This window comes from Sinohyriopsis cumingii, chromosome 6, assembly GCF_028554795.1.
Source record: "Sinohyriopsis cumingii isolate HCF-2022 chromosome 6, ASM2855479v2, whole genome shotgun sequence".
NCBI classification, from domain to species: domain Eukaryota; kingdom Metazoa; phylum Mollusca; class Bivalvia; order Unionida; family Unionidae; genus Sinohyriopsis; species Sinohyriopsis cumingii.
Genome location: NC_142966.1, coordinates 101,371,633 through 101,625,113, shown reverse-complemented (window position 1 = coordinate 101,625,113; position 253,481 = coordinate 101,371,633). Strand labels below are relative to the sequence as shown.

At 35.5% G+C, this 253,481-nt stretch overlaps 4 protein-coding genes and 2 pseudogenes across 7 annotated transcripts in view; 2 read left to right on the top strand and 4 right to left on the bottom strand.

Moving 5' to 3' along the window:
• The first annotated feature begins 11,554 nt into the window (after positions 1–11,554).
• LOC149797576 (uncharacterized) lies at positions 11,555–37,849 on the top strand. Of its 3 annotated transcripts, XM_089962475.1 has the most exons (4): positions 11,574–11,688; positions 12,409–12,476; positions 31,270–31,402; positions 32,965–37,849. In XM_089962475.1, the coding sequence occupies exons 2-4, from the start codon at positions 12,461–12,463 to the stop codon at positions 33,587–33,589; spliced, it is 774 nt and encodes a 257-aa protein (XP_089818601.1). In that variant the 5' UTR covers positions 11,574–11,688; positions 12,409–12,460; the 3' UTR covers positions 33,590–37,849. The 3 variants fall into 3 exon arrangements, with proteins under 3 accessions (XP_089818602.1, XP_089818601.1, XP_089818600.1); XM_089962476.1 differs by lacking the exon at positions 12,409–12,476 and having other exon boundaries at positions 11,555–11,688; XM_089962474.1 differs by lacking the exon at positions 11,574–11,688 and having other exon boundaries at positions 12,207–12,476.
• Positions 37,850–56,092: 18,243 nt separating this feature from the next.
• On the bottom strand, positions 56,093–57,283 carry LOC149797575 (uncharacterized). The gene has a single exon (XM_089960777.1). The coding sequence runs from the start codon at positions 57,281–57,283 to the stop codon at positions 56,093–56,095; it is 1,191 nt and encodes a 396-aa protein (XP_089816903.1).
• Positions 57,284–58,810: 1,527 nt separating this feature from the next.
• LOC149797574 (uncharacterized) lies at positions 58,811–67,155 on the bottom strand. Its single transcript, XM_089962473.1, has 2 exons — positions 67,079–67,155; positions 58,811–62,029 (listed from the first exon to the last, which is right to left on the bottom strand). Exon 2 carries the CDS (start codon positions 61,976–61,978, stop codon positions 61,355–61,357), a length of 624 nt encoding a protein of 207 aa, XP_089818599.1. The 5' UTR covers positions 61,979–62,029; positions 67,079–67,155; the 3' UTR covers positions 58,811–61,354.
• A 26,534-nt stretch (positions 67,156–93,689) lies between these two features.
• LOC149797573 (CREB-binding protein-like) lies at positions 93,690–200,449 on the bottom strand (annotated as a pseudogene). Its single transcript, XR_016421635.1, has 27 exons — positions 200,375–200,449; positions 198,524–198,757; positions 194,101–194,346; positions 191,706–191,883; positions 190,034–190,237; positions 187,816–188,041; positions 187,248–187,362; positions 186,404–186,530; positions 185,666–185,823; positions 183,304–183,438; positions 182,455–182,929; positions 181,937–182,055; positions 177,209–177,379; positions 173,530–173,687; positions 172,130–172,157; positions 167,180–167,262; positions 163,819–163,875; positions 158,641–158,718; positions 156,850–156,917; positions 148,992–149,139; positions 136,891–137,037; positions 130,826–131,105; positions 126,461–126,611; positions 120,795–121,246; positions 116,530–116,670; positions 109,037–109,318; positions 93,690–102,608 (listed from the first exon to the last, which is right to left on the bottom strand). The product of XR_016421635.1 is annotated as a CREB-binding protein-like (transcript).
• Positions 200,450–244,060: 43,611 nt separating this feature from the next.
• Positions 244,061–252,282, top strand: LOC149797572 (uncharacterized; annotated as a pseudogene).
• A 205-nt stretch (positions 252,283–252,487) lies between these two features.
• The window catches only part of LOC149797571 (uncharacterized), a 12,781-nt gene continuing 11,787 nt past the window's right edge, over positions 252,488–253,481 (bottom strand). Inside the window, exon 3 of the mRNA XM_089962471.1 lies at positions 252,488–253,481. This exon is cut by the window's right edge and continues 3,162 nt beyond it. The gene's annotated coding sequence lies outside the window, so the exon portion shown is untranslated.

The window sequence follows — 253,481 nt, the reverse complement described above, 5'->3', positions numbered from 1 at the left end:
TGATGTCTCGATGAGGAGCTTTTGCACGAGTCTTCAGATAAAAATATTGGCATACGATGCTGCCGTCGTAGTACCCACTGTTGTTCCATTCATTTGTAGGAAGTGTTGGTTGTTGAATACAAAACTGTTAAACTTAAGAACACGTGTTACAAATTTGACCAAATAGTACGTAGGAGGGAAGGGATCAGACCGACCATCCCATGCTTCCTTGCTAGCTGTGATACATTCCTTGTGTGAGATACTGTTTTGGTGTATAGGGAACAGACATCCATAGTGACGAGAAATGTCTTGAAATGTTATATTTCAATATTTAACTGAGACAGTCTGTAGTGTTTTTGACATATGAATCCCGGATTTCCACTGAAGACCGGATGTAATAATCAACGAATTTAGGATTTATTTCGGTTGGATGGTTATTTCCGGAAAGGTTAAGTCTCTATTTTATTTTATTATTTTACTGACAACAACACAGAATCCCTTGTCTGCTGCCCTGATAATATCTTTCATCGCGTTTTTTTCAGCGAATGTATTTCCTGTCAGGTTAAATTCTTTATTTGGGCTGACTCTGTTCATGCCAGTTACTGTCATTTTCCACCGTGAACAAAAATGACTCTTGAGCTGTAACTTTTCTAGGGGTGGGGGTGGGGACATGCCACCTTTGGGGAGGAATCTGTAAGGCTCATTTTTACTGACATTGGATTCTCTAGCATCGTCACTAAAACTTTCATTCAGTCTCATTCTCCATACAAAACATGCGAAGTCTTTTTTAATTTTAGTACACTGTACGTTTTGGGCCGGAGACAACTGGTGTTAAGACCCTTGGAGAGAAGATTTAGGTCAGAGTCAACAACTGCACCGATGTTGGATTTATGGTAGTATTGCCATTACAGTTTGACGAAAATTTCCTTTTCCCCGAGAAACTATTTATTTACTTTATTACTTTATCTTTGTATAATCAAACACTGATTCAATCGAGAATTTAACCCATACCTGTTTGTATGTGTGTGGACGCGGGGATAGAGAGAAATTTGGCCTCGTGCAAACTTTTCCATGGCTTCGAAACAGTTTAATTGAATCAAAACCAGTTGTTTTTTTTTTGTTTTTTGTTGATTCATGTTCCATGTATTGCCATATATATTCTAAATACGACAAAGATGCTCAGTACACCTTCTGTAGGATAGCGGTAACTCAAAAGGTTATGACACACCAGACAGCTAAGTGTGGGTCTCAAATCACGAACTTCAGATTTCACAGAGAAATGTGGTCTCATTGTCGCTAAGGGCCTTACGTTTTAGCCGTTACGGCTAAGGAAGGCAGTAAATTCGCGCTCAGGGATCTCCCTGAATATTTGATAAATTGCTGTGACGAGAGTAGCAAGAATCTAAATGGCGTCGAGAAAACTACATAGGAATGTTTACGTGTAATAACATCGTGTCGTTCAAAAATTTATTCACTTTGGCAAACATCAATACAATAAACTGTATTAAAGAAAAGTAAACATTTAACTATTTAAAGCTACCTTCTCTACATTACTAGATAGATTATCTATCTATCTCTATCTATCTATCTAGTTTATTTCAGCTTGTTGCTGATACTTGAAAATATTTGTATTGACCTTGAAATTGATGAGCCATAACGACATCTATTATTTTATGTAAATTTATGTAAGCGCATATTATATCCCGGATATTTCATTGTTATAGTAGTCATAGGCTATTAAGGAAATTTAGAGAATTATTTAAAAGAAAATGTGTCTTGGTCAATACAAATATTGTCCAGTATCAGCAACAAGCTGAAATAAACTAGCTGACACATAATATAATTAAAAGGTTGAATTCCTGTAGAGACAGACATGTTGTTGTTGGCATCCGTTAGTCTCGAGAGACGATGGAACTGCGCCCATAAAAGATGTCCCTGTTGGTGGTTGTACAGCGTCTGCTGTGGCTAAGTAGTCCAATGCGGGAGTGGCAGTCCCTGCTGCACTTGAAGGTTGTGTCAGGTGTTGGTTGAAGCTGCTTCTTCTTCCTCTGCGATCGTCTTTCATCAGCTAGCAAGCGTTGCTTGTCCTCTCCGGCTTTCAGACCAATGATCAGAGCATGTCGTCAGCTTGACCTGTCTAGAGCGAGCTCTTCCCAGGTGTTGACATCAATATCAAGGGCTTTCATGTCGTGCTTACAGACATCCTTGAAGCGGAGATGTGGCCGTACGATCGACCTTTTGCCAGAGGCGAGTTCCGAATAAAGAATGTCTTTGGGGATCCGTCCGTCATCCATCCGACGTACATGGCCCAGCCATCTGATGCGGCGTTGGCGGAGGAGTGTGATCATGCTGAGAATCTTGGCACGCTCGAGCACCTCGTTGTTTGTTACTCGATCGCTCCAGGTGATCCCGAGTATGCGTCGGAGGCATCACATGTGAAAGGCGCTCAGTCTTTTCTCTTGTGAGGCGTACAGAGTCCAGGTTTCACTGGCATACATGAGAGTGCTTAGCACGCATGCACGGCACACGGTGATCTTAGTGTTCATGGTCAGCATGCTCTTGTTCCACACTCTCTGCGACAACCTGGAGAGAGTTGTTGATGCCTTTCCGATCCGCTTGTTGAGCTCAGCATCGAGCGAGAGGTTGTTGGTGATGGTAGAGCCGAGATACATGAACTGACTCACCACCTCAAGTTCGTAGTTGTTGATGATGATGCTTGTGGGGTCCGCGTCCTGAACCATCACGTTTGTTTTCTTTAGACTTATGGTTAACCCAAACTCATCACATGCTGTGTTCTTGTACAGGGTTATGATGTTAGCATCTCTCGTGTCCTGAGGCACTGTCCCCTCGTCCCAGCACTAGTAGAGGAGGTCCTGCAGGTGTGTGAGAAGCACGCTACATCCACACTTGATGAGTTCTGCTGTGATGCCATCCTTCCCTGGGTCTTTACCTAGAGACAGTTTCTCTAAGGCCTTCTTTAGTTCGTCTACAGTAGGTTTCTCGTCCAGTTCGGCCATTGGAGGGAGGTTTTCAATGGCGTTGAGGGCATCATTGTTCACGTGGTTCTCTTTGGAGTACAGTTCGCAGTAGTATTCCACCCAACGCTCCATCTGCTTGCCCTTGTTGTCGATGGTATCGCCTGTGGCAGACTTCAGTGGTGCTGTCAGTTTCTTCGTGGGACCCATTGCTTTCTTTATGCCATCGTACATGCCTCTGATGTTTCCAATATCTGCTGCTGACTGGATACTCTGACAGAGCTGAAGCCAGTATTCATTGGCACACTGCCGTGCTAACATGTAAGACAGACATGTAAGGTTTCGCAAAGATACCCGTTTTTTGTGTTATTTGTTTGTCTTGTCTGTGTTTTGTATTTGCCTTTGAAAAAGACTCATTAAAGGGTCGAAAGTGCTCAGGCTAGCTAGATACTAGTTTCGCACTGTTCGTTGTCAGTTTATTGCGTATATATATATATATATATATATATATATATATATATATATATATATATATATATATATATATATATATATATATATATATATATTCTTAACCCAAGGGTATTCATTAAAAAATTACAATCTAGGTATCTAGCATTGGGTGGGAATGTGTTGGTTGTGTCTCCTCCTCCGTTTCTAACAAAATTTAGAAGATATCTGAAATTACTTCACGAGCACTGTCAGTGTTGCATGGTTTCAGCAGAGAGTCTGGCATGCGCATGTATGCCAGAACAGAAGACGGATCCCTCTGTAAAGTTGACCCACATGTCTCAAACATCTGGCCAACAACATTCAGTATAATTCCCATATCCTAGGCCAGATTCGTTTGTTCAACCCTGAAAACCTGGGTTGGAGTAGGTATATATGTCGACGGCCTTTCTGGCAGTGAAGAATGAAAATCTTGATTTTGTTTCTTATATCTATTAGACGCGTGATAAACTGGAATACAGATGTTTTCACATGGTACAGAATATAGCCCACGTGTAGTTGTTGCAGAATGCCTTATATGTGCATTCAATTTTTATCCCGATTTTGACATTTGAAATCTGAAATCTTGTTCACCTGTTTTATCTGCCCAGCTAACTGACAACAATGTTCAGGGCCGGATCGTGGGGAGAGGGTCCTTGGGTACAGAAGCTCCTAGAACCCTTCCCCCCGGCTAAAATAAACACACACACACGCACACACACACACACACAAGCAACATATAAACACGCAAACGTAGTCACTTGTCACTTGAAATTTGAATATCGTTTTATTCTTTATTCACATTTATTATGTATCATGCACACTTTGAGTATATAGACGAATAGTCTTTTACTTTTTGGTGCCCTATCTAGAAAAGTCACGGCCCTTTAGACATTTTGGAACCCCTCCCTCCCCCCCCCCCAACACTTCACCTGATACGGCTCTCTTGTTACATATTTCATCTTTCATCAAGATCAATATATTATTTAGTACGTCTGCACTGAGACCAGTCACGACCAATAGGAACCTTTCATTTTCTTCGTCAAAAAAACGAAAAATCGTTACTACCTCCTTCATATGCCTCATCTAAAGATATGGAGCGAGCTATGGTTAAATACAACTTAACCTGATTCATCCATCTTGGCGAAATATGTTTCATTAAAAAGGGGTAAATTGCTGTCTGGTTGCTTTACGTTACAGAAAATGAGACAAATATCAAAATAAATTCTTTCTAACCACCAGAATACAGGAGTTATAATCCCAGCGCTGACACCAATTGTAACGCCGAATCCGGGCTACAAGAATTTTGGGTACTCCTGTAAAGCATTTGATTATAAAGAATAATGCAAGACTGTATTGAATAAATATCGACAGCATTCATTTGTAAATTACCTTATGTACAAGAACAGATGAACAAGCAATTACTGAATGTAAAAAAATTACATATTCATAAGCATTTAAGATTTAAAACCAGACACATTTATACCAGAAAATCACGGAAGACAAAAGTGGTCGACTCCCATGGGAGAAGGTGCAATGGATCTTTAAAGATAGTTGCACCTTCCCCACCTCTTTCTGAGCTGATTAAAGAATATATTTGAAATTATTTATATCATTTAGAATTTAAGTCATGGAATTATAAGATACGAGATGTTTTAGTCGGGGCGAAGAATTAGGTGAAGGTAAAGTGTTAACCCTCAGGTACTGAAGGTGACGAGTATCGTAAGGCGAAAGCGCAATGATAGTTCGCCTTCGAAGGAAAGTGAAGAGAGTTAACGCTACTGACGAAATGTATTTATATATCAATTGCTGAAGGTACAGTTTGTATGTTTCCCAGAATTATCAAAACCGTTATGATCTCTCGCCTTCAATTAGATAGGCTAATCGCTGCGAAAATTCAACCAGGTGAAATCATATCAACCAATACGGTAGCAGACGTCACCTCAGGAACAATAAATACATTCTGGAATTCCCCATAATTACAACCAAACATGTCAAATTTTATTAGGAACTAACCATTGCAACTTGACTATATTTATGTAACATAGATTGAGACCTGATAGTATAGAAGAAATTAGTACCATGTCATTCGATGCTTTACTTCCTTAGGTCCCAATGCTGGACAAGATTCTACAGTATTTCGGATGTGCTGCTATTTATAGAAAGAGGTCATGTGACAAATAACCAATCAGAGTGTATAGCACTCGTCGACCAAAAGAGTGAAAATGGCGGGTTAGTATGTATTGGCAGCGTGTGCACGGCAAAACATTGGCATTATGGAATAAATTGACAATATCCTGGCTAAATTATACACGATACAAGGTAATTTTATTATACTTTTATGACTAACGATGCAAAAATGCACAAAGTACCCCCCTCACACACAAAATACATACTGAATATATTTATCTTATGGAGTCGAAACATCGCAAGATGGCATGTCCCAATACAAAATTCAGTTAACAAACTTCACTTGCTAAAACACCGAAAGGCATCACCTGTAGGGTACATTATACATATTACCATATATAAAGCACATTTTATTTCATCTAGAAAACGATCCATAGTAATTACATTATTAATTTAATGGGAAACTGAGGTAATGTTCACCGCACGTTCAAAATTCTCCATGGTTTCAAGCCAGTTTAATTGAATCAAAACCAGCTGATTCTATATTGAATCATGTTCCATACATTGCCATTGATAATTTGTTTCCCTATTAAGTTTACTCCTCGACAATTTTTTTTCCCGCTACACGAACGAAAAGAAAGTCCTTGATTAACTAATTAATTGTAAGCACGTCGATAAATTGCCCTATCGTTTTACACATTTCCCATCAAGCGACATCAACGCATTTCGAACTGCAGATGTGCACTAAAATTGTAATTATCCATGCATGTATGATTGTTATTAAGTTGCTTTAGAAAAGAGAAACGAACAGTGAATCAACACATTGTTATAAAGTAGCTATACATTTTCCCAGGTAAATATTCTGAGTTGTAAAATCGTATGAACCTTCTTTAATGTGGGTGCAATTGCGGTCTAAATTGCTTCTCTTTGATCTTTTAGAAAACTTTCAACTGTTGCGAGTATCAAACCTTACACTCATTGATATCGATGATACAATTTAATGCTGATGAAAACCTATAAAACTAGACATAAATTAACCGGTCAGAACCCCGAATATTTGTGTAGGAATAGTCTTATTGGTGAGAAGGGGAAACACACAAGCTATTGACAGGCGGAATGTCTTAGAATAGAAAAACAGGCCGTGTATAGAACCGTTAAGACACGGATTTAAATGTGCCTAGAGAATGCTACAGCAGTCAGTTTCTAGGGAACAACGGTGAACAGTTGGTTAGCATCCCTGACTGACAATCCGTGAGTTACGGGCTCGAATACAACCTGAACAAGCCTGCATCGACTGCCGTGATTTTTCTCTGGACAACTTGAGTCCCAAATCAACGGCGCTAAATAGTCGTTGATGTGCTCATGTGTCGATAGATTACTCAGTCAATGGATCATACAGCAGACGTGTCAACAAAGGCAGCGAATTCGGCATTGCGCACAATATCGCTATATCAGGGTTTCGAATCCCGTATAGATCATTGCTCAACTTTCAATCAGCAATGAATAGGTCTCACCACTAACCAGTTTCCATAGACAGTAATGATAACAAAATCAACAAATTGAACTTTTACTTAAGTTTGCATTTTACACTGTATACGGTGTTTGACCAAACTTGGGCTAAGATGAAATCAATATGTTCCGTTTATACTTTTCAAGGTGAATCTGCTTAATGTATATCGCTTTTAAATTAGGACTTTCGGTTCGCTTCTCCACACCCCCTCCCCCCCCAAAAAAATAACATGACTAGTGGCTTTTAATCAGTCTACTTTTTATCGAATTTAAAATATACATGTATTTATTTATTTATTTATTTATTTCGATGGCATATTGTGGAAGGTGTCATATGCTTATAAAATATTAAGAAAATTAAAAAATATATATTATTCTCTTTTTAGCCAATCACTTAAGACTGTTTTTCTCCAGGTCTCCATGCTTGTTGTTACCGGCCTGAATTGGGAAGCCAACATCATAGGGGGGATATCTACAGATAGTATGAACTCCTGAGAGAGGGACAGACATAAGGTCAAGTTGTTTGCGTTTACAACATGCACACTGGAGGAAATGTTGGCAAACATCAGTGTTATTTATGTGGCTGAAATTTTCTTGGATATTGTACTTGTGAAAATTGTACATGATCTAAGCATACAGCCTACTAAAATGGCTGATCCCATGTACTAAAAAATCAGTCTGAATTAGTCTAAAGTACACTATATTGAGCAGTTATTGAAATAGGGAAGATGAATTTAGCCAGACACAACCAGCTTCTGAAAGAGCAATGAACGAATTACCAAATAAAAAAATGTAAAAAAAAAAGGTTATTGGCTCTTTATTTTACAATTTACCTCTGAAGACCAAGAAGTGAAAACGACCTTGCGGAGCTAGCATATTTTTTTTATATGTGCACATCTTAAATTGCCAGTATGACCATGAAGGGAAACCAGGGAAAATCTTTGACTTAAAAAAGTTAACCCTATGCAAAATACGAAAGTGTAGAGCGCCACCTTAAAACAATTATGAAATATTGTGGCATTATTTTTCTTATTTTTATGTCATCATGTATGATGCTGTCAACAAAATAGTTCATTAACATCAATGTTATGCATGAAATCAAACGAATTATGATTATTTTGGGCTTCCTTACAAAATATGCCTTGTGGCAGTATTGTGTGTGCATGACCTAATTATAAGGAAATTAGAAGTCTTAGAACAAAGGAGTGAAGAGTGAAGTCAACTTAAATTTAAAACTGTTATATTAAGTGGAAGAATTGTGTTTCTTTTCATTCTTTTGCAATGTAATTAAGAAATCATTGATGACAAAGCAAATTCGCTTCTTCCATGCACTTGCAGAAGAATAAGCAAACAATTTACTTTGACATTCGACCTCCACGAACCTGATCTGTTCCATTCCTATGCAGACTATAAAATTTATTAGTGACATCCCATGCATAATTGCCTAAAATGTACATGATCGAAGCACACGCCTAACTAAAATGACTAATCCCATGTGCTTCAAAAAAAAATCAGTCAAAATAGTCTAAAGTACACTATCTTTAACTGTTATCGAAATAAGGAAAACTAATGGCGAGTTCCCCGTCAAATTTCATCAACGCTGTAGTTTCGTCTCGTCAGTCAGCTGATTATGAACATATAAAAAAAAACAACATTATACTTGTAATTTCTGAGAAAATAATCTTATTCCAATCGATTTCATGCAGGTAAATCTCGAGGAAAGGTCGTTCAAGTTTGCTAGGCCTAATAATGAGCATCTGCCCCATGCCGACACTGCACAGTGCTAACGAATTTCAAACTTTCGATAAGCAAATGACTCTGACCCCAACATAAATGTCCAAATATCCAAAATGGGGTGGGAAGGGTCAGAGTAAACTCCGATTATCCCAAATAATTACACATGTTAGATCTACACCTACCTTTAGTGTTCCGGCATACCCATCTGTCAGTGAGTACTAACTTCTGCTAATATTCGATGGACAACCGTCCCATTTTGGGTGGGCGGATGGGGTCATATACTCTGTCGAATATTGTACTTGAAATCCAGATAAAGCCCGACTTCATGAATAAGAGTTAGTTGTTGTTTTTTAAAATAATAATAACTGTACTCCGCAAAACGTGGTCTTTCGCCTATGCTTTTGTTGATGAGACGGACTCCTAAATTCACGTCAACACGACAAACTTTAGACATGTACAGTAATAATCTTCCAAATGTCCAGTTGAATAAAACCACTGATTTATGATAATGTTTGAGAACTCAGTCTTGATTGCCATAAAAGTGATACATACATCTCAAGATTCGCAGGGAAAGAGACTACGGTCTTAGTTTAAGCTATATGCAAGAAAAATTACCCTTATTTACTAAAAACACGATCATTGTCTTTCACACCGCACGTTTTCATCAAAGGCGTTAGGTAAAACTCGACGTCATACGTTTTAACCAGCCATCTTGTTTAAAAGACAGGCTTTGTTTTAAAAATGTCATTTTCAGGGGTACGGTTTAAATAAAAGTCGTAAGGTAGCAAAATGTATGTGTTGGATTATCAAATGTACTGCATTAGCTATATAAGCATGTCACTTCGACCTAGCAATGATTCAGGTACTGCCAGAACAAACGCGAGGCCCGATTTGTTTCATTTTGACGGGGGCACCTGTATTTACTCCCGGGGTACTGTGGGCACAGCATTTGGAAATAAAGTTTAAACAAGTTTGACATAATACTGAACATAAAATTTTCTTTAATCGCTTTAAAATTGCTTTCACTTATTACTAACGCGCGGGGTCCCTGTACGCGCGAGACCCTATTGGGCCAAATCGGTCCAATCGGCCTAAGGCCGGCCCTGATAATACGCATATGTAATGCCTATAACACATAAAGTGTTTAGCGTCGCTCGACTTAAACACAAAAAGAGAAGATAGTATCTCAGTTACCTGTGTACTAACGCTTGCATTAACATATTTTGAATTTTAGCAATCTCGTGGCGTAAAGTCTCCTAAATATTGGAATGTTACTCGATTATTATTTTTATTTTTTTGCACTTGTCTAAATTGACAAGAGGATGCCTTCTATAATTATACAACTAAGCTAAAGAACCCAGTGGTGATACTGCTTTCTGTAATTTATTTTACACCGCCCGTGAATGTTTTAAGGTCAGGCTCAAAATGAATAGATCGGTCCTATATGGTAGTAATACAACACGGTATTTAATATTGCACTTGCTAGTCATGTCAATTCATGTTTGTACAGTAAAAATAAATTAGCATTGATAAGATTTTAAACGTCCGTTCTATTTCGAGATCGAAACTTGTACATTTAAATAGGCATAGATTTGAGCGATAAAATCCTCAAAAGTGGTGTATACGGGTAAAGATTTCGACGTTGACAATAAAACGTGTTTTCAATTTCACTGTTTTATTAACATTAGCATATGGTAATGTTGCTCGAGTTTGCAATACAGTTTAAAAGCTTTATTATTCAAACAGTAATTCATCAAATAACAGGATTAAAAGGTGCAGTTTTTGACCCGCCTTTTTCCTTTGAAATTTTAAAATCGCTTTTTATTGCTGTGGATCTACTTTACAAGTAACCCTGTCGTGTGCTTAAAAACGCGCTTTCTCACAACTTGTTTTGACAAATTAGGCACTTTCGTATTTTTCTTTGCTTCCCCTGTTGACATGTTTCTTTGTTAGAAGTTCGCATTTACGTAAATATTAATAATGGTGACAATAAACATTTTTCTCAATACTGCGATGATTTCCATTATCGGTGGTTCCCTTTTATTTCTTCAGAATTGGAAATGAGTCTCACAAATATATCCCATAATCCAGAGAGTTCAAACGACAGCATGAGATTTAAACCTCCATTTCCTACAAGGAAGGCGAAAATTCTGTATATTTTGTCAAACAATGATTGGGATGAGCTTTTTGTTTCATAAAAATACACTCAAATATTGTTACATGTTCAGCAAATTTATTAGTTTTTCTTACGGTAATTTAACGTTCCCACGATATGAGACAAATAATAATATTTAAAAAATTGAACATAGCACTTTTCGCTCATGCTTTTAAATCGTCCGTTTCCGGAAAGACTAATAGCCTATTGGATGTAAAAGATTCTACATGAGTGTTAGTTTATTGTGGTTTTCGCAAAAGCAATCATGACTTAATGCCGTATGATTTGGTATTGTGTGACATAATGCATTATTCAATGAGTCTCGTAAATTCATATCTATTGAGCAAAAGTGTTATATATATATATATATATATATATATATATATATATATATATATATATATATATATATATATATATATATATATATATATATAAATATGACGACACAAACCTTTGATTGATTAGTGACATCACAATGTTATCTCACACTAATAGGTGATATGCCACACAATGGCATACCATATTTATGAGGTGACGTCATGACTGCAGATTATATTTGGCTTGATTTGGGGTTTTACGGCATAGCAACACAAGTAGGATATTTAGTGTCGAGACATTAAAATTAAGTGCTCTTCGCAAGGACACACAATGGTAGCCGACCCGGACTGATGCGGATGTAGGATAGAATACGAACGTGATAGAATATGAATGGTATGTGCTAGTTGACTGTTGATTGAATTTGATTATTTGTAGAATTTTAACACCATTGGAAGTTTAGGATAGTTCAGATTTGTCATTTTGAGTGTTTTCTAATAATGTTTTGCGCTTGTCATGCCCGTATTTTGGTTTGGTTGTTTTCCACTGGAATTATGTGTGCCATTTTTTTTCCTATTACAACAAAAACAACCAACTTCGAATTGTGTAAATTATACTTAAATCAATTTTTAATCCGTTTTGAGCTCAAGTTAACAACTCTCATAGATCTCTCTCTCTCTCTCTCTCTCTCTCTCTCTCTTAATAACAGGCTTTAAACTTTAGCATAAGGTCATTTTATATGTTTCATGTAAATAGGTTTCAATTTACAAATTCATCAACGATAGTTCCTGGAGTATTATTAGTTCTTCTCTTCAGACGTTAGTTTTTCCCTTAAGTGTTTCATTCATGGCATACATGGGCTATAAAACGTCGTTGACAAACAATTGCATTCGTCGATTATTAAGCAACTACGTGAAAACATCAATAATTGGGCCTATTGTATTCGATTTCTGACAGCTCTTCACTGGCTTTCAATACCTGTCCCAAAGATCTGACTACAATATCAGGCGTCCAAGGTTGATATAATAATTTATCTGGCGGATAGAAAAACTGGTTGTATAGGTATTCAATACACAAGTCACTTATTTTGCTGATCAGTCCATCTCTCTTTAATAGAGCGGCATTTGTGTATTCAAAAGAGAGTGGAGTGAACACTACCGTTTGTACGATGGATTTATACACAGGTAATGTACTTGTAATGTATCTTTTATAGTTTTAAAGTATTTGGCGTCATTTTCTGTTCACTGCTTTACTATGTAATTAAACAGAAAAGTATTTTAATCCTTGTGATGTATTACAATATTGCCGAGTTGATAAAAGCCAGCTCTATTTATCCGAGAAAACCTTTATCGCTAGTAGCAACGGTAAACTGGGTTTTTTTTGGGGGTGGGTGGGGTTTACGGAGTTAAACAAAGAGAAAATTGGTTATGTTTGTGGTATCAGTGATCATTTACATCTAAGGGGTGTTGATAACTCCATATATCGAAATCAACACAGGTTAGAACTTGGCACTCAACTAGTTAACTTGCTTGTGTTGTTGTGCAGTAAAACAACAAACCAAACCAAAACCTTTTGATTTGCCCTTTTCCTCAGGTTACCACTTGAAGTAGGTATTAATTTCTATTTTATTTCTGAAAACAGATTGGTTTAGTATACTTGTTAAACTCACATCGGTCTTGTAATTACATATACCATTTCTTTTTTACAATTTTACCACAGGTAATTTTGGAGACGGGTTTATCGGATTTATTAAGTTATAATATTTTACAAAAATACTCTTGGATATATACTCGCTCGCACAGCACACAGACTCAACACACACACACACACACACACACACACACACGTATAAGGCATTAGCCTTAGACATTTAACTATGTGTATTTTATATATTTTTTATCTAATGTTCTCCGATCATCTAAACTACTAACTTTCTTCATTGTTGTCAGAAAACTTCTTGAAACAGACGTGTTGGTAAATTGAACAAAATAAAGGTAAAATATAGGACAATAACTGTGTAATAATCAAGAAAAGATTAACATGAAAAATACAACCTTAAGATAGGCTTTCCCTGTGACACGAAAAATACAATTTTAAAATATGGCTTTCACTGTGATATCCTGTTCCTACTATGTACAACTCTTAAGTGACACGGCAATTGTAGATGTCAATTTCCTAAGTATGGTATCTTATTGAGTCAATTGACCTATATAGTTAAGTTTATGTACCTATAGATCACTTATGATGGATGGTTTTGACGAACTGTGCGCTATTAAACACATTATTGTATTGTACGCAAATCGGTGAGTCAGTAGTGAATACACTTACGCGCGTTTCAATACTTAGATCGCACATAATTATATTTGATTTCTTATCCATTGAAAACGGTTAAGTCAAAGCAATTTTTCTTTCAGTTTTATTCCTTAGACTCGAAAATAGTACTGTCAGGGATGAGAATCCCCTTTTTAAATGTCTTACAATAAACCAACTAGCTTTTGTTACAATATAAGAGTTTTTCTAATTAAATGAATGAAATATTGACTTTCACGTATTCGGATGGATCCATATATTCAAGGAAAGACGATTTTCAATCCGTCTGTTCATCTTTCATTCATCTATCCTTCCTTTCATCCTTCCTTCCATCCATCCATCACTTATCGATACATACATACATACATACATACATACATACATGACCGCTCCGGTGGCCTAGTGGTTAGAGCGTCCGCCTCGGATGCGGGACGTCGGGGTTCGAGTGATACCAAAGACTTATAAAAATAGTACTGGGCGCTCAGCATTAAGAGGTTAGTGTTAGGACTGGTCGGCCTGGTGTCAGGATAATGTGACTGGGTGGGACATCATGCTACATGCCTGCGGCATGATGCCCCAGTGCTGGACATCACTCTAAACTGCCACACTACAGAAATCGTAGCGATATGACTGAACAATTGTAAAAAGCTATGTTAAAATCAAAATCACATACATACATACATACATACATGCCGTGTTGCTTCTGCACCCCACCACCAGCATTTTATACTATCTTTTCCATCACAAACACTGTAATCCTTGTATAATCTTGTTGACTTACAGAAAAATACTTAAATGTGACGATCAACAGTATATTCCATATCAGACCACCGAATCGTCTACCTTGGATAACTGTGTTTATCTGGGGGGTTAAAGTGATCAGTTTCCTTTAGCAGACGAATTATTTTAAAACTCGATGACCGTATTTGGTAATGTACTTTCCTTGGATTAGATCGGAAATTAGGCTCTTGATGGATATTGTACTTTGTGATTAAATCTGACTTCGCACTCCACTCGATGCATCAATCGATGCGGTATTACTGAAACACCGGTTATACCGCGGTAAAGTATACAGCACACTCTTGTGCAAATGAAAAACTTTGATTATTCGTGATGCATTGTGCGTGAATTTGCTCGCATTAAATCTCTCTCTCTCTTTCTCTCTCTCTCCATACACAGATTATGTATAAAATAGAGTTGTTCATACACTGTTAGCAAAATATATTTTTAAGCCACAAAAATAGTAATAATTCGTGCAATTACCACCCTGCTTATCAATAAAAGGCCAGCATCTTTGAAGTGCAGACAACGTGAAACATGGTAAAATAATACGTGTACAAAGCAAAATGTGTTTATGTTATGTTCGTATAATTCGTCTTTCCCTGTGTATACAGCGACTCAATCGACAAATATCGCTTAAATTTATTTATTTATTTATTTATTTATTTATTTATTTGACTACATGCAAACTTTAAATAGGGATAATTACATATATAAAAAAATCCGTTTGGTTTAGAAATATCCAGACTGAATCCAGATAATTTGAAAATAACTTAAATTTCGTGGGGGAAAACTATCTGAAACTAGTAGCTAATAACTAGAGTACCAGTGGCCTGAGAATCAATGACTGACTGGATTCTGGTGGAAGAACTTGCCAAGCCCTGGATCAAACAGGCTTTATAACAATCAGTGGTCCCGTCTACCCGTACCTTCAATTTATAAATGCCTTGCAGGTAGAATTTTCAGTTATTTGTCCATTTATGACTTACATTTGATGGGTATTTTCTCCTGTCAGTATTTAATCCTGGGTATTTTACTTTATGGAGAGTCAACATGATATCATTCCATAGGGTTCACAGCTATTGGCTTCCTAGTAAAACAGACATGTCACCCAGGCAATAACTGCTTGTCGTAGCTTGTAAATACATGTATATCACACCAAAACAATCATTTCACTGTTGTATTGGCACATCTTCTGCAATTTTGAGACAATCCTAACAGGCTACATCTGCAACCATGAATATGCCAGGGTCTCTTTTGTTCGAAATGAAGGAAAGGAAAAAAAGTTAATGCGCACCAAGAAAAAAATAGGTTGCTGACGGGTTGGTCCAAGTCACCTATTTGATTTGTTTAGTGATCGAAATCTAGTACGTTATCTGGCACCATTTTAGAAAATTGTAGCACCAAGGTTATCTTGCTTATTGCGGTTCCGCGTAAACTTGTGACCGGTGGCTCAAACAATATGCAATCAACATGTACTAAATTCACCTTGATTTAACCGTCTTGGATCGAATTTCACATTCTTCTTTTATATTCAGCTTAGTTCATAGTTCATAGTTTGAATGTACAAGTCCGTTTTCAAAAAGCGCCTGACATACAGCGCGAATGAAGAAAACAATTTACTGGACATTCTCGAAATTAATTTTTTTTACAGTCAATTGAATGGAAAAATATACCAATTGCCTATTCTGATCTGGAAAGCAGGATTCGGATAATAATTGTTGTCCTGCAACATCTGTATTCATTATACTGTGCTCCGTTTTATTTATTTGGTTGTTTATCGTTTTATGTAATTGTATATGTACATGTTATTACCAGACATTCCACTTATAACTTAAGCGCTAATATCAACACAAATCTATGTACCGTGTTCTTGTTGAGTGATACGGTATGCAATAATATCAGATATGGTTGCTTATATTTTGCTAAAAGAAACAGAAATAGAAAATTGTCTTCTTTGTTTTTTTGATGGTCTTAAGGACACTTTTAAGACACGATTGGCTATATCAATCCGAGGAAATCGGAACTAAGTTCTTTTCCCAAGGACGCGACGAGGTAGCCGATCCGGGCTGGCCTGGGACGGTATCGAACTCGCGACCCTAGAATTACGAGTCGGGCGCTGTATCAAGTGAGCTACCGCGAGTCCTAGAAAGAAGAAGAAAAAGAAGTTGATGATGGTGGTGGTGGATCAAAGGTTTTAAATTAGATTCATAAATTGCCTCTTTTCCATTCCCAATTGACAAATACTGTATAATTACAATAATTTAATTAACAAAATATAAAGTTAAAACACGTGACTTCGTCCCTTTTATCCTCACGTAACAATCTTGAGGAAAGTTAACGTTTTATTACAACATATCTTACATGATTATACGATTTTCACCTTTACAAGTTATAAGTTTCTTCCCCTCCCCTCCCCTCCCCCTTTTTTTTTATTTCTCCATGGCTTCCTAAAAAGACAAACGGTCCTAATCATGATATATAACGGGTGTTATCATGAAATTTAGCAATGACGTCAAACTTACGTGTATGGATTGGCTATAGGTACAAAAGCGATAATACGTTGGTAGAGGTCACTGAGTGTCACTTAAACGATGAAAAAGTTATATCCTGTTTTTGCAAACACGGTATGAAGAAAGAGTGTAGTTTCAGTTATTTGCAAAGAACGACTATCTTATTCTCGCTTATGAAATAAACAAAGAAAATAAGGTTCAAATGTAAACAAGTGAGGGCCGATAGGATTTGAGAATCTTATACATGAATTCCCGTTGCGTTAACATTACTAACTTAATATATGCGATAATCATGTTGATACGTGCCATTTGTTGAGAAAAATAAAAACTAAAGTTGCATTGTGGATGCGATTGAACCTCTTCTTTTTCGTTTTCATAGTGACCGTTTGTCGACATTAAATTGATTTTTCAAAGACATAAATTAATTGTTATATTGAAAGTTTAATAAAAGGACAATAGGTAATTTAGGAGTAACTTTTTCCTGTTTTCCTGTTTTTTCCCTCGTTTTTCAAAACTGTGTTTGTTTTTTTAGTGAAACAGTTAATATTCTTTTATAAGAATTCCCAAAGGAGAGTGGGGTACTTATCGCTGGAATAAATTTATGTGGAATTCCATATTTAAAAAACCTATTATGGCCGAAAGTCCATTATAATCTAATTCGGCGAGAAAAAAATCTGCATAGTGTAAAGATCATGGGGGAAAAATAAAATGACTAAATAAACAACACAATTACCATCATACCATGAATCCATTCCACAGATGTTAAACTAAATACTTCTCACAATGGGGCCCCACAGCAAACTTTCTGTACCTCCCCCCCCCCCCCATCTTTGCTGTCACTTTAGACCTGACCTGGTTAGGCCGATCCCCCAAGACGGCGTGGTCCCATAGCACGGCTGTACCAGCTATAACGGTAGTTATGCCAATGTTCTGAAAGAGGGACAATTGCAAGGGGATGTCGTTTGCATTTGCAGTAAGTACTATGCCGGCACACTTCTATGCTGTTTTCATGTAACTGACTAGAATAAGACATTAAGAAAACAATACACTGTCTAAGCCAGATAGTTGATTGAAGTGACATCTCCCATGTGGTCGACCAGTTAACTAGTCTAATGTATCAGTTTTGAATTTTGTAAGGGTGTCTCATACTAGCTCGTGAAAGTGCAATAAATGAATTGAAAATATATCTTTTTTTTTTCTCTTTCCGAATTTATTTCTGAAGTTCTTCGCTGAAAACTGCATTACCCTTCTAGTGCACGTTGTTCTTGTTGTTGTTGGGTTTAACGTCATTTTTCAGCACATGATATGCTATACATGGCGGCCAGTATAATTGGTGGAGGAAGAACCCTAGAAAACCCCGGGATGAACCACCGACCCACGATAAGCTACTGCCTGGCTTTCTCACGTACCAACGTTAGCCGAGGCTGAGACTCGAGCTCACGCAGACAGAGGTGAGATGGCAGTGATCCGTAACGGTCATCGCTTTAGACCACTCGGTCACTCGGGGCCCCTCTAGTGCTCGTAAGATCTCACATAACTGTCATATTGCCATATTTAGTGAAAGAACGGAATATCCATACGTTATTCCCATAATGCACCACGCTGATGTGTATCCACCAATAACTCGGTGCAGTTCAGGCGAAAATTTCCAAACTGGCCGTGATGGGTATGACGTGACTGTGTGAATAACGTCACTGACTAACCATACAGATACTGGGCATAGGCATATATTCTTGGTATGCCAGCGATGCTTTGAGAGATGCACGTCTAAAGTAAGCGCAGCTGTATCCTCTCCAAGCCAAATTAAATCCATCAAGTAAAGGGTCTTTTTCTCAATATCTAAATAACCAGGACCACCAGTGAGGATAATCTTGAATGTTATATTTTTTAAAACAGTCAAATATTGTGCAAAATACGTTAACTCAAGAGTAGTCTATGGATATGACCACTCGGAACATCGTCGTCTCTTTTCGAATCGAAAAGTTTCGACTCTCGGAAACTAGAAAGTAATCGTATTCATGCTTCCCAAATTTTTGGCGGATGAACATCTAGCTAGATTTGCGAAGAATAGATCTTCATGATGTTTTGCAAATAACACTTGTCGACACTTCAACATTCACAAAATACCTGTATTCTAACATTTTTTGGTTATTCCTGAAACATCTGAATTTAAAAAAACAAAATGGAAAACAAATTATTGGTTTAAAAGTCTATTATTATTGCTACGTTGATTAGTGACATGTGGAATAGTTGCGATGGCAATAAAGTTATTTTGATGTAATTACAACGCGCTTGAAGTCAGTTTAAAATGGTCACAATTTACATAGTATCATAGCATGTAACAGTTAAGGCTGGTTATGCTTCAATCAGGATCGAGCGGAACATCGGTTGGCCATTTCCGTAAGGTCGTGAAAAAACTTCGGAAGAGGTTGTAGGAATATACTACAGTTTGACGTGTTTGATGATTTGCAGCGCAATACAGATGTAACGATAAAAAAGGCCGATGATATTCCGATTGTGACTTTGTCTCCTTCCGTCGCCATACTGTTAAGTATGAACAAAAGTAGTTCAGACTATATATTTCAATGACGACGATTTACAGCCGATGTTTCTGTCTCAACTTTACGAACAAACGACACAAATTCCTTTTTTTTTTTTTAAAACCGATCACTTCTATTTAGGCATTATGGTACTGAGATCTACAAGCAAGGTTTTCTTACCTCCGATATTTTTAAGAGATTTACAATGTGCGAATCTATGCACCTCCAGCTATGAAGATTTGACAACGGGGGTACCCTAATAAGCATAGGTAATTTAACACTTTGCAAAAAACACATATTAGCACACTTTTTTGAAAGAATTATGCTTTGTTTAAATTACTTCCAAGATATGTATTAGACTGACTTCATTAAGTCATGAAACTAATAAAGTAATCGGGTCACGTGCTTGGGACTAATTTGTTGCTCTTGACATAAACAGGTGATCTTAGAGATTGTCGATGCAGGGATGATATTCAAAATTGGATCGAAAATTAAATGGAAAAAAATATTATGAAAGACAATATATAATAAGATAGGGTTAAAAAAAGGATAGCTTTGACAGTTTCCGATTAGCAAAACCGATACAATATGCGCATTCTTGTTTTGGATCGCTACTAGGTTCTCATCAAATATCTTCATCACGACAAAACCAGGACCAGCCACTTGCTTTATCGCCAGTCACGTTTGTTGCCTATTTCTACGTTCACTCGCTTCCTGATATTTTCCACCGTTTCTTTTTTAATTCATTTATAGAAGTTTTTCTTCTTTTTTTCTTGCTTTAATTTGAAAAAAGGCGAATTCTTACTCTTTCCAGACCAGGATCTTTACACTACTTCATTTGTTGTTGTTGTTGCTGTTGCTGCTGTAGTGAATGAAAAATGCACCTTATCCTTCAGGCCTGGAATTAGCTTTGGAATATCGAAGCTGCAAACACCTAGCTTTTTCTTGAGCTCTAACCAATGGGTACTTAACATGTTGTCATCTTTAGTGCTATTTTTTGGAGCGAGAGGGGTAGTCTTGATCAACTTCTAAATGCAGATCGTGTCATCATCACTTCGCAATGCTTCTCCAATAAACTGTTCCCGCGGTCTTCATGAAAATTTGGCAACATAAAGTTTTTGTGTCATTGCTCTCTATACAGATTATTAATATTCGGTAAAACATTTGCTTGCTTATCTCTGTGCCATCAAAACAAGGCAGATACCTGTTGTTTGCAAACGAATGACTACAGGAGATCACTGCTGTTCTACCGAGTAGTCTTTTTTTCGACAAAGCGGTATGTATAGATGTCTCGAATCAATTCAGGCTGAACCTTAGACATCTTCTTTTCCTTTTTCATATTTCCCAAAACACATTTAAGATGGGGGGGGGGGGCTGGGCTTACAGTTGACAATTTATGAGTTAAAGTAAGTGTGAGATATTAAGCATAATTAGAGTAAATGTGCCCAAATGTTTTTCAGAGAGAGAGAGAGAGATTAAAACTGTTGATTACCTTTCTATTGGTCGTGACATGTAGTGGGGTCGTTTTTACGTCATTCAAGTTATAACAACCATAGACATGCGGTCATTTCAAAATTACCAATATTACTAGCATGCGAAGGAAAAAGATGAGAATGTTTCTATTGGTGTATTGGATGATGTCAAGTACTTTTCCAGTGCTCCGAGGTTTTTGTTTTTTCACATCAACAAATTTTTATTGTTTGCATGTTTTAATCAACCATTCATATGTGAATTTGGATAAGACAAACGCCAAAAGTAATTGAAATGCATAGAGAGAAAAATAAAGTTGAGGAACCAAACTTAGCAATATGTTGTTTTTTTTAAAATGGAGAAGCCACGTTTTTGGCGTCAGTACCTACAGTCAGCGTCAATTAAACAATACTTCTGTATATTTTTCAGGGACAGATTTATAAGTTTTCAACAGGTTTAGTCCATGACTTAAAATAAATCGAAATATTTCCAACTTAAGATAAGTTGACATGTGCGTAAAATTAGCATTATGATACTTCCACCCACCCACCCCTCTCTCTCTCTCTCTCTCTCTCTCTCTCTCGTCATATCGGAATAGTTTGGCGTGTAAGAGTATAATTACTAACTGTTTTAGCAATGGCCTTTATTCCTGGTGATAACAAAATAAAAACTGGTGTAATACATTTCCTTTGTCCCCAATACGGCTTTTATTGTACCAATGAATCACGAAACAAATGGCAGGTTTAATTCGTTTGTTAGCCTTGATATATCCTTTGTTCAAATTTATATGACACTGCCGGTGAATCTAAGCACTTTTTAATTATCTTTGCAGATCAGTTTGTCTTATTTATGCGTTTGACGGATTTAATGGCTTTCTCAAACAGAGTTATGTTCACATAATGACCCGCTACTAATAGTAATAACTGTTCTTTATGATCGATCATATTATCCCTAGCATTATATTTTTAAACATTATTAGGTAGTATTGACTGAGTTTCAAAAGTATTGCCAGCCCTGTATTCAAGTTTTCTCTAACATGTTATTGTGGACAGTATACACTTTTTTCCATAATTTATATTCCGTGTGTGGTTTAATATAACCCGTTGCATTGCATTTGAGATAAGGACCATGACCCTAGATTTAAATGTTTTACATATGGGTGGCAGTGCTTTATGAATTTTGAAGAACATGTTCATCATTGAATTCGCTATAATAGACTTTACCATGATATTATCAATTTGTCTGTAATATTAGCAGCCCTTCTCGTTATAGTCTTCAGAAATTTGTCAAAATGTTTTTGAATCAACATTTACAATGACCTACAACGGACCAGTACAGTCCGTTTTTTTAATATTTCATTGTATTTATAAAAAAATAAGAAAATTTAATTTACATGTTTCTACACAATTTCCCGCAGTTCCACTTGACTGGGTTTAGGGACTACAATACATTAAACAAATTAACTTAATATCCTCGACAAAATAAAAATGAAGATAGAACTACAAAGGCACATATGAATTTATCCATAATTTAACGCAGTCATACTTAACTGAATCAGAAAAGTTGTATCCTCAGATTTAAATAAGAATTAAACAAAGAGGCAAGCAGTATCTTACACACACACACACACACACACACACACACACTTATATATATATATATATATATATATATATATATATATATATATATATATATATATATATATATATATATGTGTGTGTGTGTGTGTGTGTGTGTGTGTGTGTGTGTGAAGTAGATCTAAGCTTTATACGAAATTTTATATCGATGTTTGCGAGATTTATATCAGTACTGTACACTGTTGGTCTAAGTCTTATAAGCAAGCGTATAATAAAAAGAGAACAAATATACTTCAGGAAGAATCTGGATTTCGTTCAAGTCAATTTTAAAACAAAAATTACCACCTTGTTTTAAATAGATGAATAAAAAGGGTATTTCAAGGATGAGATCGGGGTGGTACACTTCATAGCAGCATTAATGGATTCATGTAGACCTTGAATATGAGTTAAGCATAAAAGAAATTACAAATGACTAAATATAACTATATATTGCATGTGCCATCTTCGTGGATCGAATCTACGACAGCAGATGTGCAAAGCGAGGGATGTGGTCGTCAGGTTGTTTTCCTTCCACTTTTATTTTAAAATGACGCACCTGCGTTCCGATTCTTTCAATTTCCGCCATTCGATCTTTCGACAGTAAATATTGACTTTCCGCTATCCAATCTCCCAAGGTACTCGATATACAGAATATGTCCATTGTTTGTTCTCCTAGGTGCTATAAATTATCAAACTGTGTGTAGGTTCCACTTTACCTAAAAGCATTCTTCTCTGAGTCTACTCCTGTACCGTACACTTTATAAAGAATTGATTGATAAATCTCTATGCATTCCATTTTACACGTTCTGTTAATTAAAATGTCGTTGTGATGGTGATTTTCTCATATCTAAGCATTATTTTCGATTTGATAATTTCACTCAAGTACGTTAAAACTTGGGATTACTTTTGCACCTGCAAAACCTTGAGTTTGCATTACCATCACCTGAAAGTTTAGTGTATGGATCAAGTTCAAGTGCGACTGTTACGGGAACTACATATCTGATACTCTAGATTTTGATTGAACATATAAATATATGCATGGTTTTATTATTACACTTTTGGTTCTCGAGAGGAGTTCTTCAACTTCGTCATGTTCTGTACTTTTAAACACTTTAAGAATCTAGAAACAGCCAATTTCTTCAGAAAGGGTTTGCAGACAGTAGGCTTATATCGTGCAATAGTCGCACTGTAAAAAAACAAACATAGTTTATTCCAATAAATATTACTATGTTTAAATTCCTCTTTGATTCGTTGTATTAAAATAGGCTTAATTATTTAATCATAGTTTTAAGTTCAAACCTGCATTCATCTCATGTCGATTATAGAATAAGTTCTTAAAACGTAGGCTTTTGTATATATTCATTCTAGTATAACCGGCTACCGGCAGACTGGTTTTATCCCTTTTTATGCCTGTTATTTTTGTGACGTAAGTCGTAAAACGAAATGTCATAATTTCACATGCTGTTTGTGTATAGAATTTTGTCATGTTCAAAAAAACTTTGGTAGGTTTTTGGTGTATAATTTGTATACATAGCAATTGATTAGCAGATACGCTCCAGGTCTTGCATAATTGCTGTAGACATAGTACATTCAACAATCTAGATAACTGCGCAGAATGGTATTTGAGAAAAAAACTAAACAAACAGAAGAACCAACAGAAAGGATCTACCCCTTACACATGTCTGACATGGGATCCAACCACAATTTATAACAAAATATATTGGATACAGTTTACAACCATACATAAAAATTACGAAAATTAAATAAAATTATGTACCAGGAGTTCCAAAAATATAGATATACATATCAACTGGTACATGATAAGATGATTGAAGCTATGTTTTTTTAATTTTAAATATAAGGAAAACACGATATATTCACTAGAGCTTTATTACTCATTAACAAATTGACAATAAGTTACGGCAAATTTGGACTAATTCGTGTTTATATGTAACTTCAATCATGTCGAGACTACGAAGTCATCATGTACCTTTAATGGAGCAACTAAAAATATTGTCAGTCAAAAAGAAGAACTGAGCAACAATCTACTTACCAAAGAAGGGTTATATTTTTCAGGAAATTGACTCGTGGCAAAGTAGTGAAGCATAATATAATACATATATAAGCTATATTGGTATGTTTAGACCCACCTTATTTTGTCCACCATGACAGATAACAAGAGATTCGCGTGGTGAATCAATTTCCAAATTGGGTTTGGTAAACCATTTTACAGCGTACGACGCATTATTCAGAGCTTGCTATATTTACTACGTTTCAAAATAAGGAAGCAGCGTCCTATATGCCACGCCGAAAAACGAGCATGTAGATGGAAGTAGTATTAGATGAACGAATGTAGCCGACGATCCAAAAGAAAGAATTGGTATAAAGAAGGTAAATGTTATTTTACACTTGTTTCTTCTGTGAAACCGAGCAATTCTACTGTTAATTTAAAGCACTATTTAATGTGTATGCAATATATTCGAACATTCAGACAGTGTGCGAAAAGCGATGGGTGTAAACCAGTCAGCTGCTCCGTTGATACATATAAGATCGTATTAGTACCCCGCCAACGACGGACAGTTGATTGCTAATAATAGTACCCTGTCTGACTCTGTTTTAAATTACCACTATAGCATTAAGTCATTCTGCGTGTTTGTCGAATAAGGCATGTTGACTGTCTTGAGCTAGCATATCAGCTAGCAACGATGCTGTAGCCGTGGTCAAGGGTTTAAAATCAACCCGTATCATGTAAAGGAGAAAATAAAAGTATTGTTATGGTCAAAAAATAATAATCGGGTTAAAAATACTCCCTAAGTATAATCTCTAATGAAACTGGACTTTTAATAAAGTTATTAAGCCAATATAAGATAAAATATATTTGTATGGTTACGCAAACTGCACGCTGTCCGCCATGACAGATAATGAGGGATTCTCGCGGTAAACTCGTTTTCCCAATAAGTCATGCTGTTCTATATTTGTTTATTCTACGAAACGATATTCATTGCATACCATGTACTATGATTTGTTTACATTTTCCACATAAGGATGCAGTGTCTTTGTATGGCACACGAAAAAGAGGCTCAAAATGGAAGAAGTTATTAGATGAACTAAATATCGCGGACGATCCGAAAGAAAAATATCGTATAGACGTTATTTTACAAGTATTTCTGCAATGAAATTCAGCAATTCTGATATGAAATAAAAGAAACATCTTCATACAGTTTGACAATATCCTGAAAAAGCGCCGGATATGAATCACACCTGGCTTCACCATTGATACATATGGGCTCGTGTTAGTGTCCCTTTTCATGAAGTAGGAGAACTAATATTAGTACTGGCTGATAGCATGACCATCTTCTCTAGCCAAGATTCCGATATGATAACCCTATATACACTTTGGCGTATCGAGCAGATATTTCTGTGATTCGGGCCACCGCACCCAATAAAAATTAAGTTTTTCAAATTTGAACACTTTCTACGTGATCGAGACAAAGGGAGCACGCAACTTGAATGGACTGAAAAATAAACAATTTTCCAGTGACAGTCCGTGTTTGCACAATTATATTTCACTCACATTCACATGCATTGGCTTCCCTCTGGTACATAGTCAAACTTTCGATGTTAAACTTCCAACGTATCCTTTTTAGGTCAGGTGCCCCCACGATATTGGTTAGTTGGCATTACATATTAAGGGAGGCAACTCATGTAATCAAATTAATGTCACAATGACAAAGAACCCATGTATCTTTTCGACCCGCCAAGGTGTAGATAGGGTTATCATATCGGAAACTTGGGTAGCGAAAACGATAGCAAGACACAAAACCAGTTTTAACACTGTTAGGATTTTATTTAAGTTTCGACAGCAATATAACGTGCATCACGGTGCTGTTTGAAGGGAAGGCCTAGTATTTCACAGAACGACTGCTTGGCATTGCCGTTTGTGCTACGTTTCGTACCATCTAGGTCTCAGAACGATTGTTTGGTATTGTTTTGTGTGATACGTTTTCTTACCATCTAGTTCTCATTGGATTTACAGTTGGCGTTCTGTAATCAATCATTTTGGGATTTTCTGAATGTCAATACGTGAAACTCACGCCTACATATTAAACGCATCTATTGCTTGCTCTCTCTCCCTCCCTCTCTCTCTCTCTCTCTCTCTCTCTCTCTCTCTCTCTCTCTCTCTCTCTCTCTCTCTCTCTCTCAGTGCCGCGTTATCTAAGTTTTTAAAACGTCTAACGTGTAAATCAAAGGTTCAGAGTTCGATATCAGCTCAGGTCGGCTATTTGACGTGTTCTTTGGCACACATCTATCATTTACTCAGTATGATATTTGGGAATGCTTTCTAACCCATTATAACACTCATGGCTACTCATGTTGTTTTGCAAATGTCCTCAGATCAGATGCAGAACTTCTGAATCACGTCAGTGTAATATCCTGGTTAACAGGGCTTGTCCCCTTTTTCGGCTAGTGAAAACGTGTATTCGGGTGTTCATATTGCCTTTAAATTCTCAGATTCAGTTATCACAGAATTTACTTCAAATTATTCTTTGAATATCTTTGGAATACTTTTCAAAATGCAATTAGCAAGAAATATATATTGAGTAGTTAAACAAATATCACAAGTTATAGGCCTTTTTTCAGTTTTAAAGTCCACGGCCTTTAACTGATAAAAACAGCCAATCATCTACTCAATTGAATTAGATGGCTCTTTTGATTGGTTGGATGCTAGTGATGTGGTCATAATTAAGTCTTCTGGAAATGGAAAGTATATAAATTGTGTGTGTGTGTGTGTGTGTGTGTGTGTGTGTGTGTGTGTGTGTGTGTGTTGGATGTTTAACATAGCTTTAACAATTTTTCAATGCAGTGTGACAGTTTATTGTGATGTTACTCGAGTCACAGTGTCCTGACACCAGGCCAACCAGTCCTAATACTACCTCTTAATGCTGAGCGCCAAGCGAGGCAGCTGCAAGTACCGTTTTTATAAGTTTTTGGTATGACTCGGCCGGGATTCGAACCCGCGACCTCCCGAATCCTAGGAGGACACTCTAACTGCTAGGCCATCAGAGCGATCAGCATAGAAATAGAAACAGCTATCCAAAAGTTAGATCGATCACACCTTTGGTTTATTGATTTTTTTGCTGACACAGGATACATTTTCTTTTTTGGTTTCTTACGTCTATAAACATTATTATTAGGCCTGTAACTTTAGCGTTATTACATTAATGAAGTCGTAAAATATGTTAATAGGCTCCGTTACAGTTTTCACACAGAGTTAAACATTAATTTTACACACAGAATTAAACAGTATTGTTATGTCAGTTACATTAACCGATCAATTAGCTACGTGCACTGGCATGTTCGATTACAGTACTTGCAAGATTATTCGGATGTATTAAATAACCCATGAATAGCACAGATTACTGCTCTCTAACCCATTATCGCTTTCTGTGAGAGTGATATTACGTCAGGCGACATTAATCAGGTAACAATGCCCTTCTGTTTTATTAAACACAAAATGGTTGCTTGTTGCCCTTTGGCTATATCTTCCCTTGTCTTAGTTTAGGTTTTCAGTGTTCAAGAATGCAATGATTGAAGAAACATAATGATGCTGTCATTATTATATTTTAGGAAAATTTTTGTACATATGGTCATTTTCAAACGAATAAGACATGAAAATGCGCATACAGTACAAAACTACAATAAACACAAAAGATGTACGACCGTATACACTTCAAAAACGGAGAACTTTATTCCACAAACTCCCGCTCTACTTCACCGACTGCTTCTTGAGATATATGTACCCAAGTTTTTTTTTCTTCTTCTTCTTGTTTAACGTTGGTGATCTAGATGTTAAGTTATAACTTCAGAACTGTAAGAAACTGACCTTTTTCGGACAACACATGAGCTGGAAATGCCCTCATGAATATCACGTGACATAGGATAAAAATTGCGAACACACACACACACACACACACACACACACACACACACACACACACACACATATATATATATATATATATATATATATATATATATATATATATATATATATATATATATATATATATATATATATATATATATATATATATATCGTTATTACTGTAAGCTCTAACATAGTATCTGTTTCTATATTATTTAAAATTGGATTAAAAGCAGGTATATATATAGTTCAAAGGTTTGTATATAGTCTTATAATCGCTTGTATGATGCAGAATTTTCAAAAATAACGTAATTTATGAAGGAAGATTTCTTTATAATTTGGGCATATCTAAGAGAGTCCCTAATTAAACCTATCATTTCTGTTGATGACCTTGATAAATGTCATATCATTATTGATCTCTCCTTGTGAAGGATCATAACGTCAATTTTTTATATATAAAATAATTGCCTGAAAAATTATTTGGTTTGCTGATGAGTGATCGATCGATCGATCGATCGTTTGATTAAAGCTTAAAACTGATCTTTGGTTATTTTTGCAATTTATGTATTTAAGAAAACAAAAGAAAACGGAATACACCGAAAGCATATAATATTATTTCGACATATTTTGTTTTCCTCGATCTCGAAATAATCTGTGATTCCAAAATGTTTATTGAACATTGAAACTGTCAAATGTTAAGGAAACACGAGTGGAAAAGACTTTTGTTAAAGAATCGACACTCATAAGAAATGGTGCGCATAAGGAATGATTCAGCTGTGTGTTCGAAACCTCTCATTAAACATGCCAGCGTGATCTTCATTTCGACTTTTTACGTCAACGTTGAATCAAACTTTAATCTTTTTTCTTCTCGACAGTGAATATAAACATACAATTTTGAGCGTTACCTCACATTCGGTAAAATGAAAATACGATGAATTATCGTTTGTGTGTAACCGTGAGGCGTGAATTGCCCAAGAGAAAACCACAAAATACACTTAGCTTCCGACAGTCTGTTCCCAGGAAAGAGAAAAGTCTGGTTATATGCATTATTTGACGTGAGGTCTGGGTTTACGTTGTTCACACCTGGTCATGTTTTTATACGAGGAAGTATAGAAATAACGCATGATTACACAAGCAATTTGCATAGAATGGCCTACTGAAATCAGGTATCTTACGTGCACATAATGTTGAAGCCAATTTACTACATTAAGTGTCACGAGTGCACATACCACTGAAGTCAATTTATTACGTTAAGTTCCACGTTCGGCTAATATGTATGTAATAAATTGAACAATTTATGCAACTTAACGTCAAATGAAAAGATTTATTTTGTATTGATTCAGCCATCATATTAAAAAGTAAGATCCCTTTTCGGGCGTAATGGAATCCGCAATATGTAAAATCACGAAGTTCAATTAAGGCTAATATGAGTGGTTAATTGTAACCTAAGCCAGAAACGTATAAACTCGCCTATAAGTCCAATCGAACTGAAATCATAGACCTGATCTGCTGTCGACTCATACGCCGGTAGATAGGGGTCTATTTATTTATACTTTCTAATCATCACAAACTGAATAAATCCAGCTCGATCGGCGTATAATGCGATATCTTGGACATTGCAGCGCATATATATATATATATATATATATATATATATATATATATATATATATATATATATATATATATATATATATATATATATATATATATATCAGCATTTCTTTTCGACCGCTTTTCTGTTTCCTAACCAGGTGATAATAAAACTCTACTATATAAGAGAAATAAAAAGTCCATTTGTATCTTAAATACCATACCGTCAACAAGACAAGTTTTATATCTCATAAAGTTCAGGCAGACATGTGTTACTACTCATTGATCTTAAAATGAGTAACAGGAAGAGGCAAAACGAAGGGTTATTAAAATTAACAAATAATCTATTTCTCTAAGTTACAAAGTGAAAATTTAAGAAGAAATTACTTTATTTTGAATCCTACAAGTTTTATCATAAGTTCAGAAGTATAGAATGTTAAGAAAGAAGTCCAGTAATCTGGAATGTGCTGATATACCAATAATATTGATGTATCACACTGATATAATCCAGAATGTCCTTGAATGAACTCACAATAATTCCAAAGCAGTTCATTAGTCCAAAATGTCAATGACCACTTTACCAGTTTAAATGATCACTCTTAAATTATATATGAGTACAGCATTAAATGATTCCAAAGAATGAACTTAAAATACGAATGAATACTTTAGTTTATCTCGTTCTTATTTATTAATTTCACTTGACCTAAGGCACAATAAAATGCCCAGGACATGAGTCACAAGTTCGTTTTCAGATCATTCTGAGTTTGTAAATATGGTTAGACCTCGAACTCAAATGTCAGTAAACAACTTACTTATAAATTACAAGCGTGACAAAAATCAGGCACACACAACAATTTATCCCCAAACATGAGTAAAAGTCAAGCACGCAATATAAATTAAATTTGCATAAAAAATCATATTCCAGATAATAATTCGCAAAAGAAAATACATCATATAATAAAATGCTCTTCAAGAAAACTATAGAGAACACATTGTCTTCAAAACTGCAACATCAATATCCAAATGGATATACGTCTTTTGTTCCAACTGTTGATTGCATAGTGAAAAAGCCGTAGTCTTTCGCAACCTCAACCATAGGGCTCTCTTGTAAGAAAGGACAACCCAAGCTGATTTACGTCACTGCAATTCGCTCTAGAAGTCACCATAACATGTACTTTGAATAGGTCTTTAATTCTCCGTTTTTTTTCTTCTTCTTCTGTTTTCAGGGTCATCATCGTTCCGAATGCGTGATTCTCGACTCAGCATGTCTTTGGACAGTAGCTTGTCCTCCCGGTCCACTGTCTCGTCCTGGGGCGGCGGAAGAGGGTCATCCATGGACCTGACCTATCGAGATTACTTGTACATCTCTCTCTCTCTCTCTCTCTCTCTCTCTCTCTAACGCAATAATTTAACTTTACTGAACATTATAAGGGCGCAGTACATGATTAGTTTCATGGTTAGATCAACCGTGATCTATACCGCATGCTCTATTCCATAAATTCTCTATTTATTTAATAGTATGTACCATATGCAGGCTGGTTCAACAACCAAGATGTTATAGAAATGTCATACGTCCAGGGCCTAAAGATGCAGCAGTATTCTTGTGGGAATTCCGTGTTACATTACCTAAAGGATTTTTTCCACACATTTGTTTTCAAGGAAAATACATTTCGGTGTCACATCATACTAAAATCCGACACATATTAAATATGGATAAATCTTCATAGTAAAATGCATGAAAGTAAATGTAATTTGTCATAACGTGTCGTAATATATCATTTTATACTTTATTATAAATTGGATAGTATATAACACATACCACACTGTAAACAATATAACGTGCCGGCAGATCAGGGCCTACGATGTTCTTCCTACCAATTATTTCGTACGATCAGGCTTGAACTGCTGATACACTGTGTGACAGCAGATCTTGGGTGGCTCTGTAAAATGAGAGAAGCGTAATATATATCAAATTCATGTATTATTTTGCACAGACTTTGGAAAGACTATGCTATTTATGCTATTTTGTAAACCTGGTTTTCAAGGGATGGCCAGTTTTCGAGAAGAAAAGAACGTACTCGGAATTCATCTTTTTTTTTCTTTTATACCAGTCAAGGCTCAGTGTTTTCTCAAAACATCCTACGCACAAAATTCAACTTGAGTCTAAAAGTCTGAAATTATTTACGTTAGATGTAACCTATATAAGAATGGACTTGCACAAGAATAAATATTGACGTCAATAATACTTATATGATAATGAAAATTGACGTTATACGTAACCTGTATTAGAATGGATATTGACGTTGAATGTAATTAGAATAAGAATGAACTTTGACGTTAAATGCAGATATAATAAGAGTAAACTTTGACCTTAAATATAACTTGTATGAAAATGAATATTGATGCTAAATATAACTTTACTTAGGAATCGCGTTAAAGGTAACATGAATAAAAATTAGCTTTAATATTAAACGTAATCTATAAGAACGGGTATCAGCATTAAATGTAACATGGATGAAAATGAACTTTGACGTTAAATGTAACTTGGATGAAAATGAACTTTGACGTTAAATGTAACTTGGATGAAAATGATCTTTGACGTTAAATATAAATTGGATGAAAATGAACTTTGGCGTTAAATGTATCGTGAATGAAAATGAAGTTAAGTTCGTAGAACTCCTAGCAAGGTCATTTTTATTTGATTCCGTTACTAGCATGCTAAATTTAAATTGGTATGGCACATTCCAAGTATCATATATGAAACTGAGCTTTCCATCTTGAGTTTCGAGTCAATGACGATTCAAATTATGGAGCCTAACGGTGATGTCTCAAGGTTTTATTACAAGTTAAAAGAACAAATAACAAAAATTTAAATTTAAAAAAAAAAAAACATTACTTCTAGTCTTTTTTTATACTTCCAGCGGTCCACCGAAGCTAACTAAATTCGATGAAAAGATGATCGAACTGAAGTTTTTGAAGTATGAAATCAAGGCACACATGAAAAAGACAAACGCTTTGAAGCTAAAATATAGAGACTGGTTCAGCAGTAAGCAACAGTCGTTTCTGGATTCTGTCAAGCTAATTCAGATTTTGGCAGTAAAAATGGTTCCAAACGAAATATCTACACTCGAACATTTCAAGAAGGTACACCGTATGGCATGCAAATTTCCCAGGAACGGTACACCAAGAGACGGAGGTCCTGCAAAAATGGACGAATTTATGTTTTTTTGGAACGAGTTATGCATTTTGAAAATAGAGACGGACGAACTATACGAGAAAATCGGTAAATACTGCGACAGTATCACAGATCTGAGACAGCCGGTGGTAAAGGACCGTGTTGATGAGATGTACAAGCAATTAAATAGCGCTTTTTCGGAGGATTTTGATTTTACGTACATCAACAACGAAAAGGACAACCTTTTCACTTACAGTATATCTACATATGACCACAAGTACCATGGTCTAGTGGGTTATTTCCCTTATCTGATGACCCTCTCACTCAGGATGTTTCACTGTGCCCTCAAACTGCATTTGGAAAAAGAATGATTTTAGTTGCCAAAAATAACAAGATGAGCGTTGATTGCATTTGATCTAGTGCCAAAGACATTTAAAGGAAAACAAACTGCTTATGACAAAAACCGTGGTCTGCCTTTTTAGCATTCTTTTAAGGGATATTTTCTCCTTTTCTTTTCCGCATTAGAGGATTTAATTGATGCCTGGATGTCGCCATATTTGTAAGCTCTTCACATGTGAAGGTAGTAATATGGATTGTCTGTACATAGATTGTCTGTATCCGGACAGCAGTGGTTCCATTGCACAGTTTCTCATTTTGCACGGTGCTTAATTTTTCAACAAAAAGCTACTCCTGACGTTCGAGTTGTGGCATCGTATATTATTAAACAAGAAATCTGGCAATGCTTATTCTGGCGTAAATCAGTTTCATTTAAGTATTCAGCATGTACCTGATTTTACTTGTATAGCTCTCAGGTTGGACACCACAGCGTTCGAATGAGAAACTCTGCACTCAAAGTGAAGATCAGTGTGTAATAAAAGGAAAAAAGTGTACCAAATGTCTGAGACAAACTTGAACAGGTTTAGCTGGTAAGATTTTCTTCAAATCTCATCTAGACAAAGGCAGTGTAAGGCACTACTGTTTCTATGTGAGTGTAAATGTAGAAAATTTGTTTATTAAACAGGGACAAAGCGAATGTACCACGTCTCCGCAAGTTTACAAACTTGATTAATCTTACCTGAAATTAAGATAAAATCGCCAGCTACAGTCTTTGATGAACAGCTCTAAACATTTGGCAGAAAAGAAACCGTGGTGCGTAATTTGAGCATAACCAGCACGTCCATTATGTACCTATATATCCGTCGTTCTGATTGGATGTTACGAGCAACGTATTCATTGGCCGACGTCATGCGTGCGTGTGTAACAATGTTTATTGTGAAATTCAGAATAACAGATAATACTAATAACAATATTTTTTGAAGAAGCGCTTTGTCTCTTTCTCAAGAAGAACTGATAAATCGTGCCGGATGAAATTTATAAGGGGTTTCTCATGTTCAACTCTTGACATTCGCATTGTTGCACGAAAAGGTATTCCCTTGATTTTTCCCTTCCGGTATTCATCGGCGTCTGCATGAATCTTTCCAGGGGAAAGGGGTAACAAAAAGGAATGTGTATATCCCAGAAGTGTGAATAGGGTTAAAGAACCTTTAATTTTCTTTAGTTTTGTATCTGAATGAATGAAATTTATTTGGAATTGAGAGTGCATACCTAGACCTTACTTTTGATTTGTGTTTCGTAGAAGATTGCTAGCTCCGCATACTTTTTTCACTTCCTGAATTTGAGAGGTAAATTAAGAAAACAAGAGTCAATACCTTTATTAATTAATTAAAATTTCATCAGTACACTTTCATAAATAAGTAATGCCTGCACGATAAATGTTCACTTCTTTATTTAAAAAACAAGAAAAGTTAGTGTACTTGGTTCGATTTCTAGCATATTTCCCCAGCATGCGGAAACAACCTTTTTCTACAAGCTTGCCTGCTGTAGACATCACATGGTTTTTCCTAATAGTGACCAGAAACGACGTAAATTCAAGCAAGTGAAACACATGTACGTGTATATTAACGTTATATACATTGTGAGAGTTGTAGAGCAAACTACTTTTCTTGTTGACTTCCCCGCGTTCAGCGGTATTGCAAAACCCTGGAGCGGAACCTTTTCAACGAACAATATGGCGATTGGGCCGAAGTAGTATATTTATAGTTTTGTACCATGACGTTTCTTAGTCAATTCCAGTTGAGACAAGGTTCCACTTTAATTAAAAATGAGTTAAAGTTTTAGCAGATTTACCTAACTTTTGAATTTTCCTGGAAATGGTTGTCTTTCATGCTAAATATGCAATTCTTAGCAGTATCTCGCAGTAGTTTTTATAAAATTTCTAACTTACGTCAGATATCAATAATAGTTTTCTTGCCTCACGTGAAAAGAATCAGGATTCGCACAGTGCGTTGCATAAATTGGACGACCTTATAAACGTCTGAATTTATTTTCAACATTTACTATTAAGTTTAACATTGTTGATCTGTTTGAAGTCTGGTCTCGATATTTCCAAAACAAACTTGATTGTAACTGCAAATCGGTAGACCTTTGTATCGATAGACCAGATCTGACCTATTGACGTCATAACATTATCCATCATGGCGCTTATCGTAGACCAGAAAATATAAACTCGAAATATCTGATATAAAAAGTCAATATATTTTAAACGGAGCCGTTTATTTTAATATTTTATAGGCTTGCTATATCCATTCAATGCACAAATGAAAACTGAGTTCGTTTTCCTTTATGTGCGAGTTATCTATGTATTTATTTATTTATTTATTTATTTATTTATTTATTTATTTATTTATTTATTTATTTATTTATTAAATTGATATAAATGCCAATGTATATTTTGTAATGATCATGTATACTAAAATTAGACGCACTAAATTAGTATGCATCATATTTCATGAGTTACAGTTTCTTTGCCAATCATGTCGACCTCATGTTAGCTGTAAGTTACAAAATTAATGTAAGAAATATAAATTCGATCGATTTTCATACAAAAGTATATCCGGTTTATTTCATACAAGCTCTAACATATTCTGCCCTTTTATCCACATTATGCATTCTTTCTAGTTTTAAAATTTGACCATCCAAGAGCCATCAACATTAGAAGACGTGAATCTAAACAGGTCGGTAGGGACAATGAACAATTGAAAACAAAAAACAAAAATACCGATTTTTCTGTTAAAATGTACCCGTTAACTTTAACACGTGCAAGACGACAATCTCCATGACCCGATGAGATATGGCCAAATTTAAAAAGCACGTGCGCAGTATTTCCCACTGCTAAATCATAAACAAAGTTCTGCACAACTGGTTGCCCAAAGAGTTAAATTTATTTTATGATGGTTTTTCAACTGATCTGATATGTTGTATTAAATGTCAGAGATAATCTAAAAGGTCGTGAGATCAAGACCTAAACAATGACGGGTTATACCTGTATCAGAGTCATGTATTCAAAAGTATGAAAGTTCAATGCATACGGTATACACTAGGTTCTCCATTCTAAAACCGAAGTAGAACGCTGCAATATTATGGAAGTCAGTTGGTAATATGTCATTACTGAAAATGGCATCTTGTGCAGGAAGTCAGTTGGTGATATGTTGCATACAACTTAAATTTCATAAACTAGGTTTGTAAATTTTTAACTTCTTTGATGTTACCATCTTATTTAAAAATTTACTTTTACAAATAACGTTTTCACACAACAGTGATCTTCGAATGCTGAAGATGTCCACTATATCAGGAAGCATGCAAAAATGATGGGCATTCCTACACGTAGTGTAGTATATGCGGTCTCTCTTGATTTTATTATTTGCAGTTTGGATATTTATTCATTCTGTGGCTTTTTTTACAGCAAAAAGACAGCATTGCTGTCAAAGCTCTGTGTGCAAAAACTCATTTATTACAGACTTAACTATGAGAATAAACGTTTCATGAAGTTTAAAAGTCGCACAGCATCTTTGAGAGTGCTCTTTGGTTTTGATACTGGCCAGTATTACAGTTTCTTACTTTAGACAGCGTTTTCTGAATTGCACAGAATAACCAAAGGCATGGCTATATACATAAAGTCGTTACTGGGAACATTGATTTCGTATTGTAAGGCTGCATGACTGCTTAAAACAGGAATAGGCCCATTTCGTAATCATTGATTTCAGAATGATCCCATCTGATTCAACGCTGATGGCTACTTACGGTGCTTTTGGAAGCAGAAAGACATGTCAATCTGATTAAAATCGAGATCTTTGACTTAAAGGAGGTCAGGTGGAGACCAATACAACAAGGTCATTTTCTGCATACCTTTCGATTCACCAGTCTGATTTCAGCTTTCGCATTTATTAAAGTGAAACATCATTCGGAACGCGTCGTTTCTAACCTAACATGAATGGCAACGCTTTATTGATAGGTTACTGAAAATAAGGGGATCGGGAATTCCAAAAGTCACCAGTACATGAACCATTATCGGTGCCCGTCACATCTTATTAAAAGCAGATCTCGATTTTAATCAGACTCAGATATATGTGTAATTATTACGTTAGTTACTTAGTGTATACCTAGGTAAATTCTAATACATACTACACAAGACTAGCCCCAGTAACTTTTGATAGGAGGCATAGGAATTTTGATCCTATCCAAAATATGAGAAAATTGTTACTTTAAATGAAATAAATGATACAAAAATGTAATATAGTTATTGTTGATACTATTAATTAAAATTGTAGATTAACAAAACATGTCAAGATTACATTTCCTGACTGAAACAGACTTCTCCATTCGTGAATACTGAAAACGTCATTCAGTACGTATACCATTGGTAAAGCTAGCAATGGAATCCATAGCAAATGCCCCCCCATATATATATATATATATATATATATATATATATATATATATATATATATATATATATATATATATATATATATACTTTAACCTTACCTCAACACAACCGCTCCGGTGGCCTAGTGGTTACAACGTCCGCCTCGTATGCAGGAGGTCGTGGGTTCGATCCCAGGCCGAGTCATACTAAAGACTTACAAAAATGGTACTAACAGCTGCCTCGCTTGGCGCTCGGCATTAAGAGGTTAGTGTTAGGACTGGTCGGCCTGGTGTCAGGATAATGTGACTGGGTGGGACATGATGCTTCATGTCTGCGGCATGATGCCCCAGTGCTAAACATCACTATAAACTGCCACATTGCAGACATCATAGCCATATAACTGATTTTTTAAAAAAAAGTTGCGTTAAAAATTCAAATCACACTTACCTCTACAAGTATCCATCATAGTACCATGAACTTTGTTAAATTGGACTTGTTACATAATACTAAATGTGACCCTCTCTAATGTAGATGGAATTCATATCAGTAAGACCACATGTAACCCATGTGTCATGAAAATGAGGGAGTCTCAAGTTGTTACACAAACAGTATTTATTCACACACGTGCTGAGTACACATCAATAAGCTTCCATGATAAATCCCGGCGCGCCCTGCCTCCGGGAGCAGTCCCTATCTAATGTTGCAGCTATTAAGGGGAGCAGTTATTAGTTAGAACTAGCAAGTAAACTACGATATGTCACATCTCCCCTCTTTTAAGATTATATGAACAAATGATTTTGCTTATGAGTAGATATGAAAAACAATGATAAAATTCCGCCAATATGAAAACATTAAATACGTAAGCAATGAATTTACTGTCCTTGTATCTGAACTGTCCACTGAAAGAATTTAACAGAATTGATTTATATAATAGGTTACTGTAAACTTGCACAGGATAGTCCTGATTCTAATCCTATAGAAAAACCTAAAAGTCCAATTCTAATGCAATAATTCAGAAAACGAATACTAAACAACGCGTTGGCACATTTATAAAAGTCACTTTCTTAGAAAAAATCACTGAATGTGGCTGGTTTTCGGACGACTCTCCCACTTAAAGTCCGCACTGGTGTGTTTAGACTATTTGGCCCATTGGGTACAGCTGGCTTGCTGAGGGTTGGCTGGACTGGGTCACACTGGGTGGTACAATCATCAGATGGTGGCACGGGCTCCATGTTATTGAGAGACTTTGTGCTGGATTCCAAATGACTCCTAACAGGACACTGTGGGGACTCTGTTGCAATGTCTGTAGACGTATTTGTCTCGACTGGAAGTAGATTCTCAGGGCTTTTCATCCGCTGTACATGGATTCGATTGCGCCTGTATATCCCTTGGGGAGTTTTTACCAAGTAGCTTCTTCGGTCTTTGTCGGCTTGAATAACTACGCCTGGTGTTGACCACTTATTATCATTTCCATGTCATTTGATTCTAACGCTGTCTCCCTCAGTAATATCTGGCAAATTATGTGTAGTGTAGCGCCGGTTGTAAAAGAATTCATATCTTTGTTTTGTCTTAAGGCCTCTCTGCCTGATGATTTTGAGTTTTGGCCACTTGGGGTTTAACTTCTTTTCAGTAATGGGTAATGTGGTCCTCATCTGGCGTCCCATCATCAGTTGGGCTGGGCTGGCACCTGTCGCAGCTGTCGGTGTGGCTCTATAAGCCACCAAGGCAAGGAATACATCATCCTGCTTAAGTATGGATTTTGCTATTTTGACACCACTTTCTGCCTCACCATTCGCTTGTGGGTAGTGAGGACTGGTAAATACTTGTCTGAAGTTGTATTTCTCAGCAAATTCTTTGAATTCTGAGGAAGTGAACTGGGTCCCATTGTCTGAAACTACAATTTCTGGGATTCCCCATCGTGCAAATGTGCTCTTTAGCTTTCCAATTACCTGCTGGGAGGTTGTTTTTGTTAGATGCATAATTTCCAAATAGCGTGAAAAGTAGTCAATAGCTACCAGGTATCTTTCTTGTTTGACTTCACAAATATCAATTGCAATTTTCTGCCATGGTCTGTCTGGTAGAGAGGTTGTCTTCAATGGTTCCCTCCTCTGTGCTGGCTTCCTAATCTGACAAAATTCACATGTCTCTATTTAATCTTGGATCTGTCACGCGATTCCAGGCCACCATACACAACTTTGGGCTTTCTAACGGCCTTTGGCTAATCCCTGATGACCCTCGTGAATGTTATCAAGAATTGCGGGCCTTAAGAGTGTAGGTATGATAACTCTGTCCCTGAAGAGAAATAGGTCGTTCTGAACTGAGAGTTCACTGCGTACAGCAAAGTATGGATGTACATCTAGGGGACAGCTATGTTTCTTATCCGGCCATCCATTTTTGGTGAAAGTCATTGCAGTCTGCAGATTGTGGTCACTCCTGTAACCTTCTTTTATTTGTTCTAATTTCATATCGGAAATTGGCCTGCATGCCTCCATTGACTTTATAAAACCTTCCATTTCGTCTTCGTATGTGGCTTCCTGGCCCAGGAGAGGGCTCCGAGAAAGGGTGTCTGGAACAACCAAAAGCTTCCCAGCTACATACTCTGCCTTTGCGTTGAAGCGTCTCAACCGCATCAACAGTCGTTGACCCCTTAAAGGAGCTTTATCTAAATCGTGTGTTGATCAATGGCACTAAAGGTTTGTGCTCCGTGTGCAATCTGAACGAGTCCAGCCCAACAAGATATCGTGAAAATTTTTCGCAGGCCCACACACATGCAAGGCACTCCTTCTCTATCTGTGCATATTTAACCTCTGCAGGGGTGAGTGTTCTGGAACAAAAGGCAACTGGCTTGAGTTTCTCTCCATGTTGTTGGAATATTGCCCAACCAATTCCATAACTGCTGGCATCAGCGCTGACAACTGTTAACTTGCCAGGGTCATAAAATGCTAAGACTGGTGTGGATGTCAGCATCTCCTTGACTTTCGCGAAGAGCAGCAGGGGGGGCGAATCGGACATTTTGTCCAATCGTTATTTTGCTTAATTATTACTTTCTGCACTCAACGATCTAGTGTAGTCAGCGCTGGTAAAAAAAAAACGACGTCGGTCCATCCTACACGATGGTGACGTCATTTGGTTTAATTAATACTTTCTGCGCGCCGATCCCCAGCGTCGTCAGCGTCCGGTAAGCACAGCGACGACCGCGTCGATGTCATCGCCCCCCCTGCTGCTATGATCTTACAATTTAACCGAATATTTGGTCAAGTCCGATACGATATCGTGTCCGAGGATCATGTAAATTTATCGTTACAAATCCATGTGGGGTCGACTGAGCATGACTAAAAAAGTTTCGAAAACCATTAAAGTCCATGTCACCGCCGCACCATGTCTGCCAAATATTTCGTAGCGTGTGTGTATCAACGCCGTTGAATACAGCAAGAATATTACAGTTGTCTCTAATTACTTTTGGAATCTGAGTGTATCGTTGAGTGACATATATCACGTCAGTGTTTTTATGCCTGCCTCTGGAAAATATCCTAGCTGGGTTTTTTTGATTGTCTAACATAACATCATCGTACACGACTAGATTGTTAACGTCGCCATCAATATCATCAATACCCGGTGCATCATTGATATCTGTAATAAACTCGATGACATTTTTTTTAGCGATCGCTGATGCATTCTCGTTGAAATCTTTCAACACCTCGTAGCATCGTTGATCATCTACGCTAGGAGCAACCAAATACAACTTATCCCACTTCATCCATCTCATTATTAAATTGAGTAACAATTGCGTCTTGCCGGATCCAGATGGTCCGATGATAATCATCCGGATCGAGTTTGGTAACGCTGCAACATGCTTAACTGGTTCTCTTGTTTTAGTCGCCGAAAAATCAATTATATTCATATCTCTATACATAAATTATGGATCTATATTGTGTGAAGTGTAGAGTACGTACTGGCACAAATGATATGACAACCGCTACAACAAGAAATAACAGATCGGCCCTTACTGGCAAGTGTGTACAATGCGGTACAAAGAAATTTAGATTTATTTCTATTAGACCCGGAGATGTTTTAAAAAAAAGCGAGGAGGTGACATCGCAGCCAAATTGGCAAAACTCCCCGGAACACCGTGGGCAAAGTATCCAGGAGAAAAACACCTCCCAGGATATAACTACTGTGGCCCCGGAACACGATTAGATATTAGACTCGATGATCAAAATCAGCCCAAACCCGGTGAGTATCCAATAAACGCTATCGATAAGGCGTGTCATGCTCATGATGTTGCTTACAAAAGTAGCGATCTGCAACAGCGTCATATCGCGGATGTAAAATTAATTCACGCGCTAAATGCTATTCCTGATAAATCCGTCAAAGAAAAATTGGCCTCATGGTTGGTAAAATCGGCTATGAAAGGTAAATTAATGATTGGCGCTGGTAATTAATAACAATCATCCAAGAAAAACGATGGATTCCATCTATTATACTCCGAGAGGATACTGGAAGGGGAAGGCCGCAATTGGTAAGCTTGCAAACGCTGCAAAGGTAACAAAGACCACTGCGGCTAATTGGTTATCCAAACAGGCTATATGGCAAATCTATCTACCACCGCCTAAACAAATCAACTTCTCGCGCTTTGATGTCAGCGTACCTAATGAAGTTCATCAGGCTGATATACTATTTCTGCCGCATGACAACGGTTACAAATACGCGCTAACCGTAGTTGATGTTGCGAGTCGATACAAACAAGCGGAGCCGTTAAAAACAAAGTCAGCAACTGAAGTAGCCGGTGCGTTTGAAAGAATTTATCGAAGAGGCCCTCTGCGCTGGCCAAATCTATTACAAGTTGATCCTGGTAGTGAATTTCGCGGCGCTGTTTTATCAACGCTAAAACATCATAGCGTCGCGATACGACGAGGTCATACTGCGCTACATCGTGATCAGGCAATTGTTGAACGATTCAATCGGACTCTCGCTGAACGGTTATTTGGATATCAATACGCGAAGGAATTCATCCAAGAAAAACGATCTCGTGAATGGGTCAAAAGGTTGCCAGGTGTAATTGCAGCGTTAAATAACGAGATTACCCGAGCAATCAACATGAAGCCCAGCGACGCGATTAAATACGAGTATATACCCGGAAGATCAAAAATAGATAGTGTTTCCAAGCCGATTCTCGGCGATGTCACTGTTAGATATCTGTATGAACCAGGAGAGCTTGAAGGCGGTAAAAAAAGAGCTACTGATCCTATTTGGAGTGTTACCACACATAACATATCAACGATAACACGATCAACTGGTAGACCACCGATCTATAGACTGGATTCAACTGCTCCTCAGCGCGGGTTTACACGCGAGCAACTACAAGTGATACCTAACGATACTCAATTACCCCCGCGTGGTCTTAACTAGCGCCGTTGCGTCTATTGCACTCAAGACAGGTCAACCTCACATTGTTTTTGACATGACCGAGACTGTTATCGATCCTATCCACGGTAAATTGGCGAGTGTCTTTATCCGAATAACGCCAACTCATTATACAATTGCAACTCGCGCAGTGATTATTCTGTTGTTGTCGTAGCGAGATTATTAATTCGGCATCAATATCAAAACGCCGCTGTTTTTTTTTATCCTGTTGGCGGTAACCCGAGAGTTTTCTATCAATGACGCTTGCATCGATGGTGACTTTGTCGCCGGCTTCGTCAGTGACTCCGTCACCGGCTCCGTCAACAACAATTCTTCGAAGCTGATTTATCCTTCGTACTCTGGACACTGCAAGATAGACTAGATTCGACCATTCGATGCGATTATCAACCATCCAAACAATTGTGTCCGTGATGGTTAGTCCCTGCGAGGAATGTATTGTTGTTGCGTATCCTAGCGTCCACGGGGATTTATCAGCACGTAGCGCGTCCTCGACGACGCTGATATCGACGAGCACGATATCATTCAGCACGAGAATTTGTTTTTTTGTCCCCGACGCTGTCGGGGCTGGAATTTCAACTTCAATGTTCTGCCGCCTTGTGTCCGCGGGTCTATAACATAACGGCACTGGACGCGTTGGAAACTTTTCCTTATGCAACGTAAACAACCTCCGCTGAAGTGTGTCTCTGACTATCTTTCTGCTCGCTACAATTAAATCGTTTGGTTTCCATGTTTCCCAGAATTCATTTAACGGCGTTTCCGGAATCACCTCGCGGATTATTTCACACTGAATTCTATCCGGCTGTAATCTGATTAATTTCTTAACCTCGCGCAGTTGTTCATCAAGTGCTCGGTAATCAGTATCGGTTTCTTCATAATAGTCCACAAAACCCCTTAACCAATCATGTGGACCCTCGCCGACAAATGGTGGTGGTTGGCCATGGTCGCCACACATGATTACCGCTGTATTCGCGCGCAGCAACCACTCAAGAAACATTTGTAAAGTATCTAACGAAACAGTACATATCTCATCCCAGATGATAATATCGGGAATAAATTTTTCACCCATTCGATCAGGAGTCCACTCACCGCCGCTGTATCGAAAAAAGCTGTGATAAGTAACGGCGTCAACATTTCGTTGTTTTATCTCTCGCGCTAGTCTATGGGTCGGTGTAAGCACGATTATACTTGCCCGCGTTCGAAATAATTCAATTGCCCGAGTCGTCTTTCCTGACCCGCCACAGCCGCTTAAATAAACCGTCTTGTGTCTACAAATTGGATCAGAACACGGTGGTGCATTAGACCATTCTGACAATTTATCACCGCGTAAGTAGTTGTTCTCAACGGTGACATCTGCTGACGGGGAATAATCGCGTCGTATTTCATTTTTAATTCTCCATGTACCCCAACTCTCGTCCGGACTAGTAAACTCGGCTACGTTTCCCTTATACGCTACGTCAATATAAAACGAATCAACTGCTACTCTAACGGCGGTGTTAGGAAATCTATTTATCATCGAGAATAAATTGATAGCGGCATAACCCAGCATAGACGCCCTCAAATGCGGGTATGCCGGGCTGTCTCCATCGCTGTAGGTAACAACTGTACCCAACCTCGTTCCATTGGACAAGAAAGCTGTTTTGCAGTTCACGTATCTATTTTTTGCCACTGCGTCCTTGATTACGAAATCATATTCTGCGTCATCTATAATCAGCCGTGAGCAATATCGTTTGTAGTCGCAGTTTCTTCCACCTTGTGTGAACTTACCAATTATTCTTCTACCGAGATCTTTTGCCTCGCGGTTTCGTTGGTTAAATATCCTCCTGGACCATTCGATGATATATTCCTCGTCGGCATCAATGTGTTTTCTGGACTCGTCAATTATGCTATCTAGACGCTCCGGTTCTGGTAACCAGACTTCAGTCTGTGCCCGGTATGATATAATCGCGTCACTGACAATCAACGAAACTAGCATGCTACAATCAATCATATACCGTAGCAGCGCTATTGGCAGCCACTTCTTTTCAGCCATGTGTCTACCGATCCAAATATAGCAACAGCGATGGAGTCCTGCCGCGAATTCAAATGATACTATGCGAGCGAATCCGGTTAAATCAAAATCAGGCAGTGGTCCATTAATAGCAACACGAGTCATTTCATGTCTGGGGTGTCCAAATCGTTTGAAATACTCAGCGGCGGATCCATACCCGAGAAAACTCGCTGGATAACAGGCAACCATATCAACCGAGATCATAGCGTCGCGGTTGTATCCAGTGTTCCATAATCCACCGTGATAATACTCCAAACAACTGGATTGTACATCCGGTAGAAATTCCTTGCGCGTTGGTCTCCACGCATTTTTCCTTGCTGCAACATGAGCCGCAACCGATGGAATCGTAAAACAATTTGTTAGCAGTTGTTCATCATGCTCCTCAAATTCTATGGCGGTTTTTTTCATCCTGTTGTGAAATGCTTCAGTGCGATATAATTCACCGTTTGGCCTTACAAACTGATCAAAGGTATCCGCATCGTTTTCAGCGCTGCGAAGTAACCACACTGATACAGGGTCGTTTTTACACAAGTAGGCAATAGCATCAAATAGTTTCCTCTCCGCGAGAAAACCGTCCTTGGAGAATTGTTCTCCCAGGAATTCTTCGGGTATATACTTTACTGTTCTATCCCGTGGAAATATTGTGATCACGGGCGTCCATGCGTGTTCGTTATGATCGATAATTTTGATTGGGGCTCCCTTTGATTTGTACTTTGATTCGTGTAATACTTCACCGGTTATCGTTGTAACGGTTATTGGAAATCTCAGCGATGTTTCTAATCTCGCTATGTCGCTGATGGTCGCTCCACGCTCTTTTACGGTTAGTTCCCACTGGTTGATTTTGCTACGTCGTAAATCAGTCAATTTGTTTCCTCGACATGCATTTGTAAAATGCTCTATTATTCGTTCTGCTACACAATTTATCCCCGTTGACTGTTTCATCGGTTTCAGTTTTCCGATATCAGGTTTCTTATTTAACGGGTATATTCCATAAACAACTGCTGTTTCAGGATACGCTCGTTCATAGTATGGTCTGTCAATTCCGGTTAACAACCCCGGCTTGGAGTCGCGGCTGACAGTGACTGTTTTCTTGTCGCTGAAAACTGGTTCAAATTTATCACGTATGATCCAATCGCCTGATTCCACCCGGACAATGAATTTTACTCTGAAGAAATACCTTTTACTGTCAAGTTGTGATATTATCATTGCTGCGCGGTTGTCGTTCATGGTAGCATCAACAACACCATCAATTCGAAATGTTGACCAACTATGAGATGCACCATCACGTTTGAATTCATTGATACAATCGCGTATTTTATTCAACAGGGTTTTATCGTTTATTAACGCTTTTGGTGTGTCCTTGAGGACTCTATCGAGATTGAACTTAATATTTTTCCAGGGCTTAATTACTGCTAATCTCTCAAACTCATCCATATAATTAAAACAAGTATTTAAATGAAAGAATATAGTATAATGAATCACTGCAAATGGTTGATGATTGGGTCGACAACCCCGTGCAATAAATCATGTAGAGGTGAATTCTGCGGGTATCATTTACAAAGCGTTCGTAATGGTTCTCTTGGCCCCCTCCCGTGCTTGGTTTGTCACGTCGGTGTAAGAGGAAAATCGCAGTTGTGTATTAATTGTGGCGGAAAGCGATACAGGGAACTAAAACGCTATTATGACAAGCGAATTAAAAACGCCGTCATTGACCCCACCGCCGATTTCGTCATTAAAACCCCCCAAGACTACGTTGAAAGATTCATAATTAAACCAAATAATAAATTAGACAAGTAGTATTATTATACAAATGGACCAAGAATTTCAGCCGCATCCCCTGGTCGTCAATTACGAGGCATCTCGCGACGGCATTGTTAGAAATCGTAGACTGAAGAAGCCGGTTGGATGGAAAAATAATCAGGGGTATTTGATGTTTGGTGCCGGAAAAAAGAAGTATTATGTTCACAGGATTGTATTTGAAGCATTCAACGGATTAATCGAAAATGGGCTTGTGATTGATCATATTAATAATAATAAGACTGATAATTCTCTTACAAACTTGCAAGCTATCTCGCAAAGTCAGAATACCAAAAAAGGCCAAACCGGTAAATACCCAAAGAAAGCAAAACCCGTAAAGTCATTTGATACAACAACTCACGAGGAAAAAATATTTCAGTCGATGAATGAGGCAGGAAAATATTTTGACATTTATATCGCCTCAATACGATTTGTTGCAGAAGGAATACAGAATTCAGCGATCTCAAAAAAGACCGGGCATAGAATTCGATTTTCATATATAACAGAAATCAGCGAGTGATGAAGTCACCGGCGCCTATGGCGCTGACGAGGTCACGTCTAACGAATTATTAAACACCTTCGGAATTGATACACGGGGTTTCATTTTTCTTTTTATTTAAAAACAAGATGTTTTATAAGAATAATGAATATCGAAGACATCAATAATATATTAGCCGAGATTTCAAAATTAAAAAATCAAGGAATTGAATTATCTGATGGTCTCGACAGTGAAAAAATATTATCCGATTATGAGATTATTAACGAACAGTCGAAACGGGGGCGTTTTACCCTGGCCCGCGAGTATTTTTTTATAAAACGATTACAACATACGATTAATGAGAACCTGTACCACAATGACGCAAATGCATTCATTGGACTATTCACTGCCGTTGAAATAATACGAAAAAAACTCGGACGTGTTTATGAACGACGCCGGGAGATTTCTAGTAAGATCAAAAACATTAGAAGGATTATAGACGAAAACTCCGTGGAGCCCCCGATGGTACACTCGGCGGAAAATTAGAAAATTGCGGATCAATTTACAATAATGGTAGGTGAATCACTTACTACTCGGCTAGCCAGAGAGCGGCTAGCAGCGCTTAGAAAGTTTATACCGTTACGAGACAGAGTGAGAGAGAAACTTCAAACGCGACAACAAATGCAAACTGATTTTGCTGTTGGAAGTGAACAGTTATTTGCCCCGGTAACTAAAGCGACTAAGGATGTTACGGCGGTAACTGTACCCGTTCTTGGTGCGCTTGAAAAGATAGCGGCAGAGACAAAACAAACAAAAAGGTCTTTAGAAACACTCCCTGCAAAAATAGCGGCTGCTACAACACGGAGGCCACCACCACTCGCTATAACCGAACCACAAGAACCTTATGTTACAATGGCCGACGAGGAAGAATTAGGTGCTACTGCGAAAGAACCAGAAGAAGAAATACCCGAAGAAACACCAGAAGAAGAAATACCGGAAGAAAAAGAGGGGAATATACCCCGTATTGTACTCAAGAAGAGCACAATAGATGAAATTAGAGGCTTCAGCAACAGGGAAGAATTAATTAATTTTGCTGCCAACAATTTTGCTAAGAGCATACGAGATAAGAAGCATATCAATAGCGGTTACGAGAAAAATATAAAGTCGTTAAAGGACTGGGCAAGAATAGTGTATTTAGCGAGTAAACATAAAGATGCATTACCACATCGTAGTAAATCCGATTACGACGCATTCCACAAGGAAGTTAAGAGTATAACACCAAAAAAAGGAAAAGGATACTCTGTTGGTAAAGAATCCTACGGCGTTACCTGTCCTAATAGTGTTCTCAGTGATATATCACGGCTGGAAGTACTAATCGGAGGAAAACGAGCCGGAAATAACTCTCCGGAAATAATCAATGAGGCCGCTGATATTTGCAAGCGGTTATTTGCAGGCGGTATTATGGACATTAATGCATATCGAACGCTCATAGACGAGCTCGTGGATGATTAATTGGAAAACTGGTGTTTTTAATAAGGATGATCATACACTACAACCATGATAAACCAGTACTCGTCTACGTGGTAAACTCGCGATTGCCTGTTTACCGCGTGTACTATGGAGATGGTCTCGGTAGCACCATTGCGGGGTTATTTACAAGAATGGCTCCAAAAGTAGCGCCGTTAGCCAAACAATTAGGAATGAAGGCTATTGATGTTATTCGTGATAAGGGAATCAGCGCTATTGGAGATGTTGCCGGAAAGGCGCTTTCAGCCGCGCGGGACAAACTAATGTCGTTGGTGAAATCCAAGAGATTTTCAAAAAGAAAACAGAAACCACCGGTAATGCCATCAACGACAGTGATGCCTGCAAATGTCAGTAAAGTAATAAATAACGCCGTGGAAGAAAAACTAGAGTCGTTGGCGACGACTCAGTCGTTGGCGACTTCGCCATCCGCCGATGCGGCAACCAACGCGCTCATGAACGCGATAGCGGGGAGTGGTTTAAATTCAAAGAATTTACGACGAAAACGACGTTGATGGATTTCAATTGAAAACATCAACATGATAAATAATAGAATGTTTGCGCGAACCGCTGATCCCGCGTTTGATATGGACGCCCCAGTGCGCAGGGATGATTCTGTCCGTGATTATCAATTTTATTCTTATTATGCAGCGCAACCCGACCTACGATCGCGAATTGAACTTCAAGTCCAAGATACCAGTAAATATTTTTTGCCGTGTGAAGCGTTTATCGAAATCGAGGGAGAACTCGTGACAAATGCCGCCGATAATACACCATACGCAGATGACCATCGTGTTCGAGTTGGCTTCGTCAACAACGGTATCATGGCGTTATTTGAGAGCGCCAGATATCTTATTGACGGGCGAGAAATTGAATCAATAGAACGCGAGGTTGATGTTGCAACAACGATAATTGGGTTGGCGAGATACTCGGATGATTATACAAGATCGGCGGGCCCATCTATGATGTTTTCGAAGGACACCACCAATAACGCTGACCATCTTCAGTACGTTAACGTGCTGGCGGAAAGAGATACCGCAGTTGACCCACAGGCTGAAGCAGCCAATCCAGACCGCAGAGCAAGACCAGGCGCTAATTTCAATATTATAAAAAGCACCAACAATGATTACAATCTAGGATTCGCAGCACGAGTAGGAATGTTGCAAGGACCACGCCGACAGTTTTCATGCGCGATTCCACTCCATCACATATTTGGATTCTGCAGAAATGTCAGAAAAGTTGTCTATGGGGCTAAGCATACAATCGCGCTGACGCGAAGGGGCGATGATAACAATGCAATATGGCGTGCTGCTGGCGTCGCTGCCGGTAAAGTCGTTTTAACTAAAATGGCATTGTGGATGCCGGTGCTGACTCCATCAGTTACCACGGAAGCACGATTGTTAGCATTTATGGAACAGGGAGGGAAATCGTTGTTGAGTTGGCTAGCGGTAACAACTGATGCTAAAGAGGATAACGTCGCCGATACGTTTACATGGCACCTGGCGTCAAAACAGGGTGTTTCAGCCCCGCGTCATATATTCATAGCGCTGCAGAATAGGGAACGATTGGGTAGTCAAGAACGCAGCCATATGATATTTGATCAATTAGGAGTCAGGGATGTTTCGCTGAGAATAAACGGACAACAGGAACCATCCGAGGATATACAGCTTAATTACGGCGACAACCATATCGCACGTGTGTATCATCGATTGCTGTCGTATATGGGTCGTGATCAAAACGTCGACACTGGTTTGCAAATATCACAACTTGATTTTAAAAACCTGTATCCGATTTATTATTTTTCGCTGGAACATCTTGATTTAACGAGACAATCCGTCGTTGATATACACTTCCGAGCTCGTATAGCCCCGGGTGGTGTTAATTATAGAGCGGTTGCTGTCATTCTCAGCGATAAATCAATGCTGCTAGAAGGCGTTGGTGGACGAATGAGAATCGTTGATGCGCCAGTGGAAAACATGTAATTGAAAGCACAAAACGCGTTTACAATAAATGTCGTATAGTGTCGTCAGTGTAGAGTTGACTGATGGTCAAGTCAAGAAATTACGATCAAAGTCGGCTAAACAATGCGGAACCACAATAACGCTGAAGCCGTCACAGATGGCAGGTGGTAATCATAAGATATCGTTGACGGCGCGTCAAATAAAACATTTCAATGATGCGATGAAGAATAAAAAGGGTGTTCAAATAGATTTTTCAGCCGCAGCAATTAAAAACATGGAAAGGACCGGTGGGATATTTCCACTGTTAGCTGCGATTCCAGCGTTGATTGCCGCGGCCGCACCAGCAGTGGCTAAGGCGGCGGCGTTAGGAGCCGTTGGTACCGCGGCGGGGATGGCATTGAAGAAGGCAACCGGGAAAGGCTACAAAAAAAAACAACCCGTGGCCGGAAAGGGTCTAAGACTACCGGGAACCCCGTATTCATGGTACTCGGGAAAGGGTCTAAGACTACCAGGAACCGTTTATTAACGCAGGAGTCTATGACTCCTGAGTCAATGACTCCCATGTCTAATTTTGATTTAATAGGCGCCGCAAACGCGCTAGCGATAAAAAACTTCAGAGGTGTTTTTATGAGGGATCAATTACCGGCGGCCCCAAGGAATACTGAAACAGGCATAATTAACCTCGATGGGTCCTCCGGAGCGGGAACTCATTGGGTTGCGTACGCGATTGATCCGCGTGCGATCGTCTATTTTGATTCATACGGGTTAGCCCCGCCGAAAGAGTTCATGCGGTATATCCGGGCGTGTTCAGCCCGGGTTTTTTATTCCACGCTGCCAACACAGCGATTAAGCGACCCACCGATATGTGGCCGTGAGGTATTGAACGTACTCGCGGCGATTTCATCATCGCGGAAACCACCTCATGTGGTTGTAAACGAATACACTAGTGGGGTTGTAGAAGCTCAACGGATTTTAGAGAATAACATTTACAATAATAATGATTGATATCTGGGGGCGACCGGTTTCGGCGCTGAAACAATCCGCGGAAACGACCGCCGCCGACATAAAAAAACTAATTGAGGATGAAATCGCTGATATGTTGAATCTAACAAGTGTTGACCCGGGCGAAATAGTTGTATTTCAAGACCGCCAGGGTAAATTGAAATCCGGTAATGTGTCACTGAATGACGTTTTAATACGACAGCGTGATGCCGCCGAGAACGCTATCGCGCTGTATACCAGCGACGGACGACTCAGACCAGGTAAACATATAGTGGAGATAGAGAGAATAATAGAATTAATCCGAGACGGTACTATAAGGTTGAATGAATCCGTGATCGAACTTGACGCGCATGTGAAAAAATCTGCCACCGAGGTGAAAAAATCTGTCACCGATATACAACTCACTACCGCTAGTTTTTTTGGAACCCCGACGGTAACCGAACCGAATCTTGCAACAATAAAAAATACTATTTTGGAGTTTACGACGCTGTCGGGCCAATTTACCTCGTTACGAAAAAATGTTAACAGGATCGATGACAACTTTGATAAATTCCTTGGTAAAAAAAATGCCAAACCGGATGAAATCACAATAACTATAAATGATATCACTGCGTATGGACAGGAAATAGAAACAATCAAAACTGATGTTGCAACGAACAAAAGGAGTGTAGACGCGCATGAACGGGAAATAGAAATAATCGGCGCTAATGTTGCAACGATCATAAATAATGTAGACTCGCATGGACGGAAAATAGAAACAATCAAAACTGATGTTACAACGATCATAAATAATATGGACGCGCATACACAGGAAATAGGAACAATCAAAACTGATATTGAAGCGAACAAAAAAAATGTAGACGCGTATTGGCGGGGAATAGGATTAATTAAAACTGATGTTGCAGCGAATAAAAAAGGTATAGACGTGCATACATATGAAATAGAAACAATCAAACTTGATGTTGCAGCGAACAAAAAAAGTATAACCGAGAATACACGGGAAATAGAAACAATCAAAACTAATGTTGCAGCGAACAAAAAAGATGTGGACACGCATATACAGGAAATAGGAACGATTAAAACTGATGTTGAAGCGATTAAAGACGGACTACCGAGAGTAGCAGAGCAATTCGAAAAAATAAAAATCCCTCATGAGAACATCATCAACACAGTATACACAATTCGGCATGGATCATTCGATTGGACTCCTACACAGAATACAGTAAATATCACCGCAACTGTTAAGGGTATTTATCGATTGACACTGGTTTCAATGATGCAGTTTAATATATTATCGTCGAGTTCATCCGGGTTTAACAATACAATATCAACAATTATAGACAAGAACGCAACTGAACAGTTTACAATTTATGCCGTTGATAGAAATCTAGCCCGGGCAAACATTACATGGTATGTGGAATTTGCAGCGAATCTAAGTAATTAAAAACACTAGCTCTTTTAAAATAAAAATGACCACCAAGGAAGTTGAATCAGAGGTATCACCGACGTCACATCAATATCGATTCGATACCGCAAAAGAATTTTCCGCGAACTTGAAAACGCTTTCCGAACAATACCGTGTAAAAATAAAAAAATACCGTCGTAAAATAACCGCCATCGACGCGGTCGTGTACTCGGTGTCGGGTATAGTAGCTGGCGCCGGTGTTATTTTATCCACGGTGACCACGATAACCCCGATCGCTGTTCCAATCGCTGTCTCCGCAATGACAACAGTTGCTGGAGTTGCCAACGCAATCACTAGGAAGATATCATCGTGTTTTCAGAAAAAACTCAACGAGTATACAGTAAAACATCAAATAGTATCCGACGCATACTCGAAATTATCCGGGTTGATCTCGTTATCGATTGATAATTTGTTCGTATCCGATGTTGAATTCTCCACGATGGTCCAGTTATATAGCTCCGCGATGTCAAAAATCGAGGATTTTCAACTGGAAGCCGAAACCACCTGGTTGTTAAAATTAGACACTAAAAACAACGAATAATAATAATGTCGCTGAACCCCGAAGGGTCTCAATTACTTCAGCGGATCGCGGAGAACACCACTCCGGTACAAACAAGTATGATATCGATAACATCAACGAAACCCGAATTCAGTGTGAACTTCCCATCACCGGTTCCAGTAAAGGAAATAGCGCTGGCAAAATTGCGAGTATATCACAGTTGGCCTAATATCCGAGCGGACGCATTTAACGGACAACAACCTAATAACTCGCTGGTTTTTGCACGGACAAATAAACCCGATGGGACCCCAAACTGGGAGGAGGTTACAATACCAACTGGGTCATACCAAATAGAGCAAATCAATAAAGAATTTCAACGCAGGATAAAATCGATCACAGGAAAGGAATCAAAAATCGCTATTACGGTTCATGAACCGACGTTATCGTCGACGATTGAAATAAGCACACCGGGGTATATGGTTGATATTTATAACAGTTCAATAAGAACCATACTAGGATGGCCTGAGAATCCACCCGCGGACACCCCCCCATCAACTATCCTCAAACACGATAACGGAGATGGTGGTAGGCATATTGCTCCATACAACGTAAATATCGCATCGGTGATAGCAATCAATCTAGTGTGTGATGTTATCGAAGGGAGTTACCAGGTAGATACCAAGCAATCAAATCAAGCTCAACAGGGGTATATCCTTTATTCATTTTCGCCAACAGCCCCTCCCGGATTTTTAATCGTTGAGAGCCCGATTAATCCGGTCTATATGCGATGCCATAATCGGTTTTTAACAAGAATTAATTTTAGACTTACCGATCAGTCAAATAACCTAATTGATCTACAAGAGGAGGAGTTAGTAATCACTCTGCTTGTAAGATCATTGTAAGCAGCAGGGGGGCAATGACATCGACGCGGTTGTCGCTGTGCTTACCGGACGCTGACGATGCTGGGATCGGCGCGCAGAAAGTATTAATTAAACCAAATGACGTCACCATCGTGTAGGATGGACCGACGTCGTTTTTTTTTTACCAGCGCTGACTACACTAGATCGTTGAGTGCAGAAAGTAATAATTAAGCAAAATAACGATTGGACAAAATGTCCGATTCGCCCCCCCTGCTGCTCGAAGGCATAATCCTGGTCTGGGCCCCAATACCAGGCTGTGTCTGATTTCAGCAGGTCCATAATTGGTCGCATTATTGTAGACAAGTCTGGGAGAAATCTACCAAGGTAGTTGATCATGCCCATGGTGCGACGAAGCTCACTGATATTTAATGGAGCAGGTAGCTCCTTCACTGCGGCAACCTTTGCTGGACTGGGGAGTATGCCATCCGAACTAATCACGTGACCGAAGAATTCCAGTTTGTTCTTCCTAAATTCACATTTTTCTTTGTTGAGCTTGAGACCACTCCTGCTGAGCTTTTCTAGTACCAATTTTAGGCGTCTGTCGTGCTCCTCTAAGGTTCTGCCATAAATGAGTATATCATCCATAATGGCCTCTGCCCCTTCATAGCCAGTCAGCAGCTCTGTCATTTTTCCCTGAAAAATCACTGGAGCCGACGTAATACCAAATGGAACTCGTTTAAAGCAGAAGCGACCCAGTGGTGTAATAAAGGTGGTCAGTTTTGCACTTTGTGGATGTAAAGGTATTTGATAAAATCCGCTTTCTGCATCAAGTTTGGAGAAGACAGTGGAGCCTATCAGCTTCGGTGATATATCATCTAGAGTAGGGAGCAGATATCTTTCCCGTTTGACAGCCTCATTGAGCTTCTTCAAGTCAACACAAATTCTGACTTTGCCATTTTTCTTAGGGACTGATACCATAGGCGCACACCATTCTGTGGGCTCAGTTACTTCCTCAGTGATGCCTTCCTGCTGCATATGTATCAGTTCTTCTTTCACCTTCGACAACAAGGGAAATGGTACAAGGGAAATGGTACAAGCCTGGGTGCAGCTATACTGTATGGCCTGGCATCATCCTGGAGAATGATCTTTACTGGCTCACACTTCAACAGGCCAAAGTGCCCAAAGGCTGTTTTGTTGATCTCTTCAACTCTTTTCACAAGACCCATTGCATGTGCAACTGCACGTCCAAGGAGATTATTGGCACGTGGTCCCTTGACGACAAATACCCGAAACTGGTATGATTCATTCTTATAGGTAGTATGTGCCATAAACTCTCCTCTTGAATCCAGAATCCCTCCAGGGCTACACAACTTGGATTCCGATTGTCTCAGCTTTGGTTTTGTTGGAAGAGAGTTGTATGTTGCTTCAGACATAACTGTTGCGTCCGCTCCAGTGTCTCTTTTGAAGTGAACTGAGGCGCCACAAATGTTCAAAATCACACGCCATGCCTCCTTATCATCATCACACATAGTTACTGAGCCAAGGAAGAATGCTTCTTGGTATTCTGCATAATCTGTAGCTGGTTTTTCATTGAATGTGACCTCATTTACTCTTTTTGAGCGACAGACAATGGCAAAGTGGTCAAGCTTGTTACAACTTCTGCACCGTTTTCCTTTAGCGGGACATCTCTCACCTCTACCATGCCTCCTGTTGCATTTGTGAGATGTTTGTTGTGCTGTTGTTTGACCAATCTGATTTAGTTTGCGCCACTGACGCTGTCCATTTCGGTTAGTCGATCCTGGTTTAGTGCTTGATGCCTTGTTCTGTTTAGAGATTTCATCCAAAACTTTGACCGTCTGACTTTGGTCGCGTATCTGACTTTTTACCAGCTCTGACTGTCTCGCTATTTGTATGGCTTTCACTACGGTAAGGTCGGCCTCCATTTGTAGCTTTTCCGAAACCTCTTTATCCAGAATTCCAATTACAAGACGATCCCTTATTGCTTCATCCTTTTGTGCGCCAAAGTCACAATGGTCGGCGATTTCATACAGCTTTGTTACAAATTCCTCCACAGACTCTCCTGGTTTTTGACTATGTTGGTGAAAACACGCTCTTTCGTGGATTACATTGCTCTTGGGGACGAAGTAATCATCAAATTTCTGCAAAACTGGGGCGTACTTGTCGGCATCTTCGTCGTTAGCAAACTCAAACGATTTAAATATTTGTTCTGCTTCTTTCCCCATTGCATATATTAGTGAACTTACTTGAACTGCCTCATCTTCCTTATTTAGTTTGGTGGCGATCCTAAAGCGCGCGAAACGCTGTTTCCAATCCGGCCACTCCACTGGCTTCCCAAAGTTAAAGCTCTCCGGTGCCTGGAATTTCGCCTTTTTCACTCACTGTAAAAGTTTATATATCCTTTGGAGTCACATCTGACACCATGTCATGAAAATGAGGGAGTCTCAAGTTGTTACACAAACAGTATTTATTCACACACGTGCTGAGTACACATCAATAAGCTTCCATGATAAATCCCGGCGCGCCCTGCCTCCGGGAGCAGTCCCTATCTAATGTTGCAGCTACTAAGGGGAGCAGTTATTAGTTAGAACTAGCAAGTAAACTACGATATGTCACACCATGTAAATGTGACTTTGAACCCCAACTCCAAATGCGATCACCTCTCAATCGGTTCATATCGAGTTGCAATTACAAGGAAAACAGACAGATGGACGGACGGGAGGATATGACGCACACCCAAGATGCACTGAGTAAGGGAGACAAACATATTCTTCTTGGGAAAACACCGATTCTCATGAAAGTGATACTCTAAGAAAGAATGAAAACTTGTATAATCAAACATCGGAAACCTATAATATGCGCATGGTAATCGTAGTTCCTGAGATAAAACAATAATATTTAGAGCACATCTTCATGGCCTAACATAATTTTTTAGACAAAACAGATGACAAATTTATTATGCTTGTATACGTGTCTAAAGACCGACCAAAATAGACCTCGACACGCCATAAAAGTGAAGAATTCATAGACTACCATGATCATCTATTAAACTGCAAACTTTAAAGCAGTTGTATTTTTTTTTAGATCATCGCCACTGTAATGTTCATCATACACATACAATATGTTCAGAATTCAAATGAAGCGTTACTAAGCACGACAAATGAAGCGGTACTAAGCACGACAAATGTCCAACCAATGTGGTCTTCGTAACCAATTTTTCACATAAACTGTTCATAAACCCTGTATCACTGCTTTTAAATTTGCGTAATTTTCATGTTTTATAATATTTTAATAATTGTTTTTCCCACAGTTAATGGCTAATTTAACCCATTTTGTGATGGTCAGTCTATTGTACATAAAGTCCTTTCATCATTTCCCACGCATTTGATCGAACGACTTTCAGATCAAGAGAGAGAGAGAGAGAGGTCATTGTGACTTCCTTAAGCGATGGCGTCACTACAGCGATATAGGTGTTACAACGCTAATACTTGTACAGAGGTACTGAGATTGAACTGGAAAACAGAAACCCAAGGGTCTAAATCTATGGCAGCAATTCTTTTTGTTTTTAAAACAACTACACTAGATATAGAAGACAAATTACACACAATTCGTTTAAAATGTATTGTTAAAAAAATATTTTATTTAATTGGACCTAACCAACTTCACACGATTATATAATTTACGTATCTCAGAATTAAACGCCAAATAAATTGCCAAAAGTGCTCAAGAGTAAAATATTACAAATGCCAAGGTTATTTTCAATCAACGTATTTTATTAAATCTTTATTTTTACCAGAATGCTATTTCCTGTAATTTCAATGGTATTTTATTTCTAAATAAATTATTTGTAGCATGAAGTTGATAGCAAACCATTTCTACAAAAATCAAACTTAATATTCTAAATTAATACAAATTCTAAATAAATTTAAACAATCTAAGACACACTATATTAAAACATTTATATTGTACAGTAATCATAATAGTAACAACATGTTACAAGCTTTCCAGAAGCAGACAAAATAATCTTTAAATGTGTTACACATAAAAATCTCTAACTATAACTAATTACATTCCTGTTACCTTGAAAAGAGGAAGTCAAGGGTCTAAGTTTATGGCAGCAATTCTTGGCGAAGCCACAGAGCTAAGGGTATATATAGTGATCCCTATTCTGGGAGACGTCGGGTTACCATAATAGGGCATGCCTTATAATCCCCAGCTTCACTTTGATCTTGGATCACGCATGACCCTCAAGCTTCAATGATATCTCGCTTCGTCATATCGCTCCCTGTACAACTCAGACCCTGACTAGCTTTTGTTTACGTCAATGTCTGGGAATCTGTAAATCATAACTTCTACTGAAGCTAGTTTTGTTAGATATATATATGTTGTCTTACAGTGAAGCTGGCATAGAGCCACAATATACAGTTAACAATAATAGCATCTACTTGTTTTATAATATATAGCTGTAGTACTGATGGCTTTGTTAAAGGCACCATATTAAAATCAGCTAATACAAAAACTCTAACAATCGTTTTCTTTCTTATATGAATTTAAATTACAATTCCAAAAATCATACTTTTATTAAAATTATATGAATTGAAATTACAACTCCAAAAATCATACTTTCTAAGAATTCCAAAAATTTTGCATCGTAACATATTAGCATAGCTAGACTGAATCAAAAAGTGTATATTTATGGCAGATAAGTTAATCTAAGTTAAAACCAATGTCAGAAATATCGAGATAGGGATGATCAATACTTTTAAGTCATTGTGCCATAGACTTACAAAAGTGCAGCAAAAAGGTCGGACTGCAGAGGAATTTATACATTTAATATGTATGCCCTCCCCACAGAAATGGTCAGTTATCATTTTATTTGACATCCATATTGGATCTTATTTGTTAAAAATCGTAAAGAATTTAATTGTAGGTTTTCAGTTTCAAGATGACCGATATCTGCTCTTTGCACACTCTATATATTTTAATGTTTGTAATTTTGGACTGCTGTATTACACTTTTTATAAATTAGGTAACACAAACCTATATATGCATAGTGCATTTTTGATTATTTAATTTAGTGAAGAACTTAGGTGCTGAAGTAAATTATACAGTTGATTTTTACAAAAATGACAAAAAAGGAGAACAATGGCCTGGGTTTGAATCTCTGTTGAAATACAAACTAAAAATTATCTAACCTGTATGATTATATATATATATATATATATATATATATATATATATATATATATATATATATATATATATATATATATATATATATATATATATATATATGTGTGTGTGTGTGTGTGTGTGTTCATCATCCTGTGATTGACAAAGACAGCATATAGCTATTTGTTAAACTAAACTGGAGTCAGTTAAACTGATAAAAGGCATAAAACGGATATTTAATATTCGACAGATCGCCTTCAGGCGATCTTAACAAACAAAAGTTAAATTTTGGATCTTTTTAAAACAAGAAAGAAAGAATATCCTTTTAGATGCTTAGATAGGTAATGACATTGTTTATTCTTGTGAACACTGTTTTTCAAGACAAAGATGTTAGACAATACATGTACTTTTATTCCACATAAACACTAAATTGGAAACACATTACTTACAGATAAAATTTTTGTTGCTTTGCAATTAAAGTTGAAACATAAGTGAATCAGTTCTTCAAAACTCTATGAGCTCACTATATATATATATATATATATATATATATATATATATATATATATATATATATATATATATATATATTCAGATTTTAGCCTTTCAAAAGTTATTATACTATTAGAAACAGGAGCACAGGTATCACTAACAACCAGTATCACAGTTATCACTCACTAATAACTAGTATCACAGGTAACACTCACTAACAACTAGTATCACAAAATAATCATCTTGACGCTTTGTTCAGGTAATGGAAAATACATACAAATGCATATGCAATATTGAAAACAATCTCTAGAACATATGTAATTTATTTTTAACAAATTCTAGTACATTAGAAGTCATCTGTCAGGTAAAATTGGTACAGTTTAAGAATGTCAGACTGTTACACTGCCATTTCTGTTTCTCAAACTAATTTGAGTTTCTGCTATAAGGTTTCCACATAATGTGAGAGTTGGTTTTGTTGTGTGAAAGGGGCAACTTCAGGGTCTTGTTGTAGAAGGGTCCATATCTGGTCCAGAGTTTTGAGCTTGGGACACAGACCCATGAGCCTGAAACTGTGATAACCCAACACAAGAGACTTGAGGTTGCTGCTGCTGTTGTTGCTGTAAGCTCTGCCGCTACAGCATTTCCTGTTGTGTTGTGAAGTTTTGGGGTTGATACTGAGGCTGCTGTTGCATGCTTGGCATTTGCAATGCTGGATTCTGATGATGCTGTTGCTGTTGTTGTTGCTGTAATCTCTGCCGCCACAGCATTTCCTGTTGTGTTGTGAAGTTTTGAGGCTGTTGCTGAGGCTGCTGTTGCATGCTTGGCATTTGCAATGCTGGAGTCTGAAGAAGCTGTTGCTGTTGTAGCTGCTGCTGCTGTAACTGCTGCTGCTGCAGTCCCTGCTGGCTTCTCTGCTTGATGAAGGCAGCCATCAGTTGTGGGTATGTTTTGAGAATACTAATCACCTCCTGCTGCTGCTGAGGGGAGTTAGGAGACTTCAATGTCTGCAGCAACTGCTGGAGTGCCTGGCTGTGCTGCATCTGACCAGCAGGACGGGGAGGCTGCATATTCATGGCATTTACAACCTGTGGTTGATGAACTGGCATACTGTGGACACCCTGCTGAACTGGAGGCATTGTCCCCTGAATCTGATTCATAGTAAGCATAGCCTGGAAAGCTTGACAAAGAGATTCCTGAGGATTTTCTTGATTATCGGAAGAAGAACCATCATCAAGGTCCATCCCCAACTTATCCATTTTGTGATTATGTCCTTTTTTCTGACAACAAGTATTACACAAGTCAAAGTCCTATAATAAAAAAGAAGAAAAAGATCAGCACAAGACAACATAAAACTTATGTTTCATCTAATAGTTAGATTTAATGGCTGTGTAAAGTTACCTATTTCTCCACTGTTTTCATTAAAAACACAAAAGTACATTCCTCTAGTTTGTTTAATAGAATGTTTTGGTGTTGTCTCCTCATGTCTTGTAAAAGAAAACAACAACTATGAATAGTATCCAAATTACAGGTCTCCCCTCCTGGGACACCCAATCTTTTACTTTAGTACCAGTACATACATAAAAAATAAATGAATTTGCTGACATTGATACCATAAATAAAGAGTTCCTGGAACCATGATAATATTTCAACTACTGTGTAAACTATTTAATGGCCTGTTCATGCAATGCAAATGGAAACACAACACAGTTAATCAAGCCAACAATAGTGGGCAATGCTTATTCATTTTTTCCCCACCAACCACTATTTTAGATTACCTTGAGACTTTTTGCACTATAATTTTTCTTTTAACTAAACATGATCATGTGTCATTGAAATGACGTTCTGACTGCATGATCTTTTCCTATTAATTTTTCCTCTGAATGTTGAACGAACGAATCTGACTTGTCTTCATAATTTTTGTATTGTTGATATAAATATTAGGCATGATAAGAGGACCATTTTGGCTGGTTGCAGGAAGGAATTGCTCTTGTTCCTGGTAGACCAGAGATTGCTCACCTGGCTGACATCTGCCTTGCAGTCAAATACATTAACAGATAGCAAAGAAATCTAGGTTAGTTGGATTCTCTGTGCAGAACTTGTTTTTCCAATATGTTGACTGCATGTCAGGAAACAGCTGTTTCAAGGTTTCTCTATATTCATGCATATAAGAAAACAAATCATCATTTGTCCAATACTGAAAGTCCTTCAAGCCAGGATACTTTGAGTTAAAATTAGTAAAATTCTGTTTAACAGTTTCTAAAATGGTTTTTAAAGGTTTTATTATTTTAATAGTGCTGGTACTTATTTCTTGGCACATTAGCATTTCACAGCAAAAAGTAGGCTATATATGGCGGCGAGTAAGAACGTAGGGGGGAACCCCAGAAAGAACCACCAACCCCCAAGAAACTACTGGCAGCTTTCTCACATACCCACATTGGTCAAGTCCGATAATGAAACCCATGCAGAGGTGAGATGGCAGTGATAGGTAAAGGCGAGTGCTTTATATCACAGTCACTTGGGGCTCCTATGCTGAAAGTATGTCATTCAAGAATGCTTTCTATCAATGTTAAATTTTGCTCAGCAGTTTTTGAAGCAATGCTGTTTAAAGGTTTTCTATATTTAGTGAAAATGGCCAAATTTCATGGCAGATTATCATCTGTACAAAATCTGAAAGGCCTTCATGCCACGTTTGATAAAAACTGTTTTTTTAAACAAATTTTAGAAGGTGACACTATCAACTGTTGACAGTTGCAAGAAAGACCATATCATAAGTTCAGTGGTTCTTATAGTCAGAAAAGCTAATAAAAAAACATTTTGGAATTTGACTCTAAACCTGATAAGAAGGATAAAAGGATCACTAAACTGGTTTCAGACGGAGTGATGATATAACCACATAGTAAATATTCTTAAATCTAAATCAAAGTTATTAAAATTACATCATTCAAGATAGTCATGAGATAAATCCAAACTTGGTTAATTGATAAAAATCCGGTAAGTAGCAATAAGATTTGGCAGCAGTGATGGAATTCCGAGTTAAACAATTTTCATTTAGTGTGAAGTAGACATCGCAAGCCTCTCCGAAATCTCCATGTAGATATGACAGTCCATTTTCGGCAAGAATTATAAAAATTTTCAAAAAGACACTATTTTAATTTATAACTAACTCGGCGTCACAAGAAATTTGGCGATGCCTATGTTGGTGTAAATCAGTTTCAATTAGACCTATACATTCTGTATGCATGAAATGCCACTGGTATATCTATCTCAGTGTGGTCACACAGTGTTCGAATGAGAAACTGTGCACTCAATATGTGAGAAAGAAACTAAATGTCTACCAAATGTCCGAGATTCAATTATAAAAGTTTAACAGGTCATATTTTCTTCAAATATTGTCTCAACAAAGGCAATGTAAGGTACTGCAGTCTCTGCATAAGTGTAGATGCAGACAATTTGTTAAATCTGGGTCAGGATGAATGTACCAAATTTATGCTATTTTTAGTGCATTTCTTTAAGTTCACAAGATTAGCTGGATGTAAAAATAATATGAAATCGCCAGTAACACTGATAGGAAACTATTCTGATCGTACGAGATGAACAGGTCCCAAGTTTTAGCAGAAAAACTGAAATGTAATTTGGGCATATCTACTATGTCTGTTACGTACATATTTATCTGTTGCTCTGATTCAATTTATATGAACGTTTTCATTTGTTGACATTACAGTTGTGTGAGTATATATATATATATATATATATATATATATATATATATATATATATATATATATATATATATATATATAGAGAGAGAGAGAGAGAGAGAGAGAGAGAGAGAGAGAGAGATGCATATGATCATAACCGATTCCTAAATAAGTGCAGCAACGCGTGTCAACATAAAAGAATCAAGCAACTATAGAAGAATTGACATTTTCTCACACGAAAGAATCTTTTTAATTTGTGAAGTTCACTATAACCTGTAGCGAATAATACTGACAACAAAATGGTCTTGGTAGAAATGCTCCATCTCTTTCAAAGGAGTTGATAAATCTTGGTCAGTGAAATTGACAAGGGATTCCTTAGGTTCCACTCTGGATATTCACATTGTTGGACAGTTTTAAAACTAAAGAAAAGACATTCCCATGATCCTTTTCCAACTGGTAATCATGGGTGTCTGTAGAGATTTTTCAAAGTTGGGAGGTGGGGTGCCAAAATCAAAGATTATTTACGTGGTATGTATGTTTTACTGGAGCATGTTTGTCTACAACATTTAACATAACTTTTTCTAAATTATTATAGGGTCGACAGCAGATTCTGAGTCAATACTGGAAGACAGGAGAGTAAATGAAGCATTTTGTAGATCATTTACAAAGGCAATCACATTAAATCTTTGAAAGTTCTCTTAACTGAGTAAAGACCAAATTATGAAAGTCTCTAACACCAGTAGTCACAATTAAGGTAGTTATGCAATGACTTTGTTTATCTGTAAGAATGGGATCAACAGAAGTGGATTACATTAATTCTCAAAACATGTAGGTTGTCACGAAGCCTGCATGCCATATAAAAGATATCACATCTTTCACAAAGGAATCAGAATTTTTAAAGGTTTTGCATATAAAAATTTAGGTCACCAATGATAATAAGGTGTCCACACTTTACCGGACGTTTGTCAAGCGATTTTACAAGACATTCCGAAAAGTACTTTTAAGCTACAAGCAAGACCTAATGATTCTCAGGGCTGTGCCAGCTGAAGTTCATTTATCTCATCACCACCACAGTAGCCAGATCGGCAGAGATGTAGTGCAACAGCAATACATGGGAACAGCATTCCCTTACTTTTGTATGCTTCATATTGTCCCCCCTCCCCATATCTGATTAACATTTTTGTTCCATTAACATTCCCTCACTTCTTTATTTAGCACTACACCACTGTGGACTGGACTGTGTATGGAAGGATGAATATGCAGACTGACACTCTTACACTTACACCTACCTTTTCTATTATTTATCTTCTGTCCTACTGCTAGCTTCGCTCCACGCATCTTATTTCTCCAATAAACTCCAATAATCGTACAAATTATAAAATGGTCCAAAACATATTATAACACCATTTGAAAGTGATGACTACCAGTGAAATTGGCTGAAGGTTTTAACTGAAGAGAAGACGTTTACCAAACATACACTAAACAACTCTACCAAACTCCATGGCTTCAGTACTGACACACAAAAAGTGTGCCGACAAAAGTGTACTGTGAAAAACACATGCTCTCATGAAGTCATTCTAAAAAAGTTATACTCTAACATATGTTGTTAGTGCTACTCAGCACACTGGAAACAAACAAAAATACTTTGATTAATGGTTTTGAGAAGTCCACACATTTTTTAATGCATTTACTCTAACATACTGTGCTTTTACTCAGCAAACATAAGAAATATTTCCTCATGGCGTTTTCAGTCAACTGAAAGCCAACACTACTATGTGTAGGCTTGAAATCATATTAATCTTTATTATCAATAAAAATAACTTTCACTTCATTAATATTGCATTTTTATATACTTTCTTTTCTTTTAAGCCAATCATATAACTCATTATAACATTATGTATATATTTTCACTTGCATTGATACCCTTTACTTGATTTTTTAATTTTTTAAATTGCATTCAAGTAAACTATAATTTTAATTTCACAAACACATGATATATATATATATATATATATATATATATATATATATATATATATATATATATATATATATATATATATATAATAATAATAATAATAATAATAATAATAAAATCCATTTTATATTACAAATATTCTGCAAGATTAGTCCTGAAAGCTTCAGCAGTTTATTTCAGTCATGATCATATGAAAGAAAAAGAAAACGGAAACAACAATATAGACATTTTCGTTCCAATCCAAGAAAGAGTGGTGAAATAACGTCTTTTTAATTAAAATACATTCACAGACATCCAAAAGTCAATAATGTTTTGGGCCATTTTATAATTTGTACTGGAATACATTGGAGTTAAACGACGCGTCCCCTTCCTTTCTATAGTCTTGACCGCGCACCACCAGTTGCTTAAAAGACACGTGTGTCTGCGTCAACGTATTTAAAGATAGATTTATTGATGAGGACTAGACACGCTGTGGAATAACCATTTAGTCTTAATTAGATACTGCTCATAAGGAATCTACCCCAGGTACTCATATTCTAGTTTTTTCATCCTACGTGCTGGGATATCTAAACGAATAAATGGCATTTGCCATTATCCCACTACCACTGGCAATACGATCCCTCCTCTCAAGTTTGTACCCGTCAACAAATGTCACTAAAGGAAGAATTAAATCTGCTTACCGATATAACATTAATATAGAAATCAACAATTATCAAACAATTTCTGTAAACTTGTATCTTACACTGTTTATGTTTCAACGGGCAACGGTCAAGTTCGTTATATGTCTTCCGGGTATGGTGGGGGGTATGGTATGTAGCCTGGTTCCCAGCCCATTTGTGTGTGTGTGTGTGTGTGTGTCTATCTCTCTCTCTCTGTATATATATATATATATATATATATATATATATATATATATATATATATATATATATATATATATATATATATATATGAGATAGTACTAGTTGTATTAATATAGTAATTCTGCCTACTATTATCAAGCATTCTTGTATAGAATCCAGGGATACCACTCTCCGTTCTGTCTGGGGCATATTTATAATTCTCTACAATTAATTCTATATACCTTGATTTCTTTCATAGGAATCCGGAATGACTGTGTAGATACATGATAATTAATTACTATATAGGTTGTCATGCGAATGTGTCTGCTAGACACTAGTGTATGAGTAACATCCTTGTTTGGTGATGTGTGTGCTTAGTCGTGCCGTTTACCTGCGGACCAGGGGAATTTCCCTACAGTACGAATTAAAAAATTTCTAACTTGTATGATAGTATTATTTGTATTAAAATATTAATTCTGCCTGCTATCATCAAGAATTCTTCTATAGAATCCAGGGATAGCACTTTCCGTTCTGTCTAGTTTATATATATATATATATATATATATATATATATATATATATATATATATATATATATATATATATATATATATATATATATATAATGTGTGTGTGTGTTGAGAGAGAAATACAAGAACAACGTAGACCAATCTGTTGTGGACACACGGTACTAATTGTATGGAAAACCGGGAACCAGTCTGGAAATGGGTGGACATAAATTAGAGTATATATGGGTTTGGCTGGCCAGTATTGGTTGATAATGAAAGTTATTTTCTACGAAAAGAAGCTTTTGAGAGCTTATCCGAGTTGTAACTAAAAAAAATAAAGACATTGTTTTATTGATTGAATTTCAGTCCTTCAACAGTCTTGAGTCTGGAACACTCATTACTAAAATTATAGCACGTGAGTCTTCAAAGCGGAATTCAAAGCATGTTTCCATCTTACTATTCAATCACTGATCTAATTACACCATCGCTTGCTTATCATCTGATCATCACAATATTGTGTATAAGCTTCCAGACCTTGTTACATTAGGGGGTATTTGATCTAAAGGTCTGTTCTGGCATGCTAGATTCGATAAGTGTTAAATGGGGTTCTCCAGGGATATTAGTTTGGGTTGTACAGATCGATGGTTCATTTCTAGGACACGCCAAAACATTTGCAGTGAATAGAGTTCTCTCAGGTAACTTTTGATTGGTTTTAGTGAGTAACCGTCTGTTTCGTCGGTAAACGCCATCATCCTTCGTTTGAAAGGAAAATGACTTATTCATCATACAGGCTATTAGGATTCGGATTCTACATGAATGTTTTGGGGAAAAATTCGCATGCATGAATTAAATATTTTTTGAAGACATTTTCAAAATTGCTTTCCTTTTAATAGAAAAAATGTTTAACCGTTGAATACTGACAGTTCAGTCAGTTTTACTTGGCCAAAATTTACTTTTTAGCTTTTGTTGCGGACTTTGATAATGTTTGCAGGTTTCCTGATTTTACCAAATTGAATTCTAACATTGCCATTTATACGGAGGGATTTCAATTATTTTGATGACATATCAACATATCTTTTGCATGGTTTTTCTTTGCAGCATTGTTTGTTATACAATATTTGAGTCTAGGGTCATGGGTTTGAGAAGTGTTTTATAGGCAATACAGATTTAGTCTTCTTATCCAACAACAGTTGGGCTGAGGAGAAGCCACAATCAAGAGAAGAATTCCTGTATTAAGGAATATCAAAATAAGGGTCTTACTGTCCTTTGCTTTTGAAACAGTCTCTTAGCAATAGAAACTGTATTTTCTGCTAATCCGTTTGACGTGATGGCTTGAGGTCGTATGCTCGTATCCCCATTCATTTGTAAAGGTAGCCAATTCTTGGGATGAGTACTGTGGACCATTTCACTTATGCAAACTGCACAAATGCTACTACGAGACGTACACTTTCAGTTTTCGAATAACTGTTGAACTAATGGTGTCTGACAAAATGTCATCTTCAAAGAATCAACTATGATAGTCAACAACCAAAGCAATTTTTACCTTCAAAAGTGAAAATGTCAGTACCAATTTTATGATATGGCCTTTGTGGAAATTCATGCAGGATTAAGGGTTCCTTAGCGTTAGAGTCCCTATGAGTCAAACATACCGAACACGTATTCAGTAATATCTTAGGACATTCCTGGCGAAAATATATCTTTCCCATCTTTCGCACGTATTAATGTCTTATTTACACCGAAGTGTCCTAGGTGAACTGTCGTAACATTTCCTGTCTCAGTAATCTCGGCATGATTAACTTTTGATCTCTAAAAATTAGACCATCTTCTAGTTAGGGTTCTTCTTTATGATTCCAGAATTCGTGCGCAGCTAGATTACAATCAGTGCTAAAATTCAGCCATCCTGGAACTGTTGTCTGTATCAAAGTTTGCATTTGCTGATCGATTGTGACCACATTTCTTAATGATTCCATTGTAAACATTTATTGTTTTATGGTATGTACATACACGTCAAGACCTTCAACTGAATCGGGGTATGTGTCTGGTAATGACTGTCTTGACAAATAGTTGCTTATAGGTAAACCTTGCCGCTAACAAGGTGTTCTTCACTGCTGTATTTCTGCAGCTGTAACATCATCCGCTGAAGGCACGGAGGATTTACAGGGTTTTTTTCATCATAGACTCTATGGGTTTATGGTCAGAATGTACCCCTACGAGTCCACTAAACACTAATTGGTGTAAACGTTTGCAGCCATCATGTATAGTCAAAAGTTCTTGTCCAGTCAAGGCGTAATATATTTCTGTTTTTGTCAAATTCTTATATGTAAACATCGTAAGTCGGCCATTTTGCATTAAATACGAACACATGTCAGATTTTGATGCGTTGACCTCTAATGTCACGGGTTTGCGTGGATTAAAGTACTGTAACGAGGAAAACCTGATGACGGTAATTTTCGTTTCGTTAAAGTTTATGTTTTGATTTTAAATCTTAGCGGGCCTTGTATTGCTATCTAGCGTCTTAGTTTTGGGCCATGTGATTCCGCCTGGGTATATATACGTGCCAACTGTGGCTGCTGCGGTAGTGTGTTTTGCAAGAGGTATGATGTGAAGACGTGTCCTTGCAAGTGAAGCAGTATAACCAACCCGCCCGAGCAAACACATTTGGTTGTATTTCGTTTAACAGGAGAGAGCCAGGCCAGGGAATCGGACAAGTTTTGGAACAAGATCTTTCGTCGACCAAAAGACAGGCGCTTTAAGGCTCGACCAAGGAATGGAGAGATCTTGCGGCAATACACATTTGGACTGAAGGTCTCTCTTCTCGCATCATTTCGCACTGTATTCTCTCTCTCTCTCTCTCTCTCTCTCTCGGTCTTGAGCGAGTCACGAAGCGCGACCACGACTCACTCGACGACCCAGTCGGCAACTCGGCGACCAGAGGAAACCCAGTCGGTGACCCTGCGACCAAGTCGACGATACAGTCGACGACTCTGCGACCAAGCGACTCAGTCGGCGACAGACCATCAAAATATAACCCTATTAAATATGAACACTGTTTTTCCTAAGTGCCCAATAAAGATAAAAGATATCAATAAATTTCAAAAAGAATTGTATATATATCCGTACATGTTGATACTATTGGACTGAAGTGATGAAATAAACCACATAAAACCGGTTAAAATTAAAGAGCATCCCATGTTCAGATGTTGATTTTATTTGATGGAGAAAAATCTTAATTAGGATGAAATTAATTATTTATCAAGGCTGTCATGTCAGATAAACCAATACACATCTAAAATGTATTTTGTACAAAGTGTTTAAATTAAATCTGTGATCAATTACAGTATATCAACAAAACAGATTGCGTAATCAGGCAAATTATGCAGTTGATATATGAGCTGAAAACGGTTTTGTTGTGAAATTTGGAAACTACTATCATAGTTTAAAAGTTAGTTTGAAATTTATTGTGATTTTAAACGTATTATAGAACTAAATCCCTTAGAAAATTTGTTCGGGAAGAATGGGCTCGTGAGTGGGATTAAAGACTAAAGGAGAGGAAGGTAGAAATGGAAACGAGTGAAATAGAGAACAAACTGACGAAAGAAAGATAGCATTTGGGAGGCAGAAAGTATTTTTTGAGAAGAAGATAGAATTCGGGATGCTAGAATGATATCATTTGAAAGGGAGATGATAAGATTTTAGGAATGGTCGGTAGAATTAAAGAAGCAGAAAGAGATGGAAAGAATAGGGTGTGAAAGAAAAAGGGTAGAGTTCGAGGAAAGGAAATTAGAGGAAATAGAAAGCGCAGTCAGAGGAAAGAAAGAGATGGAAGCCATATAATTACAAGACAGGAAAATGAATCAAGAGTATAAAAGACAATATGGTTCATTACAGCCTAAGGGGGGGGGGGAAGACTCTAACTTGAGCACGTTGAGAGGCCAAAAAATACCCCCATTTGAAAACGATAAGGATAACATGGATAGGCTTTAGGATAGGTTTGAAATACGAAGAAGCGGAGAAAGGATTATTGGGTAAAGCGCTAGATGTTTATTCTTGTCGCCCCGCGAACGACGCGCTAGATTACAATGCACAGAGAGGCGCTCCATAAGAGACACGAGTTAACCGATGAAGGGTTCCACAAGGAGTTTAAGCATAGTAAACCCGAGAGAGGCGAAACATTTACCCAGCTTCGATAGTCCAACAGTAACATCACAGCCGCCAGTTTATTTTTTAATCACGTGTTTACCAAGTTTGACGAATGTGAACATTTTTCTCCATATCGAACACGTGTTCCAGTGTTCGCAGCTATGACATTACGTGTTTGAACCTGTACTGGATTTGCAGTACGAGTATTCATGAGGTATCGCACACAATATGAAGACATGTTTGTATTATACAACAGGTTATATTCAACTTGGCATCAGAAAAAACCCCGAAAAACTCTTCTTTTTTTTTACCGTCCTTGATTCTTTTGTACAGGCGAAGATCAAATTACCCAAGCACGGTGATATGTTTCGAAACTCAGTTTGCGCGATGTTTACTGGCCCGGTTTGATCAAGTAAAACTCCACTGTTGTTAAGTATGATTTTGAGATGGTTAACGTGGAATCGATTGTTCATAATTGAGTCGCCAGCGGACCAACAATCGTGTCATGACATACTCAGAGTTTTTATGGCAGAGGATCTTTGAAAATCCATCTGTGCAGGTCTTACTGTACCAGGAAACTGAAAAAAGAGTGTGTCCCAACAAACAACAAAGAATGCATATGAGCTATGAACCAAAGAGGTATACAGGAAATTTAGTGGTTTCGATAAGTCACTGGTGAGCTGTTTACATGTATAATAGAATAGTTGATATAGCTGAAGCTGAAGAATGTGACCAAGACCAAAACTATTGATACATTTTATCCATTTACTACCGAAGGCAAGACGAAGTCCCCCAAATGAACTGAAGCAATTTCCCCAACTCTAGAAGCGGAGGCGGCAGCTCCACATGAACCTGTACGAACAAGCGAACTACATGGAATAAAAAATATGAAATGCTTCAGAAATCAAATAAATTTCTTGAAAATCCAGCACCTCCACGGGCACTCGAACCATTGTATAAATCCGAATCAGACCTCGAAGAATTGTCCAGGATAAAGCAAGAACAAGTAAAGAAAGGAAGCGGAATTGGTAGGCTGCTTGTCCCTCACAACCATGAGGATTGGTTAGAAACGCTCATGGAGTCAGTTTGCGCAGGAAACGTCGCACCATAAGTTATTAATGAGGTCGCATCAATTTGTTTCTCACCATTGACATCATGGACCTGGAACGTTTCGGGTGTTAATCCACGAAGTTGTTAAAGACGTCGATGATATATTCGATGAACGTGCAGACACCGCTTTTAAATTTTAATGCACTTCTTGATTTTCCCCAAATTAATTTTGCAGTGCAGGGTGTCGTTGCATTACCTCGATGATCACGATCTCATCAACGAAACCAAACATGTATGTGACTTTTTCTTCGCCCGAGAATGTTAATAAGATTCTAGCGGATAAGTTAATTTTGCCTGCAGTACCCAACGGTACCAATTATACTATTGTGTCAGATAATGTCAGTACTGCCACCATAACTCAGGTTAATCTGACCTGTGACGCCATCAGTGGTAGTTATAAAACTTCAGCCTCGATAGCGCAAGCGGCGCAGGGTATATATTATTTGGGGTTTGCCCTACTGAGGCCCCCCGGTGATCTAAATATCAATTAGTCCCGCATCGCCCATGTATCTTCCATGTCATAATGGCAGGTCGATGCATAGTCGTTTTACCTTTGTGGACCAGGACAAGCACACTTCAGACTTCTGCGGGGAGACATTGATGATACGGTATTAGAGACCAACTTGATATTTAAATACAGTGACAGTCGTACGTGGATGTGTGATGCCTGTAATTTTGTCAACTCGAGTAAACGTGTTTACAATGCATATTACGAAACTGGCCTTAACAAAGTTGTTCGTTGGTTATTTACAGACGCAAAATATGCTTGCGGTCTTATCATGCATCAATAGCTAAACAAGTTGCAATGCGAGTCGCTGATAGTATCAAAAGTGTTGCGGCAAATCTTTTGAAAAATCTAGAATTGCGACCGATTCAGTAAATTAGAGATCGACTACGACGAATAGTGACTCGGCAAGCAAAAGAGTTTACACTATCATCAAGACCGAAAATATTAGCCCAGGGCAATAAAATCATCACTGAAGAAGCACTACCACATATAGCTGATTCAGTGATTGCAAATATGGGAAGTGCAATACGGTTGTCTCGCAAAAGGTATTAGACGAAACCCATAAAGTGTAAGCAATGGCCCAATTTAAAGGTACATTTAATCCCGATCCTTTAGGCTGATTCAGTGTGGTTTTTCTCTCATACAGGAGCTGCCATTTTTGTTAGCTGTGTTATTAGATTATGTACAATTTTCAAAAGTACAATATCCAAAGAAATTTCAGCCACAGTATGTGAAAGTAACATAGACGTAACATAAACGCATGCCAACATTCGCTCCATTGTGCATATTGCAAATGCAAACAACGCCTGTCATTCTCTATGAAATACATAATATACGTAGAGCTCTTCCAAGAAAAAAATAGGACTTAAGGTATCACTCATCGATTTCACATATATAAGTCTTGAAAGTTCAGTCAAATAATAATAATAATAATAATAATGAGGACTTTGTATAGCGCTTAATCTTTAGAAGCTCTAAGCGCTTTACATTAGACAACACCAATAAGATAAAAAAAAACATATAATAATATTATTACAAAAACAAACACCATGAAATTAGAAAAACATTAAAAAATAAAAAATCATGCTGAGAATATTTAAGGTAGGAAAGATTATTAGGTCTTCAAGTTTGTTCTTGCAGTCGAAATAGGTGAGTTTTGAGAGCAATCTTGAATGTGATCACTGTGTCTTTGTGTCTAAGTTCAGTGGTCAATTCATTCCACGTTACTGGGCCCTGGTATGCGAAAGAACGCTGTCCATATGATTTTGTTTTCATAGTGGGAATAATGAGTATACGATTGTCACAAGAGGAGCGTAAGTATCTTGCTGATGTGTACACATGGGTGAGGTCGGATAGGTATGTTGGACTAGAGTCCGACAGTGAAACGTAGCACAGAGAACAAATTTTGTGTTTGATTCTGGATCCAATGGATAGCCAGTGTAGGGTACAGAGCAGTGTGTAGGTGTGCTCTGATCGTGGTACTCTAAGTATGATCCGAGCAGCTGTGTTTTGAACATTGTGAAGTTTGTGGAGTAGATATTGAGATGAACCAGACAGAATTGAGTTACAATAGTCCAGTCTTGAAAGTACTAATGAACACACAAGTGTTTTAGTGGCATCAACTGAAAGATATTTGCGAATTGAGCTGATGCGTCTCAGCTCAAGATATGCAGCCTTGTATATGTTCATGACATGTTGGTGCAATGTGAGAGTACTGTCCAGAGTAACACATAGGTTTCGTACTGATTGTGTGAATTTAATGTTGGTGTTGCTGATATTTATTGTTTGAGGTAAAGGATGTGAATGAGAAAGTCTTTTTGTTGTGATCAGAATGGCTTCAGTTTTATCATCATTCATCTGCAGCTTGTTACATGTCATCCATGATTTCACCTCAGAAATGCACCTCTCTACACCTTGGATGGTAGGATCAACTTCAGTTGGGTGGCTAGATTTGTATATTTGGGTGTCATCAGCGTACAGTTGGTGAGACACTGGATGATGATCTATGACACTTGAGAGCGACCGAGTGTACAGAATGAAGAGAACACGTCCAAGAACAGACCCCTGTGGAACACCACAACATAGATCAACTGGGCTGGAGTGTAGTCCATTAGCAGATACAATTTGTGTCCTGTTGACCAAGTAGGACTTGAGCCACAGTAAGGCTGTATCATGAATGCCAAATACATGCTGGAGACGGTGAAGTAATATATCATGGTCTATTGTGTCAAATGCTGCAGACAAATCAAGAAGGGTGAGGACTGTAATCTTTCTGCTATCCAACGCAGAGAGAATGTCATTAACTACTTTTAGAAGAGTAGTCTCAGTACTGTGGCAAGGGCGATATGCAGATTGTACATTGCTAAAAAGACTGTTTGAATTCAGATGAGATACAAGCTGGGATAGAACAACCTTTTCTAAGATTTTTTTATATGAAAGAGAGATTAGAAACTGGGTGGTAGTTCTTTAAATCGTTATGGTCTAGTGTTGGTTTCTTCAGCAGAGGCTTTACAATGGCAGTTTTGAAAAATGATGGGAATTCCCCGGATGAGAGAGAGGTATTAATAACACCAGTTAGTGAAGGCAATACTGGATCTAAGCACTCAAGCAGCAGTGGTGTTGGAATTGGATCAAGTTCACAGGGAGGACCGTGGAATGTTATCATCAGGTCTATGAAGAATCCAGTCTAAAATGTGACCATGTTTATGGATGGGTTGGTGAACTGACTGTGTGAGGTTGAAAACATTAATGGAATCTATGAGTTTTGATGTATTTGAGTTTCCGGGACAGTCAAAGTGAAAGTTGAAATCTCCAAGAATAATCATGTTGCCACTTATCGAATTTCCATAGTCCAGGAGATTCGGAAACTGCTCCAAAGAGAAAGAGAGTCAGCCCGCTTGTTTTTTTTCTACTAGGAGGAGGGCGGTATAGGCAGAAAAAAATGGACTGACCTTTGCTCCAGTGTGAGAGTGGTTTGGACTAGTTCAAACGATGTGTGTTCGAAATTGAATGTTGTGGTGTAGTTAAGACGTTTTATCATGGAGTTCTTTGTGATGACAGCAATTCCACATCCGCGAGAATTACGGGGGAACGACTTGATGGAGTAACCATTGGATGTTAGATCCGCACACTTGGGCTCATCGCCTGATGTTTTCAGCCATGTTTCTGTCAAGAAAAATATGTCAACATTCTGGTCGTTGATAAGATTAACTATTTCTGTGCGCTTTTCCGGTGGTCCTACTGACTGGGCATTGAATAATGCAATGCGCAGAGGTATTTCTTGGATAGTTGACACAAAGGTTAACAAATTAATAGGGATTTAAATTAGGTTATCTAAATTAACGGTCAAATATTTTTAATGGTTGTGCCGAAAAAGGGAGATAACTGGGATTCTTCTTCCTGTTTTACGCCGGCCAGCTTTGAAACAACGTTTCTATTTTCGCTTATGTTTACATTTAGGTAATGATGAATGTAGTCCCAGTTCGTTTAATCTAGAGCACAGTGTAGTGTGGAGAGTCAAGCAGTAATCATTATAGCAATTAATGAGGGTCCATCGTAGCATAAACGGGTTGACTGTAGGTATGTTAAGATGGCACACAAAAATGTTGTCAGAGACGTACTCTCAACCTCTTATTGCATTCCATTTGACTAAATATTAAAGCGCATCATTTTTAGTCCAGACTGTTAAAAATTTATCTTTTGGTCAATGAACACAAATATTATAAATGTAGACAAACCGTGGTTTTGGTTAACCGTTAAAATGATGTGTGACAGGCTAAAATAAGTTTCAAGACGAAAAAATCTTTAAAATTATTAGTGCCTACCAGAATAAAGACAACTGTCCTAAAAGCTATGCCACACTATTCTCCAGAACCACTTGACAGTATTCCTTTGACAATAGTGCATTTTCACATGCTGGGAAATGCTCTGCAATGACCTTCTACAAGTTGCAACATAAATAAAAGATGAGTCTCACCTCTTGTAAGAATCTGAAAGTAGTTTGACACAAGTTTACTCCTTTTTCAGCTGTGTCATTTGCAGTTCTCAACGCAGATACTGTTTTCTGTGCTGCACGGCATTCGGACAGTACATTCCATGCCTCTGATGATGATCCTGAATAAAACGTACATTCATTTGAAACATTCTGAAAAATCCCCTCGACCTCTTGGTCACGAAATCTTCAAGCTCTATCCTCGGATGCGGAAGGTCGTGCGTTCGATCCCCGACCGAATCATACCAAAGACTTACAAAAATTGTACTAACAGCTGCCTCGCTTGGCGTTCAGCATTAAGAGGTTAGTGTTAGGACTGGTCGGCCAGGTGTCAGGATAATGTAACTGGGTGGGACATCATGTTACATGTCTGCGACATGATGCCCCAGTGCTAAACGTCACTATAAGCTGCCACATTGCGGACATCGTAGCGATATGACTGGAGAAATTGTTAAAGCTACGTTAAAAATCAAAATCACATCACATCACATCAAGCTCTATCCTAGCAATCTTTCTCATGATATATTTTCCTTTGAGTGTCTTCGGTTTCTTCTGCTTGGCTGGTCTTTTTGAAGTGCATTTATCAAGGCTTGATTTCTGTCGGGTGGTATATCACTGCTGAAAAAGCCTAGGCTCACGAGATTTTCCGTGAGATACCATATGTGCCCTGCAGTGGCCTGCAGCGTGGAATCTGCAATTTCGTCATCAATTTTGCGGCATTTTTTAAACTGCTTGATTGAAACCAAAGCAGTATATTGTGCATATGAAAAAAGGTGATCTCACCCAGTGTTCACTGTAAATCAAAACTGCGAAGACTGCGAAACGTAACAGGTTATTATGTTCGGGTGCGGTCAATTCAATATGTATGTATAGTAGAGTTATAAGATAAGAAAAAGTTACATTTTTACACATAAAGGATCTTAGATATCTTATGTACAAGTATACAGACGTCTACAACAATAGACTGTCCATTATTATTAAGAATGAAATTATGTAAAACATATAAATAACTAATTTGTTCCATCTCTCTTTAATACGAGAATTTAAGTGAATATCATAGTTCCACAAAGATTTCAATATGCATATCTTACTATTAGATATTCTTGTCATAACTGAAAGCATGCTTTTTTATTACTTCTTCAAAACAGAATCATTTACAGTTTACAAACATTTTGGAGGATTAATAGAACACGAAGACATATTATAACCAATAACTAGTTTTCTTTTCATACATTGATTAAAGTTTGTCCACAGAGGAGCGCAAGACATCGTGCAGCACAGGAAACAGCACCTTAGTAGAAGGTGGAAATGTAGTGCCACTAAAAAGCGTGTGTACCAAAAGTGTAAAATTTAACTGTACCAAAATTGACAGATAAAGCCTTCCAAATAAATTCATAACTAAGCATCACAAGATACACAAAACGTCAAGATGTAAAAATTCGGTACATTCTATATAAAATAACAGATAAAGCTAATACATTTAAAATCCTTACAACGTGATTAAAATTTCTTGTATATACCGCATTACCTTAAAATTTCCAATATTTATTTTCAAGTGATACGTCCTTGTACAGTGTCTTCAAGCAATTCACGTAAAACTACTTCTGTCTCAAAGGGTGGATATCAACATAATCGACAGGGTCAGTTAATAATGGTTGCAAAACGGGTATATTTGCAGAATATGTGGATTTTTATGACACAGTGTCTTTGCCGTCCAGCAAGGATGAAGGAGTGACCCTGGAGCACGAATTCTGACAAGTCTAGGTGGTACTTTTCCAAGAAGATGAGGGCAAGTTGAAGCAATTTCTTGTAATTGTCTCGTGGCTGGTATGCTGCTTCTAATATCTTTGTAGCAAAGACAATGGCAAGAAATTATCATTTCTCCGTAGACATTGGAGTCGATATCTTGGATAAGCAATAAATCATGCTGGAATTTGCTCCAGTGATCGAGGAAGTGCTGAGATATTTTAATCTCTGGACCAGATGTTACACCCAATACATGCTTTGTACACATTCGACAAAATAACTTCACTATTATGTATATGGTGTCGGCATCTTGTGTTTAGTAATGACTTCCCCATCTGTTTTTTTTCCAGTAAGGTGCACGTTCTGTGATGGATACCAGTTTTGCTTGATTTTGTGACAGAACAAAGAGCTAGTACTACGTTATGAAATGGAATATTCCATTCCTTCAGAGTTTGTATTGTAGAACGAGACACGTGTTCCCATGTTCCACTATCCATTTTTAGTGTAGCCAACAACTTTTCAACTTCATATCCTGTCATTAATATTGGGAGACTATCAACCTCGTCTCTACCAGTCAAACCTGGGAGTAACTTCCTATTCCATTGTACAGTGAGTGGTACGCAGTAATTGAAGTTTACCATAATATTCCTAGCAGTTTGTCTCTATTTTTTAATACAAGCCCTACGGACAGGTTCGTAGGATGTAGAACACTGTTCAACATCAACATCCAATGGTAATTATGCACAATACAAGGGAGCGCGAAAGACTGGGAATCTTTATTCTGTAAAAAAAACCCAGTAATTACCTTCCTTGTCATTGATTGTTGCAATTAGAATTTTTTGTCCGGTCGAAAAGTCAGGGTCATCATCGATCGCATCATGAGCATCAGAGCTAGATAATCTTCCGCAGCTGCAGTTTTTGTTTCTACTGACCTTTGCTGTTCTTCGTCTTGCCGCGGATTCCTTTCGGTTTGGTACTTGTCTCACCTTCTCAGCGAGCTCTTTATCATCTTTTCACAAGTAACCCGTTCTCTAACAACTCATAAAATTCAAAAAAGATCCTGGTCTTCTTTAATGGTCATTAATGTGATAGCATCCTCGTGAGCCTTGTTCAAAAAGCTCATCAATGTCTTCAGCAAAAGTTACCCTCAATGTTTACCTGTATTTGCTATCTGCGACCTCTACTCTTTTTAATCTTTGTCAAAATGTTTCTCAGCATGTGCTATATAATATGATAACGGTGCCTGGTTGGAATCCTAGCTATGTTCCAGAAATCAAGCAATTGATCCGAAACGAGCTCAGCATTTTATCAGACATTATTGTTCTAACGGTGGTTTTAAAAAAAAAAAAAAAAAAAAAAAAAACCACGCTTGCAGAACATGCTTCTTAGAAAGCAGTGCTGTCCAGTAATGTTTTTATACTATGGACCAATAAGTCACAAGTTTGTCTGACTTCTTGTTTCCATTTATTTGGTACCACTTCAATGACTAAATTAATCAAAAACTATTGTTTTGGTAAAGAATACGAACTGTCTGAATGATAATGCAATAAGGCAATATGAGTGGTGCAATAACGAGTTAATCTGATAAATATTGATAAAACATGACTAGGTAAGCCATCTCTAATGAATAATTCAAAATTTAAAACTAAATGAGCAAGTAAGTAACGTAAGGAAGTGAGTATTTCTGAGTAATGAGTGCGTAATACAGTGTAGTAAACAGCTTAAGTGTCGCCTCATGTTTATAATAGCTTGCCCCAAGTCTTTTTAATGTAAGCTTTCATGCAAATTTTATTTAATTACATGAGGTCATAGAAATATTGAGCAGAAATGTAAAAGTTCAGTGTGAAATGGGCGAAACCCCATAAACCTTTGCTGAAAATGGAATTTAAACTTGATAAAAAAGAGCATGCCAAATTTGAAGCCTTTAAAAGTTATGGAGTAGAAACATAATTGAGAGGCAAAGCTCAATGTCAAAAAAGGGCTTAAACTCCATAAACATTTGCAAGAAAACAGTAAAGAGTGATTTTGAACTAGATTTTCCAACTGTAAAGTCTCGTATCAGTTTCAATTTTAATCTATTACGTTCTTCAAACATTATTAAGAGGAAACTATATTTAAAAGTTTTAAATCACACAACTCAATACATTGCTGGAAAAATGTCAAAAGATTTTTCTGTATAAAGCAAGTACATAATTTTGCTGGAATATGGTGAAAAACTGAAGTTGATGAAGGTCTTATGAATGTAAAGTGTCAGTCCAAAGTTGGTTTGAATGTAGTTACTTCTTCAGAAGTGACTGAGCAGGAACAAAACTTGCAGGGATGGGTCAGCGAGTACAAAATGCACCCTTTATGTAAATAGCAAGATTAATAGATAACGTAAATTCCTGACGAACTATGAACTTTTTATTGTGCAGCATTAACTTCATGGGTACTGTTAAAGCTGATGAATTATCCATCAGAGTTATCTACTAAGGTTACACTCTTAATCAGTCGCCTCGTTGATGGCTGTTTTTAAATTAGGAATGTGAAAAATTGAACACTGATAGGTCTAATATGCATAAGCATAGAATATAAAGTTATCACTGTAGTAGAACCCATTAGCAGGATCTAAGAATAGTCTTTTTATGTAAAAAAAAACTTTGATCATAGTTCTATTTAATGGCAGAGAAAAAGAGAGTATGACATCCCATATATTTATTTCATGATAACTTTTTGTATAGTTATAAGTTTTTTTTAGTTGTGGAATAACTAGATGAATTTGACAATTTTCTTTTTGAATATAGTTTTAATTATCATAGCACATGCATATAATTGCCTTACATTTAATTACAGTCAATCACTGTTATCTCTATCAACCTCTGTTTCTAAATAGATTTGCCGGACTTGGTTGTCCAATGCCACATAAATCTATCGTAATTATCAGACACCTGCCTTTGCATGATCTCTGAAGTATGAAAGCTTGTAGTTTCGAGTCAACCTCAGTTTTATACAAGAAAAAGCATAATAAGGATACAAACGTTAACATTAATTTCATATACAAAATTCCCTACACCTGTACTTCTACTCGTACAAGCACCTAACAAAATGGAACTTCCAGTATAGCAAAACAACTGTTGACAAAAAGGGGGGGATATCATCTAAACCATATTACTTGAATTTGTTCAAGAATATACCTAAAACCAGTTAGATATAAAACCATGTCTTAGCTAAAATAATTATAACATGCATATTTGTAAGACACAAAAGTATGCCCTCTATCCAGTACATCTTTTTTCTCTCTTGTTGAAATTATAGTGAATAAAAAGAGACTGATTTTTCTGTAATTGATAGTTGTAAATGAAGGTTATGTATACCTTCTCCTCTCTCCAGTACCGGATTTACCATTGTACTTAGGTGTGCTTAAGCACAGAGCCCCGTTGGCCAGGGGGGCCCCATCTTCCTGGCCAAAACAATTTTACGATAAATTTTTCAAATGTTTTTCAAAAGTCAAAACGTCCTAAACTTCCTGAGTATGTATGCCTGACTACCTGTGTAGGCCTACCGGGCCTACCTCTTTCAGGGCCCTGAGTATGTATGCCTGACTACCTGTGTAGGCCTACCGGGCCTACCTCTTTCAGGGCCCAAGTAAGGGACCTCATAACTTAACTAGCACAGGACCTCATTTGTCCTGAGTCCGGCACTGCATCTCTCTTCTCAGTCTCTCACTGATGCAAACTGAACCTGAAGTTTTTTTTAAAAAGCATTGATACAGTAGCAATTTACATACAAATAAATATAAATCTTTTCTTAACAGTGTGCCCGTAACACTGATAAACGATTATATCACCCAATGAGTTTTCTTTCCATGCACAGTGCTTGTGTAAAAAATTCTGTAAATCTAGTCCAACTTATTGACAATAAGTCATCAACAATTTATGCAATTCCTTCCAATGGTATTTGGGATACCCCACTCACTTTAAATGTATCGGTGAGTCCTTATCACATAATATTTCTACTTGATATTTGCTTTTATTTTTCCATCACGTATTGATCAATCAAGGTTTAATGAAGACATTGATTGCAATTCAAATGTATGTACCCTTTCTCGCTCCTTTGCTCTCATTTTATAATGATGATTACCTGAATAATATGCCTCAATCCTTGTTTTAGTGTTTAGAAGGATTTTTGATTGTTTGATCACATGCAATAAGCTTGGTAAAAATTTTAACAGGACTTATTCGGGTAGCTCTTCATAATATTTCCCCTTTTGACACAGTATAATCAATAGATCCATCTTTTCTGCCTCTTCAATTAGAAATTAAGAAAAAAGTAAACCCTTGCCCGTTTTCTGTTTTGATCACCATTTGTGGATTATACAGTGACCGCACAAAAATCTTTAATCTACATAAATGAAGTATGTTTTACACAAAGGCATGCAAAAATGTACAATCTGAAGATTTTCTCCACAACTGACCATTACGTTTTCCGTTGACCAGGTTGTGCAAATAGGACTTATCATTCTGGCTTGATTCCAGCAACTTCAGTTACTGTTTGCTTTGCAAACACTAGACCTCATTCTCAGCCAGTTCAAAACAATGTCTCTATTCGTGAACATTGCGCCTAACAAATAACTGCTTCCTATTTTCTTGTGTACGATACAGCTGATTCATTTTCTTATATAAAAAAACCAACATGAATGTCAACTAATGCAAATCCATATGTATATTTGGGGCCATTGTTTATTGTTTGCCAAGAAAAGTTAATGATTTTACACCTACTCCATCCCTAGCCACACGGATTTTACAAAGAAAACACAACTGCTTCATAGTTTCAACACGACCAGGTGAAAGACTGAAGGAAGCCATCCCACTACCACTTGACAAAACCCGTAGGCATACAATTTTGGATTCCATTTTGTTTCTTAAAGAAAATAAGAACATTTTCATAAAATGGCAAAGCTTGATAGACACCGTAACTTTGGTTAAAAAAAGTCTAATTTCGAGACAAAATTTTAAAATTTAGGTATCTCATCATGAGGGCTGTTCCAGTAAACATATACCCCCCCCCCGGGGGGAAGGCACTTTCAAATTCAACCAACCCACAACAGAAGCAATTTAAAAAAATTATGATCCACCGTCAGATGTGTTTTAATCGAGAAACACTGCCCCCTACAGAAGTATATTTTTTAACATAATTTCTGGCTATGGGTTAGTGGGCGGTAGAAGCGATTTTAATATTGGGTTGGGGACAGAAGCGATTTAAATGACAGCTGGCTGGAGGTAATCTACTGAATTCATATACATCATATAATCTACTGCATATTTTTATTTGTATTCATTCATTATAATCAGTCTTTTGTCCTTTTGTTTGTTTGTCTGTCAGCCAAGTATGTCTCTGATACTGTGAAATCACAAATTTTCATGGTGGCTTATTATTCGTAGATGTCATTGATCAGTCCCTTAATACCTACTAATTTAACATCCATGAATACAGATTTTATAATAGATATTTCTATTCTAATACAGAAATCATGAATTTGTATCCTTACTAAACTCTGTTTCCTAAAGTGATCAATATGTTTTGCTATTTTTCTTTGTTCTCAGGCATGCTGCTTTTGATTAGAATAATAGTTAAATCTTGTATTGCTTTAAATGTGTGGTCAGATTCTTTGATTCCTTGTTATTATTTTTTTTCAATAAATGTTTTGGTAAACTTAAATGATTTGTCAGAAGAAGAAAAAACCAACGATGTCTGTGGAAAAGATGTCGCATTATTTTCTGCATACTTTTACACTATACCATTTCTTTAAGAACATCTTTTTCAGTTACCGATGTCTTATATTTACGCCTTGTTGCAAGACTAATATAAAGTTATATAAAAATATAGCAAGTCAAACATTTTTATATCATGAGTTAGATTTTAAAAAATGGATGAAAGTCGAGGAATCATTTTTCCCAGAGCACTCATAAAATCAATGTCATTGCAGTTAACTGTATTAATAGCATCATCATCATCACTGATGGCCTAGCTGTAACATTCTGCACTTTCAATCCAGTTGTCACAGGTTCTATCTCCCACTTCTAGTCTTTTATATGAGACTTATACCTATGGCCTGAGGGGCTTTCATGGCAGAGTGAAATAAGATGCTTGTCTTGTGATACAGATCTGAGGGGCTTCCATGGCAGTGGTACAAGATGCTTGTCATGTGATTACTTGCCTCCAATGTGTAAATGAGAATGTAGCCAGTTACTTGTGGAAGGTCAGTGGTTCTACACAAGTGGTGTTTGGTGTCTCAAAAGGGCTTGAATTTTCTTCAGCAGTAAAACTGGCTGCCATATAAAGATTCTCTTCATCTGAAAATGGTGTAAAGGCCATAATGATCTACTGAAACCCCGAGATCTCGTGTCTAAATGACTTGAGCTGTTGGAGATAAACGTCAAATCAACAGAGGCTCCATGTGCCTAAGTGTACTAAGGTGCTTGCTTTTACATCACTTGCACATCTCACAGAGTGAGTTTGTGTCACAAATCAACCAATTTAGGTTGGTGGTCTTTCGGGGTTCTTCCTCCGCCTAATATATTGTTAAAAAATCACCAAAAACCCCCAAAATGAAACCACACTAAATCAACCAACTAATCAACTGTGGCCATAGCAGCAAAGGTACTAGTCAATCATTTTTGCCACAGCTGTACAAGTTTATAACTTTTGACTCAAGTAATTTTTGTAGACCTAAGAATATTGTCAATTATGCCTTTCTGACAGTTACCTAAAAGTCATCATCAGTTGGTGCAAATGGATTTTTCATGGTGAGCATATGAGATGGAAAAGACTTGAGCAATCCTGCATCACACACTGCCGAAAAGTTTACATTTTAGCTCACTTAAATTTTCTCTTAACAATGTTCATTGTTCCAACTAGAACTGTTATAACTTTTTCAAGCTATATTCACCAATATCTGATGATATGCATCTGTAATAAATATTTGTAACAAAGTATGAGAATGCATCATTGTTTTTCAATGATGCATTTGAATTGAGCAACAACCACAATCAACAAACCAAGAAATAAAATTATTCACATCTTTCAGGCAGAAGTAGGGTATAATCATAATCTGCCAAAAGATTTTTAAATTTTTAAATTTGCCAAATATTTTTTCCAACCATACTGATTCAGTGGACATACAACCAGAATGGACAGAAACAGACCAGAAGGTTAAAATCGATTTGATTCAGCTTTTAAGTAGCTAAATTCATATTGGTTTAGTTAACTGTACACCCTTTATTGTCTTCCTTTTGATGAAAGTTCTTACTGAAGCTAAGAAAATAATGTTGCACACATAAAAAAGAGGCACACTTCAACTCATTATTGTTTTTATTATGCTTCTCCATTCCAGCCTGTTCTTATGATCTTGTCCCCCCCACACACATAGTGTTTGTCTTGTTTTTGTCTATGTATCTAAATTTCTCACTTACTTTTCCCACTACTATACAAATGTTCTGTGAATATGCATATCAGTGTGAAACACAATTGGAAGACTAAATCCAAGATTGAAAACTTCTACATTTCTGGATGCATTTTGCTTGGATTCCATATTTCTGCACAAAACTCGAGACTTCAGGACTCTCTGTACTAATTCAGTTCCCACTGTAAACCTGTGCAAACACCACGATATTAAAATTCAGTAACTTAAAATTTTGAGTGCTCATGATCAAATTTGTATCAGTATAGACACATCTATGACGACAGCTTTTGTGAAAAGAAAACCATAACAGCCGCACCATTTTCTGGATCTATACAAATTTGAAATGTGTGCTTTCAATACTGCACCAAGGAGTCAGCTGCCGATTTCAGTAATGAGTCGTCCAAACTCGGGTCTGTAAAGGGACAGAAATTATGTTAATAAAACAATGTCCCTCACTTTTTTCAGTTATAAGGAGGACAAGCTCTCAAAAGATTGTTTTTACTAAAATCTCACTTTCATTATCAACCAATCAGGGACAGTCAAACCCATATATACTCTATTTTATCTTCACTGATTTATAGTATGGTTCTCGTTCTTTCACATCTGTAGTAATGTGAGATCTTTAACAACTCTCAATGGTTGTAAGTCTTTTTCGACCATGCTGAATGGTCACACTGTACAATAATGTTCAAGTAACAGAAATACCATGGGACAACCAGAGACCAATAAAATCGAATAGTCAAGTAATGTCCCCTGCAGTGATGCTGCCAGGATTTCAGAATGTACTCTAAGTTTTGTGTGTGTGTGTGTGTGATCTCCAATGAGGAAGTGGTGGTTGTGGGAATAGCCTAAATATCTGTCACTCTTTCTTACTGTTCCACTCTACGGCTCTACTGAAATCAAACTTCTCGATGAGATGTCATTTCTAGTTGCATAGCGATTATTACTGTTATGTCATTGGGGATGGTCACGTGGTTGTGGTGGGGTCTTGGTTGGGATGGCATAAAGACCATAGGCTTACTCCATATTTGACAGCTAATTATGATGTTGTCAAAAGAATTAAAAAATTCCTAAAAATTCAGTTGGACTCAGATACTTGATTCATAGTCAATGAACAGGTTCTAAAATTGATGTGTTTATTTTGGAGCTATGTTCCTCCATCACATTCAAGATTTGGATATACCAAAGGTGAAATTGGTACAGTTGCATCCTAAACTACTATCGTGGCTACTTCAAATGTTATTTAATGTGAGACTTTAATGCAAGAACTCGTAGCTTCAGTGATTTTTTGGTTTAAAAAATTAATTTCTTCTCAAACAACTCAATTTGGTGCAGATTACATTGTTTTTTAACGATACGGTGAGAATTCTTGATGTGTAAAAATTGCACAAGAAATGAACAACATCAGATCAGAAAATTACTACCACTGGGAAAATACTGATAGGAATATACAGAAATAATGATATAATTATTTAAGTAGAATATGTGGTGACAATACGAGCGCTAGTTCTACAACTTTTGTGCAAAATACATCTTGTACAACTATTCTGTTGTTTCTAACAACACTGTAATATGGCAATAATTTATGTCCACTTTTTACTTTAGTCCCTCGCTAATTAATAGTTTTAGATTTTACAACACTAAGAATATTTTACCTTTTTGACAATAACACATCATTACAAATATTTAGATTGCAAGAAAATAGAGGTTACAATTTTATTAAAAGCACTGGTACCAGTAAGACTAAAGGAGATGGTAAAAAAAAAAGAATCAGGATGAACAGATTAGTAGTGTAGTAAAGAATCCATACATCAGAATGACATCAAGTATTTTTTCATCAATTTCATCATCAGTTAATGATACTGCTTAAAAATGTATTGTACTAGATAAAAGACTTTTTTAGTTATCCATTTTGCAATACAAATACCAAATGATGGCTTGGAACTAAGTGCCAAAAGGTCTGCAGAAAATATTACCACCATGATCAAAATATACATAGGAAGAACCAAACACAAACAGGACAAATTTTATCCATCTTGCTTTGAGTTTACACAGATCAGTCAGTCTCTTATGTTTAATGTCATTTAATTTTTGCACATAGACAGCATGTACATCTGGTCATACATCTGCATGATATAAAAGTTTGTCTGTTTATTCTTTTGTTGCCACAGTGGTGTTCTGCCAACTAGAGATCTACACACACTTAATTATGTTGTATGGGGATTCTCTGATGTTCCCTATGAGCATTAATCTGTTAATTGTTTCTGAATTTAATATGATCCTCCTCCTTTGTGTACGAATATTATGCATAACTAGCTTGAACAAGTTACTGTTCTTTATAGTTGTGCAATCTTCAACATCTCACATGTATGGCCCCATGGGTATTCTCTTTTGGATATCTCTGTTCCAAAAAGAACAGTTTTGAACCAGAGGTCTCGTTAGGATTTTGAAACGAGAGTCCATGGCTTCCATTTTGATAAAAATATGAGTCCCACCAGGAAAAGTTGCAGTCCTCTCTCAGAAAAGTATGCAAATTATAAGAACTATTGGTTGCCATCGAGTTTAATTTCTACATTGTTTATAACACTGACATAGCTCTTGCTTGTCCATCAGAGTGAGTCTGAATTTTTTCGATCCAAGGAAGGTTTTATTCAAAGCACTAAGCTAGGCATCACACACTTTCTTACACTTGGCTACTGTCCCTTCCAAACTATCTTTTCTAGCAACTTTAGCACTCTCCTGAATCTCATTACAATCTTCGTCAGTTTGCCGTTGAACCCCAAAATACTCATTCAAGTCCAAGTCTCAACATGTCATGATTCCGAGGTCACGTGCACTGCTTATTCAGTTACACTCGAAAATGAACACAATAATGAAAGCTAAAGTTGTTTATTTGATGTACTGTTATAAATGACTACATGTACATCTCTGGGTATTTCTGCCTCTGAATTCAAGCACTGTAAATATCAGTATTTTTCCCATCCAGCTGCCAGTCAAAGCCTTTGATCTTGCCGCTTAGCTATTGCAGCATGTTCTTTTGATGTACTCTTATAATAGTGACGACGGGTGGGGGGGCTTTCAACCACTAAATCTGTCATTGTAAATATCAGCACAGCTAACTGATCAACACATTTTCCCACTATGCAGGTGACTGTAGCAGGACTGGCAAGTCTTTGAATTTTACCGCCCACCTAAATTAAAAAAAATTGGCGTCCGCGTGATTAAAAGCGTTTCTGAGACCTCTGTCAGTTTTTACTAACATGAACTCTGCCAAAGATTCACGTCCTTGAATCAGTGTTTTGCTGCCTCTTATGCCAGATTTTTCTCTTCCACAATGCTGTATTAGGGTTTTAAGTCCAACATTCCCATAATCTGCTTGTTTAGGCATGGGTATCTTGAATAAATATAACCGGCATATTGTCCATCCAACACGTACATCGGACTCGCACTCAACATCAATTTTGGGCGCAAAATCACACACTGGTATTTCCAGTGACATTTTCCCAATGTCCAGCAGACTGATATACATGAAATTCATTGTCATCATAGCTATCACCAGCCAGTATTTGCCGACTGAAAACGTCGTCTGAAGACAAACCGTGTTGTGATTCAACCATTTTGGTTTCCTGTGTGGCCCTTATTGGAAACACGTATTTGTAAAACTTTAACGACGAAAGTAAGGCTAAAACATGTCGAACCGAAGTATCCAGATATCTGGATGTCGCATCAAGCGCTGTGAGACAGCTGCGGCAGCGCGAATTACGTCGCGAAATGCACTTTTAAAGTTGAAAGTTTAATAAAAATTGCATACTGCGCAAAGCACATTTTTTATATCCGCGGGTTGACGTAATTTGCTGAACGCGTATCACTGCTTTAAAAGTACGCGAATTCGTACAAATTACGTGCACTCGCGTGTACTGGCATCATTTTCTGACCCAATGTTTTATTCACGTTAGACCGCTAGGTGGGGGTTAGATGCGATTTTAAATATATATTCGGGGTTTTTTTTCTTCTTTTTGACAACACCACCAGCGATTTCTCATTTTGTTAACACAACCCACAACAGAAGTGATTTTCCTAACCAACCTTCCACTGTCAGAATCAAAATAGTTCGAAACACAACCTCCTACAGAAGTTTTTTTAAAGTGCCGTCCCCGCGGGGGGGGGGGGATATATGTTTTACTGGAACAGCCCTGAGTTGAATGCTGGTGCTAGAACATTGTTGAGGGTATTGATTTAGCTAAATTCACATAATAGCTTTATCCTTTTTAGTAAGGTATATATTCACAAGTTTTCTCGTCCATATTTATTTGCATACACAGAGGATCTTGCACGAATGCTTACCTCGGATTTAATTTATGAAGTATGTCAAATAATTTGTATCTGTTGTGTCCCTTAGCAAACAAAAAGTGATTGAAGTTATTTGACAAAATTTAATATTGAAATTTCAACAAATTTAAGATTATATTTATCACCTGAAGAAATGTACTGATTTTGTGTGACAAAAATGCAGAATATTGTAGTGACATGACTTCAAAACATATTATGATTTTTCCTTAATTTATTAGGTGTTATTGTACATGTCAAATATACAATAATAATAATATGAGTTTATTTAAGAACACAGTATATATGTGACAATTATTCTGAAATATAATTCTGTATCTACTAGACACATATCCATGCACTTTTCTTTCTTCAGCCACATCCTCAATTTTCAGCCTAGAAGACATTGGTGGACGTAGAGGTCAGTATCAGCTGCAAATGTGCTGCGATTGTTCCTGTGACAATCTTGTACGCATATGTGTATTCATGTTCACACGCTGAATAAATATGAATATAGTTTCAACTGGACTATAGTTCAGGCCATATTTATTTCATAAGTTTTGTCAAATGCAAAATTACAAACATAGGATTTCCGGTATTCACTAGAAAGTGTGGGCTTACTATATACAGTACTGTCTCTCCAACAGTAACTAACAGCATAAATCTGGATGTTGGTACAAATGGCATCAAAGAAAAAGTACAAACAAATATATACACAAGTACAAGTATCAATGAAGTAGTTTTAATACTACCATTTATTACAGGAAAAAGAGCAAAGAAAAAACAACAAAGATGATGCAAAAGATTATAATTGATATTAAATACTTAAAAAATTTAAGTCCTCCTAAGGAAATTTTGCACAGACAAGAATATTTGCATTATTCTCAGTGAGAACATGTTGCTGCCAATAATAAAAAGTTCAAACTCTGAGAGCACAATGGAATGTCAAAGGGAATGTCTACAAGATGTAATCTCTCAGATCAGAATATTTAGAAATGTCAAAGGGAATGTCTACAAGATGTAATCTCTCAGATCAGAATATTTAGGAATGTCAACAGGAATGTCTGTAAGATGTAATCTCTCAAATCAGAATATTTAGGAATGTCAACGGGAATGTCTGTAAGATGTAATCTCTCAAATCAGAATATTTAGGAATGTCAACGGGAATGTCTATAAGATGTAATCTCTCAAATCAGAATATTTAGAAATGTCAAAACGAAAGTGTTTTGCAATCGCATTTTCACAACAGGAACAATATTTTTTTTTTAATTTGATTATAAATTGTCATTTAAAATCCTGCAATTTGTTCTTAGCCTAGAATGTATGTCCTGGGAGATTTTACCACTAACATAACTGTAGCAAGGGTGATATTTATTTCTTGATTCAGGTAGGCAATAAAATAAGGTATTGATGGGTTATTTCTTACTTCTACAGGTAATATGCTTCATGTTTGCATCACAGAGTGTGAAAATAAACTGAATAGTATTCTACACACTGAATGCATGCAGAACCTAATATATGATAAATTTAAAATACCTGAATCAATTTATGCTTGTAACTGTGACAGCTTAGGGACTTGGTTTTACAGTACAATTGTGTAGGGCATGTACATTTGTTTGAACTTGTTGATATTTTCATCACAATGGTATTTTATTTTTCTATATCGTTTTCCTGCATTGTTCTTTGGTCCAAAAATGTAGTCATTGTAATAAAATTACAAAAAAATAGAAATTTGTGCATTTTTCCCAAAGGCAGATGATCAAGTTTGAATTCAAAATTTTTTAAAACGGAACAAATTTTCCCAGATTTTTTCAGTAATTAATTTAAATTGCATGTGCTAAATGAAATCACCGACCATAATAATTCACCGACCCCCCCCCCCATCATCTAACTTCTTATATGTTTCAACCATACATAATATAATGTAGGCTTGTGGTCATGATTCTCTTAATGTGATATTAGTATTAATTCAGTCTTATTAAGTTAAATTAAATGTTACCAGCCAATGCCATGTATCTTAACAATATCTGAGTTTAAAATGCCTGGAACTTAGCTAACATTTAATCAACTATCATATATACTGTTATATCATCAGCAGATAGCCTTATCAATGGTTCTATATCGTCTGCAATATCATTGATGAAAATTAAAATTAATAAAGGTCCCAAAACGAACCCCTGTGGGTCATGTGCATTGATGCATTGGAGAACTGGGGATTTGGAATTTATAAAAGCTTGATTTCTAAACAATAAATTACTTTCAAACCCATATAAGAAATTTCCTTGAACACCACTAATATTTACTTTTGAGAGTAACCCTTTATAGCAAACTCTTCATCTGGCACTGAAACAAACTGTGTTGTAAATGTTTGTCACTTATGTATTGTAGAATCAAAAACCTTACTTGTGTAAAATAATGTTATGTTGCACAATGTAGATGTGTAAATATTTATAAGCAATATTACCAAAAACTTCAGATTAATTACAAACTAAAGATATAGGACACTGGCTTGAAGCAATGGTTGTGGAGCCTTGCACATGCTTCGTCATTGCATTTGCATTAATTTGGAAACAATGAAGTTTGTATAGAGATATTAAATATGTAAGACATGGATACTTAATTAACTGTATAATTTACTTAATTAATTGAAATGTGCAATTTATCAAAGTGATTCTGGATTCAGTAAGTCAGGGCTAGATGATTTCAAGGGAATTACTAAAATATTATAATCATCATCCACGTTATAGTAATGTTAATAATAAGTATTGTAGAACTGGTTCATGAATTTGAGGTAAACTGTTGGTTTTTATTATTGATTGTTCCACAAAAAATTGTTAAAAGGTTTTTCTGTTTCTTCATCATCAGTTAAAACTGTAGTTTAGAATCTATGACTTGATTTCTGACTTGCCTTGAATTTCATTAAGTAGTTTTTACCAGTCTTTTGGGTTAACACATGCACCACTGTATTAAACAATTGTTTGCTTTGCTTTAATCATTTTACTTCATTTAATGTAAAAGTGTATCGTTTATGCAAATACTGGTAGTAGAACATTTGGGTCGTAAATATTTCTTACTGCATCCTTGATTATTTATATACAATTCTCAACACTGACATTGACATTGTTAATTACACTGTTCCAAGAAACAGACTCGAGTTTTTTTAGTTCAAAAGAGTATAATTCCTTGGTTGTACAACCCGACTTATCTTTTATAACATTGTTTCATAAGGAATATACATTTAGAAGCAGCAAAGCACAGTGATACCAAACACTTTCAGCATGCAATGGATCCAAAACATCAGCAGAGTGCACAAAATGTGTGTAAATTCAAAATAAGATCAATTAGAGAATACTGCGTAAAATTTGTTGTGTTAACATTGGATATTAGCTGATTGAGAGGATTTTGCTGACACAGCAGGGAAATTCTGTCATTTGGAAGAAGAAAATCTCCATTAATCAAAATTTAAGTCAGGATTAATGCAGTGGGCTCCCACTTTTAATTAATTTGTTACATATATTTGATTTAATTTATGTTTGATTTAATTTAATTGTTTGTAAGTTTTAAAATCTTTTTATTTTTAATTTTATTATATGTCAAAATAATATAGTCTTGTTTACTAGGAACTAATACTTTTCCAGAAAATAGTTTGACCTTGACTGTTCATTTGTAAACACCTAAAGCTGACCTAATTCCCAACCTTGATTTCAGAAATCACTGAGAGAAGTAAACAACTTTTTATTTTTATTCTATTCCTAGAGTAAAATGATTGGTTTTTGTCAAGGTCACACTGGGACTACGTGCTTTTTATACGTAAATACTTCTCGAAGGTTATGGAAAGTTTAATCTCATCCGGGAATTTGTTTTGCATTTCGAGTTACTGTATAATCATTGTTTTTAGAGATTTTTCTCAGTTAGGGCTTAAAACACTTGATGTCAATGTGTTTGTTGGTTTGTGACCAGTCTGAGGAATTACATTTTAATGTTTATTTGTATTATTTGGATTCAAAAGGATTAATTCTTTTTTCCTGGAAAAATGTCAGTGCTCATACAAAATTCTTGGACAAAGACATTTCATTCAATTTTATTGAAAAATTCAAACACTGGATTATGGTTTGTGAATAACACAGAAATGTAGACATTCCAACACCACAAAGGATACAGTATATGTCACTGCCTTACATATTGGCTTCTTCGTCAAGACTCGAATTTGAATTCATTAGAACATTTCATTATTAGGACTTCTAAAATTTAAATCATGGATTATTCTTTGATTATTTTTGGATTTGATTCTCAACTCATTCAGCCCCGGAGGTTTTTGTCATTTTTGCCTGAAATGCATTTAGGAAAGACATTTTGGGGGCTATTTCTGAATACATTGTAATACATCGGCTTTCAACAGATTTTCCATGAGACTAATGCCTAGTTGTATTAGAAACATCGTTTTCCATTGGTTATTTTGCTTGCGCATGAGCAGAAGGGTAAAAGTTGGAGTTCTTTTTTTTTTTGTGGCTTAATGGCTCCATCATTTTCGTATGGAGACTGCTCTTTATTCCAAATGCTCACCTCATCCTACTTTTTGCAAAGGTTCACCTGTCTGTGTGCAGTTCAGACCAGTCTGCCTTAGATCTGAGGCCAAAAGGACTAAAATCTGGACACAAAATCGCATTCCGACCATGAGCAAATTTTGGGTGGAAAAAAAAAAAACGGTCCAAAAATGAGGTTTTTCCCTCAGTATTTTGTAGTGTAACTAGAACTTCCAGATTATTTGGTATCATTGTAGAACTATAACTGTCTACTTTTTTGTAATACCACCCACTTTGGTGTATCTTAAATGACCTTGATGCTGCAGAGTTCAGAAATAGCATACAGCCTCATCACACCTACAGGTGGGATTGGGGCCGAATGAGTTAAAACTTAAGTTCTTATTTTTTCATTTTTACATCATTTTTCCTGGGAAATAAATTATTTGTTGAATTTTTCAAAGGTTTTTGTTTTCACTATTTCTTGTGTTACTGTTTATTCAAGCCTAAACATGAAACATAAGAAATTATAGACACCTCTAAAAAGCTAAGTTGCCATTAGGTAGTCTATATATCCCTGCGGCAACAAATTTCTTCTCTGTAATGTTCATTTCTATCCATATACAATTATATTCATAAAGGTCCAAGCCAGACCATAGAAAAAATTTTTTCTCCTTCACATAAATAGTCACAATGCCCCCAAATGTAGTCCTATCATTTCTAACCAGACAGTGCTAAAAATATAATTTGATAGACTGACATTCCTTTATTTTCAGATCGGGTTGCTCCTATATTGTAAGTGAAGTGTCTGATGGACTTGTCAAAGAAAGAAAAATCTAGTTTTACTGTGAAAACTTTGATTGGGCCGACGAAATGTGAAAATTCAGTTTTAGTTGTAAAAACACTAACAAATTATAAATATGTATCTCCATTCATGACCATTACCTTTATTACGATTGTCTACTTGTACTTCTATCAAAAGCTGTATACTATGTGTACAATGTGATGTGATGTGATTTTGATTTTTAACGTAGCTTTAACAATTTTTCAGTCATATCGCTACGAGGTCTGCAATGTGGCAGTTTATAGTGATGTCTAGCACTGGGGCATCATGCAGCAGACATGTAGCATGATGTCCCACCCAGTCACATTATCCTGACACCAGGCCGATCAGTCCTAACACTAACCTCTTAATGCTGAACGCCAAGCGAGGCAGCTGTTAGTACCATTTTTTAAGTCTCTGGTATGACTCAGCCGGGGATCAAACCCACAACCTCCCACATCCGAGGCGGATGCTCTAACCACTAGGCCATCGGAGTGGTCTATGTGTACAAAGTGAAGCATATGGCCTATGAACTGGGAACTGATTGCCTCAGTTACCTATAATTAGCAATCATATGACTTTAATATGCATATAATTCTGCTGGCGATATGATTTTCTACTTTTGAAAATTAAGATTTTTTTCATTAAAAAAAGTTAATGAAAAAACAACAGCATTTTTATGAGTTCCATTCATGCATTACAGAAACCAGCCAGGACCAGTCTACTGGGTGTTCCAGCAGTCATTGTAGCTGGTGGCTAAGTAATGGAATTAAGGCTAAAGTGTATACAATATATGCTGCTAATTTATTACCTTTCTGTTGTAATCTGGAGAATTTAGGCCAAATTTGGGATGTTCTTTGATAAATTAGAGAGATTCCACTAAGGCTGCACAACTTCCTGTAATTTATACTGGCAAGGATGGAAAAAGTTGGTATATTAGCCAACAATGTCCCAAGATCACATAAAGTAAACCTAAGTAGAACCACAGATTTTGAAGAAAAGGTGGACATTATGTGATCCTTCAATGTAGTGCATCATTATTTTGCATTTGCTTTTATTCCCATACTGGAAACACACAACGGGTTATTTTCTTTTATGTCCATCAGTACATCTCTAAATTCTCTTGTCTGTATGTTTGTACATCCATCCCAAATCTGAGGAAGTTGTGGCAGTTCAATTGATAGAACATCCGATTCATAATTAAAGGGTCACAGGTATGATACCTGCCCAGGCCAGCCTGGGTCACTCGCCTCACTGCCTTTACTTGGAAAGGGCACTTAGCTCTCGTATCTTCAGCATGATATAGAGAAATCATGTGTTAAAATTGCTGTTTAAAAAAAGAAAACCTAAACCATCCTGATTTGATTTTAGCATGATGTCACAAAAATTATTAAACTTACAATCATAAAATTGTACACACTTCATGGTGGTTAAAAGATTTTTTTAAAAGCATTATCTCATAATCAATTTATCCTTAAATAAATTATCACTTGTTGATAACATAGTTTTTAAAATAAATTATTAGAGCAACAGTAGTACTATAATAAATTTCATATATGATCAACAAAGTATATTTACAATGCAGATGAATGAAATAAAATCGAATAATCACAATATTTTCAGCTGCAAAAAATCCCAAACAGCTTGTCACTTTGTTCAGGTAATGTAAAAATGTAAAACACACAAATACATAAGCAATATGTATAAAACAATCTCAAGAACATATGTAATATATGAGTATCCATTTTGCATATCAAATAAAAATCATTTGTCAGGTAAAAATTATATATTTTAAAAATGTCAGCATGTCTAACTGTCACTTCTGTTTCACAAACTAATTTGACTTTCTGCTGCAAAGTTTCAATGTAATGTGAAAGCTGGTCTTGTGGCATCAGAGGGACCACTTCAGGGTCCTGTTGTAGAAGGGACATATCTGGTCCAGAGTTTTGAGCTTGTAGTGTTAGAGGGTCCACTTAGCTTAGGACATGACCCCATGAGCCTGAAACTGTGATAATTTGATCTGACTTCATTTGATTAAAGTCTGATGTTCCAAACAACCCAAGATATGGGGATTGGTAAGGACAGGGTTCCTACCACAAATTTAAAAAAAGATCACAGACCATTTCCAGACCAAAAAATACAAATTTCCAGACCCAACGATGCAAACTCAGGGAGACATCCAAGGAGATTAGGCTTTCATATAAAAAATTTAAATAATGGATATTCTGGAACCTGATCTTGATCTTGAAGCTTCGATGTGCTTCAACAATTTCATGGCTTTTAAGAGCTGAAAGCCCCATGTTAGAAACATTAAATTCTTTCCTGCATAGCCAGCATGATGTTTTGGTCTTAATTTTGAAAAGGCCTATCCAGGCTTTAAAATCATCAGTTTCTTCCCACAATGGGTCATAAACCCAATGTCCAGGCATTCTTTAAATAATAAAGACACACAAAAGGATCGGTCCAAGAATGGCAAATCAAAACCAGTTAAATTAAAAGGAATATGCTCACTAGCACAACACAAAACTTTAATGGAATAATTCATGAAATCAAAAATACACAAAGAGCAGTCAAATTGATGGCATGGATATCTGCACATTCATTAGCTCATCAGCAACCCATTTATCTCAACATCCTCTGGACTAGGGTAATATTGTAGATATGAATGGATGTTAAGATAGGTGGGGGGGGGAGAGAGAGATTCATATCCTGCACAAATGTGGAGTTTGTAAGAGATGACCAGTTGTTGTAAATAAGATTTAACAGACAGAAAATAAACAATCAAAATTGTGGTTAAATGAAAACAAAACTTGTCTAAAATACACCTGTATATTTACAACTTGCATTTGTGTAGTACAGTCCATAATGCATTAACTACTATAGATGTATGCAGTAGTCCCCCTCTTGAACGGACCCCTGACCAGCAGCCACCTGCTCCTTACGGCCAGAATCCGTTGGCACCGAGTTTGTATTCAAAAGTACCCCTCATGAAAGACCACCCGGCTAACGCGACCAGCATTTTAGTGCAATAATATAAAATTTACCCCTCACAAGTGGCCACATTTTATTTTAATATGTATCCAGAACCAGTATTTTATTCATAACGTTTGTTGAGTAATCCGATTTCTGTTCCCTGATGTCAGTTTTTCGTTACTGAAAGAAGTGTTGACTAAAGTACATGTACCACTAAGGTTAATATTATATCATTTATGCCTCATGAGAAACCACATTTATTCCATTAAGCCGAGAACGACTCAGATTTTAATCCATACAAAAGGGTAAGTACATATAATCCAATTAGCCTTACTGCTGTGTTATCATAAGATGTCCGGTTTAGTCACTCTGATAATTGTTAAGATTACAATTATTGAACAGTAGTAACAGCTGAGAAGTGGCAGTATCAATGTACAATACTTAAGTCAGCAGGAAAATGGTTTAATAGCCTTTATGGCTTCCCGTAGTAAGATGTTGAGCTTGTTAACTTTGATAATTAGTGGCTATTACTACTGACAATAATTGTCAAAATTACAAATCCTAATGGCTGCAAGGTCAAATCTGCGTGATGTTAATGGTACATATCGAAGCCATTTTGGCTTCTCTCACTTAGTGTAAAAAAATGTATAAAAACAATTGGGTACCAGACTGCAACTAATGAATCACTTGACAAGATCATTTCCTTTAAAAACACACGGTAATTTGTTTAGATGCATAAAAAATTGTTTTATCGGTATTGTAGTTGGCAACATAAATAACTTACTGCAAAAAGATCATCATGTCATCAAGGAAAAGAAAAATCATCAGTTTAGAAGAGAAAGTGAAAGTAATTCAACTGACCAAGGGGTGGGTGGGGTCAAGGATCCTTGCAGAAAACTAATGTTGGAAAGACTCAGAAAAACAATATCATGAAAGATGATGAAACAATTCTGCAGAAGTGTGAAGGTGAAATGGATGAAAAAAGGAAGATTGTTTGAGCCAGATGTTTGTATCCTGATTTGACTGACAAGAAAAAGCAACAATTTTGTCAGTTGAATTGGGATATGATGACTTTACCGCAAGTAATGGATGGTTGCACAGATTTCAAGCATGACACAATATTAAGTGTTCTGTCCTTAGTGGAGAATCAGCTGATGTTAATAATGAAGTTATCAAAGATTGGAACAAAAGACTAAACGATATATGCAGGGTATATGACAGCAAGGATATTTTTAATTGTGATGAGACTGGTTTGTTTTTTTAGACTGTTACCAACAAAGTGACAGATGATGTGATCTGTAACATAATTATAAAGACAGTTTTAAAACTATATCAATGGTTATTCATAACATTCTTTTGAAAATGATGAAACAATTTGTTTTACATTTATTTTACAACATGCATGTGATTTTTTTAATGAAAATATTGAATGTTTTAAAATTAAATGTACTTGTGACTTTCTTCAAATGTATTTACTATTCGCATTTGTCATCCCCCTCTAGAAAGGTCACCCTCATTATGAGGCCAATTCCCTGCTGCAATAGGGGTGGCCTTATAAGAGGGGGACTACTGTATATAAAATCCATAAATCTGATTATAGGTCACACTGTTAGAAAATTCATGTATCAGTCATATCCCTTTAGAAAACACAAATAACACATACAAAAAGGGTAGTCCTCATTTAATCTACATCCCATTGTCAATGAACATGTGTTACTGAACAATTCACTAAGATATTCAGTATCCATGCTGTATAGTTGTTGTTTATGTGCTACATTTGTATATATTTAAAAAACGGGCCTAGATTTTGGTCTGCCTGAGACACCTATCAGCTTGCTGAGGCTACCAAGGGGATAAGGCTTTTCATAGGGGAATCTAAACATAAGACTTTTCATAGGGGAATCAAAACGTATGAACAAAGTAAAAATTTCCACAAACATCCTTGCGAGATGTCCCACTGTCAATTAACATCATGGCCACATATATAGCCTTAAAATATTGGAATTTAACTTGTGTCTTATGCCACCACTGAAAGCCATTGTAATCAAAAATGTAATTTTTGTTGCAAAAAGAAAACATTCATGGCACAATAAATATGTTCCTTCACTTTGGGAAATGCAACAATCAAATGTCATTGCTTTTATTCAACCTTGGTGCTAACAGGTACATTGATTTTATTGAAGATTATAGCCAGCTTGCTTTGACGAAGGGTGCATGTGTTATTGAAGTTGTGGTGAAAGGCCAATTATGGAGGACCAAAAACAAATGCCCCTTTGTGAAAGTAACATCAAATGATTGTAGAACGAACAAGGAGTTGGAACTGTAAGCTTGCTGACATACGTGATTAGAAAACAAAGGATTTGTTCAATTCGGGACATTGGGCTTCTGCTGACATATATTTATTTGTCCTGAAAACAAAAGAGCAGTCTGGTTATCTTGAGTGAATGGCATTCTAGTTTGTTGTACTTGTGGATATGGCGGCTGTGGTTGCTGAAACTGTGAAGTATGTGGTTGCTGTTGTTGTAGTGACTGCTGCTGCTGTAACTTCTGATGAGGAGGTTGAGGCTGTGAGGCACAGGTTGTCTGCACTTTCTATGGAGGCAAAGGGATGGTCTGGGATATGGGTATAGTAGTAATGGGAAGCTATGACTTGGGTGGAGGCATAATAGTCATGGCTGGTTTGCCAACACCCATGTCTGCTTGCCATTGTGCAGCCTCTTGCACTTGAACAGCAGCTTGCATAGCCTTGGAGGGGTACCTGGGGCTAGTTTTCCTACTGAAAAGCTCTGTACTGCTGCAGATAGTGAGGGTTGATTTGTGGGTGTGCTGGTCTCTGTTTGACTCAGCTGCATTGAATTTATCCTCCTTTGTAATAAATGATCCTGTTGAAGGGAATTTTGTTGCTGCTGCTCTCTACGTTTGTCCTTGATTTGAAGACAAAGTGGCACTTGACAATTTTTTTCATTACAATAATTTGCATGGTGACAACAAAGTGCAATAAACTGTTTGCAATTGCCACATCTATGATTTGCCCTTTCCTTACAATATCTACAATGTGCAAACTGATCTTTCATCTTGTGGCAATTAGGTATCCTGCAATTTGCATCAGAGCACTGATATGCATGAACCAGAGACTGAATACGACTCTGAATTAACTGACGCCAAGATTCCTGAGGATCTTCCTGCTTATCTGAAGAACCATCATTGAGGTCAAGCCCCAACCTATCCATTTGGTGACTATGTCCTTCCTTCTGATACCAAGTATTACACAAGTCAAAGACCTGTAAAAAAAAATGAAAAAGAAACCATTGTAACTTAAAATTTAAACTCAGAATTATATAAAAGTAAAGCTCAATGATTATGTAATTTATTGCAGAAGAGGGGCATTTCCGTACCCATTTCTTCATTAAAAACACAATAAAACAGTGTCCCACTTTGTTTAATGAGAATGCTTTAGTTGCGTCCACTCTAAGCATGTCTTGTAAGATAAAAAGTAAATATGGAGAGACTATCCAAATTACAAGATTCCTCCTCTCCAGGGGCACCCATTCTTTGTCTCTAGTACCAGTACATCAATAAAAAAAAATAATGAATTTGCTGTCACTGATGCCATGAATAAAGAGTTCATGGGACTGTGATAGTATTTCAACTATTATGGAAAAAATTTTATATGACTTTTCATGCCATTCAGACTTGAACACAATGAAGTTTTAATGAAGCTAATGATGGTGGACAGTGGGCATTCTTGTCCCCCCCCACCATTATTTGATGGCTGATAGGCATCATTTTATTACGCTGAAAGGACTTCATGTCAGCATGCTTTTTATAAAACTTAGTTAAATTCTGCTAGGTAGTTATTGAGATAATGCCACTTACATGTTTACCATTTTAAGTAAAAGCATCCATATTTCAAGGCAGATCAGAATCAAATTTTAAATGCCTTCATGCCAGGATGATGCCAGCCAAGTTTGGAAAGACTGTTTTAGTGGTGTTTTTTAAGAAGCTGAAAACAGTAATTATTGATGGACAAACACAAGCCCATATCATAAGCTCACATGTCCTTAACCTCCATTGATCTGTAATCATACAAACATAAATTGTGAAACTTTCAAGCCAGTCTTTTTGGATTAAAATCACAACATTTTATGTCAACAAAAATAAAACTATATAATATGACTTCATTGGTTAAATTCTTCAAACTAAAGCAATAATGACTTGCTTCAATACTCAAAACTCAAAGTAAACATTCTGCAACTTTAGTTTCTCCAACTCTGTCCTGTCAGATCAATAGTGCTTTGAATGACTGACTTTGTAGCTTATCCATTTTTTTAAAAATCTTTAACAAATATCTGCTGCCAGAATTGACTGATCTAAAATCAATGAAATACATCTTACATTTTTTTATATATACTAATGAAACGGGGATTATAAAATCAGAAACAACAAATGGAATTGTCAGATAACAGCAATACAAACATAAAAGTAGGGGTGAAACAATTCATCAATATACTGCTGCATCAACACTTTTGCTGTAACGATACACATATCGATACAAGAGATGAGAATTGATATAAACAATACTTACTGTATGCGAGTTATTTTAATCTTCAGCAGTCATGAATAATTATTATTAGTTTGCCTTGTTATTCTTTAAAGTTAGAATTCATTTGAAACAGCATCTGTACTCACTCATTTTTATTAGTAAAAACAAAAGGCTATTGAGAATACACACTTGCAGTCTACAAACTAACACAAAGTGACATGGTTTGTAATCTGTCCACCCCCCAAGCTAATTATCTTATGTTCAGCATATCAGATACATTCCAGATGTGTCCTACTTTACTCAGCATTTAATCACTTTTATACAAAGTTTCTACATTGAATTGTATATTGTCTGCTTGAGTCGATTTGAAAGCTACACTATCAGTGTGTCACATGGTGAAATATGCTACACTGAACTCTCATTGGTGGTTATTGCTTATTCCGGTTAATGTTAAACAATAACCACCAATCAGAAATTAATGTAGCTTATTCCTTGCATGACAAACAGGAAGTACTGGCAAAGCAACTGAGAAACTTTGAGCAAAAGTCATTAATTGATATGTAAAATACTTAAACAGAGATGCTGTTAACATGTGCAATTGCGTGACTCATGCAAAATTTTTATGAATTCACACACTTAGAGAACTGTGTAGTGCAAGAACTCCCGAAAATTAGTTGAAAGTCATGTATATGAAAATGTGCTTGGCAAAAAGTATACAATTTTTATTTAAATGTCCTTGTCATTTCATTTGTTTTTCAGGTAGGCAACTGTTTATACATCTGGGTTCTTCAAGCGTGACATGAATGTTTGTTAAACTAAATTTGATTGGCACATTGTGCCCTGGAATAAGCATTATGGCATAGTCTTATGTTACGTGTTTAGGCTCGAATAAACAGTAACACAAGAAAGAGTGAAAACAACAAGCTTTTAAAAATATAGAAATTTATTTCCCTGGAAAAATACTGTAAAAATGAAAAACTATGAACTTGCGGTTTTAAGAATTGAATCCAAAAATAATCCAAAAATAAAATTTTAGAAGTCCTAATAATAAAATGTTCTAATGTTTTCAAGTTCAAGTCCCAATGAAGAACCCAAGATGGAAGACGATGATGTATGCTGTAACCTATAGTGTGTTGAAGTCTACAGTTCCTTGTAGAAACAAGAAATATCACTCCGGTTTTGGAAATCTGAATAAATTTTTATAAGAGCTGTCTTTGTTCAAAATTTTTATATGAGTACATGTATTTTCCAGGGAAATAAAAGAATTAATCATTTTGAATCCAAGTAATTTGAAATAACTCCAAACAACACAACACTTTCCAGTGTAAAGAAAAAAGCGCACCTGAGAATATTTCTCTAAAACAAAGATTATATCGTATTCTAAAATGCAGTTTCAAAAATCCCCAAGTCACAAAATCTAAAAGGGGGGTCACGTGATCATGTTTATATCATGTATGCCTAACATGACCCTGACGGAAACCAATCATTTTATTCTAAAAAATAAAATTAAAAAATTGTTTACTTCTTAATCACATAGTCCCATCATGACCTCGACAACAACCAATCATTTAAAAATAAAAATAGAACTTATTTACATGGATGCTACTAATTTTGAATCAAGGTCAGGATCTAGGTCAACATTTGGTGTTTACTAAAACGAACAGTCCAGGTCAAACTATTTTCTGGAAAAAGTATCATCTCCAATGAATAAATTTACATTACCAAAGCATGTAATGAAAAATATAAAAAAAATTAAAACTGACAAACAAACAATTAAATTAAAATAAATATATATTAAATCAGATATAATTAAATCAAATATACATAACAAAAGTTTAAACCTTCCATGAAGAAAATGCTTGTTTAAAATAGGGACTACCTAGAAAACCCAAAATGTCTGATTCCTGGTCATGGTTCATTACATTTTCCTTCTGCAAATACTGGGAGATGATAGTGATGATGACAATAATTTTTAAAGTTATGAAGTATATTGGATTACTGGAGCTGGGAAAGTGTTAATGGAGATAACAGTGAGTGATTTTGAGCCAAAAAATGGTGTTAAATACGAGTCAGATACACATGTTAATGGATGGACAAAAACATATGGCACGATGGTCAATCTCCCTTTCTGTGCTATTTCAAAATGAAATCTAGAAAGGACAGAATACTGAACCTCATTAAAATACAGACAATTTAAAAGCAGAATGCAATTTTCATTTCTTTTTTTCATTCATTTTAGCTCTGCGGATCATATAGTACAAGACCATACAGTATATATCATATTAGGGTTAAGATAAACCAAATAAATAAGGATGAAACAAAAATGAAATTAAGAAGAAAAGATATTTATTTGAATACTTGTGTGCACAAGCAGACTAAGGCATTGAGGAACTAAATGCCCTAATACAGCATTATGGAAAAGATAAAAAATCTGGCATGGTAGTCAGTAAACTACTAATTCAAGAAAGTAAGCTTATGTAAGTGAAAAATCCTGTTTCAAAGTCAATGTAACCAAAAGATAATATTTGTGAGCTCTGGAAAATTGATTTTGTTGGTGCTCATCCTCATTACCATGCCTGGATTTGTTCTAGATGAGATTTTCTTTGCAAGAGGAAAATGCATTATTTCTTCTGTTTGTAAGAAAAACTTGTAATGTTTTCCAAGTTTAAGTGGGACATGAAACTGGTAATAAGATGTTTTCAAAGCATTCATGCCATGCAAAACAAAGGGCCTGATGGCTAAAGTGAGTTAAATGGAGCCACCATTAAATGGCCTAAAAATGTTGAATAAAACTCAGACATCCACCAGGTAATCTGTTTGAAAGTATTTTTGTTATCTAGTCATTGATGAAAATTGTATATAAATATATGATAAACATAAGCCTATCTGTAATCTGCATACTGGAAATACAACCAGTATGTCTACATACATAAAAGGGAACCACCTACCTTCCAAGATGGACAGACCATCAAGTTCATGTGTGTATTGATATGTATTGCAGGCTTTGTATCTTGAATCATATCGATACGTGGCACAGGTGTATCTAGAATCATATCGATATGTGGCATTGGTGTATCTTGAATCATATTGATACATGGCACAGGTGTATCTTGAATCATATCGATATGTGGCATTGGTGTATCTTGAATCATATCGATACATGGCACAGGTGTATCTTTAATCATATTGATATGTGGCATTGGTGTATCTTGAATCATATCAATATGTGGCACAGGTGTATCTTGAATCATATCAATACGTGGCACAGGTGTATCTTGAATCATATCGATATGTGGCATTGGTGTATCTTGAATTATATTGATATGTGGCACATGTGTATCTTGAATCATATTTTGCAGGCTTTGTATCTTGAATCATATTGATACATGGCATTGGTGAATCTTGAATCATATTGATACGTGGAACAGGTGTATCTTGAATCATGACGATACGTGGCATTGGTGTATCTTGAATCATATCGATACGTGGCACACGTGTATCATTTTATCCCTGCTTAAAAGGCATACATTTGCAAATGCTGATGATGCCACAACTGACTGGGACAGTGGGGGTGGGGGGATAGCATAATCTGTCCTGCATTTAGTGCAGACTAGACACTTTATACAGTAAAACCTGTTAAGAGAGATGACCCTTCTGTCAACAAACAAATGGTCTCTCAAGACAGGTGGTCTTTCATAATAGGTTTGTACTGAGACTAGTTTCCAAGGTCGTTTCAGAACCATTTAAATAACAATAACTACAATCACTGTACAAATATTCAATTCTTTATTAAATGTTCTTGCTAAAATATTGGATGCATTCATCCGAAAACAAAACTGCATAGCAAAAGAGATATACTTCTCTCATTAAACATGAATCACATTTACATCTGAAGATCACATGTAGATGTATTAGCATATGTAATGTTTCTGATTTGCTCCTTTTTCCTTTATAACACCTTAAATTTATTTTATCAATGTTTAAACTGCTATTATGGGAGTGGTCTGCTCTTTATTACTTCTTTCATTACAATAGTTATTTTCTCCAGTTGTAATATCAACTGTAAAGATGGTTTTGACTAGACTTTGGGTAAATATGAAAAATCTGTACATGTGCATCATGTATATAAATATGTAAAAATTAATGAAATAAAAAGAAACTAAAAAGAAATAGAATCATTTATTCAGAGATAAAATTCAACTGCTTAATTCACAGAAGACATAAAGGGATTATCTATATAAACAAAGTATGTAATCCGGTTGCACCAGCTTGAATAAATGATGGCTTGGTGTGTAGGATGTTATCACTAACATCAAGTAATAGAGGCAGCAAACATCACAAGCCTTTAACGCTATCAATCGAATCCCAGAAACGATTATCATTTGCTGGTTTAATAAAGACCTTATTCGTCCCCAGGCAATGCAGAAAAAAAAACCAGTGTTAACTTTGACACTGCAATGGCAATTTCTGACATGTACATTAGCCTGGTTTATGGTCTATAACATACTTCACTATATAATTTACAGGCCAAATGTACAAACTGGTAGCCAGATTCCTTTCTTTATTTGTTGTTTTCTTGTTCGGTTTTTTATCAGAAACAATCTTTACTATTCAAGCAGTCATTGTTACAAATGATTACATACAGGTCAGTGGTGTCTGTCTCTGTTCTCATGATTACGATCATTCATAGTGCTGGACAGACTGGTCCCCTCTCCTACTTATTCATAAGGGTCATAGCTACAAAAAGGTCAAGAATCAGGCTGAGTGCTGAAACAATCTACATTTACTTTAGTCTGGTTTACAATCTAAAATATAGAAGACTTCAGGCATACCTACAAAATTTCATAAATCAGTAGCCATTTTTATTTACAGCAGTATAAGCAGCCATTGTTACAAGGATTAAGTAAAGGTCGGTGGAGTTTCTCCCTGTTTTGGCGATGTGGTCATTCATAGCAGTGTCCAAATGCATATTTTGCCAAGCATTATGATTGTGGTCATAAATGACAGGTGGTCACTCATAGCAGATGTTACTCATAACAGGTTTTAAGTAACAAAGCTTCTGAACTAAATGTATTCTAGTAATACAGAAAATTGCATTAAAAAGTCATCCTGAGATGCTTTTTAATGCAGAGATATATAATTCATCTGAAAGCATACAATACTTACATCACATTGTGAACAGTGCCACCTTGTCTCCATTTGAGCTTTGCAACTGTTGCATGTGTACACAAAACTTTCTTTTCCCTGACTGTGAAGCTCATACAACATAGCCATTGTTGAATATTTGGCTCGCCTTAACGAAGAGAATTCATAGTGCTTTTCTCTAGCAAGAGTCAAGAAGGCATCACGTCCATCCATTAATTCACAATTAATATGAGGATCTGGGTCCTGAAGAGGAGGCAACTGGTCAGCAGCTTGCTGATGATGTAGACGAATAACAATGAAATTCTGAAAAAATGAGGAAGTAAATTAGTAGTAAGTGGTAACATCCATCTCTGATTCCACTATTTTTCATGGGGTAACAACTGCCATGGACATCATGGTTAATTACTACAAATCATAAATTTAAAATAACAAGCAAAGAATACGTAATAAATAATAACTGTTTAAACAAGACGTATTTAGATACCAATGAAAATGTCATTTGCAAGACCAAGTGCAGTACAAAACTCTTAGTGAAAACCTCATGTCAATATCTCTATCACAACATTTTTCGAAACACTACAGCATAGGCAAATTTTCTTAACAAGCAGATCCTATCTAGCTGATCTGACGTCCAATATGACTGCCATGGCAGCCATCTATATGTGGGGGTTCTCACCAGAAGATTTCTAATGATATCCAATTGATAAAAAGGGTGAGATGAAGTGGAGTGATAATTGTCAAAAACCAAGGAATTTATTGTTGCAAGATGCTGAATTTAGCACTGTGTTCAATTTTCATTCAGGATCAACTAGACCATGTGATTAGTAGATTAGGAGGAATAGCAATAACAAACTTGTGCTAATGGATGGATGACAGATGATGGACAAAACAAAACACAGCATAAACTCTTCTGGTAAAAATGCAACAATCAATTGCAAAATAATTTAGCATGACAAACTCTTCCAAATAAATGCAAACATTAGGTACAATAAGATAACTACAAAATATGACAATGTTAAAATTCTGTAAAATGTATATAAAGTAACAAAAGTAACTCACACAAAATCCTTGAAACACAATTAAAATTTGTTTTATAAACCACATTCCATTTGAATGCTCAAGATTTTCTTGGCCAGACATCACAAGTCTGTTAGTGAAAACGCCATGTAGATATGACCAACCATTCAGGGGTAGTGTTAAGATTTTAAAGATGTCCAAGGGACAAATTTTAATTTGGGTGGCAGGAGATACTGTAGTTTCATAAACTGGCCCCTGTCAAATTTATGAACTTAAGGCTATGGTTTGACTTTTTCTGAAATTATTGTTTAATAATTAAAGGTATGGATATATTTTTGAAATTGGTATGGATAGATGGATGGCTTGTCAGAATAACAAAAACAGCCAGCATGGGATTCTGGTATAGATATGGCAGTGTAGACAGTTGTACTGCCAGAGTAATGGCAATGTTAAGTGGACAGACAAATCTATTAAAAAGATGCTTGCATTGTTAACATTCTAAAGCCTAACTTGATGAAACATATGATAATAAGTAACAGAAGCTATATGGTACTGAACAGAATGGATTGAGAGATGGTCAGATAGATGGTATGGCTGGCAGCCGGTACATCAAAACTGAGATGAGGCTACATGATATGGATCAATAAACGGATGACTGGATATTATGGTTGGCAGACTAGATGGTATCAAAACTGAGGTGTGGCTAGATGGCATGGCTCATTCAACTTGTTTATAAATAAACAACATATTCCCAGACATACAAGTCCAATGGCCATGCTATGCCACTTAGGCTGCCTAGAATTGGGTGGAAACTCTACCAATGTGTTGAAATTCTCTACTAAAACATAAGATGGAATGACAGGGAAAAATTGGCCAGAACAATTCAACTCTTTTGCCGATTGCTGTACCAAATTATGCCTCTGTAACTCCAAACACAGTGTAGATGGAAGAGGTGAAGTCACACCTCCTCCATTTCCACATATGTAACATCAGCAGTAGGTAACATTCATCATGACTTTGTTGGGGGAGGGGCTCCAATCACATCAGTATAAGGTGAATGCAAAAAACATCAGTACTCTCTGTCCTTTGATTTTCCACAGCACTCCAGGTTTTTTCTTCTCCAGTTTTCCTCAGAACTGTTGATCAGGTAGTCTCTGACCAACTTGTTCAAATGCTGCAAGTGTAAGACACTGTACACTTTGTACAGGCATTTAGCACACTTTCTTACCATTGTTAATTCTGAAACAACAATGGTAAGAAGAAAAAATTGAAATGAATAGTTAACTGCATTAATAATGCTAGAGACATCTGCCTTACCAGGGGTGATAAACAGACAGCGTGCACAAACACGAACTTCAACATGTTCTATTGCAATGTAGTTGTGTAGAACCATGCATTCAGAGAATGTAGAAACTAAGTCTACATAGGTTAAAAAAATTCCAATAATTACGATTAAAATTTAAAAAAAACAATGCATACCACTTGTAAGATAATCCTTAATATGTGTGAAAATAATGAAATCCTCAATAGAAGGGATGATGTGTAGCTCACATTTTCAGGATTTCATTTGGCAATGTGAATGATATTGTCAGTTCACAGTAAAAGCTTAAAACTAGCACCGGTGGCATGGGCAGGTAAAGGGTATGAGTTATTTCCCTTTGTCTACATAATATAAACAGAAACAGTATATTTCATCTTTGGGAGGGCTGGATTCAGGAGCTAGTAAGGCTTATATATTCCTACTATTCGAAGGAGAAAGCCCATGTGAATATGACTAGCATTTCTGGATGATTAGTGTGAGACTTTTGAGCTACATTACCATGATCAATGTCTGAGGGGCACCATTTTCATTCAGAATTACTAGATCATGAGATGAATGTGTGTGTAAAGATTTCATGGCAATCTTCCCAGTAGTTCTGGAAGAGTAGTAATTACAAACTGCTACTAAGCAGTCCTGTAAGTTTAAGACCAGCAGGGTTAAAAATTGTTACAGTGGTCTGAAAATGTAAATCAGCTACATAACAACATAGATAAGCTATAAAATTAAATGTCTACCAAATGTAATTTTTTTCTTAAACATGCTTAAATTTTTTTATGAAGTTGTCTTTCCCCCAAAAAGTTAAAAACGGCACAAAAATTGCAAATTAAAACCACAGTATCCTGATAACAACAAAACAAGTCCAAATATTAAATTTGGTCTGGTTTGCCTGAACAGATTTTGAGCTCTCTTCCTTACAACATGAAAATGTGTAGGATGGTCAGCACAAAACCTTTGTGTATCCCCTTCTTGGAGGCAGGGTGTTAGGAGGATAAAGAGACACAAATATGTAATAAAGAAAATAATTTAGAACTTGAAATAGTGATGGTTCTTGTACTTACTATTGACCAGAATTATCAAATAATTATGGGTTTGTCTCCTCTTCAATCAGAATTAGGACTCAATGAATTAATTCCCCTGGTCCTCTGGAGTTTCTTGTGATTAGTTCCCAAATATTGAACTCAATGAGAATAAATCTTCTTCAACTACAAATTTAAATTTAAATTCAATCTAAATTTCAACAAATAGATATCATTAGTCATACACAGAGCGCCTGAAAATTACTTTTTGTCAGGTGTGAATTCATTAGAGCAAATTTTGAGCCATCCAAGTTAAAATGAGCTGCATAACACAGGGCTACTATTGCAAATCAACATTTACTTGTTAATGTTCGGGAAAAATGTTATCCTTCAATTAAGCATTAAGAGTGTGATATTATGGACAGACAACATTTTTAAAAAAGACCAAATTAGTCTTGATAGTACTCACTTGACTTATCTAACAACTGACTGTTCCACTAAGCAAGTGCATGTAGTATTTTAAGAACACAACCTATTACAACTATCGCTGAAACTTTACACAATGTTCATTTTTCCTATTTTATTATATAATCTAAAAAATAAACAATACTTTCAGTCAAGTGAGCTAAAACTGGGGATAACTCTTAAAATGTCACATAGACTGAGCACGTTCTTTAAAAAGATGTATTTATCCAGTCAGGAAACAAGAGCCAGGTTTTATGAGGATACTCAAATGGAGAGAATGAAGTGTACATAGGATTGTCACAAGGAAAGGTAACTCCAAAAGTACTAATATGCCAAATCTTTTATGGGTCATAAACTCCCATCATGATAACAGAAAACAAACAACTTTCATCAAAATATTTTAAATGATTCTGGAAATATTAACTGGACAAGAGTGTGAAAGATGGAAAGTAATAAAAACAGTGCTCATAAAATGCTAAACTGCTCCGGTGGCCTAAGTGGATAGAGCATCAGCCTTGGATGCAGGAGGCCACAGGTTTGAATCCTGGCAGAGTCATAACAAAGACTTACAAAAATGGTACTAACAGCTGCCTTGCTAGGTGCTCATCATTAAGAGGTTAGTGTTAGGACTGGTTGGCCTGGTGTCAGGATAATGTGACTGGGTGAGACATCATGCATCATGTCTGCATCATGATGCCCCAGTGCTAGACATCACTATAAACTGCCACACTGCAGACATTGTAGCGATATAACTGAAATGTTTTTAAGGCTACAACAAAAATCCTAATCACACGCACACACAAACACAAGATTGAATATACATGTACACTGCCAGCTAGAACAATTCTGAATGCACATGTATGGTATGGGACTGATCATTTCATTTTATGGGGATAAATTTAATATTTCTGATTGTGGTATTTTTGATTATTTCATTCATCACAAGAAAGGTTTGTTTCAGGTAAAGCAAGGAATAGCATAGTGTCTTATTTATAACATAAATCATTAGTTTTCAAGCCTTTACCCCCCCCCCCTTCAGAAACTTAAATGGTCTCCCTAATAAAGACTTTGCTCAGCAGATGTTCAGCAGTAATCAAGGCAGTGACCACTGTAACCACTGTAATAAAATGTTAGCATCAGAAGATGTAAAGGTATGTTTCTATCACACAAATGACTTGGAGCATTGCACTTAATCATGTCGCTCAGATTATTTTTCAGTCATTACTAGTTTTACTGACATTTGAATAGTCAATGAATGATGACCACCCACGGAAAGACCAAAATGTCATGCATGATTTACAATGAGATACCATTTCAAGAATCAAGTAATCTTAATTTCTGAAAAAAATTAAAAGAAAATAGTTTTGCTATTCTGTACATTTAGAGAAGGTTGATCATTTTATTTTTGCAATATGTTTTCACTGCTACTTTATTCAAAGAAATCAGAACAAACTTAACACACTGACTTGATGAGAGACACAACACATTGATCTTTACTTGAACATGTAAATTTAACTTGCTGTTTATGAAAATAATCCTCTATGATAAGACAACTGAATTCACATTGACAGCCAATTTTTTTTAAAAAGCACACAACAATTCTGAATTTACAAATCATGTAATGACCCAGTGATGAGGCTGAATACACATACTTGTTCAATTTTAACTGCATGTGTACTTCAAGGGTCTGGCCATTTAATTTATGGGGTTAGATTGTTCTTTCGAACCAGGATATTTTTTTAAAATTTCATTCATCACAAGATAAATTTATTTCAAATAAGAAAGGAATGGTATGGTGTCCTTTTTTAAGATACAAATCTGAAGTTTAAATCACACCTCTATAATCCTTTGATTGGATGTCAGAAGAAATAGTACAAGATATTACTGAGAACTCGACAGGGCTGAATCAGATCCCCTACCAACTACAAAAAGACCAAAATGTACACAGAAATGTACAGTCACTTGTCATTTGAAATTTGATAATAGTTCTATTCTTGTACAAGTTTACTGGATATTAAGCACACTTTGAATAAATAGACTTTTGCTTGATGCCCTTTCAAGGAAAGTTGGGGCCCTTTTGAAATTCTGACCCCCTCCTTCCCCAGCTATAATTGATCTGATCCGGCCATGCACGTGTATAGGGTAACTATCGGAAATGGTACAATATTGTTTCATGTAAGTCAAATATGGATGCGATTTTGTTGTAAATTGCATGATGGTGATCGTTCATTATCATTCTTTTCATTGTACAAATTAGTTTTTCTATGATAAAAATTTTGTTTACACATTTTTCCTTACAAAAGCAAACAAATAATAGAACACATGTAGTTACAAACATGCAGAATGCCTTAAATTTGTTTAACATTTAAGATTTGACAATTTTGCACATTATTATTCTTTTCAACAATTAGGTTAGGTCAAATTAATTAGAAACAATTACCAAACTTCTGCTGTTAATGAAAGAACCATAATTTGAGCTGTAAACTACAACATGCTAAGTCAGATGGCTTCGTTTTAGAAACACACTTTTCACATGCTGAAACTGACATTGTTGTCTGATGCTAATTTTATAACAGTGTTTACAATGGTCATTATCTTTATTTCTGTAGAACATCTGCTTAAGCTAATTCTTTATTTGGAAGAGACCATTTAAGTTTCCAAAGGGTTATGTTATTTGAAACAATTTTATCTTGTGATGAATGACAGAATTAAAAAAATGCCCTAGTCAGAAAGGACAATAAATTAAATGACGAGTCCCATACAGTATAACTGTAGTCAGAAATGAACTAAAGTTCATAGCTTTGAACATGTGTATTCAGCCTTGTGACTGTTTCATTACTTTTCAAGGGCTAAACACGTTGGTTTGCATTAAATTGTAAATTCAGTGGGTTTTTTGGGGTTTTTTTGTTTTTCTGCTATTTTAAAAAAAAAGTTCTATCATCAGGAATTTAAATGTATATATTTCAGACGATTACTTTTCATGTTTAAACAGTAGCATAAGTTTGCACCATTCAAGAGAAGATCAACAAGGTCTCATCAAGTCAGAGTGTATGTTTAAGATTTCTTTTTGAATTAAGTAAAAGCATAAACTTTTTGCTAAAATCAGTTTTCAAAATGAAAAAAGTACAGTACTATTAGTAGTTTTCGAGGCATTGTGACTATGTTAATATTACCTAAAATTTGATATGGCATCATATCTATTATGTAGTATTCATTAAAACTAGGAAATGTGTATAATCATCTCATAACAATGTAGATAAATTGACATATCTCTCTCTCAAGAGCATGCTTGCAGAGATCTTACACTGTGAGCCACACCCATTTGATAGCGACCAGTCCACTCCGCAGTGTTATCCTCAACAAATTGGCAAGAAAGTGTGGTGTGCAGAGTGATTTTCTGCAAGCCACCATGGCAACTCCATCAGGATGTGTGGAGAGATGGTGGAGTTATTTTTATCATTAAATCCTCTCCACTCTCTCTTCACCACCACTGCAATGCATGGAGTTCCAAAAATACACATGAGCTGTACTGTACATTACTGCTCACTGTATTGTTTATAGTTATTATTTTGCAAGGCACAAAAACAGTTTTCAACTCTTTGATATTTGTGTTTTTTCAAGTGAAGAGGGGTAATGTTTTTAACTACCTGACATTTGTGTTTTTTCAAGTTAAGAGGGGTAATGTTTTTAACTACCTGCTTGTGTTTTTCCATAGTTTGATACAATTTGTTGAAGAGATCATTTCCACTATGAGGTAAGCTGGTCTTCTTGCTATTCTTTCTCGTTGAATTTCTCTTTCGGTCACATTTCCGTCTCTTCATTTTACCATGAGAATCCTGTAAGCAAAGAATAGATTAGTTTTGTTTGGCTTGGTGTTTGTGGTACAGCAACACATGCAGGTTGTTGAGTGACAATGCAAAAGGAGTAAAGTACCTTGCTCAAGACGCACCACGGTTGCCAAGCCAGGTTGATCCAATAGTAGGATTAAAATCCACACACTTTCAGTCACAAGTCCAACACACTAATCACTAGGGGTGAAACGATACACCTGTGCTACATTTCCATACAACTGATGATACACAGCCTGCAATATGATACATACAGATACACATATGAACTTGATGGTCTTTCAATATTTGGAAGGGAGATTGTGCCCTTTTATGTATGTTGACATACTGGCTATATGTATGCAGATTACAAATACTGTATTTCATGTAATTTTTCATAAACAAAAAAATTATTATTTATTTTATTGTACGAAAAATTATATGTAAAATAAATAATTATCATTTGGTGGTATTGACCATGTACGAAAAATAAAGGGATGGTATCTGAACAAGTTCTACGAACACATGCTACTCAACAACCTAACGGTACAAACGTACAAGTAAACGTATATTTTCTGTCTCATTCTGCTCTCAACTCAAGAATCTAATTACAATAAAAATAAAAGCACTCAAAAAGATTTTTGTTGTTATTAATGAAAGAGAAAGAGAGAGAGAGAGAGAGAGGGAGGATTATGTCTCAGTGTGCAAGCTCGTCTGCATTTAGAGCATATGTAGCCGTTATGTTGTGTAGTGTTGGCAAAATGATTAAGATGGTTTAAACATGTATTAGTTATGGGCATTATTTATTGGTAAATTGTATGCAACAACATGAGTTAACATTGTTAAGAAATTAAGTGCAACTTGTATTTTAACAGCAACAATAATCTCATTATCAAATAGCAATAAAAAATAAGGAACTTGAAATCATGTTTTAGTTGATGCATGTTAGTGTGCATGCACGTGTGTGAGAGAGAGAGAGAAATAGATGAAACAAAATTTTGTCAGTGTACAATACCGTATTTAGTCAGGGTGGTTTTTATTTTGTAGCTTTTACAAAGAGAAAAAAAGACTATTTTCAGTTACCTGATGATTGTATAATCCTCATGTGTTATGACACTACTATATTCCATCATCAATAAACACCATTAAATCAACAATTCATTCTTGTTTTAATTATGATGTACATTGTCACAACAACCACATGGCTATGCAGCGTTATTTATACAGTAATTAAACATGCTTAGCACTTTGTTTATCCAGTTGAAACCAGATTGAGGGCAAGAATGGACAGAAGAGGTCAAATCAGCGAGGCTGCCAGTAGGGAAATGAGGCTCTCTTTAGGGAGATGAAAATAGGTCGATGTGCTTTTGAAGAAGTTGTCCATACAGAAGATGTTAGGAGGACATACGCTCTACTTGTTATTCAAACTCACCAATAAAGATAATAGTGGGGTATATTGTAGAATAGATTTACAATAAAATGTTAATTATATCCAAGTCAAAACAGAACAAGCACTTAAAAGATAGTATATGTATATATATGAATCAATTTAACAGAGTCCATGACTTTCAAATTTACGATGGAAAATGACAATTTTTTATATTTTATGTTTGTATGACTATAATGAAACAATAAGACTATTTGACCAATGGACTGTGGTCTTCACTTTAGCATGTACTGAGATGTAATTTTTGTTAAATACGAAAACATCAAAGGGCTTCCAAACTCATTTTAAAATGCATGTGGTGTTTTGTTACGGTGACGGACTTAATAAGGAGAACTAATTAATGATAATACTTAAAGGTATGGCCTGTGAAGTCCTTTGTCCATTTGTTAATAAACACCAGTAGATATTGTAATTACAATAAGAGAGCACATGCACATGGGCACCCAGAGGATTTTTTGTGTGTGGGGGGGGAAGGAATTTTTGCAAGGGGGGTGGGGCAGTCAGTCATGGCCGGGAGAGTTAGTATAGCAAGCAGTCTGAAACTAAGGCTGATATTTACTAAGTGTTTTGAACTGAATCTTGTGACATATTTTCAACTTCATTTGCATGATTAAACTTGTTGGAATATATATATTTGCAGTATGATTGGGGGGTCATGTGACCCACCTTGACCTATGCTGTGGGCGCCCATGCTGATTCATCAGTCTTTGTACTTTTTCACCAACAAATAATGCCCAAAGGACACTATGTAAGCTGTGAGTTGGCAACTGACAGTTTATACCACAATAAACTCAGAAAAAACGTTATAACTCTTATAATTGAAATTTCAATTATTTGTTATGTTATTTTGTTTGCATCATTAAAAAAACAGAAATCTTAACAGAGCATAGTAATACAAGTTTGGGGTTTTCTGTTACGTAGCTATTTATAGCACTTGGGATTGTCCTTGTTGTAATAAGGTCATCATAATACTGGGCCTTCAACCAAGGGAAGCCGAATTTATTCAATTTTTTTTTAAATTGTAAAGAACGTTCTTTTCCTTTAATGCTTACTTCATTTTTGCTTTCACTGACAGTGTTTATCTTATGCTGAACACGTGACTCTATATTTTTTAAAGTGGGTATTCTCAGAAAATTAATTCTCCTTACAGTTCTTTCAGAAATAAATGCAATTCATTTTGATCACGTGGTAACATTCTGAACAATGGAAACACTACTTTCCTTTACCAGCTACTGGCATTACAATTATATTTTCACAAAATCCACAATGTTATGGTTATCCTCTCTCACCCTCCTTTTTTTATGCAGACTAGTTTTAAGTTTCTTATACCAGCCCTCAACATGACACCACATTCTGACTTTTGCCTTCCCTTTCACTTCATACTAAAAACTTGAAAAAGGGGGCTGGGGATTTATTTGAGTGCATCTGGCATCTTTCTATGATGACCTAATCATATTTCTTTCTGGTCTTCTTGTTTTCTTTAACAGGGTTCATACAGAACTCTGAATGATAAATTCAAAGACTTTTCCCAAACTTTCAAAGACCACAAACATAGATTTCCAAGACCTATTTTCGCTAACATTTTGTATACAGGTTATATGAGAAAACAACAAATGCAAAACACTACAATATTGTTTAATGATGAAATTCAAACTACAATTAATTTCCTAAAATTGCTTTATAATAATCTGGAAGATAGGTTAACATTCATTGTTATTTCAGAAATCTGTAACTTATGTATGAGATTTAATACAAAATAAATTGTTCTCTTAACCCTTTACCTCATAGTGTATGGCTTTTTAGCCCTCCAATATGCATGAAGCAAAGTTACCCAGTGCAGTGTGCTATAAACAGAACACCTGTTACCTATTCGACTCCATACACATAGGCCTGCCTGTTAACTGTTAAGCAGTTTAGTGTATGTTACGTTTGAGAGCAATTTTAACCATTTTACATTTTTGGTACACGTCTATTATGTATGGAAAAATTAAAGAGTAAAGTCCAATTGTTATAGCTGTGTAATTATATTTCACAGAAGAATTTTTGATGTGCTTTAAAATCTTGAGAGAACTTGTTCACCATCAAGTCAGTGAAGCTGCATGACTAACTGTAGCTGCCATTTCTCATTCTTTGTCTGCATCTACATCACTAAGTCATCTGAATTTGATAATTTATAAAAACTAATTGCTGCCTACATCAATATCTGAGCCTTTACCTACATTATTGAAGCTTTCATAGTTGTGATTCTAATTGTGAAAAGTACTGAACAAAATCTGCGACCACCACTTTGGAGAGTGGAGAATACGACCCAGTTAATTTAAATAGCAGATTTTAACCAGAGCATAAATAGTGACCACATGATCTGATGTAATGGTCATTCACAGCAATGAATGAGGTATTTAATAGGGGGGTATTTCCCCAAAGGTGGTGCTATGAACACCCACTAAAAATGGCCGATGTTTACAGCAGGCGTCAAAAGGCGCTTCCATGTGAATCGAGTAATGGCATCAAAAGGCACTTCCATGCGTATGGAGTAGAGGCATCTACAGTTGCTTCCATGCGAATGGAGTAGAGGCATCCAAAGGTGCTTGCATGAGGTAAAGGGTTAACAGACATCAGCACTGCTTTAAATGCATTATTATAGTTGATGTTTTTTTTCTTCAATCATTTTGGAAAGAGAAGCCACCATTGTCATCTTTTCCTCGGCTCTTCTCCTAACAGCATTTGACTCTGTTACAAGCACAATGAGTCCTTTTAACTCTGCTTCTTCTGCCTTTTGAACAGAGGAAGCAAGTAGGCTGGCAATGTCGGCTTCAACATTCAGCTTTTTGCCTCTAAGTTCTTCCACTTCATCCATGGCTAACTCCTGTTTCTTTCCTTTTCTGATTTTCTCCTCATGTTCCTCCTCTGCTTTCTTCTTATCCAGATAGGCATGGTACTTATGTCTTGCAGAAGAGGCATGTGTCATCACTTCATTGCTAATGATGATTTCCAAAGGTCCACCTGCTTTTCTCACTGTGTCAATGATTAGCCTTTGAGCTCTGAGGCTTTCTCTGCTGAGGTTCTCACAGATACCTGTTTGTTGACAGAATATCCTCTCTCCACTGTTGCCTGCCCATCTGACAATGACAACATTTTCTGGAAAACATTCCAAGGTTCAACATATTCCTTTCTTTTGGAAAGGATGAAATAAAACACTTCATCAAGGCTATCATCTGTTCTATTGAAGCATTTCAAGGGATGATTGTCTGATTGGATAACTTCATCCACTAATTTTCCATACTGAGTCAATATTAAATCACATCAGTACTCTACTTCTCTTCCTGCCTCACATATATTTCATAACAGTATGTAGTTACTCTGTACTAATTTGCATCTTAACTTTGGCATTACTTCTAAAGGCTCCTTCTTCCATCGAAGCCAAGTTGATTGTTCTTTTACACAATGTACAAAATGCCTTTTGTTTACATGTATTATCCTTTTTCAGCCATTCCTTGTATTGCTCTTGTTCAAGCCAGATGCCGTTGAAAGAGCAAAGACCTGGTATTTTTTAAACATGAGGTGAAACAAAACTGAAGATGTAAATTGACTGAACAAATTTTGAATCCTCAAGCATGTGTTACTTTTGCGCATTTTCTACATAGAGTGTACACGTGTTCAATGTAATCAAAATTCAACTGGTTGAAAAGTCTTGTTAAAAAAAATAATCGTGAATTAGTTTAATGAACATTCTGATTGGCCAAAACTGATGAACTCGTCATATTAAAGTGAACGATTCATAAAAAGAAAGAAGCCAGGAAAACTGACTACATCCGAATATAATGACCTTAGGCAATTTTATTTGTGATTATAATAATAATTATAATAATAATAATAATAATGAAGACAATGTATAGCGCATAATCTTAAAGGCTCTAAGTGCTTTACAACATTAGATAACACCTAAAAACATATATAATGATATGATTACGAAAAACAAAGACCATGAAATTAGAAAACAAAAAACATGCTGAAAATAGTTATGGTGCTGACTTCCTTTGATGAAGGGTGTAGCCGGCTTGCTTTGATGAAGAGTGCATGTGTTATTGAAGTCACCACCAAGGCCAACTTTGAATGGCCAAACAAATTCTCATTTGTTCTTGTGGCAGCAATGAAACTGAATGGGTCATGAAAAGAAAGAAACCAGGAAAACTCGACTATAATCTGACTATACATCCCCATTTGTTTGTAACCCGCTACCGATTTCAATAATAAAAAAATGTAATGTGATAAAAAGTGCACAGAACTAAATCAATTGAATCACTGATTTATAATTTCTAACCTGACTGTGACCAGAGTGGCACTAATGCTGGCATCCCCTGTACCATTTCATGCTTAACGTACTTTCCATACTAACATGGCGCCATATTGCATACACTATGGGCTACTTTTTTTCCATCAGACAACATAATGATGTAGCTCATCCTATTCAGTAAGTGCCAGATAATTCCATAAATTGCCATAACATTGAGAGTTTGGAATTATATCCCTTTGCACACATGAACATAGAAATTAAACCGATTGTTAAATCCATGTGAAAGGCAAATTTTTTGTTTTCATTCTTTTCCTTTGCTTGATTCACCACCGTAAATATCAGAAGCAGATGACATATGTATGTACATTTGCAGTTGTACACACACCCCTTTGCTTAAAATAGACTTGTCCAGGAACTGGAAATGGATCTCAACCATGTCCATCTATTATATTGAAAACTTCTGTTAAGCATGAAACACACAGATTATGACAGTGTTAGGGCCACTATACTCACAGTCAGGTTAGAAATTATAAATCTATGAATGAATTGACTAAGTTTCATACACTTTTTATCACATGAAAGGTTTCCATTATTGAAATCGGTGGGGGGTGTTACAAACAAACTGGTTGGTATAGTCAGACTATGCATCTGAATCTAACAACCTTGGACAATTTTATTTGTGATTATGGAAAGAAATTAAAATTTTGGGGTTTATTTCAATTTTCAAAGACTTTTAACTCATTCGGCTCCAATCCTGCCTGTAGGTGTGATGAGGCTGTACTCTATTTCCAAGCTCTGCAGCATCAAGGTCATTTAAGATACACAACGTGAGTGGTATTATAAAAAAGCAGACAGATATAGCTCTAAAATGATACCAAATAATCTGGAAGTTCTAGTTGCATTACAAAATACAGATGGAAAAACCTCATTTTTTTTTAACCCTTTTTTTAAAACCCAAAATTTGCTCGTGGTCAGAATGCAATACTGTGTCTGGATTTTAGACCTTTTGGCCTCAGATTCTATGGCAGACTGGTCTGAACTGCACACAGACAGGTGAACCTTTGCAAAAACTAGGATAAGGTGGGCATTTGGAATAAAGAGCAGTCTCCATAAGAAAATGATGGGTCCATTAAAAAAAAGAAAAAAAGAACTCCAACTGTTACCCTTCTGCTCATGCGCAAGCAAAATAACCAATGGAAAATGATGTTTCTAATACAACTAGGCAAAAGACGCATGGAAAATCTGTTGAAAGCTGATGTATTATGATGTATCACTGGACAACAAATTTTTACAAAAGTCATGTTACTGAAATAAAATTGGTCAATTCTTATCAATTTTTATGTGCTGAACACGAATATGACAGTCAAATTGCAAAATTGGCTCTAGTTTTTTTGTAATCTGCAAGAAATTAATGTTTACATAACGAAATGCATTCCAATAGTAAAAGGTCAACTGTAATAGCCTACCTATAAAAAATCAAGTCATTGACTACATCTTAGATTTCTTCGCCTGTCTCTTGTACAGCTGTTCGGGAGCATCTCTGAGGAGTGTCCAGCAGTAGTCAGCCAGCATTGTAGTGGACCATTTTCCCTGGTATCTTTGTTCCATTGTTGCGATATCTTGATGAAAACGTTCGCCGTGTTCATCACTAACAATACCACAGTTGCTAGGAAAGAAATCCAAATGGGAATGAAGGAAGTGAATCTTTAGAGACATATTGCAGCCAAGTTTCTTATACTTCATCAACATGTCTTCTACTAGTTCCTTATAGTTTTCTGCCCTAACATTTCCGAGGAAGTTTGTAGAAACTAGGCGAAAAGCATTCCATGCTTGTTTCGCGTCACCTTCCAGCAAGTTGTTGAACCGGTCATCTTTGAAAAGCTCTCGAATCTGAGGACCCACAAAAACTCCCTCTTTAATCTTTGCTTCGCTGAGTCGAGGGAATTTTTCATGCAGGTATCGGAATGCTGGCAAAGTCCGGTCATTGGCTTTCACGAAGTTCTTCATCAAACCTAGTTTGATGTGAAGGGGTGGTAGCAAGATTTTCTGAGCCTCAACCAGAGCTGGGTGTTGGATATTCTTCTCTCCAATGGCTACATTCTGCCTGTGAGTCCATTCCTTCCTCATGTAGTGCATTTCCCTTGCTCGGCTATCCCACTCGCATAAGAAACACATGTATTTTGTATATCCTTGCTGCAGTCCCATTAAAAGGGCAACTACCTTCAAATCACCACAGAGGTGCCAGCTGTACTTGTTATACTCAATGGAATTCAGTAGCTGCCTTAAGTTATCGTATGTCTCTTTCATGTGGACAGCATACGCTACTGGAATAGATGGAAGAATGTTTCCATTGTGCAAAAGCACAGCCTTGAGACTCAGTTTCGAAGAGTCCACAAATAGTCTCCATTCTTGTGGGTCATGAGTGATTTTTAAAGCATTCATGAGGCCCTCAATATCGGAACAGAATATCAGATTACTTTCCTTTCTGAAGAAAGGCTCCAATTGCTGGTGGCGCTTTCGATATGCAGTAATTGTGACATCTTCTTCTAGAAGATTCCATTGTTGGAGTCTTGATCCTAGCAATTCTGCCTTGTTCTTTGATAAGTCCAAATCACGAATCAGGTCATTTAGTTCTTCCTGTGTTATTCTGTGTGGGGTTGATGATGCACCACAGTGAAAATCTGGATCACTGCATGCTGATGGACCAGGAGAAGAACAGGTCGACTCACCTTTGTCTTCGTCAGATGAATCAAGAGAATATTCTGCTGGAGGTTCTGGAATAGGAAGTCCCTCACCATGTGGAACTGGTCTCAATGCAGACGGAATGTTTGGGTAGACTATTCTCGACTTCTTTCGATTCGTTATTCCGCCGGAAAGAGGAGGAACCAAGCAGAAGTAACAGTCATTTAGGTGGTTGCTTGGCTCTCTCCACACCATTGGGACTGCAAACGGCATTGATGACCTTTTGCAATTCAACCACTGTGAAAGCTGTGTTGTACATGTAGCACAGCATATATGCGGAGCCCAAGGCTTGTCTTGGTCACCAACCTTGCATCCGAAGTAAAGATGATATGCCTTCTTCACTTGAGAATTGGTACTTTTCTTCTGGTTGGCAAATGTCACTTCCCCACAAATATAGCAAAAATTGTCCGCGGTATTAACACACTTTCGAGGCATTACTGTTCTTTATTGTACGTAAATGGATAAAATAATAAGTTTTATGTAACAGTAGCTTGAACTGTCTCGCACAACGTCTAAAATATTTTAAATGCTGAACCTATCTGATTGGGCTTTATATAGTACACTGCTTACGTCAGCTTCAGCAGCCGCCTGGCATTAGTATAATAGGCCTACACATGTATAGTACACTGCTGACGTCAACTTACTTCAGCAGCCGCATGGCATTAGTATTGCATTGCATCAGAAAATGATGCAATCAACTGTGGATGATGTGAGCATGATGGTATTATGCAATGTTACATCATTATTCTGGATGTTGCTGCAGTCCTACTGGAGAAATTTACACAGTGAAACATAGAAAATGAGGTATATGAATATCTTCAAAACGAGAGCCAATACAAATTTTTCATGGTTATATTCGTGTTCAGCACAACAAAATACTACAGATTAGGGCTTTTTCAAGTCAGTAATGATTTCACTGTTGACCAGTGTATTCAGAAATAGCCCTCCAAATGTCTTTCCTATGCGCATTCAGGTGAAAACGACATAAACCTCTGGGGCCAAATGAGTTAAATACCTCAGGGCCAAATGAGTTAAAGACCTCAGGGCCAAATGAGTTAAAGACCTCAGGGTAATCTGCTTGATTTTCCCAAACTTAAATGGCCTTGAAAATGCTATCTCATTTATCCCAAACTCTCAAAGACCTTCAAAGACCATACAAACCCTGTTTAAGTAAAGATGTTTTTAATACTGATTAAATGCAAAGGACATTACCCTCTCCACCACCTCTCCCCCATTCAATGTTTCTGCTAATAAATAGTTATTTAAATAATGTGACTTACGTCTTATTCAACTAAGCTAAAGTGAAGGCTTTCTACTTACTGCTTGCGCCTTTTCCTGCTTTCTTGTCTCCTCCCATGCAAGCTCCCTAATGCTTTTCTCTAAATTATCTGGCCAAAAGTCCCCTTCAAAATATGGAAGGTCATTTGGCCCAGTCATGTTATTCTCTATGGAATCCTTCAGAATGTCCTAAACAATAAAACAAAAGCTACAGTTAGAACAATGGCCCACAAATCTGGAATGAAACACTAAGCTATTCCATTTATTTAACTCTACATAAACAAAATACAGGGGTGGGGAGGAACTTTTTTCTTCAGGAATACCATTGATATTTTCTTTTTTTAAATCATGCACACTAAAAAAAAAAACATTAGGAAAAGCAGAACAAAAATATTCACACCGAAGTCACTGAGGAAGTAAAAAAGTGATTCAGCTCTTCCATGTAAATTCGACTGAGATATCCATTACAAGAGGTGTAAGAGCATTCACCTGCCTAGTATCTGCCTCATAGACAAATTGCAAGAGCACTTGGCCAAGAACTGAGTGTCAGTAGGATACTTTACTCTAGAAAGTTAAATCTTTATATGAGCATCATGAGTAATGAAAGGCTTTTCAGTTGGGATGAATTCTGTAATTTTTGTTCATTTGTTTTGTTTAGATAGTTCTTCTATTTTTAGTAATGTCAGCCATATTTGATATTTGATCAGCATCAATTTTATATACATCTGAAAGTTCTTTCTATTAAATTTAGTCATTTTATGCTAAGCATTTTTTGAGATGTTGTTAATAAAAGTTTTGTTTTCAGTAATTGGTACTTACACAGATTTTAAACAGTAACCATATTTGATGCAGATTGGCACCATTTGTACAAATCTGAAAGGACTTTATACAGGATGCTTTCGGTCAAATACGGTTGAATTATGTTCAGAATTTTTGAGAACAATTTGAAGTTATGGATACATTATTGTATAAACCTGAAACCCTAAGCTAAATTTGATCCAATTTTGAGCTGCTGAAAAGGAGATTTAAAGGTTTTTATGTTGTAGGAACAGCAGCTATATTTATAGACAGATCAGCATCAACTGTGAAAATGCAAATTTTAAAGTAAATTATTGTTCTCTGAGAATACTTACCCATTCACATTAATAATAGTGATATAAGCCTACTACCTCCTGATTTCAGCCATACTAACAAGACAAAATTCATCTTTTCTGTCAGTCTCATGTACAAAAGGGCAATAACTCTTGCCCACTATCTCCTCTTGCCACCACCGGGTGTTCCTAGTTTTTAAGCTGAGTAATATGTTAATGAAGATGCTCACATAGCATGGTGGATGGGAGGGTTCTGAAGTAATATGACTGCATACGTATTTTCAAAGAAACATTTACTCAAAAATATCCTGTGCCCTTTAATTGGGTCTGGTGGTCAGTTGCGTTTCAGCACCAGACCCACCAGATCCATAGTGTCTATGAGAAGTTAAATCTCTGATATGAAGACTGATATAGAATCTGCCATGATGCCAAAATGTGTCAGATATAATGGAGCAGTAGCTTTTGATGGTAATTGGTGCCAATTGTTTCTCTTTATTAAGGCAGAGAAAAATTCAGCCAGTTGAGGGGTTAAGGCACTCAAAGGGACTATGCTATTGACTCTGCACCAGTCCCTGAATAGATGACAATTTCCAGCAGAAGCATTCAGAGTGGAGGGCCTTCTTGCTTGCAAGATTCTCTCCTTAATCAATGGTTTTAAATCTATCTCTCACAAGGCTGACCAGACAAGCAGTTGTTTGAGAAGATTTGGCTTAGCAGAATCTTTCTGGGCAAGTCTATTGCTAGATCAAGTAGATCAGAGACAGGACAAGAGAGGGGCTATCAGAATCATCTTGCAGTTCTGACCCAACAACTTCTAGATCATGTCTGGTACCTAGACTGTGAGAGGGTAGACAAAGGCCCACAACCCATACCAACTGTCTGTGTGTCCATGGCTCAATCTTCTGGGTCTGGAACTGGCAAGACAAGGCTAGCAACTTGTGATTCCACTTTGTCACAAAGGATTTATCATTGGATGCTCCCAAAATGCACAAATCAGAAGACTGATTGATAGAGAGACTATTCTTATGAATCATTTTACCCTTTCTGGAGAAATTGTCGGCCAGGATATATATGTTGATATGGATTTGGCTGCACCAACATAGAAAATTGTCAAATCAGAATGCACAGGTTGGATGATTTAGTGGAACCATGTTCGAGGAGTTAGGTCACCACATCAGAGTTGTCTGACATAATTAGGACTGTTTTCCCTGAGAGGTGATTCTTCCAGAACTGAAAGACATTGGTGACAGCCTTCATTTTAAGAAGACTAATGTGGAGAGGCTGATCCCTTGGATCCTATATGCCACTTACAGTATCGAAATCTGGCAACAGGTGGGCACCCCAATCATACATACTGGTGTTGGTTCCTTTCCTATTGAGGCTTCTCCAAAGGAATCAGTGGTCTGACCTAGGTTGTGGCACTGATGCAGAATTGATCACACTTCATATATGATCATGACTTTTTGATTATAGGGGACTTGAAAAAGGATGCCAATTGGGCCAGCAAGGTCATCTTTAAGAATTACATAAAAAGACGGCCAAGTGGGATCAAGTCTGCCACCATACTGAACAATCTGAGAAGTTGCAAGAAATCTCCTGCTGAAATCCATGTCCAGTTGGAAATGGACAAATGAGTCTGATGATCTGGACGACAAGAAAATGTGGCAGCAGTACCAGATGGAGGTTAGTGAGAAACTCTATATCCAGATGGACAAAATACTAGGATGGATGAAGATCGGACTTTTCTCAGTTCACCTAGATGATTCAAAAGGGATAGAAGAATAAAATTACCATAAGGCTGTCATCCAAGTATGGGTAACTTGGGTCCAAATAAGAGCACGTCAAAAATGGAATCATCACAATCGAGGGTAATGTGAATTTGTTTATCAATATGCATAGCTTTCATTGTGACATCACAATCCAGACCGTACTGGATCACACCTTTAGGTTCATTTTGGCAAAATTGGCTACGTACTTTAACATTGATTTTGCCATATGCACCTCTCAGGGCATGTAAATAATGAACATCCAAAGGAATATGGATGTATTCGAATCATAATGAAGTAAATATTTGCCAATTAAAGGTAAGCAGAATCAATAGATGAAGTCAACCAGAACAGAGTGATGGCACAATAAATGATTCTGGCAAATGCCAAATGGAACAATCTGAAACTGAGAAATTTCCATTACCTAATTGAAGACATTTCCATGACATGCGGTGCATAGGGACATGAAAACATGCGTCAGATTGAGACTGACAGAATACTCATCCACCTGATAAGACATTTTGATTACACAGTCTCCATCTTCAGTTTTGGTGGCACAATATACTAGATGAGGTGACTCAGGTTGATGATTGGCCTCAACATACCATTCACTTTCTGGATAAGAAAAAGCCTGTAACAAAACCCTGGTTTCTCTAAATTCTCCACCACATTTCTCAATGAGAAATTCTCATATCTCCTGTAGTAGAATAGTGGCTCTTCTGATCTGAGAGCATGTCCAGTACGCCATCTGTGCATGGTGGGGTTGGCAGGAGTCTTTGAGTTCAATAAACTTAGTTTCTTGCCTCCTATGCAAGGTTGCCCCCTAAACTAGTTAGGTCGTTGTCTCCTGGCATTAGGCTGGGATCTTAACTCAATCTTTGCCTGAAAGATGTTAGTTCGACATACCAGAATGTTTTCTATTAAATTTGATCAAACTCTACTGTGCAGTTTTTGAGAAGTGTTTAAAGTTCTTTTGCCTTGCTTTTAGTAAAGGGTGGTCATATTTGATGGTTGATTGGCATCAGCTGAATGGCTTTTATGCCATTAGGCTTCCTGTCAAGTTTGGCAGAATTTGGTCATAATTATTTTCTGAGTTTGGAAACTGCAAATGATGACAGATGCACTGTGGGCAATGGACAATGCATAATGGACACAAGACAATAATACAAGCTCTCTTAGCCTTAAGGCCAGGTGAGCTAAAACTATGGATTACTATGTCCATTCCTTTGATGAGTACATTACAGCCGTTCAAATTGAATTTGCATCCAAACAATTTTTATTTTGCCATTTTTTGTGTTTCAGCATTTTTTCTAAGATCCATCTTACAAATAGGAACATCATATACCATTTTTAAAAATATATGGTGTGGCCAAAAGGCCATATTTATGTTATGTTATAATTACTGTGTCCAGTAACTTTGTTGCTACAAATTGGTTGATAAGTGTTTGAAAAACGAGGAAAACATACTTGCTAACCTGAGTTTTAATTCACTTAAGAATATTAAAGGAGAAAACTACTTTAAACTTTGCTTTAACAATCTCTTTACCTTGTAATCCACAACCACTCTTTCTATTATGGCTTTATCCAGCATCTTTTTGTACCACTCCTGTAGCCTTTTTGGCTTTGGAATTTTCTGCTCAGGAGGATGACAATGGAAGACATAGTCATCTCCTTCACTAGGTGGACAGGCCCAGATATGAGCCCAGATGTAGCCCAGCTGCTTGGCATATTCCAAATAACCAATGAGGATCTCATGGTAGACATCTGTCCTCAGTTGGCAAGGTTGGAAGAAATGGACACTGTCAAGGTAAGATATGTAGACTCTCCTGAAAAAGGTAAAAGAAATGATATCTCAATTTCAACTTTAATGAAAACCTTTGGCTATCACTTTAATGGAATGACGCTATGAATTCATTTACTTTTTCAAGGGTATTTATTATGGTACTTAAATTTGTTGATTTGGGAAAAGAGTACCATTATTTCTACAGAAGGATCATTGTTCAAATATTCTCTAAATTTGAGGGTTGTAGTAACCAAAATATCCATGAAAACTGGTGTTCTGTAACAAATAGTGAATTCACAGTATATCTGACATAAGGGCTGTTCCAGTAAAACATACATGGGACCCAAGGAAGGCACTTTTAATGTAAGGTACTCACCCATTGATCAAATTTAGAATGTTCTTATCATTTTAATATGATATCTGTGAAAGCAAAGTACCCTGGCATATATTTTTTTTAAATTCCTTCCCCAGGTACCATGTATGTTTAAATGGAACAGCCTAATTATTGAGACTTTGTTTTTACAAAACTGTTACTACTGGTAGGTCTTACTACTGCTCGTCTAAAAAATTGAAGCAGAAACTGATGATCCTAGCATAACATGGACTTGAGATATAACAAATTTAACCAAAGTTAGTGAACCATAAATGGGTCAAAACTCACCCAGTGACTCAGAATTGTTCATCATTCCAGCAAGCATACGGAGTGCACAAACCTGAGCTAAATGTAAAACCCTAACAAAACATTTACAAGTAATATAACTTTGTCCACTCAGGTGAGTACCGTATATACTTGCTTCCAAGTTGACTTTTTTTTAACAGAAAATTATATACATAGAGTAGGTATCGTCTTATAGGGTGGCATGCAAAAAATTAAATAATCACGGGGTAATGTTGGAAACTCAAGATGTTTGCAGTACACCAAAATACTGTCAATTCAAATATTTTTATGTTTCTATGCCACTATTCAGAAAAAAATGTGTATATGGTATAGACTGTGTTTATCTGTTTCATGACAGTATTCATTACACAATACCCATATCTATAGCTATTTGGATTTTAATATATTATGGTAAATTAAATACTATCCACCTTACAATGAAGTGTCCATCAGTGTTGTTTACAATGGTATTGACTAACAAGTTTGTTTACCATGGGTGCTTTGCTTCCATTTTCATGCAACTACTAACAACCTGTATTTGTATTAATATTTGTGTAATGTACACATGCAGTTAAAATGGTCAGATCAACAATTCTATGCTTAAAACACAAATTGCTATTTACATACTATTGTTTATGTTTCGAAACACAAGTTTGTATGTTTTTATCGTCAAAGGACAACTTATGGAAATCGGACAGTGATAGTTGCTAACTTATTTGGGAAAGGGTTAATGGTCAATGTGCTATCAAAACATGCCTGTCAGTGTGCAAGAGTTCTTTTTGACAGTGCAAACAACACCAACACCAGCTATTTAATGGCTTCATGCATGCCTATATTTTGCCTTGAGCTACTGAGCTTCAACACAACACTGGAACTATCTGGCTGAGGCAAGGGAACATCTAAAAAAACTACTATTCTCTCACTCTACCTCTAAAAAATCACAGAAGTTGTTTTCACTTACATAACAGAAGAAGGCAAAATTTACATTTTTTAGATAACTTAGTTGCCCACTTCGCTAGGCAGTCTGATCCCTGACCTTAGAATGATATGAAAGAGGTGGAGGGAGATACATCCCTTTACCCAGAGAGACCCTCTCCAGTCCCCTAAGGTATGTGAGACAGCTTCTAGATACCCTGACTGGAGAATAGACTTCATGTCGGAATGTGGTCTCAAAATGAAAAAAAATTTCTTCACACATATCCAGCAAAGTCATGAATCCATATCATTCTCAAGTTGCTAAACTATCCAGGAAGGTAACCTGTTGTGTCAAATGGGCAAAGTCTTGGCCTTCATTTGGAAAACAGAATCATCTGTTATGAGCACATAAATAGGCTACCTAGGACTCAGAGGTCCACTGTGTATTGAGCAAACGCAGTAAGCGAAGTAATTCTCAGGCGGGTAGACTGTTCCACATAAACAGGGAAGCCACCACTGTACTGATTTTCAATGCTCATTCCTGAGGAAGACAAACCATACTCTGTTTTACTAGAGCGCTACATTTCATACCTAGATGAACAAACTGTTGACATGATACTTGGTTGGATTTGTCTTTGTTGACAAGGAAACCAAGGCTGAGAAGGAGAGTAACAAGGTATATCATATCTTGCTCCAAGAAATAACTCACCTGATGTTTTTGTAGATTGTAGTAAAGATTGTTGATGTTGCTTCCATGGAAGTGATTCAGACATGGGAAACTTATGCAGTCAATCAGTTTAGTGCTACATATTGTGTGGTTGACAGTGGTCAGTAACTGAGGGTACCTGACTACTAATCTTTCTTGTCTAGTTTGTAAGTTATGAATAAGTTGTTTATAGATGTTGAGGTCTGTTGTTTCTTGGAAATAAAAAATGTTCTGGAAGCTAGCTGTTTATGAATTTGATGGGGAATGACCCTCATCCTATTCTATTATTGCACCATAGCGTTTAATATAAATATTGTTTACTTCAGAATTACTCATTCCTAATCTTAACATCCATCTAGAGGAATCAGTCTTTTCATTGTGTTCAGTTCAGAGGATTTCATTTCTTTAAAGTATGCACTGGAATTACAGAGTGCTAGATTGAGGACTAAATCACTATAATGGAATTAATGTGAATTCATTCAAGAATATTTTGGATTATATCATTCTAACACATCAAGACTGTTGGCACATTAGCACATTCCAAGCTACTGGCCCATCAGCACATTCAAAATTGGAACTCATTCAGAAGGCTTCCTGCACCAAAATGATTTTTATTTTCCAAGAGTTTTCAATGAGTCATTTTTAAAGTCAGGTACAAAATGTGCAAAATTCTCTTAGTTACCAAATTCAACCATGGCTACAGAAGCAAGATGATGATTGTTGCAAAATTGTTCACTACAAATTCGCAGTGGCAAAATAATGTAGTTTCTCAAACAAAACTTTTAGTTTAGCTTTTTAATATCAAATTCCAGGACATATTTTGACAAAAAGTAATTTTCAAGTAGGTTTCCAGGATATTTTTGATGAATCCAAATTTCAGTTGGATTTTCGAACCTCCTTAAAAATCTGGAGGGCACAGGAGCCCTATTCAGACCACAACTGGAATTTGGAGCACTCTATACTTTTGGACTTATGAAAGAACTTTTAGGACTATTTGGAATTTAATTCACAATTATACATAGTATTACTTTTCAATTTTCACTTTATATTCTAGGTAAATAAATTGTTGAATTTTTAATTAAAAAAACTTGTAAGATTTTGCTCTTTTCTGTTATTTAGTTTAACAAGGTTTTTGGAAATTTCTTACCAATTATCAAGGAATGGCTAATGCTGTAATTTATGTGCAATATTGATGCACAAATGATCAAATACACAAGGAATATTCAGATTTGGTGACATCATAACAATTCACCCATTAACTCAATAACCCCTAGAGATTTTTGTTATTTTTGCCTGAAATGTGAGTAGAAAAAAACATTTTGGGGGTTACTTCTGAATACATTCAAATACATCTGCTTCCAAGAGATTTTTGTTTAGCTTGATTCCTAGTTGTATTAGAAACATTTTTAATTGACCATTTCGCTTGCACATGTGCAGAAGGGTAAATATTGGAGTTCTTTTCTTTTTGTGCTTATTGGACCCACTATTTTTGTGTCCTGGCCAATTTTTACTCCATATCCCCAACGTATCCTACTTTTTGCAATGGTTCACCTGTCTGTGTGGAGTTCAGACCAGTCTACCTTAGATCTCAGGCTGAAAAAGTCTACAATCCAAAAAAATTCCAATTACAGGCAAGGGAAATTTATCTCCTTGGTGGCTTGCTTGCTTATTTTCATCAATATGACCTTTAATGAAGAGATAAGAGGCATAGCTTGGCCTTATGATGGTCTTAAAAAAGGTGGAGGTGGAGAGCATTGCATCTCATTCTGCCAATAGCTGCATCTATGGCACTGGCTAGAATATGTTGGGCAGTTCTGTTTAAGATGCAGGTCATTCTGGAAACAGACTTCTATGCATGTCCTGCAGGATTTCAGGTGAGAGAAGATATGCTGTGTTCTGCCTGTTAAAAGATTTCTATAGTGACTAGATCCAACATAGAGCCAATGACCATGACATATTGCACCAACTGCTGTGCGTGTTAAAAAAATTCAACTCATGTGTACATAGGATGGTTTAGTCATCCCCAAAGCTGTGATATCTGAGTCAAATCCAGGTGTATCCAAATGGAAAACTGGTGTGTGTGACTCAGAGAACTGCTCACTAAAGTTCCAGCAATAGCATTTTTGTGTGAAGAAGAGTCAGCTGATGCTTGGGTCTCATAACTAAACTTTAAACCAAAATGACACTAACTCTGTCTGACTCTCAAAAGTATGATTCTTCCTTTTTAGTCAATAATCAACTGATGCTAGAACTTTGACCAGGAAGTTCTTGTTAGGCAGAGGAGAACAGAACTCCAATATCAGTAGGTAGAAAACTTCTTCAACTGAAGCCCATAAGGATAAGCCCTTCTAGGGGTCAAGCTAGACTTGAATTTTATTATGAAGTGACTTCTCCCTTTGGATAGAAAAGGGAAAAGTGCAAGCTGAACAGGGAGAAGTGGAAGCAAAGCAAGAAAAGCACACCAAAAAATAATATATATATATATATATATATATATATATATATATATATATATATATATATATATATATATATATATATATACACACACAAAGCTTGTAATATATTTTCAAGTTCAGTTAATGGCATAAGGGACTAATTTCTGAAGGAAGAAACTTCACAGAAATACTTAATTTAGCATTTAATCAACTAAGATTCCAAAGAAATTTAAGTCAGAGATAGGGAAATATTTATACAAAACAGTGGTGACAAAGGGTGAAGAATAATTTTGTCAAAGATCTAAACAGAAAATTCCTTTGTGCAGCTCTTTTCAGTTTCACTAGAGATATGAATATGTCAATGTTTATATGGGTTAATCAAGTGCACAACAAAATTTTCAATAAAATAATTTCAGTTGCCATAGAAAAGATGGTAGCTATATGGAGACAATGTGGTGAAGATGGTAAATCCTATGAAGCAAATGAGATTATCTGGGTTTATTAAAACAAAACAACAAATTCTGCAAAATTTTCTTTGTCCTATGAAATGTTGTGCCCAGGTTGGAGGTCAGGGCATCCAAGGTGAAATACTGGACAATCCAGAGCTTATTCAGTCTGTTAATGTTAAGAGAAAAATAATGTTGGTTTGGATGAATAAACAGAAATTTGGACTGCTCCGGTGACCTAGTGGTTAGAGCATCCACCTCAGATGTGGGAGGTCGTGGGTTCGATCCCCAGCCAAATCATACCAAAAGACTTACAAAAATGGTACTAACAGCTGCCTCGCTTGGCGTTCAGCATTAAGAGGCTTGTTTTAGGACTGGTCGGCCTGTGTCAGGATAATGTGACTGGGTGGGACATCATGCTACATGTCTGCGGCATGATACCCCAGTGCAAGACATTACTATAAACTGCCACACTGCAGGCATTGTAGGGATATGACTGAAAAATTGTTAAAGCTACATTAAAAATCCAAATCACATCACAACACATCAAATCACAGAAACTTGGATGATATAGGTTGGAAGGATCTATGCTATACTGTGGGACTGATTATCTACTCTACATTCTACTGTAATGTTCTTAAAGTCTGAGATATGTAAGTGGTTACCTGGTATTGGGGTGAGGGCTATCAGACCCATACTCCTGAACATGCATACCAAAGAAACACACATCAGTGCCATCAATCTCTTCAAAAGCGAAAATGGACTTGGTCCTGTAGCGAAAAGTTTCTACCATTTTCTTGTTATCACAGTATCTGCAATGTAAGAAGGAAAATGGAATGGCAGTCTTTCTCAATGCATGCCAGTCTAAAGTTTTCAATTAAAAGTCATTTTTTATTTTGTTCTGTTATGCTGAGCCCAAAATAGTATTAAAATAAACTTCTGATTGTTTCTAAGTGTCCTCTTTTCTTAAAACAAACATTTTTTGGTCTTTTCCAGTATTTTTCCTGGCTGAAATTGAGTTTTCAAATTGAATTTGTTTTTTGAAGGGGGATGGTAAGAAAATGTGCAGTATTAGAATCAAAAGCTCTTTCTATTTTGAGACTCTCATATGACATCTGAATTAGACATGTGACCATGTACTAAAAGACACAGATGTATCATTAACTATTGAAATTCATACAAATTTGCATGTACTTCATTTTAATGTACAGAACACAAATGTTAACTTTACTCTGCTTAATTGCTTATGTTGATATAAAGTCTTTTTTGTCAATGGTTGTTGACAAGAAGCCCTTAACAATGATTTATACATTAGGATGACAATAAGGACTGAATTTAGTTTTACGAATTCCACCCTACTTTCAGCATAATCTATGAATGGTATATTTAATGCAGTCACTGTCAAGGACACCCATACCATAGGATTCTGCATTGAAAATTGCCCCAGCAGTTGGTAGATTTATAAGTACAGGGATGATTCTGCTAACTAGAATTGATATTCTGAAATAACTGAATCGAATGTTAGTAAATCTTGCATGCCAGAATATTTATATTCCATTCAGCTCAGCTTTTAAGTGCATTTAATTACAATACATCAATGTCAAAGATGAACTTCAATATTTGGGCCAGAATAGGGCAAAGTTGCTACAAAGTGGATGAAACAGGTGTACAAAATTCAAAATAGTCACTTGAAGCTACCATTTTTGCATATTTTCATGTCAGAAGATAAAATGCTATTAGAATTTTTTTCAAAACGTTTCATGTTTCTAACATTGCTTTTCTACAGTTGTATAACTTAAAATGGCAACCTTGAAAAAAAAGTCAAAAAGCAGCAGATGTTTCATGTCTGTATGATGAAAAATTGGCTACAGTGATTATTGTTATTAGTGATGAACCTAGATATGTCCACTAAGTCCTACTTTGCTTCAGATTAGGCAATGACTCAGATGACTTGTTTTTCATGGATCATATTTTAGGCAGGGATTCTGTAGAAAACAATGTAATTTCTGGTATTTATGATCATCAAATCAGCACTAAAATTAAATACAGAACATAAAACTTGTTTTTCAGTATTTGACCTTCCTCTTTGGAGAAAAAGTTTACAAAAAGTCAATGTTTGACTAATTATGACAACAAAAGGGGATGAGGGTGGAGGAATGTCTTAAATTCACAGAATGTGAAGTGAACTTCAATTTTTGGTCCTGTATAGGTAAAATGACAGACTCTAATGTGACTATTTTTACCTGAATCATTTGCAAGAATTTAGATTTTCCAACATACATGCATTGCTCAAAAGCTACACTTGCCATGATCACACACTTGGCATGATCACACACTTGCCATGATCACACACTGCAACCATGTTGACAAAATGTGATGCTAGACTCATCTATATAACTTCTACACAAAAAATTATACTGAAAATGACTGGTTTTCCCCTTAACTTTTAATAAATATTAACAAATCACTGACATTTTCATTGTTGGGAACACACTTATTCTTTCTCCTGATGTTTTTCCCTGATTTCCCATTGTTATGTGAACCCTGTCCTTTGTGATAAATCTCATCTTTGAATTAACAATGATGGGCATCTTTATCAACCACTTCTGATAGAAATTTTATTCTAAATCAATGACACCCTAAGCAGTTTTAACTATTTGACAGCTATGGATGATTCAACAACTTTAATCAATTTGCACATCTGTAGTCAATGTTTTATCCCCTAAGACAAGTATGTTTTGTTGCTTTCTAATCAAAGTTGATTTTCTCAGAATACTTATTTCCTCCACAAAAAATATCAAAAAATGATTAACACAGCTCTCCCTGACTATAATGCCATAAAATGGGCTCCATAATTGCTGACTACCAAACAGCTAAATAACACAGAGATCAATAACTCAATGAATGTGTGTGAACTAGATTTGAAAAACACAAAAAGATAATAACAATAATTGTATCTATAGAAAATAATATTTATAATATCATTTATGCATTAAAGGAACTGTAACAGCTAAGCTGCAAGAGTGTCAGACTTATAATCCAAAAGTTGCAGGTTCAATACACACTCTGTCCAGCCCTGGCTGACTGCCTGTGTGTCCTTGAGAAAAGGCACTTAGCAAATAAAGTAATGAAAGTGCAGTTAAAAACAAACTGCAAAATGGCCAGCATGTACTCACACATTTCAGAGAAGTCATTCAAAGTTTGTTTTTGTTCTTGTTGTTTTTTTTAATTCTATTTTTAGCAACAGTAGGCATATGTTGTGGCAAATGGGCATTATCTGTGTGAACTTAAAGGGCCTTTAGACCAGGAAGCTTTCTGGTGCACCAATAGCCAAGTGACCAGTCACATTTTTTACCTCTGTATGCATATGATTGAGTCTTAAGTTTAGCCAACATGGCTTGCCATTAGCTTCCCGTGGGTTGGTGGTAGTTCTTCCCAGTGTTTTCCCCATGTTCTTCTTCTACCAAATATTCCTGCCAATGTGTATAGCTTATCACATGCTGAAAAATGGCATTAAACCTACAATACCAGGAAGCGTTCTGTCAATTCTGGTCAAATTTCTTTTGCATGTTTTTCTAGACATTTATTTTCTTCATATCAGGATGCTTTCTATAAAATATGGTGAAATTTTGTCTTGCGCCATTTGAGTTCTTTTAAGTTTCTTTAAGTAATGGCAACAGTAGTTTGATGGGTCAGCAGCCATTAAATCATAATTACAGGCCTTGAGGCCAGAATGCTCCCAGTAAAGTTGTGCACGTTTTTTATGCATTTTTTAAAAAGCTGTAAATAGAAATTTTGAATGAACACAAAGCAAACATTGTACTAAGAATGAAGGACCATAGAACATGCTCACTTGGACTTGTAGCCAGGTGAATTAAACATGTCAGTTTTGCAACATCATGCAAAGGACAGGATATACAAAAAAAAACCACTATTATGACTACTTGTCTCAATGTATTATTTCAGATACAAATTAGACTCTTCTACATTTATTATGCTTACAGATTTCTTTTTCATACCAAAACGTGGCCAATGAAAATAGGCTACTGTTGTAAACTGAAGATAAAATGCTCCATTTGAGAAACTTCAAACTCGAAATAAGATCCGAGTGCATGCATGCTCCAAGAAGAAATTTCCATATAATGAGTATTTCTTATGAAAGAAAACACCTCATATTATTATACTGGGGCAGGTTTTCAACGGTCACTAAAATCTAAAAAATTCTCAACTTTTACTGTCTATGTAGCATTGTCATGTTTTTGCCCATTGCAGAGTCTCCCAACTATGTATCACTGCATGTAAACAAATAGAACTGAATTTTCTACAGTGTGATATATTATTTCTTACTGTACTAAAAAATGCAAGAAAAACAATGAATCACATTTTTTAAATAATATTATTCATTTCTTTCTTTATCTTTTCTAAATTGCCTTGGATACATGATTAATTTTTTTAAAGGAACACTAAAGAATAATTCTGTAAGAAAGTAAAAAGAGACTAAGCAGAGTCAATATAAACTATAAAAAAAATTTACACTGCCAATTTTTCACAAAAAAGGATGCTGTAACCAACTGGAAAAAATACAGCTATCAAAGAATATGTGTATGTGGCCAAAAAATGGAAAAGTCAGCAATCTCAAGACCTTTTGTAAAAGGAAAATCGACATCAAGCAAATATAAATGAGATAATCCCTGTTTATTGTCTGTGTTAGTAGCTTAAAAGGTAAAGCATTAATATGCCATATCAAAATACCAAGTTTGATCCCCACCCTCCACATTTTCCCCCCAAGTACTGTTTTTTTTTAAAAAGTAACAAATATCTCTATATTCCAAAATTTCTATTAACTTTTTAATTTCGGTTTTCAAACCCACTGAAAATAATGACAAATATTACAAACAAAAAGAGTATAATTAATAACTTGCCATATTCATATAAGCATCAATAACTTGCCATATTCATATGAACATCAATAACTTACCATATTCATATGAGCATCAATAACTTGCCATATTCATATGAGCATCAATAACTTGCAAACCATTACGTATTTATACATCATGAAAGCTAAATTCTATATGGGTATGGTATTTACCTAAAAGGAACGAAGAGGGGAGGGGTCTTATACCTTTGCATCAGACTTTTGGAGAAGTTCAGAATGAGAAAAATAATATCTGGTAATTGATGTGAAATATAAAAAAAGTTACGAAAAGTGTAAGCAGTGCTGTGAAGAAATTTATTCTTCCATAATTACATAATCTTCATACAGGCTTATTTATATTCAAGTTTTTAAGACAAAATTGTTGTCACATTTTCCTGTACACTCATCCATATGATAAAAAAATGGTTTTGAACTAAATGTTACTATAACTTGATTACTAAATCAATAATTTTTCCTACTCTTTACTGAAAACTGAAAATTACTTGATTTTTTTCTTTTTAAAATCATAGGGAAGGAAGTTAAAGTGACTGGATTGTTTTATAGCTTCTTAATTGAAAAGGCTACTTGTATTACTTCAACACTCCCTCCCCCAATCTACCAAAGAACAAGTTCAATCTATTTATGTAAAATGTATGGCCATGGTAATTGTTTGTTTTTTCTTTATATTTACCTATCATGTGTAAAGAAGAATGTAAGGAGATAACATATAGAACTTAACTCTTTTATTCAGGAAATCATGCTTAACTTAATAATAATAAGAAGATTAATAATAACAACCTCCCTTGTAATTTAGTCATTCTAATGAAATGTATTCACTACCTGGTATAGACATCAATGGCGGCATTGTTTATATGTGTAAAAAGCTTAGTTTTTGGTTACTTTCTGTAAATGTTTACAACATTGGTGAAACTGTAAATGAACATAGATGTGGCTATCACTGACACTGGAACAACCATTTCCAATTAAATTATATATTATCACAATTTTGTTTACAAAGTTGTTTTTTTTATTAGTAACATTAAAAAGAATAGAAACACTGTTTCAAGTTTATAAGTTACTACACAGTTTCTTAATCAGTGTAGATATTACACAACCATCCCAGGCATGTGTCTAGGCAGTGCATCTGGATCCATTATCAGATTTTTCATCATGTACACATGTTTCAGCAGAAATTCACTATAATCCTTACTGATGTTTTACTGAAATTGTCAAATATATTCCACAAAGGCATGTCATTTATGTGGTGAAGAACATACAGTAAATTAAACAATTGCGACTTGAATGCATTATGGTATTCACATTATAGTAGTTGCCAACTGTTTACTAAGACTTGCAGGTAGATCGTTTCAATAAAATGGTATCATTGCAGTTATTGTAAACCATGTACATGTTTTGGCAAACATTATTACCATACTTAGACATATCACCAGAGACATGTCTGTCTCATATGTCATATATATATTCTGGAATCACTTTCCAAGACTGTGAGGAATACACAAGGCATATTATTAAGAGACTGCCTTGTCGGCAGTATTAATAATTATCTTAAAGTTTTAAATAATCCATGTTTGTGTTATTCATATTTTGCAGACAGTGCATACAATATATAGATGAACGTTTTAACAACTATTTTTACATATATACATACTTATATTGCTCCATGTATGCATATCATGTAAAAGAGAGGGAAAGAGAGTGTGAGAGAGAGACTGTTGATGGGGATGGTTGTACTATTATGCATAGTGGACATTTGTAAAAAAGACATCCAAATTTATTACTTTTCAAACCTCTTTTCAAATCTGTTTGAAATATTTCATAAGATCATATTTGCCGTTCCTATTCATGTCCGTATTATATCTTTAAGGAAAACTAAAGTTGCCAATTCTGTTAAGAGTAGATGTGACTGATCATTTTTATGTTCCATAAAAGTCAGACAAAATCTGTGTTATTATATGAAGCATAGATTTCTGAAATCAATGCACAAAAACTGGTGTTTTATGTCTGATATATTTAGGTATAACACACTAAAAGGAAAATTCCTTTGAAATTAACATGAATCAACTGCAAAATGAATAAAATAATGAATGCAACATAACAATGTTTGGTTCCACAAAACAAGTCACCACACCTACATACCCTGTTATTATAAAATCACCTAATAAACTGAAACTCAATATAAAATCAAAAACAGAAAGAGAGAAAAAAAATTCCACTAGTGAAATATTGAACTAGGTGGAGCAAGTACAAAAGTAGACTAGTGCAGTGTCTGGGCATAAGAATGAATATTAAGCAAGTGCCAATATTGTTTTTGGTGGTTGTCATAAGACAAACAATTAAAGTTATGAATTCAACAATTTAGTTTGTATTTTTCCAGTTCTTTTTTTAAACAAATTTAAACCCAAAATGCTAATTTGTTGTTGTAACAGATATTAATTATGACTTGGTGTTCACAATAACATGCAGATAAATATATAGTTTTTAAACAGTTTTATTTTGTTGAGAATCTACTCCATAAGCATACATGTCAACCCCAAGAGAAGTTTAAGAGCAATTGTTACTAATATTAATCACAAAATGCATAATCTGAGCACAAAAAGTGTAATCTATATTTTTTTGCAGACTATTATTGCAGGAAACTATATGAAAAATGTACATTTATTTTTGCAACAAACCTAGACATGCAGCTGGTTAAATGGGAAAAATTCATGTGAATTATTACCAGAATACAAACACAAAGCATGCTGACAAATTATTTATATACAACACTCACTTTAACTAGTCTACGTGTCTAACTTATGCTGTATGATCATCAAGTAAAGTTGATGTGCACAAATTCTGTAATGATCATGACGATGTAATCAGTTTGAGTGCTGTATTACATCACTCTCGTATTCTTCCTTTTATATTTGTAAAGCACTATGGACATGTTTTAAAGTTTAAAAAGATCCCTTCCTACAACATTTTTCAGTCGTGTAACATATACGAGTCACATCGCTAATGTCATGGTCAGCAAGGAGCTGTTGGGTACTAAACACATGCATGCAAAGTCTGCATGGTATTTCTTACCCTTGTACTTACTGTGTTGGTTAAACAACTGGGAAATATTCTTTATCCATATGTAATGATACAGCAAGTCTGAGCCAATCATGTTGCTTAGCAACAACAGATCAATCTAAGTCACCTCACTTTGTACATGTGTGGATTTATGTAAACAGATAAAAGCCTTTCTCCAAAGTAAACAGAATAACAGAGTGTTTCAATCTTGTTGAGTATGGCCTTAGTACCCAAAAGTTCTATATCAACAAAACTGAGTGCACCCAAGTACTGCTGGCATTTGCATGGCTGGTCTGTATGATCGATGCTGGTAAGTAGCACTGATAAAATTGCTCATTCAAAACATCAACATCGCAATTTTTCACATTTAGCACTGACTGCAATAAATACACTCTGGTACTGGTATAAAAGTCAATCCACAAAATGGCTGGTATGGGGAAATAGGTATTTCATCATAAAGTCCATCCAGCCTTGGTACATTTTTTTCAATGTCTTGAGCAACTGTTTCAGACACGGTACTGTTTATTCAGCTTTTGTAGTAGAACCAATTGCGGTTGATCTAGAGATGGTTGTTAGGTTCTAATAATGCAAACATGTCGCCTTTTCACGTGCAGGACTGATATCTTCATGACATGCTGTTGTACAATTTGCCTAAGTTGAATCACAGCTGACATGCTTATGTACAAGGGAAATCTTTCTCTAATGGCAAATTCTGTAAATAAATTGTTTTGATTTGTTTACTCTACCTGGAACAAAAACTGACATCACTTTAATCATTATTATTTCATCATTTCTGTGTCTGTTTCCTAAACAGCATTGGGTGTTTCTACAATCATAGGTTCAGCACATCTTATTGATGAGCACAATATTACTTGCAAACAGATCTGCATGGCTGGCAAAGCTGATTATATGATCTGACTATGATACCACATTTAAGACATGGTTGAGCACCTATAAACATATGTAATGCTAGCAAGTGTGATTTACAGTATTCATAATGGCGTGCTTAGCTGCATATTTCATATTTTCCAAGGCATACACCTTTACAGTTATTCCATTCAAATGCCACTGAACATTTTATATACGTAAAGATTAGTCTTTAGGTGTTTATTTTTCATTGTTATTACAGTGGGACCCCACTATAACGCGTTCCATTATAATGCGAATTCGGATATAATGCGGTCGTGGCGTGGCTCCCAAAATTTTATATACATGTATTTTTCTTGTGCCCCCCCCCAATCTTAAAAAGTACAAAAAAAACCGTAAAAAGTTGCTTATCATTTTGGGATAGAGATCCCGTATGAATAAAAATTGCAAGACGATCGTGGCTTGGCTCCTGAAATTTTATATGTATTCTTCTCGTACACAAAAAAGTACTTTTTCTTTCTTCTTAAAAGTAAGAAGAAGAAAAAAAACGCATAAAACGTTTATTCTGGGATCACGTAGGTCTTCGCCAATGTCGCAAACTTGGATTGTTTTTCCTTATTGGCTGCAAAACATAACATGTGGCTTTTTTTATTTGTTGGCGACACTGTTGGCTGTTTAAACTTTTATACACAACCATTGGTTTGGAGTGCAGAAATTCAGAGGCCCCATGAAAGGAAGCTGCAAACTTGATATAAAATGCACTGAAATTTATCTATTGTTACATAAACAAATTCTTTGTCTATACTGACAAACCATCTAAACAGTGCATTATTATATCATAATCCGCTTATCCTGATATCTAGCATGAGTTTTGTATGTTGTGAAATATCCGCATTTTTGTTGTTGACATTTCTGGTAACGGAGATAAACTGGATGAGGCATTCTCTCGTAATCTGTCTTTCATCGGATTTTCGGCCGCTCGCTAGTAATTAATATATTTACAAAGATGCATTTGTGTGTGGATGGTAAGTAAAATTCCTCTTCTTTTCACTCAAAATTAAATCCTTCAGAACACTCACGTTTTCTGTAATAATCCATGTCGTCAGAACACCTGCGTCTCTATCTTCCGTTGACCCTTTCTTAATTTTCAGACGCATGCATAGAAGGCAGCATCACGCTGCTACCACAAATGTAAAAAATGTTTTTTAAAAATTCTTATTAGTTTATTCAGTAGGCATGGAGGGACAGTAACTAGAATAGTCTAAACAACGGCCAATTCCTTTTAAAAATGTATCCAGATAAAACAGTTTGCTGAAATTTCAAGGGAAACAGATTACCTTTGAAGCACTGACTGTTATGAAAACGTACTCAGCAAATGGAAAAAAATCCCCATCTCAATCATACAATACAATTATTTGATGTTGCCGCCACAATAAGAAATGGGCATTCATTTGGTTCTCCAAAGCTGTTCTTTAGCGGCAACTTCAAAAGCGCATGCAGCCTTCATCAAAGAAAGCCGACTACAATCTTTCAATGACAGCAAAGAAGTTTTCTTCAAATAAAGTCAGTACCAAACTTAAATAAAAGTGATGGAATCTGATGGATTTTTGCATTTTCCAATGTGACTGGAACACTTTATCTGTGCTGTGAAAGTTTCCTTTTTGTAGGGAAAATGTTTATGCCAACGGAGGCTTAAAATGCAAACTAACTTTTACCAACTTCGAACGTACTTCAAAGTAAATGTGCTTCGTCATTTGTTACATGATTGTCCTATGTTTTTCCACTGAATTCAGACTAATATGACCTGTTACAAATTTAATGAATATTTTAAAGCTGTGTATGCATATTTTCAGTGGAATCACTTGTATTGTGGATTCAATGTATATGATGAGGTTCGCAGGTGAGTACACTGCGTTGATACTTTGATCATGCTATACATTAGACATTTATATATAAACAGTATTCACGTATATGTACCAATTCATGGTTCTCTAAATAAAGTATGATATCTTCTCTCTTTTCACTACAGGTGTATTTCTCATTTAATATGCATCAATTCAAGATAGCAACTGAGCCAAAGAAGTACGTAATTTACCGCACGCACGTACCCCCCCCCCTTTTTTATTGGGGGGGGTACATTTTTTTTCAGCTAACTGAGTTGGTTGCATATAACACGGTTCAGTTCATAACACGGTCGGATTCTATGGCTCCCAACTACCGTGCTATAGCGGGGTCCCACTGTATGTCCTTTACATATTGTGGCAGGGGCCCCGAGTGGTCAAGTGGTCTAAAGCGCCTACCATTACGGATCATTGTCATCTAACCTCTGTCTGTGTGGGTTCGAGTCTTGGGTTTGGCCAATGTTGGTATGTGAGAAAGCTTGCCAGTAGCTTTTCATAGGTCAGTGGTTCTTTCCAGGGTTATCCTGGGTTATTCCTCCACCATTTATACTGGCCTCCATGTATAGTCTATCTTGTGCTGAAAAGTGGCATTAAACCCTACAACAACAACCGCAACAACACATCGAGGCACAGAAGTAAACACTTCATAATCCAAAAGCAGAGTACCAATATTTATAACCACTGACTATGCAATACTTTTTCCTACATAAGAAGGTGAGTTTTAATCTTACGTCAGGCACTGTTAAATAAACATGTGCATCTTCCCAAGGTGGGCAGATCCTAACTCAAATATAATCTCCTTTAAGCCTGCCATAATACCATCAAATGCCACTAACTTTCCAGTACAAAGTTGCAAACCAATTCATAACAATCAATATACATATTGATATCCAATAATCTCAAAGGGTTAAACTTGTACATATAATCCACAGATTTCATTCTTTGATGAAATATATCTCTGGGAAATTCATCACAGAGAGCCAACTGTTTGGCTTCGGGCTCGTGGTATTTGTTTTTGTAATACTTTTCATGGTCAGTGAACTTATATTCCATCATTATATTAATACTGAAAACATCTCTCATCCATTTCATTATCTGTACTAAAATGTAATGCCTTTATATTTTTTGCATAATATTATAAAATGTTTTGGGGTTTTTCCTCATAATATCTGCCAATTTGACATTGTTGCTGCTCCATGATAATTTCAAATTTGATTAATTTATCAGTATGTTCAGAATATGTTTTTGAAAAGTCATATAATGTCTTTTAGTCCTCTTTGATAAATCTGTATGAAGCCTTGAAACAAAACAGTGATTTAATCTTTCCTGTAATATTACACACACTCCATTGATCTGGTAGAATAATCCTAGAATCAGACAGACTCACAAATTCTTTCAAAATACTATACGCATCTATCTGTGAATTTTTCACCATCGATGTCCCATGGTAATTTTTTAATACAAAATATTTTCTGCCACAGTTGGCATAAAGTATTTTCTGCCACAGAAAACATCCCCACTGTTACCTGTATCTGTAAAAGTCAAGAAATTTGTGTAGTATGGCCGCATAATAAATATAATCCTGACTGAAACCTTTACCACATGATCCCTGATGCAGATCATGACTGTAATAAATAATCAGGTTGACCAAAGTAATGTGATAATAGTTATGTCAATTAATGATACAGGTCATGGCATTCTATCTCCCACTATTCTGTACCCTTACATGGTCACATATTGGTAACTTTCACAGATTACCATCTACAGGATCACATGCATACACATGTGATTTACTGTGATGGAAAACAAAGTCATGTAGCATTAAAGGATATGACTGATATCAGTGAGCACAGTCTCAATCTACTGTTATCACAATACTTGCCAAGCACAATTTCTAACTTGTATTGGGCTACTGCAGAAAGTTAGTTTTCTTGACCTGCCCAAGTTTATCAGAACTTGTACAAAATAACCATGATATAAAGTGCTTGAAATGTATATTATATACCTTGATTTCATTCCTGGCTTGACCTCAGTAATTTTGTCTGAACTAGATAGCACTCTGATTGATACTTCACCTGCACCAACACCTTTCTTCTTTAAAAAGTTGTTGATCCTATTTTCTAAGTAACATCCTAACTCTGTATTTTGTAATCCTGAAAAAAGAAAGAAAGAAAAAACTCTGATAAGAATAAAAGAGAACATAAACACAGCTAATATAAAAACAGGCTTCCAGCATAATTCCTACACACATCATTAGTGAAGTTAAATTTCTGTTCACAACTAGAAACATGTTCATGGCTCACAAATGTCCCACCAGCACTTGACCTAAAAACTTAAATGGATGAATGAACAAACAATAGTGACATTATACCCAGAGCCAAGATTAAAATTAGCATTGAGCAAGGAAAGATGACTGCGATTACAAGAGTTCTGGAGACTAATCAATAGCCGAGTTAACACTAGATATTTGACAAAATAATTTAGTCTGCTCTGTGCAAAATAAAAAATGGATGAAAACTGACAAATCAGTACATTGTTTTAACAAAAGTCCCTTGATGGAACTGACACTCTTACTGGGTGAAAAGAATTTCCAGGAATTCAAGATGAGACCATTTCTTCCTTTAACTGCCTAGTGTTGAAACCATATGATCTCTTCTATTTATTCTCCAGTGACAAGATTTCAAATTAGCTTCTGTGGTGGGTATATTTTTATTAATAATAAAGTAAAATTGTTTGAAGATTTCGGTGAAGAACCGACATGTCATAATGATATCCATTCAAGGGAGTAGTGATGAGGTTTTCAAAAGAGTTGTGGCAGTTATGCTGGATGTACAATTGACACCATGTTCATTTAGGACGAACTATATATCATTAGAAATAAGGGCAAAAATCCCATATTGATATCACCATCCATATGGGAGTAGTAGAGATAATATTTTCAAGATAGCCACCATGGTGGCCACATTGAGGGATAGTCAGTTTTAATTAGGACCATTAAACATGTTAACAACTCTTATGATTAAACTCCAACGTTGAAATGAGTTTTCACTAAGAGTAATGAAAACATGGTTTTCATTAAAGCCACACAGCGAACATCAGATCAGCAACATTTTAATTTAGAAGCAACTTTAAAAAAGTCGTTAGTAATAACCCCAGGCTGATCTGATAATTCATTCAGGAGAAGTAGTGACAAGATTGTCAAGACTGTGACAGCTATAGTAGACAACAGAATGGCACCGTTTTCAAGTACGACTAACTAGACATCACAAGAAGTCTTCTGGTGAAAATGCCACATCAATATGACTTTCTGTTCAGGAGTAACAATAACAAGATTTTCAAGATGGGTGATGTGGTGGCTATATTGGACATAAACTTGGCTCCATATTTACTTAGAAACATCAAGACATCATAAAAAGTTGTTTAATGTCAATCTCATGTTGATATGACCATCCAAGTAGGAGGAGAATGGATAACAAGATTTAAGATGGTCTCTCTGACATATAAGCACCATATTCATTTAAGACCAACTAGATAAGGAAATCCTTAAGTCTTTTAGTGTAAGAAGTCTTTAGTGATATGACCATCCATTCAGGAGGAGCAGCCATGTGATTTTCAAGATGGCTGCCATGAATGTAACATTGACACCATTTCATTTAGAACCAGCTAGACATTACAAAATGTTTTTAGATAAATCTCCATATTCATATGACCGCCCATTCAGGAAGAGTAACAAGAACAAGATTTTCAAGATGGACATTGTGATGGAAATATTAGATATATGAACAGTAATATTTTCACTAAGGACTAACTAGACCATGGAATAAATGTGTATGTAAAGTTTCATGGTTATAGTCCAAGAAGTAGCAATAACTTGTGTTAACAGATGGACGAAAGACCATCCCATAAGCTCTTCTTGCATAGCTGCCAACCCCAGAGTACAAAATTGCTGATTGCTTAAAACAAAAATACTGATTTTCAGGAACAAATACTGATTCTTAAAACATTAATGCATTTGTAACTATTTACAACATCTACAACTATCAGTAAAGTAGGATATTAACTTGCTTAATTATTTTATGTATATCTATATTTTTTGAAAATTCTGGTACATGATTTTATTTAATTTTTATAATACTTATTCAGTACTAATGTGTACAGAATATATTTAGTTCAGCCTGACCTATGTGACTTGAGTAGCGTAAGACATAGGATTTATAAATAGATGTTTACGTATGTGTTGTCAATTAGCAATAATATAATAATAGGACTTAAAATGGCATCTATGGCGTAGTTTTTCAGTGACTGATGGGATATGGAAGTTTTGAGAATAATCCTGTGGTTTTCTATTGGTTGCATGAAAGTCATGTGAAAATTCATAGTTCACCAAAATCAATAACGTTTGCTGTCACATGGGGTCTTTTATGAAGTACAGTCACAATATACGGTGTATATAAAGTTAAAGTTATGCGTTTAGTTTCATTCTTTTCTTTGCTGGAGAAAATTCTGAATCTTCTGCTTTCCTTTTTGAGATGACTAAAAGTTGAATATTACAAAGATGAGATACAGTGATAGCAGCAACTGTTTGCATAATCCAATATGGTTAAAGAATGGCATGGTAGCCATGATTTTGAATGAACCAATCATATTATAGAACTCTATGTCCTTATATACATATAATAAATTTACACTTAGAATGGAAATGGGTGCTGTTCTAAACAGAGAATTGCAAGAATATTTTTAATTTAATTTTTTAATGGATTTTTAACAAAAAAACATACACCCATATTCAGGCCCAAAAATAAGGGACAAATACAGAAAAAAAAAAACAGGACAGTAGGCAACTATGTTCTTGTATATGTATGGTTGAAAACTAGTATCTTTATTATCTCTTCAACATTTATTATGTTCATTCTCTGAATTTTTCAACTTTGATATAAACATAGGAAAATTCTGTGAAAACATTTGTGAACATTAATGAAACAGTTAACAAAAACTTAATGCACCTTCTTCTCATATGAAACTAAAATGAAAGACAGTTTCATCATATATTCACAAAATTTGGCAAAATTATGGAACATATTTGACAGTTATAAATCAGAGAAGAAAACAAATTGTGACACTTTTCATTATTTGTTGACTTAAACTGTAATTGAAACATGTAAGACTACACAAGCTGTAGTTGAAATCTGTAGGACTACACAAGCTGCAATTGAAGTCTTTAAGACTAGACAAACTGTAGATTAAATCTGTAAGACTACAAAAACTGCAATTGAAATCTTTAAGACTACACAAGCTGTAATTTACATCTGTAAGATTACACAAGCCACAATTGAAATCTGTAAGACTACACAAACAGTAATTTAAATCTTTAAGACTACACAAGCTGCAATTGAAATATTTAAGACTACATAAGCTGTAATTGAAATCTTTAAGACTACACAAGCTGCAATTGAAATCTTTGAGACTACACAAGCTACAATTGAAATCTTTAAGACTACAAAAACTGTAATTGAAATCTTTAAGACTACACAAGCTGCAATTGAAATCTTTGAGACTACACAAGCTGCAATTGAGATTTTTAAAACTACACAAGCTGCAATTGAAATCTTTGAGACTACACAAACTGCAATTGAAATATTTAAGACTACACAAGCTGTAATTTAAATCTGTAAGATTACACAAGCCACAATTGAAATCTGTAAGACTACACAAACAGTAATTTAAATCTTGAAGACTACACAAGCTGCAATTGAAATCTTTAAGACCAGACAAACTGTAGATTAAATCTGTAAGACTACAAAAACTGTAATTGAAATATTTAAAACTACATAAGACGTAATTGAAATCTTTAAGACTACACAAGCTACAATTGAAATCTTTAAGACTACACAAGCTGCAATTGAAATCTTTGAGACTACACAAGCTGCAATTAAAATCTTTAAGACTACACAAGCTGCAATTGAAATCTTTAAGACTAAACAAGCTGTAATTGAAATCTGTAACACTGCACAAATCAGCTTGCCCAATGCCCATAACAAGCTCACATTTAGCTCAGGCAAGCTCAAGTTTGTGAGATACTTGCCCGTGGGCAAGTCCAAACAAAAGAGAGAAAGGGTTCAGTTCATAATGCTTTACATTCTCTAAGTTTTATACTCTGCTTTCACTGCACATACATCAGCACCTTTATTTCATGCTCACATCATCTGTATTCTTCAATATTTTAAGTGTTCAGTTTCTTCATCAACTGATTCTTATTTCACTTGATACATCTTCCAAGTCTGCCACTTCCATCTTGTAGTCAATGTCCTGGTCAGTCACATTTTTTCATGCTGATAAAGTATTGTGTGATATTGTATTTACTATTTAAAGTATGTTTTCACAAATAGGAAATAGATATTTATATTTTAAGTTATCACTTATTTTTGTACAGCAATAGTTATATATATATATATATATATATATATATATATATATATATATATATATATATATATATATATATATATATATATATAGATAGATAGATAGATATTTTGGTAACTTACAAGTCCTAACCTAGCCATAGGCAGTTGGTGAGCTATAAATGTGCCAAGACTGCCTACACTAACTGGTTTGTCAAAGATTGTTTTGATGTGACTTGGAAATTTTTCAAAGTGACCAATTTACAACTGTTAATAATAATAGAGAATTTTTTCACAGGTGTGTTTGGAAATAAAATGCACTCATCTCTACAACTAGCCACCTAGAAATCTAGCATCCACCAGCAATGTTTATTATTTGTGCTTTACATGATTATTACAGGATACATAATTACTATGTGGCAAAAATTAAAATGGAAAAAATTAAATGTTTTTAAATCATTCTCAAAAGTTGGCTTGTCAAGGATTGTTGAGATGCATGCTGTTAATTTCAAGATCAAACCTGAAAGACATTGATGTGGATCAACATAGAAACAAAATCTATGTGCAATCATTCACAATATGACTCTAAAGTTTCAATTTTAAGTAGACCAAAATGATAATACTTTTTTAAACTGATGTAGAGTGTACAACTAAGTTAAAAAGTCACAGGGCAGAGCTATGTGTATATGAATACTGTTATTTTATATTGATGAATCTACAGTTGTACATTTATTTTGGAATAAAGCATAAATTCAATTACATTGTTTCTTGTAATGTCTTTTATTATTAAGACTTAGGTAGTTAAACAAAATGAGTATATAATAAATGATTACTGCATTTGTATGGGAAAATACGAACTTGTTTTTCTTCTGAAAAATATTGCACTCCACAAGGTCATTTAAATGCAGTATATATATGTGTATATATATATATATATATATATATATATATATATATATATATATATATATATATATATATATATATATATATATATATATATATAAACTATTTACATAAATCTTTTTTGAAAACTTTAATTATCAACATATGGTTTAATGGTGCAAACAAAGATGAAAAGAAAACAAAACATTTGTTAAATAAATATAATGTCATTTTCTTGCAACATCATATATTTTACCATGTTTTCTTTATATACTTTAGTTGTGATAGTTTGTCCATGATTTTGGGGCAAGTTCAAATCCCTCACTGGCAAATTCAGCTTGCAGTGGGCAATGGGCATTTATAAATGTTGTGAAGCCCAGGACTATAAACACAGTTTTTTAAATCTGAAGACTACATTAGCTGTAACTGAAATCTGCAAGGTTACATAAGCTGAAATATAAATCAACAGGACTTTACAAGCTGTGATTGAAATATACAAGACTATATAAGCTGTAATTCAAATATCCAAGACAACATAAGCCATAGTTGAAATATACAAGACTACATAAGCTGTAAATGAAATATTCAAGAAATCATAAGCCATAGTTGAAATATACAAGACTACATAAGCTGTAAATGAAATACACAAGACTACAAAAGCTGTAAATGAAATATACAAGACTGCATAAGCTGTAAATGAAATATACAAGACTACATAAGCTGTAATTCAAATATACAAGACTACATAAGGCATAGTTGAAATATACAAAACTAAAAAAGCTGTAATTCAAATATATAAGACTACATAAGCCATAGTTGAAATATACAAGACTACATAAGCTGTAAATGAAATATTCAGGATTACATAAGCTCTCAGTAAGGTGGTTGTTTTTTTTGTAAGTGTGACCAGTTTTCAGTAAGGTGCAACTAACATCATGTGCTGCTATTGTAAAACTGGAAAATATATATTTAAAAAGTTAGGTATTCTAAAGTAATGAAGTGATGGTAAACATTACGTTTAACTGAAATGCTCGTATAAGTGCATGTAGATATTTTGCACCGTGAGTACAGTTGCACAAACTTTAGATCCAAAACCAGTGCTGCTCCAAGGCTTCTTCCTATCTCTCAACCTGACGTAAATTTGGGACTTTTTTTCAATCTCACATGATGCTGGCAATCATATCTCCTGCCATGAGACATATTCAAACTGATATCCAACAAATATAGTTGTGTCCCTTCCTAATTTTAATCACAAGAATCTGAATGTTCCTTTTTGTTCTTCTGTATTGATCATTAACACTTTTAAGAGGCTTATCTTCCCTTTAGTCTTTAACATCTATCACTCACTGGATGTCATTATAATTATGCAACACTCTGCATCGAAAATTATGTGCAGTTTAAAGTGTCTTGGGTACTAGTGTAAAGTTAGTCTGGTTCCCTAACTCCACTAAATCTAATACAAAACCCAAATCCAAATCAAACATAGATAAGCCAATTATTTGGATTTTACCACAACAATCATATTTCTGAGGTTTTTGCTTTAATTCCATAATTTCGTATTTTAAGGGTCATTTTCGCAAGATATGGGTTGGCAAGTCTGCTTAAGTATCCTCCTACTGTTGATCAAATCAATCTAAGCAGTGATCAGAGGTCACACTGAGGTTATGTTTACACTTTGGAAACCATGTTGAATATTTTTTGATCTTACACTAATAGTCATATTCCATGGTATATTATGTGAACACTACAAAAATTGAATCTTTCAAGGAGTATGCAAATGTGAATTCATTTCGTGGATATAAATTTTTCTGGTTTTCTGGTAAATTACATTTTTATCAGTACTTACATTCATGGAAGAATTTGGCTGGAATCTTAATGTTTCCCTAGAAGGCTCATCAGAACTTGTGTTTTGAAGGGTGTGATCGCTCTTGCATACTGTTGCACTCCATAAGTTGCTTCCCTGAGAGCTATCCATCACCCTCCCCAATCAAACAAAGATTTCCAGAATTTCTAAGTGAACTTCTCAATTTTTGTGAAAGATTGCATGGTAATTGCCTTTCACAAATAATGATATGTTTATAGGTTCCGTCATTTTGATATATGATATCATATTATGTAAATGATGATGTCATAAATATGTTAGTGGCAGGAAAGTTTTTAAAATGTTGATTAATTTAGTTTAATGATAAAACATATTATTATTTCTAACAATTTAGCTTATTATCATCACATCAAACCTTTAAATTCATACCTTTTGAAGCAACCACAAAATCCACAAAAACTGAAACCACACAAAAAATAGTGAATTTACGATACATAGTTTTAAGTGTGAACTGATCCTTAGGAATCTTCTAGAATCCACTATTGCTGGCTTTATGTCTGAATAACCAAGAACTGTCAACAAAATAGGATTTAAGATCAATGATGTTTTGCTAATATGGTACAGTAACACTAAACAGTGACCTAGTTAAACAGATAAAAACAAAGTAAAAAAGCATATGCAACCTCTCTCTCCTCTCACTCACTGAATAATTGAGAAAAAACTCTTCCAACAACGAAAAATGACAAAATACTCACTTTTCGCAGTGTATTTATTTTCTTTCTGTTTTGAACCCTTGGCCTTTAAACAATTATTACAGGTGAACCTAAAAGACCAAACAAATTGCATATAAAAAGTTGAACACAAAGACAAACTTTCTCTGGATAACATGAACTGAAAAATTATATACGGAATGAAAAATGTGTTCTGTTATGCACTCACATAAAAGACCTGTTTTTATTCTACCAATCAAAAGGAATAGATCCTCCATCACAGATTTTTACACCCCACCCAATCCCTGCACGACCTCAACATGTGCTGGTCACCTTGTAAAAAGGCTCTCTTTTATTAAACCTCCATCCACACCCTGTTTCAACTTGTGCTGGTCCCATCTACAAAAGGCCTTCATAAAAGGAATAACTGCCCCATCACAGGTTATAACACCCAAACCTATCCCCATCCCACTCTGTGCCTGTCAACTTTTCAAAAGCCAAGTAGGGTGATTAAATTAAAAAAATTGGGAGATTGGGGCCTAAGGTTTTTCATGGCATTTTTTAAGCCTCATTTTCGCTAAATATTGGCCTATCTTCTGGGTCCAATATAGGTGAAATTCTCCTAGTGACACCTTATTTTCCCCCAGGACTTGCCCTCTTTGCATATCCTGGTCAGCTGTGGCCAAACTGCACATTATAGCTAAAGGTTAGTCTTAAGTAAACAAGCAAGAAAGCCAGTGTGACTAATTAACAGTTAATCCTTATCATTGGCATTATCTTGTAAAAAAAGACCTTCCCCCTGACATAATTCAAAGAAATAATGTTCTACTGTGTGTGTTATGTAAGTACCAGCAACTGATTGTCAAATAAACCATGCCCTATTTTTGTTGTAACTAGCAGTACTTAATATGCAGTCTGAAGATATCGTACATGTAGCAACTATTTCCAACATTTTATATCCCACCTTATTTCCTTGTTCTCAACTTGAAAGGCATCTAACCTTGTTTACGAAATAATATCTTTATTCTGAATTCGTTTTTTTATGGGGAAAATAAGCTGTGTAGTATGTTTCTCCATTCCTTCTTTTAAGTTAATGATGGTAATTAATGTTTGTATATATGGTACAGTAATGTTCACTTATGTATATTTCTTTTGTGGGCATGGAGATGCTACTGCATCACAGTGATCATTCTTGGCATTAAACCTAATTGCTGACAAAAATCGTGGTTTAGTTTTTGTTGTGGTTTATTTTCTGATTTTAATAGGTTAAAAAATTCATAAATTTGCGTGAATAATTTTTCAACTTAACATTCTGTTTACCAAAGAAAAATTAATTTATAGTGTGATAATAATTATTTTGTCACAACAATATTCACAGGAGATGAAACAGAAGAATGGCTTCTGCAGATTGCATAAGATATATCTATTGATGTAGGATATTTTTAATTTTAGGAGAAATGAAAATGGACAAAAAATAATGTAATAATTGTAAGCTCTCAGCAAAGATCGGGAAGTATTATGAAACTAGGAGGTAGGTGTGGAACAACCCAAAAATCAGGAGGATTTTTTTCTCCTGGCGGGAGAGTTGACAGGTATCCACTTCCTGTGCTGGTCCCCATCTGCAAATGGCCTTCAAAAGGAATAGCTTTTCCAGGATATATTATAACAACCCAACATTATGTGCCACTAACTGCAAACACAGAGAACAAAAACTACTGCATGATTAAATAATTATTGATAGTTATGACTGCTGGCTTTGAGCCTTCATTCATATGAACCTATTTGAATAAATCAAGAAATTCTACATTTAGATGCTTAAAAACAAACTGAACTTACCCACTGGGCCAAATCGGTTCAAAATGTAATACACATATTTGATGAAGTTTTCTACCACATTCCAAGCATTCAACAAATCTGAAAATATAAAGCCCAAAAAGTATTATAATTACAGTAAAACCTGTCATTAAAAGGATACTCATGGGAGCAAAATTTTCTAAATCTCAAAATGGGTTCATCAAATACTTTCCTGCATGAACGTGTCCTTTATATGAATTAAGGCAGGTTTTAACTATATGTATAATTAACTGCAGGACTAATAAGATAATTAATTCTAATTGCAAATCCAAAGAACATACATAAATCATTGTTTTATGATAATTTGTTTTGTCAAGCTAACAAAAAGGCCAAGTTCAGTTGAGACTTCTCACCTGGCTAAATCTGGGTCAACAAAAAGCCTTTCTGTAGCAATTTCTTTCAATGGTGTTGATTGAATTTGATATAAAAACAATTCTTTTAAGATTTCTTCATATTTTGTATCTTTATAAACATCGGATAGCACATTATTATTTGTCCAATACTTAATGTCTTCCTTCAGTTATAGTGGCGATTGTTTGATGGTGGTTTGGCATAATTTGTGCAAATTTTAAAGCCCTTAATGCAAAATATGTCCTGTTGAATTTGTTCAAATTTTTTCAGCCATTTTGAGTTAAAAATGTTTTTCTGCTTTTAGCAATGGCATCCATTTCTGACACTCGATCAACATCATTTGTACGAACTTGAAAGCAATTTACTCCAGGTACTTTGTATCAAATCTGGTCAAATTCAATTTGATCTTTTCTTTTTTAGAAGTCATTTTATGGTCTATTTTTAATATTGTTGTGATACTTAATCATAGACTGGCATCATTTAAACAAATATGAAAGCTATTCATAAAAGATGCAATGAAATTAGTTTCAACTGCTTATTTAAATGTTTTCTATGATCAATAATGACGGCCATTTCTGGTTATGAATGGCATCATTTATACCAACATGAAAGCCATTCATACCAGAATGCTTTCTAGCAAATCTGGTCAAATTCTGTTGTTGCTGTTGTTGTAGGATTTAATGCCATTTTGCAGCAAAAGATTGGCTATAAATGGTGGAGGAAGAACTTGGGTCAAATTCTGTTCAACTCACTTTTAGAAATGATTGTGAAAAAAAATATTTTTAGTAACGGTGGCTACATTTGAAGGTAGATACAATAACCTCTTCTTGCCAAAATGTTTTTTGACAAATTTGGCAATATTCTGTTCATGATTTTTAGAAGCTGCTTAGGAGTTTTTGTTTTTAATAATAAAATCTATATTTAATGGAGGATTAACATTAATTGTAAAAAAAATCCTAAAACCATTCATGTCAGTATGTTCTCTGCTAAATTTGGTTCAAATCTGTCCTGTGGTTTTTCAGAAACATTTAAAATAGCAAATGTTGATGAACACTGAATAGGAAAACACAGGATCCAAAGGGCAGGGGTCACCATGCACTACCAATAATCCAAATTTGGGGACACAAAAATTAAAAAGGGGAACAAAGGCTAGATAGTATTTAACGCGCTAGTAGTGGTCTAGGCTGAGTTGATATAGCCATCAATTTAAAAGGGGTAGACATGATATTTTCATGATGGCCATTATTGTGGCCATATTGAGGGAGTTTGCATCATTTTGATTTATCTAGACACCAAAAGAACACTTCTGATGAAAACCTCTATCAAAATAAAATTTCCGAGTTGTTATAACAAGATTTTCAAGATGGCCCCCATCATAGCCATATTGGATGTCAGATCAGTACCATATCAATTTAGGAACAAGGAGACATTACAGGAGGTGTTTTAATGAAAAGTATATGTTGATATGACTTTCTATTTTTTTTAGGAGCAACAATAACATGATTTTCCAGATGGCCTTTATATTATCTATATTGAAGGTAAGATTGGCACCATTTTTATTTATGACAAACCAGATATCACAAAGAGGCTTTTGGTTAAAACCCCATGCTAATATGATCATTAGTGATAAGACTTTCTAGATGGTCAGTGTTGTGGCTATATTTGATGTCTGAACAGCATTTTCATTTAAGACCAACTAGACATCACAAGTTGTAAAAACCTGTTCAGGAGTAGTGGTAACAACATTCTCAAGATGGCAGCCATATTGGATGTGCAAAAAAGCACGATCTTTTTTAAAGGACCAATAAGACATCATAAGAAGTCTTCTGGTCAAAACTTCATGTTAATATGACTGTTTTTGTTTGAGAGGAGCAGCAACAAGATATTCAAGATGGCTGCTGTGGCATCCATACTGGACATCAGATCAGCACCATCATCATTTAGGACCAACCAGACATTACAGGAAGTTTTTCAGTGAAAACTCTATTGATGATATGACCATCCATTCAGGAGGAGTTGACTGCTGTGGCAGAAAAGTTATGAATCAAAGCAGTACCATTTTTATTTAGAATCAACTAAACATTATAAGTAGTCTTTAAATAAGTACCTGATGTTAATAAGGAGGAGTAGTTTTAAAAAGATTAGATATTTGCTTGGCACCATTTTTATATAGGACATATTAGACATCACAAGAAGTCCTCTGGTGAAAGTAGCAATAACAAGATTTTCAAGATGGACATAATGGATATCAGATGGGCACCAGTGTCATATAAGATAAATGAGATATCATAAGAAGTCTTTCCATGAAAACCCCAAGCTGATTATCCATTCAGGAGGTGTAGCAATAATAAGATTTTTAAGATCTTGTAGGACCATCTAGACTATCGTGTGTGTGTGTGTGTGTGTGTGTGTGTGTGTGTCAAGTTTCATCAGAGTTCTCCAAGTAGTTTAGGATTAGCAGTAACAAACTTGTGCTCACAAATGGACTCATGATGGATCAAAGACAATCACATTGGCTCCAGCAGACTCTGATGTAAAAAAGAGATATCCTATCTGCTTCAACTAAACAGTTCCTACACCTTAACAGTCAACTTAACTATGTAATCTGCGCTCATGATCATCTTTTTCTTGGACATTTAATTACTGCAACAAATGTTTTATCAAGAGTTCAAGTAGTCCAAAAAATCATTACAGGTTTGAATATCTGTTTCATGTTGAATCAATATCTACCAGCATTTAATATAAAAATTCCAATCTTGTCTGAATTATGCTTCTTCTCAACTAATAATTTAACAATTAAATGCCAAATTGTGTATTTCTTCACTGCAGACATTTAGTCCCTTTTGTCATTAATTCAACCATGAAACTATGTTACACTAAAAGCTATCAATAACTATGCACTTCAACTCAGAAGGCTACTATAAACTGAAATGCTTCAGTTGCCAAGTATGTATTAAAGTGAAAATGAACTTAACTAGCCTTGACCATTGCCAACAGCAAATATTATGACCATGCACTTAAGAAGTATAGCAGGCCAATTTTTTAAAATTCTTCCCAACAAAACAGCATGTCCACAATGTGCACGGTAGTCATGATTTGGGAAACAAATTTTAAAAAATGGTGGAAAACATGCAATCCTATCTCAAGTTGCAACACTGCAGAATGAAGATAGGGTGCACAGTAGTCAAGATTTGGGAGACAAATTTTAAAAAATGGTGGAAAACATGCAATTCTATCTCAAGTTGCAACACTGCAGAATGAAGATAGATACAAAAATATATCGAAAGTTCACTTGGTCTAACTGCTAGGTAAGCTAAAAATGCATTCATAAATATATTACTAATATGACTATTATTATTCAAGAATGTATACATTTAAAAATTAATAAATCCACAAAATTGGATGTGGAAAGGAGTATTAAGATTCCAGGTATTTTTCAATACAGAGAAATGGCATTTGGTTTAAGCCTTTTCTTTTCTTCAATCTGAAAGATACAGAAATACCTAACATTTAACTAACATGAAACTCAGTATACTGTATATAATAATCAATGATTTTTCAGGTGTAAAAACACTGCATTAAAACAAAGATCATGCACAATAAACATACTATAAATTACCTAAATGCAAAACTAAACAAAAGACTGCATCACCATGTATGTGTGTGTGTGATTTGGATTTTTAATGTAACCAGACATCATAAGCAGTCTTAAGATTCAAAACTCTATTTCATTTGATCAGTGCCACTTTCATTTAGGACAAGTCTTCCTAGTGAAAATTCCATGTTGATAAGCCCATCCATTCTTGAGTAGCAGCAACATGATTTTCAAGATGGTTACTGTGATGGCCATATTAGATAACCGAATGGCACCATTTTTATTTAGGACCAACTGGACAATGGGATAAATGTGTGAGAAGTTATAATAACAACAAACTTGTGCTAATAGATGGACATATGAAAGACAAAAGACCACCCCATTTGCTATTCTGGTCTTTAACTATAACCAAAAGAGCTAAAATAAGACAGTCCTATCAGATTTAACAGTTCGGGCTAATTTAATTATGCAATCTACATTCACTATCATCATTTCCTTGGAAATTTAAATTATTGCAACAAATGTTTTTATCAAGTGTTCAAGTAATTCATAAGACATCACAAGTTTCAATACCTGGTTAATCTGAAAAGATGGGAGAATTTTTTTTTTTTAAATGGTGGAAAACATGCAATCCTATCTCAAGTTGCAGCACTGCAGAATGAAGAAAGGTACAAAAACATATCGAAAGTTCACTTGGTCTAACTGCTAGGTAAGCTAAAAATGCATTCATAAATATATTACTACTGTAATATGACTATTATTATTCAAGGCTGTATACATGTACATTTAAACCTTAATAAATCCATGAAATGTGATGTGACAAGAGTATTAAGATTCCTAGTATTTTTCAACAGAGAGAAATGGCATTTGGTTTAAGCCTTTTCTTTTCTTCAGTCTGAACGATACAGAAATATCAAACATTTCACTAACATGAATCTCTCTCCTCTCTCTCTCTCTCTCTCTCTCTATATATATATATATACACACACATATACACACACACACATGAATATAATCATCAATGTTTTTCTCTGGTGGAAAACACGTGCATTAACAAAATGAAGAGACTACAAATGACCAAAACATAAAACTTAACCCATGTGTGACATGCGAAGATATGAACAGATAAGGGTAACACTACATATTCCAACCACTTTCATGGTGGGATATAGAAACTGCACAAGTCCTCTTGAAAAAATAGTGAATTTACTCACGGTTCGAGATCCAACTGATCATTCTTCATCCTAACAAACTGATCTTTCCTGATTCTCCTGCAATGGGAAGAAGAAAAAAAAATGAAACTCTGAAAACTTGAAATGTTTTTATGGAACATGTATACAGTAATGTAAACAAAACATGTCACTAGAATGGTAGACATACATGGGTAATAATGTAAACCACTTCCACATTGAAAGAGGAGTACAAAGAAACTGTGCTACAACCTCATCAGCTGAACAAAACTGAAATTCATTCCTTTTTCAAAACACTTACTATTTAAGCAAGTTACCACGACTCATTAATAACCATTATCAAAACTGTCATTAAGACATCATATAGTGGTTTATCACCACTCACTTAAATAAGTTCAGCCTTTTAGATGGTGCTCTTAAGAAAACCATGACACTAATGAAAATAATTTCTTATGCGGCTGTTTTCAAAACAATCTTCCAAATTTTGACCATTAAGCATATTGATTTTTTTTACTAAAAATTAAATCCTAATATATTCTCTGAAGATCATAATGTTATGAAGTGCTTTCATAACACAACCTATCTGATGAAAATCCCTTCTTGAAGTTATCCAAAAACCTAAAACCAAAGTCTGACACTAAATGGAAAAAAATTTAATTATTCCTCCTGAAATATCTATTTATTCCCCATCTTTGTGCAGTTGCAAGTACAGTTTGTTTTTATTTCATCCAATTAATTTGTATAAACAATAGGCAACAATAATGGGAAAGTGCACCTAGGTTTATGGACTAGCTACAAATCCTTTTATCTAAACAAGCAGCTAATTGTAGCCTGAAAATGATACAGTATTCATGCTGAATAATGATGGACTTCAGCTCCAGACTTGTAATTTATTGCATTAAAGTGTTTGTTACAAGGTATTCTATAATGTTATTGTTACGTACAAGATTCTTTAATAAGTATTCTGTGGAAATTACAATTCAAGCCCTATCAGTACAAAACTCCTCAATTTCTGGGCACACTTAAACTCAATTTACCATATTAGGTAATAAATAAATTGATTTACATACAATATATACATGCGTAGTCTTGGATTCAAAAGAGTTTTAATAGATCGCAACTTATTTTCTGAAATTATAAAATATTTTGCAATCCAATTCAAGGATGCTGCAATGTGTCTTTTGAAACAACACCTTCTGGGCAAGATATAGCCAAGATGGTGTCTTGGGTGCTCTTAACACCCATGCAGCACAATCAACACAAGGAAACTATGATTTGAGTTTGAGAGTGCATGCAAGTTGAGGAAGTTTGTGAAAACAAAGCCCATTTCACTAAAGCATGAGATCAATATCCTAACAACTTCTAACAGGTTCTGTGGAACACAGAATCTCACCTGTAACATGTCCAATAATATATTCCTCATGATCCCCTACCTGCAAAAACTTACACATTGTATTGTAACACTGATGCTCCCTCCACTGACTCTGATGCAAAAGTGATACCTTGTCTTATGCCATCACAAAAGAGGTTAGAAAGCTAACAACCCTTTATAACTCCATTGCTATCACCATTCAGAGGGCCAAATGCACAAAGCTTTTACATTAAAAAAGGATGAAGTTGGAACAGTACAAACTCTTTACAACGCTGCCCATGAGAGCCATAGAGTATCACACCTTACAGTGAGACCACCTTGTATTGATACATTAACAGAATATAAGCTGCAGTATGCCCCAAGCCAAAGGATATCCCAGTCAAGGGGTTCCATAATTTGCCTCCTGATGAGGCTCTGATGAATGGGATTTCTTAGTCTTGGTACAAACACAAAGAAAGATTATTTTTCCCACCCAATTTTTTCCATTCATACTAAAATAACACTTTTACAATATAGTTAGCAAATTCAACACAGTGTTCATCAGGTACTATTATTGCCTCTGATATTTGAAATACGTGATCTGGCATTATGCTGTGTTATGAAAATCTAAATAATTATCTTAGTAGAATCTATCTGCATCTGCCAATCTTAGAAAAGAAAATAATATATAAAAAAACAATTATAATAATTAAGTTTATTTCAGGCCACATGCTAGTGTTGTCAACTCCATGCATTAATATGAATATGTAAATGAGGGCAGTGGGGTGACCCTAACGATACAAGTTCTATGCACAAGAAAACAGAACCATAAAAACATTATACTATTACTGTATTACCACTTTTAATTGATCGATGTCAAATGAAAATAATAAATAATTGTATAATATTTTGTATAATAATAACTTCTAATATTCATCAGTTCTAATTTGGAAAAGTTATACAGTAGTCAAGAATTTTATATTATGTGCACAGCTTTAACAATAATATGGTAGTCAATAATTCAATACTGTGTACACAGCTCTAACAAAGTGTATAATTTTTATGTCTTGGACTATTCATGGAGAATCAGAGATCTGTGTTACTATCATATATAACTCACCTTTTCTTTGGAAGAGGTAAAACTGATATACTGGTGTTGTAATTAATACTGGTTGTAAAATTACCACCATGTATTAAAGTCCCTTCTAACACAATAACCAGCTGATAAGCATGTATGATTTCTACTTCATGATTTGCTTGGAAATTTATCTTTTCTGTCCTGGAAAGATGGCAAATGTTACTATTACTAGTTCACAGATATGCTACAGGGAAGTCTTAATTGTTGAATAGTCTGTGGGCTGATGAATAAACCAATATGATTGGTAAATACTGGAGTTTTCATTTACAACTGCATTATCATGTTTGATTCAACTGGGGCTGATTGTATGTATCTGACATAGTTTGATGAAGGCAGGTTTGACGTAACACATTTCAGAGATATGAAAAGAAAAGTCAGCAAATCAGCTCAATTTCTGTCACAAGGGAGGGAAATAATTGTATTACTATATAATAAAATGGGATCCGTGAACATACTTGCCTTATAACTGGAACTCTGTTACTATGAAGGCCCTTATAGCAATGAAGCACTGAATAGGGACATGTGGCCTGGTAATGCCATCGAATCGTAAACAATATTCATTTTAAACAGGATGTGAATGTGAAACTCACTTTATCCAAAAAAAATCTTCCAACTTCAAAAGTATTTTAATTTCTAAGACAAAATCTACAGATTTAATTCTCATTCTTGGTGCTACAAAATACTGTTCTGAATAATGCTATATCCATGAAACACTATAATGGCAGAACAAAAATGAAGACAATTCTCACATGGCAGAACAGGAATGAAGAAAATTCTCATAAGTATTATCTTTAATTAATGCACATATTAGCCACATGAATTGGGAATTCCTGATCGACAGAAAATATTCTAACGCCTGTAAAACGTAATCAAGATGAAAATATGGATGTACTTACATGACTGGCTGTGTAGGATCATCCATGAGCTCAACTTCATCCCCTTGGATTTCTTGAAAACACTTCTCACAATACGTGTACCTGTTATACAATGATCAGTGAGTGGTCATGGAGTGGAAGAAATTGGAGTGTTCAGGACATGAATCACAACATACAGTTGGATGGATCATTTATGAAAGATCATGGAGGTTGGGGGACACAATGGAGATGTGGGGACACAGTATGCTACTCATATGATAATCATTGCCCAGGAGCAAGATGAAGAAGGGAGGCCCAGAAAAACAGAAAGGAAAAAGAAAAAGACAAGCAAGCATGAAACTAAGGGGTACACATATTCCAGATGAACTATTGATGATGATAATGATGATGATGATGTGAACAAATCAATGAAATAATAATGATGATGAAAGCCATGAAAATGACTGATTAACACAAGCTATTCTTTAAATATTCAACACAAAACTGTTTAGGGTGTCTGCTTAACCTATAAAAAAAATTAATTAACAGTAAACAACAGAATGAATTTAGAGATACATGTTGTGCATCATTAAAGATACATTTGTGAATCATTAACAGTTATTAAATTCCTTAAAACAGTTTCTGAAGAAAGCTTGCAAACAAAAGAAATTTTGTTACCCACAAAAGAAATACATCTTTTTGTCATTATGACCTCAATTTTTATGAAATAAAGCACAGATTTACACATTTTAGAGAAACTAAATTGCCCAGGACAAGCTGAGTGGAAAACTGAACTTGCCCTAGGGAAATATGAGCTATCCCCAAACATAATATCCCAACATGAGTGAAAATGAAGATACAGTGTGTGACATTTTAAGCATATCAGTATACAAACTGCCAACCAACTAGTCTGATGCCAGCCATTTTTTTTGCAGACAATGGTTAAAATATGAAGAGCAAGTCCATCTGGTGAATTGTTTCTGATGACCACTCATGCGTCTGACAGATGAGAAAGAAAATACTTCATTTTAATCCATGTTCATTAGATGCTTGTAGCTCAAAAGAAAAGACTCTATGTGATGTCTGATGACACATTCTACTTCCAAGTCACAACATCACTATGTTAAGGTATTTGGATGCCTGTAAGTGACCAGAGGCCAAAACACTGAAACACAGCCAAATAATAACTTCTAATATTCAACAGTTCAAATGAAAAATATTGTTACATTACAAAAGTTGCTTGGAATAAGGAAACAAGATGCATGCTAAGACCATGACAATGCTATTATACTTCGTTCAGCTCAGCACTGCTAATGGTACAGGTCTAAGCAGTTATGGGAGCCATCACGTGCCACAAACATGGTCTACTCATTAGTCAAATTATAACACATTAAGTAAAACTTTTGATTAGTTGTAAAGAAAATTAGATGATGTATATGAAGTTTGAATTGGGTAAATTTATCTACATTTCAAGAAGCTCTTGTGAAAATTCATTTTGCTTATAATAGACAGGGACATCATTTATGATGCTGAACTCAACAAACCGTAATGAGGAGAACCCATCGGCTTTAATTTTTGTTTTGTCAATGTAATTTTCATTTTATTAAAGTTTATGTTCTGATTTTAAAAGTTTGGCAGGTTTTGTAGTACCATATAGCATCTTAGTTTTGGGTCACATTATTCCACCTGGGTATATATACGTGCCAACTGTGGCTGCTACGGTGGTGTGTTAGGAAGTGGTATAGTGTGAAGATGTTCTCTGCAAGTATGGCAGTATAAACACCCCACCAGAGCAAACACATCTGGTCGTATTTCATCGGACAGGAGAGAGCCAGGTCAGGGAATCAGAAAAGAGTAGGGACAATGGCTTTTGTTGACCAAAAAACCAGTGCTACAAGGCTCATCCAAGAAACTTAGAGATCTTGCAGTAATATGCATTTTGACTGAGGATAACTCTTCTGTCATCATTTTGCACTGTTATTTCTCTCTGTCGATCTTGATCGGATTACAATGCAACTGTGCAACCCAGTCTGCAACTCTGTGACCCAGTCAGTGACTCTACGACCAGTTGGTGACCCTACAACATGTATGCAACCAGTTGGCAACCTTGCAACAAGTCTGTGACCCAGTCAGTAACTCTGCAACCCAGTCGGCAACCAGAGGAAGACCAGTTAGCAACCCTGAGACAAGTCTGTGACCCAGTCAGTGACTCTGCGACCAAGTCAGTGACCAAAGGAAGACCAGTCAACAACCCTGAGACAAGTCTGTGACCCATTCGGCAACTCTGCGACCAAGTTGGCAACCAGAGAAAGACCCATCGGTGACCCTGCGACACATTCTAAGTCCCAGTTGCTGAATGCGACCAAATCTGTTACACAGTTGGTGAATGCAACCAAGACTGTGACACATTTGGTGACAAGAAGCCAGGAAGAAGATGGTATCCTGCTGGGGTAGAAATCTGTCACACTATGAAGCACCAGTCCAAAAGCATGATTTGACAGGGTATCACTCCAAATGCAAGACCTATCCTAAAGAAGCCAAGATTGCAAGACTCAGGGTAGTGTAGCTGAGGGAGTATTCTGCTACAAGACTATAACTGTTCAGCTGCATTCTGCTGATGTGGATGCGTTTCATCCAGTTCCAGCAATCCACTGCAGGAATTCATCTTTCCTCAGAACTAATTTCTTGAGCAGCTGTACGCTGGATACTCAGATGCATCTTTGGAGGTTGGGTCTCCTGCTTTTTATTCAGAGTGTAATCCAGACAGTTCATCACTGTTTAGATTCTGATGCCCAGCCTCTTAAAGAACATTTTAGCCAATAAAACAAGCATTTTTAAAAATTTTAAATGAAAATGTTTCTATTTCTAGACTGCCAAAACATCTAAGTCAGAAAAGATGATCATGCACTAAACCACAAAATGTATCACATGAAACAAATTTGACTACTGTAAAGTCATTTCAATGTACAGAATAAAAGATCTAACTTTACTTGGCTGACCTGCATTACATTCATACGAGGAAACAACATAATGATGATAAATTAATTTTGTTTCCTTTCAAACATTTAATTTTAAACAGATCAGAATAATCAGTTGTAAATCAAGATAACAGTCTATATGCATGTTATACAAAATAAACATTTCCTATCACAGTATGAAGAAAAAAAAACAATAAATGGAAAGTATTTGAATCTTATCTTTTAAAGAAAAAGTTTAAACTCTGAAATAATCTGTGCCAATAAAACCCAAAACAAGATTTTCAAACAACCTAAACTCCTTAAGATGATTTGGTCAAATCCATGATTTAAAAAATCATGTACAAAAAGGGTTGATTAAATTATGACAAAAAGACCTTCAAAATTATATAATACTGTATAAAAAAGGACTGAATTTTCTGTAAAATCAACATGTATCATTTTATTGTGGTAAACCAGTCCCAAAAACCTGTATTGATACTCAAATGAGCTTGAATTGTTTTGTGATATTCAATAATAGTTTATTGACCAAAGTTCAGTTCAAAGATTCAACATTCTGGACTACAAAACTGACTTAAAACAAATGTCAGTCCATTTTCTAATCCAGGTTTCCTCCAAAAATTCCCACCACATTTTCCCCATTCAGACATTTAGGATGGGATGTGGAGTCCAAGAAATTGCCTATAAAAAAATTGGAATATGCCACCACAATGCTGTTACGAAATATGGTAGTAGCTTACCAGTGGGTCTAGCAAACTTAAACGATGTTACATCGAGTCATACCTGCATGAAATCAATAGGAAGAATGATTTATTTCTCAAAAATGGCAAGTATTCATTGTCTTTAATCCGCTGACAGACTAGACAAAACTACAGCATAGATGAAACCTGACCCAGTATTCGCCATATGCATTACTAGTCACATGACTAGTCACATGACTAATACAGAAATCCAATAGTCATGTGATATTACAACAAATGCCCAATGTTGTTGTACAAATATTCAAATATACTAAATCAAAGTCGGATACCTTTTTGTAAAAACCAGAAACAACATAATTCTCAAAATATTTATTCCAAGAACATCGACCAAAAACATGTCACTGTAGCAGCAATCTGAAGTCAGATTCATCATGCAGCCTATCAGTCATGTGATACAACAAACCCAGTGCAGTTGTTTTTGGAATAAATATATAAAGAATTTTGTGTTCTTTCATTTTTGTTCTTTATTATTACAAACAGTATATGACTTTCATTTAAAAAATTTTTTTACCAACAACATCTGAAATGGGTTATTACTGATATCTTTTGACTAATGGATCTATGATGTCATGAACATGTGGGCTATGAAATTTGTTTACTCGTGCGACTAGCAATGCGAATCAACTTTCAGCAGACTGAAGACGTAACAATGTAAATTTCTGAGAAAATAAATAATTTTCATATTAATTTCAAGCAGATATGACATGATGTAACAGCATTAAAATTTGCTAGGACATTTGGTCAGTGGTACTGCTTTGTCAACACCATGTTGGTGTCAAATGATGACAGATTGATTTTCAACTCTAAATTTAAAAAAGGATGCCGATATCAAGCTTGTCTATGCAACAACCAGTCTGCTAGCCAAATCTAATTCACTGAAATGTTTGGACTGGCTCAACAAATATATTTATGTCAAGCTCCTAAATGATCCATTCTGCAACCTCCAAATATTCTGGTAAGAACTCAAAAAATTTAACTCAAGATCAGTTCAGTTATGACTGAATTACAAAATTGTTTCTGGCGACAATCATGTTTTAATGTATAACATTTCTCTTTTTCTACATTTCCACTTAAGTTCAAATGATCATGTAGATCTACCTATCCATTCAGAAAACAAGGTAAAAATGAGACCATCACTTGAGTATTCCATTAATATCAATGATTTCACTCTCTGCTTTTTTTGTTGGGGTGTGTTATGTCTACACATATCTGATTCCACATCTATATAAAACATTATTGGTGACTTGAATCAAAATATCTGACAAGTGTACCTTTGAGAATGATCTGAGAACACTTACTTTTATCTATTTAATCCAAGCAATAAGTATGTATTTGGTCTCATGTAATTATCACATCAACAACATAATCCTTCTGCATGATTAATCATTACAGCCTTTTATTAACAAACATGCCTGTCAAAGACGTCATCTCACCAGTTATATTACTGACGATTACTAACTGGTCATGTTAACATTGCAACATGCATCCAAATGATTCGACAAACCAACTGTTTGGGATCAGAAAGTTGATAAACTGCCCGAAGCTAACTATAACATGTCTAAGGATACAAAAGTGTGCAAATCCCAGACATGTAAAACTTTTACGATTATAGTGTAGCTGATAAGTTAAAATTTATTCCTTATTTGTGAAACCATGCTTAAATAGTAAATATTCACATTATCACATCTGCACAAGAAAATGTGAGACTGATCGTGTCTGTGTGTGTGTGTGTGTGCATGTTTTGAATTTTTAACATAACTTTAAAAAAATTTCAGTCAAACAGCTACAATGTCTGCAGTGGGATAGTTTATAGTGATGTCTAGCACTGGGGCATCATGCCACAGACATGTAGCATCATATCCCACCGAATCACATTATCCTGACACTAGGCATACCAGTCCTAACACTAACCTCTTAATGCTGAGCACCAAGTAAGGAAGCCACTAGTACCAATTTTTTTAAGTCCTTGATGTGATTCAGCCAGGGTTCGAATACGTGAGGTGAACATCTGAGGTGAACACTTGAACCACTAGCAGTTGAGACTGATCTTGACGCTGGCTACAAAATGGCTCACATACATGAAAGAAACTGTGTCCAATTATGTATGAGAAGAGTGTGGTACATATCAATACTGAAAAAAGGTACTGATATATGTATTATGGTGAGATTGTAGGATACAAAACTTGCGGAATATAAAGCATTATGAACAAAACATGACACCTTGTTGGCAAAATAGCGCATACAGAGTCTAATGGGTTTTATCAAGATCACCATCATTAAAAGCATTTCTTTGACCCCAATCTGTTTTTGGACTTTCCTAGGGGCAAATGCCTCACAAACCTCAGCTTGCCCAAACCAAATTTATGCTTGCCCCGAAGTTGGGCTAGTGGATTTGTAAATCACTGTAAAGTATAAATTATCTTAAAATCTGCTCATTTCTTCATGGTAGCAGTTAATCCTAAAAGTTCAAATCTCACATTTAAATGTCATAATGCACACTACCTTCAATATGATCTAGTTAAAATAAAACTAGCAACAATATAATGGATACACAAAATAAAAACTTTGACATATTATTTGATACTTTAAATGTACATTTTACTTATGGCCTGAACTTAGTAGTCCTATCTGGTCAGAAATGAGTCAAACTGCTCACCTGTACTGATGACTGTAGTAGACAGTATCCCTGGGGATGGTACAGAGTTGTTTACCACAGCAACACAAGACTTGTGGACTGAAGGTGAATTTCATTCCGCAACAGTACCCAAGAGATTGCATCGCACCATTTATCTCACCCTCAAATACCTCTGAAAGCTACGCAAGCAAATGGTTAAACCAATTTACAGAACTGTTCTTTTATATATATATATATATATATATATATATATATATATATATATATATATATATATATATATATACACACACACACATATATATACATACATACATACATACATATTAAAATACTATGGTTATAAACCACGTAACAAAAAAGAGAAAAGGACAAAAACCAATAATTTTGTAAAATAAAATAATTTATTTCCCTAGAATACAAATAATTTTTTAAAAAGAACTTACAGTATCATGAATTAAATCCCATACAGTCCAAGTAGAACCAACAATTTTGTAAAATTAAATAATTTATTTCCCTAGAACACAAGCAATTTTTTAAAAAGACCTTACAGTATCGTGAGTTAAATCCCATACAGTCCAAGAAGTTCTATCATAATTACAAATCTATGAAGTTCCATCCAGTGGTTTTCCAAACAAATTCCGATACTGAATGTGTTGATTTGCTTGTAGTCTTGAATGTGCTAATGTGCCAATTGACTGGATTGTGGCAATGTATTAACTGTCTTTTGATTATCACAATAATATAATCCAAAATGATATTGACTGAATTCACTATAATTCCAGATTAATGGTTTACTCCAAGAAGTATTAATAAGTACTTTGTAATTTCAGTGAATAATATAAATAAATAAATACAACCAAATGAAAAGCTGAACGCAACAATAAGACTTATTCTGCTTTGGATGTTAATGCAAGAATAAGCAATTTTTCAAGTAAACAATATTATATAAACAGCTAATACACAAAATGAAGCCACAATGTAGGTCAGCCTCCTCTCTAAAGCATTCAAAGTTGTCAACAAATTTAGGAATTTCCAAGTTAAATACTATGTCCTAGAAATAAACATGTTTACCTCCAATAATAATGATCTGAATGTTTAATCTATGCTCATAGAGAAATATTATCTATGTATTATGCTGTTTACAAAAAAAAGTCACTGGTTAGGTACACCATTAACTTGATTTTGGACCAAAGTCAAGTGCAAAATATATATACAGTGTGAACCCACTATAACATGGTAGTTGGGAGCCATTGAATCCAACTGTGTTATAGACTGAACCATGTTATAAGCAACCAGGTCATTTAGCTGAAGAAAAGGATGCATGTACCCCAAAAATTTGCAGGGGGGAAGGGGTTAGGTAATAAATGCAGGTGCAAAAATACATGCTTCATTGGCACAGTTACCATCTTAAATTGATGCATATTAAATGAGAAATACACCTGTAGTGAAAGCAGAGAAGGCATATATTCAGAGGCCCCATGAAAGGAAGCCAAAAACTGGATATAATTGCACTGAAATTTATCTATTGTTACATAAACAAATTCTTTGTCCATATTGACATTATATTGTTATATTATAATCTGCTTATCTTGACATCTAGCATGAGCACTGTATGTTGTGAAATATCCGCTTTTTTGTTGTTGACATTTCTGGTAACGGAGATCAACTGGATGAGGTATTATCTCGTAATCTATCTTTCATCGGATTTTTGGCCGCTCACTAGTAATTAATATATTTACAAAAACTGACATTTGTATGTGGACGGTAAGTAAAATTCCTCTTCTTTTCACTCAGAATTAAATCCTTAAGAACACTCAAATTTTCTGTAATAATCCCCGTCATCAAACCAGAACATCTGCATCTCTATCATCCATTGATCCTTTGTTAATTTTCAGATGCATGTGTCGAAGGCAGCATCATGCTGCTACCACAAATGTAAAAAAAAAAAAAAAATAAACAATTAAAACTATATCTTACTTATTGGTTTATTCAATAGGCATGGAGAGACAGTAACTAAAATAGTCCAAATGACGGCCAATTCCTTTTTAAAAATGTACCCAGATAAAAAAGTCTGCTGAAATTTCAAAGGAAACGGATTACCTTTGAAGCACCGATTGATATGAAAATGTGCTCAGCAAATGGAGAAAAAATTCAGTCTCAATCATGCAATACAATTATTTGATGTTGTCACTGCAATAAGAAAAGGACATTTGTTTAGTTCTCCAAAGCTGTCCTTTAGCAGTGACTTCAATAAAGCATGCACCCTTCATCAAAGAACGCCGACTACAATCTTTCAATAAAAACAAAGAACTTTTCATCAAAGGAAGTCAGTACCAAACTTAAATAAAAGTGATGGAATCTGATGGATTTTTGCATTTTCCAACGTGACTGAACATGCTAACTGTGCCGTGAAAGTTTCCTTTTTTGTAGGGAAAAAGTTGATGCTTTCAAATGCTACCAAAGGCAGCTTAAAACGCAAACTAACTTTTACTGACTTGGGACGTACTGAAAACTAAATGTGCTTCGTCACTCTTTAAGTGATTATGCTATGTTTTTCCACTGAATTCAGATCAATATGACTTGTGACAAATTAATTGAATATTTTAAAGCTGTGTGTGCACATATGTTTGATGGAATTACTTGTATTGTTGATTCAATGTATATGATGAGGTTCACGGGTGTGTTCACGGTGTTGATACTTTTCATATATATATATATATATTAACAGTATTCACATTTATGTACCAATTTGTGGTTCTCTAAATAAAAATATAATATAATACATATAATAATAATATACATGTCTTCTCTGTTTTCACTACAGGTGAATTTCTCATTTGATATTCATCAATTTAAGAAGGTAACTGTGCCGATGAAGCACATATTTTACTGCCCGCATTTATTACATACACCCCCACCCCCACAACTTTTTTGGGGGTACATGCATCATTTTCTTCAGCTAACTGACCTAGTTGCTTATAACACAGTTTGGTCTATAAACGTGGTTGGGTTCTATGGCTCCCAACTACCGTGTTATAGCAGGGTCACACTGTGTGTGTGTGTGTGTGTGTGTGTGTGTGTGTGTGTGTGTGTGTGTATATATATATATATATATATATATATATATATATATATATATATATACACACATACACATACATACATGCATATACCCACAACATATATCATTAATGTATGCATAAACGGATGGATGTCTCCATATAAATTGATGAACCTGCATACATCAAGTATGACTGTAAGCCCATTTCATTGGATGAAAATGTAGCTGAGAACCAATTTATAAAAATTATGTACATGCTGAGCATGTATCTGAAGAATGTATTTGCTTATAAAAATATCCAATATCACTGTTATAATGTCTCTCATCTGGAAATGTACAAATTCTGTACCAGTCACATTCATACCTGGATCAGACAATGTATAAACAAGTGAAACCTACAATGTATCAAAATCAAACTTCATGCCCCTAATTTAACAGATACAAATGTTTGAACCTGTGCCTTCCTGAAATCAGGATTACCATCTGGAATGAGAGGACAAAATACTGGAATTTCAAGTACCTGCAAACATCAACGGTTGTATTCAGCTCTGACCATTTGAAAAGACATTTTCTTTTGGTCTTGTAACTAACAATTTCAACTTTATTCCAAAAGTGTGCTCTTAAAATGAAACTTACCTTTGTGCAATACTTGTATACTCTTGAAGACTTCTTGTTGTACAACCAAGCATTTTCAAACATTAACCACACATCATCCACATACTGCCATGGATCCTGGTACTGACCAGTGTCTAATTTCTTTTTTATTGTTCCAATATCTATTGGGGTTTTCACAATATCGAAGTAGTCCTGAAATTTTCATAAATACCTGGGTAACAAAGCAGCCTTTAAAAAGTGCTTTATCAATATTCAACTATTTATCTCTTATCAAGGTTAATGTATATTTATTACTCCAGAGTTCTGTTGTCAAATAATAGGTCATTTGTTAATTAAAAAAACTGTCATACTGAGACTAAACATGACTGGATTTAAGTTACTGATCACATAGCAGACAGTGGACTGTGTATAATGCAGACTTAACAAAAGCAGGACAAGTTCCTTTGGCTTAAGATTCCTTTGTTCAAATACAAAATATTTCATCATTCCCCTTGGTTCCCATTGGAACATAGGGAATTCACTACAGCTCTCCATTTTTCATAGTATTGGACTGTCTGTTTTTCCTCCCTCCAGATGGTATTAGTTTCAGTGTCCAGGGCTCTTCGCCAAGTCATAGCTGGTCATCCTCTTCTGTGTATGCCTTCAGCATTCCAATCCAGTGAGTGATGTTGGGCTGGTGTCTCCACTGGATATTTCCAACCTATTTACACTTTTGTTCCTTAATGGTGTCAGATATGGGTTTATGTTGTGTCCTAGTTGGGGATTCGGTCTGGCCATCTGATACACAAGTATTGATAAAGACCTGTAGCTTGTGTTCGATGTTTTTGGTGTGTTTTTAGGTCTCTGCCTAATATAGCAGAATTGATTTGACACAGGAGCTGAATAGTCTAATCTTTGTTTTCAGGTGGATTTTATCATTCCTCCAGACTTGTCTTAGAGTGGTAAAGGCATGATGTGTGTTGACAATACTGGCCCTGATGTCCTCATCTGTTTCTCAGGACTTGTTCACAATACTACCCAGGTATGTGGCTTGTCGCATCCTCATTTATATCGACTTGCCAGCATTTTTCCTTGTCTGCACTGATCTCCAGGCCAGCAGTTTGGGCTATGCAATGTAAGCTCTTGGTCTTTAATTTCATGTGCTGGGGTGTGTGTGACAGCAATCCAACATCATGAACGATGTCCAGATCTTCCAGTTTTTGGGTCATGGTCCACTATATGCCTCGTGGTTGGTCCATTGCCATCTTCTTCTCACAGTAGTGAGATCACTGGTGAAAGCAAGCACCATAGCCTTATGCCTGTGTCAACACAGAAAGAAGAAGATAAATCTGTGTTGTGTATGACATGTCGTGTCTTTCTAGAGGCACTGGATAATCTTGACAATCTTCCTGGTCTGCAAGGTTCGATTGGAGCAATACACTGCGTAATGGTTATCTTTTGGAATTTTGACTGAAAGATGGCTGTCAAAATCCTCTTGCTGACTGGTTCCCACTCCAGCAGGATTCTTTTTGCCTTCATGCTCAACAATAGTCCCACACCATACCTGTGGTCATCATCCTTGTTCAGCAGTCCCAAGTAGAGATGACAAGATGCCAAGGTTATTTGGCTTGATGTTATCCATCAAGTTTCACTCAATCCTAGGATTTCCAATCTGTATCTGTCCATCTTTTTGGTAACTTGTCATGCTCTCCATTCCCACATTCCATGTTCCAATCAGTAACAGTCCTGATGGAGAGTAGATTTGTCCTCAATTCAGTTCCATTTTGGGTTTTGCTGGTCTGCTTTATACGCTCTACCCTGGGTCATTTCCATTGATCCAATAAATTTTCTGCTGTGTTGATTTATGTAACATGGCTTTTTTATGTGGTAGAGGTGCTAGCCCCATGCACAATGCAAAGAGTTACATGATTAAAATGCTATACATGGGTAAATTTTTTAAAAAAATGATTTTCAGACTTTAAGCAATCACGTTTGGGTTTTGTTTTTAAACAATTTGTATTCCTAACATGTTATTTCACTTTTATAAAACCATAACAAAAACCTTGTTAATGCATGTACATGGACAACTTTTTGAGAAAAAAAACAAAGTTTAAAGTAAATTATATTTTTCTGGTAATACTTACCTATCACATTACTTCCAAAACCAGGCTTCTCAGAAAGATGAAAAATGTCTTTCTGTCTATATATTATAATGACAAAGGGAAGTATCTCTTACAGGTTAACTCCCCTGTCCACCTATATGTGATAGTTTTTTCCTTCAGTGAAACCTTAAAGGATGCTTGCTTGCATTAGAGAGGCAGGGTGGGAGGGATTATTTGTCATGTGATAGGTAAGTATTATCAAAGAAACATAATTACTCAAAAATTTACTTTCTGCGATCACTTGGCAAAAAAAAAAAAAAAATAAAATAAAACAACCTGCTTACCCTAATTTTAAAACTTGGAAACATTTTTTTCTTGGCCTCATATTTAATGAGCTTAAACATACATTACTGTAATGCTAATGTGAGAGTTAAGAATACACTGATTTAATCTCCCTTTTGCCAAGCGGCCAGCACTTTTGAGATTATGACTTGCATTCCTGCCTTCAGTGGTAGGAATGATCTTTTACAGTTGTTGCAGACATTGTCCGTGCATCTCACATAACATATGAGGGTGCATGCAGGGGTCTGTAGCTTTGCTTCTCTCAACAGATCATCAAGGAGAGAGAATTAACAGTTATTGTTGGTGACTAGTGACATCAAAGTATTCTAGGGAAGGAAGCAGGCTGTGTCATTAGAACTTTAAACCATCAGAACAGAACGACATGTACCCTATTTACTGTATATGTTGGGACACTATTTGTTGGGACACCATAAATTTATTTCTAAAGTAATTTTTTGGCACTTTATGTTCTTGTACAGATGTTTGCTTTTGAGCTTCCGACTAGATGAAACAAATCTGATGCTTGAAGTCAAATAGTGAGGAAGACAACACATTGTTCCTGACTAACTTTGATGTGGCATTAAGGACTTGTCTGTGCACTTTATCAACATCTAGACAATGTACATGTGGAGAAAATATCTCTGTATGTGATTTTTTAACATTTGGGTGAGAAAGATGTATGCTCATTTTCAAGGCCCTTGTGCCATTTTTTCCAAATGCTGGACCAAGAATATTTTGTTCCAAAGTACATGCATAGGCACATCACATGTACCTCCTCCACAAATTTAAATCATTTACACTTCTCAAACTCAGCTGTCATCTCTGTAAACAAAAGGAATAAACAGACAACATATATACAGCTCTCCTCCTTTATAACATGGCAGTCAGGGTCCAAAACTGTCAACCTCGTTATGTACCAAACAGCAGTATAGCAAAAATGATTTTAAAAAATGTTGAATGTACTTGCGTGTTGGGTGGGGTAAACAAAATGCCAGTCAAATGTATAGTAATACTGTTAGATTATTAAAAACAATGCTTTTAACAAATTTGCTTGCCAGTCATAGTTTCTGTCTACATCTGCATCAAGTTTGAACTGACTAAAAAAAATGTAATCACTTGCAAAAAAAATGGATTAAATTTAGGTTGCTCTTAAGGACAAAGCAGCCTGATGTCAAAAGCTTCATTCTTTTTAATTAGGAACTCTCAATCACATGTTCACCACTTCTACACCCACTTTGCAATTAAATAAATGAACATCTGTACATTTTGACTTAGCAATGAAAAAATGTGTGATGATTAAATTTAAGTAATAAATTTATAGAATTTAACAGGATTGTCTGGAGGACATCTTAGCAAATGGCAGTCAAAGTAATAACAAGCTCATCCAGGACTCATGGTACTAATTCAACTCCAATGGTAAACATACGGAAACACTATCATATTCAAAATTCAATAACTTAAAATTTATGGGTGCTGATAATGACACCTTTAATTCTTCATGCACATCTAACCTTGGTGCAAGCTTATGTGTGGAAAACACCATATGACCTGCAGCACTTTGTTTACATACATGTGCATGAAACACATGTTATTGATTCTGCACCAAATGAATCAGGTGCTACTTTCAGTATTGAGTACTGCTGAGTCAAGCCTGTAAAAATGCTAAAATTGCATCAGTAGAAATTTGTCATTATTTTTTTTACATTACATATAGGATAAGCTCTCAAAAGATATTTTTCCTAAAATTTTAATTTTCATTATTAACCAATTATGGACCACCAAACCTGTAAATACTCTATTATTTCTTCACCCATTTCTAGACTGGTTCACATTTCTTCCATATAATTAGTACCGTGTATCCTCCAGATCTACCAGTGGACAACTAATGGCTAGATAAGGGAGTTAATCTGTAAGAGTCACTTCCCTTTTTATCTCTCTCTCTCTCTCTCTCTCTCTCTCTCTCTCTCTCTCTCTTTCTGTTTTTGTTTTTTCCAGGAGGACTGGATTTGGAGGTAGCAGAAAGTTAATGTAATGTGGCCAGGTAATATATTTGACAGCGAAACAACTGCAATTTGCTAGTTGCTGTCAAGAAACACTGTTTGTCATTTCTCATTATGGTATGAAATTGAAAAAATTTCATATTTCTACACATATGTCACCTTAAGTTTATATATATATATATATATATATATATATATATATATATATATATATATATATATATATATATATATATATATATATATATATACAATTTACTGCTGTACAATCATATACAATTAGTATTAATTACACAATCAGAATCATTGAGGCAGCTAATACTAACAGGTATCTGCAACTTGACTGGATCAACTGGTTGTCGAAATGGTATGGATTCAGGATCTTGCTTATAAAGTTTTTCCAAAGTTGGCATTAAAGCTTGGCGAAGCTCATCTGGCTTGAATACTGTAATAAAGAATACAGTTTACACAGAAAAGACACAACATACACATGCAAGATTTTAAAATGATAAGCCTGAGGTAGTAGCTTGTCAACAAGAGGCAAACTGACTCCACCACAAATGGATTATCTAATAAACTGCTTTTATCAAGGGATACACCTATTCTGCATGTATCCTTCCAATGTATGGAAAGGATGAAAGTAATTACATGTGTAAAAGGTTAAAACAGATCATTTGATATTCCATGGAATGCCAAGGGAATCCATTAATTACACTAGATACAACATGCAATACATCTTTAGCATTTACAACTTTCTGACTTTAAACAGCTCTCTCTCTCTCTCTCCCACTCCTCATTCCTCCATCACCATCATTCCTACAACAACTTGATGGATTGAACATACTCTTCTTCTGTCTTGGCTTTGGAATGGGTGAAGCTGCAGGGGTACTACTGGATGAGGCATCTAAAGAAGGACTAGCTTTTGGCTCCATCAAGGAATCATTATCATTGTTGACAGAAGCACCCTCAGATTTTGGTGTAAAGAGCTGCGAGTCCGAGTTTGACTCCTCTTTCATTTCTGAGATACTATCAACCACCTCCATCTTGACCTCAGTCTTAATTTCAGTTTTGATCTCTGGTTTGATATCTATGGAACTGCCTCCTATTGAGATGGTACTGGAGGTAGATGAGGTTGTGGTGAGAGAGGAATTTGAGGAAGCCATAGTGGTCTGGATGGAAGTTGTAGGAATCTGCAGGGCCTGTGTGGAGGTACTAGGTGAAGCCAAAACTTCAGACAAGGTTTGTGGCTGTGTACTGATATCCACTGGTTCAGGCTTCAACTTCATGTCCATGATATTTGACAAAGACTTTTCTGACACCTGAAAATAGACAAAAATGTTAAGATTCCACATTAAGACATAACTTTTCCCAAGTTGTCATTGAAAAGAGATGGACAATAATCACCATATAAGAGTGAAAATTGGTACACGGGCATATAATGCTCCATTCCACAATAATTTTTCTTTTTAAACTCATCTGATTCTTAGATAAAAGAAATATTTCTGTCTTTCCAGTAGCCAAATCATGCTTTTCAAAACTGTTTATTTTCCACTTCACTCTTACCCATTACAATGTTGATTGAATATGGTAAAAAAAGATGGAACAAATTCATTTTAAACAATATGACACGATTGACGGTATTTTCAAATAACTAAAAAACAAAGCAAAGAATAAAGAAATAGAAAGAAAGTACCTGTGACTTGTGATTCATGTTGCTCTGATGATTGTTGACCTGTGACTGTTGCTGCTGCAAAGGAGCAGGGGAAACTTGGGGCTGATTTATTGTCTGATGCAACTGCTGCTTTCCCTGATTAGGAATCTGAGACAACTGCAAAATGAGACAATAGTCTTGTACACCACTAAGGTCAAAACCCGACAAAAAATATGTTGCACAGGAATTACGATATCAGTCTTAACGGTAGTGAGGTACTTTTATAAAAATCTCAATAGGATTTATTTTCATTTATTAATAAGCAGCAAGGCTAAAGTATTCATTGTATTGCTTGATGGTGATTAACAGAGTAAATGTTGTACCTTCTGAGGATGTTTGAGACAAAGAATTTCTCAAATTTATTTTGATCATAAAAATTCAGTGTCTTTAATTTATTTTGTTCACAGTTCATCATAACTTCAAACTAGCAAGCTTGATGAAATCACAAGTGATGTCTTCACTCACAGTCAATTAACCACTTGGGTTTCATGACTCAATGCAGCGACACATATTTCAGGGACAAGTTTCATTAGGCTAATAATGCATGGATAGAATTCTGCTTGCTACATAATTGTGGAAAAAAGACCTCATCTCTTTAATCAATACTGGAAATCACAGTCTGTATTGTCTGATGAAAGTTATATAAAATTGCAAATTTTTAAGTGAATTATATTTCTCAGGGAATACAGGATCACATCAATGTTAGAGAGATAGGCCTGTTACCTACAGAAATGGTTAAAAATTCTTTTCTGACACTCTCATACAAAGGGCAATAACTTTTGACAACTACCTCCACTTACCACCACCAGGTGTTGCTAGTTTTTAAGCTAAGCAATATGCCAGCAATGATGGTGGTTGGGAGGGTTTTCAAGTAATGTGATCCAGTAAATATTCTCAGAAAAAGATCCTACTTAAAAAATTCACTTTTCCCTTCAAATAAGTTCCCTGATCACATTAACATTAGGAGAATAGGTTATAAGAGAGCATCTGACCTATACCTCGGGTATCCTTCTAGAGAATAACAGCTGGATTCCCTTGCGAATGATAATTGGTTTTCCTAATCTTATAAACATCACAGCCATGGGTCATGTGATCTGTGACACCAATATCCGGTCAAGAAGATGATTATTACAATCTTCTTACTGACAAAATTTCACCGGCAAATCCCGTGAAGCCAATAGGCTGACTTTTAATTAGGTCTGGTGGTCATTTGGGCTGCCATGACATATTATGCATGGCGGCCAGTATTAATGGTGGAGGAAGAACCCGGAAAAACCCTGGGAAGAACCACCGACCCATGAGAAGCTGCTGGCAAGCTTTCTCACATACCCACATTGGCCGAATCCTGGACTCGAACACACGCAGACAGAGGTGAGATGGCAGTGATCCGTAACAGAAAGCACTTTAGACCACTCAGCCACTCGGGGCCCCCAGATGTTGAGCTTGATCAATTTGATAATGACAATTGTAAGGTGAGCAAAAAAGTATGTAAGCATCAATCTAACAGCAAGTAGATCTTATGGTGATGACCATAAGGTTTACTAGTTTTGATTGCAGTTCAATAAAACTGAAGGACTAGATGCACTAATAGCACTGTATCTTATACTGCACTGAGCTACAATATAAAAAGGGCAATAACTCTAATAAGTATTGCATGAGGACAGAAACTGATATGTGCATCTTTTGATGATGACCATGAAACTTCCCAAGTTTGATGGCAAATCACTGGGTGCCTAGCTCCATTCACTGCAGTTAAAGGGCAATGATAGTTATGAAAGTTTCAGTAGCAAAGTGATTTCTTGACAAGTGCATCTTTAAGTGATAACTATAATATTTACCAAGTTTCATGGCAATCCATTAAAAACTGTAGAACAAATTGTGCAAACGAGATTATGTACCAGACATGGATGAACTGTCACAAGGATTACTATATACCCCTACTACTAGAGGTTGGGAAATAAAAAAGTGTGATGCATTGATACATAAGCAAACCCCAGTATACTCCACCAACTTCAATTGCATTGTATAAAAGGTTTCAAAAATGTGTAAAATAAATTAGAAAAATTGCTGCAATGACCCGAAAGTCTACTCTGGTCTTCTACCTGTGACTATAATAAAAAGTGTAAAATATTTTTTGTCTGTAGGTCCAAATATTTTCTTTATTTACTGAACTATGTTGGATTATGGATGAACAGAAAGCATCAAAGCAATATATTCCCCTTTGCTATCTCATTGGGTACATAAAAGTGTGCACATCTTTCTTATGCAATGAACCTAACACGATGATGCTATCCTCATAAAATTCCTTGGTATGTCTTTCCAAAACTAACAGTGTAATACTTACTGGATTTGGTGGTGGTGGCGTTGTTCTTGGCATGGGTGGCTGCATCGGCATTCTAACAGCAGTATTTCCCAACTGGGTTGGCTGTGACAGGCTATACATGGCATCATTTACAGAGTTCATCTGACCCAACTGTGGTTGGGCAGTTGGAATTGGGCCATCTGCAAAACAACAGTAAATATGTAGCTTAAAGGATGCCTATAAACATACTTCACTTTAATTAACTTTAAAAATCAACGCTTTTTGTCTCTTTTATGTTCTACCAGAAATGAGAAATAATGAATATATACTATGGAGTAATCCTCAATGCCGAGATTTCATTCATAACAATGATCATCAATTCTTTTTAACGGTTAACGGTTCTGATTTGATTGATGCTTAGTCAATACAATCATTTGTGTATCAATTTTCAAGGTTATTCTAAAACTGATATTTTTGTTGGTACCCTAATATTTGTTGAATGTGCAAGGTATCATATTGTTTTAAAAGATACTGAGTTGACACTGCTAAAAAATGTCAATATATTAACTCTGAGCTAACATATTTAAAGCTATGGTAAAAGTCTGCCATAGCAATTACTAAGTTTAGAAAGCAAGCTGCAATACAAATACCTCATTACCAATACTTAAAACTGGTTTAAATAAGGAATCACTGGTTTTCAAAGCTCTGTTTAGATGATCCCCAATTAGCCAGTGAAGATGCAGCATTTTGACACCAGTGCACATATATGTGCTCACTTACTGTGAATTGGGGGTCTAATTTGTTGCTGACCAGGCATCTGCTTACTGTTAATTCGAGCCATTCTTTTCTCTTCCAACTCTTTTAGGATTTTGTAAATTTTCTCTGCCAGGAAATGGTAGTACTCTTCCTGCAAATCAAAACTTGAGATATTAAATTATGAAGACAATTTTTTTAAAGTCCTTGCCAAAATTGGATGCTTACAAATGACATCCATTTGACTATGGCAAGCAAAACAAAAAGTGAAATCATGTTTAAAAAACAATATACTGAATATCTTCCTTTATCTGAGTAAAGATTTAATTATCTGAAAAACATCAGATTCTGTGAATGTTGCTCCAAAATTTCCTGCATGTGTGTTACTGAAAAACAATAGTTAACTGATGCTATTCCATACAATAGTTTCACTTTTTAAAGAGTTGTTATTTACTGGAATCTGAATCAATCTGGATAACACATAATCAAGTTTACAGATGATGTTAAGCATCATGTAAAATCAAGATACAGTAGCTCTGACCAACATAAGAACTGAATTAGCCAGTCTTATAAAGTACATTTATGTTTGTGTGTGTACGTTTGTCAGTCTGTATAGGGTTAGCATAATATCAGCACACTGTGTCTGTACAAAGTCAAGTTCTAAACAGATAATCGCCTAATCAAAGCTAACAACAAAAAATTCAATTTTTTTATGTGGGAAAAGAAATGAAAAGTACAACATATCAACTTTCAATCCAATATCTTTTGCTAAACTTGAGGATAAGTTTTGCATGATTGGTCTGAAGTACCCGGTAGAGTCAAAAACCAAGTTTAAAAAAGTAAGCAGTCTCTCTTTGATAAAATGACATACCCAGCTATTGGCTGCTTCATACAGATCCCCTTCCACTTTTCTGGCATAGGCGACTGCAACTTTCATTCTATTTTCCAAGGCGCCACCCACAGTAGTGTAGAAATATACTTCAGCTCTTGATAGAAATGTCCCAGTCAATAATAGCATCAAATTTAAAAAAGGACAAAAAGTGATGTGAAAAGGGAAAAACAAACTTCAGTAACTGCTTGAATCCCTGTTAGCAATTATTTCCTGTATACCATTGTTTGACAAAGGTCAGAATATTATAAAAACCTTGTTTACTTTTGCTTCTTAACATATTCAAATTAAAAGTTACTTTTTAATAAAGCAATAAATTACAGTAATAAATTCTGTCATATATTAAACTAAACTGTTCAGTATAAAAATAATGTTGCCAGCTATTAAAGAATCCAAGGAGTCAAAATGAAATAAGAAAATTGCTATCTTTCCTTTGAAAATTCATTTAATAATTTACCATTTTATCTGAAACCACTTTTTCCTAATGTACCACACCTCCAAAATGCTTTCATTAAAGCAAAATACTATCGAACACATAAACTATACTTACAATTTAATAATAATGTGATTTCTGAGATGCAATTTGTTAGTGCCAAAGTTTGTCTGGGCCATGATTGGAAGGTTCCCCCCTCCAGGAATAGCTCCTCCTCCACCAACACCTCTTATACCTTGTGATAAGAAACCATTTATGGTCATTGTTGACTGGAGAGTCTGGGTGCTATGTGAAGGTGGGTTCATGCCATGGAGCACTGAAAATACATCCTGGTCATCAAGATCTGTTTTCAAATGTACAAGATTCAACAGTATTACAACTCTATGCTCATAAAGTAAGTAACAGAAAGAAACAAGTTTTGTAAAAGTTAAATGATTTAACTATGAAAGTTATAAAATTAAAATTTAAGAGGAACTTACAATTTTATGAATTACATCCCAAATAATTCCAAAAGTTCTACCACAAGTCCGAAAGAATTGAATGTTCCAAATGAATTCCAGATCCTCAAATGTACCATCTGCCAATAGTCCTGATACATCAAAACTGCATTGTTCAGAACTCCTTTGAATAAATTCACAATCCTTCCAGGGTAATATTTTAGTCCAATGAGCACTTTGTAATTCCAATGAATAATGCAAACAAATGTCTCCTCTCAGATTATATCTAAACACAACAGTAAACACATCTGCAGACTAATATCAACACATGAACATATGAAATAAGAATCCAAAATGAAATCAATTGCCCAGTTCTCTCCTTATATACACAGAGATGCCCACTGCCAACTAGGAAAATCTGGGACAAGAGGGTAAAAAATTTATGATTCTATTGAAAAAACTGTGAGATTTACCGCAATCAAAGAAAAATTCAAAGTGGAAGACAGAAGATTGATAATATTATTCAAAAACATTATAAAGCATGTCTATGTGCAGCTATTTACAGTACCCAGCTCTGTATTCTTTTAATTGTCCTACAAACTGCTTCTGGCTTTTTTCAGCTTTGTCAGCTCCTTTTACAGTATCATTTCATAGCAATGAGGATGTTCTTATTATTACTGTCTGACATTTTAAAGTTAAGGCACACATGAAAGGTTTATAAAAATACTGCCAATTATAGTTTGCAAGTAAACACAAACGTAGAAATCTAATTTTAAAACAAACAAACAAACAACACAGTACATCATGAAGAAAACACAATCAGACAAAATAAAGAATTCAGAATAATGATGTGAAACTGATCATATGACACAAATTATTGGAAGGGACTAAGAAAGACCGAAATGAATTGTTCCGATTATAATAACACTTTATATACTGGAAACCAGTCTTATATAAGTATAATCTGGAAACTGATATATTACAAATTACTTGAAAGGACAGAAAATATTCTAATATGGCTTCAGCTTCCACCAAATTTTTCTTTTCATTTATTTTTGCAGCCAAAATCATGATTTTTTTTCTATGGTGACATGATTTGTGAACAGGCTCAGCAATTCAGAACATTCACACCAAGTTCAGGACAATGGGCATCTGTCTATGGGCCTAAAATGCAATTTTCTCCTACTCACTACGTGACATTTTGCAATAGCCCATGTTGTAAAAAGAACCCTGCTGACCAACCCATTCAACAGGAAATAATTTAACTCATCTAAGAACCACATGACCAAACTATCCAATGAAAAATAAAACCCAAACTCATAACAGGTATATGAAGAATATTGTTATTGTTGATTGTAAACATTTAATTATAGATCCTACACAATCTACTCTTAATATCTTAAAACAGAATTTTATACCCATGTACAAAAATTAGCTATCAAATACATGTAACTTGATTATAGGTGATCATTAGAATTTACAGTCGTGAACAAAAACTACACAATATATAGATATATATACAATCATGCAGCAAAGGCTACCAAAAAGAATTGATATACATAACAGAAAAGTAACTACTTAATGAAAATGTACTTACAATGTTAATAAGCCACTCCCTTGTGTTGCAGCAAAAAAAAAGGAAATAATTTCCACATTCTTCAGTTATTATTTGCCATTCAGTTTTTCAAGACTGGATCAGTAAAGATAGAATCTTGCATAGGTTCAAAATGTTGAGTTAATTTAGTATACAAGAAGTTCTATTATTTACAATGTTAAGAAATTTGTGGAGTCAAAACACAGAAGATTTATGCTAATATTTTCACCAATTATACATCAATTATACATCCTTTAAAACCTTTTTTTCTTTCTTACACAAATACAGAACATGTTAAACTCACTCTGAGCAACTTGTGTTTGAGGCCTGATACTAGGGACATCACTTGGATGACTGGTGGTTGGCTGGTTTCCTTTGTATGGTAAACCTAAAGCTGCATATGCCCTTTGCAGCTCATTCACTGCCGGTGGTGCATTTAACTGGTTACCGGGAAGATTAGGATTGCCAGGAGCTGCCACTCCTCCTGGTGTAGGACCTGGCACACCACCTGAAATTAGGATCTGACACTTTAACAAACCTACCAATCTTTCTCAAGCACATGTCTAGTTTTCATATGATATAAAATCATCTAGATCACAGGTAGTGTTGTGAGTTTAGGGCCAATTTTCAGCACATGATATGCTATATATGGTAATCAGTATAACTGGTGGAGAAATAACCTGGGAAAGCTCCTGTAAGAACCACAGACCCATGGGAAGCTAATGGCAAGCTTTATCACATTCCCACATTGATTGAGCCAGAGAAGTCTCAAACCCATACGAACAGAGGTGAGACAGCAATTAATAGTTAAGGAGAGCACTTTAGACCATTTGGCCACCCAGGGCCCTAAACACAGGTAATGTTGATACTATATTTGAATTATTACTGTATCACTGAGGATATGTAGTCAGTTAAGATTTCATCATTTCTCATGGTTCAAATAATGGAGGCACTACTGTTCTTAAAGTAACTCATTTCAACACATGGTATTTACTACAAAATATAGCAACATTATGTATTCAAAAATTTCAAGCACATAGTGAGGTTGCATTCTTACCTTGCTTGAAAATCAGAGGAGTATAATGACTGCCACTTTTGATGCCTGCCCCATGTTTAATTCTCCCATGTAGATGACTAAAATTATTATGCAGAATATAATTTTCTTCTTTCACTCAGTGATCTTGACCATGAACTTTTGACACTTTCTTTACCAAAATACATGACATGCACAAAATCAGGTCCAGGTCTGTTATGTAGAACTAATAGTATTGTGTGGAAACCATTTTCCTTCTCTCAGTAACATTGACATTTGACCCAACAAGAGGCTCCTTTCTTACCCTAAGCACAAGTCATCCACAAAGTTTGGTTCAGATATCTGAGGCAGAAATGATATTTTCTTGTTGAAACAAGATTTATTCTTTCAGTCACAGTAACCTTGATCTTTGACCTTTCTGAAGTGAAATCAATAGGATTCTTCCTCGATCACAAGCACAAGCCATACAAATATTTCATACCAGTATATGATGGAGTTATTGTGCAGAAACCATTTTTCTTCTTTAAGTCACTGACCCTGACCTTTGACCTTTTGAGTCCAAATCAATATTGTTCTTCCTCACCCAGCATGCAGCTGTAGGGTATCATCACACTGAATTATCATTCTGAACATTTTGGACAGCCATCACAAAATATACATTGAATTATTCATCAGCATCAACAGAAATATTAAACAGATTACATTTCTTCGAAACTATCCAGCTGTAAACATGTCTTTGAAGTTTAATGATAACTAATCAAATGAAAATATAGATTTATCTTTAATCAAGTATACAGACTACTTAATTGTCTTTAATTGCATCATACAAACAAAAACCATCACATTACTTATACAATTAAAAACAACAGTGAGATCAATCCCATTTTTAAGAGGCATGATTTATTACATTATTCAGAGTCTTCACTTGAAAGCATGAAATTACCTTGGCAGGATTTGCCAGCATTACAGGTGGTCACTTGGTTTAGCACATTTTCCATGGTGCGATGGTGTGGCAACCCACATGCCTCAATGTGTGCATAAGGTAGCTGCACTAAATGGTCTTGGTCAGCAATTGGTGGCTGCTGTCCTATCACTGGAACACCACCATGTTGACCAGACTTCTGAGTCAGACAGAAAATGAGGGGGAAAAAACTCATAAAAAATAAACAAGAGACTCCTATTTGTCAGTTCTGCTATTTATTTAGGTAGAAAGTACAAAACTGTAACATTGAGCCTAATTTCACAAATTTTAACATTCAGCCAATATAACAAAAAAACAAAAAAAAAAACACTGACCATATTCTGCTGTGTGAATCATTGTACAGACAAATGGATGTACAGACATGCACTTGGATGCCAAAGTGATCATGAAGCTGAGTTGTGCCATGGTAGGGCTAGACATTAAATCTGATCAAATGAAAAACTTGTCATATCAGAATTTCTTCAGCAACAAGAAATAATTAGAAGATGGCTCAATAGTTTATCTTAAGCTCTTCTCCAGAATCAATTTCTCAGGAATTAAACTGTAAAATCAAAAAACAAAAAGGATATTAAAATAAACCTTGTACTGCATTCATTTAAAATTAAATTAAGCTAAAAATATACAAGTCTGTAATCTGATATTGGTTTTAACCTGCTTGACTTGAACACCAAGGTTTGCTATAAATAGATTTTGATGTCCCTGGTCAAATTAAAATAATGTATATAAAAAATTCAGGATGGCTACACCAAATTCTCTTACTCATTTTCCTGTCACTAAATTTAATAATCAGCAGAATATGGTTTTCTGGTCTCAAGCCATGTTTTCATCAACCATTCAAGTCTATAAAGCTGTAGACTACATAGCTTCTCAATATGTTATGTACATATAGTGCTGTTCACATAGCAAGTTACAGAGCAGAAGAAAAATAAATGTGTGACAAATTCATCTTATCAAAAACTATCTTCGAACATTGAATTACAGCTTAAATTCAAATAATGCACAATGCCAAACTATTTACCCATCTGTCTGACTCCCAAATAGAGATATAACTTTCAACTGCTCACTAAAATTCAATCTATCTGACCAAATACAAGGTGTTATTCAGCATCAAAAGCACTTGGTAACTACAACCTCATTAAACCAGTCTCCCTACATATATATACTGTTGTCCATTGTCTATAGCATAAATAAAACAACCACAAGTTTGTTAACCCAAACTAAAAGTTTGGTGGTTTTGATTTGGTTTGGTTAATGCACAGCAACACAAGTAGATTATTAACTCCTGAGACAATGACAGTAAAATGTCTTGCCAAAGAAGACAGTGAATGTTATGAATTTCAATCTGATGATGCTTGTAACAATAATGAACAGCATGTGTTCATTCTCAAAAAACATAAAAATGCTCAATTTTAATCTTGCTATAAAGTGTGCTAATTCTGAATCATGAGTAGATTCAACCCATGAAAATTTATAAAACAACATGGACCTGTGCAACCTATAAAATTATGAAATAGATCACTAAAATCCAATCTACAAGTAACTACAACCTCATTAACCCAGTCTCCCTACATATATATACTGTTGTCCACTGTCTATAGAATAAATAGAGCAACTACAAGTTTGTTAACTCAAACTAAAAGTTTAGTGTTTTTGATTTCTTCTGTTCAAGCCATGCTTTGTCTCAACAATGATATCTATCTGTACTTTTTCTAAAGGCCTAACAATATTTTTTCTTTATATCTTCCCATGGTCTGTCATCACAATCTGACAGCTGATCCAAAATCAAGTTTTGTGGCAGGGTCCCTCAAAAGTGTTTCTGTGCCTGTTGCTAGCAGAGATAAACCAGCTGTTGCTAACCAACTCTGCCAATGAATGGTCACAATGTAAGATACAGGTCATACTGACCATGACACTTGGTGTCTTGAATTTTGTATGGTTCACAGTTCATCACAACTTCAAATTAGCAAGCCTGATAAAATTATGACTGATGTCTTCACTCACAGACTCCTGACCACTTGGGTTTTGTGAATTAATGCAGCATCAAACATTAAGTGAAAAGTTTGATTAGGCACATTTATTGACAGCATTCTGGCAGGCTACAAAATTGTGGAAATATACCTTATCTGTATATTCAATGCCTAAAACCACAATCTGATTTCTTTGAAGAATGTTCCTTAAAAGGTATGACAAAAGAACAGATTGAAATAAACAGCTCTGGACACTGAATTTCCCAGATTTGTATTATTATAATGATGGTTATTCCCACACATACTCTTCCCCAACAAAGAGGTTGATGCCTATATATTAAGCAGATCATTCTTCAATTTAAGTTAACTTCAAACTGTATTCTATTTACCTCAGCAGTCTGCAAAGTGTTGACTTGTGACCTGGAACTGATGGAAGGTGCCTGTCCTGTCATTTGTGACTGGGCTTGAGACTGGAGGGGAAGATGAGTTGTCACTTGATGTTGTGCAGGAGAGGACTGGGGTGGCAGGGGCTGCTGGCTAGGGATCTGTGGGGTTGGCATTCTGTCCTTCAGAGCATCAAACTGCTGCTGAGATTCACGAGATATCATGGGTGGGTTGGTAGGCAAAGTCATCTGCTAATAGAACAAAGATATGATCCTGGATTATAACCACATATATCATGACCATTTTTAACATTATAACTGCAACCTTAATTTGAAAATAGATGTTATAAAATCTAGATAATAAGTGCACATATGAAAATAAACATATATCTAAAGAAAGTATGCAAGTCGTCTGCTATTTTCAAAGCAAATCAATTTACATACATGTGTGAAAGAAACACATTCTTAGACTGTAAAATTTGCTCTTCTTACACAGGTTCTATTTCTTATTTGGTGATTAGTACAACTATTTCTCTATCAATCTCGGATTCAGCCTTTTCCCTCTTACCATCTGTTTTTTTCTTAACTACATGTATATATTGTTAAATCCATATGAGCATGAAAATTTAAATCTTACAGATGTATGATGATTCATATCATTTCAGTATTGATAAAGCACACTTCAAAATATACATGCAGCCTTTCCAAATTTTACCAAAAAAGGCATGTATCCAGACTTTACTGTATACATAAAAAGAATAGATAATGCAATATAAAAACAGAAATATGATCCCTTGTAAGCAATCCTTGAGCTATATGCACAGCAATGACAGGTTAAGCCTGACTTACATATCTCATACTAACATACACAAGAGGTTATCATCACATCTACGCAGGGAAATATGCAGAAAATCTGATTATTAGCAGACCTGCCAACCCCGATGAGTCTGTCTCAGTAAAGCAGTTGATTTTTTCCATAAGACTGACCCACTTCCAGTAAGGTGTAACAAAATACCAATAACTGCTACTGTAAAGCTGGAAGATGTAATTAAAAGTTTCACACATCGACGATAAAAATTATGTTCAACTGAAAAGTTTGTAAAGTACACGTAGACTTTATTTACCACCAGTACAGTTGCACAAACTCTAGTTCCTAACCCTATGCAGCTCAATGGCTTGTTGCTATCTCTCAACTTGACATAATTCTTGAATTTTTTTTTCCGTTTCACATGACGACGACAATCATATCTCCCCCCAAGAGACATACTCAAATTGGCATGTGATGTCCAATAAACGTAATTGTGTCTTTCCAGCTTTTATTCACAAGAATCTGACTACTCCTTTTTTTATTCTTCTGTGTTGATTATTAACACTTTCTAGAAGCTTATTTTCCCTTTTGTCTTCACCATGCATCACTTTCTGGATGACATTTTTAAAAATTATATAATCAACAGTTTGATCATGCAGACACTTCACATGAACAAACAGGTGCATTTTAAAATGTCTGGGGTGCTGCTGTAAAGTTATCTGGTTCCCTGACTAATTTCACTAGTTCTACGATGAAACCCAGATCCAAATAAAACACAGATGAACCAATTATCCAGATTTTTTGGCAATGATCATTTTTCCGCAGTTTTTGCTAGTATGCCGTAAGTCCGTACTTTTATGGGTAATTTTTGTAAGGCTTGCAGCAAAATCATAAGAGTTGGCAGGTCTGTATTAGCCATGAATCTTAAATATATACAGTTCAACATGTTCTGTCACCTCTGCTCAGAGTTCACCTGTTTACAACAGCCATTCTACTTCCCCAGCACTACATTTTCTACACAAATGTCCTGTGTGTAATAGTCACCTGCTTTTGGTGGTCAGCAGCCAGATGTTTCCTAACCAACATTGGTTTCTCCCTTACTGCATCTACATTCACCATTCAGACTATGCAAACTGAATTTTTGCTTCATGAGGAAGGCATTGTTTAAATAAAGGAATATTATGTCAATCAACGTGCAGTGGGACATAGTGTCAAATCAATTTGTTTCCTGGATGGTGGTAAAAGATGGTGTGTTATCACAGCAGAAATTGGATGTCATCTTTCGTGCCAGTGTAACAGATATTATCAGATATCTTCATCTATCTGCATGTGAATTAAAGCTATCTCTGAAGAAAAAGTTCAACTCTGAGAGAAGATGCAAGTTACATACCTTGTCATTAAGGTCAGGGGTTACTCAATATTCAAAACATATCTGCAAAAGCATGTGAAGTTTCAGTTTCTAGGTCACAACAGCCATATACAGCTGCTCTTAATTTTCTGTTCATCACAGACTTCTCACATAAGTTGATTGTCATCTGATCTTGACAAGTTCAACAACTGACTAATCCAGATATGGTTTTGATAGTGTAAACAAATTTATGTGGATGTATATTTTTCAGTCCGTTATGATTCCATTTATAATAGGATGGATTAAAGTGTACAGGATAAGTAATCTTCTGCAGAACATGAAACAATCTCAATAATGTAATAATAATTATAATATTAAACCAAACTACCCATTTATCTAAACATCCTCTTGACCAAGGAATTATTGTCAACATAAGTCATAAGTGGATGAATTCAAATATAGGTCACATGTTAGAAAACTCATGGATATGTCACATCCTATTAGAAAACACAAATAACATATATAGATCTAGGGCGTCTGTCAATATACATGTTTATTTTATATCTTGACTTTGACATAAGCATGACAAAATAGACAATGGGCCTGGGATTTTCCATTTATGTCGACATAAGCAGCTTGTCCATAATGGGTAAGACTGTAATAATTAGTACATGGTATTTGTTCAAAACCCAATTTTAAAAGGTAAACCTCTGTACAGTGGTCACTGGTGTGCAACAGCCGGTTTTCCCTTTTCCCATGAGTGGCAGGTTGCAACAGGTTTGACTTTAGTTCCTTCACATTACAGGGCTCAAATAATTTTCAGACGGCAAATTGTCTTGCTGGGCAGGTGACATGGAACGTTTACTTGTACTGCATCAGTTTTCTTCATCTTACACTGTATGTAATATTCAAACTGCTTAAAATTCTACCCATCCAATCAAATAAACATTTTGAAAAAGTGATGTGCCCTTCCTCAGCCACCACTGTTAATATGGCCAGACAAGAGAAATTTTCAAGCCCTGAATCACACTTAAAAATTTACCTCTTTAATGACCAATTCCAAAAGCATTTCTAATCACAACTAAGTTTTAGACAATTTATCAAAAGGGACATGCTTCTACAGTACCTGCCAGTTTCATTGGGCAGAGGACAATTAAAAATTCATGCTTAAAAATTAAAAATATTGAACAAGCCCAACAGGATCATATGCCTGATGGAAAAGGAGTACAAACCTAGAAACTTATCGTGTTTTAACCAAATAAATGAGAATGATGGGAAGAAAACAAAAGAGGAAAGGGAAATCACGATTCTAAATTCTGTTTACCAATTCTAGTTTGAATTTCCTTTTCGGGAAAATACCCAAATACCAACAAGCAAAGACATGAGCGAAGAGACGTAAAAGCCATTATTATAAGAAACTCAATGGGGGAAATTCATTAAGTTCGAACCAGTTCTATGTGCTGGATCAGATTGTAGAGTTTCAAAAACAAGGACATAGAACATCGCATAGTCATTATGACAGTAAAGTTAGGTACAACTGTAGCCTGGCTGTAATTTTCACCATCTTTTCATGCTCTGCATTGCATACACAGGGCTGTTTCTCAACAGAGATATCTGTACTTTCTCCAATGGCCTAACCATATTTTTTCTTTATACCTTCCCATGGTCTGTCATCACAATCTGACAGCTGATCCAAAATCAAGTTTTGTGGCAGGGTCCCTCGAAAGATTTTCTATGCCTGTTGCTAGCAGAGATAAACCAGCTATTGCTAACCAGCTCTGTCAATGAATGGTCACAATGTAAGATACAGGTCATACTGACCATGACACTTGGTGTCTTGAATTTTGTATGGTTCACAGTTCATCACAACTTCAAATTAGCAAGCCTGATAAAATTATGACTGATGTCTTCACTCACAGACTCCTGACCACTTGGTTTTTGTGAATTAATGCAGCATCAAACATTCAAGTGAAAAGTTTGATTAGGCACATTTATTGACAGCATTCTGGCATGCTACAAAATTGTGGAAATATACCTTATCTGTATATTCAATACCTAAAATCACAGTCTGATTTCTTTAAAGAATGTTCCTTAAAAGGTATGACAAAAGAACAGATTGAAATAAACAGCTCTGGATACTGAATTTCCCAGATTTGTATTGTTATAATGATGGTTATTCCCACACATACTCTTCCCCAACAAAGAGGTTGATACCTTTATATTAAGCAGATCATTCTTCAATTTAAGTTAACTTCAAACTGTATTCTATTTACCTCAGCAGTCTGCAAAGTGTTGACTTGTGACCTGGAACTGATGGAAGGTGCCTGTCCTGTCATTTGTGACTGGGTTTGAGACTGAAGGGGAAGATGAGTTGTCACTTGATGTTGTGCAGGAGAGGACTGGGGTGGCAGGGGCTGCTGGCTAGGGATCTGTGGGGTCAGCATTCTGGCCTTCAGAGCATCAGTCTGCTGCTGAGATTCAAGAGATATCAAGGGTGGGTTGGTAGGCTAATAGAGCAGAGATATGATCCTGGAGTATAACCACCTATACCATTACCATTTTTAACTTTCTAACTGCAACCTTAATTTGAAAATAAACACACTGTAAAATCTAGATAATAAGTGCACATATGAAAATAAACATATATCTAAAGAATGTATGCAAGTCGTCTGCTATTTTCACAGCAAATCAATTTACATACAAGTGTGAAAGAAAGACATTCTTAGACTGTAAAATTTGCTCTTCTTACACAGGTTCTATTTCTTATTTGGTGATTAGTACAACTATTTTTCTATCAATCTCGGATTTGGCCTTTTCCCTCTTACCATCTGTTTTTTTCTTAACTATATATTGTTAAATCCATATGAACATGAAAATTTAAATCTTACAGATGTATGATGATCCATATCATTTCAGTATTGATAAAGCACACATCAAAATATACATGCAGCCTTTCCAAATTTTACCAAAAAAGGCATGTACATTTATTACCCAGACTTTACTGTATATATAAAAAGAATAGACAATGCAATATAAAAACAGAAATATGATCCCTTCTAAGCAATCCTTGAGCTATATGCACGACAATGACAAGTGACAGTTAAGCCTGACTTACATATCTCATACTACCATACACAAGAGGTTACCATCACATCTACGCAGGGAAATATGCAGAAAATCTGATTATTAGCAGACCTGCCAAACCCAATGAGTCCGTCTCAGTAAGGCAGTTGATTTTTTTTCCATACGATTGACCCGCTTCCAGTAAGGTGTAACAAAATATCAATAACTGCTACTGTAAAGCCGGAAAATGTAATTAAAAGTTTCACACATCAACGATAAACATTATGTTCAACTGAAAAGTATGTAAAGTACGCATACACTTTATATACCACCAGTACAGTTGCACAAACTCTAGTTCCTAACCCTATGCAGCTTGATCTCTTGTTGCTGTCTCTCAACTTGACATAATATTTGGAATTTTTTTTCTATTTCACATGACGACAGCAATCATATCTTCCCCCACGACACATACTCAAATTAGTATGTGATGTCCAATAAACGTAATTGTGTCTTTCCAGCTTTTATTCACAAGAATCTGACTATTCCTTTTTTATTCTTCTGTGTTGATTATTAACACTTTCTAGAAGCTTACGGTCTCTTTCATCTTAAACATGCATTGCTTTCTGGATGACATTTTTAAAAATTCTATAATCAACAGTTTGATCATGCAGACACTTCGCATGAACAAACACAAACAGGTGCATTTTAAAATGTCTGGGGTGCTGCTGTAAAGTTATCTGGTTCCCTGACTGATTTCACTAATTCTACAATGAAACCCAGATCCAAATAAAACACGGATTAACCAATCATCCAGATTTTTTGGCAATGATCATTTATCTGTAGTTTTTGCAAGTGTGCCGTAAGTCCGTATCTTTACGGGTATTTTCGTAAGGTTTGCAGCAAAATCAAAAGAGTTGGCAGGTCTGTATTAGCCATGAATCTTAAATATATACAGTCCAACATGTTCTGTCACCTTTGCTCAGCGCTCACCTGTTTACAACAGCCATTCTACTTCCCCAGCACCAAATTTTCTACACAAATGTCCTGTGTGTAATAGTCACCTGCTTTTGGTGGTCAGCAGCCAGATGTTTCCTAACCAACATTGGTTTCTCCCTTACTGCATCTACATTCACCATTCAGACTATGCAAACTGAATTTTTGCTTCATGAGGAAGGCATTGTTTAAATAAAGGAATATTATGTCAATCAATGTGCAGTGGGACATAGTGTCAAATCAATTTGTTTCCTGGATGGTGGTAAAAGATGGTGTGTTATCACAGCAGAAATTGGATGTCATCTTTCGTGCCAGTGTAACAGATATTGTCAGATATCTTCATCTATCTGCATGTGAATTAAAGCTATCTCTGAAGAAAAAGTTCATCTCTGAGAGAAGATACAAGTTACATCCCTTGTCATTAAGGTCAGGGGTTACTCAATATTCAAAACATGTCTGTAAAAGCAGTAAAGTTTCGGTTTCTAGGTCACAACAGCCATATACAGCTGCTCTTGATTTTCTGTTCATCACAGACTTCTCACATAAGTTGATTGTCATCTGATCTTGACAAGTTCAACAACTGACTAATCCAGATATGGTTTTGATAGTGTAAACAAATTTATGTGGATGTATATTTTTCAGTCTGTTATGATTCCATTTATATAGGATGGATTAAAGTGTACAGGATAAGTAATCTTCTGCAGAACATGAAACAATCTCGATAATGTAATAATAATTATAATATTAAACCAAACTACCCATTTATCTAAACATCCTCTTGACCAAGGAATTATTGTCAACATAAGTCATAAGTGGATGAATTCAAGTATAGGTCACATGTTAGAAAACTGATGGATACATCACATCCTATTAGAAAACACAAATAACACATATTTAGAAAAAAACAAATAACACATATATAAACCTAGGGCATCTGTCAACATACATGTTTATTTTATATCTTGACACTGACATAAGCATGACATATTTGCAGTAAAAATAGACAACGCCCGGCCTGGGATTTTCCATTTGTGTCGACATAAGCGGTTTGTTGATAATAGGTAGGACTCACCGTAATAATTAGTACAAGGTATTCGTTCAAAAACCAATTTTAAAAGGTAAACCTCTGTACAGTGGTCACTAGTGAGCAACAGCCAGTTTTCCTTTCTCCCATGAGTGGCAGGGAGCAACAGGTTTGACTTTAGTTCCGTCACATTACAGGGCTCAAATAATTTTCACCTGGCAAATTGTCTTGCTGGGCAGGTGACATGGAATGTTTACTTGTACTGCATTAATTTTCTTCATCTCACACTGTATGTAACATTCAAACTGCTTAAAGTTCTACCCATCCAATCATATAAACATGTTGAAAATGTGATGTGCCCTTCCTCAGCCACTACTGTTAATATGCCAGCCAAGAGAAATTTTCAAGCCCTGCATCACACTTAAAAATTTACCTCTTTAATGGCCAATTCCATACGCATTTCTTAGACAATTTATTAAAAGGGACATGATTCTACAGCACCTGCCAGTTTCATTGGGCAGAGGACAATTAAAAATTCATGCTTAAAAATTAAAATATTGAACAGGCCCAATAGGATCATATGCCTGATGGAAAAGGAGTACAAACCTAGAAACTTATCGTGTCTTAACCAAATAAATGAGAATGATGGGAAGAAAACAAAAAAGGAAAGGGAAATCTCGATTCTAAATTCTGTTTACCAATTCTAGTTTGAATTTCCTTTTCGGGAAAATACCCAAATACCAACAAGCAAAGACATGGGCGAAGAGACGTAAAAGCCATTATTATAAGAAACTCAATGGGGGAAATTCATTAAGTTCGAACCAGTTCTATGTGCTGGGATCAGATTGTAGAGTTTCAAAAACAAGGACATAGAACATCGCATAGTCTGTCATGACAGTAAAGTTAGGTACATCTGTAGCCTGGCTGTAATTTTTCATAATCTTTTCATGGTCTGCATTTCATACACAGGGCTGTTTCTCAACAGAGATATCTGTACTTTCTCCAAAGGCCTAACAATAATTTTTCTTTATGTCTTCCCATGGTCTGTCATCACAATCTGACAGCTGATCCAAAATCAAGTTTTGTGGCAGGGTCCCTCGAAAGATTTTCTATGCCTGTTGCTAGCAGAGATAAACCAGCTATTGCTAACCAGCTCTGTCAATGAATGGTCACAATGTAAGATACAGGTCATACTGACCATCAAACTTGGTGTCTTGAATTTTGTATGGTTCACAGTTCATCACAACTTCAAATTAGCAAGCCTGATAAAATTATGACTGATGTCTTCACTCACAGACTCCTGACCACTTGGTTTTTGTGAATTAATGCAGCATCAAACATTCAAGTGAAAAGTTTGATTAGGCACATTTATTGACAGCATTCTGGCATGCTACAAAATTGTGGAAATATACCTTATCTGTATATTCAATACCTAAAATCACAGTCTGATTTCTTTAAAGAATGTTCCTTAAAAGGTATGACAAAAGAACAGATTGAAATAAACAGCTCTGGATACTGAATTTCCCAGATTTGTATTGTTATAATGATGGTTATTCCCACACATACTCTTCCCCAACAAAGAGGTTGATACCTTTATATTAAGCAGATCATTCTTCAATTTAAGTTAACTTCAAACTGTATTCTATTTACCTCAGCAGTCTGCAAAGTGTTGACTTGTGACCTGGAACTGATGGAAGGTGCCTGTCCTGTCATTTGTGACTGGGCTTGAGACTGAAGGGAAAGATGAGTTGTCACTTGATGTTGTGCAGGAGAGGACTGGGGTGGCAGGGGCTGCTGGCTAGGGATCTGTGGGGTTGACATTCTGTCCTTCAGAGCATCAAACTGCTGCTGAGATTCATGAGACATCATGGGTTTATTGGTGTGCCAAGTCTTCTGCTAATAGAGCAAAGATATGATCCTGGATTATAACCACCTATATCACTACAATTTTTAACATTTATAACTGCAACCTTAATTTGAAAACGGACACTATGAAAGCTAGATAATAAACAGACACATGAAAATTATTATATACGGAAAGATCTTCTCATACTTTTAAACCAAAAATAAACATATGTGTATGTATGAAATCAAGTTTTAGATTGATTAAAAGGGACCTGTTTCTACAAATTTCATTGATGAGAGACTAATATAATGTTGATGCTTGAATAATCACATTATTGTTAACCAGTCTAGTTTAAATCTGATGATTGGCAGAATGTTTGGATCCATCGATATGCTTAAACATGGAATAGTTTTATACTACAGTTCAGGGTCTCAATATATTTCAAAACTGGAGAGTCATTTGAACAATGACACCAAAAATCCCAAGAGCCAAATGAAATTCTCGAGAAGCAAAACTGAAATCTCAGGTGTCATTTGTCTTTCAGTCATGATCTGATTGTTTGTTTCTTGGGGAGCAAACTGTTGCTCAAGATTTCTTGTCTCATGTCGATTAAAGGGAAACACCTATACAGTATTTAGTAACTGATGTTTACGATTTCTTACAACTTGAGGAGATTTATTCTTCACAACTGTTACTTTGTTTCTTTGGAGTTTGAGGGTTGGAATGATCATTACTAGTAGGTTATTTCTGAGCCAGACAGGAAAGAAAACATACTTCCTGAGCATATATTTGTTCAAATCCACTGTGATTAATTACTATGAACCAGTGAAGGACAATTTAATAAAGAAGGAAGTGCTTTACATCTCATAGTTCACCGCCAAGATTTTAAAAAAATAAATTCCTAAAGCATTTTTAGTTTCATTCAGAAGGTCACTGAATGGTGACCACTGATGTCAATATTTGTGATTATTAAGTTTCATACTTAACAGGTTCTCAGTAGTTTTCTAGTCCAAATTTCCCTTAGAATAATTTATTTTAAAGATTGGAGAATGTCTGCCATCAGCCTTTGAAAGTGGCAATGACAAAACAACCTCACTCAGGCTGTAAGAAAAATCAAACTGTTCTTCTTCGGCTGTGTTTGCTTACTGCTCCCCAATACTCCTCAGGATAAAGTTTCAGAGTTGGACATAGATGTATTTCTGAGTTTCATGTTTCTTAGCCAGTTGAGATTTGGGGATTTTTTTAATGGTATTGGGCAAAATTTTGTGTTTTGAGATTTTGACGCAAATTGACCTAAAACATGCATCAACATCCTTTAAATATTCCTCTGAGCAATTCAACAATAAAAAAATTCAAAGGTCACCTGATTTTTAATAATTACAAGACTTGAAAGCCATCATGAACCACATTTGATCCCTTTATTGCTTATAACACCTCATAAAATATTCTGCATATCTCCAGATCACGACATTAAGTACGTGATGCTATAGCGAGTAAAAGCTGGTCCGATGAGAAATTTCAATGTCATGCCAAGAATTCCAATTTCATATGTCGAGTCAATTGTTGGTGTTTAATGTTGCTTTTCATATTTCGCATTTTGCAACTTCATCTGTTGAAGTACACAGCAGTGGTTAAAAGTTCCTTTTCTATACCAAACTTTAAGATTATATCTGTTGAATTACACAGCTGTGGTTGAAACCTCAATGTTGTATGTCAAGAATTCCAGTTTCACACATTTAGTCAAAGTGTTTGCATTGAAAGTTCTATTTCATATGTTGCATATTTAAATTGTATTTGTAGAATTACAAATTGAAAATTTTTATCTTGTAGGTCAAGCTTTTATAATTTAATTATTGAATTACATTGTGGTGGTTGAATTTTCAATGTTGTATGTTTGGAATTCTAATTTCACACATTGAATCAAACTGTCTGTGTTGAAAGTTCCATTTCATATCAATGTTCAGATTTTCTCTGTTGAATTACACAGTGGTGGTTGAAAGTTCCATTTCATATATTGAGAAATTCCCATAAATAACACTATGTTTAATGTGTACTCATGTATTTATTGTTGCACTGTTTGTATTCTGTATGATGCTGATTACATGACATGTATTTTGTAATGATGTCATGGGATGACTATCTAATCTATAATCTATGTTTATAATATTGTTTAAAATTTCAAACCTGAAATCCTTATATGAGAGGCTGCATTAAGGTTTTTGAGTGGGGAGTGTTAGCCTCACATTGTTAGTCCTAGAGCAATACATGTAAGTGGTCTAAAGCGCTCTCCGTTATGGATCACTGCCATCTCACCTGTCTGCATGGGTTCGAGTCTAGGATTCGGCTAATGTGGGTATGTGAGAAAGCTTGCCAGTAGCTTCTCATGGGTCGGTGGTTCTTCCCAGGTTCTTCCTCCACCACTAATACTGACTGCCATGCATAGCCTATCGTGTGCTGAAAACTGGCGTTAAAGCCCACAACAACAACATGTAAATGCATCAGAGTGAGAACCACAATGCCAATATTTTGGAGCCCAAGTTAGTGGAAAGCAAGATCTAACAGTCACTTTTCCAAAAGGCGGCATCTGCATTGGGTACTTTGTTACAATTTTTAATCTGTGTTCATTTCCTAAACCTCTTTGTGGAACACAATATCATCATACGTGGTCTAAATATTTATGACACTAAAATTATTCATTCTGCAATATGTTCACTAGCCCCTTTTTCCAGTTAAGAGAAAATTTGAATTAAAGGTTTGGTTGGTGTTTCATTTGCTAACATTTCCTGAAATCCTTAATAGATTCTCGTCAAATGTGGCATTCATCATTACAATCTAAAATAATTCATTCTGTGACATGACTGCTCACCCCTATGACTTTGGAGACGTCAGTCATATAAAGTTTAACAATAAAGTTTTGGTTGAAGTGTTTTTATTTGCTTATATTTTGTACACTCTTTGATGGATTTGCTCATACCTGAAATGAATCATAATGAAGCTAAGGATTCATCTGTCAATATGTACACTTGCCCTTTGACCTTAGGGTCATGGTCACAATCACAGAAAATGTGCATTAAATTTTGTTGATGTTGTTTTTGGTCTGTTGTGTTTACTTTTATTTCCAGAACCACTAGATGAGTTTTCTTGGGATGAATCATTATGAAGCTATTAGGCCATTTTGCAACATGCACTATTGCCCTTTTTATCTCTTGGTCACAGCTGGACAGAAAATTAGCATCAGGTTTTAGTTAAAGTTTCTTTATGTGCTTTTATTTCCTAAACATCTTGATTAATTTTATTAGTACATGTACATGGAATGAATTATATGAAGGTAAGACAATACTTCAAAATGTTCACACTACCTTTGGGGGTCAAGGTCAAAAGTCTTACATCACTGTGATGCTTGTGGTCTCAACATGCAGGCCCTGGTCTTCTTGGGTTTAGTTTAGTTTACCAAGGAGCAGGCATGGTGTAGATTACAGGTGCTTGATTACAATTATGATTACAGGTTGTTTGGCACTGATGACTGTGATTATGATTATACTTTATTTTGAAACCATGGTTACAATTATGATTACAAAGGGATGAATACTTTTTTGAGGCACTCAAGCCTTTTTTTGTTAAAAGTGTGCAACAAAGTAAAAATCTTTGCTATACACATGCCAGAAAATTACTTTACAACATTAAGCTACAATCAATATACAGCCATGATTACTTTAAAGGAAAACAAACAGAACCTATTCAATAATTAAAAAAAACAAAAAACAAACATTGGTTCTTCATATTTTGGTGATGAAAATTAACTCTGCAAGGACATAAAAGAGAAAATGTAAAACCTTTGGTAGATTGAAAGTATAAACTTTATGGGAATGAAAGGAAGACATTTTCTTTGCTTAGAAACTTGAGAAAGATGGTAATAATTAAGTGTGTTTAAATCTTACAATAATTACTTATGTTCCGATTATAAGCAACATTTTGATTATCATAATTTCTAAAATACAGTTCTGGTCATATCTTCACATTTACGGACAAAAAAGAATAGTGACCTTAAACAACCTATGTATGGTTGACAGACAATAACAAAACACAATTAGACTCAACATGTGAAATTGAAATTCTGGACATAGGATATGGAACTTCCAACTGCCAATGCATAACTCAACAGATTACATTTAAAAACTTGAAACAGGAAATATAACTTTCAACCACCACTGTGGAATTGGACAAATATATGTTAAAATCTTGACATATGAAATGAAAATTTCAGCACAAACAACTTCGTTCAACAGCTGAAGTTGAAATTTTTACCATACAACATTGTCATTTCAATACTGTAATATAGTTCCAAAGTTAAAATCTAAAAACTAGACATAGGATATGGAATTTTCAATCAATTCAACATGCAAAATGTCAAAACTTGACAACTGAAATGAAACTACAGTAATTCAGCCATCACTAATCCATTGGAGCAGTGAATATTACCACCAGTTACTAACACAGCAGTTAAGAAGTCATTGTAATAATAAGTAATAATCATATGTACATATAATAAGTTTATGGACTTAGTATTTTAGAAGCTCTGGTAGTGTTAATTTCAAGCCCTCTGGTGATCAAACCAAATATTATTTATCTACCTTGAATTAGTTTTCCTAAATGTGCCCACAAATGTTTGTTTAAAAAACAATAGTACAAAATGGACCACATGGCAAAAAATCTTTCAGTAGGAAGTTTTGTATAGAGACTTCTTCCAATGCTCTTCCGTGTACATGATTATGCTATGAAAACACTTTTTAAAAGGTCTCTCAAGGTTTTACATTCTCATCCATATTTGATTACACATTTGTCCAACAGTGAAAGGCCTCTATGCCAGGATGCTTTGTCAATGCTGGTCAAATTCTGATGAGTGTTTAGATGAAGTTGTACAAGCATTTGTCTCCTTTTTTTTACGCAAAAGTGGCCATATTTAATTGTGGATTGGCATCATTTGTGTAACTGTGAAAGACCTTCAAACTAGAATACTTTCTGTCAAATTTTGGTAAAATTCTTGTTGTCGACAATTAAGAAGTCATTGAAAGTTTTTCTGTTTTTAGTAGCATCAGCACATTGCATCTTTTGTGCAATCTTAAATGCCCTTCATGCCAAGATGTTCTTTCAATTTTGGCCAAATTCTCCCATCAGGTTATTTAGAAGCCATTGAAAGAATAAGGTAATGGCAAACAAATCTGATTGCATTAGGACAAAATTTGAATTTTGATAAAGTCTGTAGAGATGTCATTGAAATTTTGTTTCTACATTTAGTAACTGCAGCCATAATGATGGTAAATTTGAATCATTTACACAAATTGAAAGACCTTCATATCAGCCAGGATGTTTTCTCTCAAGGTTTTTAGAAGTCATTTCTAGTATTTTCTATATTTAATAATAGTAACCATTACTGATGACTGAGCAGGTTTGTTTTTTAAATTTTTTTTACAGATCTTCATGCCAAGATGCCTTTTTGTCTAGTTTTGTCAAATGCTGTTGAGCTGTTTTTGAGAAGCTGTTTAAAAGTTTTTAAATTTTAGCACAGTCGAACCCACTTATCTCGACCTCGGTTAACTCGCCAACCCTATTAAGTCGACGTTTTTGAAGTGGAACCGCCAAATTCTCAATTTGTCTTAGCATTTTCTCATCGGTTATGTCGATTCTTTTATGTCGCCGAACCCTAATATCTCGAGCACAAAAGAAGGCCAAATTTGCCACTTAACGTCGGTTATCTCGATCCCCATGACCAATCACTTTGTTTGTATCGACAACCCCATCTTAGCAGTGCATTGTTACATCATAATCTGCTTATGCTGACATCTGGGCCGAGTACTGTATGCTGTGACAGTCAATCATGTTACCGTACTATACCTACAACTGGCCGACTTCTGAAGACGCGAATAGAACAGATAAAAGTTACGGTTACAGAGACTTAAACTCCGCAAGAAGAAATAGCAAACAACAAATAAACAAGTTTTGCATAATTAAAAATAATTATTTATTTCTCAAAATACAGGAGTGAAAGAATCCCTATACTGGGTGTTAACTTATGCTACAGTAATATATATGGTCCAATATTGCCAGGTGTTGACTCGTGTAAGTTTCATTCGTGGGAATGGAGATCCTATTTTGCAAGAACATGGTCTTTTGATAGTAACCGCGTGTACGATACTTTTCAGAGCTGTGTCAGAGTGAAATGACTCGCGAATTTAATTTTGACACTGGTTAGCTTTTTGTAAAAACGAACTACACCCCGCACGTTTTTTGTGATTTTGTGAGCAATCTTTGTGTTTGCAATGTTGGAGAATATAATAAAGGTTTGTATCGAGAATCGACGGTGGTTTGTATTGTATGCTGGTAAATCTCTGCTGTTAGTTGGTGCACATATGCCTTTTGTTGTTAGCAAACATGTATGTACATTTTTATAGCATGCCGATCGCTTCATCAAACAAATCGCGGCAACGCTGTTGTGTAAAAAAACCTCCAAAAACATGTGCATGTCCATTCTCATTTATTAACGCACATCATGTACATAAAGAAATTTCAAGCACATGTTAATATATTGCCGCCATATTGGTTTTCGTTTATCTCGATCATCGGTTATCTCAACGCTTTTTGGCAAACCCCTAGGCCGGCGACATAACCGGGTTCAACTGTAATGGTGGCCATCTTTGATTATGGATATGCATGGTTTGAACAAATTTCAAACATCATTATACCACGATAGTAAAATTCTGTTGCACATTTTTTTAGAAGTTGCTCTAATGTATTTCCATTTTTAATACTGGCAGCCATACTGGATGTTGGAGTGGCATCCAATGAACAATCTAAAAGGCTTTGATAACAAAATGCTTCTAGTAAAATAGGTCAATCAGTGTTTGGAAAGCTGCAAATGACAATTGTGAACAGAAAAGCGAAATATAAATCGTGCAAGCATTGAGCATTGAGCTGTCAATAAGTGAATCGTCAGGTGATGACGATAATATTTACCAAGTTTAACAGCAATTCATTAAAACTGAGGGACTTGTTGTACTATCATGTACTGCATTAAACAGCATTTTCCTTCATGCATTTTGGGACATGCCTACTGATTTTTTTATGAACTGTCAAGTCTGGCATCTTATAATATGCAGAAGATGGTAATTCCAAACATTTATCTTTTATATGTTCCAACTTCTCAAATCTGAGTCCACATCAAATTTATCATTTTACCTCAATAGCTAAAGACTGCAGTGTACTATAAATTCAACATGTGTAACCTAGAAAATTCCATACCAATGGCCATGCCAGTGAAATTTCAAGCATGCATCTTAATATGATACATATAATCTGTCAGGATGACAGTAAATATATGGCAAAACATTTTTAACAACTTGCTCAACTGTATATTCATTTGTTTCATTAAATCATACAACAGACCTTTCTCAGTGTTTTATATATAAAACCCACATCTGAATGCATGTCCCAGCTGCCAAACAAGAGGTGGCAGGTTCAAACTTCGTGGTGGCATCTAAATTTTTGGAATTTATTTTTTTATTCTTATTTTCAAACTTTCTTTTAAACTTACTCATTCCAATTTTTTATTTTGTTTTTTACTTTTTTATCTTGAAAATGTATCACTCCCATCCTAGGACAAGAGTGACAAGAGTTACAGGACTTGAACCATTTTGTATGATCCTACATCCAAACTTAAAGCTGCACAAATGTTTCTCAGCAACAGATGCAAAGTGCCAAGTAAGAACTAAGCAACGTTTTATGCTTCTGGGATGATTCCACTGTTAACATTCTGGGACTGGGAACTTTCAACACAGACTTCTAACTTCCTATCCTTCTGAACTTCTGTATGTTATGTTGTAATGTTTTTCCATTTATAGTTTAACTCATTTTATTTTGAGTACTCTGAGTAACATAACATGCACTGGGATAAAGTTCATACTGACCTAGTAGTCTGTACTGAACAGTGTAGTTGCTTATTTTTAAATCACAACTCGGTTAAATTACATTCACTTGCATCTTACTTGAACCATTTGTATTTCTCTTATATTCATTGATAAATCATCCCCGGATGTTATGAATTACAAATTTAGAACTTAAATACAGCTATAGTAAATTACACCATAACTTACTTGAAGAATATATATATATATATATATATATATATATATATATATATATATATATATATATATATATATATTCAAATAGCAAACCAAATCAACAGTGATCTAATTAAGCCATTTTATTGCATCTGTTATGAGTGTAAATGGAGTCTTCTCTGACTGCATGGGATAACAGTCAACCAACAACAACAAAAATAAGTATACATTTCAGGTTACAGTGACCAGTCTGTTTGTAGATGGGCTCTAAAAGTGAGAATGAAGTTTAAAGAAGCAAACTTATTCAAACATTTAATCAGCCATTCAGGCGAGGGCTCTGAAATTTCTTCCACAGCATTTTCTTTAAGGTGACAAATAACAACTAACCTCTAAATTTTGTTGTAGGAAACTGCAGGTTGGTATTTTTTTCTCCCTCAGTCTGAGCCCAACCAACCTTTTTCTTTCTTTGGGTGTGGGGCTTGTTCAATGCTCAAAATAATATTCCTTTAAAACTGACAGCCAGTAGATGTTTGTATTACTATTACTAGCAACAACAAATAGGGGGAGACTACTCATGGTAGCAAATATTTCCAGGCCCCATTTAACATGGCATTCTTGATTCTGAGGCCGAAGGAATTATTTTTGACATCAGCAAAATATCACAAAAGTTATAAAATTAGTTAAATGTAAGGTATACTGATGAATCATATTATTTTCATCAGTGCAGTATATACATCCAAATCATTTCATGAAAACTGAATTGATTTTAGGAAATAAGCAGTAATTAGTATAATCTTGCATGTGAGGTAACCCAGCAACAAAACCAAAAGTGCATATTTCAATATGGCTGCACCCCTGTCAACCACATATGTTGTGTTTCTATCCATTATATTTTTTCATGATTTAGTTGTCTCTTTATTCTGCCCATAATTTCATTTTAATATTTTAAATGACTGATTGATGCATATAATACCAACTTTTACTGATGTGGAAAAGATCATAGGGAAGAGTACATTAGTTAGGGAAAATATATGTATGTTTCCAGTCGGCTGACCATACCAGTTTTTCATGGCAGACACTAGCACTTTTTACCTCCAGGGTAAAACAAATTTTGTTTAAATTCCTGGAATTGATTTGTGCATCTAACTGAGCCGGTTTTGCCCAGTACATTATATATGCTAATTATTATATGTGTTTAAAAATTATTTTAAAAAAATACTACCTATCTACTCTAATTTAAAAAAATAGTGCAATAGGAAACACATGATTTTTTTTTTGCCTTCCAGAAGAAAACCTGTTCCATCCAATTTAAAAGTTGAATTTGAAACCATGAGAAGAATGGGTAATAATAAAAGTACATTTAAAGAGGGTAGCATAGCTAGAGGTACAAACAATAATCTGGTGAATGTGGCCCTCCAAAACACAAAAATGATACAAGTTTTATTTTCTGAACTTGTGCACCTTTCACAAATTCATCACTTTATTTTAATCTTTCCATCTCGCACCTATAGTAGCCTTTTTATTTCTATCTCACACACACACACACAGAGGAGATATATCTCCATAGAAGAACTTCAAATATATTCCTGCAAAAGAAGGTACATTTTGCAACTATTCTTAAAATCTTCAATGTTATAATTCATTTTGAAAGTATATAATTCTGGTCACCTAAGACAAGTTTATTCTTCCTGTCTGTGCAGATGATTGCCAAACAAGGGCACTTTCCTCTATTAGTACCAAGTGTTCACCATAGTATTCTTACATGCTCCCATTTGTTTGTACCCTTCAATGGATTTTAAAAACTAAAAGCATCAAGGATATATAAAATGCAAAAAACTTACCCATTTCATTCATTAATTTATAAGTTCTAACCTGATTGTCACCATAGGGTCAAAAACAATGTCAACTTGTTCATATTTTGAAAACTACATCAAGAATTTGGTAAATAAATAAATAATGAATAATAAACAAAATATCAGTATGAACATGCATGTAAATTTTCAAGAAAAATAATCAATAATATCACATAATATAATGTCCTAAGGCCTATATGACTATAATACCCAAGTGTTGTAAGTAAATCAAATTAAGAAATATTATTATTAACTAATTTAAACCAGAGACAGAAAAAAATGTTTCAAACATTGCTTAAATAATAAGGTAATTGTGACTAATGACACCTTTTTCCATTTATAAATATTTCTTTATTTCACATGTTCAATCACAAAATGAAAGTGTTTTCTGTTTTGTTTATATTATGGATCTTATTTTTTCCAGCATTTACCTAGACTTTCAGTAATTTACAAAGAAACTAGTAAATGTACTTTTTATTATTAGGATAGCTAGTTAATACTGAAATTAATATGTGAATGATACTGAAATTAAACTCTTTTCTGAAAAATATACTGAAACTAAACTCTTTTTTCTTAATGTTTGATGTGTATTAGCAATGAAGCCAAAACAGATATAACAGTTTGACTTGTTTGTTACCAGTATATGTGTAAACAGGATCATATATTTTAGAATTTTATATACTCATGTTTTAATTAAGCAGGATTAGGTATTTTATTTTTTATATGACTGCTAAATTGGCCTAGTGGTTAGAACATCCACCTCGGATGCAGGAGGTCATGTGTTCGATCCCCAGCTGAGTCATACCAAAGACTTACAAAAGTAGTACTAACAGTTGCCTTGCTTGGCACTCAGCATTAAGAGGTTAGTATTAGGACTGGTCAGCCTAGTGTCAGGATAATGTGGCTGGGTGGGACATCATGCTACATGTCTGCAGCATGATGCCCCAGTGCTAGGCATCATTATTAACTGCCACACTGCAGACATCACAGTGATATGACTGAGAAAAAAAATTAAATCTACGTTAAAAATCCAAATCACACATACACACACATTATTTTATAGGAATGATGGTAATTTAAAAAAATCAAATAATTCATATGTAACATATATTAAGGGAGGAAATTTAGCACTGATCAGAATTTGTTTTAAAAAAATTTTTTAATGGTTTTGAAAAACATGATAGATAAAAACAATGAAAACTTGCCAAAATTAAAGTATTAAACTACCAAAGATATGCTACTACCAAAAATACTTAATTTCTGGCATTCAAGCTTCTGAAAGTTTGCAAGGTACGAATTGTTTTCAGAGGTTATTTTGTTTTTAATCATTCATTATCCCTACCATTATATCTATGAACTCTTCATTTATTGCAATTTTCACCAAAGCCTCTACCCCATTACTTGGCCTACCACAGAAGTCTGACATTTCATCAGTAAAGTATGATGAAATCTGACAATACAAAATCACCTTAACAAGTTAATTTATGGTAATTTCATGTTGTCAGAGATTTCAACTTATTTTATTGATAAATCGTCAGGTTCCTGTGGACCTAAAAAGGTAAATCGAAACATAATAATAATAATAATAATAATAATAATATAACAATAAAGCCTTTATTTAGAGACGTTAAATCAATTAGCTAAAGAACTAATTTACCTTGAGGCCTTCTAGCTGTTATGTACAATATAAACAGGCTATACAAGATGATGTGAAAATCAGACTAGACACTAAATCAAATTATCAAGCTGGAATTGTAACATATGCAAAGGCATCTGTGAACACATAAACATATATAAATTTAAAATATCATCCTGCATTTAAAAATTCAACTGTGAAAATGATGCATAATTACAGAAAAGCAGGCTGTATTATATTTTAGAACTGTTCAATTGTCTTAATATTTCATCCATTTAAGACATTGATTATGAAAACAAGAAATGCTAGGAGTCTGCTTTATGTCATTATGAATATTGTTTCATACCAATGGACCAGTATATTGAAAACTTTTTTCAAACAATTCCTTCTTTGACCTTGGTATAATGTAATTTTTACTTCATATGGACCTTAAATTTAGGTTACCAATGGCATCTCTATGATCACTGTGGTGAAAGAAATTGTTTAAATAGACAGGAATGGCTTTTCTGGATGCTTTTTACATCAATTTGGCCTTTCTAAGAAATATCCTTTCGTGTATTGTTAAAATCTTCATGTTATTCATTCCATCCTGGAAACTGTCTATGTATTAAGATAATTCATTGCGGCTTCCACAGCATTAGAATGAAAAAAGACAAATTATATACTTACCGAACGTTTTAAGGTCTTATCCCCAAAGACTGACGGAACAGGGTACATTTGTGTAGGTCCTGATCTGCCCACGAAGTGGTCTGAACACATCAAACTATTGACTGTATACTTGAACGTCGGCATCACTCCGAGACACGTTTGCTTCCATCTCATATTAATTTCTTGATTTGCCGGGAACCTGTGCAGCGATATTGGTCTGCCATCAACCATCTTTCCACGATAGTTACGGCACACACAGCAATATTTCCTGGACTTTTGTTTAGGCATTTCAGGTTTTACAATTGCCGGCTAACATAATCAGGTCTGTATAGAGCGAATGACAACTTGCCGACTATAAATAAATTGAGGGGAATTTTGTAGTCTCCGGAAGCCGAAAACGGCTGGTGGGCATGCGCACTTGAGTGAACAGAAGAGTCAAAATTCACGGGGATCACATAGGCCCATTGGGCCTATATTTTTCAATAAGTTACTTACTTCCCTTAGATAGGGGGCGCTGTCATCACTTAATCAACTTCCGGGGACTATGTTTATCGATTTTGAGGGCGCAGGGTCCAGTATTTATGTACAAATTTAATGCCACAATCAGCGACCGAAGATAAAAAAAATCATAAAAAATCAAATACATAAATGAGGTCAAAAAGGTCCATAATTTTGGATTCCTATATTAAAACAAAGCATAAGAATATTATCTACTTGACCAAAGAAGTCAATGACAGTTCAAAGCAGAAGTTTATGCACCCAAACTCCAAATTTCTACATACAATTTTCATGTCCAAAGGTCATTTTTGACACCATCTGATACTCACAGTGCGAACACAGGCCCTTTTCCGAGATGACAATTATGCAAAACAGTGTACTAAAAAGGCTGAAAATAGTTGTCATCCAAGCCGTTTTTGAGATAGTCTACTTTTTTTTTTTTTTTTTCTCTTGTCCTTTTTTTTTTTCTTTCTTTTTTTGGGGCACCAGACAGATGCCCCCCCCATTCCTAATTACATAAATTATTTATGTGTTTTTGTATTCCCCCATATATGTTGTTGTGTATTATTTCATCGTTTTTGTGACGTGAAATTAGGAGTTCGGGTATTTATTCAATCCCTAGTGTTTCTATAGAGGAGTATCTCCGAGAGTGATTTTGATTATCCTTCTCGGTTAAAGTTCCTCTTTTTCGTTTCCTCTGTGACCTTGCTAGGGTCTCCTACATCCCATGTTTGCTATATGTTTGTGCTATGGGTTATGTATGCTATAATGTGTTTTTGTTGGGATAGCTTGTTGGATCAAATTCTTGTAGTGCATGAGTTTTCCTATTATATTCCGTATTATTATATAACGGAAGTTCTTTTTATACGTTTTGAATTTTAAAGAAAGGTGATATCCCCTTATTTTTTGAATCTTATTGATTCTTATGTATGTGATAAATCACCTTTCTTAGTTAGATTAGGCTGAGCTCCATGAAGGGTTCACATTTTTTTTAATTATTATGCTTCTCCCCCATGGAGCAGGTCTATCTTTTAATTAGAAATATCTCAAAATTGTTTCAATCGTAGAGAAAAAAAAAAAAAAAAAAATAATTTTATTGGTTTGAGTTGCAAACCAAAATTCTGATTTTATACATTTTCTTTTTTTTTTTTTTTTTTTTTAATTTTAGGTAAGTTTTTAAAATTTAAATTTAAGTTTAAAACTCAATTTCAATTCCAAAAAATTTTATAGATATTAGTGATAGAAAGGATAGGATGGATAGAGATTCAGTTTTTATATATTTATTTACAAGAGGGGTTCCTTTCCAGATTCTGCCATGGGCCTCTTCACTTCGTGTAGCGCCATGTGACATAGCCCCATGGCATCATTATCTGTACTTTCCCTCTTGAGGTATTCCCTATGTTAAAATTTAATTGGGCCACATTTCTTAATATTATTAACAATAAAACTTGAAATTTTATATAAAGTTGCTTTACTAAAATCACCATCAAGATATAATATACATTGTGGTTTAAATTTACTCTTTAAGTTAATTTCATCAATTATTTTATTCCTATCAGCTTCTGTTTCCTTACAGTATAACATAACGTGTTTTTTATTGTATATTCCTATTTTACACAGCGGACATTTAGGCGGTACTCCGACCATGTGCCGTCTCGCTGCAACCTCTCCCGTCAACCACGCATCATGCATGTATTTGAAGGCGAGGCTTTGTATTTTTAAAGATCCTAATTGTGACCAGTGCCCCCATGCCTTTTTCCAGTTCACATATAAATTTTCTCGTTCAACTTTACTTAGTATATTTTTGGTTATGTCATTCCGAATCCATTTATATGAGAGTTTTTCGTCCTGGTCCCAAAATTCTTTTGTGTCCCTATATTTCATTAGTAGATCTCTTATACTCTTAAATTTTCTAGGTGTTTCTAAAAGTTTCATTAATTTGTTATTTTTATATATTCCCTCCCTGTTCCGCAAAACAAAACCAAACCAATATATACAAATCCCCTCCCATGGTAATTTAGGTTCGTCACTCAGTCGTTTAAATCTATTTAATATATTGGTAACTTTTAAAATTATGGGGCTTGGTAACCCTATTCCCCCTGATTCTTTTGCCTTGTATAATGTTTCTTTTATAACATAATGTAATTTAAAATCCCATATATATTTTATTATAAGTTTATCTATATTATTTAAAATTATGTTACTTATGTTAGTAGACTTCATGATATAATTCAAATTTGTATACATATATGTTTTGGCCACCTGTGCCCGTTCCATTAAACATAACGGCAGAAGTGCCCAGATATCGATATTTCTTTTTATCTCACATTCCATTTTTTTACAGTTTTCCTTTTCTTCATTTTTGCCAAAGTACACACCAAGTGCTTTAACGGTATCTTTAAACATATGGGCTAGTATGCTGGAAAGCCTACCGCGCCAGTTGCCTATCTCTAAAATTTCTGTTTTATCATGATTTATTTTTGACCCCGATGCTCTTCCAAATTTTTCATATTCCTTTATAAGGTTCTCAAAGGATTTCGGGTCCTCTAAAAAGTTAGTGCAATCATCTGCATGTTGTAACATTTTCACTTCCTCTTTGATATTTGGAACATTTATACCTTTAATTCCTTTGTTTAGTTTTACACTGATACTGAGCATTTCAATTGCTATCACGTATAATAGCATTGATAGTGGGCATCCTTGCCGCACCGATCTTTTAATGTCAAATTGTTCTGTCATGGCTCCGTTATTTTGAACTCTTGAAGTAATGTTATTATATAGAATTTTTGTCCATTTCCGGAAAGGTTCTCCGAAGCCAAATTTTTCCAGGACTTTCTGTGTATAGTTATGCTCTATTCTATCAAAAGCTTTTTCTTGATCAAAAAGTACCATAGCAGCTTTCTGTCCCTTATTTTGTACATGTTCTATAATTGCAGTTATGCTTAATATGTTATTTTGTATGTCCCTATTTTTGGGCCCACACGTTTGATTTACATTTATTATTCCACCTATCCCCTTTTTTAGCCTATTGCTTAGGATTCTACTTAATATTTTGTAATCCGTATTAAGGAGGGAGATGGGCCTCCAATTTTTTAGTTCTTCCCTATCCCCTTTGCCTTTATATATTAAAATGATGATCCCTTCTTTCATCGTTTCCGACATTTCATTATTTCTTAAAAATATATTGTTATATAACCATTCAAGAATGGGCAACAGCTCTCTGCAAAATGTCATATAGAATTCAGCAGAGAGTCCATCTCCCCCTGGAGCTTTTCCCTTATTCATTGTATTTATACTGTCTAAAATTTCTTCTTGTGATATAAAGTCATCACATATTTGTTTAAAATTATCATTAATTTTTTCACATGGTATATCTTGTAAGTAATCATCAATTTCATTCTCTGATGTTATTTGAGACGTATACAGTGTTGCATAATAGTTTTTAATATGATCCATAACTTTCTGTTTTTCCATTATTGTTGTTGTTGTTGTTGTGTTGATTTTTACCTTCTCCATAAATTTATCTCCCCCCATTCTTTTCTCTTCTCTTTTATATAATCCCTCTGCTTTTTTATATATCCCCGTAAATTTCCCTGCCCTAATTTCTCTACCCCTACTTTCTATTTTATTTATTTCTTCCAATCTGTTTTTTAAATTGGTCTCTATATCCTTAGCATTTGTTTTTTGTAGTTGGTATCTGATCGCTTCTCTTTCTGTTTTCAGTTTCCTATTTTTTAAATTACAGTGTTCAATCGCTAGTTTTTTTAGTTTGACTTTAAGTTTTTCCCACTCTAATATTATATCACCATATTCCTTATTCTTAAAATCTCCTATCTCTTTCTTTACTCTTTGTATAAAATCTGTATCTTTTAAAATTGAATTATTTATCATCCATCTTCCATGCCCCCATTTTATTCTATTTTTAAAGATTACAGTCATATTAATAAGTTTATGATCGGATATTTTAAAATCTGTGATACTCGTTTCTTTGTATACATTTTCATCATAGTTGTTACAGTAAAATTTATCTAAGCGGCTTCCTTTATTTATTTTATAATTATAAGTATATTCTTTCCTTAATAAGTTATGTACTCGGTACACATCCGTTAATTTATATTTTTTGATAAAAAAGTCCATATCCGGTTTGATCCTAATATCGTTTGGTGCTAGATCCCCCTCCCTATCTATATTTTCTCCCACCCAGTTAAAATCGCCCCCTATAATTATATTCCCTGTTGCATATTTCTCTATATATTTATTTAAATTCTCTAAGAATAATTTTTTATGTTCCCTATTTGCTGGCATGTATACATTAAATATATGCACATCCTCTATTGTAATATGTATCATCCTACCATTAAAAACCTTATCTACCTCTATTCTTTCCCATGTCAAACCTTTTTTATTTTTGAGTAGAACTGCCACCCCTCCTTTAACATCTGTGTGTTTGTAATCACTAATTAATAAGATCCCATTTAGGTAACTTTCCATTATTATTTTTATATTGTCTTTAAAACCGTTATGCGTCTCTTGTATTAACAATACATCATAATTTAGATCTTTAGGGAATTTAAAATTTTTTTCCCTATTTATAGACAAGAATTGTAAGTTTTTTCCTTCCATTCTTGTCTCTTCCCAGGGTGTCGCTTTTTCCTTATTATTCTCAATTATTTAACAAATTATTATAATTCTTGTGTTATAAACTTGTTTGTGAACTGTCTGTAGGAGGGGCACTGGTTTCCCCACCCCCCTCTGATGTATTTGTACTATTTTGTGTTTCCCCTGCACTTGTCACTGTTGTTTGGATTGTACTCTCTGACTCTGTGTTCAAGGTTTGTATCGATTCTGTTGTTGTTGTTGTAATTACGTTCTCTTTCTCCATTTCCGTGTCATTTTCCGTTTCCAGTTCCGATTCATTTCGTCCCATATCATCTCCCTCGCTTTCAAGTTCTGAGTCTTCTTCTTCTTGGATTTTCTCTATTTCGGCCTCTATAGTTTTCTTTCCCTGTTTATTTTTCTTACGTTGTATTGCCTTCTCCTGTGGTGATATGGCTTCCGAGTTCCTTTTCGCCCTCTTTCTCTTGGGCATGGGCGTCGATGTCAAAGGGGTGTCTGTCTGTGGGCTATCTCCTAGTTGTATGTTCTCTAGGATGGCAAATCTATTTTGTGTCGTTATCTCTTCTTCATTTTGTACACCCGCTTTTGCCGTTTTGTTTGGGCTCAGGTAGTTCTCCCACTCCAAAGTCTTGTGCCCCTCTATTTTTGTGATCTCTAGCTCGGGTAATACTTGTATTTCCTCTTCTCTTTCTTTTTCTTTTTCCTCTCTAACCTGTCTTATCAGATTGAGGATCTCTTCCTGTTGCTTTTGTAGTTGTTGTTGTTGTTGTTGTTGTTGTTTTGGCTGCAGGGGTGCAGTTTTCTGCCCTTGTCCTGATGCTTTACTGGCATAGGTTTCTTCTTGATTTTTGGGTCTCTCCATTCCCCCTTGACAATCTCTAGGTCCATGTCCTATTTGGTGGCACAGGGGGCAAACTCGATCTTGTTCGCTCCCCCTGTACCATGTTTTCAGACGGAAGCCCAAAACATAGAAGAAGATCGGGATCTTCTTGGCATCTTCTCTGCTGACATACAGAAGTCTATTTCCTGACTTGATTGGGGCAAAGCCCCACACAGTCGCCATTTTGTGTGTGACCACGCTCACTCCCGTCTTCTTTTTGATTTTATCCACCAATTCTTGGCTATCCACCTCCATGGGAAGTCCTATCACGTTGATTTCCGTCAATCGTGGCTCCATGGTTCTTATAAAGGGGGCTGCTTTGTAAACTTGGGCTGTCATCCCCTTTACACTTATTTCTCCCTCTTTTAATAACGGTATTCCTCCTTTTGGATAGATCACGAATTTATTGAGTCCTCCGTTTTGTAGGGCGTCAATCTTCCCTATGTCCATCCCCATATGATGAAGTGCCATCAAAACTTCGCTTTGTCGTGGCAGGTTGGTGGCGCCTTCAAAGTCTATGGTTTGACACCCAGCCGGGTGGTTCACTATCATCCTGTTATCTTCATACTCAGTATGAAAATACTGTCTGATCTTAGATCTGACTGGTTCAGTTTGACCTTCTGGATCCATTTTGTTTTCCCTTTTTGTTTTTTTGTTTTGAAATATGTGCGTGGGTTACACGATACTATTAGTGCGATATCAAAAACTTCTCTATTTGATTGTGTGATTTAGAGCCTGTCAACCCCTTTTTCTTTTTCTCTAAATCTTATAGTGAAACTACAATAAAGCAAAATACATTTAACATAAGGTGCCAACAAAGATGTTGCTCCAAATACTAAGTGAATTCAAACTCACTCTGCACTGTCGCATATAATCCCAGCCGGGATTAATGATGTGCAGTGGTGCAGAGTAATTGAAATGTTTTGGTAAATGCAAAAATCTAAATTATAAATAGATGTTAGTATGAACAAAACAAATGTCCCTTTCTACCTCGCTTCAAAGATTTTCAGTCTGCTTTGTCCTTGCCATTTTCAGACGATAAAACAACACACACTGTACTTCTCAAGAAGGAGTATAAGAATGCCATAGTCTACTTGCCGCAAACCCATGTGTTTACTGCTATGGGAGGCTAGCTCTTCTTCCTAGCCGACTATTGGTATTTCACTATCAACATACTGCAGAGTAACTATGGAAAGTGCACATGCCTGACATCAGTTTCAAGAACAACACAAGCCCGAAACACCTAGTTCACAAATATAGCCTATCTTTAAATAGTAAACAATAATAGCTGAAAAAGTCACACCATAGCCTTAAGTTAAGAAATCTGCCAGGGGCCAATTTTAAAAACTGGACCCTGACACCTTAAGAATTTGGCTGAAAATGGTTTATGTCAAAAGTTGAGTACATATCATATTTAGCCATTATCTAGTAAACTGGTATAAAGGAAAACTTCTTGTGCACAAAACTAAAAATGGTATTGTGCTTTTAGAAAAGTGACTACTTTGCAGCAAAAAGCACTGCATTATTTACATTGTTAGCTATGACTGCATTTCTTGAAAGATTGCAAATTGTTTGCAACCTATAATGCTTTTGGTCTTAGTTTACCACCATAGCAAAGACAGAATCAAAATTCCTTTACAGTGTTTCATGAATGTCAAGAAGAGATTTGGAAGTTATAAATTTTAAGAGGGAATGACAGAAATGATATGTTAGTTGTCAGTGACAGAAGTGCAAAGTTTCTATAAACTCTTCTTGCAAACTTAAAGAAATCACACATTTAATTAAATAATGTGTTTTAGAAGTACTTTTAGACTGATATAAAACAAGCAGTTCCTAACCTTTCATTATCATTCTGGAGATGCTAATAGCAGCAGTCATGTTCTGTGGGGGGCCTGGGGTTGGGGGGTGTGATATACTGATATGTGGGACCCTAAAACTTACAAAGTGACATATCAAATAAATTCATTGATACATAGCCACTGAAATTGACCACACATATACAATTACTCAATACAATTTAGCAGAAATTTCTTCTCACACACCAATTCACTTACAACTGACTTTCATGATTTCTTGAGTTTACAAAGTCATAGTAAATAATAAGATAAGGTACAGAACAAATATTTACAGTGAAAAATTCAGTTAAGGTAGAAAGCATTTCACCTGCTTGGCTTTAATAAGCACGTACCATAAAAACAACTCGTAAAGAAGCTAAATCTGTCTGTCAAAGTCACTCACTTGTGCACTTAGATCAGAATGAGTATCTGGATGAGATTGAAGCTATTGTTTCTTTCAGCATGACTAACTGATTAATCCTAATCTCTTACCATGCAAACTGAGACCTGCAAAAAGAAAAGAAACAAGTGACATTGATGTAATTTTAACATTCAATGAAAACATAAGAATTTCAGAGGAGAAACTATGTGTGTATTGTCAAATGCATGAAACTGCCACTTAATTTTAAGCTTTTCCCCCATTGTTAACTGAACCTAGAAATTTCAAGATATATACATAACATTGAAACATTTCCTATTATCACCCAAGTGTGAGATATGAATCTCTTATGTCAGCTTCACAGTGGGGTCATGAAGGTAGAAATTATATTGGTGTGCTAAAACTTTCATTTTTTTCACCAAAAAATAGCAAGCAATATGCCATATGCATCACTATTTTTAAGACCGTTCCACTGGTGACATTCAACATTCACAACAGTATGTTTATGAATGATTCCTTTGAAGTCTATTTGCTCCTGTGGAGTTAAATTACTTTTAAGAATGCATGTTGACATTTTATGCAGTTGTTTCTGTCTGTAGTGAAATGTGAATAATATTCATAAAAATAGAGGTGAAAACCTTGACAACTACAGAAAGAGCAAGACAGTACATTATGGTCACCATTTTTGTCCCATATTTAGTAAGTTAAGTCCAAAATATGCTACTTTGTTATCATGTAAACATTTCTCACACTGAGGTACAAAACACAGTTACCTCCCTCTCCAAAGAGCAGTACATACAACACTAAGTAATGTATGGAAAAAGGAAGGAAATATAATGAAGCTAATGCATAAAAATTATTTAAATATACACAAAGAAACAGAAAAATTATAATAGATGTGTCTGACTGCACCCAAAATTTTTATCAGTTTTCCTTAAGGGGGCAGGGTCCAGTTTTTATGTACAATTTTATGCCACAATCAGCAACCTAGTATAAAAAATTCATAAGAAATCAAATACATAAATCAGGTCAAAAAGGTCCATATTTTTAGATTCCTATATTAAAACAAAGAATAAGAATATTATCTACTTGACCAAAGAAGTCAATGGCAGTTCAAAGCAGAAGTTTATGCACCCCAACCCCAAATTTCTACCTACAGTTTTCATGTCCGAAGGTCATCTTTTACACCATGTGATACTCACAATGCAAACGCAAGCTCTTTTCCTAGATGACAATTCTGCAAAACAGTGTGTACTAAACAGGCTGATGAAACTGAAAATGTCATCCAAGTCGCTTTTCAGATATTCTACTTGTCCCAAACCCATGTGTTTACTGCTATAGAGGCTAGCTCTTCTTCCTAGCTGACTATTGGTATTTCACTATCAACCTACTGCAGCGTAACTATGGAAGGTGTACATGCCTGACATCAGTTTCAAGAACAACACAAGCCTGAAACACCTAGTTCACAAATATAGCCATATCTTTAAATAGTAAACAATAATAGCTGAAAAAGTCACAACATAGCCTTAAGTTAAGAAATTTGCCAGGGACCAATTTACAATACTGGACCCTGCCACCTGATTACTCGCTACACTGAGCTATTTAAATGATGACGCTTTGGAAAGGTGTAAAATCCCGGAACTTAAATCTTACCTGAGACAGCATGGGCAGAATATTAGTGGGAGAAAAGAACAATTAGTCAAGCGAGCAAAGGGGATTGAACCATTGGGCCTACAAGAAGTAAATTGGGTTTCGTTAAATGATCAGCAGGGACACAATTCAAGAACAACCGAGAAACTGGTCACTCCTTTTGGTGAGAAAATGCCATCGTCATCGTCATTGAATAATTGGATGAAAGAGCTGTGTAACATTCCTAATTTTACAGGCAATGACATTTACAATTATTTAGTTTTGACAATTAAAGGCAAAGCAACAGTTGAAGAGTGAAGTGGTTTCTCAAGACCGGCATGTCCACAATGTTTAGGGATAATAGGCTAAATTTAAAATTTCATCTCAGTCTAATAAATATGGTATTTTTGAGAAGGTCAAAGCATCAGAAATAACAAATTAGCAAATAAAGTGTACTCCTTTTGATGGTTTTAACTCGTAGCAAGTGCAAACAACTTATTTTATTGCCTGCAACAAACACAAAGAATTCTCCAAAAAGTGAACATTTTTTGTACAGTGTCTACATGTATAATGAAAACAAATCCAGTAATGGAAAGTTTTTTGGGGTTAATTAATGAAGCAGTCACTAGAGAATATAACTAGACTGTTCTTGAGGCATAATTTGCAAATGTATGTGGTATAAAAAAGGAAATTTTGGGGAAATGTGCCTAGGTCAATCCAGAATTTGCAGCTTTAATTACTCGGAATTTACAATTATGAGTGTATGTCCAATCCAAAAGCCTTATTATGTGTAAAGCTTGTTTTTATTCATGTTGTATTCATGTGAAAGTGAAAAACAAAAGGGATTGGTAACATCTGCTTCCTTACTTTTCAAAAGAAATCTATAAGGACAATGTAATAAGAAAATTCAGGTATTTATTCCTTTTAAATATCTACCTGTATTAGAATTTGTTTAGACTTATTCACCTAAAGATAGTTTTTATGACTGAAAGTTTACATAAAATATTTATTTTTCTCTAATATTTCCTCTTTTTTTTGTTGTTGAGTTTAATTATAGTAGCGTTCGCACAATTGTGCATGTGCCACCAGGCTTTTATGGATTCAAGGAACCCTGATAGTTTGGCCTCAATCTGTGGATCCATAAAGGTCACTATAGTTGAATGGTTGGCTGTCATTAGTGGGAAGGAGAGCTGGGGAACGGTCCTGCTTGCTTTACATCGCTGGTTTCTTGTTGCATTTGCCTGGTGAGGTCTTCTCTTTTTTTTTCTTTTTTTTTTTGAGATTTTTTTTTTTCTTCTTCTTCTTCAAAATGTTCTAAAAGGAGGGGGGATGTTCTATGCTGTTTATAGAGGTTCTTAGTAGATATCATGTATGAAGAGAGATTTTCAAGGTTATTATGGGATTACTAGTCGAGGTGTTTAGGGTGTGTTTCCTACGTTATGTTATTTATAAGTTTTTAGATATTACCTCTTTAAGTTATTTATTAATTGATGTTTTTAGAGATTGAATGTTATTTATACTTTATTTAGCAAGAGACCGGAGTCCTAGCCGATTACACGATTCGTTAAGGACATCTAGGACAGGAATCCTAGCTGATTACTCGGTTCGCTAAGGACATCTAGGACATCCGATTTTGCGGTTTCCTTAGTTTTTTATAGGTGCTTCGTAAGTGAATTATTTATTAATACTTTTATAAAATTGAATGATATGTTATGGTTTTTTATGTGGTGGCTTCTAAATTTATTTAGCTAGTTACTGGGTCTTTTGGTTTTGTGGGGATAGTAATTATATTTTGTTCCTAAGTCCTGCTGAGTCTAATATTTCCTGTGAAAAGTTAAATACAGTACTGTATATTCTTTTTATTTTTATTTATTTATTTTGCAGTTGCCTTCGACACGTCCATGGATGGCATATATCTACACACCAGGTCCGATGGGAGGCTGTTCAACCTGGCACGACTGCGCTCAAAGATCAAAGTGAGAGCTGTGCTTATCAGGGAGATTCTTTTTGCAGATGATGCAGCTCTTGTGGCCCACACCGAGGAAGCCCTCCAGAGACTGGGAGACCATTTTGCTGTTGCCTGCATGCAGTTTGGTCTCACCATCAGCTTGGAAAAAACAAATGTCAGCGTGCAAGATACCACCATTGCCCCTTCCATCAAAATCAACAGTGTCACCCTGGAAGCAGTCAACAACTTTACCTACCTAGGGTCAACCATCAGCAACACTCTCTCGATTGATATGGAGCTGGACAGAAGGCTTGGAAAGGCAAACACCATCATGGCTCGATTAACGAAGAGGATGTGGGAAAACAACGCGCTGACAGAGCACACCAAGGTCCGAGTCTACCAGGCCTGCGTTCTCAGCACCCTTCTATATGGAGGTGAGACCTGGAGTACCTACATGAGGCAAGAACGCCGGCTCAACTCCTTCCATATACGGTGTCTAAAACACATCCTGAAAATCAGCTGGCAAGACCGTGTTCCACACAGTGAGATCCTGCAGCGTGCAAGTACCCCCAGCATGTACTCCCTGCTGATTAAACACCGCCTTCAATGGCTGGGTCACGTCTGACGCATGGAGGATGGAAGGCTGCCAAAGGACATCCTATATGGACAGCTGGCCACTGGCATGAGAAGAGTCGGACGCCCCTCACTCCGTTTCAAAGATGTGTGTAAGAGGGACATGAAGGCATGCAACATTTCACCCGATGGCTGGAAAGAGCTGGCCGAGGACCAAGGCACCTGGAGACTGACAGTAAACCATGGCATATCAGTCGCTGATGCGAGGAGAGGCCAGTTGGCGGCAGAGAAACGTAAGAGAAAGAAGAACGCGGCAGCAACCACAGTAACGCAGACTTCCCAGTATGTCTGCACCAACTGCAATAGGGACTGTCACTCATGTATAGGCCTGCACAGCCACAGCAAACAATGCCAACAGAGACAGACAACACCCCAAGGGCGCTATTCGCATGGTCTTTCGAGACTGAGTCGCCAATGATGATGATGATGATGATATTGCATAGTTGGATTGTGCTGGCATTTTTTGTCATAACAATATTAACTTATTTTTTAAACAGTGTAAGCTTAAAATAAAATCACTGATAAATTAAGATGTTTATGCATGGGGTATGGATGCTACAACAGCCTGAACTGTGAGTAACCTTAAAAACTTAAAAAGTTTCTTTTAAATTATTATGGGGGGAGGGGGCTTATTCTTCAAACAGAAAACAATCACATCTCATCTGTGAAGATACAAGTATAAATTTGTATTAATCCTTTTTACTACTACATTAATTTCATATCCAAAGGTATCAAACAGGTTTTATACTATTTTGTAGCAGTAATAACAAAAACAAACTGCTGGCTACAGGTAGTGATAGCAGTGATATTTATATTCATTGAGTATATAGTTGCTACCGAAGGAGTCTGATATTTTGTCAGAAAAGTACCTTACAATGAATCACCTGAATGTACTATAAATATATGTATATATATTATACTGATATGGTGATTTCGTGTTGTCACAGATTTCATTGTACTTTATTGATAAAACATCAGACTGTGTGGTTGATACCGCTACCAGGTGCTCAAGGGAGAGAACTGACACATATTTCTGGTTAAAGATGAGACGGAGGGTAAGTTATAATACAACCCTATTCCCATGAAACGAAGATCAGTATCACAATATTCTTAGCACATTCTATATTCAGATACATAAATGAAACCTCTCCCATGTAAAACCCTCCATGACCCACACGTTTTGTGGATTTTTCATGAATTTCCTTTGCGTAGGTTATCACGTAAAAAAATTTCCCGCTATTCATGAAATTATCCAATCAAAATTAAAAGAATGGGAGCCCCGTAAAAAGGGGTACCCTCTATTTACAAAAATAGTAAGACGGTGGCACTCGGCCTGACTGAAGCGCCCTCTAGTTGTCATTGCTACAATGTTGAATTTAACAATGTTTTGGAGGAATATTCATATTGTTATGTAAGATGTCAAGTGAAACTGTCACTACCAAACAGTGATAAGAAGGATTATACTGTATGAATCGGTCTGTCCAAAGTCATTGGAAATGTGAATTCAACAGATTGCAATTGTACAGCTGGGTAACTATTTCATTTTTATATATTTTGTCTTGTGATACTTGATAACAGTTAATGTCAAGCCCGGATGCCACACAAATCTTTTTATTAAAGAAAAAAGGACAAATTTTCTTATCTTCTCAAATTGGCTTAAAATATGAATCTGCATATTCTGTACTTTTTGGTTGAGTTATTTATATATCCATGTTCCACGTTTAAAAAATACCCAAATATATTGTTAAAAAAATTCTAAAATGTGCATCATACTTCATTAATTATACTTAAAAAATAAATTGGAATAATATAAAAAACATATGGCTATTCATTTACAACATACTCCCATCCTACCCTACCTCTAGTTTAATTTAATCACTTATTACAGTATATATTTAATTATACATATATAACAGTGAGGGACCTTGTACACCAGTTCTTTTTCTTGGCTTTGCTTTTTGCAGTCTGGGTGAAGCCTGCAATCATATCGGGGCAATGTTATATGCACTGGTGGATATATCTGAAAAGAACAAAGATGGCACTAATGCTTCGACTTCTGCCAAATCAAAATGGGATAATCCCAGGAAACAATGTCTTAGTCATAAGAAATCAAAGAATCTTTCCTTTCACCGCTCACTATATAATATTGAGGAGCCATCATTAAAACCAACTGTTAATGTTGAAAGGCTTAGACAAAAGCTTTCAAAGCTAAACTCCAAAGCTGGATGGTTAACCAATTTTGAGAAGATCAAAGATGAAGAAAATAGCATACCAGCTCTCAGTGACAACACTGACTTCATGTTTTCTGATGAAACAGATTTATCTTCTGAAAGTGCCACAATTTATTTCCATAATCACTTCAGAAACATATCCGATTCTAAATAACAATGTGTCAAAATAGAACTTGGAACAAGAGGTCAGCATACTAACAATAGGTGGATGGAATACCACAAAGGGAGAATTACAAGTTCAAAGCTTGGCCAAGTGGTAATGCGTAAAGAAACTACTAGACCAGACAAATTAGTAAAAGTTATACATCATTTGATAACAAGTATGTCAAATGGGGTAGGGATCATGAACCTGTAGCCCAGAGAACATACATAAATATCATGACACAATCTCATCCAGATCTTCATGTGACACTGTGTGGGCTTTATGTTAACACACTTTTTCCTCATTTGGGTGCAAGTCCAGATGGAGTTGTTCGTGATCCTTGTTGTCAAGATTCCTCAGGGTTACTGGAAATAAAGTGTCCGGCATCAGACAGATGGAAATTTAAATCTCCAAGTGAATGTGCTCAAGATTCAGATTTCTTTTTCACATTAGACCTCCATGGCAGTGCAATCTTAAAATGGAAGCATGAATATTATTTTCAAGTGCAAGGACAAATGGTCATTACGGGCAAGGATTGGTGTGATTTTGTGGTTTGGACTTTGAAGCAACCACCATCTATTCAACGCATTCCATTCAATTTAGAATTCTGGAATATTATGGTAGAAAAACTAAATTCTTTCTACTTGAAAGGAATTTTTCCTGAAATATACACAACATATGTGCTTAGAGGTGTTTCTCTCTACCAGTCAGTCCGTGATGATGAGAAAGAGAAATAAAGTGATTGTCAAATTAATGACATACGGAGACATTTCAAGTAATTTATCGACTCAATGAGATTGGAATAAAAAGTTACACAACAATATGGACTCAAGAGTTTAATGTTTTCTTTGATAAAACTGCAGTTGACATGTTTACTAAATGAGTTTTAAATATGTGTTATATAGGCAGGTGTTTTTAAAAGTCAAAATTATTGCCACAAAAATTTTGAAAGTAATGTCATGCATATGGTCATAATAGACTGCTGTAATACATTTAAATTAAAGTATTATAATACTAATTTGCTTTGCAAAGTGGTGGCTGTAAATCTGTTAATCATGTACATAACTTCCATATCTTTTATTACTTGTTGTGACATTTATAGGCATAACAGTTTTAAGAATATTACATTTTTTTTGTCCTTTCCATCTGCCTCTCAAGTTTACATCTTGCAGGAAATCTGTGCAATGATATTGTTTTCCCATCTTCTTCCTTCCTTCTGAAATTGCTACAAATGCAACAATACTTGCGGGTTTTTGCCACAGGCATTCTTTAGCTGATGAATGGGTAGCCCACGGAAGTTGAAGAGGCAGCTAACGCATGCGCAAAAAATGCACTGAAGAGTTCCTACTAGGGGGAGACAACAATCCTTATTGAAAAGGCCCGTCAGGAATCAGGTCACAATTAGTACTTCCAGTTCAGTACCCACGAATGTAGTTCTAATCTATTTTTAGAACATTTTTTCCTCTCTCATTTTGGTGGTGATAGAAGAGTTATATTTATGCATTTTTGGTAGGGATTTAAAGGTAATTGTTTATTCTTGAGAATATGAGCTCAGGGTGTGGTTTTCTGTGTGTATTTCGGTGACAGTGCACAGTGAGTAATAAAGCCTTGGTGATGATCCGGAAGTGAAATCTGTGTTTTGTTTACATACTGTTCTGTTGACAGTCCAATATAGGTCAACCTTTGACAAGAACTTCACCGTGAAGTTATCTTTGAAAGTATTTTAGATTAACATATGATTTGTATTGATTGTCACAGTGGAAAGGTCAGTATTGAGAAACAGATGTAGAGAACATATAGTAAAATTAATTGTGTTCTGTGTCCTGTCTCACCGTGGACCATAGGCTGATAAATCAGCTCTTCACCCATGATGATATTGATTTCCACAACATCGTCCATCAGTATCAACACAGATTTGTGGGGTTGATTTATCGGACTAAGCGGACCACACCAATAAACAATATATCAAATAAATTCTCATAGTAAACCTCTGAAAATACTATGATATTAAAAATCCAATAAATTCTAAATGTTCATGATCAAATCTATATGAAGCTAAATCACGGAATTGTCTTAATTGTCTTAAATAAAGAGATTTTTCTTAAAGAACTGTTTCTTATTTTTATTTTTTTTGCCCTGTGTTGTAAAAGTCAGCAATGGGCAAAAGTCTCATTGATAATTTTATTTTCAATGGCCTGCACCGCCATCTTCATATGTTTCATTGTAGTACTTGTGACTTCGAGAATATGTCGAGTACATAAAAATAATAAATGTGTTTGCTTGTGCTCTCCAATTTCCAATTGAATGGTTATGTCATATAGAAGTGAATATGAAGATTTTCACACATGTAAATTATATATATATATATATATATATATATATATATATATATATATATATATATATATATATATATATATATATATATATATATATATATATATTTTAAAGTTAGTGCATAAGTGTTTTTTAAGCATTACAATTGTTTCACATACTATGGCTGACTAACCAGTTCTAAGGGTAAAACACATATATGTTATCAAATATGGTTTATATTGTTGGCAATACTGTATATTACCTTTAAAGCTTAAGCACAGTTTTATTAATATGAAACTTTATGAATATATTTAAAAGTGTGCTTACCAGTGTTGCACATGCATTGTTGCCAAAAGCCACACACGTCACAAGCAATCGCATGCTGTTGTGGCCTAATTTCCTGAGCACAATAAATACAGTGAACATATGCCATTATACAGACTGCTGATCTGTTTTTATAAGTCGTAATAAATTGATAGACAGGTGTGGAAAACAGATTATGGTGAAACAAGATGAATGAATAACTACCAAAAACTTAATTGTGTGTTGTTGAGATAAATTGTACACATCAGGTAATTTAGTAAAACAATGCTAAAATTAAAATAAATAGATTGTAATAACATTAGCATACAAATAAATCCCTAAGCACCTGAATTATTGATCACCAGTAAAGACTTTGCCGTTTATATATATGTTGTAATTATCTTATTATTTTTGCTGCTCATGCGCATATACCTTATGGGAGAAAATGTTTCCTCGTCCCATAGGAAGTTTACAGATAATCGCCTGGGGTAGTTCACTCAGGAGTGTCTCAGTAATCGTTACAAAAACTGTTAAAATCGTATGACACATCAAGCGCTGTTGAGACTGGAGGCATGGGAAAGAGTTGCGATTGTAGAGACTTGTATTTGCGTCTTAATTGTGATTATCATAGTTTCCTAACATATTAAGTAAATCTGAGACAGAAAACAGGTAAAGGAAGTGTGAAAAGTACAATGCGATCGTTGATTCTTTCCTAGTATCGGTACTACAGTCAGCATAATTGGTAAAAGACTGCTGTTTGCTATCCATGCTTTATTTTTGTCTAGGTGTTAATCCTCACTGACCAGTGCTTCAGTTTTTGCAGCTCAGTGTTTTAGCAATATATGTAAAAATGTCATTGACTTAGAAGTGAATAGATATGGGTATTGTAGAAAAGCTGTCTTCTTCTTCATCTTCTTCTTTTTATTATTATTATTATTATTATTATTATTAATCAATCTTTTAAACGTTCCTTTGTAACCCGGGCCTTTTCCGTCCAGGTCCTTTCTTACGCATTACTGGCCTTTCTGGACCGGGCCTTTTCCATACCGGTCCTTTCTGACCCGTTACCTTTATCAGTATAGACAAATGCAAATGTATCAACTCTCCACATTCGAAGGATGAAGATTGTGGCAATTTAAGTAAACCAGAAATGTCCACCTTGGTGAAATGATCTCAGACTGGTAGTCCAAAAAAATAAAAATACAAAAAAATTGCTCTTGTAGGTATGTAAACACTGGAGATCCCAAACGTAAAAACGTGAAGGTATGGGATACAATCCATCAGGTGTGCAGCAGCAAAATTCTGGAATTCTCACCCCAATGTTCTACAAGCAACCTTCAGATTTTAAAGACCTGGTCTAAGAGCTTACTGTATAAGATGCTCCATATGTAAACTCAAGTAAATAAATTATTGCTGCTACCTATGAATGCATACTTTGCTTTTTAGATCTTTGCTCTTTATAATGTCTGTAGTTATCTGATTGCCCTAAATGGTGTTTATTTGATTGTAGCGAGTGGTTGGATTGTGTTGCTTACTCATCATAATGGATAGAGCGGGTCCATCTAAATACTGCTAAGCCTGACAAAGCCACACAAAGCCCTACAAAGCCATGCAAAGTCAAATAAAAAGTATGTATATTGTTAATTATATGGATGAATAAATTAACCAAGCCAAAAGACTAGTTTTCAACATATCTATGCAGAATTAAATGACCGAAAATTGGGCAACAGAGTACAAATTCAAAATCAAATAATGACAAAGTAATAACAAAGTCTGACAAAATCATGCGTAAACTGTTTATTACTTTATTAATTGTTCATTTAACTTATTACCAAAAGAAAATCCTAATCACACAAAGCCAGACGAAGCCTAACAAACCCAAACAAAGCCTGACAGTCATAAAAGTCATATTAGGGAAGTGTATTTATATTGTACATTATATTGACAAATAAATTAGCCAAACTGAAGGATTAGTTTTCAACATAATTATGCCAAATTAAATAACCACTAAAACTTGGCGCAAAGTTCACATTCAAATAATAAGAAAATCATGTAAAATGTTTATTATTTGATAAATTGTTCATCTGAATGATTATCAAAAGAAAATGCAGTATCTCAATATGTCCTAATTATACAATACCTGACAAAGTCATACAAAGCTTGACAAAGCCACACAAAGCCTGACAGAGTTGTGTGTAGTCATATTAGAAAAATGTATATTGTAAATAATATTGACGAATAAATTAACCAAACAGAAGGACTAGTTTTCAACATAATTATAAATAATGATAAAGTCTGAAAAAAATATTTGAAATGTTTGTTATTTTATAAACTGTTCATTTGACTGATTATCAAAACAGGTTGACAACTCAACAAACCTTTCGATGTTTCATAAGAAAGGCATAAAAAGCCTGACAAAGTCATACAAAGTGATAATAAAACTGTGTACTATTGTTGTATGGTGTTTTTGCAGCATAAATTACAAAAGAAAAATGTTGGATTTACTACGCACACCATAATGAATGACTGGTAATTGGGAGACAAATTCCAAATTTACTGCATCTCAAAAAGGCATACAGAGCCTGACAAAGTCTTAACTAGAATGTTTATTATTTTAAAATCTCTGTATATGATAAACTATTGACATAAATGGTTATTTTTCACACAGGCACACAATGTCATAAAATGGCATCATAAAAATATGTTAATCGAGTTAAAGGTAGCACGGTCCTCCTCACCTACTTCTGATTGTAACAGGCATTGACGTGTGTTAATGGAATACAGTAACACTTAACTACCATATGCTGTAAATTTTATATCAACAGTAAATAATTACCAGTATTGTAAGTTTAAAAACGTTTCTATCCTTGTACTGAGTTAAAAAGAAAATTTAAAAAAAATGATCATAGACAAAGCAAACATTTTCTAATCCTGTTATATTTATAGATATAAATTTTGTATCAACACTATATATTTTCGAATATTAAGTAACTGCCATTGTGATACTGTCATTTTTTTTCTCCCAACACTTAACATAATTAAATATTTTTATAAATTGACAAGAGGATGTTTCACTGTCAAACGAAAGGAGAAAGAGTAGAATTAATAAATAAGAAAATTCAACCTCCATTTGGGAAGATATTTGTATAAACTTACTCTAACCGTAATTAAATATTTTTAGAATGTTACAATATTGTACAAATAATGATAGTAAGAAAATGTTTGAGAAAATGCATAATTTAATATTTAATGTAATTCACAATAGTTATATTTGTCTTTCCACGTCTTTGCTGTGTATAGGACAGATACGTATTGGGAATGAAGCTTATTGGATGCAACACTGCCCATAGCCAAAGAAATGTGATAATTGGAGTGGGTAACCACGAAAACTTTTGTAAAGGGGCATATCAAAACAAAATATTGTATCCTTGCTATTATTTGGAGAAAAAAATAATTATCTTGAGAAAAATAAAATTTCATGTAAAAAGACAATCACGGTCCTGAGAAGGAAAAATAAATTGGGCTGGATAAAAAAGAATGAAATTGCACCAAGTAACCGACAAGATATCATTCGTCACAATGGTATGTGTACACTTCCCTTGGGACCTATCTAAAGTGTTTGTATAATGGTACAGGGTCGAAATTGCCGGACGAAATTTTAAAATGTCTAAAGGCCTCTCTCTCTCTCTCTCTGTTGAACAAAAATATAAAGATAAGGGTGAAAATCCATGAAAAGATGAGAATAGTGGATTTTCACTTGTGAAATACCACAATGTCTCTGGACCTATGAAGGATGATGGTAAATGTTAAGTCAAACTGACCAAAGCAAAAGAGAGAGAGAGAGAGAGAGAGAATTTTATGGTCAGTAGTAATGTTAATTAAGGCAGAATAATGACTTAGATCAACTTTAAATATATTAAAATGTTTTAATTACCTATTGTCGGCTTGTCATTTCACTTAGATTCTATTCACACTAATATCCATAGGCCTGCACGTTAATGCATTGATAAGCATTCATTATTCAAGAATCTATGTCTTTGTAGTGCCCTACTTTCTTCATAAAACCCATCTTTCATGTATAATCATAAGCGTGACTTATATTGATTTAATCCATGTGAATAAAAATAGAAACTCAAAAATGCAAACAATCAACTTATCAATATGCAGAGGTGATTGTGAATAGGCACAAAAGGACATTACATTTTGTAGTGGACACACTCGGCTGGGATGCGAGTTCATTGACTCAGACAATACACAGTTGCCTGTAGCCAGTCTAAACTCCATTCAAAAGGCAATGTATTTGTATGTGATATAAATAAAATACATGTATAGTATGTACGCGGTATCCACAATATACCACTCGTTGTGCAAGCCTCATTTTCTTTTAATAAAAAATGTATACATTTTGAGTTGTATCATTGATACAGCATACATACTATACATAGATTATGCGGTATATCATTGATACAGCATACATACTATACACAGATTATGTGGTATATCATTGATACAGCATACATACTATACATAGATTATGTGGTATATCATTGATACAGCATACATACTATACATAATGTGGTATATCATTGATACAGCATACATACTATACATAGATTCTGCTGATACACCGTTATTCTTGTCAGAAATATGTTTTTAAATCGTTTATAAATAATCAAAATAAAATATGTGATAAAACACAACCTTGCCTTACCTGGCGTTTTCATACAATCTTTAACATTTGCATATATGGGTTTTGGTATAATAAGCATTTTGCTATTATTTTCATTTACTAATTTATGATAAGTGAGTTTCTGTCATGTCCATATGGACTTTCTGATAATCAACATAATAATAATTATAATAATGATATTTGGACTGTTCATCGAGCTTTCATAGTTGTACACTCCACTGTTGGCTGTATGAATGCACACATGACACTCATAAGGGTATTATCTACAAATAGTTTTTAAATCATCAGATGTCAAACCATCGCACTTTGCTTGCATCAAACGCTTGCACTTCATCACAAATAAAGGAACCAACAGCACAACTAAGTCCACATACAGCACAAGGCCAGTTCTTTTTCTTTGTCTTTTTCGAGCAGAAGCATTAGGCATTTTGGAATTTAAACTTAAATAAGATTGTTAAATATAAACAAGAAATAAAATTTAGAGAGATGTAAAATATATCCAATGAAGCTAACGCGGAGTAACTTTTTATTGATATACCAATATTTACACGTCCCTAGTATAAATAGGCATCATTTGGCATGTTGCATGCTTTTAATTAGTTATTCAAAGATATACAGGTGTTACATTTTGGAAATTTACTTTTCAAGTTAGGAATGACAAGATGACTTTCTTTTCAAGTTAGGAATGATAACGTTACTTTCTGTGATGACTTTGCATGATTTTGACTGCTATTTTATGACATTGTGTGCCTCTGTGAAAAATAGCCATTTCTGTTGATAATATATATATATATATATATATATATATATATATATATATATATATATATATATATATATATATATATATATATCTTGAATTTGGTTCAGATTTTGTCAGGGTTTCTGTTTCTTTGTTATGCTTTGTCAAACATCAACACACTTGTTTGACAACATGTTTGATAACTCGATAAGATGTATTTAAAGATAAGGCATTTTATTTCCATAGTTTATCCAAGTAACTCATAAAAATACAAAACATTTCAAATATGATTTTGTCTGACTTTGTTATTATCCAGAATAAATAATCTCGCAGTTTGCAGTCTATTAATGGGGTACGTGTATAACCCTAGTCTTTCGGTTTGCTTGATTTATTCATCAATCTGATACTGCATCATAAATACACCTTCCTAATATGACTTTTCTGGCTTTGTGTACCTTTATGTTGTGTCGAAGATAGACAAAAGTAGAGATAAAAATTGATAACTAGTTATAACATATATTTGAAAATGGAAAATTGCATTTTCTGTCCATAACAATGGACAACAAATTTTTACAAAAGTCATGTTACTGAAATAAAATTAGTCAATTCTTATCAATTTTTATGTGCTGAACACGAATATGACAGTCAAATTGCAAAATTGGCTCTAGTTTTTTTGTAATCTGGAAGAAATTAATGTTTACATAACGAAATGCATTCCAATAGTAAAAGGTCAACTGTAATAGCCTACCTATAAAAAATCAAGTCATTGACTACATCTTAGATTTCTTCGCCTGTCTCTTGTACAGCTGTTCGGGAGCATCTCTGAGGAGTGTCCAGCAGTAGTCAGCCAGCATTGTAGTGGACCATTTTCCCTGGTATCTTTGTTCCATTGTTGCGATATCTTGATGAAAACGTTCGCCGTGTTCATCACTAACAATACCACAGTTGCTAGGAAAGAAATCCAAATGGGAATGAAGGAAGTGAATCTTTAGAGACATATTGCAGCCAAGTTTCTTATACTTCATCAACATGTCTTCTACTAGTTCCTTATAGTTTTCTGCCCTAACATTTCCGAGGAAGTTTGTAGAAACTAGGCGAAAAGCATTCCATGCTTGTTTCGCGTCACCTTCCAGCAAGTTGTTGAACCGGTCATCTTTGAAAAGCTCTCGAATCTGAGGACCCACAAAAACTCCCTCTTTAATCTTTGCTTCGCTGAGTCGAGGGAATTTTTCATGCAGGTATCGGAATGCTGGCAAAGTCCGGTCAATGGCTTTCACGAAGTTCTTCATCAAACCTAGTTTGATGTGAAGGGGTGGTAGCAAGATTTTCTGAGCCTCAACCAGAGCTGGGTGTTGGATATTCTTCTCTCCAATGGCTACATTCTGCCTGTGAGTCCATTCCTTCCTCATGTAGTGCATTTCCCTTGCTCGGCTATCCCACTCGCATAAGAAACACATGTATTTTGTATATCCTTGCTGCAGTCCCATTAAAAGGGCAACTACCTTCAAATCACCACAGAGGTGCCAGCTGTACTTGTTATACTCAATGGAATTCAGTAGCTGCCTTAAGTTATCGTATGTCTCTTTCATGTGGACAGCATACGCTACTGGAATAGATGGAAGAATGTTTCCATTGTGCAAAAGCACAGCCTTGAGACTCAGTTTCGAAGAGTCCACAAATAGTCTCCATTCTTGTGGGTCATGAGTGATTTTTAAAGCATTCATGAGGCCCTCAATATCGGAACAGAATATCAGATTACTTTCCTTTCTGAAGAAAGGCTCCAATTGCTGGTGGCGCTTTCGATATGCAGTAATTGTGACATCTTCTTCTAGAAGATTCCATTGTTGGAGTCTTGATCCTAGCAATTCTGCCTTGTTCTTTGATAAGTCCAAATCACGAATCAGGTCATTTAGTTCTTCCTGTGTTATTCTGTGTGGGGTTGATGATGCACCACAGTGAAAATCTGGATCACTGCATGCTGATGGACCAGGAGAAGAACAGGTCGACTCACCTTTGTCTTCGTCAGATGAATCAAGAGAATATTCTGCTGGAGGTTCTGGAATAGGAAGTCCCTCACCATGTGGAACTGGTCTCAATGCAGACGGAATGTTTGGGTAGACTATTCTCGACTTCTTTCGCTTTGTTATTCCGCCGGAAAGAGGAGGAACCAAGCAGAAGTAACAGTCATTTAGGTGGTTGCTTGGCTCTCTCCACACCATTGGGACTGCAAACGGCATTGATGACCTTTTGCAATTCAACCACTGTGAAAGCTGTGTTGTACATGTAGCACAGCATATATGCGGAGCCCAAGGCTTGTCTTGGTCACCAACCTTGCATCCGAAGTAAAGATGATATGCCTTCTTCACTTGAGAATTGATACTTTTCTTCTGGTTGGCAAATGTCACTTCCCCACAAATATAGCAAAAATTGTCCGCGGTATTAACACACTTTCGAGGCATTACTGTTCTTTATTGTACGTAAATGGATAAAATAATAAGTTTTATGTAACAGTAGCTTGAACTGTCTCGCACAACGTCTAAAATATTTTAAATGCTGAACCTATCTGATTGGGCTTTATATAGTACACTGCTTACGTCAGCTTCAGCAGCCGCCTGGCATTAGTATAATAGGCCTACACATGTATAGTACACTGCTGACGTCAACTTACTTCAGCAGCCGCATGGCATTAGTATTGCATTGCATCAGAAAATGATGCAATCAACTGTGGATGATGTGAGCATGATGGTATTATGCAATGTTACATCATTATTCCGGATGTTGCTGCAGTCCTACTGGAGAAATTTACACAGTGAAACATAGAAAATGAGGTATATGAATATCTTCAAAACGAGAGCCAATACAAATTTTTCACGGTTATATTCGTGTTCGGCACACCAAAATACTACAGATTAGGGCCTTTTCAAGTCAGTAATGATTTCACTGTTGACCAGTGTAATCAGTCAAAAGAACAATTTATAAAACAATAACAAACATTTCAAATATGATTGTATCAATACTTAATCATTGTTCAAATCTGAACTCTGTCGCCCAGTTTTCGGTAATTATTTTGGCATAATTATTTTGAAAACTAGTCTTTCAGTTTGGCTAATTTATTCATCAATATAATTAACAATATAAATATACTTTTTTAATTTGACTTTGCGTTGCTTTGTGGACATATGTGTGGCTTTGTCGGGTTTTTCAGGCTTAGCAGTATTTCGTAGGACTGTGGATAGAGCTTATATCCTATATTTGTGCTTACACTGTATGTCCTTGCCCTTGTATATTGAACATCAGCTTTCATGTAAATGGTATTATAAAGATGTTATTGTCCAGCCATTTATTTAAAGCACAATATTTTAAAACACTGTATATCATATCCATGGAAATTGATTTCTCTGCATTGACTTTATAATCAGAGATTATTGTGGGGGGGTGTTACTATTCTTCCGTATCATTAGTACTGTGATTCCTATATCTACCATTTACCTATGAATTATTAGGATTGGTCACACTGGAAACTTCAGTACTGACAAGCAAATGATGGGACTATATAGGAAAATTGTGATGTTAGGCCTTACATGATAGTATATAGTCCGATAAATCAGTCCCCCAAATCTGTGTTGATATTGAGGGACGATAATCAATATCATCACGGGTGAAGGGCCAATTTGTCAGCCTATATAGTTTATAGCAGGGGTGCAATCTGGCCCTTCTTCGGCCAAGGGCCAGATTGCATTTTCCAAGACCACTCCAGGGCCACAAACACTGATTTCTTTTATATAATTACTGTTCGTGTGCCAGATTTCTGTGTTGTTTTAATTTGCCCTTGCCCTGAGGGCTGGACAGACCACGTTCGCAGGCCGGATCCAGCCCGCATACCAAGGGTTGTGCACCCCTGGTATAAAATGCATAAGTAAATGCTAGTGCATATCATTCTGCTTGTCAAAGATTACATTAGTGAATACTAAATTATATTTCAAGTTCATATACACCATGAGTAATGGTGACCTGCTCAAAAATTAAACCAAAAAAATAGCCCTAATCCTTGGGCAGCAATTAAGTATTTGTATTCATTTCAGAAAACCAGAAAAAATATTAAACATAAAGCTGTCTGAATCAAGAACTACCTTGTTTACCATATATCTCTCTTCAATTTAAGAATGAAATATATTATCAACCTTGTAATATTTTGCAATAAATTAATAATAGGTGGATGTGACAATGTGTATGTGCATGTATTACTTCACAAAAGGAGATCCCAGTGAAAGAAATTACATAAAATTCCTCCAAAACACAATGTTTAAATTAAGGTAGACGCAAGTCAATTAAAATACAAAAATGTGAAGTCTTAAAACATTCACTGAATGAAACTGGTGGTAAAAAAATCATGAGGGGTCATCAGCATTAAGGTGGTAGATAGGCTTATAAATCAACCCGCTACCTATAATAAAATTGACTATCAGTAGGGGCTGATATCGCCTATTCATTAAAACCTGCATTAATCTTTTGCCACTCTTGTCTGCACACATCGGTGTAGATTTTATATACTTACTGGTATTGTTCTGCGGCTGTTAAGCTACCAAGATTTGGCTGAAGGGTTCTTTTGGCAGTATGTACATACTACTTCCGGATCAAATCCTATTTTTGGTGACTTGTAAATCCACATGGGATAACACAACCCTCTGTCCTGTGGCTATTTTGAATTTTGCTCTAGATATGGCTGTTATCAAATACTGTTACGTGTTTAACTGTATGCAGGCGTGTTCTGGAAAGATTTGCATGCAGCAAAATTGAACATTTTAATAAACGGGTGACATCAGACCTACATATCATCCATCATTATCAACACAGATTTGGGGGGCTGATTTATCAGACTACTTCACACTATACAGATGTCTTTGAGTCCTGGCTGGGTTAAATGGGTATGTGATAAAGCTTGCCAGTAGCTTCCTGTGGGTTGGTGGTTAATCAGATTTTTCAGGCTTCTTCTTCCACTAAATATACTGGTTGCCATGTATAGCTTATTATGTGCTGAACAATGGCATGAAACTGCTAAATTCAATCCAAATCACACAAATTGTAATTGATCCAGTTTTTTTCCCTTTATAGTGTTTCATGTTTTTATCATTACCAATAAAAATTAATAATGTGTAAACATTTTTTAAACTAATGCAAGTAATCAACAATTTAAATGTTCCTTGCCACCTTGTGATTTTACTACCAGGAACGGGCCATAATTGGTGGAATACCCAACAGGGGTCTGGACCCTCTTACTATAAAAGGATCACTTTGAAACCTCAAATGGATTACAGACCTCTTTCATCAACCTAATGGCAGATAACAATGCTTCCCATGGGTTGGTGGTTCCTCCTTGTGTTTTTCAGGCTTCTTCTTCCACTAAATGTACTGGTTGCCATGTATAGCCTATTATGTGCTAAATTCAAACCAAACCACACAAATGCCAACTGATCCAGTTTTTTCCTTTATAGTGTTTCATGCTTTTATCATTACCAATCAAAATTAATAATGTGTAAAAAGAATTCAATGCAAGTAATCAACAATTTAAATGTTTCTTGCCACCTGATTTTACTACCAGGAACGGGACATAATTGGTGGAATACCCAACAGGGGTCTGGACCCTCTTACTATAAAAGGATCACTATGAAACCTTAAATGGATTACAGACCCCTTTCATCAACCTAATGGCAGATACCAATGCTTCTACATTTTTATTTTTACTGCTCTAGTGGCCTAGTGGTTAGTGCGTCTGCCTCGGATGTGGGAAGTCGCAGATTTGAACCCCGACCGAATCATACCAAAGACTTATAAATAAAAATGGTACTAGAAGCTGTCTCGCTTTGTGCTCAGCATTAAGAAGTTAGTGTTAGGACTGGTCAGCCTGGTGTCTGGATAATGCTATTGGGTGGGACATGATGCTACATGTCTGCAGCATGCAAGATTAGTTAAAACATGTGGTACAGTGCTTTCGTTTTGTGGGAATTGTTTTGTCATTCATTGTGATCATGACCTTGTACCTTTTGATCCCAAAATAAATAGGTGACCTCCTTTTCTCAAATTTAAATGATCTACAAAATTTGGTCAATGTATCTGAAAAGTTTCACTAAACATTACAAAAAATCTCTTCCTCAAACTGAGATTTCTCAGTATTTTTTTTAGAACTTTATTGACATCAATGCAATACAAAAATCAGGATGGTATTATGGGTTAAAATTCAATACAAATATTGTTACATGGTTTGTATGGTCTCAAGAGTTGCTTGCCCAAGAATTTTCATGAACCTGAAAACATTTTGCAAGTAGAATTTGTTCCATGCTATTTTGTTTATCTCGATATACATAATCTGAGTAAAAACCATTTTACTAATTAGTGCATTACAAAATCAAATCGATCATACTCTATCTAGTAACCATCCTTGTCATGTGTCATTTAATCCATCAAAATGTATTCCTTTTTAATGATTTCCATGAGTAAATAAAAGAAATGACACAAATTCTGAATTATAAAGTGACGTAATTTAAGTTTTAACTTTATTTTTATTTCCTCATAAATTTAACACATTCTGGGAAAAAATTCAAGGCTTTCACAGCAATTTGAGGAATTTTCAAAGATGCAACCAACTTTTTATAAATTAGAGTAGTATGCAAGGCAATCCAATAAATGTAATTTTTCACATTTTAAAAGAATAAAAAGATGCTCAGGCATATCAATTTAATAATAAAGATTTTTTTTCATCCCTTCTACCCTCTGGTGGGTATATTAAATAAATATGGGACTCGAGTTCTCTGGTCCTAAAATAATTTCCTGGAATTATAAGACTATTTCCTATTTTAAACTGCTGAGTATTGAAAATAACTTTTGAGCAATAATTTTTTAAATTAGTTGCTGTGGCAACCATAACTGATGTTAGATCAATATCATTTTCATTCACGTCAGACTAGACATCACTACAAGACTTGGTGAAAACCCCATTAAGATATGACCATCCATTCAGGAGAGTTAGTGACAAAATGATTTTCAACATGTTCATCATGGCAGACCTACTGGATGTCTGTGGGGTACAAGTTTCATTCAGGACCTACCAGATATGATGACAATCTATTTGGTGAAACCCTATGTCAATGTGACCATCAATTCAGGTGGAATAGTTTTTAATGATGGCCGCCACAGTGGCCATATTGGATGTCAGATCAACATCATTTTCAAGTCCAACTAGATATCCAAGTCTAAATGACTTTCCGTTAGAAAAAGCTAAGACAACAAGACTTTCAAGCTGACATACTATATTTGAGGTAAGTCAGATCATTTGCATTCATGACCAGCTTGTGTTTATCGCTGTGTTTATCGTTCATCTTCTGGTGAAAACCTCATGTTCTTGTGACTTTCCATTTCATCGAAATAGCAAAAGCACAATTTTCCAGATGGCTGCCACAGGAGCCATACTGGATGTCTGATCAGCACCATCTTTTAGTACCAACTAGACACAAGGCACTGGTAAATACTCAATGTCATACAACTTCAACGACAAGATTTTCAAGATGGCCATTCGGGAGCCATATTGGATACAAGATCAGTACAATTTTTATTTTAAAACAATTACACATTATATAAAGTCTACTGTTGAAACTCCCATGCTGATACGGCTTTCATTCAGGAGAAGTAGCAATAACTAGAGTTTCATGCTGGCTGATGTTTTGGATGTCCAACTATGTCATAATAAGCTTTCAAGTACTTTAGGAGGAGTTGCAATAACAAACAATGGATGGACAGATGGACATTAGATCATCCCATTCAATTCTTCTGGTCTATACCTAGCAGAGCTATATTAAAAAAACGGGGAGGGGAGCTTGAACTGTAACCTTAAAATGAATGTATCAATCAAGTTTCACGATTTTGATCGGAAAAATGGAACTGGCTGCAGAAACAAAACTGATTCCCAACAGAAGAATATCAGGAAATGTTCTAGATGTTTTTCACTTAATGGAGGCATGATGAAAATACCATTGTGATCACCTGGGAAAGATCAAACAGTTTCATTGCAACAGCTGTCTCTAAAATGGAGACGAAGACCAATGAGCTAAAGTTAAAAGGATGATGTGTAGATATTAAAGCCTTTCTTACAGAATTCAAGCTGATGATGAAGTAAATGGGTCATTCTCAAAAAATATTGATAATTGTGTGATTTCTGGTATATTTAAACCAATTTTGATTTAATTCCACCCTTTTTAGCTTGCAATGTCAATTTAAGTTATTACAAAAATAAATTTTAATAGAAAATGGTTCATTCCTTGTCTGAATTTTTCAGCGTTTGCCCCTTGGTTCATTGAATTTTGTAAAATCTTGATGTGATTTCGCCGTAACACAATCAATTTGTGTTAATTTATATCACATATATTAAAGTATTTTCCCTAAACCTTCAGGTTATTATTGTATCACATTGTTTCTTCGTAAATATCAGTCTTATTTACACCAAAAGATTGTGAAACTTATAGGAATTTCCAATAAATTCAAAGTGCATTTCGCCGTGTCCCTTGTGTTACTCAATATATCATTATCTGAGTAAGAGTTGTCTTTCTTATGAAATAATTTCATAAATAGTTTCTCCCTCAAGTAGAACTTCCTCTTTGGAGTTATTGGTAATGGAGCAGACGATATGATGCAGCAAGGACGTTTTTATTAAGATTAAAGGTATGTATGGTAATGCCGTAACTTTTATTTCTGTCCACATTGTTACTCCATATATAAACAGTAAATATATTGATTTTATAATAAATTTGTGTGTAGCATTTGTATATCACACCATGGTTAAAAATATTGTTGAATCATTCTGCTAGGAAGCATATATTGTGAAATAAATGAGAAACACAGGTAAATATGTCCCTTGTGTTACTGTCCCTTGTGTTACTGTAAAAAATGTAAAACAAGGGACTGATTTAATAAAAATAGTGACAAAATTATTGTCTTTCACGGCATAGCATTTTATGAATAATAAAATTATGATTTGATCATAAGTAAACGCTTATTTACCTGTTTGCATTCAATGATAAACCACTGGATCACAAATTTAAATGAACCAAAACTGTCAAATAGAATTTAGTAACACAAGTGACAAATACGGTAACACAAGGGACATAAACTATATATTTTTTTTTTAAAAGTTCAAGCATACATTTTGTACAAGGAATAAATTTAGGATAAGTTACATCATTCTTTATAGCAAAAATAACAGAAAATATTAGAATATAACATCGAAATACTTGCATAAAATGAGTTTACTTTTCAGTAGAAATAAATATTAACCACATCCTTAGTAACACAAGTGACTAAAAAAATACCAAGCTTAATTATTTGATAGTACTACAAAACAGCAGTGGAAAAAACAATATATAATTGATGGTTGTCCATCGTAAAGATATTTTGTCATTCGTTAACATACTCATTACTGTCTTATGTTGTTGCTACCATTAATATAACCACAAAGAATAAAAATGAAACTTTTTATGCCTTTTTATCTTTTTATGTGATTCTCTTGTTTAACCCAAAAATCTAAAAAATAAGGGAATGGACAAAAAAGCTTTTATATACTTTTATTTGATGATAATGAACCATTGGTTTCTTTTATTTTTCAGAATGTAAAGTAGAATCATAATGGCCTTAACAAATGCAGAAAAACGTCGTTATCGACTAAAAAGAGATGCCGATCCGTTAAGAAGAGAGGAGCACAAAGCAAAATGCAGGGCAAAATACCAACAAGATCTTGGAGTCGGCAAACTAAAACTTATAGGAAATATGACTCCCCGAGAACAAAGAAAGCAGAGAAAGGAATGGAGAAAAAGGAAAACAACTCAACGTAAGAGGAAGAAGGAAGATAATGAAATTCTTACGCCTCCTTCATCACCTAGAGAAACAGCTCAACCAATGGGGCATCAAAACACTCGTAGAAAGAAAAGACTAATGGCAAAATGTTATCGAGACAACTTAAAGTTGAAAGAGAAGCTCGAAGCTCAGAAAAGACTTACACATAAACTTTATGTCCGACTTCAAAGAGCTAAGAAGTCACAAGGAAAAGGATCTGTTCCAGATACACCAAGGTCAAAGACAAAGAAATTGTTGAGAAACTGGAACACAGAGCAAGGCAGCATGACTCGAAAAGAAAGACGAGAAATGAAGAGCAAGGCTACAAAAAACCTCTTATTTCACTTTTCCCTGAATGAAGATCTTAAGGACAAGTATAGACTCTCTAAGAACAAACAGAAGAAGTACTTATCAGAGATAATAAGAGGTAGACTATTAAAGAAGTACAAATTATTAAATAGAGCAAGAACAGTTTCAAATTCAAACAAGTAATGACCGTCTTAAGAAGGGTTCAGTGTCATACAGATTAAGAACGAAGATTTGGAATTTCTTTGAAAGGGACGATAATAGCAAACTCACTCCTGGAATAAAGGAAACAGTTACGAAAAAGGGTGTTAAAAAACAGAGGCGAATTTTAACCGACACAATTTACAAGATACATGAGAAATTTTTACTTGAGAACACAGATTTTAGTATTAGCTACTCAACATTTTGTAGACTTAGACCATTTTGGGTCCAACCTCCAAAAGAGAGAGATCGTGATACTTGCGCATGCAAGCAACATGAGAATACGCAATATCTTGTAGATGCACTCTATAAGCTTAAACGTATCGAAACAAAAAACCTGTCAGAACTTAACAAAAATTTTCAGTTGTAACATCAAAGATCTTAACTGCATGTATGGACAATGTGAGAAATGTGCTGAGGTTAATATATTGAAAAACAACGGCGAAGACAACAATGCTGAAACAACCTGGTTTCAATGGAAAACAAAGAAAGAGAAACAAATCGTTAAAAATGAGGAGCGAGAGGTCACACTTACTGTTAAAGAGACAGTAACAGATTCAATCAACTCATTAATGGACACATTTGCCACTGACATGAAGCGATTTAAGATACACTGCTTCAATATAGCTAACCAAATGGACTACTACAGAAAAACCAAAGAGAATCTTCAGCCAAATGAAGTTTTTATACATGTGGATTTCGCTGAAAATTTCCAATGCAAGCTATCAAACGAAATACAAAGTATGCATTTCGGGGCTTCAAAGAAGCAAATTACCCTTCACACAGGTGTTGTTACACTACGTTAAGTTCCGAGACATTCTGTGCTGTTTCAGACAGTTTGGAGCATAGTCCTAGCTCAGTGTGGGCATTCATTGAACCATTATTAGACAAAACCTTGAAGGAAAATCCAACTATTGATGGGTTGATCTTTTTCAGCGATGGTCCAGCAAGTCAATATAAACAGAAAGGAAACTTTTTACTACATGTATTCACTAAAGAGATGGCTTCACGAAATGTAAATGGTGAATGGAATTTTCACGAGAGTGGTCACAGCAAAGGAGTGCCAGATGGTATCGGTGGAGCACTTAAGCGAAGGGCAAATGAATTAGTGCTTCACGGAGTTGATATAACAAATGCTCAAACATTTGTTGAGAATATGAAGAATTCATCAGTGTTTATGAAATAGGACAAAAAACAACAGATGACAAGACTGTTATCCTTTCAAAAGAGAAAATGAAACCCGTTCCAGGAACCATGAAACTACACAGATAAAGTACTCAGGATATGGAGGAATATTGTATAGAGATGTTAGTTGTGTTTGCTCCGAAGGTTCTTATCATACAGAACACCAAATGAAACATCATTGCCTAATTGATGGAAAAGTGGAAACAAATTCATACAGTAAAACACCAAATGACAAATTTCAAAATGAGACAGAAACTAAGCATGAGAAAAGTAAGTACACTAAGAAGGAAGAAATCAAACTGGTACAAACAAAGCATCAGCCAAAGATAATAGGTGACTCAGCCACTAGAAAGGCTTTTTTCTCAGAAATGTTGGTAGAACTCGGACAATGTCAGACGTTTAGTGACATTAAAGAAAAATGTGTACACATACATCAGCTTATAGATGAAAAGAGATATACATTGAATTTTGACTTTCTCCGTTTATCATGAATGAAGGAATTGAAGTCGATGAAAACACTCTACTGCTTTGTCCCTCTGACATACCAAAGGACACCACACTATATCCTGTTATGATAACTGCTGACGGCAATTGTTTACCTTATTCAGGAAGTGTGATTGCTTCTGGAAATGAAGATATGGGGGAAGAAATGCGAGTTAGAATAATAATTGAATCTTGTATCCACAAGGAATCATATTTGAACCAGACGTTCTTAGAACGAGGAACTGACGATCCAATGAATGATTCTCTTGCAAAAACATATGCCTTCTATTCTGACAAATATTCAGATGAAGCACTCTCTGATGGACAAATCGAACGGATCTATGAAATCATGAAAATCTGCAAGAACAAATCCTATATGGGTATATGGCAAATATTTGCACTATCGAGTGTTCTTTGTCGCAGAATATTTTCCGTCTATCCTTTATTAGGAAACCCAAATGTAAGAAAGGATCTACACCGATTGGTTAAACCGAGGGAAGAAAGATCTACTCAAACGAGCTACATAATGTGGACAACAACAAGACATGTCAAAACATAATTGGATTCCTAATCATTTTGTCACAATGTTGCCAATGGATCGACCAAATACAAAGATTTCTGTAGATGAATCAGTGAAAGATATTGAAATTCAGAACGTTATGCCAGAAACAGAGGACAAACAGGAGACAAAACCTAACGATTCAGAAACAAATCATCATGAATCAGAGAACATTGAAAGTAAGTCTGAACTCAATGAAAGCACCGAGAACATTAGCAGTCATTTTGATATTTCTGATTTAAGTCCTCAAGATTTATTGGGAAAGTTTGTATTAGTGAGTTATGACAATAAACCATATCCTGGAATAGTAACAGACTGTGATGAAGCTGAAGTATATGTCAGCTGTATGCACAGGGTTGGAAGAAGTTTGGAGAATTCCTCCTTTTATTGGCCACTTGCTGTTAGAGATGAGTGTTGGTATGATATGGAGAATGTATTTGGAACTATTCCCGACCCCAAGCTTGTTGGACAAAAGTACTGTGTTGATAGTGAACTGTGGGCCTTAGCTTTACAAAAATTGAAAAAATGACAGGATTATTTAATTTGTATTGTGAATTTTCCTCAATTTTACCATCTATACACGATGAATTGAAAGTGACTTCATTAGAAATTTCTTTTTCAATTAATAATCAAATATGTTGAGGTTTAATCTTCACAACATCCAACAAATATTTTTATAACGGAGGAGAGAAGTACAAAACTGTCCTTTGTGTTACTTTTTATTCCCTTGTGTTACCAAAATCAGTAAATCAAAAATCAAGGACCAGTAAACTGTGTTCATTCAATCATAGATGAATATTTTGGACTTTATGATTTACATCAAACAATAACAATGAATATTCTTGAAAAAAAATAGATGTTACATTTGTTTAATGTTTGAATATCACTTGTGTTACCATTTGAGTCATTTATGTTACATTATTGTCCCTTGTGTTACATGTCAAATATTAACCAGTTAAAAATTACTTTGCCATTCCAGTTGTTCAAGATTCGACATTAGCACCATTTTGATGACACCTGTTAACATATAGGATAAAAATAAGAAATAAGTAAATTCTTTTGGAATTATAATCAAAAATATGTGAGTTAGATTTTACCTTTTTACTAGGTCATTTTATAAATCTAAGAAAAAAAAAGATAAAAACAGATAAGAAAAAAAAATCTTGGATTAGTTGAGTAATTTTCATATATCACAGATGTTAAGCTGATTACATCGTTAATATTAAAGATAATTCGGAGAAATAATTCTTATATTGCATTTGTAACACAAGGGACATTTACTAGTAGCAAGGAGCTATATTTTCAATTTTAATATTTTGTTTGAATTCAAAGTTGGTGTTCATTGTTTGTTTTACACATTTTAATGGTTAAGTGATGAAATAAAGCTTACATTGATGAACTTTGTGTGGTTTCATTATCCAAAAAAATCAGGAATAAGATTTTGACCTTTTTTGAGAATGACCCAAATGATATCTGGGTGACTATACAATTAATTAATAATATTAATGATGTCTATAATACAGATGTCATCTGAAACATTTTGAAATACATATGTTTTGACAATGTGATCTTAAACTAAGTATTAGAAAGGAGTGAAAATCAACTTTTGTGAAATTAAACAAATAATTTATTTCCCTAAAATACAAAGTAACTATTTAAAAATAAGTTACAGTATTGTGAATGAAATCTAAGGTAGTCCTAAAAGTTCTAAAGTCCAAAAGTATTGAATATTCCAAATGTGTTGTTCTGAATGAAGTAAATTTTTAATGGGCAGATGTGCCAATAGTCTGGAATAGTTTGATGTGCTAACAGTCTTGATATATCACAATGATATAATCCAGAAGGTCTTTAAATGAATTCACAATAATCCCTAAGTAGTGATTTTATCCTAGAGTCTGAGCATTTTGTAATTCAAAAAAATAATTGAAATAAATAAATCCTCCCAAACATTAATTGAACACAGCTAAAGGACTGATTTTACTACAGATGTTTAAAATAGGAATAAATAATTATGTTTATTGCTACCTTTATATAAAGAATTAAGGTACACTAACAGAACCAGAATAAAGGTCATGGGTTAATTTCCAAATCTTTCTAACTGTAAACAAGGCCAGGACCTTCACAGAATTTTTAGCAGCCAAAAATCAGAAATCAGGTTGACCATAGAATTTCCAAATAAACATGTTTACCAAACAAAATGACCTTATCATAAAGTACAAACCCACAATCATGAACAAAATTAGCTATTTAGTATCTTATTTACTAAATGACCTTTACAATCTATAATCATAAAAAATTAACACACAATATAGATATACATAACACATAATTAAAAGTCAATCATAACAGATGCTGCTAAAGCATGGCATAATGTGATATGTACAATGCTGATGAATGATATAAATCTAATAATAAAACAATTTTCAGCTGAAACAAATAATTAAAAAAATTGACACTTTGTTCAGGTAATGGAAAACACACAAATACAAATGCAATATTGAAAACAATCTCTAGAACATGTCATACTAATTATGTTTTTTTCTCTCAAGTCCACTGGAAGTTATTTGCCATTGTCACACTGCCATTTCTGTTTCAAAA

Bases quoted from the DNA above. Each gene is read 5' to 3' on its own strand.
- LOC149797575 (XM_089960777.1), bottom strand. From the start codon at position 57,283: ATGGGGAAAGAAGCAGAACAAATATTTAAATCGTTTGAGTTTGCTAAC.
- LOC149797576 (XM_089962475.1), top strand. The intron at 31,403-32,964 runs GTACATCTCTCT...TTATACTTCCAG, and splicing joins CTGACCTATCGAGATTACTT to CGGTCCACCGAAGCTAACTA.
- LOC149797574 (XM_089962473.1), bottom strand. From the start codon at position 61,978: ATGGATAAGTTGGGGATGGACCTTGATGATGGTTCTTCTTCCGATAAT.